The sequence below is a fragment of the Hypanus sabinus genome, chromosome 7 (assembly GCF_030144855.1).
Source record: "Hypanus sabinus isolate sHypSab1 chromosome 7, sHypSab1.hap1, whole genome shotgun sequence".
Taxonomy (NCBI): Eukaryota; Metazoa; Chordata; class Chondrichthyes; order Myliobatiformes; family Dasyatidae; genus Hypanus; species Hypanus sabinus.
In genome coordinates this window covers 115299104-115584123 of record NC_082712.1, presented here as the reverse complement: position 1 = coordinate 115584123, position 285020 = coordinate 115299104, and the positions used below count along the sequence as shown (strand labels likewise).

Sequence of the window (285020 nt, the reverse complement as noted above, 5' to 3'; positions counted from 1 at the left end):
AGTGGAGATCCCAGGACAGAGAGAATCCCGGTCAGTTGAGATCCCAGGACAGTGTGAATCCCTTTCAGTGGAGATCCCTGGACAGAGTGAATCCAGGTCAGTGAAGATCCCAGGACAATGTGTATCCCGGTCAGTGGAGATCCCAGTACAGAATGAATCCGGGTCAGTGGAGATCCAGGACAGAGTGAATCCCGGTCAGTGGACAGCCCAGAACAGATTGAATCCCGGTCAGTGGAGATCCCAGGACAGACTGAATCCCGGTCAGTGGAGATCCCAGAACAGTGTGAATCCTGGTCAGTGGTGATCCCAGGACTGAGTGAATCCCGGTCAGTGGAGAACCCAGGACAATGTGAATCCTGGTCAGTGGAGATCCCAGGAGAGTGTGAATCCGTTCAGTGGTGATCCCAGGACAGAGTGAATCCCGGTCAGTGAAGATCCAGGACAGAGTGAATCCCGGTCAGAGGAGATTCCAGGACATGAATCCCGGTCAGTGGAGATCCCAGGACAGAGTGAATCCGGGTCAGTGGAGATCCCAGGACAGAGTGAGTCCCGGTCAGTGGAGATCCCAGGACAGAGTGAATCCCGGTCAGTGGAGATCCCAGGACAGAGTGAATCCCGGTCAATGGAGATCCAGGACATAGTGAATCCCGGTCAGTGGAGATCCAGGACAGAGTGAATCCCGGTCAGAGGAGATTCCAGGACATGAATCCCGGTCAGTGGAGATCCCAGGACAGAGTGAATCCGGGTCATTGGAGATCGCAGGACAGAGTGAATCCTGGTCAGTGGAGATCCCAGGACAGAGTGAATCCCGGTAGGTGGAGATCCCAGGACAGAGTGAATCCCGGTCAGTGGAGATCCCAGGACAGAGAGAGAATCCCGGTCAGTGGAGATCCCAGGACTGAGTGAATCCCGGTCAGTGGAGATCCCAGGACAGAGTGAATCCCGGTCAGTGGAGATCCCAGGACAGTGTGAATCCCGGTCAGTGGAGATCCCTGGACAGAGTGAATCCAGGTCATTGGAGATCCCAGGACAGTGTGAATGCCGGTCAGTGGAGATCCCAGGACTGAGTGAATCCCCGTCAGTGCAGATCCCAGGAAAGTGTGAATCCCGGTCAGTGGAGTTCCCAGGACAAAGAGAATCCCGGACAGTGGAGATCCCATGACAGAATGAATCCTGGTCAGTGGACAGCCCAGGACAGAGTGTATCCCGGTCAGTGGAGATCCCAGGACAGAGAATCCCGGTCAGTGGAGAGCCGAGGACAGAGTGAATCCCGGTCAGTGGAGATCCCAGGACAGAGAATCCCGGTCAGTGGAGAGCCGAGGACAGAGTGAATCCCGGTCAGTGGAGATCCCAGGACAGAGAATCCCGGTCAGTGGAGAGCCGAGGACAGAGTGAATCCCGGTCAGTGGAGATCCCAGGACAGACTGAATCCCGGTCAGTGGAGATCGCAGGACAGAGAGAATCCCGGTCAGTGGAGATCCCAGGTCAGAGTGAATCCCAGTCAGTGGAGAGCCCAGGACAGTGTGAATCCAGGTCAGTGGAGATCCCAGGACAGAGTGAATCCCGGTCAGTGGAGATCCCAGGACAGAGTGAATCCCGGTCAGTGGAGATCCCAGGACAGAGTGAATCCCGGTCAGTGGAGATCCCAGGACAGAGAGAATCCCGGTCAGTTGAGATCCCAGGACAGTGTGAATCCCTTTCAGTGGAGATCCCAGGACAGAGAGAATCCCGGTCAGTGGAGATCCCAGGACAGAGTGAATCCCGGTCAGTGGAGATCCAGGACCGAGTGAATCCCGGACAGTGGAGATCCAGGACAGAGTGAATCCCGGTCAGTGGAGATCCCAGGACCGAGTGAATCCCGGTCAGTGGAGATCCCAGGACAGAGACAATCCCGGTCAGTGGAGATCCCAGGACAGAGTGAATCCCGGTCAGAGGAGATCCCCGGACAGAGTGAATCCCGGTCAGTGGAGAGCCCAGGACAGTGTGAATCCAGGTCAGTGGAGATCCCAGGACAGAGTGAATCCCAGTCAGTGGAGATCCCAGGACAGAGTGAATCCCGGTCAGTGGAGATCCCAGGACAGAGAGAATCCCGGTCAGTTGAGATCCCAGGACAGTGTGAATCCCTTTCAGTGGAGATCCCTGGACAGAGTGAATCCAGGTCAGTGAAGATCCCAGGACAATGTGTATCCCGGTCAGTGGAGATCCCAGTACAGAATGAATCCGGGTCAGTGGAGATCCAGGACAGAGTGAATCCCGGTCAGTGGACAGCCCAGAACAGATTGAATCCCGGTCAGTGGAGATCCCAGGACAGACTGAATCCCGGTCAGTGGAGATCCCAGAACAGTGTGAATCCTGGTCAGTGGTGATCCCAGGACTGAGTGAATCCCGGTCAGTGGAGATCCCAGGACAATGTGAATCCTGGTCAGTGGAGATCCCAGGAGAGTGTGAATCCGTTCAGTGGTGATCCCAGGACAGAGTGAATCCCGGTCAGTGAAGATCCAGGACAGAGTGAATCCCGGTCAGAGGAGATTCCAGGACATGAATCCCGGTCAGTGGAGATCCCAGGACAGAGTGAATCCGGGTCAGTGGAGATCCCAGGACAGAGTGAGTCCCGGTCAGTGGAGATCCCAGGACAGAGTGAATCCCGGTCAGTGGAGATCCCAGGACAGAGTGAATCCCGGTCAATGGAGATCCAGGACATAGTGAATCCCGGTCAGTGGAGATCCAGGACAGAGTGAATCCCGGTCAGAGGAGATTCCAGGACATGAATCCCGGTCAGTGGAGATCCCAGGACAGAGTGAATCCGGGTCATTGGAGATCGCAGGACAGAGTGAATCATGGTCAGTGGAGATCCCAGGACAGAGTGAATCCCGGTAGGTGGAGATCCCAGGACAGAGTGGATCCCGGTCAGTGGAGATCCCAGGACAGAGAGAGAATCCCGGTCAGTGGAGATCCCAGGACTGAGTGAATCCCGGTCAGTGGAGATCCCAGGACAGAGTGAATCCCCGTCAGTGCAGATCCCAGGAAAGTGTGAATCCCGGTCAGTGGAGTTCCCAGGACAAAGAGAATCCCGGACAGTGGAGATCCCAGGACAGAATGAATCCTGGTCAGTGGACAGCCCAGGACAGAGTGTATCCCGGTCAGTGGAGATCCCAGGACAGAGAATCCCGGTCAGTGGAGAGCCGAGGACAGAGTGAATCCCGGTCAGTGGAGATCCCAGGACAGAGAATCCCGGTCAGTGGAGAGCCGAGGACAGAGTGAATCCCGGTCAGTGGAGATCCCAGGACAGAGAATCCCGGTCAGTGGAGAGCCGAGGACAGAGTGAATCCCGGTCAGTGGAGATCCCAGGACAGACTGAATCCCGGTCAGTGGAGATCGCAGGACAGAGAGAATCCCGGTCAGTGGAGATCCCAGGTCAGAGTGAATCCCAGTCAGTGGAGAGCCCAGGACAGTGTGAATCCAGGTCAGTGGAGATCCCAGGACAGAGTGAATCCCGGTCAGTGGAGATCCCAGGACAGAGTGAATCCCGGTCAGTGGAGATCCCAGGACAGAGTGAATCCCGGTCAGTGGAGATCCCAGGACAGAGAGAATCCCGGTCAGTTGAGATCCCAGGACAGTGTGAATCCCTTTCAGTGGAGATCCCTGGACAGAGTGAATCCAGGTCAGTGAAGATCCCAGGACAATGTGTATCCCGGTCAGTGGAGATCCCAGGACAGAATGAATCCGGGTCAGTGGAGATCCAGGACAGAGTTAATCCCGGTCAGTGGAAATCCAGGACAGAGTGATTCCCGGTCAGAGGAGATCCCAGGTCAGAGTGAATCCCGGTCAGTGGAGATCCCCAGGACAGAGTGAATCCCGGTCAGTGGAGTTCCCCAGGACAGAGTGAATCCCGGTCAGTGGAGATCCCAGGACAGAATGAATCCCGGTCACTGGAGATCCCAGAACAGTGTGAATCCTGGTCAGTGGTGATCCCAGGACTGAGTGAATCCCGGTCAGTGGAGATCCCAGGACAATGTGAATCCTGGTCAGTGGAGATCCCAGGAGAGTGTGAATCCGTTCAGTGGTGATCCCAGGACATAGTGAATCCCGGTCAGTGGAGATCCAGGACAGAGTGAATCCCGGTCAGAGGAGATTCCAGGACATGAATCCCGGTCAGTGGAGATCCCAGGACAGAGTGAGTCCCGGTCAGTGGAGATCCCAGGACAGAGTGAATCCCGGTCAGTGGATATCCCAGGACAGAGTGAATCCAGGTCAGTGGAGATCCAGGACATAGTGAATCCCGGTCAGTGGAGATCCAGGACAGAGTGAATCCCGGTCAGAGGAGATTCCAGGACATGAATCCCGGTCAGTGGAGATCCCAGGACAGAGTGAATCCGGGTCAGTGGAGATCGCATGACAGAGTGAATCCGGGTCAGTGGAGATCCCAGGACAGAGTGAATCCCGTTCAGTGGAGATCCCAGGACAGAGTGAATCCCGGTCAGTGGAGATCCCAGGACAGAGTGAATCCCGGTCGGTGGAGATCCCAGGACAGAGTGAATCCCGGTCAGTGGAGATCCCAGGACAGAGAGAGAATCCCGGTCAGTGGAAATCCCAGGACTGAGTGAATCCCGGTCAGTGGAGATCCCAGGACAGAGTGAATCCCGGTCAGTGGAGATCCCAGGACAGTGTGAATCCCGGTCAGTGGAGATCCCAGGACAGTGTGAATCCCGGTCAGTGGAGATCCCTGGACAGAGTGAATCCAGGTCATTGGAGATCCCAGGACAGTGTGAATGCCGGTCAGTGGAGATCCCAGGACTGAGTGAATCCCCGTCAGTGCAGATCCCAGGAAAGTGTGAATCCCGGTCAGTGGAGTTCCCAGGACAAAGAGAATCCCGGACAGTGGAGATCCCATGACAGAATGAATCCTGGTCAGTGGACAGCCCAGGACAGAGTGTATCCCGGTCAGTGGAGATCCCAGGACAGAGAATCCCGGTCAGTGGAGAGCCGAGGACAGAGTGAATCCCGGTCAGTGGAGATCCCAGGACAGAGAATCCCGGTCAGTGGAGAGCCGAGGACAGAGTGAATCCCGGTCAGTGGAGATCCCAGGACAGAGAATCCCGGTCAGTGGAGAGCCGAGGACAGAGTGAATCCCGGTCAGTGGAGATCCCAGGACAGACTGAATCCCGGTCAGTGGAGATCGCAGGACAGAGAGAATCCCGGTCAGTGGAGATCCCAGGTCAGAGTGAATCCCAGTCAGTGGAGAGCCCAGGACAGTGTGAATCCAGGTCAGTGGAGATCCCAGGACAGAGTGAATCCCGGTCAGTGGAGATCCCAGGACCGAGTGAATCCCGGTCAGTGGAGATCCCAGGACAGAGACAATCCCGGTCAGTGGAGATCCCAGGACAGAGTGAATCCCGGTCAGAGGAGATCCCCGGACAGAGTGAATCCCGGTCAGTGGAGAGCCCAGGACAGTGTGAATCCAGGTCAGTGGAGATCCCAGGACAGAGTGAATCCCAGTCAGTGGAGATCCCAGGACAGAGTGAATCCCGGTCAGTGGAGATCCCAGGACAGAGAGAATCCCGGTCAGTTGAGATCCCAGGACAGTGTGAATCCCTTTCAGTGGAGATCCCTGGACAGAGTGAATCCAGGTCAGTGAAGATCCCAGGACAATGTGTATCCCGGTCAGTGGAGATCCCAGTACAGAATGAATCCGGGTCAGTGGAGATCCAGGACAGAGTGAATCCCGGTCAGTGGACAGCCCAGAACAGATTGAATCCCGGTCAGTGGAGATCCCAGGACAGACTGAATCCCGGTCAGTGGAGATCCCAGAACAGTGTGAATCCTGGTCAGTGGTGATCCCAGGACTGAGTGAATCCCGGTCAGTGGAGATCCCAGGACAATGTGAATCCTGGTCAGTGGAGATCCCAGGAGAGTGTGAATCCGTTCAGTGGTGATCCCAGGACAGAGTGAATCCCGGTCAGTGAAGATCCAGGACAGAGTGAATCCCGGTCAGAGGAGATTCCAGGACATGAATCCCGGTCAGTGGAGATCCCAGGACAGAGTGAATCCGGGTCAGTGGAGATCCCAGGACAGAGTGAGTCCCGGTCAGTGGAGATCCCAGGACAGAGTGAATCCCGGTCAGTGGAGATCCCAGGACAGAGTGAATCCCGGTCAATGGAGATCCAGGACATAGTGAATCCCGGTCAGTGGAGATCCAGGACAGAGTGAATCCCGGTCAGAGGAGATTCCAGGACATGAATCCCGGTCAGTGGAGATCCCAGGACAGAGTGAATCCGGGTCATTGGAGATCGCAGGACAGAGTGAATCATGGTCAGTGGAGATCCCAGGACAGAGTGAATCCCGGTAGGTGGAGATCCCAGGACAGAGTGGATCCCGGTCAGTGGAGATCCCAGGACAGAGAGAGAATCCCGGTCAGTGGAGATCCCAGGACAGAGTGAATCCCGGTCAATGGAGATCCAGGACATAGTGAATCCCGGTCAGTGGAGATCCAGGACAGAGTGAATCCCGGTCAGAGGAGATTCCAGGACATGAATCCCGGTCAGTGGAGATCCCAGGACAGAGTGAATCCGGGTCATTGGAGATCGCAGGACAGAGTGAATCATGGTCAGTGGAGATCCCAGGACAGAGTGAATCCCGGTAGGTGGAGATCCCAGGACAGAGTGGATCCCGGTCAGTGGAGATCCCAGGACAGAGAGAGAATCCCGGTCAGTGGAGATCCCAGGACTGAGTGAATCCCGGTCAGTGGAGATCCCAGGACAGAGTGAATCCCCGTCAGTGCAGATCCCAGGAAAGTGTGAATCCCGGTCAGTGGAGTTCCCAGGACAAAGAGAATCCCGGACAGTGGAGATCCCAGGACAGAATGAATCCTGGTCAGTGGACAGCCCAGGACAGAGTGTATCCCGGTCAGTGGAGATCCCAGGACAGAGAATCCCGGTCAGTGGAGAGCCGAGGACAGAGTGAATCCCGGTCAGTGGAGATCCCAGGACAGAGAATCCCGGTCAGTGGAGAGCCGAGGACAGAGTGAATCCCGGTCAGTGGAGATCCCAGGACAGAGAATCCCGGTCAGTGGAGAGCCGAGGACAGAGTGAATCCCGGTCAGTGGAGATCCCAGGACAGACTGAATCCCGGTCAGTGGAGATCGCAGGACAGAGAGAATCCCGGTCAGTGGAGATCCCAGGTCAGAGTGAATCCCAGTCAGTGGAGAGCCCAGGACAGTGTGAATCCAGGTCAGTGGAGATCCCAGGACAGAGTGAATCCCGGTCAGTGGAGATCCCAGGACAGAGTGAATCCCGGTCAGTGGAGATCCCAGGACAGAGTGAATCCCGGTCAGTGGAGATCCCAGGACAGAGAGAATCCCGGTCAGTTGAGATCCCAGGACAGTGTGAATCCCTTTCAGTGGAGATCCCTGGACAGAGTGAATCCAGGTCAGTGAAGATCCCAGGACAATGTGTATCCCGGTCAGTGGAGATCCCAGGACAGAATGAATCCGGGTCAGTGGAGATCCAGGACAGAGTTAATCCCGGTCAGTGGAAATCCAGGACAGAGTGATTCCCGGTCAGAGGAGATCCCAGGTCAGAGTGAATCCCGGTCAGTGGAGATCCCCAGGACAGAGTGAATCCCGGTCAGTGGAGTTCCCCAGGACAGAGTGAATCCCGGTCAGTGGAGATCCCAGGACAGAATGAATCCCGGTCACTGGAGATCCCAGAACAGTGTGAATCCTGGTCAGTGGTGATCCCAGGACTGAGTGAATCCCGGTCAGTGGAGATCCCAGGACAATGTGAATCCTGGTCAGTGGAGATCCCAGGAGAGTGTGAATCCGTTCAGTGGTGATCCCAGGACATAGTGAATCCCGGTCAGTGGAGATCCAGGACAGAGTGAATCCCGGTCAGAGGAGATTCCAGGACATGAATCCCGGTCAGTGGAGATCCCAGGACAGAGTGAGTCCCGGTCAGTGGAGATCCCAGGACAGAGTGAATCCCGGTCAGTGGATATCCCAGGACAGAGTGAATCCAGGTCAGTGGAGATCCAGGACATAGTGAATCCCGGTCAGTGGAGATCCAGGACAGAGTGAATCCCGGTCAGAGGAGATTCCAGGACATGAATCCCGGTCAGTGGAGATCCCAGGACAGAGTGAATCCGGGTCAGTGGAGATCGCATGACAGAGTGAATCCGGGTCAGTGGAGATCCCAGGACAGAGTGAATCCCGTTCAGTGGAGATCCCAGGACAGAGTGAATCCCGGTCAGTGGAGATCCCAGGACAGAGTGAATCCCGGTCGGTGGAGATCCCAGGACAGAGTGAATCCCGGTCAGTGGAGATCCCAGGACAGAGAGAGAATCCCGGTCAGTGGAAATCCCAGGACTGAGTGAATCCCGGTCAGTGGAGATCCCAGGACAGAGTGAATCCCGGTCAGTGGAGATCCCAGGACAGTGTGAATCCCGGTCAGTGGAGATCCCAGGACAGTGTGAATCCCGGTCAGTGGAGATCCCTGGACAGAGTGAATCCAGGTCATTGGAGATCCCAGGACAGTGTGAATGCCGGTCAGTGGAGATCCCAGGACTGAGTGAATCCCCGTCAGTGCAGATCCCAGGAAAGTGTGAATCCCGGTCAGTGGAGTTCCCAGGACAAAGAGAATCCCGGACAGTGGAGATCCCATGACAGAATGAATCCTGGTCAGTGGACAGCCCAGGACAGAGTGTATCCCGGTCAGTGGAGATCCCAGGACAGAGAATCCCGGTCAGTGGAGAGCCGAGGACAGAGTGAATCCCGGTCAGTGGAGATCCCAGGACAGAGAATCCCGGTCAGTGGAGAGCCGAGGACAGAGTGAATCCCGGTCAGTGGAGATCCCAGGACAGAGAATCCCGGTCAGTGGAGAGCCGAGGACAGAGTGAATCCCGGTCAGTGGAGATCCCAGGACAGAGAATCCCGGTCAGTGGAGATCCCAGGACAGACTGAATCCCGGTCAGTGGAGATCGCAGGACAGAGAGAATCCCGGTCAGTGGAGATCCCAGGTCAGAGTGAATCCCAGTCAGTGGAGAGCCCAGGACAGTGTGAATCCAGGTCAGTGGAGATCCCAGGACAGAGTGAATCCCGGTCAGTGGAGATCCCAGGACCGAGTGAATCCCGGTCAGTGGAGATCCCAGGACAGAGACAATCCCGGTCAGTGGAGATCCCAGGACAGAGTGAATCCCGGTCAGAGGAGATCCCCGGACAGAGTGAATCCCGGTCAGTGGAGAGCCCAGGACAGTGTGAATCCAGGTCAGTGGAGATCCCAGGACAGAGTGAATCCCAGTCAGTGGAGATCCCAGGACAGAGTGAATCCCGGTCAGTGGAGATCCCAGGACAGAGAGAATCCCGGTCAGTTGAGATCCCAGGACAGTGTGAATCCCTTTCAGTGGAGATCCCTGGACAGAGTGAATCCAGGTCAGTGAAGATCCCAGGACAATGTGTATCCCGGTCAGTGGAGATCCCAGTACAGAATGAATCCGGGTCAGTGGAGATCCAGGACAGAGTGAATCCCGGTCAGTGGACAGCCCAGAACAGATTGAATCCCGGTCAGTGGAGATCCCAGGACAGACTGAATCCCGGTCAGTGGAGATCCCAGAACAGTGTGAATCCTGGTCAGTGGTGATCCCAGGACTGAGTGAATCCCGGTCAGTGGAGATCCCAGGACAATGTGAATCCTGGTCAGTGGAGATCCCAGGAGAGTGTGAATCCGTTCAGTGGTGATCCCAGGACAGAGTGAATCCCGGTCAGTGAAGATCCAGGACAGAGTGAATCCCGGTCAGAGGAGATTCCAGGACATGAATCCCGGTCAGTGGAGATCCCAGGACAGAGTGAATCCGGGTCAGTGGAGATACCAGGACAGAGTGAGTCCCGGTCAGTGGAGATCCCAGGACAGAGTGAATCCCGGTCAGTGGAGATCCCAGGACAGAGTGAATCCCGGTCAATGGAGATCCAGGACATAGTGAATCCCGGTCAGTGGAGATCCAGGACAGAGTGAATCCCGGTCAGAGGAGATTCCAGGACATGAATCCCGGTCAGTGGAGATCCCAGGACAGAGTGAATCCGGGTCATTGGAGATCGCAGGACAGAGTGAATCATGGTCAGTGGAGATCCCAGGACAGAGTGAATCCCGGTAGGTGGAGATCCCAGGACAGAGTGGATCCCGGTCAGTGGAGATCCCAGGACAGAGAGAGAATCCCGGTCAGTGGAGATCCCAGGACTGAGTGAATCCCGGTCAGTGGAGATCCCAGGACAGAGTGAATCCCCGTCAGTGCAGATCCCAGGAAAGTGTGAATCCCGGTCAGTGGAGTTCCCAGGACAAAGAGAATCCCGGACAGTGGAGATCCCAGGACAGAATGAATCCTGGTCAGTGGACAGCCCAGGACAGAGTGTATCCCGGTCAGTGGAGATCCCAGGACAGAGAATCCCGGTCAGTGGAGAGCCGAGGACAGAGTGAATCCCGGTCAGTGGAGATCCCAGGACAGAGAATCCCGGTCAGTGGAGAGCCGAGGACAGAGTGAATCCCGGTCAGTGGAGATCCCAGGACAGAGAATCCCGGTCAGTGGAGAGCCGAGGACAGAGTGAATCCCGGTCAGTGGAGATCCCAGGACAGACTGAATCCCGGTCAGTGGAGATCGCAGGACAGAGAGAATCCCGGTCAGTGGAGATCCCAGGTCAGAGTGAATCCCAGTCAGTGGAGAGCCCAGGACAGTGTGAATCCAGGTCAGTGGAGATCCCAGGACAGAGTGAATCCCGGTCAGTGGAGATCCCAGGACAGAGTGAATCCCGGTCAGTGGAGATCCCAGGACAGAGTGAATCCCGGTCAGTGGAGATCCCAGGACAGAGAGAATCCCGGTCAGTTGAGATCCCAGGACAGTGTGAATCCCTTTCAGTGGAGATCCCTGGACAGAGTGAATCCAGGTCAGTGAAGATCCCAGGACAATGTGTATCCCGGTCAGTGGAGATCCCAGGACAGAATGAATCCGGGTCAGTGGAGATCCAGGACAGAGTTAATCCCGGTCAGTGGAAATCCAGGACAGAGTGATTCCCGGTCAGAGGAGATCCCAGGTCAGAGTGAATCCCGGTCAGTGGAGATCCCCAGGACAGAGTGAATCCCGGTCAGTGGAGTTCCCCAGGACAGAGTGAATCCCGGTCAGTGGAGATCCCAGGACAGAATGAATCCCGGTCACTGGAGATCCCAGAACAGTGTGAATCCTGGTCAGTGGTGATCCCAGGACTGAGTGAATCCCGGTCAGTGGAGATCCCAGGACAATGTGAATCCTGGTCAGTGGAGATCCCAGGAGAGTGTGAATCCGTTCAGTGGTGATCCCAGGACATAGTGAATCCCGGTCAGTGGAGATCCAGGACAGAGTGAATCCCGGTCAGAGGAGATTCCAGGACATGAATCCCGGTCAGTGGAGATCCCAGGACAGAGTGAGTCCCGGTCAGTGGAGATCCCAGGACAGAGTGAATCCCGGTCAGTGGATATCCCAGGACAGAGTGAATCCAGGTCAGTGGAGATCCAGGACATAGTGAATCCCGGTCAGTGGAGATCCAGGACAGAGTGAATCCCGGTCAGAGGAGATTCCAGGACATGAATCCCGGTCAGTGGAGATCCCAGGACAGAGTGAATCCGGGTCAGTGGAGATCGCATGACAGAGTGAATCCGGGTCAGTGGAGATCCCAGGACAGAGTGAATCCCGTTCAGTGGAGATCCCAGGACAGAGTGAATCCCGGTCAGTGGAGATCCCAGGACAGAGTGAATCCCGGTCGGTGGAGATCCCAGGACAGAGTGAATCCCGGTCAGTGGAGATCCCAGGACAGAGAGAGAATCCCGGTCAGTGGAAATCCCAGGACTGAGTGAATCCCGGTCAGTGGAGATCCCAGGACAGAGTGAATCCCGGTCAGTGGAGATCCCAGGACAGTGTGAATCCCGGTCAGTGGAGATCCCTGGACAGAATGAATCCCGATCATTGGAGATCCCAGGACAGTGTGAATGCCGGTCAGTGGAGATCCCAGGACAAAGAGAATCCCGGACAGTGGAGATCCCAGGACAGAATGAATCCTGATCAGTGGACAGCCCTGGACAGAGTGAATCACGGTCAGTGGAGATCCCAGGACAGAGAATCCTGGTCAGTGGAGAGCCGAGGACAGAGTGAATCCCGGTCAGTGGAGATCCCAGGACAGAGAGAATCCCGGTCAGTGGAGATCCCAGGACAGAGTGAATCCCGGTCAGTGGAGATCCAGGACCGAGTGAATCCCGGACAGTGGAGATCCAGGACAGAGTGAATCCCGGTCAGTGGAGATCCCAGGACCGAGTGAATCCCGGTCAGTGGAGATCCCAGGACAGAGATAATCCCGGTCAGTGGAGATCCCAGGACAGAGTGAATCCCGGTCAGAGGAGATCCCCGGACAGAGTGAATCCCGGTCAGTGGAGAGCCCAGGACAGTGTGAATCCAGGTCAGTGGAGATCCCAGGACAGAGTGAATCCCAGTCAGTGGAGATCCCAGGACAGTGTGAATCCCGGTCAGTGGAGATCCCAGGACAGAGAGAATCCCGGTCAGTTGAGATCCCAGGACAGTGTGAATCCCTTTCAGTGGAGATCCCTGGACAGAGTGAATCCAGGTCAGTGAAGATCCCAGGACAATGTGTATCCCGGTCAGTGGAGATCCCAGTACAGAATGAATCCGGGTCAGTGGAGATCCAGGACAGAGTGAATCCCGGTCAGTGGACAGCCCAGAACAGATTGAATCCCGGTCAGTGGAGATCCCAGGACAGACTGAATCCCGGTCAGTGGAGATCCCAGAACAGTGTGAATCCTGGTCAGTGGTGATCCCAGGACTGAGTGAATCCCGGTCAGTGGAGATCCCAGGACAATGTGAATCCTGGTCAGTGGAGATCCCAGGAGAGTGTGAATCCGTTCAGTGGTGATCCCAGGACAGAGTGAATCCCGGTCAGTGAAGATCCAGGACAGAGTGAATCCCGGTCAGAGGAGATTCCAGGACATGAATCCCGGTCAGTGGAGATCCCAGGACAGAGTGAATCCGGGTCAGTGGAGATCCCAGGACAGAGTGAGTCCCGGTCAGTGGAGATCCCAGGATAGAGTGAATCCCGGTCAGTGGAGATCCCAGGACAGAGTGAATCCCGGTCAATGGAGATCCAGGACATAGTGAATCCCGGTCAGTGGAGATCCAGGACAGAGTGAATCCCGGTCAGAGGAGATTCCAGGACATGAATCCCGGTCAGTGGAGATCCCAGGACAGAGTGAATCCGGGTCATTGGAGATCGCAGGACAGAGTGAATCCTGGTCAGTGGAGATCCCAGGACAGAGTGAATCCCGGTAGGTGGAGATCCCAGGACAGAGTGAATCCCGGTCAGTGGAGATCCCAGGACAGAGAGAGAATCCCGGTCAGTGGAGATCCCAGGACTGAGTGAATCCCGGTCAGTGGAGATCCCAGGACAGAGTGAATCCCGGTCAGTGGAGATCCCAGGACTGTGTGAATCCCGGTCAGTGGAGATCCCTGGACAGAGTGAATCCAGGTCATTGGAGATCCCAGGACAGTGTGAATGCCGGTCAGTGGAGATCCCAGGACTGAGTGAATCCCCGTCAGTGCAGATCCCAGGAAAGTGTGAATCCCGGTCAGTGGAGTTCCCAGGACAAAGAGAATCCCGGACAGTGGAGATCCCAGGACAGAATGAATCCTGGTCAGTGGACAGCCCAGGACAGAGTGTATCCCGGTCAGTGGAGATCCCAGGACAGAGAATCCCGGTCAGTGGAGAGCCGAGGACAGAGTGAATCCCGGTCAGTGGAGATCCCAGGACAGAGAATCCCGGTCAGTGGAGAGCCGAGGACAGAGTGAATCCCGGTCAGTGGAGATCCCAGGACAGAGAATCCCGGTCAGTGGAGAGCCGAGGACAGAGTGAATCCCGGTCAGTGGAGATCCCAGGACAGACTGAATCCCGGTCAGTGGAGATCGCAGGACAGAGAGAATCCCGGTCAGTGGAGATCCCAGGTCAGAGTGAATCCCAGTCAGTGGAGATCCAGGACAGAGTGATTCCCCGTCAGATGAGATCCCAGGACAGAGTGAATCCCGGTCAGTGGAGATCCCAGGACAGAGTGAATCCCGGTCAGTGGAGATCCAGGACAGAGTGATTCCCGGTCAGAGGAGATCCCAGGTCAGAGTGAATCCCGGTCAGTGGAGATCCCCAGGGCAGAGTGAATCCCGGTCAGTGGAGTTCCCCAGGACAGAGTGAATCCCGGTCAGTGGTGATCCCAGGACAGAATGAATCCCGGTCAGTGGAGATCCCGGAACAGTGTGAATCCTGGTCAGTGGTGATCCCAGGACTGAGTGAATCCCGGTCAGTGGAGATCCCAGGACAGAGTGAATCCCGGTCAGTGGAGATCCAGGACATAGTGAATCCCGGTCAGAGGAGATTCCAGGACATGAATCCCGGTCAGTGGAGATCCCAGGACAGAGTGAATCCGGGTCAGTGGAGATCGCAGGACAGAGTGAATCCGGGTCAGTGGAGATCCCAGGACAGAGTGAATCCCGGTCAGTGCACAGCCCAGGACAGAGTGAATCCCGGTCAGTGGAGATCCCTGGACAGAGAGAGAATCCCGGTCAGTGGAGATCCCAGGACTGAGTGAATCCCGGTCAGTGGAGATCCCAGGACAGAGTGAATCCCGGTCAGTGGAGATCCCAGGACAGTGTGAATCCCGGTCAGTGGAGATCCCTGGACAGAGTGAATCCCGGTCATTGGAGATCCCAGGACAGTGTGAATGCCGGTCAGTGGAGATCCCAGGACTGAGTGAATCCTGGTCAGTGGACAGCCCAGGACAGAGTGTATCCCGGTCAGTGGAGATCCCAGGACAGAGAATCCCGGTCAGTGGAGAGCCGAGGACAGAGTGAATCCCGGTCAGTGGAGATCCCAGGACAGAGAATCCCGGTCAGTGGAGAGCCGAGGACAGAGTGAATCCCGGTCAGTGGAGATCCCAGGACAGAGTGAATCCCGGTCAGTGGAGATCCCCAGTACAGAGTGAATCCCGGTCAGTGGAGATCCCAGGACAGAGAGTATCCCGGTCAGTGGAGATCCCAGGACATAGTGAATCCCGATCAGTGGACTGCCCAGGACAGAGTGAATCCCGGTCAGTGGAGATCCCAGGACAGAGTGAATCCCGATCAGTGGACTGCCCAGGACAGAGTGAATCCCGGTCCGTGGAGATCCCAGGACAGTGTGAATCCCGATCAGTGGACTGCCCAGGACAGAGTGAATCCCGGTCAGTGGAGATCCCAGGACAGAGTGTATCCCGGTCAGTGGAGATCCCAGGACATAGTGAATCCCGATCAGTGGACTGCCCAGGACAGAGTGAATCCCGGTCAGTGGACAGCCCAGGACAGAGTGTATCCCGGTCAGTGGAGATCCCAGGACAGAGAATCCCGGTCAGTGGAGAGCCGAGGACAGAGTGAATCCCGGTCAGTGGAGATCCCAGGACAGAGAATCCCGGTCAGTGGAGAGCCGAGGACAGAGTGAATCCCGGTCAGTGGAGATCCCAGGACAGAGTGAATCCCGGTCAGTGGAGATCCCCAGTACAGAGTGAATCCCGGTCAGTGGAGATCCCAGGACAGAGAGTATCCCGGTCAGTGGAGATCCCAGGACATAGTGAATCCCGATCAGTGGACTGCCCAGGACAGAGTGAATCCCGGTCAGTGGAGATCCCAGGACAGAGTGAATCCCGATCAGTGGACTGCCCAGGACAGAGTGAATCCCGGTCCGTGGAGATCCCAGGACAGTGTGAATCCCGATCAGTGGACTGCCCAGGACAGAGTGAATCCCGGTCAGTGGAGATCCCAGGACAGAGTGTATCCCGGTCAGTGGAGATCCCAGGACATAGTGAATCCCGATCAGTGGACTGCCCAGGACAGAGTGAATCCCGGTCAGTGGAGATCCCAGGACAGAGTGTATCCCGGTCAGTGGAGATCCCAGGACATAGTGAATCCCGATCAGTGGACTGCCCAGGACAGAGTGAATCCCGGTCAGTGGAGATCCCAGGACAGAGAGTATCCCGGTCAGTGGAGATCCCAGGACATAGTGAATCCCGATCAGTGGACTGCCCAGGACAGAGTGAATCCCGGTCAGTGGAGATCCCAGGACAGAGTGTATCCCGGTCAGTGGAGATGCAGGACAGACTGAATCCCGGTCAGTGGAGATCGCAGGACAGAGAAAATCCCGGTCAGTGGAGATCCCAGGTCAGAGTGAATCCCAGTCAGTGGAGATCCAGGACAGAGTGATTCCCCGTCAGAGGAGATCCCAGGACAGAGTGAATCCCGGTCAGTGGAGATCCCAGGACAGAGTGAATCCCGGTCAGTGGAGATCCAGGACAGAGTGATTCCCGGTCAGAGGAGATCCCAGGTCAGAGTGAATCCCGGTCAGTGGAGATCCCCAGGACAGAGTGAATCCCGGTCAGTGGAGATCCCAGGACAGAATGAATCCCGGTCAGTGGAGATCCCGGAACAGTGTGAATCCTGGTCAGTGGTGATCCCAGGACTGAGTGAATCCCGGTCAGTGGAGATCCCAGGACAGAGTGAATCCCGGTCAGTGGAGATCCAGGACATAGTGAATCCCGGTCAGAGGAGATTCCAGGACATGAATCCCGGTCAGTGGAGATCCCAGGACAGAGTGAATCCGGGTCAGTGGAGATCGCAGGACAGAGTGAATCCGGGTCAGTGGAGATCCCAGGACAGAGTGAATCCCGGTCAGTGCACAGCCCAGGACAGAGTGAATCCCGGTCAGTGGAGATCCCTGGACAGAGAGAGAATCCCGGTCAGTGGAGATCCCAGGACTGAGTGAATCCCGGTCAGTGGAGATCCCAGGACAGAGTGAATCCCGGTCAGTGGAGATCCCAGGACAGTGTGAATCCGGGTCAGTGGAGATCCCTGGACAGAGTGAATCCCGGTCATTGGAGATCCCAGGACAGTGTGAATGCCGGTCAGTGGAGATCCCAGGACTGAGTGAATCCCCGTCAGTGCAGATCCCAGGAAAGTGTGAATCCCGGTCAGTGGAGTTCCCAGGACAAAGAGAATCCCGGACAGTGGAGATCCCAGGACAGAATGAATCCTGGTCAGTGGACAGCCCAGGACAGAGTGTATCCCGGTCAGTGGAGATCCCAGGACAGAGAATCCCGGTTAGTGGAGAGCCCTGGACAGAGTGAATCCCGGTCAGTGGAGATCCCAGGACAGAGAATCCCGGTCAGTGGAGAGCCGAGGACAGAGTGAATCACGGTCAGTGGAGATCCAGGACCGAGTGAATCCCGGACAGTGGAGATCCAGGACAGAGTGAATCCCGGTCAGTGGAGATCCCAGGACCGAGTGAATCCCGGTCAGTGGAGATCCCAGGACAGAGAGAATCCCGGTCAGTGGAGATCCCAGGACAGAGTGAATCCCGGTCAGAGGAGATCCCCGGACAGAGTGAATCCCAGTCAGTGGAGAGCCCAGGAAAGTGTGAATCCAGGTCAGTGGAGATCCCAGGACAGAGTGAATCCCGGTCAGTGGAGATCCCAGGACAGAGTGAATCCCGGTCAGTGGAGATCCCAGGACAGAGTGAATCCCGGTCAGTGGAGATCCCAGGACTGAGTGAATCCCCGTCAGTGCAGATCCCAGGAAAGTGTGAATCCCGGTCAGTGGAGATCCCAGGACAGAGAGAATCCCTTTCAGTGGAGATCCCTGGACAGAGTGAATCCAGGTCAGTGAAGATCCCAGGACAATGTGTATCCCGGTCAGTGGAGATCCCAGTACAAAATGAATCCGGGTCAGTGGAGATCCAGGACAGAGTGAATCCCGGTCACTGGACAGCCCAGAACAGATTGAATCCCGGTCAGTGGAGATCCCAGGACAGACTGAATCCCGGTCAGTGGAGATCCCAGAACAGTGTGAATCCTGGTCAGTGGTGATCCCAGGACTGAGTGAATCCCGGTCAGTGGAGATCCCAGGACAATGTGAATCCTGGTCAGTGGAGATCCCAGGAGAGTGTGAATCCGTTCAGTGGTGATCCCAGGACAGAGTGAATCCTGGTCAGTGAAGATCCAGGACAGAGTGAATCCCGGTCAGAGGAGATTCCAGGACATGAATCCCGGTCAGTGGAGATCCCAGGACAGAGTGAATCCGGGTCAGTGGAGATCCCAGGACAGAGTGAGTCCCGGTCAGTGGAGATCCCAGGACAGAGTGAATCCCGGTCAGTGGAGATCCCAGGACAGAGTGAATCCCGGTCAGTGGAGAGCCGAGGACAGAGTGAATCCCGGTCAGTGGAGATCCCAGGACAGAGAATCCCGGTCAGTGGAGAGCCGAGGACAGAGTGAATCCCGGTCAGTGGAGATCCCAGGACAGAGTGAATCCCGGTCAGTGGAGATCCCCAGTACAGAGTGAATCCCGGTCAGTGGAGATCCCAGGACAGAGAGTATCCCGGTCAGTGGAGATCCCAGGACATAGTGAATCCCGATCAGTGGACTGCCCAGGACAGAGTGAATCCCGGTCAGTGGAGATCCCAGGACAGAGTGAATCCCGATCAGTGGACTGCCCAGGACAGAGTGAATCCCGGTCCGTGGAGATCCCAGGACAGTGTGAATCCCGATCAGTGGACTGCCCAGGACAGAGTGAATCCCGGTCAGTGGAGATCCCAGGACAGAGTGTATCCCGGTCAGTGGAGATCCCAGGACATAGTGAATCCCGATCAGTGGACTGCCCAGGACAGAGTGAATCCCGGTCAGTGGAGATCCCAGGACAGAGTGTATCCCGGTCAGTGGAGATCCCAGGACATAGTGAATCCCGATCAGTGGACTGCCCAGGACAGAGTGAATCCCGGTCAGTGGAGATCCCAGGACAGAGAGTATCCCGGTCAGTGGAGATCCCAGGACATAGTGAATCCCGATCAGTGGACTGCCCAGGACAGAGTGAATCCCGGTCAGTGGAGATCCCAGGACAGAGTGTATCCCGGTCAGTGGAGATGCAGGACAGACTGAATCCCGGTCAGTGGAGATCGCAGGACAGAGAGAATCCCGGTCAGTGGAGATCCCAGGTCAGAGTGAATCCCAGTCAGTGGAGATCCAGGACAGAGTGATTCCCCGTCAGAGGAGATCCCAGGACAGAGTGAATCCCGGTCAGTGGAGATCCCAGGACAGAGTGAATCCCGGTCAGTGGAGATCCAGGACAGAGTGATTCCCGGTCAGAGGAGATCCCAGGTCAGAGTGAATCCCGGTCAGTGGAGATCCCCAGGGCAGAGTGAATCCCGGTCAGTGGAGTTCCCCAGGACAGAGTGAATCCCGGTCAGTGGAGATCCCAGGACAGAATGAATCCCGGTCAGTGGAGATCCCGGAACAGTGTGAATCCTGGTCAGTGGTGATCCCAGGACTGAGTGAATCCCGGTCAGTGGAGATCCAGGACATAGTGAATCCCGGTCAGAGGAGATTCCAGGACATGAATCCCGGTCAGTGGAGATCCCAGGACAGAGTGAATCCGGGTCAGTGGAGATCGCAGGACAGAGTGAATCCGGGTCAGTGGAGATCCCAGGACAGAGTGAATCCCGGTCAGTGCACAGCCCAGGACAGAGTGAATCCCGGTCAGTGGAGATCCCTGGACAGAGAGAGAATCCCGGTCAGTGGAGATCCCAGGACTGAGTGAATCCCGGTCAGTGGAGATCCCAGGACAGAGTGAATCCCGGTCAGTGGAGATCCCAGGACAGTGTGAATCCCGGTCAGTGGAGATCCCTGGACAGAGTGAATCCCGGTCATTGGAGATCCCAGGACAGTGTGAATGCCGGTCAGTGGAGATCCCAGGACTGAGTGAATCCCCGTCAGTGCAGATCCCAGGAAAGTGTGAATCCCGGTCAGTGGAGTTCCCAGGACAAAGAGAATCCCGGACAGTGGAGATCCCAGGACAGAATGAATCCTGGTCAGTGGACAGCCCAGGACAGAGTGTATCCCGGTCAGTGGAGATCCCAGGACAGCGAATCCCGGTTAGTGGAGAGCCCTGGACAGAGTGAATCCCGGTCAGTGGAGATCCCAGGACAGAGAATCCCGGTCAGTGGAGAGCCGAGGACAGAGTGAATCACGGTCAGTGGAGATCCAGGACCGAGTGAATCCCGGACAGTGGAGATCCAGGACAGAGTGAATCCCGGTCAGTGGAGATCCCAGGACCGAGTGAATCCCGGTCAGTGGAGATCCCAGGACAGAGAGAATCCCGGTCAGTGGAGATCCCAGGACAGAGTGAATCCCGGTCAGAGGAGATCCCCGGACAGAGTGAATCCCAGTCAGTGGAGAGCCCAGGAAAGTGTGAATCCAGGTCAGTGGAGATCCCAGGACAGAGTGAATCCCGGTCAGTGGAGATCCCAGGACAGAGTGAATCCCGGTCAGTGGAGATCCCAGGACAGAGTGAATCCCGGTCAGTGGAGATCCCAGGACTGAGTGAATCCCCGTCAGTGCAGATCCCAGGAAAGTGTGAATCCCGGTCAGTGGAGATCCCAGGACAGAGAGAATCCCTTTCAGTGGAGATCCCTGGACAGAGTGAATCCAGGTCAGTGAAAATCCCAGGACAATGTGTATCCCGGTCAGTGGAGATCCCAGTACAAAATGAATCCGGGTCAGTGGAGATCCAGGACAGAGTGAATCCCGGTCACTGGACAGCCCAGAACAGATTGAATCCCGGTCAGTGGAGATCCCAGGACAGACTGAATCCCGGTCAGTGGAGATCCCAGGACTGAGTGAATCCCGGTCAGTGGAGATGCAGGACAGACTGAATCCCGGTCAGTGGAGATCGCAGGACAGAGAGAATCCCGGTCAGTGGAGATCCCAGGTCAGAGTGAATCCCAGTCAGTGGAGATCCAGGACAGAGTGATTCCCCGTCAGAGGAGATCCCAGGACAGAGTGAATCCCGGTCAGTGGAGATCCCAGGACAGAGTGAATCCCGGTCAGTGGAGATCCAGGACAGAGTGATTCCCGGTCAGAGGAGATCCCAGGTCAGAGTGAATCCCGGTCAGTGGAGATCCCCAGGGCAGAGTGAATCCCGGTCAGTGGAGTTCCCCAGGACAGAGTGAATCCCGGTCAGTGGAGATCCCAGGACAGAATGAATCCCGGTCAGTGGAGATCCCGGAACAGTGTCAATCCTGGTCAGTGGTGATCCCAGGACTGAGTGAATCCCGGTCAGTGGAGATCCCAGGACAGAGTGAATCCCGGTCAGTGGAGATCCAGGACATAGTGAAGCCCGGTCAGAGGAGATTCCAGGACATGAATCCCGGTCAGTGGAGATCCCAGGACAGAGTGAATCCGGGTCAGTGGAGATCGCAGGACAGAGTGAATCCGGGTCAGTGGAGATCCCAGGACAGAGTGAATCCCGGTCAGTGCACAGCCCAGGACAGAGTGAATCCCGGTCAGTGGAGATCCCTGGACAGAGAGAGAATCCCGGTCAGTGGAGATCCCAGGACTGAGTGAATCCCGGTCAGTGGAGATCCCAGGACAGAGTGAATCCCGGTCAGTGGAGATCCCAGGACAGTGTGAATCCCGGTCAGTGGAGATCCCTGGACAGAGTGAATCCCGGTCATTGGAGATCCCAGGACAGTGTGAATGCCGGTCAGTGGAGATCCCAGGACTGAGTGAATCCCCGTCAGTGCAGATCCCAGGAAAGTGTGAATCCCGGTCAGTGGAGTTCCCAGGACAAAGAGAATCCCGGACAGTGGAGATCCCAGGACAGAATGAATCCTGGTCAGTGGACAGCCCAGGACAGAGTGTATCCCGGTCAGTGGAGATCCCAGGACAGAGAATCCCGGTTAGTGGAGATCACAGGACAGAGTGAATCCCGGTTAGTGGAGAGCCCTGGACAGAGTGAATCCCGGTCAGTGGAGAGCCGAGGACAGAGTGAGTCCCGGTCAGTGGAGATCCCAGGACAGCGAGAATCCCGGTCAGTGGAGATCCAGGACCGAGTGAATCCCGGTCAGTGGAGATCCCAGGACCGAGTGAATCCCGGTCAGTGGAGATCCCAGGACAGAGAGAATCCCGGTCAGTGGAGATCCCAGGACAGAGTGAATCCCGGTCAGAGGAGATCCCCGGACAGAGTGAATCCCAGTCAGTGGAGAGCCCAGGACAGTGTGAATCCAGGTCAGTGGAGATCCCAGGACAGAGTGAATCCCGGCCAGTGGAGATCCCAGGACAGAGTGAATCCCGGTCAGTGGAGATCCCAGGACAGAGAGAATCCCGGTCAGTTGAGATCCCAGGACAGTGTGAATCCCTTTCAGTGGAGATCCCTGGACAGAGTGAATCCAGGTCAGTGAAGATCCCAGGACAATGTGTATCCCGGTAAGTGGAGATCCCAGGACAGAATGAATCCGGGTCAGTGGAGATCCAGGACAGAGTGAATCCCGGTCAGTGGAAATCCAGGACAGAGTGATTCCCGGTCAGAGGAGATCCCAGGTCAGAGTGAATCCCGGTCAGTGGAGATCCCCAGGACAGAGTGAATCCCGGTCAGTGGAGTTCCCCAGGACAGAGTGAATCCCGGTCAGTGGAGATCCCAGGACAGAATGAATCCCGGTCAGTGGAGATCCCAGAACAGTGTGAATCCTGGTCAGTGGTGATCCCAGGACTGAGTGAATCCCGGTCAGTGGAGATCCCAGGACAATGTGAATCCTGATCAGTGGAGATCCCAGGAGAGTGTGAATCCGTTCAGTGGTGATCCGAGGACATAGTGAATCCCGGTCAGTTGAGATCCAGGACAGAGTGAATCCCGGTCAGAGGAGATTCCAGGACATGAATCCCGGTCAGTGGAGATCCCAGGACAGAGTGAGTCCCGGTCAGTGGAGATCCCAGGACAGAGTGAATCCCGGTCAGTGGATATCCCAGGACAGAGTGAATCCAGGTCAGTGGAGATCCAGGACATAGTGAATCCCGGTCAGTGGAGATCCAGGACAGAGTGAATCCCGGTCAGAGGAGATTCCAGGACATGAATCCCGGTCAGTGGAGATCCCAGGACAGACTGAATCCGGGTCAGTGGAGATCGCATGACAGAGTGAATCCGGGTCAGTGGAGATCCCAGGACAGAGTGAATCCCGTTCAGTGGAGATCCCAGGACAGAGTGAATCCCGGTCAGTGGAGATCCCTGGACAGAGTGAATCCCGGTCGGTGGAGATCCCAGGACAGAGTGAATCCCGGTCAGTGGAGATCCCAGGACAGAGAGAGAATCCCGGTCAGTGGAGATCCCAGGACTGAGTGAATCCCGGTCAGTGGAGATCCCAGGACAGAGTGAATCCCGGTCAGTGGAGATCCCAGGACAGAGTGAATCCCGGTCAGTGGAGATCCCAGGACAGAGAGAGAATCCCGGTCAGTGGAGATCCCAGGACTGAGTGAATCCCGGTCAGTGGAGATCCCAGGACAGAGTGAATCCCGGTCAGTGGAGATCCCAGTACAGTGTGAATCCCGGTCAGTGGAGATCCCTGGACAGAGTGAATCCAGGTCATTGGAGATCCCAGGACAGTGTGAATGCCGGTCAGTGGAGATCCCTGGACTGAGTGAATCCCCGTCAGTGCAGATCCCAGGAAAGTGTGAATCCCGGTCAGTGGAGTTCCCAGGACAAAGAGAATCCCGGACAGTGGAGATCCCAGGACAGAATGAATCCTGGTCAGTGGACAGCCCAGGACAGAGTGTATCCCGGTCAGTGGAGATCCCAGGACAGAGAATCCCGGTTAGTGGAGAGCCCTGGACAGAGTGAATCACGGTCAGTGGAGAGCCGAGGACAGAGTGAATCCCGGTCAGTGGAGATCCCAGGACAGAGAATCCCGGTCAGTGGAGAGCCGAGGACAGAGTGAATCCCGGTCAGTGGAGATCCCTGGACAGAGAGAGAATCCCGGTCAGTGGAGATCCCAGGACAGTGTGAATCCCGGTCAGTGGAGATCCCTGGACAGTGTGAATCCCGGTCATTGGAGATCCCAGGACAGTGTGAATGCCGGTCAGTGGAGATCCCAGGACTGAGTGAATCCCCGTCAGTGCAGATCCCAGGAAAGTGTGAATCCCGGTCAGTGGAGTTCCCAGGACAAAGAGAATCCCGGACAGTGGAGATCCCAGGACAGAATGAATCCTGGTCAGTGGACAGCCCAGGACAGAGTGTATCCCGGTCAGTGGAGATCCCAGGACAGAGAATCCCGGTTAGTGGAGATCCCAGGACAGAGTGAATCCCGGTTAGTGGAGAGCCCTGGACAGAGTGAATCCCGGTCAGTGGAGATCCCAGGAGAGAGAATCCCGGTCAGTGGAGAGCCGAGGACAGAGTGAGTCCCGGTCAGTGGAGATCCCAGGACAGCGAGAATCCCGGTCAGTGGAGATCCAGGACCGAGTGAATCCCGGACAGTGGAGATCCAGGACAGAGTGAATCCCGGTCAGTGGAGATCCCAGGACCGAGTGAATCCCGGTCAGTGGAGATCCCAGGACAGAGAGAATCCCGGTCAGTGGAGATCCCAGGACAGAGTGAATCCCGGTCAGAGGAGATCCCCGGACAGAGTGAATCCCAGTCAGTGGAGAGCCCAGGACAGTGTGAATCCAGGTCAGTGGAGATCCCAGGACAGAGTGAATCCCGGTCAGTGGAGATCCCAGGACAGAGTGAATCCCGGTCAGTTGAGATCCCAGGACAGAGAGAATCCCGGTCAGTTGAGATCCCAGGACAGTGTGAATCCCTTTCAGTGGAGATCCCTGGACAGAGTGAATCCAGGTCAGTGAAGATCCCAGGACAATGTGTATCCCGGTAAGTGGAGATCCCAGGACAGAATGAATCCGGGTCAGTGGAGATCCAGGACAGAGTGAATCCCGGTCAGTGGAAATCCAGGACAGAGTGATTCCCGGTCAGAGGAGATCCCAGGTCAGAGTGAATCCCGGTCAGTGGAGATCCCCAGGACAGAGTGAATCCCGGTCAGTGGAGTTCCCCAGGACAGAGTGAATCCCGGTCAGTGGAGATCCCAGGACAGAATGAATACCGGTCAGTGGAGATCCCAGAACAGTGTGAATCCTGGTCAGTGGTGATCCCAGGACTGAGTGAATCCCGGTCAGTGGAGATCCCAGGACAATGTGAATCCTGATCAGTGGAGATCCCAGGAGAGTGTGAATCCGTTCAGTGGTGATCCGAGGACATAGTGAATCCCGGTCAGTTGAGATCCAGTACAGAGTGAATCCCGGTCAGAGGAGATTCCAGGACATGAATCCCGGTCAGTGGAGATCCCAGGACAGAGTGAGTCCCGGTCAGTGGAGATCCCAGGACAGAGTGAATCCCGGTCAGTGGATATCCCAGGACAGAGTGAATCCAGGTCAGTGGAGATCCAGGACATAGTGAATCCCGGTCAGTGGAGATCCAGGACAGAGTGAATCCCGGTCAGAGGAGATTCCAGGACATGAATCCCGGTCAGTGGAGATCCCAGGACAGAGTGAATCCGGGTCAGTGGAGATCGCATGACAGAGTGAATCCGGGTCAGTGGAGATCCCAGGACAGAGTGAATCCCGTTCAGTGGAGATCCCAGGACAGAGTGAATCCCGGTCAGTGGAGATCCCAGGACAGAGTGAATCCCGGTCGGTGGAGATCCCAGGACAGAGTGAATCCCGGTCAGTGGAGATCCCAGGACAGAGAGAGAATCCCGGTCAGTGGAGATCCCAGGACTGAGTGAATCCCGGTCAGTGGAGATCCCAGGACAGAGTGAATCCCGGTCAGTGGAGATCCCAGGACAGAGTGAATCCCGGTCTGTGGAGATCCCAGGACAGAGAGAGAATCCCGGTCAGTGGAGATCCCAGGACTGAGTGAATCCCGGTCAGTGGAGATCCCAGGACAGAGTGAATCCCGGTCAGTGGAGATCCCAGGACAGTGTGAATCCCGGTCAGTGGAGATCCCTGGACAGAGTGAATCCAGGTCATTGGAGATCCCAGGACAGTGTGAATGCCGGTCAGTGGAGATCCCTGGACTGAGTGAATCCCCGTCAGTGCAGATCCCAGGAAAGTGTGAATCCCGGTCAGTGGAGTTCCCAGGACAAAGAGAATCCCGGTCAGTGGAGATCCCAGGACAGAATGAATCCTGGTCAGTGGACAGCCCAGGACAGAGTGTATCCCGGTCAGTGGAGATCCCAGGACAGAGAATCCCGGTTAGTGGAGAGCCCTGGACAGAGTGAATCACGGTCAGTGGAGAGCCGAGGACAGAGTGAATCCCGGTCAGTGGAGATCCCAGGACAGAGAATCCCGGTCAGTGGAGAGCCGAGGACAGAGTGAATCCCGGTCAGTGGAGATCCCAGGACAGAGTGAATCCCGGTCAGTGGAGATCCCAGGACAGAGTGAATCCCGGTCAGTGGAGATCCCCAGTACAGAGTGAATCCCGGTCAGTGGAGATCCCAGGACAGAGAGTATCCCGGTCAGTGGAGATCCCAGGACATAGTGAATCCCGATCAGTGGACTGCCCAGGACAGAGTGAATCCCGGTCAGTGGAGATCCCAGGACAGAGTGAATCCCGATCAGTGGACTGCCCAGGACAGAGTGAATCCCGGTCCGTGGAGATCCCAGGACAGTGTGAATCCCGATCAGTGGACTGCCCAGGACAGAGTGAATCCCGGTCAGTGGAGATCCCAGGACAGTGTGTATCCCGGTCAGTGGAGATCCCAGGACATAGTGAATCCCGATCAGTGGACTGCCCAGGACAGAGTGAATCCCGGTCAGTGGAGATCCCAGGACAGAGTGTATCCCGGACAGTGGAGATCCCAGGACATAGTGAATCCCGATCAGTGGACTGCCCAGGACAGAGTGAATCCCGGTCAGTGGAGATCCCAGGACAGAGAGTATCCCGGTCAGTGGAGATCCCAGGACATAGTGAATCCCGATCAGTGGACTGCCCAGGACAGAGTGAATCCCGGTCAGTGGAGGTCCCAGGACAGAGTGTATCCCGGTCAGTGGAGATGCAGGACAGACTGAATCCTGGTCAGTGGAGATCCCAGGTCAGAGTGAATCCCAGTCAGTGGAGATCCAGGACAGAGTGATTCCCCGTCAGAGGAGATCCCAGGACAGAGTGAATCCCGGTCAGTGGAGATCCCAGGACAGAGTGAATCCCGGTCAGTGGAGATCCAGGACAGAGTGATTCCCGGTCAGAGGAGATCCCAGGTCAGAGTGAATCCCGGTCAGTGGAGATCCCCAGGGCAGAGTGAATCCCGGTCAGTGGAGTTCCCCAGGACAGAGTGAATCCCGGTCAGTGGAGATCCCAGGACAGAATGAATCCCGGTCAGTGGAGATCCCGGAACAGTGTGAATCCTGGTCAGTGGTGATCCCAGGACTGAGTGAATCCCGGTCAGTGGAGATCCCAGGACAGAGTGAATCCCGGTCAGTGGAGATCCAGGACATAGTGAAGCCCGGTCAGAGGAGATTCCAGTACATGAATCCCGGTCAGTGGAGATCCCAGGACAGAGTGAATCCGGGTCAGTGGAGATCGCAGGACAGAGTGAATCCGGGTCAGTGGAGTTCCCAGGACAGAGTGAATCCCGGTCAGTGCACAGCCCAGGACAGAGTGAATCCCGGTCAGTGGAGATCCCTGGACAGAGAGAGAATCCCGGTCAGTGGAGATCCCAGGACTGAGTGAATCCCGGTCAGTGGAGATCCCAGGACAGAGTGAATCCCGGTCAGTGGAGATCCCAGGACAGTGTGAATCCCGGTCAGTGGAGATCCCTGGACAGAGTGAATCCCGGTCATTGGAGATCCCAGGACAGTGTGAATGCCGGTCAGTGGAGATCCCAGGACTGAGTGAATCCCCGTCAGTGCAGATCCCAGGAAAGTGTGAATCCCGGTCAGTGGAGTTCCCAGGACAAAGAGAATCCCGGACAGTGGAGATCCCAGGACAGAATGAATCCCGATCAGTGGACTGCCCAGGACAGAGTGAATCCCGGTCAGTGGAGGTCCCAGGACAGAGTGTATCCCGGTCAGTGGAGATGCAGGACAGACTGAATCCCGGTCAGTGGAGATCGCAGGACAGAGAGAATCCCGGTCAGTGGAGATCCCAGGTCAGAGTGAATCCCAGTCAGTGGAGATCCAGGACAGAGTGATTCCCCGTCAGAGGAGATCCCAGGACAGAGTGAATCCCGGTCAGTGGAGATCCCAGGACAGAGTGAATCCCGGTCAGTGGAGATCCAGGACAGTGTGAATCCTGGTCAGTGGTGATCCCAGGACTGAGTGAATCCCGGTCAGTGGAGATCCCAGGACAGAGTGAATCCCGGTCAGTGGAGATCCAGGACATAGTGAAGCCCGGTCAGAGGAGATTCCAGGACATGAATCCCGGTCAGTGGAGATCCCAGGACAGAGTGAATCCGGGTCAGTGGAGATCGCAGGACAGAGTGAATCCGGGTCAGTGGAGATCCCAGGACAGAGTGAATCCCGGTCAGTGCACAGCCCAGGACAGAGTGAATCCCGGTCAGTGGAGATCCCTGGACAGAGAGAGAATCCCGGTCAGTGGAGATCCCAGGACTGAGTGAATACCGGTCAGTGGAGATCCCAGGACAGAGTGAATCCCGGTCAGTGGAGATCCCAGGACAGTGTGAATCCCGGTCAGTGGAGATCCCTGGACAGAGTGAAGCCCGGTCATTGGAGATCCCAGGACAGTGTGAATGCCGGTCAGTGGAGATCCCAGGACTGAGTGAATCCCCGTCAGTGCAGATCCCAGGAAAGTGTGAATCCCGGTCAGTGGAGTTCCCAGGACAAAGAGAATCCCGGACAGTGGAGATCCCAGGACAGAATGAATCCTGGTCAGTGGACAGCCCAGGACAGAGTGTATCCCGGTCAGTGGAGATCCCAGGACAGAGAATCCCGGTTAGTGGAGATCCCAGGACAGAGTGAATCCCGGTTAGTGGAGAGCCCTGGACAGAGTGAATCCCGGTCAGTGGAGATCCCAGGAGAGAGAATCCCGGTCAGTGGAGAGCCGAGGACAGAGTGAGTCCCGGTCAGTGGAGATCCCAGGACCGAGTGAATCCCGGACAGTGGAGATCCCAGGACAGAGAGAATCCCGGTCAGTGGAGATCCCAGGACAGAGTGAATCCCGGTCAGAGGAGTTCCCAGGACAGAGTGAATCCCGGTCAGTGGAGATCCCAGGACAGAGAGAATCCCGGTCAGAGGAGATCCCCGGACAGAGTGAATCCCAGTCAGTGGAGAGCCCAGGACAGTGTGAATCCAGGTCAGTGGAGATCCCAGGACAGAGTGAATCCCGGTCAGTGGAGATCCCAGGACAGAGTGAATCCCGGTCAGTGGAGATCCCAGGACAGAGAGAATCCCGGTCAGTTGAGATCCCAGGACAGTGTGAATCCCTTTCAGTGGAGATCCCTGGACAGAGTGAATCCAGGTCAGTGAAGATCCCAGGACAATGTGTATCCCGGTAAGTGGAGATCCCAGGACAGAATGAATCCGGGTCAGTGGAGATCCAGGACAGAGTGCATCCCGGTCAGTGGAGATCCCCAGGACAGAGTGAATCCCGGTCAGTGGAGTTCCCCAGGACAGAGTGAATCCCGGTCAGTGGAGATCCCAGGACAGAATGAATCCCGGTCAGTGGAGATCCCAGAACAGTGTGAATCCTGGTCAGTGGTGATCCCAGGACTGAGTGAATCCCGGTCAGTGGAGATCCCAGGACAATGTGAATCCTGGTCAGTGGAGATCCCAGGAGAGTGTGAATCCGTTCAGTGGTGATCCGAGGACATAGTGAATCCCGGTCAGTTGAGATCCAGGACAGAGTGAATCCCGGTCAGAGGAGATTCCAGGACATGAATCCCGGTCGGTGGAGATCCCAGGACAGAGTGAGTCCCGGTCAGTGGAGTTCCCAGGACAGAGTGAATCCCGGTCAGTGGATATCCCAGGACAGAGTGAATCCAGGTCAGTGAGATCCAGGACATAGTGAATCCCGGTCAGTGGAGATCCAGGACAGAGTGAATCCTGGTCAGAGGAGATTCCAGGACATGAATCCCGGTCAGTGGAGATCCCAGGACAGAGTGAATCCGGGTTAGTGGAGATCGCATGACAGAGTGAATCCGGGTCAGTGGAGATCCCAGGACAGAGTGAATCCCGTTCAGTGGAGATCCCAGGACAGAGTGAATCCCGGTCAGTGGAGATCCCAGGACAGAGTGAATCCCGGTCGGTGGAGATCCCAGGACAGAGTGAATCCCGGTCAGTGGAGATCCCAGGACAGAGAGAGAATCCCGGTCAGTGGAGATCCCAGGACTGAGTGAATCCCGGTCAGTGGAGATCCCAGGACAGAGTGAATCCCGGTCAGTGGAGATCCCAGGACAGTGTGAATCCCGGTCAGTGGAGATCCCTGGACAGAGTGAATCCCGGTCATTGGAGATCCCAGGACAGTGTGAATGCCGGTCAGTGGAGATCCCAGGACTGAGTGAATCCCCGTCAGTGCAGATCCCAGGAAAGTGTGAATCCCGGTCAGTGGAGTTCCCAGGACAAATAGAATCCCGGACTGTGGAGATCCCAGGACAGAATGAATCCTGGTCAGTGGACAGCCCAGGACAGAGTGTATCCCGGTCAGTGGAGATCCCAGGACAGAGAATCCCGGTTAGTGGAGAGCCCAGGACAGAGAGAATCCCGGTCAGTGGAGATCCAGGACCGAGTGAATCCCGGACAGTGGAGATCCAGGACAGAGTGAATCCCGGTCAGTGGAGATCCCAGGACCGAGTGAATCCCGGTCAGTGGAGATCCCAGGACAGAGTGAATCCCTGTCAGTGGAGATCCCAGGACAGAGTGAATCCCGGTCAGTGGAGATCCCAGGACAGAGTGAATCCCTGTCAGTGGAGATCCCAGGACAGAGTGAATCCCGGTCAGTGGAGATCCCAGGACAGAGAGAATCCCGGTCAGTTGAGATCCCAGGACAGTGTGAATCCCTTTCAGTGGAGATCCCTGGACAGAGTGAATCCAGGTCAGTGAAGATCCCAGGACAATGTGTATCCCGGTCAGTGGAGATCCCAGGACAGAATGAATCCGGGTCAGTGGAGATCCAGGACAGAGTGAATCCCGGTCAGTGGACAGCCCAGAACAGGTTGAATCCCGGTCAGTGGAGATCCCAGGACAGACTGAATCCCTGTCAGTGGAGATCCCAGAACAGTGTGAATCCTGGTCAGTGGTGATCCCAGGACTGAGTGAATCCCGGTCAGTGGAGATCCCTGGACAGAGTGAATCCCGGTCATTGGAGATCCCAGGAGAGTGTCAATGCCGGTCAGTGGAGATCCCAGGACTGAGTGAATCCCCGTCAGTGCAGATCCCAGGAAAGTGTGAATCCCGGTCAGTGGAGTTCCCAGGACAAAGAGAATCCCGGACAGTGGAGATCCCAGGACAGAATGAATCCTGGTCAGTGGACAGCCCTGGACAGAGTGTATCCCGGTCAGTGGAGATCCCAGGACAGAGAATCCCAGTTAGTGGAGAGCCCAGGACAGAGAGAATCCCGGTCAGTGGAGATCCAGGACCGAGTGAATCCTGGACAGTGGAGATCCAGGACAGAGTGAATCCCGGTCAGTGGAGATCCCAGGACCGAGTGAATCCCGGTCAGTGGAGATCCCAGGACAGAGAAAATCCCGGTCAGTGGAGATCCCAGGACAGAGTGAATCCCGGTCAGAGGAGATCCCCGGACAGAGTGAATCCCGGTCAGTGGAGAGCCCAGGACAGTGTGAATCCAGGTCAGTGGAGATCCCAGGACAGAGTGAATCCCGGTCAGTGGAGATCCCAGGACAGAGTGAATCCCTGTCAGTGGAGATCCCAGGACAGAGTGAATCCCGGTCAGTGGAGATCCCAGGACAGAGAGAATCCCGGTCAGTTGAGATCCCAGGACAGTGTGAATCCCTTTCAGTGGAGATCCCTGGACAGAGTGAATCCAGGTCAGTGAAGATCCCAGGACAATGTGTATCCCGGTCAGTGGAGATCCCAGGACAGAATGAATCCGGGTCAGTGGAGATCCAGGACAGAGTGAATCCCGGTCAGTGGACAGCCCAGAACAGATTGAATCCCGGTCAGTGGAGATCCCAGGACAGACTGAATCCCGGTCAGTGGAGATCCCAGAACAGTGTGAATCCTGGTCAGTGGTGATCCCAGGACTGAGTGAATCCCGGTCAGTGGAGATCCCAGGACAATGTGAATCCTGGTCAGTGGAGATCCCAGGAGTGTGTGAATCCGTTCAGTGGTGATCCCAGGACAGAGTGAATCCCGGTCAGTGGAGATCCCAGGACAGAGAGTATCCCGGTCAGTGGAGATCCCAGGACATAGTGAATCCCGATCAGTGGACTGCCCAGGACAGAGTGAATCCCGGTCAGTGGAGATCCCAGGACAGAGTGTATCCCGGTCAGTGGAGATGCAGGACAGACTGAATCCCGGTCAGTGGAGATCGCAGGACAGAGAGAATCCCGGTCAGTGGAGATCCCAGGTCAGAGTGAATCCCAGTCAGTGGAGATCCAGGACACAGTGATTCCCCGTCAGAGGAGATCCCAGGACAGAGTGAATCCCGGTCAGTGGAGATCCCAGGACAGAGTGAATCCCGGTCAGTGGAGATCCAGGACAGAGTGATTCCCGGTCAGAGGAGATCCCAGGTCAGAGTGAATCCCGGTCAGTGGAGATCCCCAGGGCAGAGTGAATCCCGGTCAGTGGAGTTCCCCAGGACAGAGTGAATCCCGGTCAGTGGAGATCCCAGGACAGAATGAATCCCGGTCAGTGGAGATCCCGGAACAGTGTGAATCCTGGTCAGTGGTGATCCCAGGACTGAGTGAATCCCGGTCAGTGGAGATCCCAGGACAGAGTGAATCCCGGTCAGTGGAGATCCAGGACATAGTGAATCCCGGTCAGAGGAGATTCCAGGACATGAATCCCGGTCAGTGGAGATCCCAGGACAGAGTGAATCCGGGTCAGTGGAGATCGCAGGACAGAGTGAATCCGGGTCAGTGGAGATCCCAGGACAGAGTGAATCCCGGTCAGTGCACAGCCCAGGACAGAGTGAATCCCGGTCAGTGGAGATCCCTGGACAGAGAGAGAATCCTGGTCAGTGGAGATCCCAGGACTGAGTGAATCCCGGTCAGTGGAGATCCCAGGACAGAGTGAATCCCGGTCAGTGGAGATCCCAGGACAGTGTGAATCCCGGTCAGTGGAGATCCCTGGACAGAGTGAATCCCGGTCAGTGGAGATCCCAGGACTGAGTCTATCCCCGTCAGTGCAGATCCCAGGAAAGTGTGAATCCCGGTCAGTGGAGTTCCCAGGACAAAGAGAATCCCGGACAGTGGAGATCCCAGGACAGAATGAATCCTGGTCAGTGGACAGCCCAGGACAGAGTGTATCCCGGTCAGTGGAGATCCCAGGACAGAGAATCCCGGTTAGTGGAGATCCCAGGACAGAGTGAATCCCGGTTTGTGGAGAGCCCTGGACAGAGTGAATCCCAGTCAGTGGAGATCCCAGGACAGAGAATCCCGGTCAGTGGAGAGCCGAGGACAGAGTGAGTCCCGGTCAGTGGAGATCCCAGGACAGAGTGAATCCCAGTCAGTGGAGATCCCAGGACAGAGTGAATCCCGGTCAGTGGAGATCCAGGACCGAGTGAATCCCGGACAGTGGAGATCCAGGACAGAGTGAATCCCGGACAGTGGAGATCCAGGACAGAGTGAATCCCGGTCAGTGGAGATCCCAGGACCGAGTGAATCCCGGTCAGTGGAGATCCCAGGACAGAGAGAATCCCGGTCAGTGGAGATCCCAGGACAGAGTGAATCCCGGTCAGAGGAGATCCCCGGACAGAGTGAATCCCAGTCAGTGGAGAGCCCAGGACAGTGTGAATCCAGGTCAGTGGAGATCCCAGGACAGAGTGAATCCCGGTCAGTGGAGATCCCAGGACAGAGTGAATCCCGGTCAGTGGAGATCCCAGGACAGAGTGAATCCCGGTCAGTGGAGATCCCAGGACAGAGAGAATCCCGGTCAGTTGAGATCCCAGGACAGTGTGAATCCCTTTCAGTGGAGATCCCTGGACAGAGTGAATCCAGGTCAGTGAAGATCCCAGGACAATGTGTATCCCGGTAAGTGGAGATCCCAGGACAGAATGAATCCGGGTCAGTGGAGATCCAGGACAGAGTGAATCCCGGTCAGTGGAAATCCAGGACAGAGTGATTCCCGGTCAGAGGAGATCCCAGGTCAGAGTGAATCCCGGTCAGTGGAGATCCCCAGGACAGAGTGAATCCCGGTCAGTGGAGTTCCCCAGGACAGAGTGAATCCCGGTCAGAGGAGATCCCAGGACAGAGTGAATCCCGGTCAGTGTAGAGCCCAGGACAGTGTGAATCCAGGTCAGTGGAGATCCCAGGACAGAGTGAATCCCGATCAGTGGAGATCCCAGGACAGAGTGAATCCCGGTCAGTGGAGATCCCAGGACAGAGAGAATCCCGGTCAGTTGAGATCCCAGGACAGTGTGAATCCCTTTCAGTGGAGATCCCTGGACAGAGTGAATCCAGGTCAGTGGTCAGCCCAGGACAGAGTGAATCCCGGTCAGTGGAGATCACAGGTCAGAGTGAATCCCGGTCAGTGGAGTTCCATGACAGAGTGAATCCCGGTCAGTGGACAGCCCAGGACAGAGTGAATCCCGGTCAGTGGAGATCCCAGGACAGAGTGAATCCCGGTCACTGGAGATCCCAGGACAGAGTGAATCCCGGTCAGTGGAGATCCCCAGGACAGAGTGAATCCCGGTCAGTGGAGATCCCCGGACATAGTGAATCCCGGTCAGTGGACTGCCCAGGACAGAGTGAATCCCGGTTAGTGGAGATCCCAGGACAGAGCGAATCCTGGTCAGTGGAGATCCCAGGACAGAGTGTATCCCGGTCAGTGGAGATGCAGGACAGACTGAATCCCGGTCAGAGGAGATCCCAGGACAGAGTGAATCCCGGTCAGTGGAGATGCCAGAACAGAGAGAATCCCGGTCTGTGGAGATCCCAGGAAATGTGTATCCCGGACAGTGGAGATCCCAGGACAGAGTGAATCCCGGTCAGTGGAGATCCCAGGAAATGTGTATCCCGGACAGTGGAGAACCCAGGACAACATGTATCCCAGTCAGTGGAGATCCCAGGACAGAGTGAATCCCGGTCAGTGGACAGCCCAGGACAGAGTGAATCCCGGACAGTGGGGATCCCAGGGCAGAGTGAATCCCGGTCAGTGGAGATCCCAGGACAGAGAGAATACCGGTCAGTGGAGAGCCCAGCACAGTGTGAATCCCGGTCAGTGGAGATCCCAGGACATAGTGAATCCTGGTCAGTGGAGATCCCAGGACTTGGTGAATCCCGGTCAGTGGAGATCCCAGGACAGAGTGAATCCCGGTCAGTGGAGATCCCAGGACAGAGTGAATCCCGGTCAGTGGAGATCCGGGACAGAGTGAATCCCGGTCAGTGGAGATCCCAGGACAGAGCATCCCGGTCAGTGTTATCCCAGGACAGAGTGAATCCCGGTCAGTGGAGATCCCAGGATAGAGTGAATCCCGGTCAGTGGTATCCCAGGACAGCGTGAATCCCGGTCAGTGGAGATCCCCGGACATAGTGAATCCTGGTCAGTGCAGATCCCAGGACAGTGTGATTCCGGGTCAGTGGACTGCCCAGGACAGTGTGAATCCGGGTCAGTGGAGAGACCAGGACAGTGTGAATCCGGGTCAGTGGAGAGACCAGGACAGAGTGAATCCAGGTCAGTGGAGATCCCAGGACAATGTGTATCCCAGTCAGTGGAGATCCCAGGACAGAGTGAATCCTAGTCAGTAGACAGCCTAGGACAGTGTGAATCCCGGTCAGTGGAGATCCCAGGACAGAGTGAATCCCGGTCAGTGGAGATCCAGGACAGCGTGAATCCCGGTCAGTGGAGATCCCAGGACAGAGTGAATCCTAGTCAGTGGAGATCCCAGGACAGTGTGAATCTGGGTCAGTGGAGATCCCAGGACAGAGTGAATCCCGGTCAGTGGAGATTCCCAGGAAAGAGTGAATCCCGGTCAGTGGAGATCCCAGGACAGAGTGAATCCCGGTCAGTGGAGATCCCAGGACAGTGTGAATCCTGATCAGTGGACAGCCCAGGACAGAGAGAATCCCGGTCAGTGGAGATCCCAGGACAGAGTGAATCCCGGTCAGTGGAGATCCCAGGACAGGCTGAATCCCGGTCAGTGGAGATCCCAGGACAGAGTGAATCCCGGTCATTGGAGATCCCAAGACAGTGTGAATCCCCGTCAGTGGAGATCCAGGACAGAGTGAATCTGGGTCAGTGGAGATCCCAGGACAGAGAGAATCCCGGTCAGTGGAGATCCCAGGACAGAGTGAATCTGGGTCAGTGGAGATCCCAGGACAGAGTGAATCCCGGTCAGTGGAGATCCCAGGACAGAGTGAATCCCGGTCAGTGGAGATCCCAGGACCCGCTGAATCCCGGTCAGTGGAGATCCCAGGACAGAGTGAATCCCGGTCATTGGAGATCCCAAGACAGTGTGAATCCCCGTCAGTGGAGATCCAGGAATGAGTGAATCCTAGTCAGTAGAGATCCCAGGACAGTGTGAATCCGGGTCAGTGTATAGCCCAGGATAATGAGTATCCCGGTCAGTGGAGATCCCAGGACAGAGTGTATCCCGGTCAGTGGAGATCCCAGGACAGAGTGAATCCCGGTCAGTGGAGAGCCCAGGACAGAGTGAATCCCGGTCAGTGGAGATCCCAGGACAGTGTTAATCCCGGTCAGTGGAGATCCCCAGGACTGTGTGATTCCTGGTCAGTGGAGATCCCAGGACAGAGTGAATCCCGGTCAGTGGAGATCCCAGGACAGAGTGAATCCCGGTCAGTGGAGATTCCCAGGAAAGAGTGAATCCCGGTCAGTGGAGATCCCAGGACAGAGTGAATCCCGGTCAGTGGAGATCCCAGGACAGAGTGAATCCCGGTCAGTGGAGATCCCAGGACAGTGTGAATCCTGGTCTGTGGACAGCCCAGGACAGAGTGAATCCCGGTCAGTGGAGATCCCAGGACAGAGTGAATCCCGGTCAGTGGACAGCCCAGGACAGAGAGAATCCCGGTCAGTGGAGATTCCAGGACAGAGTGAATCCCGGTCAGTGGAGATCCCAGGACAATGTGTATCCCGGACAGTGGAGATCCCAGGACAACGTGTATCCCAGTCACTGGAGATCCCAGGACAGAGTGAATCCTGGTCGGTGGAGATCCCAGGGCAATGTATGTCCCGGTCAGTGGAGATCCCAGGACAGAGTGAATCCCGGTCAGTGGAGATCCCAGGACAGAGTGAATCCCGGTCAGTGGAGATCCTAGGACAGAGTGAATCCCGGTCAGTGGAGATCCTAGGACAGAGTGAATCCCGGTCTGTGGAGATCCCAGGACAGAGTGAATCCCGGTCAGTGGAGATCCCAGGACAGAGTGAATCCCGGTCAGTGGAGATCCCAGGACAGAGTGAATCCCGGTCAGTGGAGATCCTAGGACAGAGAGAATCCCGGTCAGTGGAGATCCCAGGACAGAGAGAATCCCGGTCAGTGGAGATCCCAGGACAATGTGAATCCCGGTCAGTGGAGATCCCAGGACAACGTGTATCCCGGATAGTGGAGATCCCAGGACAACGTGTATCCCAGTCAGTGGAGATCCCAGGACAGAGTGAATCCCTGTCAGTGGAGATCCCAGGACAGAGTGAATCCCGGTCAGTGGAGATCCCAGGACAGAGTGAATCGCGGTCAGTGGAGATCCCAGGACAGAGTGAATCCCGGTCAGTGGAGATCCCAGGACAGAGTGAATCCCAGTCAGTGGAGATCCCAGGACAACATGTATCCCAGTCAGTGGAGATCCCAGGACGGAGTGAATCCCGGTCAGTGGACAGCCCAGGACAGAGAGAATCCCGGTCAGTGGAGATCCCAGGACAGAGTGAATCCCGGTCAGTGGAGATCCCAGGACAGGCTGAATCCCGGTCAGTGGAGATCCCAGGACAGAGTGAATCCCGGTCATTGGAGATCCCAAGACAGTGTGAATCCCCGTCAGTGGAGATCCAGGACAGAGTGAATCTGGGTCAGTGGAGATCCCAGGACAGAGAGAATCCCGGTCAGTGGAGATCCCAGGACAGCGTGAATCTGGATCAGTGGAGATCCCAGGACAGAGTGAATCCCGGTCAGTGGAGATCCCAGGACAGAGTGAATCCCGGTCAGTGGAGATCCCAGGACAGGCTGAATCCCGGTCAGTGGAGATCCCAGGACAGAGTGAATCCCGGTCATTGGAGATCCCAAGACAGTGTGAATCCCCGTCAGTGGAGATCCAGGAATGAGTGAATCCTAGTCAGTAGAGATCCCAGGACAGTGTGAATCCGGGTCAGTGTATAGCCCAGGATAATGAGTATCCCGGTCAGTGGAGATCCCAGGACAGAGTGTATCCCGGTCAGTGGAGATCCCAGGACAGAGTGAATCCCGGTCAGTGGAGAGCCCAGGACAGAGTGAATCCCGGTCAGTGGAGATCCCAGGACAGTGTTAATCCCGGTCAGTGGAGATCCCCAGGACTGTGCGATTCCCGGTCTGTGGAGATCCCAGGACAGATTGAGTCCCGGTCAGTGGAGATCCCAGGACAGAGTGAATCCCGGTTAGTGGAGATCCCAGGACAGAGTGAATCCCGGTCAGTGGAGATTCCCAGGAAAGAGTGAATCCCGGTCAGTGGAGATCCCAGGACAGAGTGAATCCCGGTCAGTGGAGATCGCAGGACAGAGTGAATCCTAGTCAGTAGACAGCCTAGGACAGTGTGAATCCCGGTCAGTGGAGATCCCAGGACAACGTGTGTCCCAGTCAGTGGAGATCCCAGGACAGAGTGAATCCCGGTCAGTGGAGATCAAGGACAGCGTGAATCCCGGTCAGTGGAGATCCCAGGACAGAGTGAATCCTAGTCAGTGGAGATCCCAGGACAGTGTGAATCTGGGTCAGTGGAGATCCCAGGACAGAGTGAATCCCGGTCAGTGGAGATTCCCAGGAAAGAGTGAATCCCGGTCAGTGGAGATCCCAGGACAGAGTGAATCCCGGTCAGTGGAGATCCCAGGACAGTGTGAATCCTGATCAGTGGACAGCCCAGGACAGAGAGAATCCCGGTCAGTGGAGATCCCAGGACAGAGTGAATCCCGGTCAGTGGAGATCCCAGGACAGGCTGAATCCCGGTCAGAGGAGATCCCAGGACAGAGTGAATCCCGGTCATTGGAGATCCCAAGACAGTGTGAATCCCCGTCAGTGGAGATCCAGGACAGAGTGAATCTGGGTCAGTGGAGATCCCAGGACAGATAGAATCCCGGTCAGTGGAGATCCCAGGACAGAGTGAATCTGGGTCAGTGGAGATCCCAGGACAGAGTGAATCCCGGTCAGTGGAGATCCCAGGACAGAGTGAATCCCGGTCAGTGGAGATCCCAGGACAGGCTGAATCCCGGTCAGTGGAGATCCCAGGACACAGTGAATCCCGGTCATTGGAGATCCCAAGACAGTGTGAATCCCCGTCAGTGGAGATCCAGGAATGAGTGAATCCTAGTCAGTAGAGATCCCAGGACAGTGTGAATCCCGGTCAGTGGAGATCCCAGGACAACGTGTGTCCCAGTCAGTGGAGATCCCAGGACAGAGTGAATCCCGATCAGTGGAGATCAAGGACAGCGTGAATCCCGGTCAGTGGAGATCCCAGGACAGAGTGAATCCTAGTCAGTGGAGATCCCAGGACAGTGTGAATCTGGGTCAGTGGAGATCCCAGGACAGAGTGAATCCCGGTCAGTGGAGATTCCCAGGAAAGAGTGAATCCCGGTCAGTGGAGATCCCAGGACAGAGTGAATCACGGTCAGTGGAGTTCCCAGGACAGTGTGAATCCTGATCAGTGGACAGCCCAGGACAGAGAGAATCCCGGTCAGTGGAGATCCCAGGACAGAGTGAATCCCGGTCAGTGGAGATCCCAGGACAGGCTGAATCCCGGTCAGTGGAGATCCCAGGACAGAGTGAATCCCGGTCATTGGAGATCCCAAGACAGTGTGAATCCCCGTCAGTGGAGATCCAGGACAGAGTGAATCTGGGTCAGTGGAGATCCCAGGACAGATAGAATCCCGGTCAGTGGAGATCCCAGGACAGAGTGAATCTGGGTCAGTGGAGATCCCAGGACAGAGTGAATCCCGGTCAGTGGAGATCCCAGGACAGAGTGAATCCCGGTCAGTGGAGATCCCAGGACAGGCTGAATCCCGGTCAGTGGAGATCCCAGGACACAGTGAATCCCGGTCATTGGAGATCCCAAGACAGTGTGAATCCCCGTCAGTGGAGATCCAGGAATGAGTGAATCCTAGTCAGTAGAGATCCCAGGACAGTGTGAATCCCGGTCAGTGGAGATCCCAGGACAACGTGTGTCCCAGTCAGTGGAGATCCCAGGACAGAGTGAATCCCGGTCAGTGGAGATCAAGGACAGCGTGAATCCCGGTCAGTGGAGATCCCAGGACAGAGTGAATCCTAGTCAGTGGAGATCCCAGGACAGTGTGAATCTGGGTCAGTGGAGATCCCAGGACAGAGTGAATCCCGGTCAGTGGAGATTCCCAGGAAAGAGTGAATCCCGGTCAGTGGAGATCCCAGGACACAGTGAATCCCGGTCAGTGGAGATCCCAGGACAGTGTGAATCCTGATCAGTGGACAGCCCAGGACAGAGAGAATCCCGGTCAGTGGAGATCCCAGGACAGAGTGAATCCCGGTCAGTGGAGATCCCAGGACAGGCTGAATCCCGGACAGTGGAGATCCCAGGACAGAGTGAATCCCGGTCAGTGGAGATCCCAGGACAACGTGTGTCCCAGTCAGTGGAGATCCCAGGACAGAGTGAATCCCGGTCAGTGGAGATCAAGGACAGCGTGAATCCCGGTCAGTGGAGATCCCAGGACAGAGTGAATCCTAGTCAGTGGAGATCCCAGGACAGTGTGAATCTGGGTCAGTGGAGATCCCAGGACAGAGTGAATCCCGGTCAGTGGAGATTCCCAGGAAAGAGTGAATCCCGGTCAGTGGAGATCCCAGGACAGAGTGAATCACGGTCAGTGGAGTTCCCAGGACAGTGTGAATCCTGATCAGTGGACAGCCCAGGACAGAGAGAATCCCGGTCAGTGGAGATCCCAGGACAGAGTGAATCCCGGTCAGTGGAGATCCCAGGACAGGCTGAATCCCGGTCAGTGGAGATCCCAGGACAGAGTGAATCCCGGTCATTGGAGATCCCAAGACAGTGTGAATCCCCGTCAGTGGAGATCCAGGACAGAGTGAATCTGGGTCAGTGGAGATCCCAGGACAGATAGAATCCCGGTCAGTGGAGATCCCAGGACAGAGTGAATCTGGGTCAGTGGAGATCCCAGGACAGAGTGAATCCCGGTCAGTGGAAATCCCAGGACAATGTGTATCCCGAACAGTGGTGTTCCCAGGACAGAGTGAATCCCGGTCAGTGGAGATCCCAGGACAGAGAGAATCCAGGTCAGTGGAGATCCCAGGACAGAGTGAATCCCGGTCAGTGGAGATCCCAGGACAGTGTGAATCCCTGTCAGTGGAGATCCCAGGACAGAGTGAATCCCGGTCAGTGGAGATCCCAGGACAGAGAGAATCCCGGTCAGTGGAGATCCCAGGACAGAGTGAATCCGGGTCAGTGGAGATCCAGGACAGAGTGAATCCCGGTCAGTGGAGATCCCAGGACAGTGTGAATCCCTTTCAGTGGAGATCCCAGGACAGAGTGAATCCCGGTCATTGGAGATCCCAGGACAATGTGTATCCCGGACAGTGGTGTTCCCAGGACAGAGTGAATCCGGGTCAGTGGAGATCCAGGACAGAGTGAATCCCGGTCAGTGGAGATCCCAGGACAGTGTGAATCCCTGTCAGTGGAGATCCCAGGACAGAGTGAATCCCGGTCAGTGGAAATCCCAGGACAATGTGTATCCCGAACAGTGGTGTTCCCAGGACAGAGTGAATCCCGGTCAGTGGAGATCCCAGGACAGAGAGAATCCAGGTCAGTGGAGATCCCAGGACAGAGTGAATCCCGGTCAGTGGAGATCCCAGGACAGTGTGAATCCCTGTCAGTGGAGATCCCAGGACAGAGTGAATCCCGGTCAGTGGAGATCCCAGGACAGAGAGAATCCCGGTCAGTGGAGATCCCAGGACAGAGTGAATCCGGGTCAGTGGAGATCCAGGACAGAGTGAATCCCGGTCAGTGGAGATCCCAGGACAGTGTGAATCCCTTTCAGTGGAGATCCCAGGACAGAGTGAATCCCGGTCAGTGGAGATCCCAGGACAATGTGTATCCCGGACAGTGGTGTTCCCAGGACAGAGTGAATCCGGGTCAGTGGAGATCCAGGACAGAGTGAATCCCGGTCAGTGGAGATCCCAGGACAGTGTGAATCCCTGTCAGTGGAGATCCCAGGACAGAGTGAATCCCGGTCAGTGGAAATCCCAGGACAATGTGTATCCCGAACAGTGGTGTTCCCAGGACAGAGTGAATCCCGGTCAGTGGAGATCCCAGGACAGAGAGAATCCAGGTCAGTGGAGATCCCAGGACAGAGTGAATCCCGGTCAGTGGAGATCCCAGGACAGTGTGAATCCCTGTCAGTGGAGATCCCAGGACAGAGTGAATCCCGGTCAGTGGAGATCCCAGGACAGAGAGAATCCCGGTCAGTGGAGATCCCAGGACAGAGTGAATCCGGGTCAGTGGAGATCCAGGACAGAGTGAATCCCGGTCAGTGGAGATCCCAGGACAGTGTGAATCCCTTTCAGTGGAGATCCCAGGACAGAGTGAATCCCGGTCAGTGGAGATCCCAGGACAGAGTGAATCCCGGTCAGTGGAGATCCCAGGACAGTGTGAATCCCTGTCAGTGGAGATCCCAGGACAGAGTGAATCCCGGTCAGTGGAGATCCCAGGACAGAGAGAATCCCGGTCAGTGGAGATCCCAGGACAGAGTGAATCCGGGTCAGTGGAGATCCAGGACAGAGTGAATCCCGGTCAGTGGAGATCCCAGGACAGTGTGAATCCCTTTCAGTGGAGATCCCAGGACAGAGTGAATCTTGGTCAGTGGAGATTTCAGGAGAGAGAGAATCTTGGTCAGTGGAGATCCCAGGACAGAGTGTTGCCTGGTCAGTGGAGAGCTCGTCACTCTGACGGCTTTTGAGTTGAACTACCTAGAGCAAAGTAACCCAAGGCATTCTAGTAAAAGTCAAATGTAAAGTTCAAGTTTCTTGTCATACTGTACGCACAAATGCAGTGATAATTTTACTCATTATGACAAGACATGCACACAGCATGCACAAGGGGAAAGATCAATTATACAAGAAGGAACTCAGAAGTATAAAAAAATCCATTGTAGTCCAATGTGATCAAAGAGGTCTTTGTGTTACTGAAATGAGGTAATGATTGTGCAGGAACAGTTGTGCAGGTTATTTCAAGGACCATCTGGTTGAAAGGGAGTGTCTGTATTCAGAGTAGGTGACGTGGGAGATTGGCAGTGGAGAAAGGTGAGGGGTGGTGTGAGTTGAGCCAGGGGCTGATCAGTGGGTTCAGGTGAGGCGGGGTTGATGTGTTGATGGGGTCAGGTGAGGGAAGGGTGTATCTGTCGATGGGGTCAGGTGAGGGGAGGGTGTATCTGTCCATGGGGTCAGGTGAGGGAAGCATTGATGTATAGATTGGGGTCAGGTGGGGAAAGGCTTGACGTGTCAATCGGGGTGAGGTGGGGGAAGGTAGATATGTCGATGGTGTCATGTAAGGAAGGGTTGATGTGTTGATGGTGAGGGAAAGTTGATGTGTCCATGTGGGTCAGATGAGGGAAGGTTGATGTGTCCATTGGGGTCAGATGAGGGAAGGTTGATGTGTCCATGGGGGTCAGATGAGGGAAGGTTGATGTGTCCATGTGGGTCAGATGAGGGAAGGTTGATGTGTCCATGTGGGTCAGATGAGGGAAGGTTGATGTGTCCATGGGGGTCAGATGAGGGAAGGTTGATGTGTCCATGTGGGTCAGATGAGGGAAGGTTGATGTGTCCATTGGGGTCAGATGAGGGAAGGTTGATGTGTCCATTGGGGTCAGATGAGGGAAGGTTGATGTGTCCATGGGGGTCAGATGAGGGAAGGTTGATGTGTCCATGGGGGTCAGATGAGGGAAGGTTGATGTGTCCATGGGGGTCAGATGAGGGAAGGTTGATGTGTCCATGTGGGTCAGATGAGGGAAGGTTGATGTGTCCATGGGGGTCAGATGAGGGAAGGTTGATGTGTCCATGTGGGTCAGATGAGGGAAGGTTGATGTGTCCATGGGGGTCAGATGAGGGAAGGTTGATGTGTCCATGTGGGTCAGATGAGGGAAGGTTGATGTGTCCATGGGGGTCAGATGAGGGAAGGTTGATGTGTCCATGTGGGTCAGATGAGGGAAGGTTGATGTGTCCATGGGGGTCAGATGAGGGAAGGTTGATGTGTCCATGTGGGTCAGATGAGGGAAGGTTGATGTGTCCATGGGGGTCAGATGAGGGAAGGTTGATGTGTCCATGTGGGTCAGATGAGGGAAGGTTGATGTGTCCATTGGGGCAGATGAGGGAAGGTTGATGTGTCCATGTGGGTCAGATGAGGGAAGTTTGATGTGTCGATGGGGGTCAGATGAGGGAAGGTTGATGTGTCCATGGGGGTCAGATGAGGGAAGGTTGATGTGTCCATGTGGGTCAGATGAGGGAAGGTTGATGTGTCCATGTGGGTCAGATGAGGGAAGGTTGATGTGTCCATGGGGGTCAGATGAGGGAAGGTTGATGTGTCCATTGGGGTCAGATGAGGGAAGGTTGATGTGTCCATGTGGGTCAGATGAGGGAAGGTTGATGTGTCCATTGGGGTCAGATGAGGGAAGGTTGATGTGTCCATGTGGGTCAGATGAGGGAAGGTTGATGTGTCCATGGGGGTCAGATGAGGGAAGGTTGATGTGTCCATGTGGGTCAGATGAGGGAAGGTTGATGTGTCCATTGGGGTCAGATGAGGGAAGGTTGATGTGTCCATGGGGGTCAGATGAGGGAAGGTTGATGTGTCCATGTGGGTCAGATGAGGGAAGTTTGATGTTTCGATGGGGGCCAGGTGAGGGAAGGTTGATGTGTCCATGGGGGTCAGATGAGGGAAGGTTGATGTGTCCATGTGGGTTAGATGAGGGAAGGTTGATGTGTCCATGGGGGTCAGATGAGGGAAGGTTGATGTGTCTATGGGGGTCAGATGAGGGAAGGTTGATGTGTCCATTGGGGTCAGATGAGGGAAGGTTGATGTGTCCATGTGGGTCAGATGAGGGAAGGTTGATGTGTCCAAGGGGGTCAGATGAGGGAAGGTTGATGTGTCCATGTGGGTCAGATGAGGGAAGGTTGATGTGTCCATTGGGGTCAGATGAGGGAAGGTTGATGTGTCCATGTGGGTCAGATGAGGGAAGGTTGATGTGTCCATGTGGGTCAGATGAGGGAAGGTTGATGTGTCCATGGGGGTCAGATGAAGGAAGGTTGATGTGTCCATGTGGGTCAGATGAGGGAAGTTTGATGTGTCAATGGGGGCCAGGTGAGGGAAGGTTGATGTGTCCATGGGGGTCAGATGAGGGAAGGTTGATGTGTCCATGTGGGTTAGATGAGGGAAGGTTGATGTGTCCATGGGGGTCAGATGAGGGAAGGTTGATGTGTCCATGGGGGTCAGATGAGGGAAGGTTGATGTGTCCATTGGGGTCAGATGTGGGAAGGTTGATGTGTCCATGTGGGTCAGATGAGGGAAGGTTGATGTGTCCATGGGGGTCAGATGAGGGAAGGTTGATGTGTCCATTGGGGTCAGATGTGGGAAGGTTGATGTGTCCATGTGGGTCAGATGAGGGAAGGTTGATGTGTCCATGGGGGTCAGATGAGGGAAGTTTGATGTGTCCATGTGGGTTAGATGAGGGAAGGTTGATGTGTCCATGGGGGTCAGATGAGGGAAGGTTGATGTGTCCATGGGGGTCAGATGAGGGAAGGTTGATGTGTCCATTGGGGTCAGATGTGGGAAGGTTGATGTGTCCATGTGGGTCAGATGAGGGAAGGTTGATGTGTCCATGGGGGTCAGATGAGGGAAGTTTGATGTGTCCATGGGGGTCAGATGAGGGAAGGTTGATGTGTCCATGGGGGTCAGATGAGGGAAGGTTGATGTGTCCATGGGGGTCAGATGAGGGAAGGTTGATGTGTCCATGTGGGTCAGATGAGGGAAGGTTGATGTGTCCATGGGGGTCAGATGAGGGAAGGTTGATGTGTCCATGTGGGTCAGATGAGGGAAGGTTGATGTGTCCATTGGGGTCAGATGAGGGAAGGTTGATGTGTCCATGTGGGTCAGATGAGGGAAGTTTGATGTGTCGATGGGGGTCAGATGAGGGAAGGTTGATGTGTCCATGGGGGTCAGATGAGGGAAGGTTGATGTGTCCATGTGGGTCAGATGAGGGAAGGTTGATGTGTCCATGGGGGTCAGATGAGGGAAGGTTGATGTGTCCATGTGGGTCAGATGAGGGAAGGTTGATGTGTCCATTGGGGTCAGATGAGGGAAGGTTGATGTGTCCATGGGGGTCAGATGAGGGAAGGTTGATGTGTCCATGTGGGTCAGATGAGGGAAGGTTGATGTGTCCATGGGGGTCAGATGAGGGAAGGTTGATGTGTCCATTGGGGTCAGATGAGGGAAGGTTGATGTGTCCATGTGGGTCAGATGAGGGAAGGTTGATGTGTCCATTGGGGTCAGATGAGGGAAGGTTGATGTGTCCATGTGGGTCAGATGAGGGAAGGTTGATGTGTCCATGGGGGTCAGATGAGGGAAGGTTGATGTGTCCATGTGGGTCAGATGAGGGAAGGTTGATGTGTCCATTGGGGTCAGATGAGGGAAGGTTGATGTGTCCATGGGGGTCAGATGAGGGAAGGTTGATGTGTCCATGTGGGTCAGATGAGGGAAGTTTGATGTTTCGATGGGGGCCAGGTGAGGGAAGGTTGATGTGTCCATGGGGGTCAGATGAGGGAAGGTTGATGTGTCCATGTGGGTTAGATGAGGGAAGGTTGATGTGTCCATGGGGGTCAGATGAGGGAAGGTTGATGTGTCTATGGGGGTCAGATGAGGGAAGGTTGATGTGTCCATTGGGGTCAGATGAGGGAAGGTTGATGTGTCCATGTGGGTCAGATGAGGGAAGGTTGATGTGTCCAAGGGGGTCAGATGAGGGAAGGTTGATGTGTCCATGTGGGTCAGATGAGGGAAGGTTGATGTGTCCATGGGGTTCAGATGAGGGAAGGTTGATGTGTCCATGTGGGTCAGATGAGGGAAGATTGATGTGTCCATTGGGGTCAGATGAGGGAAGGTTGATGTGTCCATGGGGGTCAGATGAGGGAAGGTTGATGTGTCCATGTGGGTCAGATGAGGGAAGGTTGATGTGTCCATGGGGGTCAGATGAGGGAAGGTTGATGTGTCCATGTGGGTCAGATGAGGGAAGGTTGATGTGTCCATTGGGGTCAGATGAGGGAAGGTTGATGTGTCCATGTGGGTCAGATGAGGGAAGGTTGATGTGTCCATGGGGGTCAGATGAGGGAAGGTTGATGTGTCCATGTGGGTCAGATGAGGGAAGGTTGATGTGTCCATTGGGGTCAGATGAGGGAAGGTTGATGTGTCCATGGGGGTCAGATGAGGGAAGGTTGATGTGTCCATGTGGGTCAGATGAGGGAAGTTTGATGTTTCGATGGGGGCCAGGTGAGGGAAGGTTGATGTGTCCATGGGGGTCAGATGAGGGAAGGTTGATGTGTCCATGTGGGTTAGATGAGGGAAGGTTGATGTGTCCATGGGGGTCAGATGAGGGAAGGTTGATGTGTCCATGGGGGTCAGATGAGGGAAGGTTGATGTGTCCATTGGGGTCAGATGAGGGAAGGTTGATGTGTCCATGTGGGTCAGATGAGGGAAGGTTGATGTGTCCATGGGGGTCAGATGAGGGAAGGTTGATGTGTCCATGTGGGTCAGATGAGGGAAGGTTGATGTGTCCATGGGGTTCAGATGAGGGAAGGTTGATGTGTCCATGTGGGTCAGATGAGGGAAGGTTGATGTGTCCATTGGGGTCAGATGAGGGAAGGTTGATGTGTCCATGGGGGTCAGATGAGGGAAGGTTGATGTGTCCATGTGGGTCAGATGAGGGAAGGTTGATGTGTCCATGGGGGTCAGATGAGGGAAGGTTGATGTGTCCATGTGGGTCAGATGAGGGAAGGTTGATGTGTCCATTGGGGTCAGATGAGGGAAGGTTGATGTCCATGTGGGTCAGATGAGGGAAGGTTGATGTGTCCATTGGGGTCAGATGAGGGAAGGTTGATGTGTCCATGTGGGTCAGATGAGGGAAGGTTGATGTGTCCATGTGGGTCAGATGAGGGAAGGTTGATGTGTCCATGGGGGTCAGATGAAGGAAGGTTGATGTGTCCATGTGGGTCAGATGAGGGAAGTTTGATGTGTCAATGGGGGCCAGGTGAGGGAAGGTTGATGTGTCCATGGGGGTCAGATGAGGGAAGGTTGATGTGTCCATGTGGGTTAGATGAGGGAAGGTTGATGTGTCCATGGGGGTCAGATGAGGGAAGGTTGATGTGTCCATGGGGGTCAGATGAGGGAAGGTTGATGTGTCCATTGTGGTCAGATGTGGGAAGGTTGATGTGTCCATGTGGGTCAGATGAGGGAAGGTTGATGTGTCCATGGGGGTCAGATGAGGGAAGGTTGATGTGTCCATTGGGGTCAGATGTGGGAAGGTTGATGTGTCCATGTGGGTCAGATGAGGGAAGGTTGATGTGTCCATGGGGGTCAGATGAGGGAAGTTTGATGTGTCCATGTAGGTTAGATGAGGGAAGGTTGATGTGTCCATGGGGGTCAGATGAGGGAAGGTTGATGTGTCCATGGGGGTCAGATGAGGGAAGGTTGATGTGTCCATTGGGGTCAGATGTGGGAAGGTTGATGTGTCCATGTGGGTCAGATGAGGGAAGGTTGATGTGTCCATGGGGGTCAGATGAGGGAAGTTTGATGTGTCCATGGGGGTCAGATGAGGGAAGGTTGATGTGTCCATGGGGGTCAGATGAGGGAAGGTTGATGTGTCCATGGGGGTCAGATGAGGGAAGGTTGATGTGTCCATGGGGGTCAGATGAGGGAAGGTTGATGTGTCGATGGGGGCTAGGTGAAGAAAGGATGAGGTGTCAATGCCATCAAGAGAGGGAGGGTAGATGTATGGATGGGGCCATTTGAGGAAGGGTTGACGTTTCAATCATGATGAGTAATGGTTGATGTGTCGGAGTCAGGTTGTGGAAGTGTTGATGTCTTGCTGTGCCTTATGTGAGGAAGTGTGTTGTGTCAATGGGGAGGAGTTCAGGAAGAGACGATGTGTAGATAGGGGTCAGCTGAAGATGGATTGATGTGTTGACGGGGTCAGGTGGGGGAAGGGTTGATGTGTTGACGGGGTCAGGTGGGGGAAGGGTTGTTGTGTCGATGGGGCAGTTGGAGGAAGTGTTGTGTCAATGGGGAGGAGTTCTGGAAGAGACGATGTGTAGATAGGGGTCAGGTGAGGAAGTGGTGATGTGTTGACAGGGTCAGATGGGGGAAGGGTTGTTGTGTCGATGGGGCAGTTGGAGGAAGTGTTGTGTTGATGGGGTCAGGTCAGGAAGGTTTGATGAATCGATGGGGTCAGGTTATGATGGGCTGATGTGTCAATGGGGCCAGTTGATGAAGGGTTGATGTGTCAATGGGGCCAGTTGATGAAGGGTTGATGTGTCAATGGGGCCAGTTGATGAAGGGTTGATGTGTCGATGGGGTCAGCTGAAGATGGATTGATGTGTTGACGGGGTCAGGTGGGGGAAGGCTTGTCATGTCAATGGGGTTGAGGTGGGGGAAGGGTAGATATGTCGATGGTCAGGTGAGGATGGGTTGGTGTGTCAATGAGGGTCAGTTGAAGAAGGGTTGATGCGTCGATAAGGCAGTTGGGGAAGTTTTGTGTAGATGGGGTCAGGTCAGGAAGGGGCAGGTTGATGGGGCAGGTGGGGGAAGGTTTGGTGTGTCTCTGGAGGTCATTTGGGGGAAGGGTTGTTGTGTCGATCGGGGTCAGGTGAGGAAAGGTTGATGAGTCGAGGGGTTTACGTGAGGAAGGGTTGATGTGTCAATAGGGGTTAGATCAGGTCAGGTTGATATGTCTATGGGGGCAGGTGGGGGATAGATTGATGTGTCTATGAGGTCAGGCAAGAAATGACGTCAGGTGAGGAAGGTTTGACGTGTCGATTGGGGTCAGGTGAGGGAAGAGTTGATGTGCCGATGGGGTCAAGTGAGGAAGCATTGATGTGTCAATTGGGGTCATATGGGGAAGGGTCGATGTACAGATTGGGGTCCGGTGGGGGAAGGCTTGACGTGTCAGCGGGGGTGAGGTGGGGGAAGGGTAGATACGTCGATAGTGTCATGTAAGGAAGAGTTGATGTGTCGAGGGGGTCAGGTGAGGAATGGTTGATGTGTCGATGGGGGTCAGATGAGGAAGGGTTGATGTGTCGAGGGGGTCAGGTGAGGAATGGTTGATGTGTCGATGGGGGTCAGATGAGGAAGGGTTGATGTGTCGAGGGGGTCAGGTGAGGAATGGTTGATCTGTTGAGGGTGTCAGATGAGGAAGGGTTGATGTGTCGATGGGGGTCAGATGGGGAAGGGTCAATGTGTGTATGGGGGTCAGGTGAGAAACTGTTGATGTGTCGATGGGGTCGGATGTGGGAAGACGATGTGTTAATGGGGGTCAGGTGGGGGAAGGGTGGATGTGTTGATGGGGTCAGGTGAGAAATGGTTGATGTGTCGATCGGGTCAGGTGTGGGATAGGTATATATGCTGATCGTTCAGGTAGGGAAGAGGATGTGCTGTTGGGGTCAGGTGAGGCAGGTTTGATGTGTCGATGGGGTTTAGGACATGGCTTTAAGGTAAGGGGTGGGAAGTTCAAGGGGGATATCAGAGGAAGTTTTTTTTTACTCAGAGAGTGGTTGGTGTGTGGAATACACTGCCTGAGTCAGTGGTGGAGGCAGATACACTAGTGAAACTTAAGCGACTACTAGGCAGGTACATGGAAGAATTTAAGGTGGGGGGTTATATGGGAGGCAGGGTTTAAGGGTCAGCACAACATTGTGGGCCGAAAGGCCTGTACTGTGCTGTACTATTCTACGTTCCATGGGTAGATGGACTGAACGGAGGAGAGGAACGAAATGGTGGTTTGTAAAGGAGAGTGTGTGTGAAGTGACCTGGTAGATCAGAAGGAAAGTGAAATTGACAGAAATGTTGCAAATTGCCTGAAATAGGAGAATTCAATGTCTGTGTCATTAGGTTGCGGACACCCCAGGCAGAATATGAGGTGTAGTTTATAATTTTCATTACTGAATTTAATTGGGTAAAGATATCACATGCAGAAGATCAAATTGTGCAGTATAGATTGTCATAATGTGGTTCAAAGACAGAGCAGGCTCACGGGGAAAATGGCCTCCTTTGTTTCTTGAATTACTTAATTCACAGACAAGCAACTTATTATTCACCATTAACTCCAAAATGATGTGAAGTGTCCAGTATGTGAAATTGTCTGTGGAATGTCACCTGTTCTTGTAGTTTTCTGATGGTGGGATTGAATGAAAGTTTCCTCAATGTCTCTCCGTCAGGAGCTACTGTTCCCACTCAGACCTTGAGGTGGCAGTGTTGCTATGATCTAGACTTGAATTTACTTATTGAGAGATACAGCGTGGAACAGACCCCCTCCAGCCCTTTGAGCCTCACCATCCAGCATCCCATCGATTTAACCCTACCCTGATCACAGTGCAATTCACATCGACCTACTAACCGGTACACATTTGGACTGTGGGAGGAAACTGGATTACCTGGAGGAAAACCAGGGGTATATTTGAAGGAACATACAAATTTGCTTACAGAGGTTGCCAAAATTGAACTCTGAGCTTGAATGACCTGAGCTGTAATAGCACTGAGTTAACCGCTACATTACCCTTATTAACTACAGACGGATTGACTCAGCTGGATGATGTTTCCAGCGAAGTCAGTACAAAACATTCCACAGGAACTGAGCAGATTCCTGTCACTCTCAGTTATCCAGAGTTTGCTCTCTAGTCAGTTCTAAATTTTTTTTGTCCACTTCAATCACTGAATAATCTAATTTACTAGAGCATTATCCAGTAAATGGAATTGGAATTGATTTATTATTGTCACATGTACTGAGAAAAGCTTGTTTTGCATACTATTCACAGAGATCAAATCTCTACACAGTGCTTTGAGTTACACTCAATAGCAACTTTATTAGGTACACGGCACATCTGCTCTTTAATACAAATATTTAAACAACCAATCATGTGGCAGCAACTCAGTGCATCAAAAGATGCAAGTATGGTCAAGAGGTTCAGTTGTTTAGACATCAGACTGGGGAAGAATATAGAACAGTACAGCAAAGGAACAGGCCATTTGGCCCACAGTGTTGTGCTGTACCAGCTAAAAAGCAAATCATAAACACACAAACACTAATCCCTCCTACCTACACCATGTCCATATCCAACTTCTCTACATCCACGTGCCTATCCAGGTGTCTCTTAAAAGCCTCTAATGTATTGTCCTGACCACATTCCAGGCATACACAACTTGTACAGTAAAATACTTAACCCTCACATCCTCTTTGAAACTACCCCCTCTCGCCTTCAATGCATTCCCTCAACAATGGGAAACAGATACTCTCTGTCCACTATGTCTATGCCTCTCATAATCTCGTAAACCTCGATCAGATACCCCCTCAGCCTCCAGCGCTCCGGAAGGAACAACCCAAGTTTATCCGGCCTCTTGTGATAGCACATGCCCTCTAAACCAGGCAGCATACCTCTTCTGAACCCTCTCCAAAGCATCAACATCCTTCCTAAAGTAGGGAGACCCGAACTGTATGCCATATTCCAACTGTGTCCCAACCAGAGTTTTATAAAGTTACAACATAACCGCTTGGCTTTTGAACTCAAAGCCTTGACTAATAAAAGCAAACATTTCATAGGCCTTCTTTACCACCTTATTGACATGCGTAGCCACTTTCAAGGAGCTGTGAACTTGGGTCCTAAGATCTCTCTGCTCAGCAACACTGTTGAGGATCTTGTAGTGTCTCCTTGCATTTGCCCTGCCGAGGTGCAACACCTCACATTTATCTGGGTTAAACTCCTTCTGCCATTTCTCTGTCCATGCCTGCAACTGACCTAAGTCATGCTGTATTCTTTGGCAGTCTTCCAAACTATCCACAACTCCACCAAACGTGGTATCATCTGCAAATTTACTAACCAACCTATGTACAGTTTCATTCAGTTTATTTATATACATTACAAACAGCTGAGGTCCCAGCACTGATCCCTGTGGGACTCCACTAATTACAGACCTCCAGCTCAAATAAGCACCTTCAACCACTACCCTCTGCTGTCCATACACAAGCCAGTTCTGAATCCAGACAGCCAATTCACTGCAGGCCTCACGCATCTTAATCTTCTGCATTAGCCTCCTATGACAGTCTTCGTCAAACGCCTTTCCAAAATCCATGTAGATAACATCCTCTGCCCTACCTTCAGCAATCTCACTCATCAACTTGTCAATAGCTCAATCAAGTTGGTAAGACGCGACCTACCCCGCACAAAGCCATGCTGGCTCTCCCTAATTAGGCCATGGGTTTCCAAATGCTCATATATCCTATCTGTGGTAACTTACACTTTACAAAAGACCACTTGACAACTTGACGGCCAAAAGAGCATCTTTATCTGGGACGGCAAATGATATTTACAATACAGAGGCTTCCAGGTACCTCGTGCGGCCTGGGTGGAGGAACTATATACAATGCGTACTGGGAGTAAAAAGAGTGGAAGTAAAGACCCCGCCAACCCCGGATCCAGCCTCTTGCTACCAACAGCTTCCCGATTAGTATTAACTTACTTTTAATAATACTCACATCACAACACTATCCCTAAGAATTTTCTTCAGCAGTTTCCCTACAACTGACGAAAGGCTCACTGGTCTATAGACGTGTGATCTAAGTGACTTTGATCATGGAGTATTTGCTGATACCAGATGGGTGGTTTGAATATCTCAGAAACTGCTGATCTCCTAGGATTTTCACCTACAGCAGTCCCTCGAGCAGGGGTTCCCAACTTTTTTTTAAGCCATGGCCCCTGCTATTAACTGAGGGGTCCGTGGACCCCAGGTGGGGAACTTCCGCTCTAGAGTTTACACAGATTGGCGTGAAAAGCAGGAAGGTTCCTGTGAGCAGCAGTTGAATGAGCAAAAACACATTGTTATTAAGAGAAGTTAGAGAAAAATGGCCAGACTGGTTCAAGCTGACAGGAAGGTGACAGTACGGTGTCTATAAAAAGTATTCTCCCCCCCCTCGGAAATTTTCATAATTTATTGTTTCACAACAATGAATCACAGTGGATTTAATTTGGGTTTTTTGACATTGATCAATAGAAAAAGACTCATGACGAAGTGATAACAGATCTCTACAAAGTGATCTAAATTAATTACAAATATAAAACACAAAATAATTGGTGGCAATTACAGTTGAGTCTGTGTGGATAGGTCCCTATCAGCTTTGCACATCTGGACACTGCAATTTTTCCCCATTCTTCTTTACAGAACTGCTCCAGCTCTGCTGATGGCATGGGGATTGGGAATGAACAGCTGTTTTCAAGTCCAGCCTCAAATTCTCAATTGGATTGAGGTCTGGACTCTGACTTGGCCACCCCTGGACATTAACTTTGTTGTTTTTAAGCTATTCCTGTGTAGCTTTGGCTTTATACTTGGGGTCATTGTCTTGCTGGTAAACACATCTTCTCCCAAGTCACAGTTCTCTTCCAGACTGCATCAGTTTTTCCTCCAGGATTTCCCTGTATTGAAGGCAGAGATAGAAGGTTCTTGATTAGCCAGGGCATCAAAGGGTATGGGGTGAAGGTAGGGGAGTGGGGATGACTGGAAGAATTGGATCAGCCCATGATTGAATGGCTGAGCAGACTCGATGGGCCGAAAGGAATACTTCTGCACCTATATTTGATGGTCTTATTTTACTGCATTCATTTTACCCTTTACCTTCACAAGCATCCCCACAGTATAATGCAGCCACCACCATGCTTCACGGTAGGGATGGTGTGTTTTTGATGATGTGTGGTGTTTAGCTTATGCCAAACATTAGTGTTTAGTCTGATGACCAGAAAGTTCAAATTTGGTTTCATCAGACCATAAAACCTTCCAGCTGACTTCAGAGTCTCCCACACACCTTCTGGCAAACTCTAGCTGAGACTTAATGCGAGTTTTTTTCAACAATGGCTTTTTCTTTGACACTCTCCCATAAATCTGTGACTGGTGAAGTACCCGAGCACAGTCTCTCCCAACTCAGCCACTGAAGCTTGTAACTCCTCCAGAGTTGTCATGGGTCTCTTGGTGACCCCCCTCAAAGTCCCTTCTTGCACGGTCACTCGGTTTTTGAGGATGGCCTGCTCTGGGCAGATTTACAGCTGTGCCATTTTCTCTCCATTTCTTGATTGACTTAATTGTACTCCAAGGGATATTCAATGACTTGGAAATATTCCTGTATCCACCTCCTGACTTGTGCTTTTCAAAAATCTTTTTGTGGTGTAGCTTGCAATATTCTTTTGTCTTCATGATGTAGTTTTTGCCAGGATACTGATTCACTAGTAGTTGGACCTTCCAGATTCAGGAGTATTTTTACTACAATCAATTGAAACACCTTGATTGTAAACTAGTAACCTCCATTAACTAATTGTGTCTTCTAAAACCATTTGGCTGCACCAGTGATGATTTCGTGTGTCATATTAAGGGGGGGGGGTGAATACTTATGCAATCAATTATTTTGTGTTTTATATTTGTAATTAATTCAGATCACTTTGTTTAGATCAGTTTTCACTTTGACATGAAAGAGTTTTCCTGTTGATCAGTCTCAAAAAAGCCAAATTAAATCCACTGTGATTCAATGTTGTAAAACCATAAAACACTCTGTAACTCAAGTAACCACATGTTACAACAGTGGTTTGCAGAAGAGCATCTCTGAATGCACAACACTTCAAACCTTGAAGTAGATGGGCTCCAAAAGCAAAAGACCACGAACATACCTATCATACCTAATAAAATGGCCACTGAGTGTAGAACAAGGGAAAACAGCAACAGTGCAGAATAAAGTTACAGCTGCAGACAAAGTGCAGTGCAGGTAGACAATAAGGTGCAAGATCATAATGAAGATGACTGTGAGGTGACAAATCCATTCTATAATTCTGGGAATTACCATTTCATGCAATGACCTGGTCAGTGATCTGTTAAGAAATTGTTTGTCTGATATTTTCTGAGTTAATCACTGTGTGCTTTATAACCAGTTAGAACACAGAAATCTACAGCACATTACAGGCCCTTCGGCCCACAATGTTGTGCCGACCATGTAACCTATTCTAGAAACTGCCTAGAATTTCCCTACCACATAGCCCTCTATTTTTCTAAGCTGCTTGTACCTATCTAAGAGTCTCTTAAAAGGTCCTATTGAATCCGCCTCCACCGCCATCACTGGCAGTGCATTCCACGCACTCACCACCCTCTGTGTGAAAAACTTACCCTTGACATCCCCCCTGTACCTACTTCCATGCACCTTAAAACTATATGCCCTTGTGTTAGGCCTGGGAAAAAGCCTCTGGCTACCCTCATGATCAATGCCTCTCATCATCTTATACACCTCTATCAGGTCACCCCTCATTCTCAGTCGCTCCCAGGAGAAAAGACCAAGTTCACTCAACCTATTCTCATAAGGCATGCTCCACAATCCAGGCAACATTCTTGTAAATCTCCTCTGCACCCTTTCTATAGTCTCCACATCCTTCCTGTAGTGAGGCGACCAGAACTGAGCACAGTACTCCAAGTGCGGTCTGACCAAGGTCTTACATTGTTGTAACATTACCTCACGGCTCTTGAACTCAATCCCATGGTTGATGAAGGCCAACACATCATACACCTTCTTAACAACACTGTCAACCTGCACAGCAGCTTTGAGTGTCCTATGGACATGGACCCCAAGATCTCTCAGATCCTCCACATTCCCAAGAGTCTTACCATTAATATTATATCCTGTTTTCAAATTTGACCTACCAAAATGAACCACTTCACACGTACCTGTGTTGAACTCCATCTGCCACTACTCAACCCAGTTCTGTAACCTATCAATGTCATGCTGTAACCTTTGACAACCTTCCAGACTATCCACAACACCCCCAATTTTACTCAGCAAACTTACTCACCCACTGTTCTACTTCTTCATCCAGGTCATTTATAAAAGTCACAAAGAGAAGGGGTCCCTGAACAGATCCCTGTAGTACATCACTGGTCACCGACTTCCATGCAGAATACGAACCATCCACAAACACCCTTTGCCTTCTGTGGGCAAGCCGATTCTGGATCCACAAAGCAAGGTCACAGCCCTGTGCTGGGCTGACATCAGTCTAACTAACCCTATCTGCCAGCACGTGGCCCATTTTCCTGTATTCCCTACATGTTCACATGCCAGTCTAAACAACTTTCATACATTGTTATCGTATCTGCTTCTAACATCTCCACTGGCTACACATTGCTGATACCTTTGACTCTGCGTTTCAAAAAAAAATTGCCTTATAAACCTTTAACCTACAACCCCCACCCCCACACACCTCTTGACCAATCTTAAAGCTGTATCCAGTAGCTTGGCACTTCCACTCCAGGAAACAGACTCGGACTGTACCCTATCTGTGCCCTTCACATCAGTCCAACATTTCAGAGCATGCAGTGGTCACTGTCACTTGTCAGATGTTACCTCCCTTTTGACTCAAAAAATTGCCCCCACAATGTAACCAGATTCTGCATCCCTAGTCTAGATCCACTAGACCAAAATATAGAACCACAGAACATTACAACATAGAAACAGGCCTTTTGGCCCTTCTTGGCTGTGCCAAACCATTTTTCTGCCTAGTCTCACTGATCTGCACCTGGGCCATATCCCTCCACGCATCTCTCATCCATGTACCTGTCCAAGTTTTTCTTAAATGTTAAAAGTGATCCTGCATTTACCACTTCATCTGGCAGCTCATTCTACACTCCCACCACTCTCTGTGTGAAGAAGACCCCCCCCCCACCGCCATGTTCCCTTTAAACTTTTACCCCTTCACCCTTACCTCTGGGTTTTTTTCTCCCCTAGCCTCAGTGGAAAAAGCCTGCTTGCATTCACTCTATCTATACCCATCATAATTTTATATACCTCTATCAAATCTCCCCTCATTTTTCTACACTCCAGGGAATAAAGGCCTAACCTATTCAACCTTTCTCTGTAACTCAGTTTCTCAAGTCCTGGCGACATCCTTGTAAACCTTTTGTGCACTCTTTCAACCTTATTAATATCCTTCCTGTAATACGGTGACCAAAACTGCACATAATACTCCAAATTCGGCCTCACCAATGCCTTATACAACCTCACCATAACATTCCAATTCTTATACTCGATACTTTGATTGATAAACAACCTTGTTGTTTTTATACCTTTCCTTAATCTGCCTGCATATTTATTCCTCAGTGCCCTGGTGGCCGTTAGTGGGTTTGTAGTACAATCCCATCGGAGTGAATACATCTTTCCTATTTTTGAGTTCTACCCATGTAGACTCAGTGGACGAGCTCTCCTTATTTTCCTCTCCGAGTGGGGAGAAATTAGACAGGTTTGTTTTGTTTTCTCTGGAGAAATGGAGACTGAGAGGGAAGTTTATACAATGTTAAAAGAGGCATTATGTTCAGCTGGTGGTCTTTTACTTCCCTGCTCTGCCTACTGGATTCATTCTTCCCCAGGGTGTCTGCATCTCTCCATCTGAGCATCTGCTCAGAGCCCGTTCCCCTGCCAGCTCAGTTTCACCCTTCCACAACAGCACTAGATAATTTCCCCACTAAGCCGTTGGTCTCATTGCAGATTAGCTGGAACCTTTACCTCTTGTAAAGATCACAACTGCTCATAATGATCTAGGAGCTGAAAACCCATCGAGGAGTTAAACTACATAATGCCTCGTAGGCCTGATTTTATTCTCACAAATCAATAAATCTGTTGTAAAGAAAAAATCACTCCCTACTTGTACATAGTTCTTTCCTTTTGCTTGTTTTTTCTTTCCATTCTTTTCTATAAGTGTATACCTCAGATAAATACTTTGTGGAGATTTCTGATATATATGATTATATGATATGTATGTACAATGTCTGAAATACATCTTATGGAAATATTTGTTTGATGAACTTCAATAAAAAAATAAATTACAAAAAAAAAGAAAACCCATCCTTACAGTCACACATCCAGCTGATCTAACCTTCTATTCCTAGACACACAGACTCCTGGAAGCAATCCAGGGATTATATTATTGAGGTCCTACTCTTTGAATGTACACTCATCTGCATTAACTCATATTGCTATGGATTTGTTAAGGCAACATCTATCTAAAAAGCAAATAATTTTTTTGAGCAGGTAACAAGGAGCTTTGATGAGAGCAGTGCCATTGATGCCATCTACATGGATTTTAACAGGACTTATGGCAGGACCCAACATCCAATCTGAGCAGTAAGCAAAATTCTTTGGGAGCCGGGGAGCATAGAAGACTGCATCCAAAATGGCCCCTGTGACTGGAAGCATGGTTGGTGGATGTCCTTGTGATTGATAGGCTGTTACAGGAGTGGCTCTACAGGACTCAGTGTTCTATGCTCTGGTTTTCTGATGTCTATTAATGATATGGTTCCAAGCTCGTCAAGCCGAGGAGTGGTAGTGGGGACAAGCTCCTCACGGCAAGCTCCTCAAATAGCCTCAGACAACCGTCCAGCTCCTGGTCTCCTCGTGTGGCTTAGCCTCTAAGCCCGGTGGAACTGTTTCTGACAGGAGAAGGGGTGAAGGCAGGTCCTGGCACCTTAAAACCAGTGCTTCGGGTAGATGGAGCTCATCAGCCTGGGAAGGCAGTCTAGGGGGAAACTCTGATTTCAAACCTCCGCTGCCTTGCAGCCATACCCGCTCATGGGAAAGGCTTCGGGAGTAAACCCTGAGGACAAATCCGGAGCTGGAGTCCCTAAGGTAGTCCAACGTTGTCTTCAACCTCATTCTGGCAACTCCTGCAACAACACTGGTGCCAAGCTGTATCGGCCCTTGCCCTTTCCTTGGACAACATCGGTGGTGTGGAGAGGGGAGACTAGCAGCTTGGACAACTGCCGGTCTCCCATACAACCCTGCCCAGGCCTGCGCCCTGGAAACCTTCCAAGGCGCAAATCCATGGTCTCACGAGACTAATGGAAATATTTTCTGTGTTCCAACACAAGGATGTTTGACCTTCTGAAAGGCAACTTCAGATTCCTTCTCTTCCTTTCTGCCTGTGCTGTTTATCTTCCTTCTCGTCCTGTGCTTTCTCCCTTCCCTACTTCCATTCTTTCTCCCCTTGGTTAGATGAGCAGGATATGCCTTTTGTTCTTTGACCGAGTGATAGAAATCCTCATGGTGGTTGCAGTTGTTTGTTCTGTTTTGCCATTAAGGGTTGCAAGTCTAAGTTTCATCTCCCCACCCTAGAGTCAGACAGACAGCCTGACCACAGGCCCTGCTGCCCACTAACTCTTCGTCAACAATCAAACACCATCCAATTGATTCTTGTCTCCTTTCCAAGCTGGTGTAACTTTAATAACAATGACCACTGTTTCTGAAATACTCCTCCACTGACACTGACTCCACGATTGTTCTGAACATGTGTGGTTGGAATAGTCATAGAGAGAAACAGCACAGAAACAGTGCCTTCAGCCTATTGAGTTCCACTTTAAAACAGATATTTACACTAATTCAACATTAATCCCATTTTTTTCTCCCCATATTCACATCAACTCCTTCCCAGTTTCTATCACTCACACACTAGAGCAGGGGCTCTCAACTTTTTTTATGCCATGGGCCAATACCATTAAGCAAGGGGTCTGCACGTTACAGGTTGGGAGGCAAATTACAGCAGCCAATAAGCCTAGACTGTACACCTTAGGATTATGGAAAGAAACTGGAACACCCGAAGGAGATCCACGTGTTCGCTGAGGAATCATGCAAACTCCACACAGACAGCAGTGGAAGTCAGGATTGAACCAGGGTCGCTAGAGCTGTGAGCTAGTGGCTCCACCAGTAGCACCACTCTGCCTCCCATATTTGTGAGCACTTTGCAGCATTTTGGAAGGAAATGGCACCTTAAACTGAGATACATCCTCAGTTTAACCTGTGAAGAGAGCTGGGGAAGTTGTCTCTTTGTATAATAGTTGTCAATCAGCAGCTTGATTTATTGTTGTCACAATTATTGGTAGAATTTTACCACATTCAAACCAGCTGCTACAAGTCCAGCATTGCACTAAGGACTGGAATTCAGATTCAAATTCAGTTTATTGTCATTTAAAAACCACAAATGCAATGCAGTTAAAAAATGAGACAACGTTCCTCCAGAATGACAAAATAGACTACACCAGAAAATCCACATAGTATTTGGCAATCCCCAATCCAGAGTCCGGAGAGGCTGCTGCATATTAATATCATGCTACCGTCTTAGTGCGTTCCCCGGAAAAGAGCTCCAAACCCACCAGACAAAACAAGACCGAAAACTAAAGCTACAAGACCTGCACAAAACCACATAGTTACAACAGTGCAAACAATACCATAATTTGATTAAAAAACAGACCATGGGCATGGTAAAAATATGTTAAAGGACTATAAGTTCAAAAGAAACCACCACACAGTTTCCACAAGTCCCCAGGGTCCTGACAGACTTGCCATCCCACGCCGGCGGCAGAAGGGAATACCCCCGCTATGGACTTCCACGGCGCCGCCCGATTCAGCCTCGCAGACACAGCACACAATGGAAGCTCCATCGAACCCAACCTCGCAGACACAGCACACACCGAAAGCGACCTGACCGCAGCGGACTCCGAGTCCGTCGAACCTCCGAGCCTCCAACCATCCCCTCCGGCACAGCTTCTCTGAGCACCATCCTCTGCCGAGCGTATTAAGACGGCCCCACCAACGGCCATCGGCAACATGACCCCGAGGACTGGGGGCCTGTTCTTCCCAGCAGAGTCCCGGACCTCACAGCAGCAGCAGCAAAGAAGAGGGCCTTCCTGGAGATTTCCAGATGTTTCTCCATGCTTCGACATCCGTTTTTCATTAGATCATGGTACCCCTGCTTAACAAATAACATATCAAAGTGGTTCAATAATCTCTGAAAGATTTGGATTACCCTGTGATTGTGAAAAATAGCTTTTTGACTTCCCTTGTGATGGGGGAAATCTAGGGGTGGCTATTCCCCATTGCTGCCTTCCTCTCTGACCCCAATGTTCTCCAAGTTGAAGGAGGCATTTGAGGAATGATCCAGGGAGAACTATGAAATAATCTGTAAACTAGGGGTTAAACCCACTGGTGCATCAAACCTCTTTCCAGTAACACAAAGAAATTTTCCTCCCAGCTCCAGCTGACGTTACTCACAGACACAAATTATTTACTTGGAGAGCGCCACATCTCCTTCTGTGCCTCAGCAGAGTCTTGTTTTATCAATGGAATCTGTAGTTTCCATGTCTGAAAAAGTGTCTGTAACATAGAAACAACGAGGAAAAACAGCAACCAAAATCCTGGCTCCCTGACAGACTGATCCACAGCCAATGAGCAATGGTTGGCTGCAGTTGCTGGGTCTGCACTAAATCTGAACCTAGTCATCTGCACCTCAGTCCTTGGTTTAATACAAAGCAATGAAGAATTATTACTTTGAATCTCGGTTAAATGCCTTCTGGGTTTTAAGTTTGACTCTAGCCAGGGTGAGTGGAATAGAAGGCAATACTAACCCGTAGTTTGTGCATGCCAAACCATTTAAGCTTGGTCTTAAACCAGCCACTTGCTGACAGAACAAAATGACTTGTAAATTTGGTACTGGAGCAGCTGAGCTAGTGAGGAAACGGGAGACGCCACGCGATGTTAAACGTATTGTTGGGTTAAGGGGGCACACTGATGCTTACCTGGCTAATGTTGACACTGAGCCAAGGTAACACGAGTGAATCTGCAGATGCTGGAAATAAATAAAAACACAAAATACTGGCAGAACTCAGCAGGCCAGACAGGATCTACGGGACGAGGTAGTGACGACGTTTCGGGCCGAAACCCTTCATCAGGAGCCAAGGTATCCAGTTCCTAATTCTGTGCCCCCCCCCCCCAGCTGGGAATGGGGGCTCCTCTCCTTCCAAAGAGACAGTGGTGTGGGTGTAATTTGGATAGTTCCAGACTACGGTGGGTAACTAACTTTCACCCACAAGATGAATGTGAAATTTCCCATTGCTGGCCAGTGGTGTCTGTGCCGTTTATGGGATCTTACAGATGACCAAGGGTTACCTGATGAAAATGCTCTGAGAGGGAAGCTGCGCATTGCTTGCAACGGGAAATGGAAGTCATTCCGCACTCATTGGACTCAGCTGAGCACAGTGGATTGGATCAGGAGGTCAGAGCTGAACCCATGATACAGAAAGCTAACTGACTTCACTGCTGAGTCACCCAGCAATGGTCAGTCCTAGTTCAGATGGGTGGACTGAGGAACAGACACTCTGTGTTGGTGGACATGTGTGAGAGAATGAGTTAGAGGGAAATAAATGAGAGAATGGGATCACTCGGATATTCTCTCTTCTCACTGAGCAGAGGCCTAAAAGCCCAGCCCACCAGGCTCAAGGACAGCTTCTATCCCGCTGTTGTAAGATCACTGAATGGTTGCCTAGTGCATGATAGATGCTAAGCAGTATTCCTCACTGAACCTCAGTGCGTTTGGCAATAATAAATCAATTTTATTTATTATCAAAGCATGAGTCCCTATACAACTCCGAAATTTGTCTTCTCCAGATAGCCATGAAACAGAAAGAACATGAAAATCATTCTGAGAGAAGCATCAAACCCACCCCACCCCCGTACAAAAACGAGCGCCATCCTGATTGTCAACCCCACCCCCAAACACCCTCCCCTCACACAACAAAACAGAAAGGGAACAGGCAATTAAAAATAACAGAGAATATAAAAATCATGAGTCTGAAGAAAGTCCGCAGTCCATAAACACAATAGTCCAATCCATAAACGCAGAACCAAGACATTGCCGACATTCATCGAAAGAGAGGGATACCACGTGAGGCAGAGAGGCTCATGGACTCCTTCCCGCCTCACAGAGCCAGCAAAGCACCGGTTACTCAAACGATCTCTAAACTGGAAATCACAGGCTCTAACAGTCCCAGAAACAGACTTAAAGTGTAAAAAAAAAACAGATGTAAAAGTAGTAAAAGGGATATTTTCATTTGTTATCTAGAAGATGTTGAATGCTGGTGCCATTTTGACTGGAATTTCCCATTACTTGGAGAGCTGGCATAAACTCGATGGGCTGAGCGATCTCTTTCTCTGGTGGAAAGCTGCATGAAAATCCTAACTCATGTGCTAATGATTTGCTCACCTAATTGGAATCAGATTGACATCTGTAATACTGAAAGAAACTGAGATCAAAGCATCTAATTTTAAGGCTTTCTTGTGGAAGCCATACTAACTGTTACCAATGTTTATTAGGAAAGATATTTGGTAAAAGATCAATGCCCACCATGGAAATGGTTAGGGAAGGATCACATACAGTGGAGTTTAATGAAATCAGGACAATGTGAGGCTACAGTGGCATGTTAGTGCTGCCTGTAATGGGAAGGTTTACAAATCTGGGAGTACAGACAGTGGGTGGAATTGATAGAATGGAATTGTATGCTCTAGAAAGGGTTGTGAGTAACCTGAAAGTCATATGCAATAGGCTAGTACGGTGGGACTAGACAGCACGTGAGGGAGCTTGCTGCAGTGCAATGATTTCAGTACATAGGACAAGAGGGTGCCACAGTGAGCACAGTGGGAGTACCTGCATTAGGGGGCTGGGGTGAAATCGTGAGAGTAGGTGCAACTAGCAGGCAATCCGCTGGGAGATCTCAGTGGGATAAGCAACACTCATGGCAGAAGAATTGTCAACATTTCACGTCAAAACCCTGCATCAAGACCTGATCTGAGGGGTAGCAGATTGTCGCTCCAGATTCCAGCATCTGAGTCTCTTGTGTGAATTAGTTTGGAACAGTAAAACTGTACAGAATGGATGGCGGTTGAAGCAATGGGACTACACAAGATGTTATGCAAGGCGAGGTTTTCACTATTCCTGGGTACAGGTAGTTTATTGTCATTCTGTGCACGAGTGTAAAGGAGAACAAAATGATTGTTTCTCTGGATCTGATGCTGCATAAAAACACAATAAGCCTACATAAAAATCACAATTTAAAAAACACAAAACACAATAAATTAAAAATATAAATACAATCTTATAAAACACAATGTACAAGTGGCTGTTTGAGTGTGCCCATATAGACATAAGATTAGCTTATACACATAGACTCACAAGGCCAGTGATGTTGTGGGGGTGGAACTGGACTCTCTGACGGTGGTGTCTGAAAAGAGGATGCTGTCCATTGCATGCCATCTTGGACAATGACTCCCATCCACTCCATAATGTACTGGTTAGGCACAGGAGTACATTCAGTCAGAGACTCATTCCACCGAGATGTAACACTGAACATCATAGGGAGTCATTCCTGCCTGTGGCCATCAAACTTTACAACTCCTCCCTCGGAGTGTCAGACACCCTGAGCCAATAGGCTGGTCCTGGACTTATTTCCACTTGGCATAATTTACTTATTATCATTTAATTATTTCTGGTTTTATTTTGCTATATATCTACACTATTCTTGGTTGGTGCGACTGTTGCTGATGGTGCTGGTGGGATGGGTTAATGGGTGGAGGTGTTGATCAGCGTGATGGCCTGGGGGGAAGTAACCACCTTTGAGTCTAGTGGTCCTGGCCTCTCCTCTGATGGAACTGGGACAACCAGTTCGGAAGCAGGGTGGATGGGACCCTTCATGATTTTGCTGGCCTTTTTCCAGCACCTTTGGTGCATATGTCCTTGATGGTGTGTAGGCTAGTGCCAGTGACGTTTAGGCAGTTTTAACGACCCATTGTAGAACCAGTCTGTCCTCAGCAGTTAACTGATGTACTTGTAATGCAGCTTGTTAGGATCCTCTCAGCTGTGTGCCTGCAGGAGGTCATGAGCACAGGTGTGCCTAGACCAACTCTCTTCAGCCTCCTCAAAGAGCCGAGGCATTGATAGGTTTCCTTGACTGTGGAGTATGTTCTTGGGACCATGAGAGGTTGTGTGGGATTTGCTGTCCAAGGAGTTTCCACTGCTGCATCTCCGATGCAAAGAGGTGTAGGAGTGTTCGGGTTTTCCTAACCAACTCCTTTGTCTTGTTGACATTGAGGGAGAGTTTATTTGCTCATGATAATAATAGATCAATTTATCAATGTAACTGTACGTCTCTGGCCAGCGAGTGGTGAATTTGTTACCACAGGCAACAAATGTTGGGTGTATTTAAAGCAGAGATCAATAGGTTCTTGATTGGACACGGCATCAAAGGTTACGGGGAGAAGGCCGGGAAGTAGGGCTGAGGAGGGGAAAAGAGGATCAGCCATGACTGAATAGTGGAGGAGACTGGATGGGCTGAATGGCCTTATTCTGCTCCTTTGTCGTAATGAGGAAAGCTTGTTACACTGGGAGTGTCTACAAAGGGGTGTGTCACAGTGGGGAGAGTATAACGTAGGAAGCAGTGTTACACTGGGAGTGAGTACAGTTGGATTTAGCTTGATACGGTGAGCTTACAGAATCGGAACTGTAATAAAACTCAGATGAAACACTATTTGATTGTTCAATAGCCTGGACATGCTGATATCCAGCTCCGAGGGTATAGATTTCCATGCTCCCTCTAACACACTGAGGCACAGTTCCTGTGCTCCTTTCTAAAGTATTGTCCCCTGCTTCCTTCCCCACTTTCTTACTCAGTGAGGCCTGTGTTCCTGCACTCCCTCAAAACGTACAGGGTCCACTGGAAAACTTATCGCACTGTGCAGCATCTTAAAAGAAAAGCGAATTGAAAATATGTCAGCGTACTAATTGGGATAGCATCCAACTGTCCAGAGAACCCGACACTTCAGCAACAGCTAAGACCTGCGTGCACCAGATTAACAGTATTAGTGTAGTGGATGTAAACTAAAGGTAACATTTAGGGTACTCTGGCACATTTTTCATGACAATTGTATTCTCAAGTGCAATAAAGTCAGAGTTTAGTTTGTGTTTTGTGTATACTTTGGTGTGTGACAAAACCTGGCAGGAATTACTTATCTTCTGTAGGGTATCCTTATCACCTTTCATTGGCATAGTTTCTGAGGGAGTAAGACAGCCAGCAGCAGTTTGATGATATCTGATGTCATTCCCACAGTCTATGCCCTACTCAAGGGAGACAGATTAGGATATAAAGACACTTTTGAACTCATTAGTTGGAGCCAGTGTCAGTGCCTTGAACAGGCAAGCTCTGTCTACACCAATTAAAGGCGATTTCAATCCCAGCAACTGAAGCTGCTGATGTGACTCTGTTGGGGAAGGTACGACCTTCACAAAAAGGGTGGGTCATACCTGAACCTGGGGAGGGACCAATATCCTTTGAATGCAGGTTTGCTAGAGTGTCAGGGGGAGTTGGTAGGAGTCTGGGAACCGGAGTGATAGGTCTGAGGATGGGGCAGTTGGTATACAAGTAGATGCAGTGTGTAGTGAGACCATGAGGAAGGACAGGCTGATGAGAGAGCAAAACTGCAGTCAGTGGGATGTGTTAAGAGTAACACAGGGGCAAAATTAAAAAACGTGATGAATACAGGGCTGAAAGTGCTATATTTGAACGCACACAATATATGGAATAAGGTAGATGATTTTTTAGCACAGTTAGAGACTGGCAAATGCTCTGGTTAGATGAGCAGAAGGCAACAGCAAACCACTGTTGAAATTCCTGTCTAGTCAATCATGGAAAGAAACAAGAGAAGGAAATCAGACAACAGTGTGAGTGGAGTTGATTCTAATCAACAGAGCAACACCTCACTCGGTAGGGGTAGTCACGTGCTGCAGGTGACACCAGACCGTCAGCAATAGGGAAAGGCTAAGGGTGGCAACGTGGAACACCCATACACTTCACCAGAAAAGAAAGCTGGACAACACATTACATTAAATGAAAAGGTTGGAAGTTGATATCTTAGGCCTGTCAGAAATTAGGTGGACCGACAGTGGCAAATTCACTAAGAATAGTTCTCTGATAATGTATTCTGGAGGTCAACAGCATATGTATGGAGTTGGAATTATTTTAAACAAACAAGTATCAAAATGTCTTATGGGATATTGGATGATATCCGACCAGCTGCTTTTAGTTAAATTAAGGGGTAACCCTTTCAACATTAGCATAATCCAAGCCGAGGCACCAACAAGTGATGCGGTTGAAGAGGATAGCAACAAGTTTTATGAAGATCTCGACAGTGCTTATGAGCAATGTAAATCTCAGGATATAAAACTAGCCATGGGAGATTTTAACTCCAAAGTTGGACAGGAAAGGGTTGATTACATCATAGGACTTTTTGGATTAGGGGATAAAAATGAAAATGGAGAAAGGTTTACTGATTGGGGTGTCAGAAACAACCGAGAAACAGAAACATCAGAAACACCAATACTTGGTATAAAAACCATCCACGTAGATTGTGTACTTGGATTAGCCTGGAGATAGAACAAGGAATCAAATAGATTTCATTACCATCAATGAATGCTTTAGAAATAATATCACAAATTATAAAGCCTATCCGGGAGCAGACTGTGGTTTAGATCACCATCCAGTAATAGCTACCATTAAAACAAAATTAAAGAAACTGAAGTGTGGAAAAAAGAGAAAGAAATATATGTTGAGAGAACTTAAAAATGATAGCATACTTAAGCAACAATTCAAACAGTTGTAGAAGAACACCTCAATGAAAACGAAACAACACCTATTTGGGACAGATTTAAATATGCGATACAGCAATCAGCAGAGGAGATAATCCCAGTACAAGAAATCCAACACACCAACAAGGGGTGGATAACCAAAGAAATTCTAGATCTGATGGAACAAAGAAAGGTAGTGAAGAATAATAAAGTGCAAAACTGAGAGCTAGACAGACAGACCAGACAATTGTGCAATATTGCAAAGGAAATATGGCTGAATCAAAAATGCAATGAAGTAGAGGGTCATATTAACAACAGCAAAGAAATGCACAGGAAAATTAAGGAAATTATGGGAATGAAGAAAACCTCCTCCACCGGATGCATCAGATCAGCAGACGGATCCATACTAACAGATCCAGATAAAGTAGGTGAGAGGTGGATTCAGTATATAGAGCAGCTTTTTGAAGATAATTAAACACCCTAATTCTAGCCCACCTATTACCAAAGAAGAAATAACTAAAGCAATGAAAAGCATGAAACATGGTAAAGCCACTGGACCTGATGAAATTTCAGTGGAAATGATACAAGCCCTAAAAGATCTGGGCATAGATATTCTTTTTGAACAGCTTAATGACATGTATGAGTCTGGTGTATTGCCTGACAGTCTCTTGAAATCAGAATTTATAATTCTGCCAAAAATTCCTGGAACTATTGACTGTGAAAATTATAAAACAATCAGTCTTATGAGTCACATAATAAAGATTTTGTTGAAAATTGTTCTGAGTCAAATTAAAAACAAATTAAGGCCAGAAACTTCTAAACTGCAATATGGGTTTATTCAGGATAGAGAAACTAGGAACACAATTTTCATACTACGAATGCTTTCAGAAAGGGCAATTGAATATCAAAATGATGTCTTTTTATTGTTTTCACTAAAGCATTTGATAAAGTGCAACAAGAAAAATTATTTCAAATTCTCACTAAACTAAATATTGATGGAAGGGACCAACAACTGCTTCAAAATTTATATTGAAATCAAACAGCGATGGTAAAAGTTGATTATAAGCAGTTGGACTAAAATTCAAAGAGGAGTTAGACAGGGATGCATTGCCTCTCCAGAATTATTTAATATCTGTAGTGAAGTGATTCTCAGAGAAATAGAAGACCTAGATGGGATAAAAATTGGAGGTGTTAACATGCAGACGATACCACCCTCATAGCAAGTGCAGCAGAAGACCTACAAATCCTCCTAGACAAAGTAGTACAAACAAGTGCAGATTTTGGTCTAACCATCAACTATATAAAAGAACAAATGTATGGTAATATCAAAACAGCAGGATACTCCCAACTGCCAATTGTACATTGGTAACCAAGAGATTGAACAAAAGACCGGCTTTAATTACCTTGGTAGCTTTATATCACAAGATACTAGAAGTAAAGAAGAATTGCCATTGCCAAAGCCAACTTCCAAAAAACAAAACCCATTTTTACCAACAGATGCATTTCTATGACAACAAGGCTTAGGCTACTAAAATGTTATATTTGGTCAATCTTGCTGTATGCTTCCGAAACAGGGAATATAACACCAGAACTCCAGAGAGACTTAGAAGCAACAGGAATGTGATATGAAAATATCATATAGGGTAATTAATGAGACAGTACTCCAACGTGTCCATACAAAAAGATCTTCAATGAGAATATTAAATGAGAGGAAACTTAATTTCCTGGGCCATGTCATCAGAAAGGGAGAAATAGAACGCCTTACATGACAAGGCCATATGCCTGGGAAACGCGGAAGAGGAAGGCAAAGAAGAAAATACATGGACACCGTGAAAGAACTAACAGAACTAAGCGTGCGAGATATCATTGACGCTGCGAGGGATCGTCTGATGTGAAGAGCCATGATCGCTCAAGCGTGTAACACGCAAGGCTCATAACAGACAGACATACTTTACTGAACCCGAGGGAAATTGGGTTTTGTTACAGTCGCACCAACCAAGAATAGTGTAGAAATATAGCAATATAAAACCATAGATAATTAAATAATAGTAAGTTAATTATGCCAAGTGGAAATAAGTCCAGGACCAGCCTATTGGCTCAGAGTGTCTGACGCTCCAAGGGAGGAGTTGTAAAGTTTGATGGCCACAGACAGGAATGACTTCCTATGATACTCAGTGTTACATCTCGGTGGAATGAGTCTCTGGCTGAATGTACTCCTGTGCCTAACCAGTACATTATGGAATGGATGGGAGACATTGTCCAAGATGACATGCAACTTGGACAGCATCCTCTTTTCAGACATCACCGTCAGAGAGTCCAGTTCCACCCCCACGACATCACTGGCCTTACGAATGAGTTTGTTGATTCTGTTGGTGTCTGCTACCCTCAGCCTGCTGCCCCAGCACACAACAGCAAACATGATAGCACTGGCCACCACAGACTCGTAGAACATCCTCAGCATCTTCCGGCAGATGTTAAAGGACCTCAGTCTCCTCAGGGAATAGAGACGGCTCTGACCCTTCTTGTAGACAGCCTCAGTGTTCTTTGACCAGTCCAGTTTATTGTCAATTCGTATCCCCAGGTATTTGTAATCCTCCACCATGTCCACACTGACCCCTTGGATGGAAACAGGTGTCATCGGTGCCTTAGCCCTCCCTAGGTCCACCACCAGCTCCTTAGTCTTTTTCACATTATGCTGCAGATGATTCTGCTCGTACCATGTGACAAAGTTTCCCACCATCACCCTGTATTCAGCCTCATCTCCCTTGCTGATGCATCCAACTATGGCAGAGTCATCAGAAAACTTCTGAAGATGGCAAGACTCTGCAGTAGTTGAAGTCCGAGGTGTAGATGGTGAAGAGAAAGGGAGACAGGACAGTCCCCTGTGGAGCCCCAATGCTGCTGACCACTCTGTCTGACACACAATGTTGCAAGCGCACGTACTGTGGTCTGCCAGTCAGGTAATCAATAATCCATGACACATGAAGAAGAAGAAGAAGAAGAGATTGGCAGGTATGATGTTGTGGGCATCACTGAATCGTGGCTGAAAGAAGATCATAGTTGGGAGCTTAACATCTAAAGATCCACGTTATATGGAAAGGACAGGCAGGTGGGTGGCTATGTTGGTAATCAAATCAAATCCTTAAAAAGAGTTGACATAAGGACAGAAGATGTAGATTCCTTGTAGGCTGAGTTAAAGGGTACAAGGGGAAAGAGACCTTAATGGGAGTTAAATACAGATCACAAGACAAAGGAGCAGAAGTAAGCCATTCGGCCCATTGATCTTTGAACAGTAGCCAGAAAGTGGGCTACAAATTACACTGGGTGATAGAAGAGGCATGTAGAAAGGGCAAAGCTCCAATAATCATGAGGGGTTTCAATGTGCTGGTAGGTTGGGAAAATCAGGTTGGTGCTGCATCCCAAGAGAGGAAATTTGTAGAATGTCTATGAGGTGGCATTTTAGAGCAGCTTGTAGTTGAGCCCTCTAGGGGAATGGCAATTCTAGATTGTGTGTTATGTATTGACCAAGGTTTGATCAAAAGGCTTAAGGTAAAGGAACCCTTTGGAGGCAGTGTTAATAATAAGGTAGAATTCACCCTGCAGTTTGAGACAGAGAAGCTAAAATTGGATGTTTTGGTATTACAGTGGAGTGAAGGGAATTATAGAGGCTTGCGAGAGGAGCTGGCTAAAGTTGATAGGAAGGGGACACTAGCAGGGATGACGACAGGTCAGGTGTTCTTGGTGTTTGAGCAATTTTAGGGTTTAGCACATATAGCAAATAACTTCAAATCTGAATATAGATTATAGATTAAATTTAAAATGCTGCTAAGAATAGGTTTCTAAAAGCCTTGATCACAGGTATCTGTGATGTGGGTGCGGATTGGGAAGGGTGAAGTTTGTGTGTCGTTTTACATATGGAATAGTCCTTTGATGTTTATCACATAAAATGTGGGCTAGTGTTGAGCCAGCCAGACCTTTCCAGCAAAAGCGCCTCAATATGATGCCTGCTGTATCTGGTTTTGTCAAATAAAGAGGCTGCTTCATATCTACTGGTACTTTGGTGATTTCATCCACACAACACCCGGAAATCAATTCGGAAGGTGCCGAGTAGATACATCCCAAAAAAGTTGAAGAAGTATTCTTAAGGGAGGATGAAGTATCCGTGGCTAATAAGGGAAGTCCAAGACAACATAAAAGCAAAAGAGAGGGTTAATAATAAAGCGAGCATTAGTGGGAAGGTAAAGGGATGGAACACTTTTAAAATTAACAGAAAATAACTAAAAAAAACCATAAAGAGAGAAAAGATGAAGTATGAAGGGAATCTAGCCAATAATATAAAAGAGGATACAAAAAGTTGGAAAATGACGCTGAAAAGGTACAGTACTGTGCTAATGTCTCAGGCACACGCATACAGACTTTTGCACAGTACTGTATTTGTTAATGTGCAAGGGATGGTGGGAATGGTGAGGGTGAAGTGCAGCAAGACAGGTGTGGGGCAGGTGGCAAAGGAGTGCTGGGGATGGGCAATGGTGCGGGTGCAGATGCACCCAGCTCTGAGACACCAGGCATGGTCACTTGATTGCAAACAATTGAGGGAGGATCATTACAGAATGTCTCTCTGGTGCTCCCTTCCCCAACCATGATTCCCCTCTCCCTGCCCCCTTTCTACTCTCCGTACACAATAGAGACCCAGATCAGAATCAAGTTTATCATCACTCACATGTCATGAAATTTGTTTTTTTTCTAGCAACAGTACAGTGCAATTCATAAAAGTACTACAGCACTGTGCAAAAGACATAGGCACGTTAGCTATATATGTGCCTAAGACTCTTGCAGAGTACTGTGTGTAATGGGGGCAAAGGAATGGTGGAGTAGCTTAATAAGTATTTGATATAAGTCTTCACTATGGAAGACACTAGTGGAATGCCAGAAATGTGAGCGTGTTAGGGACAGAAGTGAGTGTAGTTCCTATTACTGAGGAGAAGGTGCTTGGGAAGCTGGAAAGTCGGAAGGAAAAAAAATCACCTGGACCAGTTGGACGACACCCCAAGGTCCTGAAAGAGGTAGTTGAAGAGATTGTGAAGGTATTAGTAATGATCTTCCAAGAATCACTAGCTTCTGGAATGGTTCCTGAGAACTGGAGGATTGCAAATACCACTTCACTTTTTGAAGAAGGAAGGGAGGCAGAAGAAAAGCTGACTTCAGCGGTTGGGAAGATGTTGGATTCTGTCTCAAGGATGAGGTTCTGGGGTGCTTGGAGGCACGTGATCAAATAGACCCATGGCCACAAGGTTACCTTAAGGGGAAATCCTGTCTGACAAATCTGTCGGAATTCTTTAAGGAAATAACAGGCAGGATATACAAAGGAGATCTGTGAATATTGTTTATTTGGATTTTCAGAAAGTTTTTGGCAAGGTGCCACACACTAGGCTGCTTAGCAAGGTAAGAACCCATGGTATTATGGAAAAGGTACTAGAGAGGATAGAAGATTGGCTGACTGGCAGGAGGCAGAGTATGAATATAGGGGCCTTTTCTGACTACTAGTGGCTGGTGGTGCTGGGACCACTTCGTTTTGTGTTGTAAGATGAAGGAGTTGATGGCTTAGTAGCCAAGCTTGTGGACAATGCAAAGCTAGGCAGAGGGGAAGGTAGTCTGAGGAAGCAGGGTCTCTGCAGAAGGACTTAAACTGATTGGCAGAATGGGCAAAGAAGTGGCAGATGGAATATAATGCCAGTTAATGGCAGAAGGATTAAAGTAAATGAGGAGAAAATTCAAAAATCAGAAGTGCAGAGGGACTTGGGAGTCCTCGTGCAGAATTCCCTAAAGGTTAACTTGCAGGTTGAGTCAGTGGTGAAGAAGGCAAATGTGATGTTAGAATTCATTTTGAGAGGACTAGAAAACAGAAGTAAGGATGTAATACTGAGGCTTCATAAGGCACTGGTCAGGCCACACTTGGAGTATTGTGAGCAGTTTTGGGCCCCTTATCTAAGAAATGATGTGTTGGCATCAGACAGAGTCTGGCCGAGGTTCACGAGATTAACTTATGAGCAGCGTTTGATGGCTCTGGGCTTGCAGCAGCTGATATATCGAAGAATGAAGCAGGACCTCATTGAAATCTATTGGATATTGTAAGGTCTAGATAGAGTGAATGTAGAGCAAATGTTTCCTGCTGTGGGGGAGCCTAGGACCAGAGGACATAGCCTCAGAATTGAGGGATATCTATTGAGTACAGAGATGAGGAAGCATTTCTCTAGCCAGAGAGTGGTGAATCTGTGGAATTCATTGCCACAGGCAGCTGTGGAGGCCAAGTCATTGGGTGTATTTAAAGCGGAAGTTGATAGGTTCTTGATTAGAAAGAGTGTCAAAGGTTCTGGGGAGAAGGCAGGAAAGTGGGGTTGAGAGGGATGATGGATCAGCCATGATGGAATAGTAGAGCGGATGATAAGTAAAGTGGCCTAATTCTGCTCCTTGGGCTTATGGATATCGATGTCTTCATTTGTTATTGTTCACTCATTGTTGGTTAGTTACTGGAAAGTTTAACCGTAGGCAGCAAAGACCTGTTAAGGTCAAGCCAGACACCCAGGCTTGTTCCAGACCTGTGATTGTGTGGGTTTCCTCTGAATGCTCTGGTTTCCTCCCACACACCAGAAACTTGAGGGCTTGTGGGTGTACTGGCTGGTACACCTTTCCCACCTGGAGCATTGCTATGAGATCTCGCCTGGGCTCCTGAGTGGGTAGACAGGGCCTCAGTCTAGTGTGACCGAATCTTCCTGGAATGATTTGCCTCCTGCAGACACCCATGCGTCACTGCTCTGGGACGCACTGTGACTCTGCAGAGTTGTGACTCACAGACTAGGGACTTTGCAGTTCAGCATCGATAATACATTTAGTGTGTGTGGCTGTCAGTAAAGAGAGGGAGGCCGAGCGGACAACAGAAGGAAATAATTTGTAAATATTATTCTTCCAGCTTTTGTCATCTGGGGTCCACCCATGTCACTCGGTCAATTAGCTGGTAGCTTTACTGAAGTCCCACTTCTGCTCCTGGGGAGTTTCTTTGGAGCTGAGGGAAATGTTCAGAATTTTAAAATAGGAACACATCTGTTGCTGGTTGAGTTGATTTAAGGATGGTACTCTTGGCCCTTTGATGAATACGATACAGACCTGCCCCAAGGCTGCCCCAGTCCTGTCCCCTGGGGTGTCATTGGGAGGTCAGTTCAGCAAATGCGTCAGCTGGTGCAGATGAAGGGGAGGGCGTGCGTCCTTTGGGAGGAGCTGAAAGACAATCTGGCAACAATTACATCGCACCAACAGCCGGCTACCCTCTGTATTTGTCTCCTCTGTCTCCACGGCAACAACAGCATTCCTTTTACCCTGTTGGTGGGCTGGAAACTTCTTCGGGCTGTGTTTGTGAATTCATAGTTGAAGAGGGTCGGCTGGATGAACCCAAATGTCTGAGTGGGTCTCTGGTCCACGGTCCGAAAGTGATGCTGTCAGGGTCGGGCATCTGGAGGCGGTGACACTGGCAGATAGCCTCAGGACTGCCTTGGATGATGCTGGTAAGCCAAGTTGGTCCGTATGGAAGAAGCGCTTTGTGGGGGAAAGAATAGGTTGAAGTGATGATCTCCCTGAAACGTCCCGTCCGTGGATCTGAGGAAATAGGCAGAAGCAGCTGCGGAGAAGGAAGTGCTTGTGAAGGGATGACCTTGCTTCCCACCAGCTTCCAACTTTTGCACATACCCAGCATTCATCTCCTCCCCTTCTCTTAATCAGGAGATACTGATCCCTCCTGATGAAGAGACTTGGCCTGAAGCAACGACTGTCCACTTCCCCCTCGGATGCTGCCTGACACACTGAGCTCCCCCAGCAGCTAGTGCATGTTGCTCCAGATTTCCAGTATCTGCAGAATCTCTTGTGTTTTTGCACTGTTCTTATCTCTCAGCTGCTCCAGTACCCCCTTCCTTTACTAAGGTGACTCTCCACGAAATGACCTACCTGTTCTCCCCTTTGCACTGTCCAGGGATGCCAACTCTCCTCAAGGTGAAACATTTTGGACTTTACTTTTCACCACAGAGAGGTCAATTGCAGATTAGATTATCAGTCGGCTGAATGTCTGGTAATGTAAACGCAAGTTCCCTTGAACAGACTTCCATTATGCTGTAGATGAACTCGATCTCAGTCTACTTGTCATGGCCCTTGTACTTTGCCCAAGTGTTTTATTTGTCCCCACATTTTCATCAACCCCCCCAGGTTCTGCTGTTCATCTAAACACCAGGGCCGGTTTACCCACCAATCTGCATGTCTTTGGGATGGAGGAGCAGCCTCTGCACTGTGCTTCCCTGTAACTGTAACTTTATATCCTGCACTCTGGGTTTTCTGCCCTTCCCTTTGTATTACCTCAGTAGCCGGCTGGTGGTGCAGTGGCAACAGCAGCTGACTTCGAGGTGAATGGTCGCAGGTTCGAATCCAGCCCCTTTTGCACGCTTTCCATCCATGCTGGGTTGAGCCTCGAGCTAGCAACTTGGCATTGTTAAAAACAGACAAATATTAAAGAAATGGTAAAAAATGCCGCCCAATGCCACCAGGCACGCGAAGGAGCAACAACAACTACCTCAGTTTACTTACGTATGGAGTGGAATACAAAACGAAGCTTGGTACATGTGGCAATAGTCAACCATTACCAGTTATGAATACGTTAAGTCTCTGTCCATCCCATTCATACCTTCCGGACCTCACCTGCCCGCATGAGCAGCACCACCTCTCTTGCCGATTGGTCACATCAGTGATGCACCATCAATAACTCTCGGAGACGTGAGGCGAGATATAGGCTTTTATTCGCTGGAAGAGAGCAGTCAGCAGCAAGAGATCCCCACACAGCATCCGGGAGACTGAGGGGGGAGCTGTGCCTCCAATCGCCTTTATACAGGGGTCTGTGAGAGGAGCCACAGGAGCAGTCAGCGGGGGGCGTGTCCAGACAGGTATATGTAGTTCGCCACACTCAGCCCTTCCGTCTATCGTGGAGAAAGATTTGCTGCACTCACTACTGCTCATCAGGTTCATGCCCCATCGCCATCTCCTTGTAATGATATCACAGGATGAGGATGCCAGCATATAGTGTCCACCACCAATATGAAGAGGTGGTTAAGAGATGACCACATTACTGGTCCTGCAGTCATTCCAGACCAATTCTGGAAGATTTCTTTCCCTGAAGGTTATTAGTGAATCAGTTGCTTTTTAACAACAATTCAGTTAATTTAAAGCTTACTATTATCTCTTAAACCTAAAATCTCTTCATTTACTGGAACAGAAATGACTCAGTGATTGTGATGGGATTCAAATCTACGTCTCTTTCTTCATCCTTCTGTCAACACTGTTCCTTTTGTCATTAGGCCTCTCTGGCTTCTGATCCCATTGCAGCCCCCCTCTCTCCTTTCTCTCCTTCTGCGTTTCTCAAAAAGCCTTTCATCACTCAGATTTTATGGCACTGATCAAAGGTTAGGGCCCAGATTGCTAACTCTGCTCTCCATCTCCCAGATGCTGTCTGACCTGTTGAATGTTACCCACGTTAAGGAGTAAGTGCACAATGTTTGCACTGGTCAGAGAACGGAGGCGGGAGTGGTCTGAGGGAGTCTGGGGTCCGTGCGGGTGGTCAGCGGCAGTTTGACGGTAAAGATAATGATGGCCAAATACCAGCCTGTGGGTCTTTACACTGAGAAGAGAGTCTAGTGGGCTCCATCACAAGGCGGTGATACCACAGAGAGTCGGCTTTATTCTAGTAATGCCATTGTGACGATCCATTTCCCTGCTGTGCATTTGGGTGATCTCTCTGTTTCCTGGCTCTCACTCAGCCGAGTTTCCCCGAGATGCTGTACTTACACTCAACAGTCTTTCATTATATAGTAGCCTCCAGACAATCCAGTGCATGACAAGAATTCAGTGGTATGTGCACATGATTTATTATTCCTCCTGGGTTGTTGGAATGATTGCCAAAGACAGCGTCATTGCCTCGCTGAAGTTAACCTGAGATGTGGCCTTCCTGCTTGGTTTTGCTTGCCGGTTTTGGAAGGGAGTCAGGAATGGAGTATTTTGTTCTGCTGTTAAGGGGCTCATACAGGCCAGGCCAGGTAAACAGGTTTCCTTTCCATTAATAAATCAGGCAGCTTTTAACCCTATTCTGTCAGCTTCATGATAATTTAAAGTTTTACTGAAATTACTACCCAGCCACAGGGAGACATGCATTCAGACAGTGTAACCAGACTAATGTCACAAATCACAAGTCACAAGTCTTGTCACAAGTCGTGATCAGCCTGCAACTGCTTCCCGTTTACTTGTTGAACTCGACCCCTTGGATATGAATGTGAACTTGTCACAAGATGGCCAGACCCAACTCCCTTAAACCATCACAAAGCTCAGTCCTGTGAACAAGCTGAAGCAACCCAGCTAGATCCTGTCTGGTGTGTGTGGCAGCACTCTCTTAAATCTCAGCAGGAACCTTCTCGCTGCCTATCGCCCTGCGTCAGCTGTCTCCACCTTCGCCATTTCCTAGCTTGCTCCATCTGTGGATTGTCTGCCTTCATCTATCACACTTCAGCAGTCTCCCAACTCCCCTTCCCCTACCTGGCGCAACCTGCGTGTCATCCTTCAGCTCTCCTTGACCCACCAAAAGCCCAGGGCTCCAGTCTCATTCCTCCCCTTCCTCCTCCTTACATTGGGCACCTCGCCTCTCCGCTCTCAGTCCTGACACAGCCTTCCGACACGAACCGTCGACAAATGCTTTCTCCCCTACTGGACGCTGCATGGGCTGCCAGTTCCTCTAGCTGACGGTTAGTTGCCCTCAGCAGGTACGCTGGCAATGGAACAATACGCCCTTAGCATGACAGCGCAGGAAGGCTTTGATCCCGGTGAGGAAGAGGATGTATGCGAGATCAAAAGCTACGCCTGTCAGTGGCTGACACCACAGGGTTGTAAGTCCCAAGTCCAAGTGTAGTCCACATCTGAGCAAGTCTAGATGATCCGTGGACAAGGCACTGTGCTCCGTCCTGGGGCTCGGCCAACCATTCGTTCTGTGACAGTAAAATCCCACTGGGAAGCAACCAGATTGTGTCTGATCAAATCATAGTAAACTGTAAGGTGCTGAGAGAGTTGGAAGTGAACAAATCCTTCAGCTTCTGCTCCAGATTTTGAACAGATTCGTATAACCAGACGCAGCGTACAGGGCTAAACCAGATGAGACGCAACACAACAGTGTATCACAGTTGTCCGACCACAATATCTGCGGGTGTTCATGCAGGGGGTGTGGTGTTCACGGGTGGGACGGGTAAGGTTGAAGCGGGGGGTCAGCGAGACTGTTAAAGGCAGTAAGCAGGGAGCAGCAAGCCGCCTGCTACAGTCTGCTTGCCAGACACCAGGCAGCTTTAATGGAAAGACTGGAGCCCTTACAGGGGGTGATGTCATACATTTCTCGTAGGAGAGCTGACTGCTTTTCTTGGATGGGACTTTCTTTGTACGTGCAGTGGTAGGAGATTATCCGAGGTTCCGCAGCTCAAAGCAGAGGTTCCAGGGCAAACTCCGGCTCTGCTGTGAAAGAGAGGCAAGAAGAGTGCCAGGATGCTGGCCTGGACGGCCCTGAGCCTGGTCCTGCTCCAGATACCAGGGGCGCACACACTGCCTAAAGGTAAGGCACAGCCCAGAGGAAGTTTAAACTACCGTCGCAGAGAGAGGACACAGTGTAATGCAGCAGGGAGCACTCTGACAGAGAGCAGAGAGTGAAATGGGTGACAGTCATTGGGGCAAACTCACGGGGGCATGGGGAGTGAGTGTCGGTGTCACTGGGGGACGGGGAGTGAGTGTCGGTGTCACTGGGGGACGGGGAGTGAGTGTCAGTGTCACTGGGGGACGGGGAGTGAGTGTCGGTGTCACTGGGGGATGGGGAGTGTGTGTCAGTGTCACTGGGGGACGGGGAGTGACTGTCGGTGTCACTGGGGACGGGGAGTGAGTGTTGGTGTCACTGGGGGTCGGGGAGTGAGTGTCGGTGTCACTGGGGGACGGGGAGTGAGTGTCAGTGTCACTGGGGGACGGGGAGTGAGTGTCGGTGTCACTGGGAACGGGGAGTGAGTGTCAGTGTCACTGGGGATCGGGGAGTGAGTGTCGGTGTCACTGGGGACGGGGAGTGAGTGTCAGTGTCACTGGGGGACGGGGAGTGAGTGTCGGTGTCACTGGGGGATGGGGAGTGAGTGTCGGTGTCACTGGGGGACGGGGAGTGATTGTCGGTGTCACTGGGGAACGGGGAGTGAGTGTCGGTGTCACTGGGGGAAGGGGAGTGAGTGTCGGTGTCACTGGGGGATGGGGAGTGAGTGTCGGTGTCACTGGGGGACGGGGAGTGAGTGTCGGTGTCACTGGGGGACGGGGAGTGATTGTCGGTGTCACTGGGGGACGGGGAGTGATTGTCGGTGTCACTGGGGGACGGGTAGTGAGTGTCAGTGTCACTGGGATCGGGGAGTAAGTGTCGGTGTCACTGGGGGATGGGGAGTGAGTGTTGGTGTCACTGGGGGTCGGGGAATGAGTGTTGGTGTCACTGGGGGACGGGGAGTGAGTGTCGGTGTCACTGGGATTGGGGAGTGAGTGTCGGTGTCACTGGGGATCGGGGTGTGAGTGTCGGTTTCACTGGGGGACGGGGAGTGAGTGATGGTGTCACTGGGGACGGGGAGTGAGTGTCGGAATCACTGGGGGTCGGGGAGTGAGTGTCGGTGTCACTGGGGGACGGGGAGTGAGTGATGGTGTCACTGGGGACGGGGAGTGAGTGTCGGAATCACTGGGGGTCGGGGAGTGAGTGTCGGTGTCACTGGGGATGGGGAGTGAGTGTTGGTGTCACTGGGATCGGGGAGTAAGTGTCGGTGTCACTGGGGGATGGGGAGTGAGTGTTGGTGTCACTGGGGGTCGGGGAATGAGTGTTGGTGTCACTGGGGGACGGGGAGTGAGTGTCGGTGTCACTGGGATTGGGGAGTGAGTGTCGGTGTCACTGGGGATCGGGGTGTGAGTGTCGGTTTCACTGGGGGATGGGGAGTGAGTGATGGTGTCACTGGGGGTCGGGGAGTGAGTGTCGGTGTCACTGGGGGATCGGGGAGTGAGTGTCGGTGTCACTGGGGGACGGGGAGTGAGTGTCAGTGTCACTGGGGGATGGGGAGTGAGTGTTGGTGTCACTGGGGGATGGGGAGTGAGTGTCGGTGTCACTGGGGATCGGGGAGTGAGTGTTGGTGTCACTGGGGGTCGGGGAGTGAGTGTCGGTGTCACTGGGGGATCGGGGAGTGAGTGTCGGTGTCACTGGGGGTCGGGGAGTGAGTGTCGGTGTCACTGGGGATCGGGGAGTGAGTGTCGGTGTCACTGGGGGATGGGGAGTGAGTGTTGGTGTCACTGGGGACGGGGAGTGAGTGTCAGTGTCACTGGGGGATGGGGAGTGAGTGTCGGTGTCACTGGGGATGGGGAGTGAGTGTTGGTGTCACTGGGATCGGGGAGTAAGTGTCGGTGTCACTGGGGGATGGGGAGTGAGTGTTGGTGTCACTGGGGGTCGGGGAATGAGTGTTGGTGTCACTGGGGGACGGGGAGTGAGTGTCGGTGTCACTGGGATTGGGGAGTGAGTGTCGGTGTCACTGGGGATCGGGGTGTGAGTGTCGGTTTCACTGGGGGATGGGGAGTGAGTGATGGTGTCACTGGGGGTCGGGGAGTGAGTGTCGGTGTCACTGGGGGATCGGGGAGTGAGTGTCGGTGTCACTGGGGGACGGGGAGTGAGTGTCAGTGTCACTGGGGGATGGGGAGTGAGTGTTGGTGTCACTGGGGGATGGGGAGTGAGTGTCGGTGTCACTGGGGATCGGGGAGTGAGTGTTGGTGTCACTGGGGGTCGGGGAGTGAGTGTCGGTGTCACTGGGGGATCGGGGAGTGAGTGTCGGTGTCACTGGGGGTCGGGGAGTGAGTGTCGGTGTCACTGGGGATCGGGGAGTGAGTGTCGGTGTCACTGGGGGATGGGGAGTGAGTGTTGGTGTCACTGGGGACGGGGAGTGAGTGTCAGTGTCACTGGGGGATGGGGAGTGAGTGTCGGTGTCACTGGGGGACGGGGAGTGAGTGTCAGTGTCACTGGGGGATGGGGAGTGAGTGTCGGTGTCACTGGGGGATGGGGAGTGAGTGTCAGTGTCACTGGGGGACGGGGAGTATGTGTCGGTGTCACTGGGGGATGGGGAGTGAGTGACGGTGTCACTGGGGGACGGGGAGTGAGTGTCGGTGTCACTGGGATTGGGGAGTGAGTGTCAGTGTCACTGGGGGTCGGGGAGTCAGTGTCGGTGTCACTGGGGACGGGGAGTGAGTGTCGGTGTCACTGGGGGTCGGGGAGTCAGTGTCGGTGTCACTGGGGGACGGGGAGAGAGTGTCGGTGTCACTGGGGGATGGGGAGTGAGTGTCGGTGTCACTGGGGACGGGGAGTGAGTGTCGGTGTCACTGGGGGACGGGGAGTGAGTGTCAGTGTCACTGGGGGACGGGGAGTGAGTGTCGGTGTCACTGGGGGATGGGGAGTGAGTGTTGGTGTCACTGGGGATCGGGGAGTGAGTGACGGTGTCACTGGGGATCGGGGAGTGAGTGACGGTGTCACTGGGGGACGGGGAGTGAGTGACGGTGTCACTGGGGAACGGGGAGTGAGTGTCGGTGTCACTGGGGAACGGGGAGTGAGTGTCGGTGTCACTGGGGGACGGGGAGTGAGTGACGGTGTCACTGGGGGACGGGGAGTGAGTGACGGTGTCACTGGGGATCGGGGAGTGAGTGTCGGTGTCACTGGGGGACGGGGAGTGAGTGTAGGTGTCACTGGGGGACGGGGAGTGAGTGTCGGTGTCACTGGGGGATGGGGAGTGATTGTCGGTGTCACTGGGGGATGGGGAGTGAGTGTCGGTGTCACTGGGATCGGGGAGTGAGTGTTGGTGTCACTGGGATCGGGGAGTGAGTGTCGGTTTCACTGGGGGACGGGGAGTGAGTGTTGGTGTCACTGGGGGACGGGGAGTGAGTGTCGGTGTCACTGGGGACGGGGAGTGAGTGTCAGTGTCACTGGGGGATGTGAAGTGAGTGTCAGTGTCACTGGGGGACGGGGAGTGTGTGTTGGTGTCACTGGGGGACGGGGAGTGTGTGTCGGTGTCACTGGGGACGGGGAGTGAGTTTCGGTGTCACTGGGGAACGGGGAGTGAGTGTCGGTGTCACTGGGATCGGGGAGTGAGTGACGGAGTCACTGGGGGATGGGGAGTGAGTGTCGGTGTCACTGGGGAACGGGGAGTGAGTGTCGGTGTCACTGGGATCGGGGAGTGAGTGTCGGTGTCACTGGGGGACGGGGAGAGAGTGTCGGTGTCACTGGGGGATGGGGAGTGAGTGTCGGTGTCACTGGGGACGGGGAGTGAGTGTCGGTGTCACTGGGGGACGGGGAGTGAGTGTCAGTGTCACTGGGGGACGGGGAGTGAGTGTCGGTGTCACTGGGGGATGGGGAGTGAGTGTTGGTGTCACTGGGGATCGGGGAGTGAGTGACGGTGTCACTGGGGATCGGGGAGTGAGTGACGGTGTCACTGGGGGACGGGGAGTGAGTGACGGTGTCACTGGGGAACGGGGAGTGAGTGTCGGTGTCACTGGGGAACGGGGAGTGAGTGTCGGTGTCACTGGGGGACGGGGAGTGAGTGACGGTGTCACTGGGGGACGGGGAGTGAGTGACGGTGTCACTGGGGATCGGGGAGTGAGTGTCGGTGTCACTGGGGGACGGGGAGTGAGTGTAGGTGTCACTGGGGGACGGGGAGTGAGTGTCGGTGTCACTGGGGGATGGGGAGTGATTGTCGGTGTCACTGGGGGATGGGGAGTGAGTGTCGGTGTCACTGGGATCGGGGAGTGAGTGTTGGTGTCACTGGGATCGGGGAGTGAGTGTCGGTTTCACTGGGGGACGGGGAGTGAGTGTTGGTGTCACTGGGGGACGGGGAGTGAGTGTCGGTGTCACTGGGGACGGGGAGTGAGTGTCAGTGTCACTGGGGGATGTGAAGTGAGTGTCAGTGTCACTGGGGGACGGGGAGTGTGTGTTGGTGTCACTGGGGGACGGGGAGTGTGTGTCGGTGTCACTGGGGACGGGGAGTGAGTTTCGGTGTCACTGGGGAACGGGGAGTGAGTGTCGGTGTCACTGGGATCGGGGAGTGAGTGACGGAGTCACTGGGGGATGGGGAGTGAGTGTCGGTGTCACTGGGGAACGGGGAGTGAGTGTCGGTGTCACTGGGATCGGGGAGTGAGTGACGGTGTCACTGGGGACGGGGAGTGAGTTTCGGTGTCACTGGGGAACGGGGAGTGAGTGTTGGTGTCACTGGGGACGGGGAGTGAGTTTCGGTGTCACTGGGGGACGGGGAGTGATTGTCGGTGTCACTGGGGGTCGGGGAGTGAGTGACGGTGTCACTGGGGGACGGGGAGTGAGTGTCGGTGTCACTGGGGGACGGGGAGTGAGTGTTGGTGTCACTGGGATCGGGGAGTGAGTGACGGTGTCACTGGGGGACGGGGAGTGAGTGTCGGTGTCACTGGGGACGGGGAGTGAGTGTCGGTGTCACTGGGAACGGGGAGTGAGTGTCGGTGTCACTGGGGGACGGGGAGTGAATGTCCGTGTCACTGGGATCGGGGAGTGAGTGACGGTGTCACTGGGGGACGGGGAGTGAATGTCCGTGTCACTGGGGGACGGGGAGTGAGTGTCGGTGTCACTGGGGACGGGGAGTGAGTGTCGGTGTCACTGGGAACGGGGAGTGAGTGTCGGTGTCACTGGGGGTCGGGGAGTGAGTGTCGGTGTCACTGGGGGATGGGGAGTGAGTGTCGGTGTCACTGGGGGTCGGGGAGTGAGTGTTGGTGTCACTGGGGGTCGGGGAGTGAGTGTCGGTGTCACTGGGGGTCGGGGAGTGAGTGTCGGTGTCACTGGGATCGGGGAGTGAGTGACGGTGTCACTGGGGGACGGGGAGTGAGTGACGGTGTCACTGGGGAACGGGGAGTGAGTGTTGGTGTCGCTGGGGGTCGGGGAGTGAGTGTCGGTGTCACTGGGGGACGGGGAGTGAGTGTCGGTGTCACTGGGGACGGGGAGTGAGTGTCGGTGTCACTGGGGGTCGGGGAGTGAGTGTCGGTGTCACTGGGATCGGGGAGTGAGTGACGGTGTCACTGGGATCGGGGAGTGAGTGTTGGTGTCGCTGGGGGTCGGGGAGTGAGTGTCGGTGTCACTGGGGACGGGGAGTGAGTGTCGGTGTCACTGGGGACGGGGAGTGAGTGTTGGTGTCACTGGGGACGGGGAGTGAGTGTCGGTGTCACTGGGGGTCGGGGAGTGAGTGTCGGTGTCACTGGGGGTTGGGGAGTGTGTGTTGGTGTCACTGGGGACGGGGAGTGAGTGTCGGAGTCACTGGGGGATGGGGAGTGAGTGTCAGTGTCACTGGGGGATGGGGAGTGAATGTCAGTGTCACTGGGGGACGGGGAGTGAGTGTCAGTGTCACTGGGGGACGGGGAGTGAGTGTCGGTGTCACTGGTGAACGGGGAGTGAGTGTCGGTGTCACTGGGGACGGGGAGTGAGTGTCGGTGTCACTGGGGACGGGGAGTGAGTGTCGGTGTCACTGGGGATCGGGGAGTGAGTGTCGGTGTCACTGGGGGACGGGGAGTGAGTGTCGGTTTCACTGGGGGACGCGGAGTGAGTGTTGGTGTCACTGGGGGATGGGGAGTGAATGTCGGTGTCAGTGGGGGTCGGGGAGTGAGTGTCGGTGTCACTGGGGACGGGGAGTGAGTGTTGGTGTCACTGGGGACGGGGAGTGAATGTCGGTGTCACTGGGGGACGGGGAGTGAGTGTCGGTGTCACTGGGGACGGGGAGTGAGTGTTGGTGTCACTGGGGACGGGGAGTGAGTGTCGGTGTCACTGGGATCGGGGAGTGAGTGACGGTGTCACTGGGATCGGGGAGTGAGTGTCGGTGTCACTGGGGGTCGGGGAGTGTGTGTTGGTGTCACTGGGGACGGGGAGTGAGTGACGGTGTCACTGGGGGTCGGGGAGTGTGTGTTGGTGTCACTGGGGACGGGGAGTGAGTGACGGTGTCACTGGGGGTCGGGGAGTGAGTGTCGGAGTCACTGGGGGACGGGGACTGAGTGTCAGTGTCACTGGGGGATGGGGAGTGAGTGTCGGAGTCACTGGGGGACGGGGAGTGAGTGTGAGTGTCACTGGGGGATGGGGAGTGAGTGTCGGTGTCACTGGGGTCGGGGAGTGAGTGACGGTGTCACTGTGGACGGGGAGTGAGTGTCGGTGTCACTGGGGGACGGGGAGTGAGTGTCGGTGTCACTGGGGGACGGGGAGTGAGTGTCGGTGTCACTGGGGGTCGGGGAGTGAGTGTCGGTGTCACTGGGGGTCGGGGAGTGAGTGTCGGTGTCACTGGGGGATGGGGAGTGAGTGTCGGTGTCACTGGGGGACGGGGAGTGAGTGTCGGTGTCACTGGGGGACGGGGAGTGAATGTCGGTGTCACTGGGGGACGGGGAGTGAATGTCGGTGTCACTGGGGACGGGGAGTGAGTGTCGGTGTCACTGGGATCGGGGAGTGAGTGACGGTGTCCCTGGGGGATGGGGAGTGAGTGTCGGTGTCACTGGGGGACGGGGAGTGAGTGTCGTTGTCACTGGGGGTCGGGGAGTGTGTGTTGGTGTCACTGGGGACGGGGAGTGAGTGTCGGAGTCACTGGGGGATGGGGAGTGAGTGTCAGTGTCACTGGGGGATGGGGAGTGAGTGTCAGTGTCACTGGGGGATGGGGAGTGAGTGTCAGTGTCACTGGGGGACGGGGAGTGAGTGTCGGTGTCACTGGTGAACGGGGAGTGAGTGACGGTGTCACTGGGGGACGGGGAGTGAGTGTCAGTGTCACTGGGGGATGGGGAGTGAGTGTCGGTGTCACTGGGGGACGGGGAGTGAGTGTCAGTGTCACTGGGGGATGTGGAGTGAGTGTCGGTGTCACTGGGGGACGGGGAGTGAGTGTCGGTGTCACTGGTGAACGGGGAGTGAGTGTCGGTTTCACTGGGGGACGGGGAGTGAGTGTCAGTGTCACTGGGGGACGGGGAGTGAGTGTCGGTGTCACTGGTGAACGGGGAGTGAGTGACGGTGTCACTGGGGACGGGGAGTGAGTGACGGTGTCACTGGGATCGGGGAGTGAGTGTCGGTGTCACTGGGGGACGGGGAGTGAGTGTCGGTTTCACTGGGGGACGGGGAGTGAATGTCGGTGTCACTGGGATCGGGGAGTGAGTGTCGGTTTCACTGGGGGACGGGGAGTGAGTGTTGGGGTCACTGGGGGATGGGGAGTGAGTGTCGGTGTCACTGGGGGACGGGGAGTGAGTGTCGGTGTCACTGGGATCGGGGAGTGAATGTCGGTGTCACTGGGGGATGGGGAGTGAGTGTCGGTGTCACTGGGGACGGGGAGTGAGTGTCGGTGTCACTGGGGATGGGGAGTGAGTGTCGGTTTCACTGGGGGACGGGGAGTGAGTGTTGGGGTCACTGGGGGACGGGGAGTGAGTGTCGGTGTCACTGGGGATCGGGGAGTGATTGTCGGTGTCACTGGGGGACGGGGAGTGAGTGTCGGTGTCACTGGGGGACGGGTAGTGAATGTCGGTGTCACTGGGATCGGGGAGTGAGTGTCGGTTTCACTGGGGGACGGGGAGTGAGTGTTGGGGTCACTGGGGGACGGGGAGTGAGTGTCGGTGTAACTCGGGACGGGGAGTGAGTGTCGGAGTCACTGGGGGACGGGGAGTGAGTGTCAGTGTCACTGGGGGATGGGGAGTGAGTGTCGGTGTCACTGGGGGACGGGGAGTGAGTGTCGGTTTCACTGGGGGACGGGGAGTGAGTGTTGGGGTCACTGGGGGACGGGGAGTGAGTGTCGGTGTCACTGGGGGACGGGGAGTGAGTGTCGGTTTCACTGGGGGACGGGGAGTGAGTGTTGGTGTCACTGGGGGTCGGGGAGTGAGTGTCGTTGTCACTGGGGGACGGGGAGTGAGTGTCGGAGTCACTGGGGGACGGGGAGTGAGTGTCAGTGTCACTGGGGGATGGGGAGTGAGTGTCGGTGTCACTGGGGGACGGGGAGTGAGTGTCGGTGTCACTGGGGACGGGGAGTGAGTGTCAGTGTCACTGGGGGACGGGGAGTGAGTGTCGGTGTCACTGGGGACGGGGAGTGAGTGTTGGTGTCACTGGGGACGGGGAGTGAATGTCGGTGTCACTGGGGGACGGGGAGTGAGTGTCAGTGTCACTGGGGACGGGGAGTGAGTGTCAGTGTCACTGGTGGTCGGGGAGTGAGTGTCGGTGTCACTGGGGGACGGGGAGTGAGTGTCGGTGTCACTGGGGGAAGGGGAGTGAGTGTTGGTGTCACTGGGGGATGGGGAGTGATTGTCAGTGTCACTGGGGGTCGGGGAGTGAATGTTGGTGTCACTGGGGACGGGGAGTGAGTGTCGGTGTCACTGGGATCGGGGAGTGAGTATCGGTGTCACTGGGGGATGGGGAGTGAGTGTCAGTGTCACTGGGGATGGGGAGTGAATGTCGGTTTCACTGGGGGACGCGGAGTGAGTGTTGGTGTCACTGGGGGACGGGGAGTGAGTGTCGGTGTCACTGGGGACGGGGAGTGAGTGTCGGTGTCACTGGGGATGGGGAGTGAGTATCGGTGTCACTGAGGGACGGGGAGTGAGTGTCAGTGTCACTGGGGGACGGGGAGTGTGTGTTGGTGTCACTGGGGGACGGGGAGTATGTGTCGGTGTCACTGGGGGACGGGGAGTGTGTGTCGGTGTCACTGGGGACGGGGAGTGAGTGTCAGTGTCACTGGGGGATGGGAAGTGAGTGTCAGTGTCACTGGCGGACGGGGAGTGAGTGTCGGTGTCACTGGGGTCGGGGAGTGATTGTCGGTGTCACTGGGGGACGGGGAGTGAGTGTCGGTGTCACTGGGGGACGGGGAGTGAGTGACGGTGTCACTGGGGGACGGGGAGTGAGTGTCGGTGTCACTGGGATCGGGGAGTGAGTGTTGGTGTCACTGGGGACGGGGAGTGAATGTTGGTGTCACTGGGGACGGGGAGTGAGTGTTGGTGTTACTGGTGGTCGTGGAGTGAGTGTCTGTGTCACTGGGGGTCGGGGAGTGAGTGTCGGTGTCACTGGGGATCGGGGAGTGATTGTCGGTGTCCCTGGGGGTCGGGGAGTCAGTGTCAGTGTCTCTGGGGGATGGGGAGTGCGTGTCGGTGTCCCTGGGGGATGTGGAGTGAGTGTTGGTGTCACTGGGGATCGGGGAGTGAGTGTCTGTGTCACTGGGGATCGGGGAGTGAGTGTCGGTGTCCCTGGGGGTCGGGGAGTCAGTGTCAGTGTCACTGGGGACGGGGAGTGAGTGTAGGTGTCACTGGGTGTCGGGGAGTGAGTGACGGTGTCACTGGGGGACGGGGAGTGAGTGACGGTGTCACTGGGGATCGGGGAGTGAGTGTCGGTGTCACTGGGGGACGGGGAGTGAGTGTCGGTGTCACTGGGGGACGGGGAGTGAGTGTCGGTGTCGCTGGGGGTCGGGGAGTGAGTGTCGGTGTCACTGGGGGACGGGGAGTGAGTGTTGGTGTCACTGGGGGTCGGGGAGTGAGTGTCGGTGTCACTGGGGGTCGGGGAGTGAGTGTTGGTGTCACTGGGGGTCGGGGAGTGAGTGTCGGTGTCACTGGGATCGGGGAGTACGTGTCGGTGTCACTGGGGAACGGGGAGTGAGTGTCGGTGTCACTGGGGGATGGGGAGTGAGTGTCGGTGTCACTGGGGATCGGGGAGTGAGTGTCGGTGTCGCTGGGGGTCGGGGAGTGAGTGTCGGTGTCACTGGGGGACGGGGAGTGAGTGTTGGTGTCACTGGGGGTCGGGGAGTGAGTGTCGGTGTCACTGGGGGTCGGGGAGTGAGTGTTGGTGTCACTGGGGGTCGGGGAGTGAGTGTCGGTGTCACTGGGGGTCGGGGAGTGAGTGTTGGTGTCCCTGGGGGTCGGGGAGTGAGTGTCGGTGTCACTGGGGGACGGGGAGTGAATGTCGGTGTCCCTGGGGGTCGGGGAGTGAGTGTCGGTGTCACTGGGGGTCGGGGAGTGAGTGTTGGTGTCACTGGGGGTCGGGGAGTCAGTGTCGGTGTCACTGGGGGATGGGGAGTGAGTGTCGGTGTCCCTGGGGGATGGGGAGTGAGTGTTGGTGTCACTGGGGGTCGGGGAGTGAGTGTCGGTGTCACTGGGGGTCGGGGAGTGAGTGTCGGTGTCACTGGGGGTCGGGGAGTGAGTGTTGGTGTCACTGGGGGTCGGGGAGTGAGTGTTGGTGTCACTGGGGACGGGGAGTGAGTGTAGGTGTCACTGGGGGTCGGGGAGTCAGTGTCGGTGTCACTGGGGGATGGGGAGTGAGTGTCGGTGTCCCTGGGGGATGGGGAGTGAGTGTTGGTGTCACTGGGGGTCGGGGAGTGAGTGTCGGTGTCACTGGGGAACGGGGAGTGAGTGTCGGTGTCACTGGGGGATGGGGAGTGAGTGTCGGTGTCACTGGGGATCGGGGAGTGAGTGTCGTTGTCACTGGGGGATGGGGAGTGAGTGTCGGTGTCACTGGGGACGGGGAGTGAGTGTAGGTGTCACTGGGGGTCGGGGAGTCAGTGTCGGTGTCACTGGGGGACGGGGAGTGAGTGTCGGTGTCCCTGGGGGATGGGGAGTGAGTGTCGGTGTCACTGGGGGACGGGGAGTGAGTGTCGGTGTCACTGGGGGTCGGGGAGTCAGTGTCAGTGTCACTGGGGGACGGGGAGTGAGTGTTGGTGTCCCTGGGGGTCAGTGTGTGAATGTTGGTATCTCTCCGGTTGGGGAGTGAATGTGTTAGTGTGGACTGGCTCATGTCATCTTTGCGAGTTGTGCATTAATTCACTTTGAATGAGAAATGCTGAATCATCTTGTTTTCGACGTGTGTGTTATGGAGAATTTTCAGTAAACCAGATAAATTTTTATTGCATTCTGTTGTTTTCTTTTCTTTTTCAATTGTTGTATTCGTTTCTACATAGAAGAATTTAGAGTATAGGAAAATATATCAGTTAAAAAAGATACAATAATACCAAATGCATCATATTTGAATGACAGTTCTAATCTCATTTCCCTATATTAATGTAATTTAAATTAAATCGTAATATTGAAATGTGATGATTTTATTATATAAAATAAAGAATCTAAGGCCGCGCCCAAGATCGAAGCTGTTTGATAAAGAATAAAGGAAAAAAATGCTCATCATACAGTGAAATTTGTTATTATCTACCATCTGTATTTTAACAGCCTATGAAACATTTTGAAAGTAGTTCAGAAATAGTTCCCACAGTGTTTGAAAGTCACTCATGATTACTTTTAGAAGTGCAAATTACTTTTTAATTTAGAGGTCATCTGTATTTTTTTCTGAGATTAATTTTCACAGTTGCTGCCGTAGGATTTAACTGTTGTCCAATTAAGTTTAGCTTGAGAGTACTTAATTAAATCTATTTTCATTTCGAGTGGCTGAAGTGTAAAATGTAATTGCATCTTGATGAGATGCAAAGTACTCAAAGCACAGCTGAGTTTGTGTCCGTGCTGAGAATTCTGCACTCCAATTCAACAGCAGTCAGTGGGCCATCCAGTCAACAGTGAAAGTTTAAAGTTCCTAGAGATGTTATTATCAACATGCATATATGTACCATGTACAACCCTGAGATTTGTTTCCTAGCAGGCATGCTCTGTAAATTCAAGAAACCCAGTAGAATTAATGAAGGACCGCACCTAACAGGACAGACAACTGCCGACGTGCAAAGGAGAGAAAACTGCAAATCCAAATAATAATAATAAACAAATAGGCAATAAATATCAAGATACGAGTTAAATTTTCCTTGAACTTGAGACCATAGGTTGTGGGAACATTTAAATGATGAGGTGCATGAAGCTATCCCCTCTAGTTGAAGAGCCTGACGATCGAAGGGTCGTAACTGATCCTGAACCTGGTGGTGTGAGCCCCCAGGCTTCTGTACCTTCTTCCTGATGGCAGCATTGAACAGGGAGCATCGTCTGGGTCTTGGGGTTTATTGATGATGCTTTCTTGCAACTGTGCTGTATGAGGATGGACTCAGTGGTGGGGAGGGCTTTACCCGTGATAGACTAGGCAATATCCACTACTTTATGTCAGATTTACATTAAAAGGGATTAGTATTTCCATTCCAGGCTGGGGATGCAATCAGTCAACCACACGTATATGGAAGTTTGTCAAAGCTTTAGGTGTCATGCTGAATCTTTACAAATTTAAGGAAGTGGAGGTTCTTTGTGCAGGGCCCGGGACAGATCCTCTGAAATGATAACAGTCGTAATTCGTGTGTTTACAGCTGCTATCATCAGATCCTCAATGCATCGCCAGTGTCTGAGTTCCTGACCTCACAAAGTGTTTGCACCACTGATAAAGTAATACGATAGAAAATTTTTGATTTTTGACTGACCAGGTACTGCTTTGTGCAGCAATATTTAGATTCTGATCTGTCTCAGTCAGATCCCTCTCCAGCTCACCAAGGCAGTCCATTGAATGAAAGTGCATTCAGGATTAAATGACATTAGACAGACGTGAGAGCCAGGAATGAGTTTGGGTAGAGTAATTACAGGCTGACAATGTGGGCCGTATTGGTCTATGTTATGTTCTGCTTTGGTTCAATGTGCAGGGAACATGGGCCTATGATGTGTACATGGTGTGCTAGTTATTGGTCCCTATGCATTGGTTTGATGTGTTGTTATTGATCCATGATTCATTGAGGAGTAGTTTATTATGTGTTGGGTACTTTTGCCTTTGTCTTTGAAGTTAATCTCTTCCTTGGGTGACATGAAGTTATAATGATTTCAGGGTTGAACTACACCTCTTCAGAAATTTGAAGTTGTTTCCTGTCACCTTTAACTTTATCACTTACCTGCTATACTTTGGATTTGTCATGCCAATGTACACTTCACCACCCAAGTTCAAGGACTTCGAGGTGTTCACCCATCGTCCTTCCCAAATCCAACTCCAATCCTTTGACTTCAATTTCCTGACTTCCCATCCAGCTCAATGCTTAGAATAGTGCATCCTCCCATTAAGGTCCCATAAACTCCTTCTCACTGACCTCTTCTAATAGCATTGGCCCACCCTCATGAACTACTGGTCATTGGCCCAACCGACCCACCACCTCCCATGTAATGAATGCAGAACTCCATTACCTTGTGGGTGCCTCTTGGTTCAAGCTCCAACCCATGATATCCCACTATTGACCCCCAACTACTCCCTGATGTAGGACATTCCTGACTTCCTGTGTTGTAGTCTGAATGAGACCAACAAGATAAAGAAAGTCTTAGTATAAGGGTATTCCAGTTCCACCTGATGCCCCAGAACTCAAGTACCACTTCAAGTGTTGGCTCAGGTGTAAAATGCCCATTGGAGCACTGACCCATAACTTGTAAACCTTCTTCAAGGGCACCCATGAATTTCTAAGCCTCATTGAACACTGAGTGGGCTTTGATTACTGGAGAAAACTTGAAGTGTATAGTGTCTGTGAGGTAAAATGAACAATTTGCTCAGTTACAGTTTATTGTAAACTTACCCTGACTTGAACTGCAGATGTCTAACTTGATACATTCCTAAACCAACCTCCTGGTAAACTCATTTGACATTTTTGGTTTGTGTGAGAAATTTCTCCTGGAATATTCTCAAAACAAATCCAGAGGGAAGAGCAAGAAATAGCCCAAAATGATGTGCAGAACCCAGCATTTTGGTTACGGTAATCCTTTATCTCATAACTCAGCAGACTGGCTTTTATTGGGATCTGCTCAATTTGAGTTTCCAGCAAGTAATTAGCGATCCTGCTGCATTTTGGGCAGGCTACACAAGGAGTGGGCATCAGCTGCAGAGTCTGGTTAGTCCTATGGGCCTGCAGTGGGGGTCATCTTCAATGCCTCAATGGCTTCTCAGCCTTGGAGAGATAGATTAGAACATAAAGTATACAAGGTAGAGCACATGGACAGGCCTTTCTACCCATTATGTCCAGAAGATCATAAAACCATCAGTCACAGGAGCAAATTCGGGCCATTTGGTCCATCAAGTCCATCAAGCTCTCTGGTCCTATGAACACTGTGCCATTTAACAAGCTCAAGTAACAATCCTGAGATTAATACCTTTTTGCTTTTGCACTTTGATTATCTAGCTGCTGAAATTCCCTCAGCAGAATCTCTTTCCTTGTTCTTCCCTGGTTGTTGGTACCCACATGGACCATGTTCTCCTCCCACTCTGAATTCCTCTGTACCGACCACACTGACCGTAATACCAATTCAAGCCAGTCCCATTTGCCTACACGTGGTCTATTTCCCACCACCCTCTGTTTGCTCATGTGCCTGTCTAACTGACAGTCTATGTTCCAAGCCTACACAGGCATTACTTCCCAGCTCTTCCCATGCTATGTTGATGACTGCATTGGTGCTGCTTTCTGCACCCATGCTGAGCTCATTGATTTAATCAACTTTGCCTCCAACTTCCACCCTGCCCTCAAATTTATTTGGTTCATTTCCGACACCTCCCTCCCCTTTCTCAATCTCCCTGTCTCCATCTCTGGAGACGGTCTATTTATTGATAACTTTTATAAACTCACTGCCTCTCACAGCTACCTGGACTACACCTCTTCCCACCCTGTCTCTTCTCTCAGGATGAGGCTTTTCATTCCAAAACTGAGAAGTTCTCCTTCCTCAAAGAAATGGGCTTCCCTCCCTCTACCATCAACGCTGCCCTCACCCATATCTCTTCCATTTCATGCACATCTGCCCTTACCTTTTCCTCCACCCACCCTACGAGGGACAGGGTTCCTCTTGTCCTTACCTACCTCCCCATGAGTCTCAGCATCCAGCACATTATTCTCATAACTTTCACAGGGATCCCACCACCAAGCACATCTTTCCCTGTCCCCTATTTTCCACTTTCTGCAGGGATCGCTCTCTACCCGACCTCCTTGTCCACTTGTCCCTCTCCATTGATCCCCTTCCTGGCACTTATCCTTCCGAGTGCCATACCGCCCCTTACATCTTCTCCCTTACTACCATTCGGAGCCCCAGGCAGTCCTTCCAGGATGGGCAACACTTCACCTGATTGTTGGGTCATCTACTGTATCCAGTTCTTCTGGTGTGACCTCCTGTATTTCGGTGAGACCCAACATAGATTTGGAGTCCGCTTTGTTGGGCATCTTCGCTCTGTCCGCCACAGAAATCGAGATCTCCCAGTGGCCAGCCATTTCGATTCCACTTCCGATTCCTTTTCCAACATGTCAGCCCATGGCCTCCTCTACTGGCGCGATGAGGCCACACTCAAATTGGAAGAGCAGCAACACCATATATTCCATCTGGGTAGCTCCAACCGGGTGGCATGAACATCGATTTCTTGAGCTTCCAGTAACTGCCAACCCCCCCCCCCCACCACCACTTCACCATTCCCCATCCCTGTTTCCCTCTCTCACTTTGTCTCCTTACCTGCCCATCACCTCCCTCTGGTGCTCCTCACCCTCCCCTTTCCTCCACGGCCTTCTGTCCTCTCCTACCAGATACCCCCTTCTCCAGCCCTTTATCTCTTTCACCAAACAACTTCCCAGCTCTTTACTTCACCCCTCCCCCCACTCCCACTTTCACCCACCACCTTGTGTTCCTTCCTCCCTTCCCTCCACTCCCAGTTTCTGCTTCTGCCTCTGCTTGGTACTACGCAGGCACCGCCGGACGGCTGTTATAACGCGCGGCGTGAGAGTTAAACAGTAAAGTGAGCTTTTTTGACTAGATCCCCCTAAATTGATTTGATTGAGTCTGTCTTTTAGAATATTAATGTCAGAAGTACTGCGCAGGTCTGGCGGCAGAAGATTCTCTTGTTGATCTTGGGTAGATCTTGGGAGTACTGGTAGCGAATCTTGTTGAATGAGGGGGTTTCCAGTGTGTGAGGTCCAGTTTGCTGTCGAGTTGAACTGACCCTGTGATGTTGTGAACTTCTTTGAAAATGTGCTTCTTCCTCCCCTTCCCCACTTTCTTATTCTGGCATTTCCCCCCTTCCTTTCCAGTCCTGGTGGAGGGTCGCAGCACAAAGCATCAACTGTTTGCTCTTTTCTATGGATGCTGCCTGGGCTGCTGAGGGCCTCCAGCATTTTGTGTGTGTAACTGCCTGTTAAGTTCAATATTACCTTCTCAATGCAACAAGAGATGGACCGTTGAAGAGTTGACCTCAGCAATTGCATTCAGGTGTCAAACATTTCTGTAGAACTTCACGTTCTTCTCTCAGGATTCCCCAGAGTTTTTCAGTCAGTGGGATCCCTTTGATGTGTGTCTGCTGGCATATGAACGACCAATGTAAGAAAGATGGCAACGGTTCAAGAAGGCAGCTCTTGGGAATGGGCAATAAATGTCGGCCTTGCCAATGATGCCCGCATTCTGAAACTTAATAAAAGACGTCAGGCTTAGTAATCATCTTTTAGCAAAAAAAAGTGCTACTCGGGTGGTTCACCATTTCGTGCTGCTTCCCCACAGCTCTGAGGATCCAGATTTGATCCTGACCTCTGGTGAACAATTCCCTGTGGCTGACGGAGCATTCTATCCCCATTCCAAAGAAGTTTGCAGGTTATTTGGCCATTGCGACTTACCCATCAGTATCGGGGGTGGATGGACATGCAAGAGGGTGTATGTTGCAGGGCTATAGGGAAATGTAAAGAGTAGGGGACTGATAGAATTGATCCACTTGGAACCAAAGTGGACTTAATAGATCAAATTGTTTCCTTAAGAAACAAAGATGAAAGTTGACAGCGCCGTGGTCTAACTGTGAAAAGACACGTTGATAAAGTTCTATCTTCATGGGTTTGCTTGTTCATTGTGGACAGTGTTGGAAGTGGGATGACAGAGAAGCTGGTAGGATAATCATGTCAACAGCAGTGAATGCAGTGCTCACATTCTCAGTGTATGCAGTCCAGACTTTCTGATGTCCTTCAGTTGATATACTTGCCCTGTCATAGAATAGAACAGCACAGTACAGCTTTTTCAGTACACAATGTTGTGTCAGCCTTTTGACCGAGATCACTTCAATGCTTCCTTCATACATAGCCCTCTACTTTTCTTTCAACCGTGTGCCTGTCTAAGAGTCTCTTAAATGTCCCTGATGTATCTGCCTCTATCACCACCTCTGGCAGTGTATGCAAGCACTTGCCACTCTCTGTGTAAAAAAGATAGCTAACCTCTGACATCACCACTCTATTTTCTTCCAAACACCTTTAAAGTGCTCCTTCTCATAATAGCCATTGCTGGCCTAGGAAAAAGGGACTGGCTGTCCACTCTCTCTACACCTCATCATCTTGTCCACCTCTATCAAGTCACCTCTCACCCTCCTTTGCTCCAAAGAGAAAAGCTCTTGCTCTCTCCACCTTTCGTTATAAGGCATGCTCTCTAATCCAGGCAGCATCCGGGTAAATATTCTCTGCACCCTCTCTAAAGCTTCCACATCCTTCCTATAATGAAGCAACCAGAAATGAACACAATAGTCCAAGAGTAGACCAAACAGAGCCTCAAAGGCCTGCGACAATACCTTGAACTCTGATTAATGAAGGCCAACATGCCATCTGCCTTCTTAACCACCCTATCAGCTTGCATGGCAACTTCAAGGGAACTACAGATGTGGATCCCAAGACCCCTCTGTTCCTCCATACTGCTAAGAATTCGGTCATTAACCTTGTACTCCATCTTCAAATTCAACCCATGAAAGTGTATCACTTCTTATTTTACCGGTCTGAGCCAACAGAACAGGCCCCATGCTGATCAGAGTCGACCTTGGGACTTGTATCCTAGTTGTCTTTGCAAGCTGGCTCCTCCACTCCACGCACCCATGAATTCAAAGGAATGTCAGAGACCGATAGAGTTTGTCACCAGCGGAGTCTCAGGAGTTGCCAGTCAACGTTGAACTCAATGTAGGACTGCCTTAGGGACTCCAGCTCCAGATTTTTCCCTCAGGGTTCACTCCCAAAGTCTTCCCCATGAGAGGGTATAGCTGCAAGGCAGTGGAGGTTTGAGATCTGAGTTTTCCTTCTCCTCGATGAGCTGCTGACTACAGCTGATAGGCTCCATCTGTCTGAAGCAACAGGTTTTAAGGCACCAGTAACCCACCTTTTCCCCTGTTAGTAGAAACTGTTTCTTCACATGTGGATTTTGTTGTCAGAGGCTACTTGAGATGGATGCCATTGGGAGCATTTACTAGGTAGTGGGAGCTACCTCCCCCAGCTATGACAACCTTAAGAAGCCTTTTCATTGTACCAATAAATGTCACCCTTACAGGTTTAGCCTTCTTTAAGATTGAGTTGCCGTGTATATCGCTCCATGTCTCACCGCATAGATTGCTGCTGAGTGATGTCTGCCTCTTTTGGCATAATCGCTCTCCAGGAACAGGCAAATTCGGTTTCATCCCCAGAGCCTACTCTACCAACCTCAGAAATAGCAGTTAATCTACTCTCCCAAAGAAAATCACATGTCAGCACTGCAGGTTTTAGATGACCAATAAAATCCACTATTATGTCTTTATGTCTGTCCCTGTGTGAAAAAGAGTGTTTCCAAATGAAATAATGTGGTCGCTTTTCAGGTTGGACCTGCTGCCTCTGAATGTCACACTAGAATATCTCCTTTTTTTAAACAAGCTACAAAAGTTTATTTACACGGCAAATACACAAAGTACAAACATGAAGTATTTACAAACCAGTGAATAATAAATTCAAATTAAAATATGATTACTACCAGTCAATTCCCTGGGGGGGGGCCCACTGTTCCCGGAATTACTGTTTTTACAAAACTATAAGAGTTTATTTACATCACAAATATACAAGGTACAGACGGTCAGTATTTACAAGACAGTGAGTACATTCAGATTAACGGCCATTAGATAACTAATACCCTAGGGGGCCCACCGCTCCCGGAGGTCCCCCAGTGTGCCCTTTGCAATTGCATGCTCCCTCTCCGAGGACAGTCGGGTACAGACGTATCTTCGGAAAAGGATCAGACAGCCGGCCAGGACAGGTGTTTCCGCTTCCCGCCACCTTAGACCCGTGAATGCCCATCTTGGCCAGGCCCAGGACCAAGCCCAACAGGAGCCCCTCCTCACAACCCGCCCCCTCTGAACTGGGTGCCCGTAAGTGATTAGCTCGGGACCGAAATGCAACCAGAACCACAGCAGCAGTCCCTTCAGAAACCCAGAGGGGCTGCAACCTCTCACGTTCCGTGTAAGCTTGGCACACGGACTGCTCCCGCCCACAGACTGGACAGTGAACCTGCTCAAAAACCAGCTGTACGGGACTGTCTGATGCAACTCCTTCCACCCCAGGTCCCCAGTGTACAAGGGAAGCACCCCTGCGGGAAGGGACTTCCACCGGGGACCTCCTCCGCTGCCAGCCGGTAACCCGGACCGCCAAAGGCGAGGCAGGCCGGCAGACAAAGGCAAGGAAGCGAAAGGTGTGCAGGAATAGCCCGTACACGAAACGCACTAGGAAGGGCCCGGTGGGCATCCGCATGAGACAGCTCGTGTTGTGCGGGACCATCTCCCGCGGGGTATCTGGAGGTCTGGGTCTGACGTGCACCTCCAGCCCAGCAGGTGGTCGTGCAGCTGGAACCCCTCGACATCCACTGTGACAGGATGGGGACCAGTCCCCCTCGCCGCTAGAGCACCCTGAATGGACGAGGCTAGACCTCACACCCTCAACAGCTCTCGGTAAAACCGAGGCCGTTCCCTCAAAGCGGTGCAGCAGACGCTTTCTCCTGGCAGCCCCGCGCCCTCCTGCCGGCGGAGAAAGTGTGTGGCTAGCGCATCCCATCTCGGAGGGTGGTCACTGTACAGGTGCCTCAGCAGGGTCCTGAGGTGGAGAGCCGCCAGCTGGGATGCAGGGCCGCGCGGGGACCCAACGGCCAGTTGCCTCAGAAGTCCACCAGCCTCTTCTGGGTCTTGGAGACGAAAGAACCAGGTGGCACTAACATAATCAGCTGGTACAGATCAGCTGATTTATAACTAATGCCTTCCCCGGTATCAGATTGCCCAAAGGAGGCCTGACCAGCGTACCAGCCAGGCAGAGATCTCCATCCAAAATCCAGCCAGGCCATCTCCATCGAGCTCAGGTAGACCTCCCCAAGCAGCGGAGGTGTGTGGTGCTTCACGCAAAAGGTCTCAACCCCTCCGGTAGGGAGTCCACCTGCCACTGACCCACCCAGAGGCCCACACACCTTTCCTAGTTGACCCGGCCGAGGAGACCTGCTGGCTGTCTCGCATCGTCTGCAAGTCGACAGGGTCGGTGACCACGAGCAGGGTGTCATCATGGTAAACCGAAAGGATGGCTTCCATGTCCGTTAACCTGCGGAGAAGGCACAGGAATGGCTCCACGCAGACAGTAAACTGCCCCCACATGGGGCACCTCTGATGCATCTCCTCCCAAGGCGCAAGAGCATTGTCAAAGGACCAATTAACCTTAACAAGGCACTCCACAGCAATGTACAACAGTCGGATGCGGGCCATATAACGGGGCCCAACATATTGTTGTTCCTTTTCGCGCCTTGTGGCGCATCGGGTGCCATTTTTTTTGCCTGACACGCCCTCCCGGTCCAGAAGGTTCCAATCTGTAGCAAGCTCTCATTCACTATAATATAAAGGGCCACTTAATGCGACATGTATTAACAGTCACTGTCTTTCACTTCCAGGATATACTCTCATTAACGAGGACTGCCCGGGGGCAGAGTGGAATATCATGTGTCGGGAATGCTGTGAGACAGATCAGATTGAGTGCACCTGTCCTGGAAAACAGGATGTTGTGGGCTACTCTGTCCCATGTTGCCGTAACGAGGAAAATGAATGTGACTCTTGTCTGATTCACCCAGGTAAGGCTGAGTGCATTGAGAATGATTGTCTATCATTCGATCTTTTGTAACACACACCCCTGCAAAATAATAAACCAGTGGTGAAAGATTTGTAGATCATTTAGAAATTGTAATTGTATCTACCTCAACCAATTCCTCTGGCAGCTCATTCTGCATACATAACAACGTTTGTGTTAAAAAAAAGTTATATCTCAAGTTTCTATTCAATCTTTCCCTGCTCACCTTAAACCTATGCCCTCTAGATCTTGATTCCCCAACCCTGGGAAAATGACAGGGTGCATTCACCCTCTCCAAGTCCCTCATGTGAGATAGGATTGTGCTTTATGATGCTTTTCTGACACTCCATGCTGCACTCACAGATATTACGCGGTCAGTTGTAGATCGTGGAAAGAGGTTTGCATCCGAAATGGTCAGCGTAGTGACAAACCAATCAGCCCAAGTAGCTCTGCTGCTCCTTATCCATCATGAGCTCCACAAACTCTTACCCTCAGCGCCCTTTTTGAAAACAATCCTCACTGTGAAGATAAATTTCCTTCACTTCTCCCCCTCTCCTCCTCCCCAACCCATCCCCCTCCCCTCTCTCTCTTACCCCATTACCCTTCCTCTCACCCTTTCCCCTCCCCTCCCCTTCCCTTCCCCCATTCCCAATCTAGCTCATTCTGCCCTTATTGTCTGTCTGCACTGCACTTTGTAGCTGTAACACTTAATTCTGCATTCTGTTATTGATTTCCCTTGTACAACCTCAATGGACAGATGTGATGAGATGACCTGTATAGATGGCATGCAAAACAGAGTTTTCACTGTACCTCAACACACGTGACAATAGCAAATATCAATTGATTTATCATTTTCCCTTTCATCTATATGTATGTGCACTTTGTTCCAGGCAGTATGATCATGCTATTTTCGGCACTTCATAAACACTGCCACCTAATCATCAAATGGCCTATGTTCTAACAAACACTGACCACTTCTTTGGGTCTTTGCATTTATATTTTTCTATATCAGGAAGCATCTGCACCTTAACTTATTTACTGGCATAACCCCTCGACATTTCTCATGCAGTACAACTCCAGACTTTATTCGCTTCAGATCCCTGACTCAACCTTCAGATGAGATGATGTCCCTGAGCAGATTTTGAATGTCGTTTGTTTTTGTTGCAGGGTGTATCATCTTTGACAACTGCAAGAAGTGTAACAATGGCTCCTGGGGAACGCTGGATGATTTCTACATCAAAGGGGTTTACTGCTCTGAGTGCCACACTGGCTGGTCAGGAGGAGACTGTCTCAGTGAGTGATGTTGAGGACACCTTGCATTCATCTCACATCTGGCTACCATTCTGAAGGAAAAGGGTTGTGTCCATAACTAGCTGAAAGGGTGCTGTTTGAACTCAGGATGCTAATGAGACATTGCATTTGGAGCTTCCACAGGGCCACAGCACAAGTTCCATCACTGAGGCTGACAATCACATAAATGTACAGTGAGGGTCAAGTAAAGAATAGCGAATGCTGGGAATATTCAGAAGGTCAGGCAGCATCCATGGAGGGAGAAACAAGAGTTGGAGAGCAAGAATCTGCTTTCTGACTGTCAGTTAGAGCGGGAAAGGACAGAGACATAATAGGTTTGTTGGATCGTTATTATTTTTCTGATCCTTAATGGGTGGTCAAGAATGGTGAGGAGTCTTAATTCTTTACAGAAAGCTTAAACAAGGATACAGACATTTGAAACTAAGTGAAGAGCTGAGAACCAAAGCAGAGACTCAAAAGATCCAATAAAAAGAAAAAAATGGAGCCTCTAAAAAATCCATCACCTTTATGATCCAGATAACAGAAATCCCTTAGATATGAACAAACCAATCAATGGTTGCGCAATCACAGCACATGGGTGGTGTGCTAACACTTAGCCAATGAAAAATGAGAAAGGTGATGAACTATTATGTAACTGCGATACTGCTTTCTGCCAGTAAGTGGGGACGAGCCAGGACATACTATGGAAAACTATGTGAGTATGTTAAAGTACAAATCATGATTGAACTACGAATTTAGTCTTACATGAATTCATCCAATATCTTATAAAAAGTATTAACACAATAGATTCCAACAGGACAGGCTGTAAATAAATTAGAAGTCAGGAAAAGAGGAAGTAGGAATAATGAGGGAGATCAGTGATCGAGAGGAAGGAGAATGTATTAAATAATGATGGTGCAGGACAAAAATGGCTGGTAATGTACAGAAGCATGAAGTTACTGGGAAGCCCACGTGACTGGTGTCTCAAGAGACCAGTCTACATCCCTGGTTATTGGTTCCTGTGGGCTGTATATATAAATCCCATGCAACCTCAGTATAAATGCCTGAGCCTCCAACACTTCCATGGGCTTTCAGATCTTAAGGTCTCGATGCCCATTTCTAGGATTGAGTATGTGTATAAATCTCAACAGATCGGTCTCGCTTTTGGGATTTCGGTGCCCCGTCCTCCTCGATGCCAGCATTTATTTGTCCCTGTCTGACTATGTGATGTCTCTGACTGATTCAGTGAACTTCCCAATCATGATGCTCTCAGCCCAAGTTTAAAATCGGAGTGTGTCATTCCTGCATTCTGGAATGAGAGGAAACTAATTTTATTGAAGAACATATCATTTTCTAGGTGTGGATTATATCTTGGGTAATCAGACATTTAGGAACTGGAATGTCTGGTTGTATCTACTTCTCATGCCTGCTGCTTAAAGTATTGACCTGCTTCTCACTTAGGAACCGATATTGTTTCAGTGTTGCTTTCAGATTCTGCCCCTCAAGTTAGCCTGTTACTCTCTCTCAAACCCCACCCAGCCTGATCAGTCCATTCCAGATTCTTCCTGTCCGATCAGTCCATTCCGGATTCTTCCTGTCTGATCAGTCCATTCCAGATTCTTCCTGTCCGATCAGTCCATTCCAGATTCTTCGTGCCTGATCAGTCCGTTCCAGATTCTTCCTGTCTGATCAGTCCGTTCCAGATTCTTCCTGTCCGATCAGTCCATTCCAGATTCTTCGTGCCTGATCAGTCCGTTCCAGATTCTTCCTGTCTGATCAGTCCATTCCAGATTCTTCCTGTCTGATCAGTCCATTCCAGATTCTTCATGCCTGATCAGTCTGTTCCAGATTCTTCCTGTCTGATCAGTCCATTCCAGATTCTTCCTGTCCGATCAGTCCGTTCCAGATTCTTCCTGTCCGATCAGTCCGTTCCAGATTCTTCGTGCCTGATCAGTCCGTTCCAGATTCTTCCTGTCTGATCAGTCCGTTCCAGATTCTTCCTGTCTGATCAGTCCATTCCAGATTCTTCCTGTCCGATCAGTCCGTTCCAGATGCTTCCTGTCCGATCAGTCCATTCCAGATTATTCCTGTCCGATCAGTCTGTTCCAGATTCTTCCTGTGTGATCAATCCGTTCCAGATTCTTCCTGTCCGATCAGTCCATTCCAGATTCTTCCTGTCCGATCAGTCCGTTCCAGATTCTTCGTGCCTGATCAGTCCGTTCCAGATTCTTCGTGCCTGATCAGTCCGTTCCAGATTCTTTGTGTCTGATCAGTCCGTTCCAGATTCTTCGTGCCTGATCAGTCCATTCCAGATTCTTCCTGTCCGATCAGTCCGTTCCAGATTCTTCCTGCCTGATCAGTCCTTTCCAGATTCTTCCTGTCCGATCAGTCCGTTCCAGATTCTTCCTGTCTGATCAGTCCATTCCAGATTCTTCCTGTCCGATCAGTCCATTCCAGATTCCTCGTGCCCGATCAGTCCATTCCAGATTCTTCCTGTCCGATCAGTCCGTTCCAGATTCTTCCTGTCCGATCAGTCCGTTCCAGATCCTTCCTGTCCGATCAGTCCGTTCCAGATTCTTCCTGTCTGATCAGTCCGTTCCAGATGCTTCCTGTCCGATCAGTCCGTTCCAGATTCTTCCTGTCCGATCAGTCCGTTCCAGATTCTTCCTGTCTGATCAATCCGTTCCAGATTCTTCCTGTCCGATCAGTCCGTTCCAGATTCTTCCTGTCCGATCAGTCCGTTCCAGATTCTTCCTGTCTGATCAATCCGTTCCAGATTCTTCCTGTCTGATCAGTCCGTTCCAGATTCTTCCTGTCTGATCAGTCCGTTCCAGATTCTTCGTGCCTGATCAGTCCGTTCCAGATTCTTTGTGTCTGATCAGTCCATTCCAGATTCTTCCTGTCTGATCAATCCATTCCAGATTCTTCCTGTCTGATCAGTCCATTCCAGATTCTTCCTGTCTGATCAGTCCATTCCAGATTCTTCCTGTCTGATCAATCCGTTCCAGATTCTTCCTGTCCGAACAGTCCGTTCCAGATTCTTCCTGTCTGATCAGTCCATTCCAGATTCTTCCTGTCTGATGTCCATTCCAGATTCTTCCTGTCTGATCAATCCGTTCCAGATTCTTCCTGTCTGATCAGTCCGTTCCAGATACTTCCTGTCCGATCAGTCCATTCCAGATTCTTCCTGTCTGATCAGTCCATTCCAGATTCTTCCTGTCTGATCAGTCCATTCCAAATTCCTCGAGCCCGATCAGTCCATTCCAGATTCTTCCTGTCTGATCAGTCCGTTCCAGATTCTTCCTGTCTGATCAGTCCATTCCAGATTCTTCCTGTCTGATCAGTCCATTCCAGATTCTTCGTGTCTGATCAGTCCGTTCCAGATACTTCCTGTCTGATCAGTCCATTCCAGATTCTTCCTATCTGATCAGTCCGTTCCAGATACTTCCTGTCTGATCAGTCCATTCCAGATTCTTCCTGTCCGATCAGTCCATTCCAGATTCTTCCTGTCCGATCAGTCCGTTCCAGATTCTTCGTGTCCGATCAGTCCATTCCAGATTCTTCGTGTCTGATCAGTCCATTCCAGATTCTTCCTCTCTGATCAGTCCATTCCAGATTCTTCCTGTCCGATCAGTCCATTCCAGATTCTTTGTGTCTGATCAGTCCATTCCAGATTCTTCCTGTCCGATCAATCTATTCCAGATTCTTCCTGTCTGATCAGTCCATTCCAGATTCCTCGTGTCCGATCAGTCCATTCCAGATTCCTCGTGCCTGATCAGTCCATTCCAGATTCTTCATGCCTGATCAGTCCATTCCAGATTCTTCCTGTCTGATCAGTCCGTTCCAGATTCATCCTGTCTGATCAGATCATTCCAGATTCTTTGTGTCTGATCAGTCCATTCCAGATTCTTCCTGTCTGATCAGTCCATTCCAGATTCTTCCTGTCTGATCAATCCGTTCCAGATTCTTCCTGTCTGATCAGTCCGTTCCAGATTCTTCCTGTCTGATCAGTCCATTCCAGATTCCTCGTGCCTGATCAGTCCATTCCAGATTCTTCCTGTCCGATCAGTCCATTCCAGATTCTTCCTGTCCGATCAGTCCATTCCAGATTCTTCCTGTCCGATCAGTCCGTTCCAGATTCTTCCTGTCTGATCAGTCCATTCCAGATGCTTCCTGTCTGATCAGTCCATTCCAGATTCTTCGTGTCTGATCAGTCCATTCCAGATTCTTCCTGTCCGATCAGTCCGTTCCAGATTCTTCCTGTCCGATCAGTCCGTTCCAGATTCTTTGTGTCTGATCAGTCCTTTCCAGATGCTTCCTGTCTGATCAGTCCATTCCAGATTCTTCGTGTCTGATCAGTCCATTCCAGATTCTTCCTGTCTGATCAGTCCGTTCCAGATTCTTCCTGTCTGATCAGTCCATTCCAGATGCTTCCTGTCTGATCAGTCCATTCCAGATACTTCCTGTCTGATCAGTCCATTCCAGATGCTTCCTGTCTGATCAGTCCATTCCAGATTCTTCGTGTCTGATCAGTCCATTCCAGATTCTTCCTGTCTGATCAGTCCGTTCCAGATTCTTCCTGTCTGATCAGTCCATTCCAGATTCTTCATGCCTGATCAGTCCTTTCCAGATTCTTCCTGTCCGATCAGTCCGTTCCAGATTCTTCCTGTCTGATCAGTCCATTCCAGATTCTTCCTGTCCGATCAGTCCGTTCCAGATGCTTCCTGTCCGATCAGTCCATTCCAGTTTATTCCTGTCCGATCAGTCTGTTCCAGATTCTTCCTGTGTGATCAATCCGTTCCAGATTCTTCCTGTCCGATCAGTCCATTCCAGATTCTTCCTGTCCGATCAGTCCGTTCCAGATTCTTCGTGCCTGATCAGTCCGTTCCAGATTCTTCGCGCCTGATCAGTCCGTTCCAGATTCTTTGTGTCTGATCAGTCCGTTCCAGATTCTTCGTGCCTGATCAGTCCATTCCAGATTCTTCCTATCTGATCAGTCCGTTCCAGATACTTCCTGTCTGATCAGTCCATTCCAGATTCTTCCTGTCCGATCAGTCCATTCCAGATTCTTCCTGTCCGATCAGTCCGTTCCAGATTCTTCCTGTCCGATCAGTCCATTCCAGATTCCTCGTGCCCGATCAGTCCGTTCCAGATTCTTCCTGTCCGATCAGTCCGTTCCAGATTCTTCCTGTCTGATCAATCCGTTCCAGATTCTTCCTGTCTGATCAGTCCGTTCCAGATTCTTCCTGTCTGATCAGTCCGTTCCAGATTCTTCGTGCCTGATCAGTCCGTTCCAGATTCTTTGTGTCTGATCAGTCCATTCCAGATTCTTCCTGTCTGATCAGTCCATTCCAGATTCTTCCTGTCTGATCAATCCGTTCCAGATTCTTCCTGTCTGATCAGTCCGTTCCAGATTCTTCCTGTCCGATCAGTCCATTCCAGATTCTTCCTGTCTGATCAGTCCATTCCAGATTCTTCCTGTCTGATCAGTCCATTCCAAATTCCTCGTGCCCGATCAGTCCATTCCAGATTCTTCCTGTCTGATCAGTCCGTTCCAGATTCTTCCTGTCTGATCAGTCCATTCCAGATTCTTCCTGTCTGATCAGTCTATTCCAGATTCTTCGTGTCTGATCAGTCCGTTCCAGATACTTCCTGTCTGATCAGTCCATTCCAGATTCTTCCTATCTGATCAGTCCGTTCCAGATATTTCCTGTCTGATCAGTCCATTCCAGATTCTTCCTGTCCGATCAGTCCATTCCAGATTCTTCCTGTCCGATCAGTCCGTTCCAGATTCTTCGTGTCCGATCAGTCCATTCCAGATTCTTCGTGTCTGATCAGTCCATTCCAGATTCTTCCTCTCTGATCAGTCCATTCCAGATTCTTCCTGTCCGATCAGTCCATTCCAGATTCTTTGTGTCTGATCAGTCCATTCCAGATTCTTCCTGTCCGATCAATCCATTCCAGATTCTTCCTGTCTGATCAGTCCATTCCAGATTCCTCGTGTCCGATCAGTCCATTCCAGATTCCTCGTGCCTGATCAGTCCATTCCAGATTCTTCATGCCTGATCAGTCCATTCCAGATTCTTCCTGTCCGATCAGTCCATTCCAGATTCTTCCTGTCCGATCAGTCCGTTCCAGATTCTTCCTGTCTGATCAGTCCATTCCAGATGCTTCCTGTCTGATCAGTCCATTCCAGATTCTTCGTGTCTGATCAGTCCATTCCAGATTCTTCCTGTCCGATCAGTCCGTTCCAGATTCTTCCTGTCCGATCAGTCCGTTCCAGATTCTTTGTGTCTGATCAGTCCATTCCAGATTCCTCGTGCCTGATCAGTCCATTCCAGATTCTTCCTGTCCGATCAGTCCATTCCAGATTCTTCCTGTCCGATCAGTCCGTTCCAGATTCTTCCTGTCTGATCAGTCCATTCCAGATTCTTCGTGTCTGATCAGTCCATTCCAGATTCTTCCTGTCCGATCAGTCCATTCCAGATACTTCCTGTTTGATCAGTCCATTCCAGATGCTTCCTGTCTGATCAGTCCATTCCAGATTCTTCGTGTCTGATCAGTCCATTCCAGATTCTTCCTGTCTGATCAGTCCGTTCCAGATTCTTCCTGTCTGATCAGTCCATTCCAGATTCTTCATGCCTGATCAGTCCTTTCCAGATTCTTCCTGTCCGATCAGTCCGTTCCAGATTCTTCCTGTCTGATCAGTCCGTTCCAGATTCTTCCTGTCTGATCAGTCCATTCCAGATTCTTTGTGCCTGATCAGTCCATTCCAGATTCTTTGTGCCTGGTCAGTCTGTTCCAGATACTTCCTGTCTGATCAGTCCGTTCCAGATTCTTCCTGTCTGATCAGTCCATTCCAGATTCTTCCTGTCTGATCAGTCCATTCCAGATTCTTCGTGTCTGATCAGTCCATTCCAGATTCTTTGTGCCTGATCAGTCCATTCCAGATTATTCCTGTCTGACAAGTGTTTATGTGAAAATGCACAGATGCACCCATGCCAAATTATGCATTGAATCTTCTCCCTCTTATTTATTTCATTGTTTGTTAAACTTTCTATTTTGCTAACATAGAATCATAGAAGTCTACAGTACCTTACAGGCCCTTCGGCCCACAATGTTGTGCCAACCATGTAACCTACTCTAGAAACTACCTGGGATTTCCCTACCACAAAACCCTCTATTTTTCTAAGCTCCATGTACCTATCTAACAGTCTGTTTAAAAGCCCTGTTGTATCTGCCTCTATCACCGTCGCTGGCAGTGAATTCCACTCACCCCCTACTCTGTGTGAAAAAACTTACCTCTGACATCCCCCTTGTACCTACTTCCAAGCACCTTAAAACTATGCCCCCTCACGTTAGCCATTTCAGCCCTGGGAAAAAGCCTCTGGCTATCTACACGATCCATGCCTCTCATCATCTTAAACACCTCCATCAGGTCACCTCTCATCCTCCTTTGATTCAAGGAGAAAAGGCCAACTTCACTTAGCCTATGTTCATAAACCATGTTCTCCAATCCAGGCAACATCCTTGTAAACCTCCTCTGCACTCTTTCTATAGTAACCACTCCTTCCTGTAGTGAGGTGATCAGAACTGAACACCAAGTGGGGTGTAACTAAGGTCTTATAGATTTAATATTACCTCACATTTCATGAACTCAATCCCACAGCTGATGAAGGCCATCACGCCATATGCCTTCTTAACATCACTCTCAATATGCGCAGCAGCTCTGAGGGTGCTTTCGACGTGGACCCCAAGATCTCGCTGATCCTCTTCTCTGCCAGGAATCTTACCATGAATATTATATTGTCTTCCAATGTGACCCACTGAAATGAACCACGTCACAGTTATCTGGGTTGAACTCCATCTGCCTCTCCTCTGTCCAGTTCTGCATCCTATCAATGTCGCGCTGTAACCTCTTGCAACCCTCCAGACTATCCACAACACCCCAACCTTTGTGTCATCAGCAAACTTACTGACCTACCCTTCTACTTCTTCATCCAGGTCATTTATAAAAATCACAAAGAGGAGGGGTCCCAGAACTGATCCCTGTGGAACACCACTGGACATTGACCTCCATGCAGAGTATTGAACCATCTACAACCACTCTTTGCCTTTTGTGGGAAAGCCAATTCTTGATCCACAAAGCAAAGTCTCCTTGATCCCATGTCTCCTTACTTTCTGAAGGAACTTTGCATGGGGAACCTTATCAAATGTCTTACTGAAATCCATATACACTACATCCACTGCTCTACCTTCGTCAATATGATGCCCTAATTAAGGCTTTGGCTCATTCTTGTCAATATGTGACTGAAATTCTGTTCTCCTCTAACTATCCTGTTTCTCCTCTCCCACTACCAACTGTTAAACTGTTCTTGCACTTCCACACTCACTCCATTTCCTTTTCAATTTAAACTGTCCGTTTTTTACTCCCACTGGATGTGTTGGTCGTAGGAACCAAGGATGCGCTGACTCTCCCAGGTGAAGCTGTTTATCTACATGTTGCAGTTGTTTGGCTAGGCCTCACCAGGAGAGGTACAGAGACAATAGACAGAATCTTTCTCCCAGGGTGGAAATGTCAAGTACTAGGAGACATGCACTGAAGGTGAGAGAGGAATTTTAAAGGGAATACGCGGGACAAGTTTTTATCCTCAGAGTGTGGTTTGTGCCTGGAACGTACTGCCAAGGGAGCAATAGATGCAGATGCAATAGTGGTGCTCAAGAGGCGTTAGATGCTTGTGTGAATGGAGGGATATAGCTTATGTACAGGGAGAAAAGATTTAGTTTAACTTGGGATTGTGTTTGGTGCAGACATTGTGGATAGACGGCCTACTGCTCTGCTGTGTTCTATGTACAACCAGTCCCCTTGGTTAACGTGACACACGCATTTCCCTCAGTAAAGCTGGTACCTGGTACTCAGCGTCCAGTCCCATTGGTTAACGTGTCACTCGCATTTCCCTCGGTAAAGCTGGTACTCAGTATCCACACCCTTTAGGTTATCTGGCAGTTGCATTCACTTATTATAAAACTGGCACTTTGCATGCATTTCCATGCCTTACGTGATACCCTAAGGTCACTCCCTCTGGTTAAAATGACACGCTATTACCATACACCCTGGTGAAGCAGGCATTTTACATCCGTTTCTATTAGAGCATCAGAAACAGAATTGAGAGTAAGCTGGGTGGTCAGTGAATTCTGCTTCTCACTTCTATTCCCAGTCCCCATCTGAAACACTCAGTGACTGCTGTCTGCATTGGAGACTTGTGAAGATTTACAGCCCTCTGAGTAAGGGAGTTTTCCCTCGTCTCCAGAATGCTCCCCGTTCTAACTAGGCATAAGCTTATTTATCCCAGCAACTGTGCTTGACTTGTCTCTGGTAACCACAGTGTTGTTTATTTGCTCTCCCATAGATCTGGCAAATGATTTCTGTAATTCCGGTGATCAATCACTCGTCTCAGCTATCCAGGATAAATACTGTACTGATGACAAATAACCGTATGAAGTAGTGAGCTATTAGGATCTCAGCATGAGTTTTGTTTCAAGTGGAAACAGCTGGCAAAGTACTCAGTACCCATAAATATTAAAACAGGACTTGGGGTACTCAGAGACAGGGTTAGGGAGCAGTGAGACGGGGGTTAAGAGCCGGGGTAATGTAAGGAGGGGAGGCTGTCATAATGAGAAAGATGGGTAAAGTAGCGAAAAGTGAAGTTCAGAAGCAATGGAAGCAGTGTAATGGAAAATGATGGTGGCTGGTGTAGTATGTGCATTTGATCTCCCACAACTGCAAAGGATGACAATCTGCTACTCTTGAGAGGAAGGGAAGTATCATTCTGACCAGAGCCCTTTGAATTGTGCGTCACGTCAAAGATAAAACTGAAGACCAAGCTGAGAAAATGCATCTCAATGGTATGCAGTGAGGGATGATGGAGGTGGGATCTGGTGACAGGGCAGAGTGATGGTATTGACAACTGGCTGCCAGGGAGAGAGTCATACATTCAGAGTCACACGGCACAGAAACAGTCCCTTCGGCCCACCAAAACCGTGCTGCCCTTTTTGACCCATGTTGAGAAATAAACATGTAACTAAATGGTTCCAGATGGTGGAGTACATGCTTTAGACCTCTGTTTCACGCTGTCATGCTGAAACACACCTCTCATTAACTGTGGCAGCAGCTTCAGTTTGAATGGTGCATGGACGCCTGCCCAATGAATTTTGTATAAGTGATGTCCATATGTTGCAAACCAATTGCTGCCAATACACATTTGGTGCCTCTGTACTTGAAATGTACATACAGGACCCAGAAGCAATCTTCTGTTGTTCATCTAAGGAGCAGTAGACAATAGACTGCTTTGAGAAAATCACATTCTGATTAAAATCTAGCATGCCGCACTCATAAATCTAGAACTCTACAATAGAGTTTCTGAGCTGTTATATAAATGCAAACTGTGATCATTAGTTAAGTGTTGCTCAGTTTACAGGAGGGACGAATACACATTAAAATGTAAGTTTTGCAGAACTTCTCAAGAGTTTTGATTTTTTTTCTGTTTCTAGAATGTGGAGCTGTAATGAATGCTTCAAGAGGACATATTATACTAGAAGGATATCCCAGCAACTCTCACTGTGAATGGATGGTATCAGTGAATCCTAACTTTGCTATTGAGTTAAGGTAGGATGAATGTATTATATGTAGCTTTGGACTTCTCTAGTGCGTTCGAAGTTTTAATAAAGCCTGATTCTTTTATTCACTTCAGGTTGAGATTTTCAATGTCTAGGCCAGTATTTATGTGCTGAGCAAAACTCCCCCTGACAAGCTGGTGGCATCTGTCTTCTGAAACCACTGCAGTTCTTCTGATGAAGCTACTGTCACGTTGCAGTTAGGGAGAGGGCTCCATGATGGTGATGTGTAGGACCAGCTTCCTCTGAGCCAGTTAAGATCAGAAGTCCATAAGGTATAGAAGCAGAATTAGGCCATTTGGCCCATCAAGTCTGCTCCACCATTTCATCATGGCTGATCCATTTCCCTCTCAGTGTTAACCTCCTGCCTTCTCCCTGTACCCTTTCATGCCCTGACTAACCAAGAATCTATTAAATTCTGTTTTAAATATATCCAATGTCTTGGCCTCCACAGCTGTCTGTGACAATGAATTTCACAAATTCACCACCCTCTGGTTAAAGGAATTCCTCATCTCCATTCAAAAAGAATGTCCCTCTATTCTGAGGCTGTGTCCTCTGGTCTTTGGTAAAGTATCCTCTCCATACCCACTCTTTTGAGGTCTTTCAATATTTGATAGGTTTCAATGAGGTCCCTCCTCAGTCTTTTGAATTCCAGAGTACAGATCCACAGCCATCAAACGTCTGTCATATGATCAGTCTTTCTATCCTTGAATCATTTTTGTAAACCTCCTTTGGACCCTCTCCAATGTCAGCACATCCTTTCTTAGATAAGGGGCCCAAAACTGCTCACAATAGTCCAAGTGAGGCCTCACTAATGCTTTATTAAGCCTCAACATTATCTCCTTGCTTTTATATCCTAATCCCCTTGAAATGAATGCTAACATCGCATTTGCCTTCCTCTCCACTAACTCAATCTGCAAGCTAACCTTTAGGGAACCCTGCACTTTCCTTTGCATCTCAGAGTTTTGAATTTCATCTCCATTTAGAAAATAGTTCATGCTTTATTTCTTCTACCAAACTTCATGACCATACACTTCCCGACACTGTATTCCATCTGCCACTTCTTTGCCTATACTCCTAATCTGTCTAAATCCTTCTGTAGCCTCTCTGCTTCCTCAGAACTACCAGCCCCTCTACCTGTCCATGTATCATCCACAAAGTGGGCCACAAAGCCATCAATTCCATCATCCAAATCATTGACATATAACATAAAAAGAATTGGTCCCAACACAGACCCCTGTGGAACAACCAGAAAAGGCTCCCTTTATTCCAGTTTGCTTCATGCCAATCAGCCAATACTCTATCCATGCTAATATCTTTCTTGTAATGCCAAGGGCTCTTAACTTGCTAAGCAGCCTCATGTGTGGCACCTTGTCAAAGACCTTCTGAAAATCCACATAACAAAATCCATCAGTTCTCCTTTGTCTATCCTGCTTGTTATTTCTTCAAAGACTTCTAACAAATTTGTCAGGCAAGACTTTCCCTTAAGGAAACCATGCTGACTATGGCTTATTTTATCACGTGTGTCCAAGTACCCTGAAACCACGTCGTTAACAATCGATTCCAACATCTTCCCAACAACTAAGGTCAGACTAACTGGTCTATAATTTCCTTTCTTCTCTCTCTCTCGAAGCGTGGAGTGACATTTTCAATTTTCCAGTCCTCTGGAACCATGCCAGCATCTAGTTATTCTTGAAAGATCATTGCTAATGCCTCCACAATCTCTTCAGCCACCTTTTTCAGAATCCTGGGGCATAGGCCAACTGGTCCAGGTGACTTATTTACCATCAGACCTTTCAGTTTCCCTAGTAATGGCAACTTCACACACTTTTACTCTGACACCCTTGAACTTCCAGCATACTGCAAGTTTCTTCCACAGTGAAGGCTGATACACAATATTTATTCAGTTCATCCATCATTTTTTTGTTCCCCATTACTACCTCTCCAGCATCATTTTCCAGCATTCTCATATCTATTCTTACCTCTCTTTTACTCTGGGGGGGAAAAAACTTTTGATATCCTCTTTTATGTTATTGGCTTCCTTAGCTTTATATTCTTTCCTTCCTTCTTTATGACTTCTTTTTAGTTGCCTTCTGTTGGTTTTTAAAAACTTCCCAATTAAATAACTTCCCACTGATTTTTTTTTTGCTCTATTATATGTCCTTTCATTGGCTTTTATGTTGGCTTTCACTTCTCTCGTCAGCTACGGTTACATCATCCTGCCTTTAGAATACTACTTTGGAATGTATCTATCCTGCCCTTTACAAGTTGCTCCCAGAAATTCCAGTCATTGCTACTCTGCATCATCCCTGCTAATGTTCCCTTCCAATCAATTTTGGCCAGCTCCTCTCTCATACCTCTGTAATTCCCTTTACACTACTGTTATACTCATACTTTAGCTTCCCCTTCTTAAACTACAGGATGAATTCTATCACTCGCCACTGGGGGTTCCTTTACCTGAAGCTCTCTAAGCAATTCTAGTTCCTTGCACAACATCGAATCCAGAATAATTGATCCCCTGGTGGGCTCACCACGAGCTACTTTAAAAAGCCATCTTGTAGGCATCCTACAAGTTCCCCCTTTAGTGATCCAGCACCAACCTGATTTTCCCAATCTATCTGCACTGAAATCCCCCGTAACTATTGTAACATTGCCCTTTTGGCATGCATTTTCAATCTCTCATTGTAATTTGTAGACTACATCTTTAGTATTCTTTGGAGGTCTGTATATAATACCCACCAGGGTCTTTTTACTCCTGCTACTTCTTAGCTCTAACACAATGATTGTACATCTTCCAGTCCCATGTCACCTCTTTCTAATGACTTGATTTCAATTTTACCTATAGAGCCACTCCACCCCTCAGCCTACCTACCTGTCGTTTCAATACAATGTGTATCCTTGGATGTTGTTCTCACCTATTATCTTCAGCTATGATTTGGTGATGCCCACAACGTCATTTATGTCAGTCTGTAACCGTGCTACAAGCTCATCTACTTTATTCCATATGCTGCATGCATTTAAGTATAGCACCTTCTGTATTCATCACCCTTTTCTATTTTGTCCTCGTTTTTACATTGCAACTTATCCCTAATTTCAGCCTCTCCTTGCTAGCTCTCTCACTACACACTGCCTTTGTTTGTAAACAAACTACCCTATCCTCAACCCTATCACTTCGGTTCCCATCCCCCTGCCAAATTACTTTAAACACTCTCGAACAACTCTAGCAAACCTGCAAGGATATTGGACCCCCTCCCTGGGTTCAGGTGTGACCTGTCCCCTTCTACGCTCTCCAGAAGAGATCCCAAAGATCTAGAAATCTGCAGCTCTCCCTGTGCCCCAATTCTTCTGTCATGCATTCATCTGCCTACCATGCTATTCATATCCTCACTGACATGTGGCACAGGCAGCTATCCAGAGGTTATTACCCAGGAGTCCTGCTTTTCAGCTTCCTACCCTAAAATCTCTCTTCAGAACCTCTTCATCTTTCCTACACATATCATTGGTGCCAATATGCACCAAGACTTCCGGCTGCTCACTCTCTCCCTTTAGAATGCCATGTAACCGATCCGAGACATTCCTGACCTTGGCACCACGGAGGCAACATGCCAACCTGGTGTCTCTATCACATCCACAGAATCTCGTCTCTACTCCTCTAACTATGGAATCTCCTATTACTACTACAGTCCCCTTCACCTCGTCCCCTGGTAAGTCATCCCCCTCAATGGTATCCAAAGTTGTACATTGCCTTACCTTCTCCTTTCAGTCACCCACTTACCTGCCTCCTCTGGCCTCCCTGTAGCTCGTACCTATTACTTTCTCAGTCTCCTGTTTGAGCTGCAGGTCATCGAGCTGCAGCTCCAGTTCCTAACACATTCTCTGAGGAGCTGCATCTCGGTGCACCTGGTGCAGGTGTAGTTACTCGGGAGACTGGACATCTCCCAGAATACCCACTGACTATAACACAGCCCCTGGAGCCATTCTCACTGCCCTAACAGACCAGGAATGAAGAATAAAGAAGGGGAAGAAACTTACCCGATAGTTACCTCACCCAGGCCTGATGAGCCAAATCGCTCCAACACTGGCCCACTTGCACAGTGGCCATTCCAACAATGGCTGCTCAGCTTGCACCTGCCTTATTTTTATTCACCATTTCTAACAAATCCTGTTCAGTGATTAGGCACTGTTCGACTCTGAGAACTGCCGCGAAGTGCTGCCTTTTTCAAACCTGGGTTGTGGTCCTAAATGAAATTGCTGCTGCTTCTCACTGATTGGGTGCAGTCCAACAGTTTAGTGTGTGACTGGGAGAGGAGCTTGCAGGTGTTGTTCCCAAGAGTGCTATCCTTGCAGATGAAGGCTGTGGATTTTGGAGATGTCATTGGACTATGCTGGGAGAGTACCTGCCGTGTATTTTGTAGATGGAGGGACTGAGAGCTCTTTCTGGGAGATAGAAGAATACTATTCAAGCAGTCCACTTGTCATGCTTTTTGTGTATTATTAGAACAGCGCTCGTCCAGGCTCTCCCACTCCTGACTTGTGGCTTGTAGATCGTAGAAAGACTTAGAGGCACCAGGAAGTGAGTCAACCATCAATTTATGTCAATCATTCACCCAGGATATTGAGGGTGGAAGACTTCACTGATGCCAATGCCTCTGAAAGTGAAGGATGTATGGTCAGAAGTATTCTCTGTTTCCCATTCTTGTGAATGTTACCTGCTAGTTACTAGTTTGTGGATATGGTCCTGGGCTCGCTGCATGCAGGGCACAGGCTGCTGCTTTTGTTGAGGATCAATGAATGGAACTGAAGGTCGTGCGATCATCAGCAAACATCCCCACATAATTGAAAGGCCTGGATGGAATGGATGGGGAGAGGATGTTTCCAATACTGGGAGAGTCTAGGACCAGAGTACACACCCTTAGAATAGAACATCCCCTGAGAACAGATATGAGGTTGAATTTCTTTAATGATAGATTAGTTGAATCTGTGGAATTCATTGCTCCAGATTGTTGTGGAGGCCAAGTCATTGGGTATATTTATAAGTCGAGGTTGAGAAGTTCCAGATTGGTTAAGTTTGTCAAAAGTTACAGGAAGAATGGGGGTTGAAGGGAAAATAAATCAGCCATCAGTGAATGATGGAGCCCACCCGATGAGCTGAATGGTCTGAATTCTGCTCCGGTGTCATGGAATGGAAGGAGGATGTTGGGACCCGGATGTCGCTTTGTGGAATTCTGTGATATCCATGAGAATCACTCTTGCTTCACCTCTGGAGTTCAGCCGTTTGGTCTGGAATTGGACCGGGGGGGGTGTGTGATGAGCTCTGAAGCTGAGTGTGCATGACAAAACCCAAAACGGTGCGTCATGGAGCACTTTGTTGAAGATCCCTTTCCGTTGCTTTGCTAGTAGAATGTAGAACATAGAATCTTAAAGTGTAGGAACAGGCCCTGAAACCTGTAATATCTGTGCTGAACACAATGCCGCTTTTCACTGCACGCCGTGTGCGTCCCTCCGTTTACCATGACAGTACAGGCCCTCCAGCCCTCCGTGTTGTGTAGTCTAAATACCTTTCAAATGTTACTATTGTAGCTGCTTCCACCACCTCTCCGACAGCGTGTTGCAGGCACCTAACACTCTACTTAAAAATGACCTTAAGGTCCTGTCCTCTAGTACTTAATATTTCTATAAATTTATTATTGATTGAGATGAAGTGTGGAACAGGCCCTTCCAGCCCTTTGAGCCTTGTCGCCCAGCAACCCCTGATTTAACCCTAGCCTAATCACAGGACGATTTACAATGAACAATTAATCTACCAACCGGTATGTCTTTGGACTGTGGGAGGAAACTGGACACCCAAAGGAAATCCACGTGGTCATGGGGAGAATGTACAAGCTTCTTACGGACAACGGCGGGAATTTACATGTTCGGTAAAAAACTCTGACGATCTATCCTATCTATGCTTCTCAAAATTTTATCAACCCTCAGTGCTCGATGCTCCAGAGAAAGAGGCTGAGATTGTGCTAACTCTTCTTAGAGCTCGTATTCCCTAATCCAAGTAGCATCCCGGTGTGCTTCTTTTGCACCCTCTCCAAAGACTCCAGATTCTATCCCATAGCAACCAGTACCACACATAAGCCTCCACATATGGCCTGACCGAAGTTTCATACAGCTGCCCGGCTTTACACACAACTCCCGATTTAAGAAGGCAAGTGTACTGTACACCACCTTTACCACTCTATACACGTGTTGCCATTGTCATTTGACCTCCCAAATACGATCCCTCACATTTGTCCGGATTGAACTCCATCTGCTATTTCTCTGTCTGCACTTTCAACTGTTCTGTATTCTGTTGATTGAGAGTGAACTGACCAGGGTAATTTGATTAGATTTGTCCTTTTGTGGGCACAACAAACCTAGAACAATTTTCTGCATTGTTAGATGAACCCAGTTTTGTAACTAAGGAGGACATAAATAATCTTCCGGAAATAGTAAGGGACCGAGAGTCTAGTGAGATGGAGGAACTGAGGGAAATACATGTTAGTAGAGAAGTGGTGTTAGGTAAATTGAAGGGATTAAAAGCAGATAAATCCCCAGGGCCAGATGGTCTGCATCCCAGAATGCTTAAGGAAGTAGCCCAAGAAATAGTGGATGAACTAGTGATAATTTTTCAACACTCCTTAGATTCTGGATTAGTTCCCGAGGATTGGAGGGTGGCTAATGTAACCCCACTTTTTAAAAAAGGAGGGAGAGAGAAACCGGGGAATTATAGACTGGTTAGTCTGACATTGGTGGTGGGGAAAATGCTAGAGTCGGTTATCAAAGATGTGATAACAGCACATTTGGAAAGAGGTGAAATCATCGGCCAAAGTCAGCATGGATTTGTGAAAGGAAAATCATGTCTGACGAATCTTATAGAATTTTTTGAAGATGTAACTAGTAGAGTGGATAGGGGAGAGCCAGTGGATGTGGTATATTTAGATTTTCAAAAGGCTTTTGACAAAGTCCCACACAGGAGATTAGTGTGCAAACCTAAAGCACACGGTATTGGGGGTATGGTATTGATGTGGATAGAGAATTGGTTGGCAGACAGGAAGCAAAGAGTCGGAGTAAGCGGTACCTTTTCAGAACGGCAGGCAGTGACTAGTGGGGTACCGCAAGGCTCAGTGCTGGGACCCCAGTTGTTTACAATATATATTAATGATTTAGACGAGGGAATTAAATGCAGCGTCTCCAAGTTTGTGGATGACACAAAGCTGGGCAGTGTTAGCTGTGAGGAGGATGCTAAGAGGATGCAGGGTGACTTGGATAGGTTAGGTGAGTGGGCAAATTCATGGCAGATGCAATTTAATGTGGATAAATGCAAGGTTATCCACTTTGGTTGCAAGAACAGGGAAACAGATTACGGTATTATCTGAACGGTGGCCGATTAGGAAAAGGGGAGATGCAATAAGACCTGGGTGTCATTGTACACCAGTCATTGAAGGTGGGCATGCGGGTACAGCAGGCAGTGAAAAAGGCAAATGGTATGTTGGCATACATAGCAAAAGGATTTGAGTACAGGAGCAGGGAGGTTCTACTGCAGTTGTACAAGGCCTTGGTGAGACCGCACCTAGAATATTGTGTGCAGTTTTGGTCCCCTAATCTGAGGAAAGACATTCTTGCCATAGAGGGAGTACAGAGAAGGTACACCAGATTGATTCCTGGGATGGCAGGACTTTCATATGAAGAAAGACTGGATCGACTTGGCTTATACTCACTGGAATTCAGAAGATTGAGGGGGGGATCTTATTGAAACATATAAAATTCTAAAGGGATTGGACAGGCTAGATGCAGGAAGATTGTTTCCGATGTTGGGGAAGTCCAGAACGAGGGGTCACCGTTTAAGGATAAAGGGGAAGCCTTTTAGGACTGAGATGAGGGAAAACTTCTTCACACAGAGAGTGGTGAATCTGTGGAATTCTCTGCCCCAGGAAACAGTTGAGGCCGGTTCATTGGCTATATTTAAGAGGAAGTTAGATGTGGCCCTTGTGGCTAAAGGGATCAGGGGTATGGAGAGAAAGCAGGTACAGGGTTCTGAGTTGGATGATCAACCATGATCATACTGAATGGCAGTGCAGGCTTGAAGGGCCGAATGGCCTACTCCTGCACCTATTTTCTATGTTTCTAACTGTATTGGAACAACTTTGCTGAGGCACAGTTCTGGCTGTAGAGCAAGCTTTCAACACCATGGCCATGGTGTTTCTTCTTGACCATTGTGTTCTGAGTGTGCAGTGATCTCAATCATTTAGTGATTTCATGTGAAGAGGACCGGATTGGTTGAAGATTGATTTCAGCAATGGTGGTGACTTCAGTAGGAGGAGGAGCGGGATCTTCGGTTTAAGCTCTGAACGCTTCAGTCTTGCGTTTTCAGTCGCTTGTTGTGACTTTGTTTGGGAGAACTTCCTTGTTCTTGGAACATCTTCCCTCTATGAATAAAGTTGTTCTCTACCAATCACAACCAGCAGTAGGGCTGAGGAGCACAAACCTCATCAGTTTGGTTTGGTGATCACCCTCAAGAGAAAACCTGCAGATGCTGGAGCAACTCTGCAGGCCAGGGAGCATCCATGGAAAAGATTAAACAGTCAACATTTCGGGCCAAGACTTCATCAAGACTGGAAAATCAGAGATTAGATGTTAGGGGAATCAGATTGGAGAAGATAGAAGGACGTGGAAGAAAGGGAAAGGAGAACAGGATGAGAGGGAAGTGAAAGGCAGGTAAAGAGAGGGAGGGAAACAAGAATGGGGAATGGTGAAGCCGGGGGGTGGGGGGGGGTGGAGGGGGAAGGACGGTGGAAATTACCGAAAGTTCAAGAAATCAATGTTCATACCATCAGGTTGGAGGCTACCAGGCAGAATATATGGTTTTTGCTCTTTGAACCTGAGTGTGGCCTCACTGCATGGTAGAGGAGGTCATGGACTGACGTGTTGGAAGGGGAATTAAAGTGGGTGGCCATCGGGAGGTGCCAGTTTTTCTGGCAGGTGGAGCAGAGGTGCTTGGCGAAGTGGTCTCGCAATCTACGTTGACATGCAGGAGGCCACACTGGGAGCACTGGACACAGTAGATGACTCCAACAGACTCACAGGTAAAGTGTTGCCTCGCCTGGAAGGATTGTTTGGGGCTCTGAATGGTAGTGAGGGAGGAGGTACAGGGGCAGGTGTGACACTTGTTCTGCTTGCAAGGATAAGTGCCAGGAGGGAGATCAGTGGGGAGGGACGAATGGACAAGGGAGCCGAGTAGGGAACGATCCCTGTGGAAAGTGGGGTGGGGGTAGGGAAAGTGTGCTTGGTAGTGGGATCCTACTGAAGATGGCAGAAATTACAGAGAATTTTTTACTGGATGCAGAGGCTGGTGTGGTGGTAGGTGAGGTCAAGAGGAACCCTATCCCTGGTAGGGTGGCGGCAGACATCCATGAAATGGAAGGGATGTAGGTGAGGGGAGCGTTGATGGTGGAGGAAGAAGTGGCCATTTCTTTGAAAAAGGATGACATTTCATTAGTTCTGGAATGAAAAGCCTCATCCTGAGCGCAGATGTGATGGCAAAAGATGAGTTGAGAGAAGGGGATGGCATTTTTAAAAGTGACATAGTGGGAGGAGGTATAGTCCAGGAGGCCGCGAGAATCAGTAGATAAACTGTCTCAAGAGATAGAGTCAGAGAGATCGAGGAAAAGGGAGCAGGTGTCGGAAATGGAGCAAGTAAATTTGAGGGCAGGGTGGAAGTTGGAAGCAAAGTTGGTGAAGGTGATGAGGTTGGTATGGGTGCATGAAGCAGCTCCAATGCAGCTGTCAAAATCGAGTGGGAAAAGTTGGGAGTGATATTGGTGTAGACTTGGAATATGGACTGTTCCACGTAGCCCACAAAACCGAGCTCTGTCCATTCACCATTCTCTTAGCCCTGTGTTGGAGCTTTACCAAGCTGATAAAAGACTACCGGATGGACTGTGCAATAATGATGATCTCTTGACCTCATAGTTTATTTCATCGTGGTCTTTGCATGTTTTTCTATGTAACTGTGACACTATATTCTGCATTCTGCATTGTCATTGCTTTTCCCTCTACTTCCTCGACGTATTTATGTTGTGAAATGATCTGTATGGATGGCATGGAAACAGAGTTGGTCATGTGACAACAATACATCGATTCCCATTATTAGGTATGCTTGGTTCTGTCCTCAGCCTTCCTCCTGCACTCTACTGAAACCCGGTGCCCCGGCTTGACATGCAGTAATAGAATGATATGGTACAGGAACAGGCCCTTCAGCCCCACATCCCTGTGCTAGCTCATTAATCCCATTAACGAACATTTGGCTCATAGCCTTCACTGCCTTGATGATTTAAGTCTTTATCTCAATACCTCTTAAGTATTCTGCTTGTTTCTGCCCCCACCATTCGTCAAGTCAGTACGTTCCAGATTCCAAAGTTCAAAGTACATTTATTATTAAAGTATGTACAGTTTATACAACACTGACATTTGTCTCCTTACAGGCAGCCACAAAACAAAGAAACCTGATAGAACCCATTAAAAAAGACCACTGTACACTCAATGTGCAGGAAAAAAACAAATTATTCAAACGGTAAAAGTGAACAAATGACATTCAGAAACGAAATTCACAAAGGTGAGTTCACAGCCACTGAACCGGTCATCACTGCAGCCAATCCAAGAGCCCATTAGTTGCAGGCTACTGCCTCAGTTCAGCACAGAGCAGCAAGCTGAACACTGCCTCGTCCCTCTCCTCCAGCCTTGACACCCTAACTTTTCCATCTGGCCACACAGTGGGTCATTCCTCGCTCTCAGACCCAAGCCCTGGCACTTCAATACACTCTTGGACCCAGGCCCCACCACCTCGACTTGGCATGTACTTGACCTTTCCAGTTTGGTCCAGTGCTTAACTTGATCAAACCTTGGGTCATTCCTTGCTTTCAGACCTGGGCCCTGCTGCTTCGATACACTCTCTGACCTAGGTCCAGCCATCTCAACTTGGCTCATAGCTGACCTTTCCAATCTGGCCTGTGGCTTAAATCGGTCAAGCATTGGCTTGTTCCACCTTCTCAGGCCTGGGCACTGCCGCCTTGGTTCTGCTCCAAGTCCACTCCAGCAATGGCTAGACATTGGGTCATTCCCTGCTCTTGGGCCTGGACCCCGTCACCCTGATACACCATGCCACAATCGACCTGCACCTTCGAAACCTCAGTTAACACCACCAAAATTCCAGGTTATACAAGCAGTTCAAAAGTTCATCTCTGATAGGGATGTTACAGGCTATTGATTTCAGTGATAGTTTCAGAGAAAAGCTGTGATTAATAAAGTAAGTAGTAGCTTGTTTGCTGCCAGCAAGTTACTGCTGGACTTCACCAGTGCCGTCCTAAACTGACCCTTTGGTCAGCAAAGTACCCTCTTAAACCAAAGACTTCTAGTTTTACACAATTGTTCTATTGTTCTATGGGGACGTTTCCTAAAATTCACTGTATCTATATCCTCATAATTTTGTACAAATTTATCCTAATCCCCGCCACAAGGGAAGCGATCCCAGTCTATTCAGTCTCCCCCAGCGATCCCAGTCTATTCAGTCTCCCCCCACAAGGGAAGCGATCCCAGTCTATTCAGTCTCCCCCCACAAGGGAAGCGATCCCAGTCTATTCAGTCTCCCCCAGCGATCCCAGTCTATTCAGTCTCCCCCAGCAATCCCTGTCTATTCAGTCTCCCCCCCACAAGGGAAGAGATCCCAGTCTATTCAGTCTCCCCCCACAAGGGAAGCGATCCCAGTCTATTCAGTCTCCCCCCACAAGGGAAGCGATCCCAGTCTATTCAGTCTCCCCCCACAAGGGAAGCGATCCCAGTCTATTCAGTCTCCCCCCACAAGGAAAGCGATCCCAGTCTATTCAGTCTCCCCCCACAAGGGAAGCGATTCCAGTCTATTCAGTCTCCCCCCACAAGGGAAACGATCCCAGTCTATTCAGTCTCCCCCCACAAGGGAAACGATCCCAGTCTATTCAGTCTCCCCCCACAAGGGAAGCAATCCCAGTCTATTCAGTCTCCCCCCACAAGGGAAGCGATCCCAGTCTATTCAGTCTCCCCCAGCGATCCCAGTCTATTCAGTCTCCCCCCCACAAGGGAAGAGATCCCAGTCTATTCAGTCTGCCCCCACAAGGGAAGCGATCCCAGTCTATTCAGTCTCCCCCCACAAGGGAAACGATCCCACTTTATTCAGTCTCCCCCCACAAGGGAAGCGATCCCAGTCTATTCAGTCTCCCCCCACAAGGAAAGCGATCCCACTCTATTCAGTCTCCCCCCACAAGGGAAGCGATCCCAGTCTATTCAGTCTCCCCCCACAAGGAAAGCGATCCCACTCTATTCAGTCTCCCCCCACAAGGGAAGCGATCCCAGTCTATTCAGTCTCCCCCCACAAGGGAAGCGATTCCAGTCTATTCAGTCTCCCCCCACAAGGGAAACGATCCCAGTCTATTCAGTCTCCCCCAGCAATCCCAGTCTATTCAGTTTCCCCCCACAAGGGAAGCAATCCCAGTCTATTCAGTCTCCCCCAGCGATCCCAGTCTATTCAGTCTCCCCCCACAAGGGAAGCGATCCCAGTCTATTCAGTCTCCCCCCACAAGGGAAGCGATCCCACTCTATTCAGTCTCCCCCCACAAGGGAAGCGATCCCAGTCTATTCAGTCTCCCCCCACAAGGGAAGCGATCCCAGTCTATTCAGTCTCCCCCCACAAGGGAAGCGATCCCACTCTATTCAGTCTCCCCCAGCGATCCCAGTCTATTCAGTCTCCCCCCACAAGGGAAGCGATCCCAGTCTATTCAGTCTCCCCCCACAAGGGAAGCGATCCCACTCTATTCAGTCTCCCCCCACAAGGGAAGCGATCCCAGTCTATTCAGTCTCCCCCCACAAGGGAAGCGATCCCACTCTATTCAGTCTCCCCCAGCGATCCCAGTCTATTCACTCCCCCCACAAGGGAAGCGATCCCAGTCTATTCAGTCTCCCCCAGCGATCCCAGTCTATTCAGTCTCCCCCCACAAGGGAAGCGATCCCAGTCTATTCAGTCTCCCCCCACAAGGGAAGCGATCCCAGTCTATTCAGTCTCCCCCCACAAGGGAAGCGATCCCAGTCTATTCAGTCTCCCCCCACAAGGGAAGCGATCCCACTCTATTCAGTCTCCCCCAGCGATCCCAGTCTATTCACTCCCCCCACAAGGGAAGCGATCCCAGTCTATTCAGTCTCCCCCAGCGATCCCAGTCTATTCAGTCTCCCCCCACAAGGGAAGCGATCCCAGTCTATTCAGTCTCCCCCCACAAGGGAAGCGATCCCAGTCTATTCAGTCTCCCCCCACAAGGGAAGCGATCCCAGTCTATTCAGTCTCCCCCCACAAGGGAAGCGATCCCAGTCTATTCAGTGTCCCCCCACAAGGGAAGCGATCCCAGTCTATTCAGTCTCCCCCCACAAGGGAAGCGATCCCACTCTATTCAGTCTCCCCCAGCGATCCCAGTCTATTCAGTCTCCCCCCACAAGGGAAGCGATCCCAGTCTATTCAGTCTCCCCCCACAAGGGAAGCGATCCCAGTCTATTCAGTCTCCCCCAGCGATCCCACTCTATTCAGTCTCCCCCCACAAGGGAAGCGATCCCACTCTATTCAGTCTCCTCCCACAAGGGAAGCGATCCCACTCTATTCAGTCTCCCCCCACAAGGGAAGCGATCCCACTCTATTCAGTCTCCCCCCACAAGGGAAGCGATCCCAGTCTATTCAGTCTCCCCCAGCGATCCCACTCTATTCAGTCTCCCCCAGCGATCCCAGTCTATTCAGTCTCCCCCCACAAGGGAAGCGATCCCAGTCTATTCAGTCTCCCCCCACAAGGGAAGCGATCCCAGTCTATTCAGTCTCCCCCCACAAGGGAAGCGATCCCAGTCTATTCAGTCTCCCCCCACAAGGGAAGCGATCCCAGTCTATTCAGTCTCCCCCCACAAGGGAAGCGATCCCAGTCTATTCAGTGTCCCCCCACAAGGGAAGCGATCCCAGTCTATTCAGTCTCCCCCCACAAGGGAAGCGATCCCACTCTATTCAGTCTCCCCCAGCGATCCCAGTCTATTCAGTCTCCCCCCACAAGGGAAGCGATCCCAGTCTATTCAGTCTCCCCCCACAAGGGAAGCGATCCCAGTCTATTCAGTCTCCCCCAGCGATCCCACTCTATTCAGTCTCCCCCCACAAGGGAAGCGATCCCACTCTATTCAGTCTCCTCCCACAAGGGAAGCGATCCCACTCTATTCAGTCTCCCCCCACAAGGGAAGCGATCCCACTCTATTCAGTCTCCCCCCACAAGGGAAGCGATCCCAGTCTATTCAGTCTCCCCCAGCGATCCCACTCTATTCAGTCTCCCCCAGCGATCCCAGTCTATTCAGTCTCCCCCCACAAGGGAAGCGATCCCAGTCTATTCAGTCTCCCCCCACAAGGGAAGCGATCCCAGTCTATTCAGTCTCCCCCCACAAGGGAACTGCTCTGAGCCAGGGCAACATCGGAGTGAAATGCACAAAATGCTGGAGGAACTCAGCAGGGTAGGCAGTGATGGAGGCATCCCTCCTGCTTTTTGTGTGCTTCTCTAGATTCCGGCACCTGCAGTGTCTTGTGTCAACATCTAGTCAATCCTCTGCACTGTAATCATATCCTTAGTATGATGATGTAGTGAGTGGTATGGCATTGAGGATACATATTGACATACTGTGGTGGTCTACAATGCCCATTTCTGAGCTTCCAGATCTCTAGCGGATCATGGTTTCACAGACCGCAGAGGAGGATGTCCTTGGTGTAAGGATGTGCACTATCGAGGCTTGCCTGTTTTGGAGACAGACAAGTTATGGTTCAGGAATTGATGGCTTTGTATCTGTTTACTGAGTGGGAAATGTGTCGATAAAGAAAATAACGACAACGCACCAGCCTCAACAACAACAAACGTTGGTTCTTTGGTGCCATCTGCTGTTCAAAATGAATGTTGCTTGTTTTGTTAGAAATAAGAGGTTTAACTATTGGTGTACTTAACTGCTTGAGTTCAATATTCTCACACCACTTCTCAATCCCTCTAAGCCTTGCTTGTCTTGTAACCTCCTCCAGGCCTAATATTGGCCTCTTGACCATCCTGTGCCCACCTAACTGTTTCAGCCATCTTGGTCTACTCTGATAATCTGGAAATTGGTTGTTTGGAAGTTCTGATGATCTGGAATGTGAGATGGGAGTCTGGAGTGATGCCTGGGGTTTGGTCTGGGCCGTGGCTCTGCCTGGTGTGGGGCCTGAGTTAAAATGAGGTCTGGAATGGAAGTGGGAGTGTACTTTCCCCCTCTTTTTAAACTCATGGAATATTTAATTTAGATTGAGTAGCATGTAAAAACAAGAAAAGTAAAAGTGTGTCAGAAATTAATAGGAGTAATAAAAACACCAATAATAATAATCTGGAAAACCCATTTGTTCATATCAGCAAAAGTCCTGAGGATGCCGGACAATCAGGGTTTTACTCCAGCACTTTGAACATATTTGCCTCTTGCCCTCTCTTACTTTGTCACTCCTCATTATCAACCCCACTGATCAAGCTGCCATTTGCCACCCCTGCTGCCTCGGAGCTCTATATCCATTGCTGATGATATTGTTTGCTACTGCCATCCAGCCTGGGATACTTTACTCCATCCTCAGTGCTCTCCAGATAAGAGATGGTGTTGCCGTATGAGTGAACTTGCTGAAGAAATAAAGGCAGCATGGTGCCCTGTCCATAGGAATCCTTCCTCCCACCCCAGATGGTGACGTGTTTTTTGGGATCCCCTCCTCCTGTCCAAGATGGTGACCAATCCAACAGAACCTTCTCCTCCTCTGCCACACGGTGACATCCCCCCCATCTCTGTGACGTGCGTCCAGTGTTTGTGCATGAGGGATCTCCAGTAGTAGGTATGTCACTGAAGCGAGGGAGATGGGGATCTCTCGCAGAGCATGTTTCAATGAGGGACCTCCTGAAAAGAGGAGAGGCATGAAGGGAAGTTGCACAGAGAAACCTGGGATACAATACTGAGGAATCTGTTGTAGTGGAGGGGATGTCACTGAGTGACCTTTTGTGATGGAGGGGGTCTCACTGAAGGATCTTCTGCCACATGTGTGTGTATCACTGGAATCTCCTGCAGACTGAGGGATCTCCCAGCTGGGGTGCACCTTGAGGTGGTGTGGAGGAGTGCACTCTCCTGGGGTATACCTGCTCCTGCTCTCCTGTGGTGGTCATGGGAGATTTCAATGTGCAGGTCGATTGGGAAAATCAGGTCGGAATTGGATCTCGAGAGATTGAGTTTGTTGAATGCCTACGAGATAGCTTTTCAGAGCAGTTTGTTGTTGAGGCTACCAGGAGATCATCTATACTGGTTTGGGCGTTATGTAATGTAATGAGTAGGGAGCTCAAGCTAAAATAACCCTTAGGAGGTAATGATCACAACATGATTGAGTTCAACTTGAAATTTGATCGGGAGAACATAAAGCCTGACGTAGCAGTGGAGTAAAGGAGATTACAGTGGTATGATTACAGTGGCTAAAGTAAATTGGAAGGAGATGCTTACAGGGATGATGGCAGAGCAGCAATGTTTTGAATTTCTGGGAAAATGAGGAAGGTGCAGGATAGATGTATTCCAGAAATGAAGAAATACTCAAATGACAAAATAGTACAACCATGGCTGACAAGGGAAATCAAGCTAATGCAGAAACAAAAGAGAGGGCATACAACAAAACAAAAAATAGTGGGAAGACAGAGGATTGGGAAGCTCTTAAAATCCTACGGAGAGCAACTAAAAGAATCTTTGTGGGGGGGGGGGAGAAATGAAATATGAAAGCAAGCTAGCAAACAATATCAAAGTGAATGGTAAAAGCGTTTTCAAGTCTGTTTAAAAAAAAAGAGATGAGAGTGGAGATAAGACCATTAGAAAATGACAGGCCAGAGAAATAATAACCGGGGCCAGGCAGATGAACTAAATGAATACTTTGCATCAGTCTTCACTGTGGAAGACAGTAATAGTGCGCCAGGTGTTGAATGGTGTTTGAGGGAAGAGAAGTGGGTGGAGTTAATATTACAAGGTAGAAGGTACATAAAAAGCTGAAAGACCTAAGGGTACAGAAGTCACCCGGACCAGATGAACTACACCCCAGGGTTCTGAAAGAGGTAACAGTAGAGATTGTGGAGGCATTAATAATGATCTTTCAAAAATCAGTGGACTCTACCATGGTGCCAGAGAACTGGAAAATTGAAAATGTCACTCCACTCTTTAAGAAAGGAGGAAGGCAGCAGAAAGGAAATTATAGACCAGTTAGCCTGACCTCAGTGGTTGGGAAGATGTTGGAATTAATTGTTAAGTGTGAGGTGATGGAGTACTTGGTGACACAGGACAAGATAGTACACAGTCAGCATGGTTTCCTTAAGGGAAAATCTTGCCTGACAAATCTGTTGGAATTCCTAGAAGAGATTATAAGTAGGATAGATAAAGGGGATGTAGTGGATGTTGTATGTTTGGACTTTCCAAAGGCCTTTGACAAGGTGCCACACGAGACTACTTGGCAAGCTAAAAGCCCATGTTAATACAAGAAAGTTGCTGGCATGCTTAGAGCACTGGCTGACTGGTAGGAGGCAGTGAGTGGGAATAAAAGGACACTTTCTGGTTGGCTGCCAGTGAGTAGTGGTGTTCCACTGGGATCAGTGTTGGGGCACCTCTTTATGCTGTATATCAATGACATAGATGCTGGAATAAATGGTTTTGTTGCCAAGTTTGTAGATGATATGGAGATGGTAGAGCAGCAGGTAGTGTTGAGGAAACAGGTAGGATGCAGAGGGACTTAGACAGATGTGGAGAATGGGCAAGAGAGTAGCAAATGAAATACAATGTTGGAAAATGCATGGTCATGCACTTTCAGTAGAAATATACATGCAGACTATTTTCTAAACAAGGAAAAAATGTAAAACTATGTGATGCAAAGGGACTTGGGAGTCCTTGTACAGAACACCCTAAAGGTTAACTTGCAGGTGGAGTCTGTGGTGAGGAAGACAAATGCAATGTTAGCATTCATTTCATGAAGTCTAAAATAGAAGAACAGGGATGGGACACTGAGGTTATATAAGGCACTAATGATACCTCACATTGAGTTTTGCGAGCAGTTTTGGGCTCCTCATCTAAGAAAAGATGTGCTAGCATTGGAAGAGATTCACAAGAATGATTCCGGGAATGAAAGGATTATTATACCACGAGGAATGTTTGACAGGCTGACTCTGAACTCACTGGAATTTAGAAAGACGAGAAGAGATGTAAATGAAACATTTGGAATGTTGAAAGGCCGAGACAGAGTAGATGTGGAAAGGATGTTTCCCATGGTGGGGGAGTCTAGGATAAGAGGGCACAGCCTCAGGAGAGAGGGGTGTCAATTTAAAATGAAGATGTGGAGAAATTACTGTCGTCAGGTGGTAGTGCATCTGAGGAATTTATTACCACACACAGCTGTGGCGGCTGGGTTGTTGGGGTGTTTAAGGCAGAGGTTCTTGAATAGACACAACAGCAAAGGTTAAGGGGAGAAGGCTGGGGAATGGGGCTGAGGAGGGGAAAGATAGATCATCCATGACTGAATGGCAGAGAAGAACCAGATGGCTGAATTCGTGTACTATATTTTATCATCTTGTACCAGCGTGTGGTGTGGAGGGGTGTGCTTTTCTGGAATATACCTGAGTATGGTGTTGTGGGGTATGTTTCCTGGGGCATACCTGCTGTGTTGTGGAGGAGCAAGCTGTTCAGAGTGCGCTTTCCTAGGGTATACTTGTGTCTGGTGCTGTGGTGTGTGCTCGCTTGGGGTATACCTGCAAGTGGAGTGGAGGAAAGTGCTTCCCTGGGGTGTACCTGTGTGTGATGTTGTGGGACAATGCTCCCGGTGTGCTTTCCTGGGGTGTACCTGTGTGTGATGTTGTGGGACAATGCTCCCGGTGTGCTTTCCTGGGGTGTACCTGTGTGTGGTACTGTGGGACAATGCTCCCGGTGTGCTTTCCAGGGGTGTACCTGTGTGTGGTGCTCTGGGGTGATACTCACGGTTTCCCTTCCTGGGGTGTACCTGTGTGTGGTGTTGTGGGACGATGCTCCCAGTTTGCTTCCCTGGGGAGCAACTGTGTGTGATGTTGTGGGACGATGCACCCGGTGTGATTTCCTGGGGTATAGCTGTGTGTGGTATTGTGGGACGATGCTCCTGGTTTGCTTTCCTGGGGTGTACCTGTGTGTGGTGCTGTGGGGTGATGCTCCCGGTGTGCTTTCCTGGGGTGTGCCTGTGTGTGGTGATGTGGGGTGATGCTCCTGGTGTGCTTTCCTGGGGTGTACCTGTGTGTGGTGTTGTGGTACAATGCCCCCGGTGTGCTTTCCTGGGGTGAACCTGTGTGTGGTGCTGTGGGACGATGCTCCCGGTGTGCTTTCCTGGGGTGTACCTGGGGGTGGTGCTGTGGGATGATGCTCCCGGTGTGCTTTCCTGGTGTGTACCTGTGTGTGGTGCTGTGGGACGATTCTCCCGGTGTGCTTTCCTGGGGTGTACCTGTGTGTGGTGTTGTGGGACGATGCTCCCGATGGGGTGTACCTGTGTGTGATGTTGTGGGACAATGCTCCCGGTGTGCTTTCCTGGGGTGTACCTGTGTGTGGTACTGTGGGACAATGCTCCCGGTGTGCTTTCCTGGGGTGTGCCTGTGTGTGGTGATGTGGGGTGATGCTCCTGGTGTGCTTTCCTGGGGTGTACCTGTGTGTGGTGTTGTGGTACAATGCCCCCGGTGTGCTTTCCTGGGGTGAACCTGTGTGTGGTGCTGTGGGACGATGCTCCCGGTGTGCTTTCCTGGGGTGTACCTGTATGTGGTGTTGTGGGACGATGATCCCGGTGTGCTTTCCTGGGGTGAACCTGTGTGTGGTGCTGTGGGACGATGCTCCCGGTGTGCTTTCCTGGGGTGTACCTGTATGTGGTGTTGTTGGACGATGATCCCGGTGTGCTTTCCTGGGGTGTGCCTGTGTGTGGTGTTGTGGGGTGATGCTCCCGGTTTGCTTTCCTGGGGTGTACCTGTGTGTGGTGCTGTGGGATGATGCCCCGGGTGCGCTTTCCTGGGGTGTAGCTGTGTGTGGTGCTGTTGGACGATGCTCCCGGTGTGCTTTCCTGGGGTGTGCCTATGTGTGGTATTGTGGGACGATGTTCCCGGTGTGCTTTCCTGGGGTGTACCTGTGTGTGGGGCTGTGGGACGATGCTCCCGGTTTGCTTTCCTGGGGTGTACCTGTCTGTGCTGCTGTGGGACGATGCTCCCGGTGTGCTATCCCGGCGTGTACCTGTGTGTGATGTTGTGGGACGATGCTCCCGGTGTGCTTTCCTAGGGTGTACCTGTGTGTGGTGTTGTGGGACGATGCTCCCGGTGTGCTTTCCTGTGGTGTACCTGTGTGTGGGGTTGTTGGGTGATGCTCCCTGTGTGCTTTCCTGGGGTGTACCTGTGTGTGGAGTTGTGGGACGATGCCCCCGGTGTGCTTTCCTGGGGTGTACCTGTGTGTGGTGTAGTGGGACAATGCTCACGGTGTGCTTTCCTGGGGTGTACCTGTTGTGTGGTGTTGTGGGACGAAGCTCCCGGTGTGCTTTCCTGGGGTGTACCTGTGTGTGGTATTGTGGTACGATGCTCCTGGTTTGCTTTCCTGGGGTGTACCGGTGTGTGGTATTGTGGAGTGATGCTCCCGGTTTGCTTTCCTGGGGTGTACCTGTGTGTGGTGTTGTGGGACGATGCTCCGGGTTTGCTTTCCTGGGGTGTACCTGTGTGTGGTGTTGTGGGGTGATGCTCCCGGTGTGCTTTCCTGGGGTGTACCTGTGTGTGGTGTTGTGGGACGATGCTCCCGGTGTGCTTTCCTGGGGTGTAGCTGTGTGTGTTGTTGTGGGGTTATGATCCCGGTGTGCTTTCCTGGGGTGTACCTGTGTGTGGTGTTGTGGGACGATGCTCCCGGTTTGCTTTCCTGGGGTGTACCTGTGTGTGGTATTGTGGGGTGATGCTCCCGGTGTGCTTTCCTGGGGTGTACCTGTGTGTGGTGTTGTGGGGTGATGCTCCCGGTGTGCTTTCCTGGGGTGTAGCTGTGTGTGGTGTTGTGGGGTGATGCCCCCGGTGCGCTTTCCTGGGGTGTACCTGTGTGTGGTGCTGTGGGACGATGCTCCCAGTTTGCTTTCCTGGGGTGTACCTGTGTGTGGTGTTGTGGGACGATGCTCCCGGTGTGCTATCCCGGCGTGTACCTGTGTGTGGTGTTGTGGGGTGATGCTCCTGGTGTGCTTTCCTGGGGTGAACCTGTGTGTGGTGCTGTGGGATGATCCTCCCGCTGTGCTTTCCCGGCGTGTACCTGTGTGTGATGTTGTGGGACGATGCTCCCGGTGTGCTATCCCGGCGTGTACCTGTGTGTGATGTTGTGGGACGCAGCTCCCGGTGTGCTTTCCTGTGGTGTACCTGTGTGTGGGGTTGTTGGGTGATGCTCCCTGTGTGCTTTCCTGGGGTGTACCTGTGTGTGGAGTTGTGGGACGATGCCCCCGGTGTGCTTTCCTGGAGTGTACCTGTGTGTGGTGTAGTGGGACAATGCTCACGGTGTGCTTTCCTGGGGTGTACCTGTTGTGTGGTGTTGTGGGACGAAGCTCCCGGTGTGCTTTCCTGGGGTGTACCTGTGTGTGGTATTGTGGTACGATGCTCCTGGTTTGCTTTCCTGGGGTGTACCTGTGTGTGGTGCTGTGGGACGATTCTCCTGCTGTGCTTCCCTGGGGTGTACCTGTGTGTGGTGTTGTGGGACGATTCTCCCGCTGTGCTTCCCTGGGGTGTACCTGTGTGTGGTGTTGTGGGACGATTCTCCAGTTGTGCTTCCCTGGGGTGTACCTGTGTGTGGTGCAGTAGAGTGATGCTCCCGGTGTGCTTTCCTGGGGTGTACCTGTGTGTGGTGTTGTGGGACGATGCTCCCGGAGTGCTTTCATGGGGTGTGCCTGTGTATGGTATTCTGGGGTGATGCTCCCGGTGTGCTTTCCTGGGGTGGACCTGTGTGTGGTGTTGTGGGACGATGCTCCCGGTGCGCTTTCCTGGGGTGTAGCTGTGTGTGTTGTTGTGGGGTTATGATCCCGGTGTGCTTTCCTGGGGTGTACCTGTCTGTGGTGCTGTGGGATGATCCTCCCGCTGTGCTTTCCTGGGGTGTAGCTGTGTGTGGTGTTGTGGGACAATGCTCCCGGTGTGCTTTCCTGGGTGTAGCAGTGTGTGGTGCTGTGGGACGATGCTCCCGGTGTGCTTTCCTGGGTGTAGCAGTGTGTGGTGCTGTGGGACGATGCTCCCGGTGTGCTATCCGGCGTGTACCTGTGTGTGGTGTTTTGGTACGATGCTCCCGATGGGGTGTACCTGTGTGTGGAGTTGTGCGACGATGCTCCCGGTGTGCTTTCCTGGGGTGTAGCTGTGTGTGGTGTTGTGGGACGATGCTCCCGGTGTGCTTTCCTGGGGTGTACCTGTGTGTGGTGTTGTGGGACGATGCTCCCGGTGTGCTTTCCTGGGGTGTATCTGTGTGTGGTGTTGTGGGACGATGCTCCCGGTGTGCTTTCCTGGGGTGTACCTGTGTGTGATGCTGTGGAGTGATGCTCCCGGTGTGCTTTCCTGGGGTGTACCTATGTGTGGTGCTGTGGTGTGATACTCGCGGTTTCGCTTCCTGGGGTCTACCTGTGTGTGGTGTTGTGGGACGATGCTCCCGATGGGGTGTACCTGTGTGTGGTGTTGTGGCACGATGCTCCCGGTTTGCTTCCCTGGGGTGTACCTGTGTGTGGTGTTGTGGTACGATGCTCCCGGTTTCCCTTCCTGGGGTGTACCTGTGTGTGGTATTGTGGGACGATGCTCCCGGAGTGCTTTCCTGGGGTGTACCTGTGTGTGGTGTTGTGGGACGATGCTCCCGGTGTGCTATCCCGGCGTGTACCTGTGTGTGGTGTTGTGGGACGATTCTCCCGGTGTGCTTTCCTGGGTTGTACCTGTGTGTGGTGCTCTGGGGTGATACTCACGGTTTCCCTTCCTGGGGTGTACCTGTGTGTGGTGTTGTGGGACGATGCTCCCAGTTTGCTTCCCTGGGGAGCAACTGTGTGTGGTGCTGTGGGACGATGCTCCCGGTGTACTATCCCGGCGTGTACCTGTGTGTGGTGTTGTGGGACGATGCTCCCGGTGTGATTTCCTGGGGTGTACCTGTGTGTGGTGCTGTGGACTGATGCTCCCGGTGTGCTTTCCTGGGGTGTACCTGTGGTAGTGCTGTGGGACGATACTCCCGATGGGGTGTACCTGTGTGTGGTGTTGTGGTACAATGCCCCCGGTGTGCTTTCCTGGGGTCTAGCAGTGTGTGGTGTTGTGGGACGATGCTCCCGGTTTGCTTTCCTGGGGTGTACCTGTGGTAGTGCTGTGGGACGATGCTCCCGATGTGCTTTCCTGGGGTGTGCCTGTGTGTGGTGCTGTGGGGTGATGCTCCTGGTGTGCTTTCCTGGGGTGTACCTGTGTGTGGTGTTGTGGTACAATGCCCCCGGTGTGCTTTCCTGGGGTGTACCTGTGTGTGGTGCTGTGCGACGATGCTCCCGGTGTGCTTTCCTGGGGTGTGCCTATGTGTGGGGCTGTTTGACGATGCTCCAGGTGTGCTTTCCTGGGGTGTACCTGTGTGTGGTGCTGTGGGGTGATGCTCCCGGTGTGCTTTCCTGGTGTGTACCTGAGTGTGGAGCTCTGGGACGATGCTCCCGGTGTGCTTTCCTGGTGTGTACCTGTGTGTGGTGCTGTGGGGTGATGCTCCCGGTGTGCTTTGCTTGTGTGTACCTGAGTGTGGAGCTCTGGGACGATGCTCCCGGTGTGCTTTCCTGGGGTGTACCTGTGTGTGGTGTTGTGGGGTGATTGCTCCCGTTGTGCTTTCCTGGGGTGTACCTGTGTGTGGTGTTGTGGGGTGATGCTCCCGTTGTGCTTTCCTGGGGTGTACCTGTGTGTGGTGCTGTGGGACGATGCTCCCGGTGTGCTTTCCTGGGGTGTACCTGTGTGTGGTATTGTGGGGTGATGCTCCTGGTTTGCTTTCTTGGGGTGTACCTGTGTGTGGTGCTGTGGAGCGATGCTCCCGGTTTGCTTTCCTGGGGTGTACATGTGTGTGGTGTTGTGGGACAATGCTCCCGGTTTACTATCCCGGCGTGTACCTGTGTGTGGTGTTGTGGGACGATGCTCCCGGTGTGATTTCCTGGGGTATAGCTGTGTGTGGTGTTGTGGGACGATGCTCCCAGTTTGCTTTCCTGGGGTGTACCTGTGTGTGGTGCTGTGGACTGATGCTCCCGGTGTGCTTTCCTGGGGTGTAGCTGTGTGTGGTGTTGTGGGACGATGCTCCCGATGGGGTGTACCTGTGTGTGCTGTTGTGGTACAATGCCCCCGGTGTGCTTTCCTGGGGTCTAGCTGTGTGTGGTGTTGTGGGACGATGCTCCCGGTTTGATTTCCAGGGGTGTACCTGTGTGTGGTGCTGTGGGACGATGCTCCCGGTGTGCTTTCCGGGGTGTGCCTGTGTGTGGTGCTGTGGGGAGATGCTCCAGGTGTGCTTTCCTGGTGTGTACCTGTGTGTGGTGATTTGGAGTGATGCTCCCGGTGAGCTTTCCCGGGGTGTACCTGTGTGTGGTATTGTGGGACGATGTTCCCGGTGTGCTTTCCTGGGGTGTACCTGTGTGTGGTGCTGTTGGACGATGCTCCCGGTGTGCTTTCCTGGTGTGTACCTGTGTGTGGTGTTGTGGGTTGATGCTCCCGGTGTGCTTTCCTGGGGTGTACCTGTTTGTGGTGTTGTGGTGTGATGCTCCCGGTGTGCTTTCCTGGTGTGTACCTGTGTGTGGTGCTGTGGGACGATGCTCCCGGTTTGCTTTCCTGGGGTCTACGTGTGTGTGGTGTTGTGGGGTGATGCTCCCGGTTTGCTTTCCTGGGGTGTAGCTGTGTGTGGTGCTGTGGAGCGATGCTCCCGGTTTGCTTTCCTGGGGTGAACCTTTGTGTTGTGTTGTGGGACGATGCTCCCGGTGTGCTTTCCTGGGGTGTACCTGTGTGTGGTGTTGAGGGGTGGTGCTCCCGGTGTGCTTTCCTGGGGTGTACCTGTGTGTGGTGCTGTTGGACGATGCTCCCGGTGTGCTTTCCTGGGGTGTACCTGTGTGTGGTGCTGTGGGACGATGCTCCCGGAGTGCTTTCCTGGGGTGTACCTGTGTGTGGTGCTGTGGGACGATGCTCCCGGTGTGCTTTTCTGGGGTGTTCCTGTGTGTGGTACTGTGGGACAATGCTCCCGGTGTGCTTTCCTGGGGTGTACCTCTGTGTGGTTTTGTGGGGTGATACACCCGGTGTGCTTTCCTGGGGTCTACCTGTGTGTGGTGTTGTGGGGTGATGCTCCCGGTGTGCTTTCCTGGGGTGTACCTGAGTGTGGTGTTGTGGGGTGATGCTCCCGGTGTGCTTTCCTGGGTTGTACCTGTGTGTGGTGCTGTGGGGTGATGCTCCCGGTGTGCTTTCCTGGGGTGTACCTGTGTGTAGTGCTGTGGGGTGATGCTCCCGGTGTGCTTTCCTGGGCTGTACCTGTGTGTGGTGCTGTGGGGTAATGCTCCCGCTGTGCTTTCTTGGGGTGTACCTGTTTGTGGTGCTGTGGGGTGATGCTCCCGGTGTGCTTTCCTGGGGTGTACCTGTGTGTGGTGCTGTTGGACGATGCTCCCGGTGTGCTTTTCTGGGGTGTACCTGTGTGTGGTTCTGTGGGACAATGCTCCCGGTGTGCTTTCCTGGGGTGTACCTCTGTGCGGTTTTGTGTGGTGATGGACCCGGTGTGCTTTCCTGGGTTGTACCTTTGTGTGGTGCTGTGGGGTGATGCTCCCGGTGTGCTTTCCTGGGGTGTACCTGTGTGTGGTGCTGTGGGGTGATGCTCCCGGTGTGCTTTCCTGGGCTGTACCTGTGTGTGGTGCTGTGGGGTGACGCTCCCGCTGTGCTTTCTTGGGGTGTACCTGTCTGTGGTGCTGTGGGACGATGCTCCCGGAGTGCTTTCCTGGGGTGTACCTGTGTGTGGTGCTGTGGGACAATGCTCCCGATGTGCTTTTCTGGGGTGTACCTGTGTGTGGTACTGTGGGACAATGCTCCCGGTGTGCTTTCCTGGGGTGTAGCTCTGTGTGGTTTTGTGGGGTGATACACCCGGTGTGCTTTCCTGGGGTCTACCTGTGTGTGGTGTTGTGGGGTGATGCTCCCGGTGTGCTTTCCTGGGGTGTAGCTGTGTGTGGTGTTGTGGGGTGATGCTCCCGGTGTGCTTTCCTGGGTTGTACCTGTGTGTGGTGCTGTGGGGTGATGCTCCCGGTGTGCTTTCCTTGGGTGTACCTGTGTGTAGTTCTGTGGGACAATGCTCCCGGTGTGCTTTCCTGGGGTGTACCTCTGTGCGGTTTTGTGGGGTGATGGACCCGGTGTGCTTTCCTTGGGTGTACCTGTGTGTAGTTCTGTGGGACAATGCTCCCGGTGTGCTTTCCTGGGGTGTACCTCTGTGCGGTTTTGTGGGGTGATGGACCCGGTGTGCTTTCCTGGGTTGTACCTGTGTGTGGTGCTGTGCGGTGATGCTCCCGGTGTGCTTTCCTGGGGTGTACCTGTGTGTGGTGCTGTGGGGTGATGCTCCTTGTGTGCTTTCCTGGGGTGTACCTGTGTGTGATGTTGTGGGACGATGCTCCCGGTGTGCTTTCCTGGGGTGTACCTGTGTGTGGTATTGTGGGACGATGTTCCCGGTGTGCTTTCCTGGGGTGTACCTGTGTGTGGTGCTGTGGGACGATGCTCCCGGTGTGCTTTCCCGGGGTGTACCTGTGTGTGGTACTGTGGGACGATGCTCCCGGTGTGCTTTCCTGGGTTGTACATGTGTGTGGTGATATTGTGGGGTGATGCTCCCGGTGTGCTTTCCTGAGGTGTACCTGTGTGTGGTGCTGTGGTGTGATGCTCCCTGTGTGCTTTCCTGGGGTGTGCCTGTGTATGGTGTTGTGGGACGATGCTCCTGGTGTGCTTTCCTGGGGTGTACCTGTGTGTGGTGCTGTGGGACGATTCTCCCGGTGTGCTTTCCTGGGGCGTACCTGTGTGTGGTATTGTGGGACGATGCTCCCGGTGTGCTTTCCCGGGGTGTACCTGTGTGTGGTGCTATGGGGTGATGCTCCCGGTGTGCTTTCCTGGGGTGTACCTGTGTGTGGTGCTGTGGTGTGATGCTCCCGATGTGCTTTCCTTGGGTGTGCCTGTGTGTGGTGCTGTTGGGTTATGCTCCCGGTGTGCTTTACAGGGGTGTACCTGTGTGTGGTGATATTGTGGGTTGCTGCTCCTGGTGTACTTTCCTGGTGTGTACCTGTGTGTGGTGCTGTGGGACGATGCTCCCGGTTTGGTTTCCTGGGGTCTACGTGTGTGTGGTATTGTGGGGTGATGCTCCCGGTTTGCTTTCCTGGGGTGTAGCTGTGTGTGGTGCTGTGGAGCGATGCTCCCGGTTTGCTTTCCTGGGTTGAACCTTTGTGTTGTGTTGTGGGACAATGCTCCCGGTGTGCTTTCCTGGGGTGTACCTGTGTGTGGTGTTGAGGGGTGGTGCTCCCGGTGTGTTTTCCTGGGGTGTACCTGTGTGTGGTGCTGTGGGACAATGCTCCCGGTGTGCTTTCCTGGGGTGTAGCTCTGTGTGGTTTTGTGGGGTGATGCACCCGGTGTGCTTTCCTTGGGTCTACCTTTGTGTGGTGCTGTGGGGTGTTGCTCCCGGTGTGCTTTCCTGGGTTGTACCTGTGTGTGGTGCTGTGGGGTGATGCTCCCGGTGTGCTTTCCTGGGTTGTACCTGTGTGTGGTGCTGTGGGGTGATGCTCCCGGTGTGCTTTCCTGGGGTGTACCTGTGTGTGGTGCTGTGTGGTGATGCTCCCGGTGTGCTTTCCTGGGTTGTACGTGTGTGTGGTGCTGTGAGGTGATGCTCCCGGTGTGCTTTCCTGGGGTGTACCTGTGTGTGGTGCTGTGGGACGATGCTCCCGGTGTGCTTTTCTGGGGTGTACCTGTGTGTGGTACTGTGGGACAATGCTCCCGGTGTGCTTTCCTGGGGTGTACCTCTGTGTGGTTTTGTGGGGTGATGCACCCGGTGTGCTTTCCTGGGGTCTAACTTTGTGTGGTGTTGTGGGGTGATGCTCCCGGTGTGCTTTCCTGGGTTGTACCTGTGTGTGGTGCTGTGGAGTGATGCTCCCGGTGTGCTTTCCTGGGGTGTACCTGTGTGTGGTGCTGTGGGGTGATGCTCCCTGTGTGCTTTCCTGGGGTGTACCTGTGTGTGGTGCTGTGGGACGATGCTCCCGGTGTGCTTTCCTGGGGTGTACCTGTGTGTGGTGATTTGGAGTGATGCTCCCGGTGTGCTTTCCCGGGGTGTACCTGTGTGTGGTGCTGTGGTGTGATGCTCCCGATGTGCTTTCCTTGGGTGTGCCTGTGTGTGGTGCTGTGGGGTGATGCTCCCGGTGTGCTTTCCAGGGGTGTACCTGTGTGTGGTGTTGTGGGTTGTTGCTCCTGGTGTACTTTCCTGGGGTGTACCTGTGTGTGGCGCTGTGGGACGATGCTCCCGGTTTGCTTTCCTTGGGTGTGCCTGTGTGTGGTGCTGTTGGGTGATGCTCCCGGTGTGCTTTCCAGGGGTGTACCTGTGTGTGGTGTTGTGGGTTGATGCTCCTCGTGTACTTTCCTGGGGTGTACCTGTGTGTGGCGCTGTGGGACGATGCTCCCGGTTTGCTTTCCTGGGGTCTACGTGTGTGTGGTGCTGTGGGGTGAAGCTCCCGGTTTGCTTTCCTGGGGTGTAGCTGTGTGTGGTGCTGTGGAGCGATGCTCCCGGTTTGCTTTCCTGGGGTGAACCTTTGTGTTGTGTTGTGGGACGATGCTCCCGGTGTGCTTTCCTGGGGTGTACCTGTGTGGGGTGTTGAGGGGTGGTGCTCCCGGTGTGCTTTCCTGGGGTGTACCTGTGTGTGGTGCTGTGGGACGATGCTCCCGGTGTGCTTTCCTGGGGTGTACCTGTGTGTGGTGCTGTGGGACGATGCTCCCGGAGTGCTTTCCTGGGGTGTACCTGTGTGTGGTGCTGTGGGACGATGCTCCCGGTGTGCTTTTCTGGGGTGTACCTGTGTGTGGTACTGTGGGACAATGCTCCCGGTGTGCTTTCCTGCGGTGTACCTCTGTGTGGTTTTGTGGGGTGATGCACACGGTGTGCTTTCCTGGGGTGTACCTGTGTATGGTACTGTGGGACGATGCTCCCGGAGTGCTTTCCTGGGGTGTACCTGTGTGTGGTGCTGTGGGACGATGCTCCCGGTGTGCTTTTCTGGGGTGTACCTGTGTGTGGTACTGTGGGACAATGCTCCCGGTGTGCTTTCCTGGGGTCTACCTGTGTGTGGTGTTGTGGCGTGATGCTCCCGGTGTGCTTTCCTGGGGTGTACCTGTGTGTGGTGTTGTGGGGTGATGCTCCCGGTGTGCTTTCCTGGGTTGTACCTGTGTGTGGTGCTGTGGGGTGATGCTCCCAGTGTGCTTTCCTGGGGTGTACCTGTGTGTAGTGCTGTGGGGTGATGCTCCCGCTGTGCTTTCCTGGGCTGTACCTGTGTGTGGTGCTGTGTGGTGATGCTCCCGGTGTGCTTTCCTGGGCTGTACGTGTGTGTGGTGCTGTGAGGTGATGCTCCCGGTGTGCTTTCCAGGGGTGTACCTGTTTGTGGTGTTGTGGGGTGATGCTCCCGGTGTGCTTTCCTGGGTTGTACCTGTGTGTGGTGCTGTGGGGTGATGCTCCCGGTGTGCTTTCCTGGGGTGTACCTGTGTGTAGTGCTATGGGGTTATGCTCCCGGTGTGCTTTCCTGGGCTGTACCTGTGTGTGGTGCTGTGGGGTGATGCTCCCGCTGTGCTTTCTTGGGGTGTACCTGTTTGTGGTGCTGTGGGGTGATGCTCCCGGTGTGCTTTCCTGGGGTGTACCTGTGTGTGGTGCTGTTGGACTATGCTCCCGGTGTGCTTTTCTGGGGTGTACCTGTGTGTGGTTCTGTGGGACAATGCTCCCGGTGTGCTTTCCTGGGGTGTACCTCTGTGCGGTATTGTGGGGTGATGGACCCGGTGTGCTTTCCTGGGTTGTACCTGTGTGTGCTGCTGTGGGGTGATGCTCCCAGTGTGCTTTCCTGGGGTGTACCTGTGTGTGGTGCTGTGGGGTGATGCTCCCTGTGTGCTTTCCTGGGGTGTACCTGTGTGTGATGTTGTGGGACGATGCTCCCGGTGTGCTTTCCTGGGGTGTACCTGTGTGTGGTATTGTGGGACGATGTTCCCGGTGTGCTTTCCTGGGGTGTACCTGTGTGTGGTACTGTGGGACGATGCTCCCGGTGTGCTTTCCCGGGGTGTAACTGTGTGTGGTACTGTGGGACGATGCTCCCGGTGTGCTTTCCTGGGTTGTACATGTGTGTGGTGATATTGTGGGGTGATGCTCCCGGTGTGCTTTCCTGGGGTGTACCTCTGTGCGGTTTTGTGTGGTGATGGACCCGGTGTGCTTTCCTGTGTTGTACCTTTGTGTGGTGCTGTGGGGTGATGCTGCCGGTGTGCTTTCCTGGGGTGTACCTGTGTGTGGTGCTGTGGGGTGATGCTCCCGGTGTGCTTTCCTGGGCTGTACCTGTGTGTGGTGCTGTGGGGTGATGCTCCCGCTGTGCTTTCTTGGGGTGTACCTGTGTGTGGTGTTGAGGGGTGGTGCTCCCGGTGTGCTTTCCTGGGGTGTACCTGTCTGTGGTGCTGTGGGACGATGCTCCCGGAGTGCTTTCCTGGGGTGTACCTGTGTGTGGTGCTGTGGGACAATGCTCCCGATGTGCTTTTCTGGGGTGTACCTGTGTGTGGTACTGTGGGACAATGCTCCCGGTGTGCTTTCCTGGGGTGTACCTCTGTGTGGTTTTGTGGGGTGATACACCCGGTGTGCTTTCCTGGGGTCTACCTGTGTGTGGTGTTGTGGGGTGATGCTCCCGGTGTGCTTTCCTGGGGTGTACCTGAGTGTGGTGCTGTGGGGTGATGCTCCCGGTGTGCTTTCCTGGGTTGTACCAGTGTGTGGTGCTGTGGGGTGATGCTCCCGGTGTGCTTTCCTGGGGTGTACCTGTGTGTAGTGCTGTGGGGTGATGCTCCCGGTGTGCTTTCCTGGGCTGTACCTGTGTGTGGTGCTGTGGGGTGATGCTCCCGCTGTGCTTTCTTGGGGTGTACCTGTTTGTGGTGCTGTGGGGTGATGCTCCCGGTGTGCTTTCCTGGGGTGTACCTGTGTGTGGTGCTGTTGGACGATGCTCCCGGTGTGCTTTTCTGGGGTGTACCTGTGTGTGGTTCTGTGGGACAATGCTCCCGGTGTGCTTTCCTGGGGTGTACCTCTGTGCGGTTTTGTGTGGTGATGGACCCGGTGTGCTTTCCTGGGTTGTACCTTTGTGTGGTGCTGTGGGGTGATGCTCCCGGTGTGCTTTCCTGGGGTGTACCTGTGTGTGGTGCTGTGGGGTGATGCTCCCGGTGTGCTTTCCTGGGCTGTACCTGTGTGTGGTGCTGTGGGGTGATGCTCCCGCTGTGCTTTCCTGGGGTGTACCTGTGTGTGGTGCTGTTGGACTATGCTCCCGGTGTGCTTTTCTGGGGTGTACCTGTGTGTGGTTCTGTGGGACAATGCTCCCGGTGTGCTTTCCTGGGGTGTACCTCTGTGCGGTTTTGTGTGGTGATGGACCCGGTGTGCTTTCCTGGGTTGTACCTTTGTGTGGTGCTGTGGGGTGATGCTCCCGGTGTGCTTTCCTGGGGTGTACCTGTGTGTGGTGCTGTGGGGTGATGCTCCCGGTGTGCTTTCCTGGGCTGTACCTGTGTGTGGTGCTGTGGGGTGATGCTCCCGCTGTGCTTTCTTGGGGTGTACCTGTCTGTGGTGCTGTGGGGTGATGCTCCCGGTGTGCTTTCCTTGGGTGTACCTGTGTGTAGTTCTGTGGGACAATGCTCCCGGTGTGCTTTCCTGGGGTGTACCTCTGTGCGGTTTTGTGGGGTGATGGACCCGGTGTGCTTTCCTGGGTTGTACCTGTGTGTGGTGCTGTGGGGTGATGCTCCCGGTGTGCTTTCCTGGGGTGTACCTGTGTGTGGTGCTGTGGGGTGATGCTCCCTGTGTGCTTTCCTGGGGTGTACCTGTGTGTGATGTTGTGGGACGATGCTCCCGGTGTGCTTTCCTGGGGTGTACCTGTGTGTGGTATTGTGGGACGATGTTCCCGGTGTGCTTTCCTGGGTTGTACATGTGTGTGGTGATATTGTGGGGTGATGCTCCCGGTGTGCTTTTCTGGGGTGTACCTGTGTGTGGTACTGTGGGACGATGCTCCCGGTGTGCTTTTCTGGGGTGTACCTGTGTGTGGTACTGTGGGACAATGCTCCCGGTGTGCTTTCCTGGGGTGTAGCTCTGTGTGGTTTTGTGGGGTGATGCACCCGGTGTGCTTTCCTTGGGTCTACCTTTGTGTGGTGTTGTGGGGTGATGCTCCCGGTTTGCTTTCCTGGGTTGTACGTGTGTGTGGTGCTGTGAGGTGATGCTCCCGGTGTGCTTTCCAGGGGTGTACCTGTTTGTGGTGCTGTGGGGTGATGCTCCCGGTGTGCTTTCCTGGGGTGTACCTGTGTGTGGTGCTGTTGGACGATGCTCCCGGGGTGCTTTTCTGGGGTGTACCTGTGTGTGGTGCTGTTGGACGATGCTCCCGGTGTGCTTTTCTGGGGTGTACCTGTGTGTGGTACTGTGGGACAATGCTCCCGGTGTGCTTTCCTGGGGTGTACCTCTGTGTGGTTTTGTGGGGTGATGCACCCGGTGTGCTTTCCTGGGGTCTACCTTTGTGTGGTGTTGTGGGGTGATGCTCCCGGTGTGCTTTCCTGGGTTGTACCTGTGTGTGGTGCTGTGGAGTGATGCTCCCGGTGTGCTTTCCTGGGGTGTACCTGTGTGTGGTGCTGTGGGGTGATGCTCCCTGTGTGCTTTCCTGGGGTGTGCCTGTGTATGGTGTTGTGGGACGATGCTCCTGGTGTGCTTTCCTGGGGTGTACCTGTGTGTGGTGCTGTGGGACGATTCTCCCGGTGTGCTTTCCTGGGGTGTACCTGTGTGTGGTATTGTGGGACGATGCTCCCGGTGTGCTTTCCCGGGGTGTACCTGTGTGTGGTGCTATGGGGTGATGCTCCCGGTGTGCTTTCCTGGGGTGTACCTGTGTGTGGTGTTGAGGGGTGGTGCTCCCGGTGTGCTTTCCTGGGGTGTACCTGTGTGTGGTGCTGTGGTGTGATGCTCCCGATGTGCTTTCCTTGGGTGTGCCTGTGTGTGGTGCTGTTGGGTTATGCTCCCGGTGTGCTTTACAGGGGTGTACCTGTGTGTGGTGATATTGTGGGTTGCTGCTCCTGGTGTACTTTCCTGGTGTGTACCTGTGTGTGGTGCTGTGGGACGATGCTCCCGGTTTGGTTTCCTGGGGTCTACGTGTGTGTGGTATTGTGGGGTGATGCTCCCGGTTTGCTTTCCTGGGGTGTAGCTGTGTGTGGTGCTGTGGAGCGATGCTCCCGGTTTGCTTTCCTGGGTTGAACCTTTGTGTTGTGTTGTGGGACGATGCTCCCGGTGTGCTTTCCTGGGGTGTACCTGTGTGTGGTGTTGAGGGGTGGTGCTCCCGGTGTGCTTTCCTGGGGTGTACCTGTGTGTGGTGCTGTGGGACGATGCTCCCGGTGTGCTTTCCTGGGGTGTACCTGTGTGTGGTTCTGTGGGACGATGCTCCCGGTGTGCTTTTCTGGGGTGTACCTGTGTGTGGTACTGTGGGACAATGCTCCCGGTGTGCTTTCCTGGGGTGTAGCTCTGTGTGGTTTTGTGGGGTGATGCACCCGGTGTGCTTTCCTTGGGTCTACCTTTGTGTGGTGTTGTGGGGTGATGCTCCCGGTGTGCTTTCCTGGGTTGTACCTGTGTGTGGTGCTGTGGGGTGATGCTCCCGGTGTGCTTTCCTGGGGTGTACCTGTGTGTGGTGCTGTGTGGTGATGCTCCCGGTGTGCTTTCCTGGGTTGTACGTGTGTGTGGTGCTGTGAGGTGATGCTCCCGGTGTGCTTTCCAGGGGTGTACCTGTTTGTGGTGCTGTGGGGTGATGCTCCCGGTGTGCTTTCCTGGGGTGTACCTGTGTGTGGTGCTGTTGGACGATGCTCCCGGGGTGCTTTTCTGGGGTGTACCTGTGTGTGGTGCTGTTGGACGATGCTCCCGGTGTGCTTTTCTGGGGTGTACCTGTGTGTGGTACTGTGGGACAATGCTCCCGGTGTGCTTTCCTGGGGTGTACCTCTGTGTGGTTTTGTGGGGTGATGCACCCGGTGTGCTTTCCTGGGGTCTACCTTTGTGTGGTGTTGTGGGGTGATGCTCCCGGTGTGCTTTCCTGGGTTGTACCTGTGTGTGGTGCTGTGGAGTGATGCTCCCGGTGTGCTTTCCTGGGGTGTACCTGTGTGTGGTGCTGTGGGGTGATGCTCCCTGTGTGCTTTCCTGGGGTGTGCCTGTGTATGGTGTTGTGGGACGATGCTCCTGGTGTGCTTTCCTGGGGTGTACCTGTGTGTGGTGCTGTGGGACGATTCTCCCGGTGTGCTTTCCTGGGGTGTACCTGTGTGTGGTATTGTGGGGTGATGCTCCCGGTGTGCTTTCCTGGGGTGTGCCTGTGTGTGGTGCTGTTGGGTTATGCTCCCGGTGTGCTTTCCTGGGGTGTACCTGTGTGTGGTGTTGAGGGGTGGTGCTCCCGATGTGCTTTCCTTGGGTGTACCTGTGTGTGGTGCTGTGGGACGATTCTCCCGGTGTGCTTTCCTGGGGTGTACCTGTGTGTGGTATTGTGGGGTGATGCTCCCGGTGTGCTTTCCTGGGGTGTGCCTGTGTGTGGTGCTGTTGGGTTATGCTCCCGGTGTGCTTTACAGGGGTGTACCTGTGTGTGGTGATATTGTGGGTTGCTGCTCCTGGTGTACTTTCCTGGTGTGTACCTGTGTGTGGTGCTGTGGGACGATGCTCCCGGTTTGGTTTCCTGGGGTCTACGTGTGTGTGCTGTTGTGGGGTGATGCTCCCGGTGTGCTTTCCTGGGGTGTACCTGTGTGTGGTGCTGTGGGGTGATGCTCCCGGTGTGCTTTCCTGGGGTGTACCTGTGTGTGGTGCTGTGTGGTGATGCTCCCGGTGTGCTTTCCTGTGTTGTACGTGTGTGTGGTGCTGTGAGGTGATGCTCCAGGTGTGCTTTCCTGGGGTGTACCTGGGGGTGGTGCTGTGGGATGATGCTCCCGGTGTGCTTCCCTGGTGTGTACCTGAGTGTGGAGCTCTGGGACGATGCTCTCGGTGTGCTTTCCTGGTGTGTACCTGTGTGTGGTGCTGTGGGGTGATGCTCCCGGTGTGCTTTCCTGGGGTGTACCTGTGTGTGATGCTGTGGAGTGATGCTCCCGGTGTGCTTTCCTGGGGTGTACCTATGTGTGGTGCTGTGGTGTGATACTCACGGTTTCCCTTCCTGGGGTTTACCTGTGTGTGGTGCTGTGGGACGATGCTCCCGATGTGCTTTCCTGGGGAGTACCTGTGTGTGGGGCTGTGGGACGATGCTCCAGGTGTGCTTTCCTGGGGTGTGCCTGGGGGTGGTGCTGTGGGGTGATGCTCCCGGTGTGCTTTCCTGGTGTGTACCTGAGTGTGGAGCTCTGGGACGATGCTCCCGGTGTGCTTTCCTGGTGTGTACCTGTGTGTGGTGCTGTGGGGTGATGCTCCCGGTGTGCTTTCCTGGTGTGTACCTGAGTGTGGAGCTCTGGGACGATGCTCCCGGTGTGCTTTCCTGGGGTGTACCTGTGTGTGGTGTTGTGGGGTGATGCTCCCGTTGTGCTTTCCTGGGGTGTACCTGTGTGTTGTGTTGTGGGACGATGCTCCCGGTTTGCTTTCCTGGGGTGTACCTGTGTGTGGTATTGTGGGGTGATGCTCCCGGTGTGCTTTCCTGGGGTGTACCTGAGTGTGGAGCTCTGGGACGATGCTCCCGGTGTGCTTTCCTGGGGTGTACCTGTGTGTGGTGTTGTGGGGTGATGCTCCCGTTGTGCTTTCCTGGGGTGTACCTGTGTGTGTTGTTGTGGGGTGATGCTCCCGTTGTGCTTTCCTGGGGTGTACCTGTGTGTGGTGTTGTGGGGTGATGCTCCCGTTGTGCTTTCCTGGGGTGTACCTGTGTGTGGTGTTGTGGGACGATGCTCCCGGTTTGCTTTCCTGGGGTGTACCTGTGTGTGGTATTGTGGGGTGATGCTCCCGGTGTGCTTTCCTGGGGTGTACCTGTGTGTGGTGTTGTGGGACGATGCTCCGGGTTTGCTTTCCTGGGGTGTACCTGTGTGTGGTGTTGTGGGGTGATGCTCCCGGTGTGCTTTCCTGGGGTGTACCTGTGTGTGGTGCTGTGGAGCGATGCTCCCGGTTTGCTTTCCTGGGGTGTACATGTGTGTGGTATTGTGGGACAATGCTCCCGGTGTGCTTTCCTGGGGTGTACCTGTGTGTGGTGTTGTGGGCCGATGCTCCCGGTGTGCTTTCCTGGGGTGTACCTGTATGTGGTGTTGTGGGACGATGATCCCGGTGTGCTTTCCTGGGGTGTACCGGTGTGTGGTATTGTGGAGTGATGCTCCCGGTGTGCTTTCATGGGGTGTAGCTGTGTGTGGTGTTGTGGGGTTATGATCCCGGTGTGCTTTCCTGGGGTGTACATGTGTGTGTTGTTGTGGGGTTATGCTCCCGGTGTGCTTTCCTGGGGTGTACCTGTGTGTGGTGCTGTGGGGTGATGCTCCAGGGGTGCTTTCCTGGGGTGAACCTGTGTGTGGTGCTGTGGGATGATCCTCCCGCTGTGCTTTCCTGGGGTGTACCTGTGTGTGGTGTTGTGGGACGATGCTCCCGGTGTGCTTTCCTGGGGTGTACCTGTGTGTGGTGTTGTGGGACGATGCTCCCGGTGTGCTATCCCGGCGTGTACCTGTGTGTGATGTTGTGGGACGATGCTCCCGGTGTGCTATCCCGGCGTGTACCTGTGTGTGATGTTGTGGGACGATGCTCCCGGTGTGCTTTCCTGTGGTGTACCTGTGTGTGGGGTTGTTGGGTGATGCTCCCTGTGTGCTTTCCTGGGGTGTACCTGTGTGTGGAGTTGTGGGACGATGCCCCCGGTGTGCTTTCCTGGGGTGTACCTGTGTGTGGTGTAGTGGGACAATGCTCACGGTGTGCTTTCCTGGGGTGTACCTGTTGTGTGGTGTTGTGGGACGAAGCTCCCGGTGTGCTTTCCTGGGGTGTACCTGTGTGTGGTATTGTGGTACGATGCTCCTGGTTTGCTTTCCTGGGGTGTACCTGTGTGTGGTGCTGTGGGACGATTCTCCTGCTGTGCTTCCCTGGGGTGTACCTGTGTGTGGTGTTGTGGGACGATTCTCCCGCTGTGCTTCCCTGGGGTGTACCTGTGCGTGGTGTTGTGGGACGATTCTCCCGCTGTGCTTCCCTGGGGTGTACCTGTGTGTGGTGTTGTGGGACGATTCTCCAGTTGTGCTTCCCTGGGGTGTACCTGTGTGTGGTGCAGTAGAGTGATGCTCCCGGTGTGCTTTCCTGGGGTGTACCTGTGTGTGGTGTTGTGGTACGATGCTCGCGGTTTGCTTTCATGGGGTGTACCTGTGTGTGGTGTTGTGGGACGATGCTCCCGGTTTGCTTTCCTGGGGTGTACCTGTGTGTGGTGTTGTGGGACGATGCTCCCGGTTTGCTTTCCTGGGGTGTACCTGTGTGTGGTGTTGTGGGACGATGCTCCCGGTGTGCTTTCCTGGGGTGGACCTGTGTGTGGTGTTGTGGGACGATGCTCCCGGTGTGCTTTCCTGGGTGTAGCAGTGTGTGGTGCTGTGGGACGATGCTCCCGGTGTGCTTTCCTGGGGTGTACCTGTGTGTGGTGCTGTGGGACGATGCTCCCGGTGTGCTATCCGGCGTGTACCTGTGTGTGGTGTTTTGGTACGATGCTCCCGATGGGGTGTACCTGTGTGTGGAGTTGTGCGACGATGCTCCCGGTGTGCTTTCCTGGGGTGTAGCTGTGTGTGGTGTTGTGGGACGATGCTCCCGGTGTGCTTTCCTGGGGTGTACCTGTGTGTGATGCTGTGGAGTGATGCTCCCGGTGTGCTTTCCTGGGGTGTATCTGTGTGTGGTGTTGTGGGACGATGCTCCCGGTGTGCTTTCCTGGGGTGTACCTGTGTGTGATGCTGTGGAGTGATGCTCCCGGTGTGCTTTCCTGGGGTGTACCTATGTGTGGTGCTGTGGTGTGATACTCGCGGTTTCGCTTCCTGGGGTCTACCTGTGTGTGGTGTTGTGGGACGATGCTCCCGATGGGGTGTACCTGTGTGTGGTGTTGTGGCACGATGCTCCCGGTTTGCTTCCCTGGGGTGTACCTGTGTGTGGTGTTGTGGTACGATGCTCCCGGTTTCCCTTCCTGGGGTGTACCTGTGTGTGGTGTTGTGGGACGATGCTCCCGGAGTGCTTTCCTGGGGTGTACCTGTGTGTGGTGTTGTGGGACGATGCTCCCGGTGTGCTATCCCGGCGTGTACCTGTGTGTGGTGTTGTGGGACGATTCTCCCTGTGTGCTTTCCTGGGTTGTACCTGTGTGTGGTGCTCTGGGGTGATAATCACGGTTTCCCTTCCTGGGGTGTACCTGTGTGTGGTGTTGTGGGACGATGCTCCCAGTTTGCTTCCCTGGGGAGCAACTGTGTGTGGTGCTGTGGGACGATGCTCCCGGTGTACTATCCCGGCGTGTACCTGTGTGTGGTGTTGTGGGACGATGCTCCCGGTGTACTATCCCGGCGTGTGCCTGTGTGTGGTGTTGTGGGACGATGCTCCCGGTGTGATTTCCTGGGGTATAGCTGTGTGTGGTGTTGTGGGACGATGCTCCCAGTGTACTTTCCTGGGGTGTACCTGTGTGTGGTGCTGTGGACTGATGCTCCCGGTGTGCTTTCCTGGGGTGTAGCTGTGTGTGGTGCTGTGGGACGATGCTCCCGGTGTGCTTTCCTGGGGTGTACCTGTGGTAGTGCTGTGGGACGATGCTCCCGGTGTGCTTTCCTGGGGTGTACCTGTGGTAGTGCTGTGGGACGATACTCCCGATGGGGTGTACCTGTGTGTGGTTTTGTGGTACAATGCCCCCGGTGTGCTTTCCTGGGGTCTAGCAGTGTGTGGTGTTGTGGGACGATGCTCCCGGTTTGCTTTCCTGGGGTGTACCTGTGGTAGTGCTGTGGGACGATGCTCCCGATGTGCTTTCCTGGGGTGTACCTGTGTGTGGTGTTGTGGTACAATGCCCCCGGTGTGCTTTCCTGGGGTGTACCTGTGTGTGGTGCTGTGCGACGATGCTCCCGGTGTGCTTTCCTGGGGTGTACCAGTGTGTGGTGTTGTGGTACAATGCCCCCGGTGTGCTTTCCTGGGGTGTACCTGTGTGTGGTGCTGTGCGACGATGCTCCCGGTGTGCTTTCCTGGGGTGTGCCTATGTGTGGGGCTGTTTGACGATGCTCCAGGTGTGCTTTCCTGGGGTGTACCTGGGGGTGGTGCTGTGGGATGATGCTCCCGGTGTGCTTTCCTGGTGTGTACCTGAGTGTGGAGCTCTGGGACGATGCTCCCGGTGTGCTTTCCTGGTGTGTACCTGTGTGTGGTGCTGTGGAGTGATGCTCCCGGTGTGCTTTCCTGGGGTGTACCTGTGTGTGGTGTTGTGGGGTGATTGCTCCCGTTGTGCTTTCCTGGGGTGTACCTGTGTGTGGTGTTGTGGGGTGATGCTCCCGTTGTGCTTTCCTGGGGTGTACCTGTGTGTGGTGCTGTGGGACGATGCTCCCGGTTTGCTTTCCTGGGGAGTACCTGTGTGTGGTATTGAGGGGTGATGCTCCCGGTGTGCTTTCCTGGGGTGTACCTGTGTGTGGTATTGTGGGGTGATGCTCCTGGTTTGCTTTCTTGGGGTGTACCTGTGTGTGGTGCTGTGGAGCGATGCTCCCGGTTTGCTTTCCTGGGGTGTACATGTGTGTGGTGTTGTGGGACAATGCTCCCGGTTTACTATCCCGGCGTGTACCTGTGTGTGGTGTTGTGGGACGATGCTCCCGGTGTGATTTCCTGGGGTATAGCTGTGTGTGGTGTTGTGGGACGATGCTCCCAGTTTGCTTTCCTGGGGTGTACCTGTGTGTGGTGCTGTGGACTGATGCTCCCGGTGTGCTTTCCTGGGGTGTAGCTGTGTGTGGTGTTGTGGGACGATGCTCCCGATGGGGTGTACCTGTGTGTGCTGTTGTGGTACAATGCCCCCGGTGTGCTTTCCTGGGGTCTAGCTGTGTGTGGTGTTGTGGGACGATGCTCCCGGTTTTCTTTCCAGGGGTGTACCTGTGTGTGGTGCTGTGGGACGATGCTCCCGGTGTGCTTTCCGGGGTGTGCCTGTGTGTGGTGCTGTGGGGAGATGCTCCAGGTGTGCTTTCCTGGTGTGTACCTGTGTGTGGTGATTTGGAGTGATGCTCCCGGTGAGCTTTCCCGGGGTGTACCTGTGTGTGGTATTGTGGGACGATGTTCCCGGTGTGCTTTCCTGGGGTGTACCTGTGTGTGGTGCTGTTGTACGATGCTCCCGGTGTGCTTTCCTGGTGTGTACCTGTGTGTGGTGTTGTGGGTTGATGCTCCTGGTGTACTTTCCTGGGGTGTACCTGTGTGTGGCGCTGTGGGACGATGCTCCCGGTTTGCTTTCCTGGGGTCTACCTGTGTGTGGTGTTGAGAGGTGGTGCTCCCGGTGTGCTTTCCTGGGGTGTACCTGTGTGTAGTGCTGTGGGGTGATGCTCCCGGTGTGCTTTCCTGGGCTGTACCTGTGTGTGGTGCTGTGGGGTGATGCTCCCGCTGTGCTTTCTTGGGGTGTACCTGTTTGTGGTGCTGTGGGGTGATGCTCCCGGTGTGCTTTCCTGGGGTGTACCTGTGTGTGGTGCTGTTGGACGATGCTCCCGGTGTGCTTTTCTGGGGTGTACCTGTGTGTGGTTCTGTGGGACAATGCTCCCGGTGTGCTTTCCTGGGGTGTACCTCTGTGCGGTTTTGTGTGGTGATGGACCCGGTGTGCTTTCCTGGGTTGTACCTTTGTGTGGTGCTGTGGGGTGATGTTCCCGGTGTGCTTTCCTGGGGTGTACCTGTGTGTGGTGCTGTGGGGTGATGCTCCTGGTGTGCTTTCCTGGGCTGTACCTGTGTGTGGTTCTGTGGGGTGATGCTCCCGCTGTGCTTTCTTGGGGTGTACCTGTCTGTGGTGCTGTGGGACGATGCTCCCGGAGTGCTTTCCTGGGGTGTACCTGTGTGTGGTGCTGTGGGACAATGCTCCCGATGTGCTTTTCTGGGGTGTACCTGTGTGTGGTACTGTGGGACAATGCTCCCGGTGTGCTTTCCTGGGGTGTACCTCTGTGTGGTTTTGTGGGGTGATACACCCGGTGTGCTTTCCTGGGGTCTACCTGTGTGTGGTGTTGTGGGGTGATGCTCCCGGTGTGCTTTCCTGGGGTGTAGCTGTGTGTGGTGTTGTGGGGTGATGCTCCCGGTGTGCTTTCCTGGGTTGTACCTGTGTGTGGTGCTGTGGGGTGATGCTCCCGGTGTGCTTTCCTGGGGTGTACCTGTGTGTAGTGCTATGGGGTTATGCTCCCGGTGTGCTTTCCTGGGCTGTACCTGTGTGTAGTGCTGTGGGGTGATGCTCCCGGTGTGCTTTCCTGGGCTGTACCTGTGTGTGGTGCTGTGGGGTAATGCTCCCGCTGTGCTTTCTTGGGGTGTACCTGTTTGTGGTGCTGTGGGGTGATGCTCCCGGTGTGCTTTCCTGGGGTGTACCTCTGAGCGGTTTTGTGGGGTGATGGACCCGGTGTGCTTTCCTGGGTTGTACCTGTGTGTGGTGCTGTGGGGTGATGCTCCCGGTGTGCTTTCCTGGGGTGTACCTGTGTGTGGTGCTGTGGGGTGATGCTCCCTGTGTGCTTTCCTGGGGTGTACCTGTGTGTGATGTTGTGGGACGATGCTCCCGGTGTGCTTTCCTGGGGTGTACCTGTGTGTGGTATTGTGGGACGATGTTCCCGGTGTGCTTTCCTGGGGTGTACCTGTGTGTGGTACTGTGGGACGATGCTCCCGGTGTGCTTTCCTGGGTTGTACATGTGTGTGGTGATATTGTGGGGTGATGCTCCCGGTGTGCTTTCCTGAGGTGTACCTGTGTGTGGTGCTGTGGTGTGATGCTCCCTGTGTGCTTTCCTGGGGTGTGCCTGTGTATGGTGTTGTGGGACGATGCTCCTGGTGTGCTTTCCTGGGGTGTACCTGTGTATGGTGTTGTGGGACGATGCTCCTGGTGTGCTTTTATGGGGTGTACCTGTGTGTGGTGTTGTGGGACAATGCTCCCGGTGTGCTTTCCTGGGGTGTACCTGTGTGTGGTGCTGTGGGACGATGCTCCCGGTGTGCTTTCCTGGGGTGTACCTGTGTGTGGTATTGTGGGACGATGCTCCCGGTGTGCTTTCCCGGGGTGTACCTGTGTGTGGTGCTATGGGGTGATGCTCCCGGTGTGCTTTCCTGGGGTGTACCTGTGTGTGGTGTTGAGGGGTGGTGCTCCCGGTGTGCTTTCCTTGGGTGTGCCTGTGTGTGGTGCTGTTGGGTTATGCTCCCGGTGTGCTTTACAGGGGTGTACCTGTGTGTGGTGATATTGTGGGTTGCTGCTCCTGGTGTACTTTCCTGGTGTGTACCTGTGTGTGGTGCTGTGGGACGATGCTCCCGGTTTGGTTTCCTGGGGTCTACGTGTGTGTGGTATTGTGGGGTGATGCTCCCGGTTTGCTTTCCTGGGGTGTAGCTGTGTGTGGTGCTGTGGAGCGATGCTCCCGGTTTGCTTTCCTGGGTTGAACCTTTGTGTTGTGTTGTGGGACGATGCTCCCGGTGTGCTTTCCTGGGGTGTACCTGTGTGTGATGTTGTGGGACAATGCTCCCGGTGTGCTTTCCTGGGGTGTACCTGTGTGTGGTTCTGTGGGACGATGCTCCCGGTGTGCTTTCCTGGGGTGTACCTGTGTGTGGTGCTGTGGGACGATGCTCCCGGTGTGCTTTTCTGGGGTGTACCTGTGTGTGGTACTGTGGGACAATGCTCCCGGTGTGCTTTCCTGGGGTGTAGCTCTGTGTGGTTTTGTGGGGTGATGCACCCGGTGTGCTTTCCTTGGGTCTACCTTTGTGTTGTGTTGTGGGACGATGCTCCCGGTTTGCTTTCCTGGGTTGTACCTGTGTGTGGTGCTGTGGGGTGATGCTCCCGGTGTGCTTTCCTGGGGTGTACCTGTGTGTGGTGCTGTGTGGTGATGCTCCCGGTGTGCTTTCCTGGGTTGTACGTGTGTGTGGTGCTGTGAGGTGATGCTCCCGGTGTGCTTTCCAGGGGTGTACCTGTTTGTGGTGCTGTGGGGTGATGCTCCCGGTGTGCTTTCCTGGGGTGTACCTGTGTGTGGTTCTGTGGGACGATGCTCCCGGTGTGCTTTTCTGGGGTGTACCTGTGTGTGGTGCTGTTGGACGATGCTCCCGGTGTGCTTTTCTGGGGTGTACCTGTGTGTGGTACTGTGGGACAATGCTCCCGGTGTGCTTTCCTGGGGTGTACCTCTGTGTGGTTTTGTGGGGTGATGCACCCGGTGTGCTTTCCTGGGGTCTACCTTTGTGTGGTGTTGTGGGGTGATGCTCCCGGTGTGCTTTCCTGGGTTGTAGCTGTGTGTGGTGCTGTGGAGTGATGCTCCCGGTGTGCTTTCCTGGGGTGTACCTGTGTGTGGTGCTGTGGGGTGATGCTCCCTGTGTGCTTTCCTGGGGTGTGCCTGTGTATGGTGTTGTGGGACGATGCTCCTGGTGTGCTTTCCTGGGGTGTACCTGTGTGTGGTGCTGTGGGACGATTCTCCCGGTGTGCTTTCCTGGGGTGTACCTGTGTGTGGTATTGTGGGACGATGCTCCCGGTGTGCTTTCCCGGGGTGTACCTGTGTGTGGTGCTATGGGGTGATGCTCCCGGTGTGCTTTCCTGGGGTGTACCTGTGTGTGGTGTTGAGGGGTGATGCTCCCTGTGTGCTTTACAGGGGTGTACCTGTGCGTGGTGATATTGTGGGTTGCTGCTCCTGGTGTACTTTCCTGGTGTGTACCTGTGTGTGGTGCTGTGGGACGATGCTCCCGGTTTGGTTTCCTGGGGTCTACGTGTGTGTGGTATTGTGGGGTGATGCTCCCGGTTTGCTTTCCTGGGGTGTAGCTGTGTGTGGTGCTGTGGAGCGATGCTCCCGGTTTGCTTTCCTGGGTTGAACCTTTGTGTTGTGTTGTGGGACGATGCTCCCGGTGTGCTTTCCTGGGGTGTACCTGTGTGTGGTGTTGAGGGGTGGTGCTCCCGGTGTGCTTTCCTGGGGTGTACCTGTGTGTGGTGCTGTGGGACGATGCTCCCGGTGTGCGTTCCTGGGGTGTACCTGTGTGTGGTTCTGTGGGACAATGCTCCCGGTGTGCTTTCCTGGGGTGTAGCTCTGTGTGGTTTTGTGGGGTGATGCACCCGGTGTGCTTTCCTTGGGTCTACCTTTGTGTGGTGTTGTGGGGTGATGCTCCCGGTGTGCTTTCCTGGGTTGTACCTGTGTGTGGTGCTGTGGGGTGATGCTCCCGGTGTGCTTTCCTGGGGTTTTCCTGTGTGTGGTGCTGTGGGACGATGCTCCCGGTGTGCTTTCCTGGGGTGTACCTGTGTGTGGTGCTGTGGGATGATGCTCCCGGAGTGCTTTTCTGGGGTGTACCTGTGTGTGGTGCTGTGGGACAATGCTCCCGGTGTGCTTTCCTGGGGTGTACCTCTGTGTGGTTTTGTGGGGTGATGCACCCGGTGTGCTTTCTTGGGGTCTACCTGTGTGTGGTGTTGTGGGGTGATGCTCCCGGTGTGCTTTCCTGGGTTGTACCTGTGTGTGGTGCTGTGGGGTGATGCTCCCGGTGTGCTTTCCTGGGGTGTACCTGTGTGTGGTGCTGTGGGGTGATGCTCCCGGTGTGCTTTCCTGGGCTGTACCTGTGTGTGGTGTTGTGGGGTGATGCTCCCGCTGTGCTTTCTTGGGGTGTACCTGTTTGTGGTGCTGTGGGGTGATGCTCCCGGTGTGCTTTCCTGGGGTGTACCTGTGTGTGGTATTGTGGGGTGATGCTCCCGGTGTGCTTTCCTGGGGTGTACCTGTGTGTGCTGCTGTGGGACGATGCTCCCTGTGTGCTTTCCTGGGGTGTACCTGTGTGTGGTGCTGTGGGTTGATGCTCCCGGTGTGCTTTTCTGGGGTGTACCTGTGTGTGGTTCTGTGGGACAATGCTCCCGGTGTGCTTTCCTGGGGTGTACCTCTGTGCGGTTTTGTGTGGTGATGGACGCGGTGTACTTTCCTGGGTTGTACCTTTGTGTGGTGCTGTGTGGTGATGCTCCCGGTGTGCTTTCCTGGGGTGTACCTGTGTGTGGTGCTGTGGGGTGATGCTCCCGGTGTGCTTTCCTGTGGTGTACCTGTGTGTGCTGCTGTGGGACGATGCTCCCTGTGTGCTTTCCTGGGGTGTACCTGTGTGTGGTGCTGTGGGACGATGCTTCCGGTGTGCTTTCCTGTCGTGTACCTGTGTGTGGTGTTGTGGGACGATGCTCCCCGTTTGCTTTCCTGGGGTCTACCTGTGTGTGGAGTTGTGGGGTGATGCTCCAGGTTTTCTTTCCTGGGGTGTACCTGGGTGTGGTACTGTGGGACAATGCTCCCGGTGTGCTTTCCTGGGGTGTACCTGTGTGTGGTGCTGTGGGGTGATGCTCCCGGTGTGCTTTCCTGGTGTGTACCTGTGTGTGGTGCTGTGGGGTTATGCTCCCCGTGTGCTTTCCTGGTGTGTACCTGTGTGTGGTGCTGTGGGGTGATGCTCCCGGTGTGCTTTCCTGATGCGTACCTGTGTGTGGTGCTGTGGTGTGATGCTCCCTGTGTGCTTTCCTGGGGTGTACCTGTGTGTTGTGTTGTGGGACAATGCTCCCGGTGTGCTTTCCTGGGATGTACCTGTGTGTGGTGTTGTGGGACGATGCACCCGGTGTACTTTCCTGGGATATATCTGTGTGTGGTGCTGTGGGGTGATTCTCCCGGTGTACTTTCCTGTGGTGTCCCTGTGTGTGGTGCTGTGGAGTGATGCTCCCGGTTTGCTTTCCTGGGCTGAACCTGTGTGTTGTGTTGTGGGACGATGCTCCCGGTGTGCTTTCCTGGGGTGTACCTGTGTGTGGTGTTGTGGGACGATGCTCCCGGTGTGCTTTCCTGGGGTGTACCTGTGTGTGATGTTGTGGGACGATGCTCCCGGTGTGCTTTCCTGGGGTGTACCTGTGTGTGGTATTGTGGGACGATGTTCCCGGTGTGCTTTCCTGGGGTGTACCTGTGTGTGGTGCTGTGGGGTGATGCTCCAGGTGTGCTTTCCTGGGGTGTACCTGTGTGTGGTGTTGTGGGTTGATGCTCCCGGTGTACTTTCCTGTGGTGTCCCTGTGTGTGGTGCTGTGGAGTTATGCTCCCGGTTTGCTTTCCTGGGCTGAACTTGTGTGTTGTGTTGTGGGACGATGCTCCCGGTGTGCTTTCCTGGGGTGTACCTGTGTGTGGTGCTGTGGGGTGATGCTCCAGGTGTGCTTTCCTGGGGTGTACCTGTTTGTGGTGCTGTGGGGTGATGCTCCCGGTGTGCTTTCCAGGGGTGTACCTGTGTGTGGTGCTGTGGGGTGATGCTCCAGGTGTGCATTCCTGGGGTGTACCTGTGTGTGATGTTGTGGGACGATGCTCCCGGTGTGTTTTCCTGGGGTGTACCTGTGTGTGGTATTGTGGGACGATGTTCCCCGTGTGCTTTCCTGGGGTGTACCTGTGTGTGGTGCTGTGGGGTGATGCTCCAGGTGTGCTTTCCTGGGGTGTACCTGTGTGTGGTGTTGTGGGTTGATGCTCCCGGTGTACTTTCCTGGGGTGTACCTGTGTGTGGTATTGTGGGACGATGTTCCCGGTGTGCTTTCCTGGTGTGTACCTGTGTGTGGTGCTGTGGGGTGATGCTCCAGGTGTGCTTTCTTGGGGTGAACCTTTGTGTTGTGTTGTGGGACGATGCTCCCGGTGTGCTTTCCTGGGTGTACCTGTGTGTGGTGTTGAGAGGTGGTGCTCCCGGTGTGCTTTCCTGGGGTGTACCTGTGTGTGGTGCTGTGGGGTGATGCTCCCGGTGTGCTTTCCTGGGGTGTACCTGTGTGTAGTGCTGTGGGGTGATGCTCCCGGTGTGCTTTCCTGGGGTGTACCTGTGTGTGGTGCTGTGGGGTGATGCTCCCGGTGTGCTTTCCTGGTGCGTACCTGTGTGTGGTGCTGTGGTGTGATGCTCCCTGTGTGCTTTCCTGGGGTGTACCTGTGTGTTGTGTTGTGGGACAATGCTCCCGGTGTGCTTTCCTGGGGTGTACCTGTGTTTGGTGTTGTGGGACGATGCACCCGGTGTACTTTCCTGGGATATATCTGTGTGTGGTGCTGTGGGGTGATTCTCCCGGTGTACTTTCCTGTGGTGTCCCTGTGTGTGGTGCTGTGGAGTGATGCTCCCGGTTTGCATTCCTGGGCTGAACCTGTGTGTTGTGTTGTGTGACGATGCTCCCGGTGTGCTTTCCTGGGTTGTACCTGTGTGTGGTGTTGTGGGACGATGCTCCCGGTGTGCTTTCCTGGGGTGTACCTGTGTGTGATGTTGTGGGACGATGCTCCCGGTGTGCTTTCCTTGGGTGTACCTGTGTGTGGTATTGTGGGACGATGTTCCCGGTGTGCTTTCCTGGGGTGTACCTGTGTGTGGTGCTGTGGGGTGATGCTCCAGGTGTGCTTTCCTGGGGTGCACCTGTGTGTGGTGTTGTGGGTTGATGCTCACGTTGTACTTTCCTGTGGTGTCCCTGTGTGTGGTGCTGTGGAGTTATGCTCCCGGTTTGCTTTCCTGGGCTGAACCTGTGTGTTGTGTTGTGGGACGATGCTCCCGGTGTGCTTTCCTGGGGTGTACCTGTGTGTGGTGCTGTGGGGTGATGCTCCAGGTGTGCTTTCCTGGGGTGTACCTGTGTGTGATGTTGTGGGACGATGCTCCCGGTGTGTTTTCCTGGGGTGTACCTGTGTGTGGTATTGTGGGACGATGTTCCCCGTGTGCTTTCCTGGGGTGTACCTGTGTGTGGTGCTGTGGGGTGATGCTGCCTGTGTGCTTTCCTGGGGTGTACCTGTGTGTGGTGTTGTGGGTTGATGCTCCCGGTGTACTTTCCTGGGGTGTACCTGTGTGTGGTATTGTGGGACGATGTTCCCGGTGTGCTTTCCTGGTGTGTACCTGTGTGTGGTGCTGTGGGGTGATGCTCCAGGTGTGCTTTCTTGGGGTGAACCTTTGTGTTGTTTTGTGGGACGATGCTCCCGGTGTGCTTTCCTTGGGTGTACCTCTGTGTGGTTTTGTGGGGTGATGCACCCGGTGTGCTTTCCTGGGGTCTACCTGTGTGTGGTGCTGTGGGGTGATGCTCCCGGTGTGCTTTCCTGGGTTGTACCTGTGTGTGGTGCTGTGGGGTGATGCTCCCGGTGTGCTTTCCTGGGGTGTACCTGTGTGTGGTGCTGTGGGGTGATGCTCCCGGTGTGCTTTCCTGTGCTGCACCTGTGTGTGGTGCTGTGGGGTGATGCTCCCGCTGTGCTTTCTTGGGGTGTACCTGTCTGTGCTGCTGTGGGGTGATGCTCCCGGTGTGCTTTCCTGGGGTGTACCTGTGTGTGGTGCTGTTGGACGATGCTCCCGGTGTGCTTTTCTGGGGTGTACCTGTGTGTGGTTCTGTGGGACAATGCTCCCGGTGTGCTTTCCTGGGGTGTACCTGTGTGTGGTGTTGTGGGTTGATGCTCCCGGTGTACTTTCCTGTGGTGTCCCTGTGTGTGGTGCTGTGGAGTTATGCTCCCGGTTTGCTTTCCTGGGCTGAACTTGTGTGTTGTGTTGTGGGACGATGCTCCCGGTGTGCTTTCCTGGGGTGTACCTGTGTGTGGTGCTGTGGGGTGATGCTCCAGGTGTGCATTCCTGGGGTGTACCTGTGTGTGATGTTGTGGGACGATGCTCCCGGTGTGTTTTCCTGGGGTGTACCTGTGTGTGGTATTGTGGGACGATGTTCCCCGTGTGCTTTCCTGGGGTGTACCTGTGTGTGGTGCTGTGGGGTGATGCTCCAGGTGTGCTTTCCTGGGGTGTACCTGTGTGTGGTGTTGTGGGTTGATGCTCCCGGTGTACTTTCCTGGGGTGTACCTGTGTGTGGTTTTGTGGGACGATGTTCCCGGTGTGCTTTCCTGGTGTGTACCTGTGTGTGGTGCTGTGGGGTGATGCTCCAGGTGTGCTTTCTTGGGGTGAACCTTTGTGTTGTGTTGTGGGACGATGCTCCCGGTGTGCTTTCCTGGGTGTACCTGTGTGTGTTGTTGAGAGGTGGTGCTCCCGGTGTGCTTTCCTGGGGTGTACCTGTGTGTGGTGCTGTGGGGTGATGCTCCCGGTGTGCTTTCCTGGTGTGTACCTGTGTGTGGTGCTGTGGGGTTATGCTCCCCGTGTGCTTTCCTGGTGTGTACCTGTGTGTGGTGCTGTGGGGTGATGCTCCCGGTGTGCTTTCCTGGTGCGTACCTGTGTGTGGTGCTGTGGTGTGATGCTCCCTGTGTGCTTTCCTGGGGTGTACCTGTGTGTTGTGTTGTGGGACAATGCTCCCGGTGTGCTTTCCTGGGGTGTACCTGTGTGTGGTGTTGTGGGACGATGCACCCGGTGTACTTTCCTGGGATATATCTGTGTGTGGTGCTGTGGGGTGATTCTCCCGGTGTACTTTCCTGTTGTGTCCCTGTGTGTGGTGCTGTGGAGTGATGCTCCCGGTTTGCTTTCCTGGGCTGAACCTGTGTGTGGTGCTGTGGGACGATGCTCCCGGTGTGCTTTCCTGGGGTGTACCTGTGTGTGGTGTTGTGGGACGATGCTCCCGGTGTGCTTTCCTGGGGTGTACCTGTGTGTGATGTTGTGGGACGATGCTCCAGGTGTGCTTTCCTGGGGTGTACCTGTGTGTGGTATTGTGGGACGATGTTCCTGGTGTGCTTTCCTGGGGTGTACCTGTGTGTGGTGCTGTGGGGTGATGCTCCAGGTGTGCTTTCCTGGGGTGTACCTGTGTGTGGTGTTGTGGGTTGATGCTCCCGTTGTACTTTCCTGGGGTGTACCTGTGTGTGGTGCTGTGGGGTGATGCTCCCGGTGTGCTTTCCTGGTGTGTACCTGTGTGTGATGTTGTGGGACGATGCTCCCGGTGTGCTTTCCAGGGCTGAACCTGTGTGTTGTGTTGTGGGACGATGCTCCCGGTGTGCTTTCCTGGGGTGTACCTGTGTGTGGTGCTGTGGGGTGATGCTCCCGGTGTGCTTTCCTGGGGTGTACCTGTGTGTGGTGTTGTGGGACGATGCTCCCGGTGTGCTTTCCTGGGGTGTACCTGTGTGTGATGTTGTGGGACGATGCTCCCGGTGTGCTTTCCTGGGGTGTACCTGTGTGTGGTATTGTGGGACGATGTTCCCGGTGTGCTTTCCTGGGGTGTACCTGTGTGTGGTGCTGTGGGGTGATGCTCCAGGTGTGCTTTCCTGGGGTGCACCTGTGTGTGGTGTTGTGGGTTGATGCTCCCGTTGTACTTTCCTGTGGTGTCCCTGTGTGTGGTGCTGTGGAGTTATGCTCCCGGTTTGCTTTCCTGGGCTGAACCTGTGTGTTGTGTTGTGGGACGATGCTCCCGGTGTGCTTTCCTGGGGTGTACCTGTGTGTGGTGCTGTGGGGTGATGCTCCAGGTGTGCTTTCCTGGGGTGTACCTGTGTGTGATGTTGTGGGACGATGCTCCCGGTGTGTTTTCCTGGGGTGTACCTGTGTGTGGTATTGTGGGACGATGTTCCCCGTGTGCTTTCCTGGGGTGTACCTGTGTGTGGTGCTGTGGGGTGATGCTGCCTGTGTGCTTTCCTGGGGTGTACCTGTGTGTGGTGTTGTGGGTTGATGCTCCCGGTGTACTTTCCTGGGGTGTACCTGTGTGTGGTATTGTGGGACGATGTTCCCGGTGTGCTTTCCTGGTGTGTACCTGTGTGTGGTGTTGTGGGGTGATGCTCCAGGTGTGCTTTCTTGGGGTGAACCTTTGTGTTGTTTTGTGGGACGATGCTCCCGGTGTGCTTTCCTGGATGTACCTGTGTGTGGTGTTGAGATGTGGTGCTCCCGGTGTGCTTTCCTGGGGTGTACCTCTGTGTGGTTTTGTGGGGTGATGCACCCGGTGTGCTTTCCTGGGGTGTACCTGTGTGTGGTGCTGTGGGGTGATGCTCCAGGTGTGCTTTCCTGGGGTCTACCTGTGTGTGGTGCTGTGGGGTGATGCTCCCGGTGTGCTTTCCTGGGTTGTACCTGTGTGTGGTGCTGTGGGGTGATGCTCCCGGTGTGCTTTCCTGGGGTGTACCTGTGTGTGGTGCTGTGGGGTGATGCTCCCGGTGTGCTTTCCTGTGCTGCACCTGTGTGTGGTGCTGTGGGGTGATGCTCCCGCTGTGCTTTCTTGGGGTGTACCTGTCTGTGCTGCTGTGGGGTGATGCTCCCGGTGTGCTTTCCTGGGGTGTACCTGTGTGTGGTGCTGTTGGACGATGCTCCCGGTGTGCTTTTCTGGGGTGTACCTGTGTGTGGTTCTGTGGGACAATGCTCCCGGTGTGCTTTCCTGGGGTGTACCTGTGTGTGGTGTTGTGGGTTGATGCTCCCGGTGTACTTTCCTGTGGTGTCCCTGTGTGTGGTGCTGTGGAGTTATGCTCCCGGTTTGCTTTCCTGGGCTGAACTTGTGTGTTGTGTTGTGGGACGATGCTCCCGGTGTGCTTGCCTGGGGTGTACCTGTGTGTGGTGTTGAGGGGTGGTGCTCCCGGTGTGCTTTCCTGGGGTGTTCCTGTGTGTGGTGCTGTGGGACGATGCTCCCGGTGTGCTTTCCTGGGGTGTACCTGTGTGTGGTGCTGTGGGATGATGCTCCCGGAGTGCTTTTCTGGGGTGTACCTGTGTGTGGTGCTGTGGGACAATGCTCCCGGTGTGCTTTCCTGGGGTGTACCTCTGTGTGGTTTTGTGGGGTGATGCACCCGGTGTGCTTTCCTGGGGTCTACCTGTGTGTGGTGTTGTGGGGTGATGCTCCCGGTGTGCTTTCCTGGGTTGTACCTGTGTGTGGTGCTGTGGGGTGATGCTCCCGGTGTGCTTTCCTGGGGTGTACCTGTGTGTGGTGCTGTGGGGTGATGCTCCCGGTGTGCTTTCCTGGGGTGTACCTGTGTGTGGTATTGTGGGGTGATGCTCCCGGTGTGCTTTCCTGGGGTGTACCTGTGTGTGCTGCTGTGGGACGATGCTCCCTGTGTGCTTTCCTGGGGTGTACCTGTGTGTGGTGCTGTGGGTTGATGCTCCCTGTGTGCTTTTCTGGGGTGTACCTGTGTGTGATGTTGTGGGACGATGCTCCCTGTGTGCTTTCCTGGGGTGTACCTGTGTGTGGTGCTGTGGGACGATGCTCCCGGTGTGCTTTTCTGGGGTGTATCTGTGTGTGGTTCTGTGGGACAATGCTCCCGGTGTGCTTTCCTGGGGTGTACCTCTGTGCGGTTTTGTGTGGTGATGGACGCGGTGTACTTTCCTGGGTTGTACCTTTGTGTGGTGCTGTGTGGTGATGCTCCCGGTGTGCTTTCCTGGGGTGTACCTGTGTGTGGTGCTGTGGGGTGATGCTCCCGGTGTGCTTTCCTGGGGTGTACCTGTGTGTGGTGCTGTGGGTTGATGCTCCCGGTGTGCTTTTCTGGGGTGTACCTGTGTGTGATGTTGTGGGACGATGCTCCCTGTGTGCTTTCCTGGGGTGTACCTGTGTGTGGTGCTGTGGGACGATGCTCCCGGTGTGCTTTTCTGGGGTGTACCTGTGTGTGGTTCTGTGGGACAATGCTCCCGGTGTGCTTTCCTGGGGTGTACCTCTGTGCGGTTTTGTGTGGTGATGGACGCGGTGTACTTTCCTGGGTTGTACCTTTGTGTGGTGCTGTGTGGTGATGCTCCCGGTGTGCTTTCCTGGGGTGTACCTGTGTGTGGTGCTGTGGGGTGATGCTCCCGGTGTGCTTTCCTGGGGTGTACCTGTGTGTGCTGCTGTGGGACGATGCTCCCTGTGTGCTTTCCTGGGGTGTACCTGTGTGTGGTGCTGTGGGTTGATGCTCCCGGTGTGCTTTCCTGGGGTGTACCTGTGTGTGGTGCTGTGGGACGATGCTTCCGGTGTGCTTTCCTGTCGTGTACCTGTGTGTGGTGTTGTGGGACGATGCTCCCTGTTTGCTTTCCTGGGGTCTACCTGTGTGTGGAGTTGTGGGGTGATGCTCCAGGTTTTCTTTCCTGGGGTGTACCTGGGTGTGGTACTGTGGGACAATGCTCCCGGTGTGCTTTCCTGGGGTTTACCTGTGTGTGGTGTTGTTGGACGATGCTCCCAGTGTGCTTTCCTGGGGTGTACCTGTGTGTGGTGCTGTGGGGTGATGCTCCCGGTGTGCTTTCCTGGTGTGTACCTGTGTGTGGTGCTGTGGGGTTATGCTCCCCGTGTGCTTTCCTGGTGTGTACCTGTGTGTGGTGCTGTGGGGTGATGCTCCCGGTGTGCTTTCCTGATGCGTACCTGTGTGTGGTGCTGTGGTGTGATGCTCCCTGTGTGCTTTCCTGGGGTGTACCTGTGTGTTGTGTTGTGGGACAATGCTCCCGGTGTGCTTTCCTGGGATGTACCTGTGTGTGGTGTTGTGGGACGATGCACCCGGTGTACTTTCCTGGGATATATCTGTGTGTGGTGCTGTGGGGTGATTCTCCCGGTGTACTTTCCTGTGGTGTCCCTGTGTGTGGTGCTGTGGAGTGATGCTGCCGGTTTGCTTTCCTGGGCTGAACCTGTGTGTTGTGTTGTGGGACGATGCTCCCGGTGTGCTTTCCTGGGGTGTACCTGTGTGTGGTGTTGTGGGACGATGCTCCCGGTGTGCTTTCCTGGGGTGTACCTGTGTGTGATGTTGTGGGACGATGCTCCCGGTGTGCTTTCCTGGGGTGTACCTGTGTGTGGTATTGTGGGACGATGTTCCCGGTGTGCTTTCCTGGGGTGTACCTGTGTGTGGTATTGTGGGACGATGTTCCCCGTGTGCTTTCCTGGGGTGTACCTGTGTGTGGTGCTGTGGGGTGATGCTCCAGGTGTGCTTTCCTGGGGTGTACCTGTGTGTGGTGTTGTGGGTTGATGCTCCCGGTGTACTTTCCTGGGGTGTACCTGTGTGTGGTATTGTGGGACGATGTTCCCAGTGTGCTTTCCTGGTGTGTACCTGTGTGTGGTGCTGTGGGGTGATGCTCCAGGTGTGCTTTCTTGGGGTGAACCTTTGTGTTGTGTTGTGGGACGATGCTCCCGGTGTGCTTTCCTGGGTGTACCTGTGTGTGGTGTTGAGAGGTGGTGCTCCCGGTGTGCTTTCCTGGGGTGTACCTGTGTGTGGTGCTGTGGGGTGATACTCCCGGTGTGCTTTCCTGGTGTGTACCTGTGTGTGGTGCTGTGGGGTGATGCTCCCGGTGTGCTTTCCTGGTGCGTACCTGTGTGTGGTGCTGTGGTGTGATGCTCCCTGTGTGCTTTCCTGGGGTGTACCTGTGTGTTGTGTTGTGGGACAATGCTCCCGGTGTGCTTTCCTGGGGTGTACCTGTGTTTGGTGTTGTGGGACGATGCACCCGGTGTACTTTCCTGGGATATATCTGTGTGTGGTGCTGTGGGGTGATTCTCCCGGTGTACTTTCCTGTGGTGTCCCTGTGTGTGGTGCTGTGGAGTGATGCTCCCGGTTTGCTTTCCTGGGCTGAACCTGTGTGTTGTGTTGTGTGACGATGCTCCCGGTGTGCTTTCCTGGGTTGTACCTGTGTGTGGTGTTGTGGGACGATGCTCCCGGTGTGCTTTCCTGGGGTGTACCTGTGTGTGATGTTGTGGGACGATGCTCCCGGTGTGCTTTCCTGGGGTGTACCTGTGTGTGGTATTGTGGGACGATGTTCCCGGTGTGCTTTCCTGGGGTGTACCTGTGTGTGGTGCTGTGGGATGATGCTCCCGTTGTACTTTCCTGTGGTGTCCCTGTGTGTGGTGCTGTGGAGTTATGCTCCCGGTTTGCTTTCCTGGGCTGAACCTGTGTGTTGTGTTGTGGGACGATGCTCCCGGTGTGCTTTCCTGGGGTGTACCTGTGTGTGGTGCTGTGGGGTGATGCTCCAGGTGTGCTTTCCTGGGGTGTACCTGTGTGTGATGTTGTGGGACGATGCTCCCGGTGTGTTTTCCTGGGGTGTACCTGTGTGTGGTATTGTGGGACGATGTTCCCCGTGTGCTTTCCTGGGGTGTACCTGTGTGTGGTGCTGTGGGGTGATGCTGCCTGTGTGCTTTCCTGGGGTGTACCTGTGTGTGGTGTTGTGGGTTGATGCTCCCGGTGTACTTTCCTGGGGTGTACCTGTGTGTGGTATTGTGGGACGATGTTCCCGGTGTGCTTTCCTGGTGTGTACCTGTGTGTGGTGCTGTGGGGTGATGCTCCAGGTGTGCTTTCTTGGGGTGAACCTTTGTGTTGTTTTGTGGGACGATGCTCCCGGTGTGCTTTCCTGGATGTACCTGTGTGTGGTGTTGAGAGGTGGTGCTCCCGGTGTGCTTTCCTGGGGTGTACCTCTGTGTGGTTTTGTGGGGTGATGCACCCGGTGTGCTTTCCTGGGGTCTACCTGTGTGTGGTGCTGTGGGGTGATGCTCCCGGTGAGCTTTCCTGGGTTGTACCTGTGTGTGGTGCTGTGGGGTGATGCTCCCGGTGTGCTTTCCTGGGGTGTACCTGTGTGTGGTGCTGTGGGGTGATGCTCCCGGTGTGCTTTCCTGTGCTGCACCTGTGTGTGGTGCTGTGGGGTGATGCTCCCGCTGTGCTTTCTTGGGGTGTACCTGTCTGTGCTGCTGTGGGGTGATGCTCCTGGTGTGCTTTCCTGGGGTGTACCTGTGTGTGGTGCTGTTGGACGATGCTCCCGGTGTGCTTTTCTGGGGTGTACCTGTGTGTGGTTCTGTGGGACAATGCTCCCGGTGTGCTTTCCTGGGGTGTACCTGTGTGTGGTGTTGTGGGTTGATGCTCCCGGTGTACTTTCCTGTGGTGTCCCTGTGTGTGGTGCTGTGGAGTTATGCTCCCGGTTTGCTTTCCTGGGCTGAACTTGTGTGTTGTGTTGTGGGACGATGCTCCCGGTGTGCTTTCCTGGGGTGTACCTGTGTGTGGTGCTGTGGGGTGATGCTCCAGGTGTGCATTCCTGTGGTGTACCTGTGTGTGATGTTGTGGAACGATGCTCCCGGTGTGTTTTCCTGGGGTGTACCTGTGTGTGGTATTGTGGGACGATGTTCCCCGTGTGCTTTCCTGGGGTGTACCTGTGTGTGGTGCTGTGGGGTGATGCTCCAGGTGTGCTTTCCTGGGGTGTACCTGTGTGTGGTGTTGTGGGTTGATGCTCCCGGTGTACTTTCCTGGGGTGTACCTGTGTGTGGTATTGTGGGACGATGTTCCCGGTGTGCTTTCCTGGTGTGTACCTGTGTGTGGTGCTGTTGGGTGATGCTCCAGGTGTGCTTTCTTGGGGTGAACCTTTGTGTTGTGTTGTGGGACGATGCTCCCGGTGTGCTTTCCTGGGTGTACCTGTGTGTGGTGTTGAGAGGTGGTGCTCCTGGTGTGCTTTCCTGGGGTGTACCTGTGTGTGGTGCTGTGGGGTGATGCTCCCGGTGTGCTTTCCTGGTGTGTACCTGTGTGTGGTGCTGTGGGGTTATGCTCCCCGTGTGCTTTCCTGGTGTGTACCTGTGTGTGGTGCTGTGGGGTGATGCTCCCGGTGTGCTTTCCTGGTGCGTACCTGTGTGTGGTGCTGTGGTGTGATGCTCCCTGTGTGCTTTCCTGGGGTGTACCTGTGTGTTGTGTTGTGGGACAATGCTCCCGGTGTGCTTTCCTGGGGTGTACCTGTGTGTGGTGTTGTGGGACGATGCACCCGGTGTACTTTCCTGGGATATATCTGTGTGTGGTGCTGTGGGGTGATTCTCCCGGTGTACTTTCCTGTTGTGTCCCTGTGTGTGGTGCTGTGGAGTGATGCTCCCGGTTTGCTTTCCTGGGCTGAACCTGTGTGTTGTGTTGTGGGACGATGCTCCCGGTGTGCTTTCCTGGGGTGTACCTGTGTGTGGTGTTGTGGGACGATGCTCCCGGTGTGCTTTCCTGGGGTGTACCTGTGTGTGATGTTGTGGGACGATGCTCCCGGTGTGCTTTCCTGGGGTGTACCTGTGTGTGGTATTGTGGGACGATGTTCCTGGTGTGCTTTCCTGGGGTGTACCTGTGTGTGGTGCTGTGGGGTGATGCTCCAGGTGTGCTTTCCTGGGGTGTACCTGTGTGTGGTGTTGTGGGTTGATGCTCCCGTTGTACTTTCCTGTGGTGTCCCTGTGTGTGGTGCTGTGGAGTTATGCTCCCGGTTTGCTTTCCTGGGCTGAACCTGTGTGTTGTGTTGTGGGACGATGCTCCCGGTGTGCTTTCCTGGGGTGTACCTGTGTGTGGTGCTGTGGGGTGATGCTCCAGGTGTGCTTTCCTGGGGTGTACCTGTGTGTGATGTTGTGGGACGATGCTCCCGGTGTGTTTTCCTGGGGTGTACCTGTGTGTGGTATTGTGGGACGATGTTCCCCGTGTGCTTTCCTGGGGTGTACCTGTGTGTGGTGCTGTGGGGTGATGCTCCCTGTGTGCTTTCCTGGGGTGTACCTGTGTGTGGTGTTGTGGGTTGATGCTCCCGGTGTACTTTCCTGGGGTGTACCTGTGTGTGGTATTGTGGGACGATGTTCCCGGTGTGCTTTCCTGGTGTGTACCTGTGTGTGGTGCTGTGGGGTGATGCTCCAGGTGTGCTTTCTTGGGGTGAACCTTTGTGTTGTTTTGTGGGACGATGCTCCCGGTGTGCTTTCCTGGATGTACCTGTGTGTGGTGTTGAGAGGTGGTGCTCCCGGTGTGCTTTCCTGGGGTGTACCTCTGTGTGGTTTTGTGGGGTGATGCACCCGGTGTGCTTTCCTGGGGTCTACCTGTGTGTGGTGCTGTGGGGTGATGCTCCCGGTGTGCTTTCCTGGGGTGTACCTGTGTGTGGTGCTGTGGGGTGGTGCTCCCGCTGTGCTTTCTTGGGGTGTACCTGTGTGTGGTGCTGTGGGGTGATGCTCCCGGTGTGCTTTCCTGGGGTGTACCTCTGTGCGGTTTTGTGGGGTGATGGACCCGGTGTGCTTTCCTGGGTTGTACCTGTGTGTGGTGCAGTGGGGTGATGCTCCCGGTGTGCTTTCCTGGGGTGTACCTGTGTGTGGTGATGTGGGGTGATGCTCCGTGTGTGCTTTCCTGGGGTGTACCTGTGTGTGATGTTGTGGGACGATGTTCCCGGTGTGCTTTCCTGGGGTGCACCTGTGTGTGGTATTGTGGGATGATGTTCCCGCTGTGCTTTCCTGGGGTGTACCTGTGTTTGGGATTGTGGTACGATGCTCCCGGTGTGCTTTCCTGGGGTGTACCTGTGTGTGGTGCTGTGGGGTGATGCTCCATGTGTGCTTTCCTGGGGTGTACCTGTGTGTGGTGATTTGGAGTGATGCTCCCGGTGTGCTTTCCCGGGGTGTACCTCTGTGTGGTGTTGTGGGACGATGCTCCCTGTGTGCTTTCCTGGGGTGTACCTGTGTGTGGTGCTGTGGGGTGATGCTCCCGGTGTGCTTTCCTGGGGTGTACCTGTGTGTGGTATTGTGGGACGATGCTCCCGGTGTGCTTTCCTGGGGTGTACCTGTGTGTGGTGCTATGGGGTGATGCTCCCGATGTGCTTTCCTGGGGTGTACGTGTGTGTGATGTTGTGGGACGATGCTCCTGGTTAGCTTTCCTGGTGTGTACCTGTGTGTGGTGTTGTGGGACGATGTTCCCGGTGTGCTTTCCTGGTGTGTACCTGTGTGTGGTGCTGTGGGGTGATGCTCCAGGTGTGCTTTCCTGGGGTGTACCTGTGTGTGGTGTTGTGGGTTGATGCTCCTGGTGTACTTTCCTGGGGTGTACCTGTGTGTGGGGCTGTGGGACGATGCTCCCGGTTTGCTTTCCTGGGGTCTACGTGTGTGTGGTGTTGTGGGGTGATGCTCCCGGTTTGCTTTCCTGGGGTGAACCTTTGTGTTGGGTTGTGGGACGATGCTCCCGGTGTGCTTTCCTGGGGTGTACCTGTGTGTGGTGTTGAGGGGTGGTGCTCCCGGTGTGCTTTCCTGGGGTGTACCTGTGTGTGGTGCTGTGGGACGATGCTCCCGGTGTGCTTTCCTGGGGTGTACCTGTGTGTGGTGCTGTGGGACGATGCTCCTGGAGTGCTTTCCTGGGGTGTACCTGTGTGTGGTGCTGTGGGACGATGCTCCTGGTGTGCTTTTCTGGGGTGTACCTGTGTGTGGTACTGTGGGACAATGCTCCCGGTGTGCTTTCCTGGGGTGTACCTCTGTGTCTTTTTGTGGGGTGATGCACCCTGTGTGCTTTCCTGGGGTCTACCTTTGTGTGGTGTTGTGGGGTGTTGCTCCCGGTGTGCTTTCCTGGGTTGTACCTGTGTGTGGTGCTGTGGGGTGATGCTCCCGGTGTGCTTTCCTGGGCTGTACCTGTGTGTGGTGCTGTGGGGCGATGCTCCCGCTGTGCTTTCTTGGGGTGTACCTGTTTGTGGTGCTGTGTGGTGATGCTCCCGGTGTGCTTTCCTGGGGTGTACCTGTGTGTGGTGCTGTTGGACGATGCTCCCGGTGTGCTTTTCTGGGGTGTACCTGTGTGTGGTTCTGTGGGACAATGCTCCCGGTGTGCTTTCCTGGGGTGTACCTCTGTGCGGTTTTGTGTGGTGATGGACCCGGTGTGCTTTCCTGGGTTGTACCTTAGTGTGGTGCTGTGGGGTGATGCTCCCGGTGTGCTTTCCTGGGGTGTACCTGTGTGTGGTGCTGTGGGGTGATGCTCCCGGTGTGCTTTCCTGGGCTGTACCTGTGTGTGGTGCTGTGGGGTGATGCTCCCGCTGTGCTTTCTTGGGGTGTACCTGTCTGTGGTGCTGTGGGGTGATGCTCCCGGTGTGCTTTCCTGGGGTGTACCTGTGTGCGGTGCTGTTGGACGATGCTCCCGGTGTGCTTTTCTGGGGTGTACCTGTGTGTGGTTCTGTGGGACAATGCTCCCAGTGTGCTTTCCTGGGGTGTACCTCTGTGCTGTTTTGTGGGGTGATGGACCCGGTGTGCTTTCCTGGGTTGTACCTGTGTGAGGTGCTGTTGGACGATGCTCCCGGTGTGCTTTCCTGGGGTGTACCTGTGTGTGATGTTGTGGGACGATGCTCCCGGTGTGCTTTCCTGGGGTGTACCTGTGTGTGGTATTGTGGGACGATGTTCCCGGTGTGCTTTCCTGGGGTGTACCTGTGTGTGGTGATTTGGAGTGATGCTCCCGGTGTGCTTTCCCGGGGTGTACCTGTGTGTGGTGCTGTGGGACGATGCTCCCGGTTTGCTTTCCTGGGTTGTACCTGTGTGTGGTTCTGTGGGACGATGCTCCCGGTGTGCTTTCCTGGGGTGTACATGTGTGTGGTGATATTGTGGGGTGATGCTCCCGGTGTGCTTTCCTGGGGTGTACGTATGTGTGATGTTGTGGGACGATGCTCCCGGTTTGCTTTCCTGGTGTGTACCTGTGTGTGGTGCTGTGGGGTGATGCTCCAGGTGTGTTTTCCTGGTGTGTACCTGTGTGTGGTGATTTGGAGTGATGCTCCCGGTGTGCTTTCCCGGGGTGTACCTGTGTGTGGTGCTGTTGTGTGATGCTCCCGATGTGCTTTCCTTGGGTGTGCCTGTGTGTGGTACTGTTGGGTGATGCTCCCGGTGTGCTTTCCAGGGGTGTACCTGTGTGTGGTGCTGTGGGACGATGCTCCCGGTGTGCTTTCCTGGGGTGTACCTGTGTGTTGTGTTGTGGGACGATGCTCCCGGTGTGCTTTCCTAGGGTGTACCTGTGTGTGGTGTTGAGGGGTGGTGCTCCCGGTTTGCTTTCCTGGGGTGTACCTGTGTGTGGTGCTGTGGGACGATGCTCCCGGTGTACTTTCCTGGGGTTTACCTGTGTGTGGTATTGTGGGACGATGTTCCCGGTGTGCTTTCCTGGTGTGTACCTGTGTGTGGTGCTGTGGGGTGATGCTCCAGGTGTGCTTTCCTGGGGTGTACCTGTGTGTGGTGTTGTGGGTTGATGCTCCCGTTGTACTTTCCTGTGGTGTCCCTGTGTGTGGTGCTGTGGAGTTATGCTCCCGGTTTGCTTTCCTGGGCTGAACCTGTGTGTTGTGTTGTGGGACGATGCTCCCGGTGTGCTTTCCTGGGGTGTACCTGTGTGTGGTGCTGTGGGGTGATGCTCCAGGTGTGCTTTCCTGGGGTGTACCTTTGTGTGATGTTGTGGGACGATGCTCCCGGTGTGTTTTCCTGGGGTGTACCTGTGTGTGGTATTGTGGGACGATGTTCCCCGTGTGCTTTCCTGGGGTGTACCTGTGTGTGGTGCTGTGGGGTGATGCTCCCTGTGTGCTTTCCTGGGGTGTACCTGTGTGTGGTGTTGTGGGTTGATGCTCCCGGTGTACTTTCCTGGGGTGTACCTGTGTGTGGTATTGTGGGACGATGTTCCCGGTGTGCTTTCCTGGTGTGTACCTGTGTGTGGTGCTGTGGGGTGATGCTCCAGGTGTGCTTTCTTGGGGTGAACCTTTGTGTTGTTTTGTGGGACGATGCTCCCGGTGTGCTTTCCTGGATGTACCTGTGTGTGGTGTTGAGAGGTGGTGCTCCCGGTGTGCTTTCCTGGGGTGTACCTCTGTGTGGTTTTGTGGGGTGATGCACCCGGTGTGCTTTCCTGGGGTCTACCTGTGTGTGGTGCTGTGGGGTGATGCTCCCGGTGTGCTTTCCTGGGGTGTACCTGTGTGTGGTGCTGTGGGGTGGTGCTCCCGCTGTGCTTTCTTGGGGTGTACCTGTGTGTGGTGCTGTGGGGTGATGCTCCCGGTGTGCTTTCCTGGGGTGTACCTGTGTGTGGTGCTGTTGGACGATGCTCCCGGTGTGCTTTTCTGGGGTGTACCTGTGTGTGGTTCTGTGGGACAATGCTCCCGGTGTGCCTTCCTGGGTTGTACCTGTGTGTGGTGCAGTGGGGTGATGCTCCCGGTGTGCTTTCCTGGGGTGTACCTGTGTGTGGTGATGTGGGGTGATGCTCCGTGTGTGCTTTCCTGGGGTGTACCTGTGTGTGATGTTGTGGGACGATGTTCCCGGTGTGCTTTCCTGGGGTGCACCTGTGTGTGGTATTGTGGGATGATGTTCCCGCTGTGCTTTCCTGGGGTGTACCTGTGTTTGGGATTGTGGTACGATGCTCCCGGTGTGCTTTCCTGGGGTGTACCTGTGTGTGGTGCTGTGGGGTGATGCTCCAGGTGTGCTTTCCTGGGGTGTACCTGTGTGTGGTGATTTGGAGTGATGCTCCCGGTGTGCTTTCCCGGGGTGTACCTCTGTGTGGTGTTGTGGGACGATGCTCCCTGTGTGCTTTCCTGGGGTGTACCTGTGTGTGGTGCTGTGGGGTGATGCTCCCGGTGTGCTTTCCTGGGGTGTACCTGTGTGTGGTATTGTGGGACGATGTTCCCGGTGTGCTTTCCTGGGGTGTACCTGTGTGTGGTGCTGTGGGGTGATGCTCCCGGTGTGCTTTCCTGGGGTGTACCTGTGTGTGGTGCTATGGGGTGATGCTCCCGATGTGCTTTCCTGGGGTGTACGTGTGTGTGATGTTGTGGGACGATGCTCCTGGTTAGCTTTCCTGGTGTGTACCTGTGTGTGGTGTTGTGGGACGATGTTCCCGGTGTGCTTTCCTGGTGTGTACCTGTGTGTGGTGCTGTGGGGTGATGCTCCAGGTGTGCTTTCCTGGGGTGTACCTGTGTGTGGTGTTGTGGGTTGATGCTCCTGGTGTACTTTCCTGGGGTGTACCTGTGTGTGGGGCTGTGGGACGATGCTCCCGGTTTGCTTTCCTGGGGTCTACGTGTGTGTGGTGTTGTGGGGTGATGCTCCCGGTTTGCTTTCCTGGGGTGTAGCTGTGTGTGGTGCTGTGGAGCGATGCTCCCGGTTTGCTTTCCTGGGGTGAACCTTTGTGTTGGGTTGTGGGACGATGCTCCCGGTGTGCTTTCTTGGGGTGTACCTGTGTGTGGTGTTGAGGGGTGGTGCTCCCGGTGTGCTTTCCTGGGGTGTACCTGTGTGTGGTGCTGTGGGACGATGCTCCCGGTGTGCTTTCCTGGGGTGTACCTGTGTGTGGTGCTGTGGGACGATGCTCCCGGAGTGCTTTCCTGGGGTGTACCTGTGTGTGGTGCTGTGGGACGATGCTCCTGGTGTGCTTTTCTGGGGTGTACCTGTGTGTGGTACTGTGGGACAATGCTCCCGGTGTGCTTTCCTGGGGTGTACCTCTGTGTCTTTTTGTGGGGTGATGCACCCTGTGTGCTTTCCTGGGGTCTACCTTTGTGTGGTGTTGTGGGGTGTTGCTCCCGGTGTGCTTTCCTGGGTTGTACCTGTGTGTGGTGCTGTGGGGTGATGCTCCCGGTGTGCTTTCCTGGGCTGTACCTGTGTGTGGTGCTGTGGGGTGATGCTCCCGCTGTGCTTTCTTGGGGTGTACCTGTTTGTGGTGCTGTGTGGTGATGCTCCCGGTGTGCTTTCCTGGGGTGTACCTGTGTGTGGTGCTGTTGGACGATGCTCCCGGTGTGCTTTTCTGGGGTGTACCTGTGTGTGGTTCTGTGGGACAATGCTCCCGGTGTGCTTTCCTGGGGTGTACCTCTGTGCGGTTTTGTGTGGTGATGGACCCGGTGTGCTTTCCTGGGTTGTACCTTTGTGTGGTGCTGTGGGGTGATGCTCCCGGTGTGCTTTCCTGGGGTGTACCTGTGTGTGGTGCTGTGGGGTGATGCTCCCGGTGTGCTTTCCTGGGCTGTACCTGTGTGTGGTGCTGTGGGGTGATGCTCCCGCTGTGCTTTCTTGGGGTGTACCTGTCTGTGGTGCTGTGGGGTGATGCTCCCGGTGTGCTTTCCTGGGGTGTACCTGTGTGCGGTGCTGTTGGACGATGCTCCCGGTGTGCTTTTCTGGGGTGTACCTGTGTGTGGTTCTGTGGGACAATGCTCCCAGTGTGCTTTCCTGGGGTGTACCTCTGAGCTGTTTTGTGGGGTGATGGACCCGGTGTGCTTTCCTGGGTTGTACCTGTGTGAGGTGCTGTTGGACGATGCTCCCGGTGTGCTTTCCTGGGGTGTACTTGTGTGTGGTGCTGTGGGGTGATGCTCCCTGTGTGCTTTCCTGGGGTGTACCTGTGTGTGATGTTGTGGGACGATGCTCCCGGTGTGCTTTCCTGGGGTGTACCTGTGTGTGGTATTGTGGGACGATGTTCCCGGTGTGCTTTCCTGGGGTGTACCTGTGTGTGGTGATTTGGAGTGATGCTCCCGGTGTGCTTTCCCGGGGTGTACCTGTGTGTGGTGCTGTGGGACGATGCTCCCGGTTTGCTTTCCTGGGTTGTACCTGTGTGTGGTTCTGTGGGACGATGCTCCCGGTGTGCTTTCCTGGGGTGTACATGTGTGTGGTGATATTGTGGGGTGATGCTCCCGGTGTGCTTTCCTGGGGTGTACGTATGTGTGATGTTGTGGGACGATGCTCCCGGTTTGCTTTCCTGATGTGTACCTGTGTGTGGTGCTGTGGGGTGATGCTCCAGGTGTGCTTTCCTGGTGTGTACCTGTGTGTGGTGATTTGGAGTGATGCTCCCGGTGTGCTTTCCCGGGGTGTACCTGTGTGTGGTGCTGTTGTGTGATGCTCCCGATGTGCTTTCCTTGGGTGTGCCTGTGTGTGGTACTGTTGGGTGATGCTCCCGGTGTGCTTTCCAGGGGTGTACCTGTGTGTGGTGCTGTGGGACGATGCTCCCGGTGTGCTTTCCTGGGGTGTACCTGTGTGTTGTGTTGTGGGACGATGCTCCCGGTGTGCTTTCCTAGGGTGTACCTGTGTGTGGTGTTGAGGGGTGGTGCTCCCGGTTTGCTTTCCTGGGGTGTACCTGTGTGTGGTGCTGTGGGACGATGCTCCCGGTGTACTTTCCTGGGGTGTACCTGTGTGTGGTATTGTGGGACGATGTTCCCGGTGTGCTTTCCTGGTGTGTACCTGTGTGTGGTGCTGTGGGGTGATGCTCCAGGTGTGCTTTCTTGGGGTGAACCTTTGAGTTGTGTTGTGGGACGATGCTCCCGGTGTGCTTTCCTGGGTGTACCTGTGTGTGGTGTTGAGAGGTGGTGCTCCCGGTGTGCTTTCCTGGGGTGTACCTGTGTGTGGTGCTGTGGGGTGATGCTCCCGGTGTGCTTTCCTGGTGTGTACCTGTGTGTGGTGCTGTGGGGTTATGCTCCCCGTGTGATTTCCTGGTGTGTACCTGTGTGTGGTGCTGTGGGGTGATGCTCCCGGTGTGCTTTCCTGGTGCGTACCTGTGTGTGGTGCTGTGGTGTGATGCTCCCTGTGTGCTTTCCTGGGGTGTACCTGTGTGTTGTGTTGTGGGACAATGCTCCCGGTGTGCTTTCCTGGGGTGTACCTGTGTGTGGTGTTGTGGGACGATGCACCCGGTGTACTTTCCTGGGATATATCTGTGTGTGGTGCTGTGGGGTGATTCTCCCGGTGTACTTTCCTGTGCTGTCCCTGTGTGTGGTGCTGTGGAGTGATGCTCCCGGTTTGCTTTCCTGGGCTGAACCTGTGTGTTGTGTTGTGGGACGATGCTCCCGGTGTGCTTTCCTGGGGTGTACCTGTGTGTGGTGTTGTGGGACGATGCTCCCGGTGTGCTTTCCTGGGGTGTACCTGTATGTGATGTTGTGGAACGATGCTCCTGGTGTGCTTTCCTGGGGTGTACCTGTGTGTGGTATTGTGGGACGATGTTCCCGGTGTGCTTTCCTGGGGTGTACCTGTGTGTGGTGCTGTGGGGTGATGCTCCAGGTGTGCTTTCCTGGGGTGTACCTGTGTGTGGTGTTGTGGGTTGATGCTCCCGATGTACTTTCCTGTGGTGTCCCTGTGTGTGGTGCTGTGGAGTTATGCTCCCGGTTTGCTTTCCTGGGCTGAACCTGTGTGTTGTGTTGTGGGACGATGCTCCCGGTGTGCTTTCCTGGGGTGTACCTGTGTGTGGTGCTGTGGGGTGATGCTCCAGGTGTGCTTTCCTGGGGTGTACCTGTGTGTGATGTTGTGGGACGATGCTCCCGGTGTGTTTTCCTGGGGTGTACCTGTGTGTGGTATTGTGGGACGATGTTCCCCGTGTGCTTTCCTGGGTGTACCTGTGTGTGGTGCTGTGGGGTGATGCTCCCTGTGTGCTTTCCTGGGGTGTACCTGTGTGTGGTGTTGTGGGTTGATGCTCCCGGTGTACTTTCCTGGGGTGTACCTGTGTGTGGTATTGTGGGACGATGTTCCCGGTGTGCTTTCCTGGTGTGTACCTGTGTGTGGTGCTGTGGGGTGATGCTCCAGGTGTGCTTTCCTGGGGTGAACCTTTGTGTTGTGTTGTGGGACGATGCTCCCGGTGTGCTTTCCTGGGGTGAACCTTTGTGTTGTGTTGTGGGACGATGCTCCCGGTGTGCTTTCCTGGATGTACCTGTGTGTGGTGTTGAGAGGTGGTGCTCCCGGTGTGCTTTCCTGGGGTGTACCTCTGTGTGGTTTTGTGGGGTGATGCACCCGGTGTGCTTTCCTGGGGTCTACCTGTGTGTGGTGCTGTGGGGTGATGCTCCCGGTGTGCTTTCCTGGGTTGTACCTGTGTGTGGTGCTGTGGGGTGATGCTCCCGGTGTGCTTTCCTGTGCTGCACCTGTGTGTGGTGCTGTGGGGTGATGCTCCCGCTGTGCTTTCTTGGGGTGTACCTGTCTGTGCTGCTGTGGGGTGATGCTCCCGGTGTGCTTTCCTGGGGTGTTCCTGTGTGTGATGCTGTTGGACGATGCTCCCGGTGTGCTTTTCTGGGGTGTACCTGTGTGTGGTTCTGTGGGACAATGCTCCCGGTGTGCTTTCCTGGGGTGTACCTGTGTGTGGTGCTGTGGGGTGATGCTCCCGGTGTGCTTTCCTGGGGTATACCTGTGTGTGGTGATGTGGGGTGATGCTCCGTGTCTGCTTTCCTGGGGTGTACCTGTGTGTGATGTTGTGGGACGATGTTCCCGGTGTGCTTTCCTGGGGTGCACCTGTGTGTGGTATTGTGGGACGATGTTCCCGGTGTGCTTTCCTGGGGTGTACCTGTGTTTGGTATTGTGGTACGATGCTCCCGGTGTGCTTTCCTGGGGTGTACCTGTGTGTGGTGCTGTGGGGTGATGCTCCAGGTGTGCTTTCCTGGGGTGTACCTGTGTGTGGTGATTTGGAGTGATGCTCCCGGTGTGCTTTCCCGGGGTGTACCTCTGTGTGGTGTTGTGGGACGATGCTCCCGGTGTGCTTTCCTGAGGTGTACCTGTGTGTGGTGCTTTGGGGTGATGCTCCCAGCGTGCTTTCCTGGGGTGTAGCTGTGTGTGGTGCTGTGGGACAATGCTCCCGGTGTGCTTTCCTGGGGTGTACGTGTGTGTGATGTTGTGGGACGATGCTCCTGGTTTGCTTTCCTGGGGTGTACCTGTGTGTGGTGCTGTGGGGTGATGCTCCCGGTGTGTTTTCCTGGGGTGTACCTGTGTGTGGTATTGTGGGACGATGCTCCCGGTGTGCTTTCCTGGGGTGTACCTGTGTGTGGTGCTATGGGGTGATGCTCCCGATGTGCTTTCCTGGGGTGTACGTGTGTGTGATGTTGTGGGACGATGCTCCTGGTTTGCTTTCCTGGTGTGTACCTGTGTGTGGTGTTGTGGGACGATGTTCCCGGTGTGCTTTCCTGGTGTGTACCTGTGTGTGGTGCTGTGGGGTGATGCTCCAGGTGTGCTTTCCTGGGGTGTACCTGTGTGTGGTGTTGTGGGTTGATGCTCCTGGTGTACTTTCCTGGGGTGTACCTGTGTGTGGGGCTGTGGGACGATGCTCCCGGTGTGTTTTCCTGGGGTCTACGTGTGTGTGGTGTTGTGGGGTGATGCTCCCGGTTTGCTTTCCTGGGGTCTACGTGTGTGTGGTGTTGTGGGGTGATGCTCCCGGTTTGCTTTCCTGGGGTGTAGCTGTGTGTGGTGCTGTGGAGCGATGCTCCCGGTTTGCTTTCCTGGGGTGAACCTTTGAGTTGTGTTGTGGGACGATGCTCCCGGAGTGCTTTCCTGGGGTGTACCTGTGTGTGGTGTTGAGGGGTGGTGCTCCGGTGTGCTTTCCTGGGGTGTACCTGTGTGTGGTGCTGTGGGACGATGCTCCCGGTGTGCTTTCCTGGGGTGTACCTGTGTGTGGTGCTGTGGGACGATGCTCCCGGAGTGCTTTCCTGGGGTGTACCTGTGTGTGGTGCTGTGGGACGATGCTCCCGGTGTGCTTTTCTGGGGTGTACCTGTGTGTGGTACTGTGGGACAATGCTCCCGGTGTGCTTTCCTGGGGTGTACCTCTGTGTGGTTTTGTGGGGTGATGCACCCGGTGTGCTTTCCTGGGGTCTACCTTTGTGTGGTGTTGTGGGGTGTTGCTCCCGGTGTGCTTTCCTGGGTTGTACCTGTGTGTGGTGCTGTGGGGTGATGCTCCCGGTGTGCTTTCCTGGGGTGTACCTGTGTGTGGTGCTGTGGGGTGATGCTCCCGGTGTGCTTTCCTGGGCTGTAGCTGTGTGTGGTGCTGTGGGGTGATGCTCCCGCTGTGCTTTCTTGGGGTGTACCTGTTTGTGGTGCTGTGGGGTGATGCTCCCGGTGTGCTTTCCTGGGGTGTACCTGTGTGTGGTGCTGTTGGACGATGCTCCCGGTGTGCTTTTCTGGGGTGTACCTGTGTGTGGTTCTGTGGGACAATGCTCCCGGTGTGCTTTCCTGGGGTGTACCTCTGTGCGGTTTTGTGTGGTGATGGACCCGGTGTGCTTTCCTGGGTTGTACCTTTGTGTGGTGCTGTGGGGTGATGCTCCCGGTGTGCTTTCCTGGGGTGTACCTGTGTGTGGTGCTGTGGGGTGATGCTCCTGGTGTGCTTTCCTGGGCTGTACCTGTGTGTGGTGCTGTGGGGTGATGCTCCCGCTGTGCTTTCTTGGGGTGTACCTGTCTGTGGTGCTGTGGGGTGATGCTCCCGGTGTGCTTTCCTGGGGTGTACCTGTGTGCGGTGCTGTTGGACGATGCTCCCGGTGTGCTTTTCTGGGGTGTACCTGTGTGTGGTTCTGTGGGACAATGCTCCCGGTGTGCTTTCCTGGGGTGTACCTCTGTGCTGTTTTGTGGGGTGATGGACCCGGTGTGCTTTCCTGGGTTGTACCTGTGTGTGGTGCTGTTGGACGATGCTCCCGGTGTGCTTTCCTGGGGTGTACTTGTGTGTGGTGCTGTGGGGTGATGCTCCCTGTGTGCTTTCCTGGGGTGTACCTGTGTGTGATGTTGTGGGACGATGCTCCCGGTGTGCTTTCCTGGGGTGTACCTGTGTGTGGTATTGTGGGACGATGTTCCCGTTGTGCTTTCCTGGGGTGTACCTGTGTGTGGTGATTTGGAGTGATGCTCCCGGTGTGCTTTCCCAGGGTGTACCTGTGTGTGGTGCTGTGGGACGATGCTCCCGGTTTGCTTTCCTGGGTTGTACCTGTGTGTGGTTCTGTGGGACGATGCTCCCGGTGTGCTTTCGTGGGGTGTACATGTGTGTGGTGATATTGTGGGGTGATGCTCCCGGTGTGCTTTCCTGGGGTGTACGTGTGTGTGATGTTGTGGGACGATGCTCCCGGTTTGCTTTCCTGGTGTGTACCTGTGTGTGGTGCTGTGGGGTGATGCTCCAGGTGTGCTTTCCTGGTGTGTACCTGTGTGTGGTGATTTGGAGTGATGCTCCCGGTGTGCTTTCCCGGGGTGTACCTGTGTGTGGTGCTGTTGTGTGATGCTCCCGATGTGCTTTCCTTGGGTGTGCCTGTGTGTGGTGCTGTTGGGTGATGCTCCCGGTGTGCTTTCCAGGGGTGTACCTGTGTGTGGTGCTGTGGGACGATGCTCCCGGTGTGCTTTCCTGGGGTGTTCCTGTGTGTTGTGTTGTGGGACGATGCTCCCGGTGTGCTTTCCTGGGGTGTACCTGTGTGTGGTGCTGTGGGACGATGCTCCCGGTGTGCTTTCCTGGGGTGTTCCTGTGTGTTGTGTTGTGGGACGATGCTCCCGGTGTGCTTTCCTAGGGTGTACCTGTGTGTGGTGCTGTGGGACGATGCTCCCGGTGTGCTTTCCTGGGGTGTACCTGTGTGTGGTGCTGTGGGACGATGCTCCCGGTGTGCTTTCCTGGGGTGTACCTGTGTGTGGTGCTGTGGATCGATGCTCCCGGAGTGCTTTCCTGCGGTGTACCTGTGTGTGGTGCTGTGGGACGATGCTCCCGGTGTGCTTTTCTGGGGTGTACCTGTGTGTGGTACTGTGGGACAATGCTCCCGGTGTGCTTTCCTGGGGTCTACCATTGTGTGGTGTTGTGGGGTGTTGCTCCCGGTGTGCTTTCCTGGGGTGTACCTGTGTGTGGTGCTGTGGGGTGATGCTCCCGGTGTGCTTTCCTGGGTTGTACCTGTGTGTGGTGCTGTGGGGTGATGCTCCCTCTGTGCTTTCTTGGGGTGTACCTGTTTGTGGTGCTGTGGGGTGATGCTCCCGGTGTGCTTTCCTGGGGTGTACCTGTGTGTGGTGCTGTTGGACGATGCTCCCGGTGTGCTTTTCTGGGGTGTACCTGTGTGTGGTTCTGTGGGACAATGCTCCCGGTGTGCTTTCCTGGGGTGTACCTCTGTGCGGTTTTGTGTGGTGATGGACCCGGTGTGCTTTCCTGGGTTGTACCTTTGTGTGGTGCTGTGGTGTGATGCTCCCGGTGTGCTTTCCTGGGGTGTACCTGTGTGTGGTGCAGTGGGGTGATGCTCCCGGTGTGCTTTCCTGGGGTGTACCTATGTGTGGTGCTGTGGGGTGATGCTCCCGGTGTGCTTTCCTGGGGTGTACCTCTGTGCTGTTTTGTGGGGTGATGGACCCGGTGTGCTTTCCTGGGTTGTACCTGTGTGTGGTGCTGTGGGGTGATGCTCCCGGTGTGCTTTCCTGGGGTGTACCTGTGTGTGGTGCTGTGGGGTAATGCTCCCTGTGTGCTTTCCTGGTGTGTACCTGTGTGTGATGTTGTGGGACGATGCTCCCGGTGTGCTTTCCTGGGGTGTACCTGTGTGTGGTGATATTGTGGGGTGATGCTCCCGGTGTGCTTTCCTGGGGTGTACATGTGTGTGGTGATATTGTGGGGTGATGCGCCCGGTGTGCTTTCCTGGGTTGTACATGTGTGTGGTGATATTGTGGGGTGATGCTCCCGGTGTGCTTTCCTGTGGGGTACCTGTGTGTGGTGCTATGGGGTGATGCTCCCGGTGTGCTTTCCTGGGGTGTACGTGTGTGTGATGTTGTGGGACGATGCTCCCGGTTTGCTTTCCTGGGGTGTACCTGTGTGTGGTGCTGTGGGACGATGCTCCCGGTGTGCTTTCCTGGGGTGTACCTGTGTGTGGTGCTGTGGGACGATGTTCCCGGTGTGCTTTCCTGGGGTGTACCTGTGTGTGGTGCTGTGTGGTGATGCTCCAGGTGTGCTTTCCTGGGGTGTACCTGTGTGTGGTGGTTTGGAGTGATGCTCCCGGTGTGCTTTCCCGGGGTGTACCTGTGTGTGGTGCTGAGGGACGATGCTCCCGGTGTGCTTTCCTGGGTTGTACCTGTGTGTGGTTCTGTGGGACGATGCTCCCGGTTTGCTTTCCTGGTGTGTCCCTGTGTGTGGTGCTGTGGGGTGATGCTCCAGGTGTGCTTTCCTGGTGTGTACCTGTGTGTGGTGATTTGGAGTGATGCTCCCGGTGTGCTTTCCCGGGGTGTACCTGTGTGTGGTGCTGTTGTGTGATGCTCTCGATGTGCTTTCCTTGGGTGTGCCTGTGTGTGGTGCTGTTGGGTGATGCTCCCGGTGTGCTTTCCAGGGGTGTACCTGTGTGTGGTGTTGTGGGTTGATGCTCCTGGTGTACTTTCCTGGGGTGTACCTGTGTGTGGGGCTGTGGGACGATGCTCCCGGTTTGCTTTCCTGGGGTCTACGTGTGTGTGGTGTTGTGGGGTGATGCTCCCGGTTTGCTTTCCTGGGGTGTAGCTGTGTGTGGTGCTGTGGAGCGATGCTCCCGGTTTGCTTTCCTGGGGTGAACCTTTGTGTTGTGTTGTGGGACGCAGCTCCCGGTGTGCTTTCCTGTGGTGTACCTGTGTGTGGTGTTGAGGGGTGTTGCTCCCGGTGTGCTTCCCTGGGCTGTACCTGTGTGTGGTGCTGTGGGACGATGCTCCCGGTGTGCTTTCCTGGGGTGTACCTGTGTGTGGTGCTGTGCGACGATGCTCCCGGTGTGCTTTCCTGGGCTGTACCTGTGTGTGGTGCTGTGGGGTGATGCTCCCGGTGTGCTTTCCTGGGGTGTACCTGTGTGTGGTGCTGTTGGACGATGCTCCCGGTGTGCTTTTCTGGGGTGTACCTGTGTGTGCTTCTGTGGGACAATGCTCCCGGTGTGCTTTCCTGGGGTGTACCTCTGAGCGGTTTTGTGTGGTGATGGACCCGGTGTGCTTTCCTGGGTTGTACCTTTGTGTGGTGCTGTGGGGTGATGCTCCCGGTGTGCTTTCCTGGGGTGTACCTGTGTGTGGTGCTGTGGGGTGATGCTCCCGGTGTGCTTTCCTGGGCTGTACCTGTGTGTGGTGGTGTGGGGTGATGCTCCCGCTGTGCTTTCTTGGGGTGTACCTGTCTGTGGTGCTGTGGGGTGATGCTCCCGGTGTGCTTTCCTGGGGTGTACCTGTGTGCGGTGCTGTTGGACGATGCTCCCGGTGTGCTTTTCTGGGGTGTACCTGTGTGTGGTTCTGTGGGACAATGCTCCCGGTGTGATTTCCTGGGGTGTACCTCTGTGCTGTTTTGTGGGGTGATGGACCCGGTGTGCTTTCCTGGGTTGTACCTGTGTGTGGTGCTGTGGGACGATGCTCCCGGTTTGCTTTCCAGGGTTGTACCTGTGTGTGGTTCTGTGGGACGATGCTCCCGGTGTGCTTTCCTGGGGTGTACATGTGTGTGGTGATATTGTGGGGTGATGCTCCCGGTGTGCTTTCCTGGGGTGTACGTGTGTGTGATGTTGTGGGACGATGCTCCCGGTTTGCTTTCCTGGTGTGTACCTGTGTGTGGTGCTGTGGGGTGATGCTCCAGGTGTGCTTTCCTGGTGTGTACCTGTGTATGGTGATTTGGAGTGATGCTCCCGGTGTGCTTTCCCGGTGTGTTCCTGTGTGTGGTGCTGTTGTGTGATGCTCCCGATGTGCTTTCCTTGGGTGTGCCTGTGTGTGGTGCTGTGGGACGATGCTCCCGGTGTGCTTTCCTGGGGTGTTCCTGTGTGTTGTGTTGTGGGACGATGCTCCCGGTGTGCTTTCCTAGGGTGTACCTGTGTGTGGTGTTGAGCGGTGGTGCTCCCGGTGTGCTTTTCTGGGGTGTACCTGTGTGTGGTGCTGTGGGGTGATGCTCCCGGTGTGCTTTCCTGGGGTGTACCTGTGTGTGGTGCTGTGGATCGATGCTCCCGGAGTGCTTTCCTGCGGTGTACCTGTGTGTGGTGCTGTGGGACGATGCTCCCGGTGTGCTTTTCTGGGGTGTACCTGTGTGTGGTACTGTGGGACAATGCTCCCGGTGTGCTTTCCTGGAGTCTACCTTTGTGTGGTGTTGTGGGGTGTTGCTCCCGGTGTGCTTTCCTGGGGTGTACCTCTGTGTGGTTTTGTGGGGTGATGCACCCGGTGTGCTTTCCTGGGGTCTACCTGTGTGTGGTGTTGTGGGGTGATGCTCCCGGTGTGCTTTCCTGGGTTGTACCTGTGTGTGGTGCTGTGGGGTGATGCTCCCGGTGTGCTTTCCTGGGCTGTACCTGTGTGTGGTGCTGTGGGACGATGCTCCCGGTGTGCTTTCCTGGGGTGTACCTGTGTGTGGTGCTGTGCGACGATGCTCCCGGAGTGCTTTCCTGGGGTGTACCTGTGTGTGGTGCTGTGGGACGATGCTCCCGGTGTGCTTTTCTGGGGTGTACCTGTGTGTGGTACTGTGGGACAATGCTCCCGGTGTGCTTTCCTGGGGTGTACCTCTGTGCGGTTTTGTGTGGTGATGGACCCGGTGTGCTTTCCTGGGTTGTACCTTTGTGTGGTGCTGTGGTGTGATGCTCCCGGTGTGCTTTCCTGGGGTGTACCTGTGTGTGGTGCAGTGGGGTGATGCTCCCGGTGTGCTTTCCTGGGGTGTACCTGTGTGTGGTGCTGTGGGGTGATGCTCCCGGTGTGCTTTCCTGGGGTGTACCTGTGTGTGGTGCTGTGGGGTGATGCTCCCGGTGTGCTTTCCTTGGCTGTACCTGTGTGTGGTGCTGTGGGGTGATGCTCCCGCTGTGCTTTCTTGGGGTGTACCTGTCTGTGGTGCTGTGGGGTGATGCTCCCGGTGTGCTTTCCTGGGGTGTACCTGTGTGTGGTGCTGTTGGACGATGCTCCCGGTGTGCTTTTCTGGGGTGTGCCTGTGTGTGGTTCTGTGGGACAATGCTCCCGGTGTGCTTTCCTGGGGTGTACCTGTGTGTGGTGCTGTGGGGTAATGCTCCCTGTGTGCTTTCCTGGTGTGTACCTGTGTGTGATGTTGTGGGACGATGCTCCCGGTGTGCTTTCCTGGGGTGTACCTGTGTGTGGTGATATTGTGGGGTGATGCTCCCGGTGTGCTTTCCTGGGGTGTACATGTGTGTGGTGATATTGTGGGGTGATGCTCCCGGTGTGCTTTCCTGGGTTGTACATGTGTGTGGTGATATTGTGGGACGATGCTCCCGGTGTGCTTTCCTGGGGTGTACGTGTGTGTGATGTTGTGGGACGATGCTCCCGGTTTGCTTTCCTGGGGTGTACCTGTGTGTGGTGCTGTGGGACGATGTTCCCGGTGTGCTTTCCTGGGCTGTACCTGTGTGTGGTGCTGTGGGGTGATGCTCCCGCTGTGCTTTCCTGGGGTGTACCTGTGTGTGCTGCTGTGTGGTGATGCTCTAGGTGTGCTTTCCTGGGGTGTACCTGTGTGTGGTGGTTTGGAGCGATGCTCCCGGTGTGCTTTCCCGGGGTGTACCTGTGTGTGGTGCTGAGGGACGATGCTCCCGGTGTGCTTTCCTGGGTTGTACCTGTGTGTGGTTCTGTGGGACGATGCTCCCGGTGTGCTTTCCTGGGGTGTACCTGTGTGTGGTGCTGTGGATCGATGCTCCCGGAGTGCTTTCCTGCGGTGTACCTGTGTGTGGTGCTGTGGGACGATGCTCCCGGTGTGCTTTTCTGGGGTGTACCTGTGTGTGGTACTGTGGGACAATGCTCCCGGTGTGCTTTCCTGGAGTGTACCTCTGTGTGGTTTTGTGGGGTGATGCACCCGGTGTGCTTTCCTGGGGTCTACCTGTGTGTGGTGTTGTGGGGTGTTGCTCCCGGTGTGCTTTCCTGGGGTGTACCTCTGTGTGGTTTTGTGGGGTGATGCACCCGGTGTGCTTTCCTGGGGTCTACCTGTGTGTGGTGTTGTGGGGTGATGCTCCCGGTGTGCTTTCCTGGGTTGTACCTGTGTGTGGTGCTGTGGGGTGATGCTCCCGGTGTGCTTTCCTGGGGTGTACCTGTGTGTGGTGCTGTGGGGTGATGCTCCCGGTGTGCTTTCCTGGGCTGTACCTGTGTGTGGTGCTGTGGGGTGATGCTCCCGCTGTGCTTTCCTGGGGTTTACCTGTTTGTGGTGCTGTGGGGTGATGCTCCCGGTGTGCTTTCCTGGCGTGTACCTGTGTGTGGTGCTGTTGGACGATGCTCCCGGTGTGCTTTTCTGGGGTGTACCTGTGTGTGGTTCTGTGGGACAATGCTCCCGGTGTGCTTTCCTGTGGTGTACCTCTGTGCGGTTTTGTGTGGTGATGGACCCGGTGTGCTTTCCTGGGTTGTACCTTTGTGTGGTGCTGTGGTGTGATGCTCCCGGTGTGCTTTCCTGGGGTGTACCTGTGTGTGGTGCTGTGGGGTGATGCTCCCGGTGTGCTTTCCTGGGGTGTACCTGTGTGTGGTGCTGTGGGGTGATGCTCCCGGTGTGCTTTCCTGGGGTGTACCTGTGTGTGGTGCTGTGGGGTGATGCTCCCGGTGTGCTTTCCTGGGCTGTACCTGTGTGTGGTGCTGTGGGGTGATGCTCCCGCTGTGCTTTCTTGGGGTGTACCTGTCTGTGGTGCTGTGGGGTGATGCTCCCGGTGTGCTTTCCTGGGGTGTACCTGTGTGTGGTGCTGTTGGACGATGCTCCCGGTGTGCTTTTCTGGGGTGTACCTGTGTGTGGTTCTGTGGGACAATGCTCCCGGTGTGCTTTCCTGGGGTGTACCTCTGTGCGGTTTTGTGGGGTGATGCTCCCGGTGTGCTTTCCTGGGTTGTACCTGTGTGTGGTGCTGTGGGGTGATGCTCCCGGTGTGCTTTCCTGGCGTGTACCTGTGTGTGGTGCTGTGGGGTAATGCTCCCTGTGTGCTTTCCTGGGGTGTACCTGTGTGTGATGTTGTGGGACGATGCTCCCGGTGTGCTTTCCTGGGGTGTACCTGTGTGTGGTGATATTGTGGGGTGATGCTCCCGGTGTGCTTTCCTGGGGTGTACATGTGTGTGGTGATATTGTGGGGTGATGCTCCCGGTGTGCTTTCCTGGGTTGTACATGTGTGTGGTGATATTGTGGGGTGATGCTCCCGGTGTGCTTTCCTGTGGTGTACCTGTGTGTGGTGCTATGGGGTGATGCTCCCGGTGTGCTTTCCTGGGGTGTACGTGTGTGTGATGTTGTGGGACAATGCTCCCGGTTTGCTTTCCTGGGGTGTACCTGTGTGTGGTGCTGTGGGACGATGCTCCCGGTGTGCTTTCCTGGGGTGTACCTGTGTGTGGTGCTGTGTGGTGATGCTCCAGGTGTGCTTTCCTGGGGTGTACCTGTGTGTGGTGGGTTGGAGTGATGCTCCCGGTGTGCTTTCCCGGGGTGTACCTGTGTGTGGTGCTGTGGGACGATGCTCCCGGTGTGCTTTCCTGGGTTGTACCTGTGTGTGGTTCTGTGGGACGATGCTCCCGGTGTACTTTCCTGGGGTGTACATGTGTGTGGTGATATTGTGGGGTGATGCTCCCGGTGTGCTTTCCTGGGGTGTACGTGTGTGTGATGTTGTGGGACGATGCTCCCGGTTTTGCTTTCCTGGTGTGTACCTGTGTGTGGTGCTGTGGGGTGATGCTCCAGGTGTGCTTTCCTGGTGTGTACCTGTGTGTGGTGATTTGGAGTGATGCTCCCGGTGTGCTTTCCCGGGGTGTACCTGTGTGTGGTGCTGTTGTGTGATGCTCCCGATGTGCTTTCCTTGGGTGTGCCTGTGTGTGGTGCTGTTGGGTGATGCTCCCGGTGTGCTTTCCAGGGGTGTACCTGTGTGTGGTATTGTTGGTTGACGCTCCTGGTGTACTTTCCTGGGGTGTACCTGTGTGTGGCGCTGTGGGACGATGCTCCCAGTTTGCTTTCCTGGGGTCTACGTGTGTGTGCTGTTGTGGGGTGATGCTCCCGGTTTGCTTTCCTGGGGTGTAGCTGTGTGTGGTGCTGTGGAGCGATGCTCCCGGTTTTGCTTTCCTGGGGTGAACCTTTTTGTTGTGTTGTGGGACGATGCTCCCGGTGTGCTTTCCTGGGGTGTAGCTGTGTGTGGTGCTGTGGAGCGATGCTCCCGGTTTTGCTTTCCTGGGGTGTACCTGTGTGTGGTATTGTGGGACGATGTTCCCGGTGTGCTTTCCTGGGGTGTACCTGTGTGTGGTGCTGTGGGACGATGCTCCCGGTGTGCTTTCCTGGGGTGTACCTGTGTGTGGTGTTGAGGGGTGGTGCTCCCGGTGTGCTTTCCTGGGGTGTACCTGTGTGTGATGCTGTGGGACGATGCTCCCGGTGTGCTTTCCTGGGGTGTACCTGTGTGTGGTGCTGTGGGACGATGCTCCCGGAGTGCTTTCCTGCGGTGTACCTGTGTGTGGTGCTGTGGGACGATGCTCCCGGTGTGCTTTTCTGGGGTGTACCTGTGTGTGGTACTGTGGGACAATGCTCCCGGTGTGCTTTCCTGGAGTCTACCTTTGTGTGGTGTTGTGGGGTGTTGCTCCCGGTGTGCTTTCCTGGGGTGTACCTCTGTGTGGTTTTGTGGGGTGATGCACCCGGTGTGCTTTCCTGGGGTGTACCTGTGTGTGCTGCTGTGGGACAATGCTCCCGGTGTGCTTTCCTGGGGTCTACCTGTGTGTGGTGTTGTGGGGTGATGCTCCCGGTGTGCTTTCCTGGGTTGTACCTGTGTGTGGTGCTGTGGGGTGATGCTCCCGGTGTGCTTTCCTGGGGTGTACCTGTGTGTGGTGCTGTGGGGTGATGCTCCCGGTGTGCTTTCCTGGGCTGTACCTGTGTGTGGTGCTGTGGGGTGATGCTCCCGCTGTGCTTTCCTGGGGTTTACCTGTTTGTGGTGCTGTGGGGTGATGCTCCCGGTGTGCTTTCCTGGCGTGTACCTCTGTGTGGTTTTGTGGGGTGATGCACCCGGTGTGCTTTCCTGGGGTCTACCTGTGTGTGGTGTTGTGGGGTGATGCTCCCGCTGTGCTTTCCTGGGGTTTACCTGTTTGTGGTGCTGTGGGGTGATGCTCCCGGTGTGCTTTCCTGGCGTGTACCTGTGTGTGGTGCTGTTGGACGATGCTCCCGGTGTGCTTTTCTGGGGTGTACCTGTGTGTGGTTCTGTGGGACAATGCTCCCGGTGTGCTTTCCTGTGGTGTACCTCTGTGCGGTTTTGTGTGGTGATGGACCCGGTGTGCTTTCCTGGGTTGTACCTTTGTGTGGTGCTGTGGTGTGATGCTCCCGGTGTGCTTTCCTGGGGTGTACCTGTGTGTGGTGCTGTGGGGTGATGCTCCCGGTGTGCTTTCCTGGGGTGTACCTGTGTGTGGTGCTGTGGGGTGATGCTCCCGCTGTGCTTTCTTGGGGTGTACCTGTCTGTGGTGCTGTGGGGTGATGCTCCCGGTGTGCTTTCCTGGGGTGTACCTGTGTGTGGTGCTGTTGGACGATGCTCCCGGTGTGCTTTTCTGGGGTGTACCTGTGTGTGGTTCTGTGGGACAATGCTCCCGGTGTGCTTTCCTGGGGTGTACCTCTGTGCGGTTTTGTGGGGTGATGCTCCCGGTGTGCTTTCCTGGTGCGTACCTGTGTGTGGTGCTGTGGGGTGATGCTCCCGGTGTGCTTTCCTGGGGTGTACCTGTGTGTGGTGCTGTGGGGTAATGCTCCCTGTGTGCTTTCCTGGGGTGTACCTGTGTGTGATGTTGTGGGACGATGCTCCCGGTGTGCTTTCCTGGGGTGTACCTGTGTGTGGTGATATTGTGGGGTGATGCTCCCGGTGTGCTTTCCTGGGGTGTACATGTGTGTGGTGATATTGTGGGGTGATGCTCCCGGTGTGCTTTCCTGGGTTGTACATGTGTGTGGTGATATTGTGGGGTGATGCTCCCGGTGTGCTTTCCTGTGGTGTACCTGTGTGTGGTGCTATGGGGTGATGCTCCCGGTGTGCTTTCCTGGGGTGTACGTGTGTGTGATGTTGTGGGACGATGCTCCCGGTTTGCTTTCCTGGGGTGTACCTGTGTGTGGTGCTGTGGGACGATGCTCCCGGTGTGCTTTCCTGGGGTGTACCTGTGTGTGGTGCTGTGTGGTGATGCTCCAGGTGTGCTTTCCTGGGGTGTACCTGTGTGTGGTGGGTTGGAGTGATGCTCCCGGTGTGCTTTCCCAGGGTGTACCTGTGTGTGGTGCTGTGGGACGATGCTCCCGGTGTGCTTTCCTGGGTTGTACCTGTGTGTGGTTCTGTGGGACGATGCTCCCGGTGTGCTTTCCTGGGGTGTACATGTGTGTGGTGATATTGTGGGGTGATGCTCCCGGTGTGCTTTCCTGGGGTGTACGTGTGTGTGATGTTGTGGGACGATGCTCCCGGTTTTGCTTTCCTGGTGTGTACCTGTGTGTGGTGCTGTGGGGTGATGCTCCAGGTGTGCTTTCCTGGTGTGTACCTGTGTGTGGTGATTTGGAGTGATGCTCCCGGTGTGCTTTCCCGGGGTGTACCTGTGTGTGGTGCTGTTGTGTGATGCTCCCGATGTGCTTTCCTTGGGTGTGCCTGTGTGTGGTGCTGTTGGGTGATGCTCCCGGTGTGCTTTCCAGGGGTGTACCTGTGTGTGGTATTGTTGGTTGACGCTCCTGGTGTACTTTCCTGGGGTGTACCTGTGTGTGGCGCTGTGGGACGATGCTCCCAGTTTGCTTTCCTGGGGTCTACGTGTGTGTGCTGTTGTGGGGTGATGCTCCCGGTTTGCTTTCCTGGGGTGTAGCTGTGTGTGGTGCTGTGGAGCGATGCTCCCGGTTTTGCTTTCCTGGGGTGAACCTTTTTGTTGTGTTGTGGGACGATGCTCCCGGTGTGCTTTCCTGGGGTGTACCTGTGTGTGGTGTTGAGGGGTGGTGCTCCCGGTGTGCTTTCCTGGGGTGTACCTGTGTGTGATGCTGTGGGACGATGCTCCCGGTGTGCTTTCCTGGGGTGTACCTGTGTGTGGTGCTGTGGGACGATGCTCCCGGAGTGCTTTCCTGGGGTGTACCTGTGTGTGGTGCTGTGGGACGATGCTCCCTGTGTGCTTTCCTGGGGTGTACCTCTGTGTGGTTTTGTGGGGTGATGCACCCGGTGTGCTTTCCTGGGGTCTACCTTTGTGTGGTGTTGTGTGGTGTTGCTCCCGGTGTGCTTTCCTGGGTTGTACCTGTGTGTGGTGCTGTGGGGTGATGCTCCCGGTGTGCTTTCCTGGGGTGTACCTGTGTGTGGTGCTGTGGGGTAATGCTCCCTGTGTGCTTTCCTGGGGTGTACCTGTGTGTGATGTTGTGGGACGATGCTCCCGGTGTGCTTTCCTGGGGTGTACCTGTGTGTGGTGATATTGTGGGGTGATGCTCCCGGTGTGCTTTCCTGGGGTGTACATGTGTGTGGTGATATTGTGGGGTGATGCTCCCGGTGTGCTTTCCTGGGTTGTACATGTGTGTGGTGATATTGTGGGGTGATGCTCCCGGTGTGCTTTCCTGTGGTGTACCTGTGTGTGGTGCTATGGGGTGATGCTCCCCGTGTGCTTTCCTGGGGTGTACGTGTGTGTGATGTTGTGGGACGATGCTCCCGGTTTGCTTTCCTGGGGTGTACCTGTGTGTGGTGCTGTGGGACGATGCTCCCGGTGTGCTTTCCTGGGGTGTACCTGTGTGTGGTGCTGTGGGACGATGTTCCCGGTGTGCTTTCCTGGGGTGTACCTGTGTGTGGTGCTGTGTGGTGATGCTCCAGGTGTGCTTTCCTGGGGTGTACCTGTGTGTGGTGGTTTGGAGTGATGCTCCCGGTGTGCTTTCCCGGGGTGTACCTGTGTGTGGTGCTGTGGGACGATGCTCCCGGTGTGCTTTCCTGGGTTGTACCTGTGTGTGGTTCTGTGGGACGATGCTCCCGGTGTGCTTTCCTGGGGTGTACATGTGTGTGGTGATATTGTGGGGTGATGCTCCTGGTGTGCTTTCCTGGGGTGTACGTGTGTGTGATGTTGTGGGACGATGCTCCCGGTTTTGCTTTCCTGGTGTGTACCTGTGTGTGGTGCTGTGGGGTGATGCTCCAGGTGTGCTTTCCTGGTGTGTACCTGTGTGTGGTGATTTGGAGTGATGCTCCCGGTGTGCTTTCCCGGGGTGTACCTGTGTGTGGTGCTGTTGTGTGATGCTCCCGATGTGCTTTCCTTGGGTGTGCCTGTGTGTGGTGCTGTTGGGTGATGCTCCCGGTGTGCTTTCCAGGGGTGTACCTGTGTGTGGTATTGTTGGTTGACGCTCCTGGTGTACTTTCCTGGGGTGTACCTGTGTGTGGCGCTGTGGGACGATGCTCCCAGTTTGCTTTCCTGGGGTCTACGTGTGTGTGCTGTTGTGGGGTGATGCTCCCGGTTTGCTTTCCTGGGGTGTAGCTGTGTGTGGTGCTGTGGAGCGATGCTCCCGGTTTTGCTTTCCTGGGGTGAACCTTTTTGTTGTGTTGTGGGACGATGCTCCCGGTGTGCTTTCCTGGGGTGTACCTGTGTGTGGTGCTGTGGGACGATGCTCCCGGAGTGCTTTCCTGGGGTGTACCTGTGTGTGGTGCTGTGGGACGATGCTCCCGGTGTGCTTTTCTGGGGTGTACCTGTGTGTGGTGCTGTTGGACGATGCTCCCGGTGTGCTTTCCTGGGGTGTACCTGTGTGTGGTGCTGTTGGACGATGCTCCCGGTGTGCTTTTCTGGGGTGTACCTGTGTGTAGTTCTGTGGGACAATGCTCCCGGTGTGCTTTCCTGGGGTGTACCTCTGTGCGGTTTTGTGTGGTGATGGACCCGGTGTGCTTTCCTGGGTTGTACCTTTGTGTGGTGCTGTGGGGTGATGGACCCGGTGTGCTTTCCTTGGTTGTACCTTTGTGTGGTGCTGTGGGGTGATGCTCCCGGTGTGCTTTCCTGGGGTGTACCTGTGTGTGGTGCTGTGGGGTGATGCTCCCTGTGTGCTTTCCTGGGGTGTACCTGTGTGTGAATTTGTGGGACGATGCTCCCGGTGTGCTTTCCTGGGGTGTACCTGTGTGTGGTATTGTGGGACGATGTTCCCGGTGTGCTTTCCTGGGGTGTACCTGTGTGTGGTGCTGTGGGGTGATGCTCCAGGTGTGCTTTCCAGGGGTGTACCTGTGTGTGGTGATTTGGAGTGATGCTCCCGGTGTGCTTTCCCGGGGTGTACCTGTGTGTGGGTCTGTGGGACGATGCTCCCGGTGTGCTTTCCTGGGTTGTACATGTGTGTGGTGATATTGTGGGGTGATGCTCCCGGTGTGCTTTCCTGGGGTGTACATGTGTGTGGTGATATTGTGGGGTGATGCTCCCGGTGTGCTTTCCTGTGGTGTACCTGTGTGTGGTGCTATGGGGTGATGCTCCCGGTGTGCTTTCCTGGGGTGTACGTGTGTGTGATGTTGTGGGACGATGCTCCCGGTTTGCTTTCCTGGTGTGTACCTGTGTGTGGTGCTGTGGGGTGATGCTCCAGGTGTGCTTTCCTGGTGTGTACCTGTGTGTGGTGATTTGGAGTGATGCTCCCGGTGTGCTTTCCCGGGGTGTGCCTGTGTGTGGTGCTGTTGGGTGATGCTCCCGGTGTGCTTTCCTTGGGTGTGCCTGTGTGTGGTGCTGTTGGGTGATGCTCCCGGTGTGCTTTCCAGGTGTGTACCTGTGTGTGGTGTTGTTGGTTGATGCTCCTGGTGTACTTTCCTGGGGTGTACCTGTGTGTGGCGCTGTGGGACGCTGCTCCCGGTTTGCTTTCCTGGGGTCTACGTGTGTGTGGTGTTGTGGGGTGATGCTCCCGGTTTGCTTTCCTGGGGTGTAGCTGTGTGTGGTGCTGTGGAGCGATGCTCCCGGTTTGCTGTCCTGGGGTGAACCTTTGTGTTGTGTTGTGGGACGATGCTCCCGGTGTGCTTTCCTGGGGTGTACCTGTGTGTGGTGTTGAGTGGTGGTGCTCCCGGTGTGCTTTCCTGGGGTGTTCCTGTGTGTGGTGCTGTGGGACGATGCTCCCGGTGTGCTTTCCTGGGGTGTACCTGTGTGTGGTGCTGTGGGACAATGCTCCCGGTGTGCTTTCCTGGGGTGTACCTCTGTGTGGTTTTGTGGGGTGATGCACCCGGTGTGCTTTCCTGGGGTCTACCTTTGTGTGGTGTTGTGGGGTGATGCTCCCGGTGTGCTTTCCTGGGTTGTACCTGTGTGTGGTGCTGTGGGGTGATGCTCCAGGTGTGCTTTCCTGGGCTGTACCTGTGTGTGGTGCTGTGGGGTGATGCTCCCGGTGTGCTTTCCTGGGCTGTACGTGTGTGTGGTGCTGTGGGGTGATGCTCCCGGTGTGCTTTCCAGGGGTGTACCTGTGTGTGGTGTTGAGGGGTGGTGCTCCCGGTGTGCTTTCCTGGGGTGTTCCTGTGTGTGGTGCTGTGGGACGATGCTCCCGGTGTGCTTTCCTGGGGTGTACCTGTGTGTGGTGCTGTGGGACGATGCTCCCGGAGTGCTTTCCTGGGTTGTACCTGTGTGTGGTGCTGTGGGACGATGCTCCCGGTGTGCTTTTCTGGGGTGTACCTGTGTGTGGTACTGTGGGACAATGCTCCCGGTGTGCTTTACTGGGGTTTACCTCTGTGTGGTTTTGTGGGGAGATGCACCCGGTGTGCTTTCCTGGGGTCTTCCTGTGTGTGGTGTTGTGGGGTGATGCTCCCGGTGTGCTTTCCTGGGTTGTACCTGTGTGTTGTGCTGTGGGGTGATGCTTCCGGTGTGCTTTCCAGGGGTGTTCCTGTGTGTGGTGCTGTGGGGTGATGCTCCCGGTGTGCTTTCCTGGGCTGTACCTGTGTGTGGTCCTGTGGGGTGATGCTCCCGCTGTGCTTTATTGGGGTGTACCTGTCTGTGGTGCTGTGGGGTGATGCTCCCGGTGTGCTTTCCTGGGGTGTACCTTTCTGTGGTGCTGTTGGACGATGCTCCCGGTGTGCTTTTCTGGGGTGTACCTGTGTGTGGTTCTGTGGGACAATGCTCCCGGTGTGCTTTCCTGGGGTGTACCTCTGTGCGGTTTTGTGTGGTGATGGACCCGGTGTGCTTTCCTGGGTTGTACCTTTGTGTGGTGCTGTGGGGTGATGCTCCCGGTGTGCTTTCCTGGGGTGTACCTCTGTGTGGTGCTGTGGGGTGATGCTCCCTGTGTGCTTTCCTGGGTTGTACCTGTGTGTGCTGCTGTGGGACGATGCTCCCTGTGTGCTTTCCTGGGGTGTACCTGTGTGTGGTGCTGTGGGGTGATGCTCCCGGTGTGCTTTCCTGGGGTGTACCTGTGTGTGGTGCTGTGGGACAATGCTCCCGGTGTGCTTTCCTGTCGTGTACCTGTGTGTGGTGTTGTGGGACGATGCTCCCCGTTTGCTTTCCTGGGGTCTACCTGTGTGTGGAGTTGTGGGGTGATGCTCCAGGTTTTCTTTCCTGGGGTGTACCTGGGTGTGGTACTGTGGGACAATGCTCCCGGTGTGCTTTCCTGGTGCATACCTGTGTGTGGTGCTGTGGTGTGATGCTCCCTGTGTGCTTTCCTGGGGTGTACCTGTGTGTTGTGTTGTGGGACAATGCTCCCGGTGTGCTTTCCTGGGGTGTACCTGTGTGTGGTGTTGTGGGACGATGCACCCGGTGTACTTTCCTGGGATATATCTGTGTGTGGTGCTGTGGGGTGATTCTCCCGGTGTACTTTCCTGTGGTGTCCCTGTGTGTGGTGCTGTGGAGTGATGCTCCCGGTTTGCTTTCCTGGGCTGAACCTGTGTGTTGTGTTGTGGGACGATGCTCCCGGTGTGCTTTCCTGGGGTGTACCTGTGTGTGGTGTTGTGGGACGATGCTCCCGGTGTGCTTTCCTGGGGTGTACCTGTGTGTGATGTTGTGGGACGATGCTCCCGGTGTGTTTTCCTGGGGTGTACCTGTGTGTGGTATTGTGGGACGATGTTCCCGGTGTGCTTTCCTGGGGTGTACCTGTGTGTGGTGCTGTGGTGATGCTCCAGGTGTGCTTTCCTGGGGTGTACCTGTGTGTGGTATTGTGGGTTGATGCTCCCTGTGTACTTTCCTGGGGTGTACCTGTGTGTGGTATTGTGGGTTGATGCTCCCGGTGTACTTTCCTGGGGTGTACCTGTGTGTGGTATTGTGGGACGATGTTCCCGGTGTGCTTTCCTGGTGTGTACCTCTGTGTGGTGTTGTGGGACGATGATCCCGGTGTGCTTTCCTGGTGTGTACCTGTGTGTGGTGCTGTGGAGCGATGCTCCAGTTTTGCTTTCCTGGGGTGAACCTTTGTGTTGTGTTGTGGGACGATGCTCCCGGTTTGCTTTCCTGGGGTCTACCTGTGTGTGGTTTTGTGGGGTGATGCTCCCGGTTTGCTTTCCCGGGGTGTACCTGTGTGTGGTGATTTGGAGTGATGCTCCCGGTGTGCTTTCCTGGGGTGTACCTGTGTGTGGTGCTCTGGGACGATGCTCCCGGTGTGCTTTCCTGGTGTGTACCTGTGTGTGGTGCTGTGGGGTGATGCTCCCGGTGTGCTTTCCTGGGTTGTACATGTGTGTGGTGATATTGTGGGGTGATGCTCCCGGTGTGCTTTCCTGGGTTGTACATGTGTGTGGTGATATTGTGGGGTGATGCTCCCGGTGTGCTTTCCTGGTGTGTACCTGTGTGTGGTGCTGTTGGGTGATGCTCCCGGTGTGCTTTCCTGGGGTGTACCTGTGTGTGGTGTTGTGGGTTGATGCTCCCGGTGTACTTTCCTGGGGTGTACCTGTGTGTGGTACTGTGGGACGATGCTCCCGGTGTGCTTTCCTGGGGTGTACCTGTGTGTGGTGCTGTGGGACAATGCTCCCGGTGTGCTTTCCTGGGGTGTACCTCTGTGTGGTTTTGTGGGGTGATGCACCCGGTGTGCTTTCCTGGGGTCTACCTTTGTGTGGTGTTGTGGGGTGATGCTCCCGGTGTGCTTTCCTGGGTTGTACCTGTGTGTGGTGCTGTGGGGTGATGCTCCAGGTGTGCTTTCCTGGGCTGTACCTGTGTGTGGTGCTGTGGGGTGATGCTCCCGGTGTGCTTTCCTGGGCTGTACGTGTGTGTGGTGCTGTGGGGTGATGCTCCCGGTGTGCTTTCCAGGGGTGTACCTGTGTGTGGTGTTGAGGGGTGGTGCTCCCGGTGTGCTTTCCTGGGGTGTTCCTGTGTGTGGTGCTGTGGGACGATGCTCCCGGTGTGCTTTCCTGGGGTGTACCTGTGTGTGGTGCTGTGGGACGATGCTCCCGGAGTGCTTTCCTGGGTTGTACCTGTGTGTGGTGCTGTGGGACGATGCTCCCGGTGTGCTTTTCTGGGGTGTACCTGTGTGTGGTACTGTGGGACAATGCTCCCGGTGTGCTTTACTGGGGTTTACCTCTGTGTGGTTTTGTGGGGAGATGCACCCGGTGTGCTTTCCTGGGGTCTACCTGTGTGTGGTGTTGTGGGGTGATGCTCCCGGTGTGCTTTCCTGGGTTGTACCTGTGTGTTGTGCTGTGGGGTGATGCTTCCGGTGTGCTTTCCAGGGGTGTTCCTGTGTGTGGTGCTGTGGGGTGATGCTCCCGGTGTGCTTTCCTGGGCTGTACCTGTGTGTGGTCCTGTGGGGTGATGCTCCCGCTGTGCTTTATTGGGGTGTACCTGTCTGTGGTGCTGTGGGGTGATGCTCCCGGTGTGCTTTCCTGGGGTGTACCTTTCTGTGGTGCTGTTGGACGATGCTCCCGGTGTGCTTTTCTGGGGTGTACCTGTGTGTGGTTCTGTGGGACAATGCTCCCGGTGTGCTTTCCTGGGGTGTACCTCTGTGCGGTTTTGTGTGGTGATGGACCCGGTGTGCTTTCCTGGGTTGTACCTTTGTGTGGTGCTGTGGGGTGATGCTCCCGGTGTGCTTTCCTGGGGTGTACCTCTGTGTGGTGCTGTGGGGTGATGCTCCCTGTGTGCTTTCCTGGGTTGTACCTGTGTGTGCTGCTGTGGGACGATGCTCCCTGTGTGCTTTCCTGGGGTGTACCTGTGTGTGGTGCTGTGGGGTGATGCTCCCGGTGTGCTTTCCTGGGGTGTACCTGTGTGTGGTGCTGTGGGACAATGCTCCCGGTGTGCTTTCCTGTCGTGTACCTGTGTGTGGTGTTGTGGGACGATGCTCCCCGTTTGCTTTCCTGGGGTCTACCTGTGTGTGGAGTTGTGGGGTGATGCTCCAGGTTTTCTTTCCTGGGGTGTACCTGGGTGTGGTACTGTGGGACAATGCTCCCGGTGTGCTTTCCTGGTGCATACCTGTGTGTGGTGCTGTGGTGTGATGCTCCCTGTGTGCTTTCCTGGGGTGTACCTGTGTGTTGTGTTGTGGGACAATGCTCCCGGTGTGCTTTCCTGGGGTGTACCTGTGTGTGGTGTTGTGGGACGATGCACCCGGTGTACTTTCCTGGGATATATCTGTGTGTGGTGCTGTGGGGTGATTCTCCCGGTGTACTTTCCTGTGGTGTCCCTGTGTGTGGTGCTGTGGAGTGATGCTCCCGGTTTGCTTTCCTGGGCTGAACCTGTGTGTTGTGTTGTGGGACGATGCTCCCGGTGTGCTTTCCTGGGGTGTACCTGTGTGTGGTGTTGTGGGACGATGCTCCCGGTGTGCTTTCCTGGGGTGTACCTGTGTGTGATGTTGTGGGACGATGCTCCCGGTGTGTTTTCCTGGGGTGTACCTGTGTGTGGTATTGTGGGACGATGTTCCCGGTGTGCTTTCCTGGGGTGTACCTGTGTGTGGTGCTGTGGTGATGCTCCAGGTGTGCTTTCCTGGGGTGTACCTGTGTGTGGTATTGTGGGTTGATGCTCCCTGTGTACTTTCCTGGGGTGTACCTGTGTGTGGTATTGTGGGTTGATGCTCCCGGTGTACTTTCCTGGGGTGTACCTGTGTGTGGTATTGTGGGACGATGTTCCCGGTGTGCTTTCCTGGTGTGTACCTCTGTGTGGTGTTGTGGGACGATGATCCCGGTGTGCTTTCCTGGTGTGTACCTGTGTGTGGTGCTGTGGAGCGATGCTCCAGTTTTGCTTTCCTGGGGTGAACCTTTGTGTTGTGTTGTGGGACGATGCTCCCGGTTTGCTTTCCTGGGGTCTACCTGTGTGTGGTTTTGTGGGGTGATGCTCCCGGTTTGCTTTCCCGGGGTGTACCTGTGTGTGGTGATTTGGAGTGATGCTCCCGGTGTGCTTTCCTGGGGTGTACCTGTGTGTGGTGCTCTGGGACGATGCTCCCGGTGTGCTTTCCTGGTGTGTACCTGTGTGTGGTGCTGTGGGGTGATGCTCCCGGTGTGCTTTCCTGGGTTGTACATGTGTGTGGTGATATTGTGGGGTGATGCTCCCGGTGTGCTTTCCTGGGTTGTACATGTGTGTGGTGATATTGTGGGGTGATGCTCCCGGTGTGCTTTCCTGGTGTGTACCTGTGTGTGGTGCTGTTGGGTGATGCTCCCGGTGTGCTTTCCTGGGGTGTACCTGTGTGTGGTGTTGTGGGTTGATGCTCCCGGTGTACTTTCCTGGGGTGTACCTGTGTGTGGTGCTGTGGGACGATGCTCCCGGTTTGCTTTCCTGGGGTCTACCTGTGTGTGGTGTTGTGGGGTGATGCTCCCGGTTTGCTTTCCTGGGGTGTAGCTGTGTGTGGTGCTGTGGAGCGATGCTCCCGTTTTGCTTTCCTGGGGTGAACCTTTGTGTTGTGTTGTGGGACGATGCTCCCGGTGTGCTTTCCTGGGGTGTACCTGTGTGTGGTGTTGTGGGACGATGCTCCCGGTGTGCTTTCCTGGGGTGTACCTGTGTGTGGTACTGTGGGACGATGCTCCCGTTGTGCTTTCCTGGGGTGTACCTGTGTGGTGCTGTGGGACGATGCTCCCGGTGTGCTTTCCTGGGGTGTACCTGTGTGTGGAATTGTGGGACGATGCTCCCGGTGTGCTTTCCTGGGGTGTACCTGTGTGTGATGTTGTGGGACGATGCTCCCGGTGTGTTTTCCTGGGGTGTACCTGTGTGTGGTATTGTGGGACGATGTTCCCGGTGTGCTTTCCTGGGGTGTACCTGTGTGTGGTGCTGTGGTGATGCTCCAGGTGTGCTTTCCTGGGGTGTACCTGTGTGTGGTGTTGTGGGTTGATGCTCCCTGTGTACTTTCCTGGGGTGTACCTGTGTGTGGTATTGTGGGTTGATGCTCCCGGTGTACTTTCCTGGGGTGTACCTGTGTGTGGTATTGTGGGACGATGTTCCCGGTGTGCTTTCCTGGTGTGTACCTCTGTGTGGTGTTGTGGGACGATGATCCCGGTGTGCTTTCCTGGTGTGTACCTGTGTGTGGTGCTGTGGGGTGATGCTCCAGGTGTGCTTTCCTGGTGTGTACCTGTGTGTGGTGCTGTGGGGTGATGCTCCAGGTGTGCTTTCCTGGTGTGTACCTGTGTGTGGTGCTGTGGGGTGATGCTCCAGGTGTGCTTTCCTGGGGTGTACCTTTGTGTGATGTTGTGGGACGATGCTCCCGGTGTGCTTTCCTGGGGTGTACCTGTGTGTGGTATTGTGGGACGATGTTCCCGGTGTGCTTTCCTGGGGTGTACCTGTGTGTGGTGCTGTGGGACGATGCTCCCGGTTTGCTTTCCTGGGGTCTACCTGTGTGTGGTGTTGAGGGGTGATGCTCCCGGTTTGCTTTCCTGGGGTGTAGCTGTGTGTGGTGCTGTGGGACAATGGTCCCGGTGTGCTTTCCTGGTGCATACCTGTGTGTGGTGCTGTGGTGTGATGCTCCCTGTGTGCTTTCCTGGGGTGTACCTGTGTGTTGTGTTGTGGGACAATGCTCCCGGTGTGCTTTCCTGGGGTGTACCTGTGTGTGGTGTTGTGGGACGATGCACCCGGTGTACTTTCCTGGGATATATCTGTGTGTGGTGCTGTGGGGTGATTCTCCCGGTGTACTTTCCTGTGGTGTCCCTGTGTGTGGTGCTGTGGAGTGATGCTCCCGGTTTGCTTTCCTGGGCTGAACCTGTGTGTTGTGTTGTGGGACGATGCTCCCGGTGTGCTTTCCTGGGGTGTACCTGTGTGTGGTGTTGTGGGACGATGCTCCCGGTGTGCTTTCCTGGGGTGTACCTGTGTGTGATGTTGTGGGACGATGCTCCCGGTGTGTTTTCCTGGGGTGTACCTGTGTGTGGTATTGTGGGACGATGTTCCCGGTGTGCTTTCCTGGGGTGTACCTGTGTGTGGTGCTGTGGTGATGCTCCAGGTGTGCTTTCCTGGGGTGTACCTGTGTGTGGTGTTGTGGGTTGATGCTCCCTGTGTACTTTCCTGGGGTGTACCTGTGTGTGGTATTGTGGGTTGATGCTCCCGGTGTACTTTCCTGGGGTGTACCTGTGTGTGGTATTGTGGGACGATGTTCCCGGTGTGCTTTCCTGGTGTGTACCTCTGTGTGGTGTTGTGGGACGATGATCCCGGTGTGCTTTCCTGGTGTGTACCTGTGTGTGGTGCTGTGGAGCGATGCTCCAGTTTTGCTTTCCTGGGGTGAACCTTTGTGTTGTGTTGTGGGACGATGCTCCCGGTTTGCTTTCCTGGGGTCTACCTGTGTGTGGTTTTGTGGGGTGATGCTCCCGGTTTGCTTTCCCGGGGTGTACCTGTGTGTGGTGATTTGGAGTGATGCTCCCGGTGTGCTTTCCTGGGGTGTACCTGTGTGTGGTGCTCTGGGACGATGCTCCCGGTGTGCTTTCCTGGTGTGTACCTGTGTGTGGTGCTGTGGGGTGATGCTCCCGGTGTGCTTTCCTGGGTTGTACATGTGTGTGGTGATATTGTGGGGTGATGCTCCCGGTGTGCTTTCCTGGGTTGTACATGTGTGTGGTGATATTGTGGGGTGATGCTCCCGGTGTGCTTTCCTGGTGTGTACCTGTGTGTGGTGCTGTTGGGTGATGCTCCCGGTGTGCTTTCCTGGGGTGTACCTGTGTGTGGTGTTGTGGGTTGATGCTCCCGGTGTACTTTCCTGGGGTGTACCTGTGTGTGGTGCTGTGGGACGATGCTCCCGGTTTGCTTTCCTGGGGTGTACCTGTGTGTGGAGTTGTGGGGTGATGCTCCCGGTTTGCTTTCCTGGGGTGTAGCTGTGTGTGGTGCTGTGGAGCGATGCTCCCGGTTTGCTTTCCTGGGGTGAACCTTTGTGTTGTGTTGTGGGACGATGCTCCCGGTGTGCTTTCCTGGGGTGTACCTGTGTGTGGTACTGTGGGACGATGCTCCCGTTGTGCTTTCCTGGGGTGTACCTGTGTGATGTTGTGGGACGATGCTCCCGGTGTGTTTTCCTGGGGTGTACCTGTGTGTGGTATTGTGGGACGATGTTCCCGGTGTGCTTTCCTGGGGTGTACCTGTGTGTGGTGCTGTGGTGATGCTCCAGGTGTGCTTTCCTGGGGTGTACCTGTGTGTGGTGTTGTGGGTTGATGCTCCCTGTGTACTTTCCTGGGGTGTACCTGTGTGTGGTATTGTGGGTTGATGCTCCCGGTGTACTTTCCTGGGGTGTACCTGTGTGTGGTATTGTGGGACGATGTTCCCGGTGTGCTTTCCTGGTGTGTACCTCTGTGTGGTGTTGTGGGACGATGATCCCGGTGTGCTTTCCTGGTGTGTACCTGTGTGTGGTGCTGTGGGGTGATGCTCCAGGTGTGCTTTCCTGGTGTGTACCTGTGTGTGGTGCTGTGGGGTGATGCTCCAGGTGTGCTTTCCTGGGGTGTACCTTTGTGTGATGTTGTGGGACGATGCTCCCGGTGTGCTTTCCTGGGGTGTACCTGTGTGTGGTATTGTGGGACGATGTTCCCGGTGTGCTTTCCTGGTGTGTACCTGTTTGTGGTGCTGTGGTGTAATGCTCCCGTTGTGCTTTCCTTGGGTGTACCTGTGTGTGGTGCTGTGGGTTGATGCTCCCGGTGTACTTTCCTGGGGTGTACCTGTGTGTGGTGCTGTGGGTTGATGCTCCCGGTGTACTTTCCTGGGGTGTACCTGTGTGTGGTGCTGTGGGACGATGCTCCCGGTTTGCTTTCCTGGGGTCTACCTGTGTGTGGTGTTGTGGGGTGATGCTCCCGGTTTGCTTTCCTGGGGTGTAGCTGTGTGTGGTGCTGTGGAGCGATGCTCCAGTTTTGCTTTCCTGGGGTGAACCTTTGTGTTGTGTTGTGGGACGATGCTCCCGGTTTGCTTTCCTGGGGTCTACCTGTGTGTGGTTTTGTGGGGTGATGCTCCCGGTTTGCTTTCCCGGGGTGTACCTGTGTGTGGTGATTTGGAGTGATGCTCCCCGTGTGCTTTCCTGGGGTGTACCTGTGTGTGGTGCTCTGGGACGATGCTCCCGGTGTGCTTTCCTGGGGTGTACCTGTGTGTGGTGCTGTGGGGTGATGCTCCCGGTGTGCTTTCCTGGTGTGTACCTGTGTGTGGTGCTGTGGGGTGATGCTCCCGGTGTGCTTTCCTGGGTTGTACATGTGTGTGGTGATATTGTGGGGTGATGCTCCCGGTGTGCTTTCCTGGTGTGTACCTGTGTGTGGTGCTGTGGGGTGATGCTCCCGGTGTGCTTTCCTGGGGTGTACCTGTGTGTGGTGATATTGTGGGGTGATGCTCCCGGTGTGCTTTCCTTGGGTGTGCCTGTGTGTGGTGCTGTGGGGTGATGCTCCCGGTGTGCTTTCCTGGGGTGTACCTGTTTGTGGTGTTGTGGTGTGATGCTCCCGATGTACTTTCCTGGGGTCTACCTGTGTGTGGTGCTGTGGGACGATGCTCCCGGTTTGCTTTCCTGGGGTCTACCTGTGTGTGGTGTTGTGGGGTGATGCTCCCGGTTTGCTTTCCTGGGGTGTAGCTGTGTGTGGTGCTGTGGAGCGATGCTCCCGGTTTGCTTTCCTGGGGTGAACCTTTGTGTTGTGTTGTGGGACGATGCTCCCGGTGTGCTTTCCTGGGGTGTACCTGTGTGTGGTGTTGTGGGACGATGCTCCCGGTGTGCTTTCCTGGGGTGTACCTGTGTGTGGTACTGTGGGACGATGCTCCCGTTGTGCTTTCCTGGGGTGTACCTGTGTGGTGCTGTGGGACGATGCTCCCGGTGTGCTTTCCTGGGGTGTACCTGTGTGTGGAATTGTGGGCGATGCTCCCGGTGTGCTTTCCTGGGGTTTACCTGTGGGTGGAATTGTGGGACGATGCTCCCGGTGTGCTTTCCTGGGGTGTACCTGTGTGTGGTGCTGTGGGGTGATGCTCCCGCTGTGCTTTCCTTGGTTGTACCTGTATGTGATGCTGTGGGGTGATGCTCCCGATGTGCTTTCCCGGGGTGTACCTGTGTGTGGTGCTGTGGTGTGATGCTCCCGGTGTGCTTTCCTGGGGTGTACCTGTGTGTGGTGCTGTGGGGTGATGCTCCCGCTGTGCTTTCCTTGGTTGTACCTGTATGTGATGCTGTGGGGTGATGCTCCCGATGTGCTTTCCCGGGGTGTACCTGTGTGTTGTGATTTGGAGTGATGCTCCCGGTGTGCTTTCCTGGGGTGTACCTGTGTGTGGTGCTGTGGGACGATGCTCCAGGTGTGCTTTCCTGGGGTGTACCTGGGGGTGGTGCTGTGGGATGATGCTCCCGGTGTGCTTTCCTGGGGTTTACCTGTGTGTGGTGCTGTGGGGTGATGCTCCCGGTGTGCTTTCCTGGGTTGTAGCTGTGTGTAAGGGTCTGCTGCTCAGGTTGTTCTTTCTTGTGTTCCAGGTTCTCCATGTTGAGTCTGGAGTTTGATTACATGTGTCAGTACGATTACGTGGAGGTCCGTGATGGTGATAATGTTGATTCCAGAGTGATCGGCAAGTTCTGCGGGAACGAGCGCCCTCCTCCCGTTCGGACCACTGGAAACATGTTGCACGTCCTGTTTGTATCTGATGGCTATAAAAGCTTTGACGGATTTTACGCTACGTTTGAAGAGGTTGACGGTATGTAGACCTGGTTCCAAGTAATTTTCCACCACTCTTTCACTCCTGGTTCATTCGCTGACTGCCCGGTTCAGACTCTCTGCTTCACCCTTCCCATCTTCATTTGCCTCTCCTTTCCATGCTTTCCACCTTCATAAACTTCCACTCCGGCTGTACATCTCCCATCTGACCCTCCCAATTTCCTTGGCCCCCCTCGCTCACCTTTTGCCTCAATCTTAGTTCCGCCCTCTACCCTTTCAACGCCAGGATGGTGGGCTCCTACGCTGGAGTCTGCATCTGGACCCCTGACCTCCACTGTCTCTTGTTGCTTCCAGAGGTCACAGGGTGATGGGTGGACTGCTTCAGGCTTACTGTAAGGGCTGTAAGCATTGCTTGTAGGAAGAGCTTTGCATTTGGTCAGACATTTGACCTGTATTTTGGGAAACTCCTAAATGTTGTTTGAAATTCTCAGCAACCCACGTCGTTATACAGAAAACAGCTGGGTGGACGACCTTTCATTCATGTCGGCACCAAATATAGACTTGGCAAAGTCACTCCTGGTTCTGTTGGCTTTGTAAAGTCCTTCTCAAAAACACCTGTAGCTGAAAGGGGGAGATTCTATAAGTCATGCAATCAATTGCCTGTCGTAGCCACATTAATGATTTTCAGAAAATTGTTCCATCTCTGGCTATTTCTTTTATCAGTGGCAGGACAGACCTATCCAAGGTGGCGGCACGAGGTATCCGGGTGGGAGGATACCTCGAGAGTCGTCGATGTTGACCCTGGGTCCCATGAGATCCCGCAGCTTCAGGTCAAACGTGGGTAAGGAAACTTCTTACAGACTGCACGCTATTGTTCTCCCTCAGCTGACAGATCAGCGCTCCTCTGCGTTGGACAAGACGGGAAAGAGGCGCCAAGGGTAGTCAGGGCAACACACAGACAAGATACCGATGGAACGGAGCAGGCCAGGCAGCATCCATAGGAAGAAGTACAGTTGATGTTGCGGGCCGAGACCCTTCGTCAGTAGTAAGAGTGCAGTTGTACTCTCAGTATGGACTTCAGTGTCCATCACCAAGAGTAACTTGGTGGCACCAAGGCCAAGTTCTGAAGGCCCCACCTTTCAAATTGCAGCTATTGAGTTAATCAAAGTATTGGTACTGGTTTATTATTGTCTCATGTACCAATACAGCGAAAAGCCTGTCTTGTATATATTGTTTACACAGATCAAATCATTTCACAGTGCATTGAGCTAGAATAAGGTAAAGCAATAACAATAAGATGGCTGGTGGTGTGGTGGCATCCACACTGAACTTCAGGGCCAGAGGCCCTGGGTTCAAATTTGGTCACTCCTCGCATGCTTTCCATCTGTGATGGGTCGAGGGTTGAGGGGCTAGCAGTTTGTCCTTGTAAAATAGTCTAACGCAAAGGAACCAGCAAGGTTGCCTGTGAGTTGCGGAAGGATATTGTGCAACGTCGTAACGAGTTAGATCATAGTGCAAGGTCATAGTGAGGTAGGCTGTAGGGCAAGGTCGGAGCAAGGTAGGTCGTAGGGCAAGGTCATAACGAGGTAGGTCATAGGGCAAGGTCATAACGAGGTAGGTCGTAGGGCAAGGTCGTAACAAGGTAGGTCGTAGGGCAAGGTCGTAACGAGTTAGATCATAGTGCAAGGTCATAGTGAGGTAGGCTGTAGGGCAAGGTCGGAGCAAGGTAGGTCATAGGGCAAGGTCATAACGAGGTAGGTCATAGGGCAAGGTCATAACGAGGTAGGTCGAAGGGCAAGGTCGTAACGAGGTTGATTGTTGGGTGAAGAATCCATCTAATTGCATAAGAGATCCATCTAAGAATCTGAAACACTAGAATAGATGCTGTGCTTGAGCTCGCTGCTACGTGCTTTCAGGTTTTTGTATCTTCTTCCAGTGCAAGAGGGGAGAAGAGAGAATATTTGGGGTATGAAGGGTATTTGATAAACCTGTTGCTTAACTGAGACAGCAGATAGTATAGAACAGATCCATAGAGGGCCGGCTGGTTCCCGTGATCTGCTGAGCTGCGTCCATAACTCTGCAGTTTCTTGTGGTCATTTGCAGGACAGCTGTCGAGTAAGGGATATGCCATTTCAATCTTGTCCTCACTAATCTCTCTGGTCATGATATTATTGGCAGAAGAGATCACCACGCATTCCTTGTCAAGACAAAATCCCATCTTAACACTGAGAAACACCCTCTGACCTGTAAGGTGTTACTGCAGTCATGATAAATAGAATAGAGCCAGAGTCATTTTGGTGGCTGAAAGCCAGGATTCAGGAGGTTGCTGTCAGCCATCGTCAGGAGCAGATACGTACATCTGTCTCCTCTATGTCATATTACAGTTCACCCAGGCGATCGTGTTTGGGAGAATGAGAAATGCAGAAGGGCATGACTGGATCAATGCCAGCCAAGTGAAGCTACAACACAGGACTGCATGTGACCTGAAACAGCAGAACTGGTGAGGAACAGCCCATCCTATAATGGAGCAGGTCAACCCTCTGCAGCCCTAGTGCATCTGGTCATGAATTAATTAGCTAGTGGAAGAGGAGGATCCAAGAATTCACTATCCTCGGTGACAAACAGGCTGTAACATTTGAGGGACACAAGAAATTCTGCAGATGCTGGAAAGCTTGAGCAGCACACACATTCTGGCCTGTGCCCTTTACTTTCCAGTCCTAATGAAGGGTCTTGGCTGTTCATTTCCCTTGAGAGATACTGCCTGACCTGCTGAGTTCCTCTAGCATTTTGTGTGTGAGGCTGAAACATCTTCAGCCAGAAATGCTGAAGACTTACACTCCAAGAGAAGCTACTGTTACAACACTGCCATCTCTTCAGCAATATGGAAAATATGTCCCATTCATCAAAAAGCAGGGCAAAGTAAACCTGACCAACCAACCAATCTGTCTACTCCTAGTCATCAGTGAAATGGTGGAAGGTGCCAATGACTGTGCTGTCAAATGGGACTTACTCACAGTTGCCATGTTGCTAAGACTTGGTCAAAGCATGAACTACCCAAGCAACACTTTCCAAACCCATGATTTCTACCAGCAAAACAACAAGAGCAAATTTTATAGGCATCCGTTAATCTCGTGAGACCATGAATTTGCACCTTGGAAGGTTTCCAGGGCGCAGGCCTGGGCAGGGTTGTTTGGGAGACCGGCAGTTGCCCAGGCTGCAAGCCTTCCCCTCTCCACAACACTGATGTTGTCCAAGGGAAGGGCACTAGGACCCAAGCAGCTTGGCACCGGTGTCGTCACAGAGCAATGTGTTGTTAAGTGTCTTGCTCAAGGACACAAACACGCTGCCTCAGCTGAGGCTCGAACCAGTGACCTTCAAATCACTAGACCAATGCCTTATCCATGTGCCAACACAAGAGGAAGTAAGTGCATGGAAAATTTACTGCCTGCACGATCCTCCCCAGATCACATCATATGCTGCTGCTCCTTCGAGTGGGTCTAACATCCTTATCAACAGAAGTTTGGGATTCCTCTCACCAGAGGTTTCAAGTCAGAGGGTCACCAACACCTTTGGTTAGGGATAAGTGTTGGGCTTTGCCAGCAATGCCCAGATCCTGAAGAGTGAATGAAAATCATCTTTGCTATGCTGCGCTACCCACAGGTGTTGGAAGAGTGGGTTTCCTTGGGGATCAAGGAGTTAATCTTTGTGTGGAACTGGCCATGTGAATTCTGCTCATCTGTATTCACCAAGGAGAAGAACGTGGAAGATAGTGAGTTGGGGGAGGGGCACACTGATGCGAGTGTGAAGAAATATGTAAGGTCCGATAAATCCTCAGGGCGATTGAGATCTCTCCCAGGCTGCTATGGGAAGCAAGAAGCTGGCTGGGCTCTGATGGAGAGTTTGTATATGTTTTTCATAAACTTATATTACTTAACAAAATTCCACACATGCATTTTGAAACTGATTTGCAAATGATATGCCAATTAATGTAATTTGTAATGTGTGGTAGTTTACTGTATTGACAGATGTATACATCAGTACTGTTGGATCTCTCCACGTTTCCTGAGCTGGAGTGCTTATTTCAGAGTGACTAATTGTTGAAGAATTTACCATGATTTATTGCATTTTACTGTAAGAGAATTTTGTCGCCAAATTACCGTAAGAAACTTAACTCTGTTAGGGAATGGAAATAAAGACACAGACTTCGAAATAAGGTTAACCCTTTAATATGACTCTGTCAATGTCAGGTTACATCTTAAATTTATACAGTAAATTATGGGCAATAGCCAACAGCTAAACGTACTTGGTCAGCGATTACAAGAAACTCTTAATAGGTGTCAGCAAGTCTATCAATGTTCCCGTGTAGTACACCAATTAGAACTGCATGTCCACATTCATTTCCCCTTTTAGACAGACAGCCTGTAGGTCACTTTGTTTCTCAGACAAAGGTCAGCAATACCTCATTATTGGCATGACCTATTGTTAGCTAGCACAAGCAAGACAGCGTCTGCCTCTTATGCTGTCACCCTCATGACCCAAATCTTGGGCAAAGTCAAGCTTGACAACAAAATTTAATTCAAAGTTTTACTTTCTTCTTAATTTTCTTCCACACTAATACATTCAGACAGTGTAGTGGGGTATTCAAGGCAATGAGGAAATCCATGTTGCTTCCATCCAGAGAGACAATCCTCTTAACAATTAGTTAAGAACTTCTCATATATCCATAATGCTTGCTGAGATTACTGTCTAATTCCCTTGTGCAAAACTCTGCCAATTACTGGTCTCAAACCTTTCTTTTCCTCGAAACTGTCTCTCCTTGCTGTCGTTTAATGTGCACCAATCTTCCTGATTTACTACTTCCATTCCCTTCACTCAAGATGATCACCTCAAGATGATCAACTGGTAAGAAGGTGAGAAGTCCAAAGTTTCTTTCCTCTTTTCTTGCATTCTAAGGCGGTGTTGTCATGGACCAGGAGTTTCGTGAGGCTCGTCCTGTGCCCTGGTGAATAGAGCTGGGTGGAGTACGGGTGCAATTTGACTGGGGCATTGTACCTCTTAAGAACTAAGTTGCATTTATATGGGACAGGGTATCATAGAAGAACAGTCAGTGTCAGGCTTAATATCACTGGCATACAGTATGTCATGAAATTTGTCTCTATTGGAACTAGGGAACCTGGCTGTTAATTTGTTCATATCAAGATCCCACAATGAGAAAATGCCCAGGTGATCTAACTTAAGGACGCTGGATCAATATGGTGTATCAGTACAGTATATCAGCATTTTAGGGGTGTCACAATAGCATTGCACGATGCTATTACAACTCAGGGTGTCGGAGTTCAGAGTTCAATTCCTGCGTAGTTTGTATGTTTTCCCCGTGACTGAGTGGGTTTCCTCCCACTGTCCAAAGACATACTGGTTAGTAGGGAGAGGTCACTTGGTCACTGCAAGTTGTCCTGTGATCAGGCTAGGTTAAATAGGAGGGTAGCTGGGTGGTGAGGCTCGCTATGCTGGCAAGGTCTGTTCTGCACTGGAGCTCTAAATAAATGAAATTTGAAAATATATCTGAGGAAAAAAAAATCAGGAAATAATGAGAGGGCTTAATGGAGTAGGCAGTATTTGAGAGTGAAACAGTGTTAATGTTAACTCAGCGTAATGACCTTAAGCTTGAAAAAGTTCAAAATTAAGTACGATTAGTATAGAAGAAGGGTGTGTGTGTGTTTGTTTGCAAGTATTTACGTTGTTGCTCATGTGTACTTGTGTATGTGTGTACAGTAATTCTGATGAAATGGGCTGCCGGTGACGGTGGTGGAGGTGGATACAATAGTCTTTTAAGAGACTCCTGGATAGGTATGTGGGGCTTAGAAAAACAGAGGGCTCTGGGTAAGCCTAGGTAATTTCTAAAGTAAGTACACGTTCAGCACACCATGGTAAGCTGAAGGGCCTGTATTGTTCTGTAGTTTTTCTATGTTTCTATGTTATTGATCTGAAATGTTAACTCCTCCCACGGATGATGCCTGACCAGCTATGTAGCCCCACTATTTTCTGTTTCTATTTCATACTTTTATTGATAATATAGTTCAAGACATTGGTCATGTTGGTCCCTGATCTGCCCTGACTGGATCTACGGATATAGTAGGTAGTTAATGGATTCTGTGCATTAAATATCTTCTGGCTCTGCCCCACTTCACCTTCCTGTGTCAAATTCCATCTGCTTTTGTTTCATCAGCTTATGCCTGTCAACCACTTTGTTTCCTTTTAGAATCAACTGTCTTCTCGCAGCGCAACATCTGAATATTTATTTAATTTTCTATAAGTCTCTGAATTCAAAGCACTGGTGGAAGTTAAAACAGTAATGATCCCCGGCAGTCGAGAGGGAAGTTGGGAGCATCATTCCTCACCATTTACAGAATGTGTTGTTCGGAGACAAGTGAGGCAATAGAATCAATGTAAATGGTTCAGTTTTCATTCTGTGTTTAAACAAAAACACAAGTTTTTCACAAAGCAACTTCCAAATTTTTGGAACTGATACTGCCCATACTCTGTCCTCACGCTCTCCATCCCAGTCCTACTCTGCCCCACCTCTACCCCTTTCCCCAACTCCCATCTATTCCACATTACACAACACTTACTCCCAACATTGAGACATTGAATCTGAGCCGACTGATCTGGAGCTAATCACCCATCCTCCAGCCATTGCCACACTCACAACTCAGTGAGAGATGAGGCTAATTTTGCCAGCTTGCAGCAGGTCACGCCTACCCAGCCCTGCCCAGCAATGCATTTTAGCCCCATCTTGCACTCGTTGGATTTACTCTAGTCAAATCAGAACACATAAGGGGCTCAAAAACCTGGGTCTGGTCTCTAAAATGGGCTCATTCTTTGACAATTCAAATTAACTGCCACCACAACACCTAAAACAAAAAATGGGAGCCAAACGTAGCTCACTTGCACCACTTACAATTAAACTCTGATGCTCAGAGCTAGCTCACAATGCTGGGTTGTGTGATCCTTAAAGCTGGCCTGTAATGCCTAAAGCAAGCTTGCAATGCATGAAGGTAATCTGCAATATTTAAAGTTAGAGTACAATACTTAAAGCATGCCTGTAACAGTTAAAGCAACACATGCAAAATGCTGGAGGAACTCAGCAGGCCAGGCAGCATCTGTGGAAAAGAGTAAACAGTTGACGTTTCAGGCTGAGACCTTTAATCGGGAATCTTAGCAGTTAAAGAGAGCTTTTGACGTTTAAAGCTAGCCTGCACAGCTAAAGCCGGCCTGAATCCCCTAACAACCTGTCACCATGAGGAAGCAGTTCTCCTTGCTGCACCTTTGTGCTAAGAATTTTAAAGCAAAGGATTGGAGGTGATCATGGAGATGAGAGGCAGGTTGTGAGCTTGTGCGTGGCTACAGGACGGAGGGGTGCTTCAGCACCACATATCCTGTGGTTTTCTAGGGGCTGCCTTTGAGAACTGGCAAAGAATTCAGAATCTCCTATTATGGTTGGCAAGAGATTCAGGGTTAGGAATTCTGACTGCGAATCCATCTGTGGAATATCACGGCCCCTTGTTTGAACAGAAACAACTCAGCAGAGTGTGTGCTAGAGACTGATACCTGCGCCTGTCCCTCATGTTTTCAGCATGCTCCTCCTCTCCCTGCTTACATGACGGGAAGTGTCTCCAACTTGGACCAGTCAGCTTTCAATGTGCCTGTCTTGCTGGATATACTGGCAGATGGTGTGAAAACAGTGAGTATTAAAGTTTCTGCCAATTTTAGTCAATACTGTAGGCACATCATACTCAGAGTCCTTCTGTACACCAGCTGCCTGAATGTATGGAAGATAGACTGTAGTCCTTCATTTGGGCTGACAGGACAACTCTCTTACTGACCTGCAGTTGTTCTTTGAAACACTGGAATTTGAATGATGTAAAGGCTGGATACTCTTAATAGGTCGAGCAACAACCAGGAGAAGAGAATCAAAGTTAAGTGTTTCACATCTGTGATCTATCAGTTTCTCTCTCCAAGCGTGCTCTCTGTTCCGCTGAGTACTTACAGTGTTTTCCATTTTAGTTTGGATTTCCAGCATCTACAGCAGTATTGTTTTTTACCTGGTCCATTTTATTTTGATCCTGATGCACCCCTAGGGGCTGTCTGGTTGTCAGTCCCTGCTCCTGTCACACACTGGCATAAGGATAATCTGCTCAGACGAGGTGGGTGATTTGGACAGGGAGGGGCGAGGTGGAAAAGGAAAGCCAAGCTTCAGGGAAGGTGGCAAATGTTAAGCTGACAAGGACTTCAGAATATCAAACAACATATCAGACACAGTGTTTCTCACCTGAAATGGAAAATACCCGGTGATTTCCCTGCACCCTACGACATTGAGTCAGTCAGTATGCACAGACCCTTTGGCCCACAGAGTAACTACTGACCATCTGAAGCTCCCACTTACATTAATTTTGCCCTGATCCAGTTTCATTCTCCTGTGTTCACATTAGAGTCATGGAGCAGTGAAACAACCTCACCATGCTGACCATAGCACCCTCCCTGGTAGTCCAAGTTGGCCCAGAACTGTCTAAGCTCCTCCGTTCCATGTACCTATATAAACGTTGTAAATTGTATCTGCATCAAACACTTCCATGGCATCTCACTCACTACGTCATGAAGTTGGCGCTCCATTCTCTTTAAAATCTCTGTGACCTCCAATTTTGGACACTCCAACCCTGGAGAAAAGACTATGGCCCTCTACCTCAGCCAAACTCCTCGAGGTTTAATAAACTTTGGGATCACCTCTCATTCTCCTGTGCTCCAAGTAATGAAGATTCAGTGTGGCCAGGCTCTCCCTATAACTCAGGCCCTTTAGTCTGGCAGTATTATTTTAGATCTTTTCTGCACCCTCTCCAGCTTGATGATGTCTTTTTGACCAAACCACACAACACTCCAAGCCTCACCAATAACGTATAACTTTTGTGTGATGTCCTTACTTCTAAATTCAATGCTCTCACCGGGGAAGGGCAACATGCTAAACCTTCACCATCCTGTGTAACTGCTTTCAGAGAACTCTACTCACGCTCCCAGGTCCCTCTGACAACACCTGTCAGTGGCCTGACGTTCAGTGAATAGGTACTACCCTAGCTTGAACATCCAAAATGCATCACTTTACAATTACCTGAGTTGAAATCCATTTGCCTTTCCTCAGCCCATCTTCTTACATTCTCAGTGAGGAGCAAATTCTTTGGGGATATTAATGTGAATATGACAATTAACCTAACCTCCACTGTCTATGGAATATAAAGAAACTGGAACATTTGGAGGAAACCCGTACAGTCACGTGAAGAGCATGCAAACTCAATAGAGACAGGACCTGAGGTGAAAATTGAACCCAGTAGATGGTTCTAGGGTAATGCCTGGATGGGAGGTCTTTGGTTATGGGGAGAGATCGAGCAGGTTGGAATTGTTTTCCCTGGTAGAAAGGAAGCTGAAAAATGTCTTGAAAGAAGTATATAAGATTATGAGGGGCATGGATAGGATAGATAGTCAAAATCTTTTTCCCATGGTAGGGGTGATGAAAGCAAGAGGGCACAATTTTAATGAGAGAGATCAGAGTTTTTAAAGTTACTTGAGGGATAGGTTTTACACAGAGAGTGTTTGATATGTAGAATGTACAGGCAAAATCAGATTTAATAACGATATTTAGGCATACTTGAGTAAGTATGGTGTAAAAGGACACAGTGCTGAGGTGGGGAAATTGGATTAATGTGGATGAGATGGGCTGAAGACCCTGCCTCTGGGCTGTATGACTCTATGTTGGAGGCCAGAAGGGGAAGAGAAACTCAGTATTATTCTACAGTATTAAATGTATTATGAGTCCAATGGCACCGCGTGCAAGATGTGAAGTAATGCAAAAGTCATAACATTTGTGATTTTTCCTAATGGAAGCAAAACACTGCAATTGCTGGAAATCCGAAAGAGAAACAGAAAATGCTGTAACTCTTAGCAGGTCAGACAGTATCTGTGGAGAGAGATTCCTGTTACCCAAGGTTCCATGTCCCATCCCCCTCCCTGTTGGATTTACAACCAGCCATTGTGTACTTGTCGTTACAAGTCAAAACATTCTTTCCATATCTCTCTTGCCCATCTTGTCAGTTTTAATAATCATCCTCCACTTTTAAGCAAAAATGTTCTGAGCTGTTTGATCTTCCCTCGCTGATGTAACACCTCTGATTTGGCATAATCCTTTTAACCTTTATGAATCTTCTCCAGTACTTCAATGCTATTATTTCTGACCTGCCAGTGGACCTAGGCATTGTAAGGGGAGCTTGATGAAGATTCTTTAGACATGTAACACAACTTCCCATTGAATTCAATTTAAGCAGAAAAGAACTGAAGAATCTGGTTTAAAATTTAATTACCTTACTAACCTACAATGCTGCACCCCTTAGTAGAATAGTGATTTTCCTAGATTCCTTTCCTTTTATATATTTCTTCCCGCCACCTTGGGAGATCAGCCAACATAATCAGCCCCCCTCACCCCGATCTTCTGTCCTCTCTCCCCTCCTGTCAGGCAGAAGATGCAGAATTGGAGAACATGTACCACCAGACTCAAAGACTGCGTCTTGTGTTTGCAGCTTCTCTACCACTGGATGGAACAGCCCCTTACATGTGAAAGATGAACTCTTGATCTCCAGTCTAACTCATTGTGGTCATTGCATTTGATTTGTCTGCCTGCACTGCACTTTCTCTTTAGCTGTAACATAATGTTCTGCATTACCTTTTGTGTTTTCTACTTTGATGTAATTACATAAGGAACAAAACAAAATCCTTTAACTTTATCTCAGTACATGTGACAGTAATAAACCAATAGCAATACCTTATCTTGTGAGGTATAGATTTCCTCCGAGACTCCACCACCTGACATTTATCAACATGAGCCTTCATTTGTCTTAGCAAGTTAGCCTGAACGTTTCCTGATGCCTTATGTGTGCTCCTTTTACTACAGAGTTTTTTTAAAATTTCAGTTTGAATAACGGCACTAAACATTGGGGAACGTAGTTGGCTACCTATCGCCAATCTTAAAGATTCTCCTTTACCTCTTTATTCCCCTTTATTTGGCTGAGTTGTTCTCTAATCAGGCTCTTGGCTTGTATGTACTTGCCCAGCATTTCATTCTGTGCTTGACATGTAGCTGACAAAGCTAATCATGACCTTTATCTGTCTGTACCTGGGCTAATTTTGGTTCTACAGCAGAGAGCCTTTTCAAAAGTGAATGGAGACTTCTTACAATGCATTTTCTGTAACTATCCCAGATGTTTACTGCAAGCCCCATTTGTAATGGCAAGAGTCCTGATCTGTACCCAAGTAGTTCACACAGCCAGTGAAGCTCAGCAACTGGTCTGGGATATCCCATTCACGAGGGTTGTTCCTCATCACTTTGCCAGATTCACTGAGTGCTGATTGGAGAGAACTTTTGCTCCATTAGGAATGACTCCGGAAGTCTGGAACCTGGGATTTTCCCAGTGGGGGCTCCAGGAGCTGTTCAGACTTGTGGTTACAAGGACTGTGCTCCTGTTAAGTATCCAGTAGGCTGTTAACTGTTCTTAAAAATTTGCATGATTGCAGGATTTGTTAAATGTCTGTAGTAAAGTGAGTTTATCAACTATGTGACCTGTCAGTGGTGATATGTAGGAATCCAGTGGCCCCGGTCAATGGGACGGTGGAAGGGGACGACTTCCGATTTGGCTCCCAGGTCTACTTCGGCTGTGATCCGGATTTCCACTTGATTGGAAGTAGTGTTGTCACTTGTCAGCTGGATGGGAACTGGAGCGCCACTGCGCCACATTGTGGTAAGGTTCTTCAACGTGCCGTGCGTGGGGACGTAGGTTCTGCAGTTCCGTGTGAGCCAGGGGCTGCTGCCTAGATGGCAGATACCTCCAGCAGTTCAAGTGATACCTCACATTGATGGGTGTTGTTCTATAATTACTAAGACAGCTCACAGAATATTATTATCAAGTAACTACTTCCTCTGAGAATGGTCTCAGGTATCTTGCTCTGATTAGATTGTCCCAGAGTCAGGAATCAGTTCAGAGTCTATGCCCTTTACATACAAATGGCTACTTGTTTGAGAATGGTCTCCGGTTTAGCAGATCATTACCTGAAGCTTCCTTTGTCCACATTCAGTTGCTCTGATTAGATTATCCAAGAGCAAAAAACAGTTCAGAGTCCACAAACTGGGGGGAAACAAGTCAACTACATCCCCTGTCCTTCATTAGACTGTGGTTTCTTCTGGAAAACACTTGGAATGGGTGTGAAGTCTGATAAGGAAAGGTTGGGCAAGTTCCCTCTGGAGTTCAGAAGAATGGGGGAGATTAATTATATTACACCCTTAAAGGTCTTAATGGGTGGATGTGTAAAAGGTTTTCCTCTTGTGGGAGAATCCAGAATTATGGGACAGTGCTTAAAAATAAGATGGAGATAAGGTGAACATTTATCTCTCAGACCTTCCCCAATCTTTGTAAATCTGTTTTTCGAAGGGCAGTGAGAACTGAGACGTTGAATATTCTCAATAAACAAAAAGGTTAAGGATAACTGTGGACAGCTGGAAATGCGGAGTTGAGGTTGCAATCAGCTCCAGCTCATAAAGTCATGGAATTGGCTTGATGGGTCTACTGCTGTTCCCAACTGGGATCGGATATGACTGGATTTTTCCAGTCCACACGTGCTCCCCAGAGCCACAGCCCTTCTTGTCCATTATGTCAGAAATTGTACAGGAATCAAATGAAACCAAGGTTTGTGTACCCAGGATAAATGAAGGCCGTGATCCTTGTGGTGTTCCTGCTGGGCTGCTCTGGAGCAGTCTGGTGGATATTGGTAGAACTGGTGAATAATTCTTATTCCACTGTGTGTCACTCTTCCTCGAGCCCTTGCCACCTGCTGTGCACTGAGCAGCTGAGGTGTGAGAGGAGGAGGAGGGGAAGGGGAGGGAACAGCCAGGTGATTTGTGAACTTTTCATGCCAGTAAACCACGGCTTTCCTCTATTATCACGGTGTCACACACTACCCTCTTCCCTATCAATGGACATCTGCTTTGTGGCAACGTACATACAGTTGAAGAGAAAGCAAACCCAAACAGCATTGAAACTTGCCATTAAACTAATTCAACAAATGAAAGAACACTCAACTGATCACCCTTGTCCCATTGTGACTGTGTCCTGCTGCTGTGTTGAAGTTCTACCAGTTGTAGCATGGCTGGTCATTTCGCCTTCTTGTTATTTAGCCTCTTGTGAAGGGAAATGATGTCACGATGGGTGTTGGTGGCAGCGTAGTGAGGGTGCCTAGGGTTTGGGGTAAGGGGCATTAGTGGTGGAAGGTAAGAACCGCAGAATTACACTGGGGTCTGGGGTTTGTCAATTAGAAGGATCGAGCGATAAGGGAGTGAACTGGATGTAGTTGGCATCGTATTCTGTCACTATAGCCCACTTTGGGAGGCACAGTATTACCAACAGGGGGCAGGTGAGCTCTGACTCCTCCATTCCAGTAGTTCCAATTTCTACATGCTCTCCTGCAAAAGACCACTGGGATATAGGAGAAGGATTAGACCATTTGGCCCATTGAGTCATTCTATCATGGCCGATTTTATTTTTTCTCTCAGCCCCATTCTCCTGCTTTCTCCCTTTAACTGTAACCCCCATACCAACCAAGAACCTAATGGTCTCCACCATAAACACACCCACTCACTTGGCTTCTGGCAATGAATTTCACAGATAGTCACCATCTCCTGGCAAGGAATTCCTCCTGATCTCTGGTTTAAGTGGGTGTCTCTTTATCCCGCGGCTGTGCCCCCATATTCCAGGTGTTTGTACCAATGGAAACATCCTCTCCATGCCCACTCTATCCAGCCCTTTTGGGGTATAGATTTCAGTGAGGCTCCCCCTACCACTGAAATGAATGTTTTACGCGTCAGTGAAGGTTGAAACGAGTCAGGGGTTCTGTGAGCCCCTCTGTGCTTTCTGCTTTCCTCCTGCTTTTCAGCCACATCCTTACTGTTTGTTGCTCACAGCCAGAGGTACCTGGTTGAGTTTTCAGAGTGGCATACTTTGGTCTGACAGCGCCATTTCCACGTGTCTAGCGCTGAAGTAGTAACATGACGATGAACTTTGCACACTTTTGTCTCCAACACACTGTGTTCTGCCTGACACAGATCTATATTCTCTTGGTCAGACATTCCAGATTTGGTAGTGACTCCTGATTAGGCACACTGGGCCATCCAAAATGACATCCACAATGATCAAACACCATTTTGGCTTGAGACTGCACTGAATACCTCACTAGCAGCACGTTCACCAGAGATACCCGGACGTCACAGGCCATGGTGGCTAATTGCATAGATACAGAATGAATCTTCGCAGCCCCTGATCCCAGCTGATTAAGAGCTGCTGAATCAGTGCGGAGGGAGGGAAGGAGCCCCGGGAGTCAACAGCTTCTGGGCAACCTCTTTTGGCCATGGTTCTGATTCCACGTGTATTCTACTGCTTCCTGTAGCTGTTTTTAAGGTTCCTGTATCTTTGACCCACCTTGGAGTGGGGAATCGTAGTGGTAGGTTATTGATCTAGCAGTAAGGCATTCTGGACTATTGATCCAGAGATGTGAGTTCAAATCCCACTATAACAGATAAAGAATTTGACCTCCATGAAATAAACCCACATCAAAAAGAAGCAGGACACTGCCCAAGCTAGAATTTAGAGTGATGAACAATTGGCTGGAGGAGCCCAGTGCGCCAGGCAGCGTCGCTGGTGGAGTGGAATTGCCTGCGTTTGGTTGGTACGCTGCATCAGGACAGGCTGGCTTTGCTGCAGCAGACTGTCTGTTTAAAAAAAGGATCTAGTTCCAGTTTTGGAAACCATGGAGCCAAATGTTTTGCTGTAATAACTCATCTGGCTTCCTACTGGACTTCGGAGAAGTTCCTCTGCTGCCTTTCCGTGGTATGCATTATAAAACAGCCATCCACGTGCTCGACCCAGGGGAACGGAAAAGTGCTGGCAATATGAGTGAGTAAAAATCCCTTCGTTCTCATGCTTCTGCTTCTCAAGATTATGACAAAGGCCTGGACCTTTAAGCTGACAAAGCAGCAGACACCAAGAAACCTGATACACAGCATTCTAAAATTCCCTCAGGGCAGAACAGAAACAGGGAGTCTTACTTTAATTTGTTCGTGATTATCTTTATCATATTTCAAGTGTCACTATCCCTGACACTGGATACAGTCCGAGTGTGTGTACCCGGGCTGCACATTGGAGGCTGTAGTTGTATCATAATCATACATCGCAGAGACTGGCTGTTAAATCCATTCACTTGATACTTACTGTTCCTTAAGCTGCTGGCATCTAGGGCAGCAATGAAGGTCCTCCACCTCTGGAGGTCCAGACTGTCCCGCACAGATACAAAAGGATTCTTCATTGCTGTTTCCATAACTTTTGTTTTGACCTGTCATTGTTATTCCCAAGCTGAATCCCCCAAACCTGGAGGACCGCTCTTAGTCCGGCCTTTACGCTTTTACCTGTTTGGCTTGAGTGACCCTACCAAGTGCCCTGACTCCAGACAACGGGTCATTGAGGCACGTAAGTTTCCAAACCCTACGACAAGGTGTGGTCCTCTTGGAGGCTCCTCTTCATGCCAACTATCAGTCAGCCATTTACTCAAATCCAATTTCATAATTGGCTCAGTGCTTAAAACCGACCCTGGCTGGCCCTCCCAGTGTGCAACACCTCACAATTGTCTGCATTAAATTCCATCGTCCATTTTTCAGTCCACTTTTCCAGATCTTGCTGCAAGCTTTGATAACCTTCCTTTCTATCCCATTCACTCCTTACCTTGGTTGCATCTGCATATTTGCTGATCCAGTTTACCACATTATCATCCAGACCATTGATATAGATGATAAACAATGATGGACCCAGCACTGATCCCTGTGGCATTCCACTAATCACATGCCTCCAGTTAGTCAGGCAACAATCCACTACCACTCTTTGGTTTCTCCCACAAAGCCAATCTTGAATGCCAAGCATAGCGACTAAAACTTCTTGACCAGCCACTCAAGTGAGACCTTGTCAAAGGCCTTGCTAAAGTCCATGTAAATACAGATGCAAAAAGTCCATTTAAGATCTCCCCCCATCTCTTTGGGCTTCATGCATAGATGATCATTCTGATCTTCCAGAGGACTAATTTTGTCCCCTGCTATCCTTTTGCTTTTAATATATCTGTAGAGCCCCTTAAGATTTTCCTTCATCTTGTCTGATAGAGAAAACTCCTGCATGCATTTACCCTATCTACACTCCTATGGCTCATGGTGATACGAAATAGGGAGAGTAGAAGAGCACTTGGCACTTTGTGCCTTTTCTCCTATCTAACATAACATGGCTGATTTTCACTTCTGCACCATTTTCCTGCATTAAATCAATACTGGTTGATTCACTTATTTTATGGTATATCCCAGTGGTTAGACAGAGTCAGTCCTGTACAAATGCACCATATTCTTTTACAGTTCATTATCTTTCTTCCCAGTACAAGTGTCTGTTGCACCTATACAAAAGGTCCACTATTAAGAGATTGCCCACAGCTTCGAGTCCTCTGCGCAATTAAGTCGTCTTTTTTTCCCCACTACGTTACTTTGATCTTTAGTTCCAGAGAGCAGGCGCTGTGCTGACCCCGGTGCACCGATCAATGGGCATCGACGAATTCTCCCAGGGAGCGGGTACCTGCAGCACGGCTACGCTACCGTGGGGACCATCGTGGAGTTCACCTGCAACTCTTCCTTTGCTCTGAGCGGGAGTCCACAGGCAAGCTGTCAGCGGGATGGGGCGTGGTCAGCGAAGCAGGCGACCTGTGGGAAAGGTAATGGTCAAAAATACCCGATCCCTCTTCCACTTTCAGTGTGGGGATCTCGAATACCAGACTGTTCTGTAATAAACTTCAGTCGCCTGTAACAAAAATATTTTGTTTTTCCTGTTTCAGCAGCAAGAGGTATTCACAAACATAGGAGGCACTTCGTATGTGTTAAATGTAATAAGAAATTACTAGAGTCATAAAGTACAGAAAGAAAGCAGAATACTTAATACAATGAAAGACAAGGACAGAATCAACCAATCAATAATCTGAATCATATTATTCCAGAGGGAACATGCAGTGTGCAATAGCCTTTTCTACAATCTCCCACTCCCCCTTCCCTCCCCTCTCCCCTTCTCCCTCTCCTTCTCTTAGTGCTGGTCCCAACCCAGGATTCTGATTTGCACAAAGCTGCCCCTTTTATACCCTTCAAAAACTGAACATAACTCTTATCCCAGTTGCTTTTCCATCCCCCTCTGGTACCAGCCTGCACTGTCTTATTTCCTTGCCTGGGCATGCATCAGAAAAACAAAGTCACCAGGTGTGCAAAAAGGCATTCCTTCACTGGTATCTGATCTCAGGAGAGTGCATCCAAGCATATCTTCAAGGTATTCCCACGTTCCAAGCTGTCCTTTTTTTGCCTTACAACCACCAATTTGAGTTACGCAGTGGCAAAGGAGTCCACTCATTCCTCTAGGCCATTCTGATCCAGGCTTTGCTAGGTCCAGTTCAGTCTACCTTGGTCCAGTTCAGTCTACCTTGGTCCGGTTCAGTCTATTCTGGTCCAGTTCAGTCTACCTTGGTCCGGTTCAGTCTAACGTGGTCCGGTTCAGTCTACCTGGGTCCGGTTCAGTCTATTCTGGTCCAGTTCAGTCTATTCTGGTCCAGTTCAGTCTACCCTGGTCCAGTTCAGTCTACCTTGGTCCTGTTCAGTCTACCCTGGTCCAGTTCAGTCTACCTTGGTCCGGTTCAGTCTATTCTGGTCCAGTTCAGTCTACCCTGGTCCAGTTCAGTCTACCTTGGTCCAGTTCAGTCTACCCTGGTCCAGTTCAGTCTACCCTGGTCCAGTTCAGTCTACCTTGGTCCGGTTCAGTCTATTCTGGTCCAGTTCAGTCTACCCTGGTCCAGTTCAGTCTACCTTGGTCCAGTTCAGTCTACCCTGGTCCAGTTCAGTCTACCCTGGTCCAGTTCAGTCTACCCTGGACCGGTTCAGTCTACCCTGGTCCGGTTCAGTCTAACGTGGTCCGGTTCAGTCTACCTTGGTCCGGTTCAGTCTATTCTGGTCCAGTTCAGTCTACCCTGGTCCAGTCTAACGTGGTCCGGTTCAGTCTACCTTGGTCCGGTTCAGTCTAACGTGGTCCAGTTCAGTCTACCTTGGTCCGGTTCAGTCCATTCTGGTCCAGTTCAGTCTACCCTGGTCCAGTTCAGTCTACCTTGGTCCGGTTCAGTCTATTCTGGTCCAGTTCAGTCTACCCTGGTCCAGTTCAGTCTACCTTGGTCCAGTTCAGTCTACCTTGGGCTTTTACACAGAATCAGCTTTATTATCACCGTCTTATATGATGTGAAATTTGTTTTGCAGCAGCACTACAGTGCAAAGACATAAATTACTATAAGTTACAAAATAAATAAATATCACAAGAAAAGGGATAATGAGGGTGTGCTTATGGGTTAATGGGCTGATTTACCCCAGTGTTTAGATGTTCTTTGGAAGGTATACTGCAATTCAAAAAAGGTTTAGTGTAGGATTACTAATAAGAGGGTGCTTGGTAGTCAGCATGGAGTCAGTGGGCTGAAGGGTCTGTTTCTGTTCATTTTGACTTTAGACTGAATGATGAAAGTTTTGCCAACTATCATCGCTTTATTACACTTCAAACTTCTGTTCCAGAGAGGAAGCATTGTGCCATTCCTAGTGCAGCACTGAATGGTCATTGGAGGATTCTCCCCGGTAGTGGCCACCTGCTCCATGGCTATGCCACCTCGGGCACCGTTGTGCAGTTCACCTGCAATTATTCGTTTGTTCTGAGGGGCAGTCCGCAGGCAAGCTGTCAACAGGATGGGACATGGTCAGAAAAGCAGCCAACCTGCAGGAAAGGTAATGCAGAGAGATCTACTTACGCCCGGCTCCTTGATTTAACATGAGTGTATTAACTTCGTACTTGCTTCTGTTGGAACCCCCTGAGTACTTACACTGGTGTCCCATGACTCTTTACAACATAAAGAAGATATATTAACTTTGGAGGCAGCCCAAAAGAGATTCATTAGACTTGGATTATCAAATTATCAGCAGCTGAAGAAATTAGATCTGTGTTCTTCAGAGTTTAGAAGTATGAAAAATGACCTTACTAAAATATGTGAAATGCTGAGGGGACATGTCAGAATAGATGTCATATATTTCCATGAGTGGTGCAGCTGGGATGTGGGGGTATAGTTACAAGATAAAGGGGCAGGTGGTTCCTTAAGGCTGTCATAGCTGGATGAGTGGAGGTAGTGGGGATAAGCTACCAATACCTATTAAATGCTCTCAATGATGTGCATCTCCAATAGCCTATGACAACCAAGGCCAGCTCCTGGCCTCTACATGTGGCTTAGCTACTAAACCAGATGGAACTGTTTCTACTGACCAGGGAAGGGGCAAAGATGGTTTACTGGTGCCTTGAAACCAATCGTTTCAGGCAGATGGAGCTCGTCAGCTAGGTTGGCAGCTCATCTCAACCTTCTGCTACCTTGTGGCTATACCCACTCATGAGGAAGGATTGGGGAATAAACCCGGAGGAAAAGGATATGGAGGACCAGGAGGTCAATGCTGACTGTGTAAATATGTTAGGGCATTTAGAGGGCAAGAAGGAGGGAAGTGCTGGTCCTCCTAATGTATTAAAGTGGAAGTCCCCAGAGCCTGATGGAATTTACCCCAGTTATTGAAGGTGGCAAGAGACTAGATTACAGGGTTTTTGACCACTATCTTTGTGTCCTCTTTAGCCACAAGCAAGGTCCTGGAGGACTGGCCAGTGGCTAATGTTGTATCTCTTTTTAAGAAGGAAAAAAGGGAAAATCCTTGGAACTATAGACCACCGTGTCTCTCATCAATAGTAGGGAAATTACTGGAAAAAATTGTTAGGGATAGGATATATGAGCATTTGGAAGCATTAGGGAGACCCAGCATGGCATTGTGTTTGGCAAGTAGTCCCTTACCAACTTAATTGAATTTTTTGACAAGGTAATGAGAGACATTGGTGAGGATAGGGTAGTGGATGTTGTCTGCATGAAGTTTAGTAAGGCATTTGACAAAGTCCCTCTTGGGAGGCTAGTCTAGAAGATTAAGACATATGGGATCCACGGTGGATTGGCTATTTGGACTTGAATATATAAGACAGTTGGTACTGGAGGTCTGTAATTAGTGATGCTCTACCGGGATCTGTGCTGGGACATCAGCTGTTTGGGATGTATATAAATGACCTGGATGAAAATGTAGATGGGTGGGTTAGTAAGTTTGTGGATGATACCAAGATTGGTGGAGTTGTGGAGAGTGTATGAGACTGGCAAAGAATACAGTGCAATATAGATCAGTTGTAGATATGGGCAGAGAAATGGCAGGTGGAGTTTAACCCAGGTAAATGTGAGGTGTTGCACCTCGGTAGCAAAAACACAAGAAAAAAGTACACTGTTAAGGACAAGATCCTTAACAGAGCAGAGAGTTCTTGATCCAAGTTCGTAGCTCCTTGAAAGTGGCTACACTAGTCAATAAAGCTTATAGTATGCTTGCTATTATTAGTCAAGACATTGAGTCAAAAGTGAAGAGGTTATGTTACAACTTTATAAAACTCTGGTTCAGGCACGTTTGAAATACTGCATACAGTTCTGGTTGCCTCACTGTAGGAAGGTTGTTGAGAGCGAGTGGAGAAGAGAGTTTGGAGAGAGTGCAGAAGAGGTCTACCAGGATGCTGCCTGGTTTAGAGGGCACGAGCTATCACGATAGGCTGCATAAACTTGGGTTGTTTTCTCCGGAGTTTCAGAGACTGAGGGGAGATCTGATAGAGGTTTATAAGATTATGAGAGGCGTTGTTAGAGTAGACGGGGAGTATCTTTTTCCCAGTGTTGAAATATCTAATACATGCTTTGAAGGTAAGAGGGGTGTAGGTTCTAAGAGGATATGAGGGATAAGTTTTTTTTCATTCAGGATGCCTGGTATGGGGGTAGAGGCAAATACATGAGAAGTTTTTAAGAGACGGGTGGTGTAGTAGCATCAACACTGGACCTGGGAGCGGATAGTCCTGAGTTTGAATCCAGCTGGGTCCTAACCTGGGCAGCAGCAGTATCTATCTGGAAGTAAGGCATGGCAATCTACTTCCGTATCTTGCCACAAAAACCCTCGTCATCGTCGTGGCTATCCCTCGAGGTCGAGGATGATGGTCTTCGTTCCATTTCCACAGAGCGAAGACGCCTGTGAGTGTATTTGTTTAACGTGTACTTGATGTTGCACTCCAAGAAGCACACAATACTTCACAAATCAACCAACTGATTCCAATGGCATGGAAACCATGATGATTGGAGCTGATGGATTTGTTGCAGCCTTCATCCGCCTTCACAGCCATTGAGTTTGAAGTTATTTCATCCGCCTGTTCCACCGTTGAGGTCTTGGTTGGATTGTTCTTTGTCAGGGATTTCACCCTCGACCTTACGGCCATGGGTGACCCTACCAGGAGCGTAGCTCCAGATGGTATCGCTCTCGGGATGTCAGGACCACACACGTTTCTCCACCATGACAAGGTGACAATCCACGGAGAAGCACAGAAACCCTATGGACAACTAAACTATCAATAGTGTCACCATGAGTCAACGACGATATATATGTGTGTGTTGTTCCTACTTTCTTCTGCCTACTTGTAGAGGAAGGCTGCTGTGACCAGTGGAAGGCTAGTAGACCACAAAGCACAAATTTAACATTTTGCAGAAGATACAGGAGGATGTGATGAAATTTCTCTTGCATAGAGAGTACTTGTGATTTAACATTCATTGCCTGTAATTGGGGTAGAATCCAAGTGCTTTCTATGAGTTCACAGGAGGATGTAATTTGCAGGGATGCAGGGAAAGAGCAGGGAAAGTGGGACCAAGGTGATTATCTGTTAGGACTCAGCACTGATTTAATGGGCTGATTGACCTCTCTCCCCACTGAAATTCTCTGATTCCATAATGTGTGTATTTCCTGTCGTCAATCAGCTCTTGTTGCTCTAAAGGTATTTCACAATGTCCAAGACACAAGGAGCGTGGTGGAAAACTCTCCACCGGGCTGGATGGTGTAATAACCAGAGGCTGTGTGGCGTGGCATACTGACTCCCCCTCTGTTCACTGAAGATGTTCAATACTCTCCAGGACGCTGCAGAATCTGGATCTACAGCTACTGGCTGAGAAATGGCAGGTGGTGTTTAATCTGGGCAAATGTGAAGTATTGCACTTTGGGAGGTCACACGCAAGGGGGAATGCACAATTCATGGCAGAACCCTTAACAAAGGGATCGTGGGGTCATAGTCCAGCTTTCTGAAAGTGGTAACATAAATAGTAGTGAAGAAGGTATGCTTACCTTCATTGGTCGGGACATTGTGCGTAACAGGAAGGAAATTCTGTTGCAGCTATATAATAGTTTGATTTGTCCACACTAATGAAATTCTGGTTGCCCCATAACAAGAAAGAGGGTGTAGAAGAGTTTTTCCAGAATGCTGCTGAATGCATTAAGACAAGAGGCTGGCAAACTTGATTAGTTTTTGCTGGTACACTCAGGTCTGAGGGAGACTTGGCAGAGATTTATAATGTGATGAGAGTCAGAAGCTTATTTTACATGGTCATCATGTACCGCGTTGTATGATGTGGACGGTCATGGTCTCACAACTGTGATTGTTCTTGGCAATTTTTTCTGCAGAAGTGGTTTGCCATTGCCTTCTTCTGGGCAGTGTCGTTACAAGACGGGTGACCCCAGCCACTGTCAATACTCTTCAGAGATTGTCTGCCTGGCATCAGTGGTCACATAACCAGGATTGAGATGTACACTGGCTACTCATACAACCATCCACCAGCTGCTCCCGTGGCTTCATGTGACCCTGATTGGCAGTGGAGGAGGTGAAGCAGGTCTTACACCCTGCCCAAGGAGGATCTGCAGACTAGTGGAGGGAAGGGGTGCCTTACACCTCCTTTGGTAGAGATGTATCTCTACTCCGCAACCCCAATTGTATAGCGTGTATTTAAGGTGAGAGGCATAATTTACAGGAGAGGAGATGTGTGCAGTATATTCTCTTTACATAGAGTGCTGAATGCCTGGAACAGTCTGCAGGGGAGTAATGTGAGTAGATATGAGAGTGGCATTGAAGAGGTTTTTAGAGAAATGCATGAATATGTAAGAAATGGGGGGATATTGATCATGTGCAGGCAGAAGAGATTTGGTTTAATTTTCCATTCTGTTCAGTACAAAGCTGGTGGGTTGATGGACCTATTCTGTATTCTCCAAAGCTGCTCATTAATTGGCACTCCATCACCATCTTCATCATCGACTCCTTCACCCTCCGCTAGTGTTGGCAGTGTGAACCAGCTACAAAATACCACATCAGCTATTTGCCCAAGCTATTCCTACAGCCACTGCCGAAGGTGTGGCCTCTACCAGCCAGCTGGACAAGGGCAGTGGGAAAAGAAGCTTGGTCACCTGCAGTCGGGGTAGAATGGGCAAATATCTGCCGTCACACACCATCCTGCCCTGGAACTGTATCGCCATTGTCATCGGATCTCCCTCCCCAGCAGCACCTTCACCAGGTCTATAGTAATTCAAAAAAAATCTTCACCTTCTCAAGGACAATGATTCATTGGCTATAAATTCTGGCCTTAAAGGTGATGTTCACATTCTGGAAGTGTATCATGAAGAAATCTCCAACCAATTTGATCTACTATCGCCATAAGCATCAAACATGAAGAGTTCAGGATGAAGATATCTGTGGATATTTGACTGTCAGAAAGAGGCTCCCGTCCAGGATGTTTTTAAAGATGAATGCAGCTGATGCTAAATGAAAACTAGGGAAGTTGGTGCTCACATTCCTGTTAGATTTCCACCCAGATGAAACTGTTGTTTACATTCCTAACCTCGGGTATGGTCTGTGTGGAATTTGCATGTTCTTTCTATGAACATGTGGCTCTCTGGTTTCCTCCCACATCTCAAAGGTGTGGAGGTTGTTAAGCTAACTGGCTGCTGTTTATTGCCTCCAGTGGGTAGGTGAGGGGTGGAATCTGGGGACAGTGAATAGGGATGTGTGGAAAATAAGAGTGGTTTTAATGCAGGGTTAGAATAAATGGGTGAACATAAGAAGATAAGAAATAGGAACAGGAGTAGGCTATCTGGCCTGTCGAGCCTGCTTCACTATTCAATAAGATCATGGCTGAACTAGCTACGGACTCAACTCCACACACCTACCTTCTCCCAATAACCCTTGACTCTCCTGCTAAGCAAAAATCTAACTGTGTCTTAGATAAATTTAATGAGGTAGCCTCTACTGCTTCCCTGGCAGAGAATGCCACAGATTCACTATCCAGAAAAGCAGTTTCTCTTCATCTCTGCCCTAAATCTTGAGACTATGTCCCCTATTTCTAGTGTCATGTGCAATTGGAATCAACTTTCCTGCCTCTATCTTTTATATCTCTTTCGTAATTGTATATGCTTCTGTAAGATCACCTCTCATTCATCTGAATTCCAGCTAACCTCCTCATCTCTAGAATCAACCTAGTGAACCTCTGCTATACCACCTCCAAAGCCAGTATACCCTTCCTCAAGTAGTGAGACCAGAACTGCGTGCATTACCCTGTATAGCTGTACCATAACTGCCCTGCTCTTCAATTGAATACCTCCAGCAATTAAGGTCTGCATTCTATTAGCCTTCCTGATAACCAGTTGCACCTTCAACAGGGTGTTTGTTGATTGATGCAAACTCAGTGGGCTTAAGGCCCTGTCTCTGTGCTGTGTTCTTAATGTCATTGAAGCTGTCTAGCCTTGATGTATCTCCAGAGGATGCTTTCCTGGTGTGTTGCTGGGACACGTGTTGTCCTGCATCCCAATATCAACACTGAAGATCTGTAGAGATTTTACAGTTCTCTTGGACATTTATAATACAGCATTGGCTCAGTTGTGTTCAAAAAGACTTCAGTATGGTTGCAGTGTTGAGATTTAACTGGAGGAAAATGCTAGTGATCAACTGTTTAAAAAAAAAGAACTGCTTATTACCTGTGGGTCTGCAACATTGATGTGGCAGCAGTTATCACTGGTCCCTCTGAGCTACATGGGTGTGCGGCTGCACAGTAACTGAAATGCCCCTGCACACATGGCCCTTGCTGCTACGCAGCTGGAATTGCCTTTTATGATAATATAATTTTGAAAATATGTTAATGTATTTGTGAAATACCCTGTGATTAATTGTGTTAATGAATATAATCCATACATTTATTATTAAGAAAATACCACAGCCTTTACTTTGAAACATTTTAGGCCTTCAATGTATTTACATTGTCAGTGTTTCAAGTTACAACACTGTTACAAATTGTAACAATGAACACAGAATGGAAGTCAGCAACTCATTGTTAATATACTGTTGGCCAACTGAACACCAAAATCAGCTAAGTTTAATGGTTTGCAAAATGAGAACGATTCTCTTTGTTGTACTGTATTTAATTATACCCTTTAATCAATAAATGAAAACAAAAGTGTGTGATTTTTCCATTTCCATTCTAAATATTCATAGTATGCATATTACAAGAAATATTTAAAGAGTCGCACATTTTTCAGGCTGTGTAAAAATGTCCTACATGGTGCAATGGCTGGTCCGTGCAGCTGTAAAACAAATGGAGAGAACATCGGCTGTTAATCACTGCTATGGTTGCTTCTGTGTTCAGTTCCAGAGGTGAAGCACTGCAGCGACCCTGGTGCACCAGTGCATGGGCATCGAAAAATTATCTCAGGAAGTGGGAAAATGCACCAAGGGCATGCCACCTTGGGCACCATTGTGCGCTTTACCTGCAATTATTCATTTGTTCTGAGTGGCAGCCCACAGATAACATGCCAAAAAGACGGGACATGGACAGAAACACGGCCAAGGTGTATTAAAGGTAACTCAGTAAGTCCTGTTTTGTGTTCAGCGCTGTGTAACATGTTATAGGTCGAAAACTAGCTGTTGTGTGAAATGCTTAACTGTTGGGGACTAACTATAAGATTCATGGAGTAGGAATTTTGATATTGGGTACCTGAGTGTTGGAGCAAGATGCTGCGACAACCCTTGGAGCAAATTTTACAAGTTGGTCTAATAATTCACTGATAGGAACAGGGTGGAAAGGTAAGTTTTTGGAGGAAATTAACTGGGGCCCTGAGAAAGTAGTCCTCTGTTTCCACTTCTCTTCTATCATTGTTGCCATGGTGATCATCCCAAATTTAACCTCAAATATTGCGGGAAGAAAAGGTTTAGAAGGAAGTAGGTAAGGAAATAAAGCTAAAACCAACTGTATGTCCTGGTAAACATTATCAGAAGCTGTTGCTGGGTCTTGTGATTAACTCAGCTTTGAACATAAGAAAATCCATAGAAGCTGGAAATCTGAATTAAAAGTAGAAAATGATTTGTTTTTTATTGCTTCTACTTTGGTGATTCATATTATTAGTGTGGAGTAATTTTACACTCAGAATTAAGGAAAATGACATGATAACACTCAGAGGGTGGTGGAGATGTGGAAGGAGCAGGCAGAGGGAAGAGATAGAGACAGGTACATTTTCAAGGCCTTAAAGACATTTCTGCAGGTTCATGGACAGAAAAGATTATAGGTAAATAGGCTAAATGCAGAGAAATGGGAGTCACTCAGGGAAGCAATTTGATTGGCATGGATGAGTTAGGCCAAAGGATCTGTTTCCATGCTCTATGATTCTAAAAGAACCTTAATGTAACTCTTTAAAATTGCAAAAATTAACATCTAGCAATCCCTCAGTAACTTGCCATCTGCCTTGATTACGTTGTACAACTCCATCTGCATTGCCCAGTTAAGTAAAATATATGTAGATAAGATACAAGAGGAAATTCCTTCCCACACTGCCTGATCAAAGTTATCTGCCAACACTGAATTAGAAGGTTTTGACATAGTATAGAATCAGAGATATAGCAATTTGTACAACACACAACTCCCAGAGGAAGCATTTCCTAAAACAGCAGACTCTGTGAAAACATAGTTATTTTAGAAATCATGCTGCATTCCACTAGATGCCTGCTGCAGGCAAGTGTTACACGAGGAAGAACAGACCAATTTAATCAGTTCCTCGTCAGATTAATTCATGATATGGTCACAGCAAGTGGATAGAACAGAGAGTGGAGTTGGTCAGACCCGACATAAACCACTTTGTCGAGCATTTCCACCCCAGTCGCCTACAGCAGGATTTCCTAGTGGCCAACCATCTTAATTCCTATCCCATTCCCATTCCATCATGATGGTCCTTGGCCTCCTCTTTTGCCAGGATGGAGGAACAACAGCTCATATTCTATTGAGGTAGCACAAGCTACCTTCTGGTAAAAAAAATCCCTGCCCCTTTCTCTTCTTCTATTTCCCACCTGCCTCTCACCTCCCCCAGTGCCCCTCTTCCTTCCCTGTCTCCCATGGTCCACTCTCCTCTCCTATCAGATTCCTTCTTCTCTAGCTCTTGACCTTTCCAACCCACCTGGCCTCACTTAACACCTTCTAGCTAATCCTCCTTCCCCTCCCCCACACTTTTAGTCTGGTGTCTTTCCCCCTTCCTTTCCAGTCCTGAAGAAGAGCCTCAGTCTGAAATGTCGACTGTTTATTCATTTCCATAGATGCTGCTCCACCGCTGAGTTCCTCCAGCATTTTGTGTGTGTTGCCTTAGGTAAAACTCTACCACTGAATTGTTTTCACACCAGATGAGGTTTCAACACTGGTTAGAACTGCATTTGATGTATTCCCTACAGTTCTAGTCACCACTCTGTTCAGAAACATGTGATTGTGCCGGAGAAAGCGCAGCAGAGATTCACCAGGAATGCGCCTGGATTGAAGAACTTTAGTTTTGGAGAGGGATTGGTTAGGCTGGTTTTGTTTTCCCTGAGGTACAGATAGAGAACTATATGGGTATGGATAGGGTAGATAGCCAGCATCTCTTTTCCATGAGAGGGACATGGGTCTAAGTTGAGAGGGGAGGGTTTGTGGGGAAGTGTTTTTACAGAGTAGGCTGGTTGGCACCTGGAACTCACTGCCAGAGGAGGAGATGGAATCAGATGTGGACTCCAGGTTTAAGGAGATCTTCAGACAGCTGCTTAAAAAGGCATGGCAGAATAGAACATGACCCGAGTGCGGGGAAATGGATTAGTGTAGATAGGCAAACTGGTCAGCACAGTCATCATGGGCAGAAGGGCCAGTTTCTGTGTTGTACAACTCTGACTCTATTAGGGGGAAATTTTCCTCTGAGGATCTGCCTTTTGTAGAGTTATAAGACAGAAGCAGGCTCTCTGGCCCATCAAGTTCACACTATTGGTCACCCATTTACCCTAATCCTACATTAATCCCATTTTTTATTCTCCCCACGTTCCCATCAACTCTTCCTTCAACCAATCACCTACATACAAGGGAAAGTTCACAGTGGGCATTGAACTTACCAACCTACATGTGGGAGAAAACCAGCCTGCAGGGGAAACCCAGGTAGTCAAAGGGGTACAAACTCTACTTGGACAGTGCTGGACCTCAGGAATGAACCGGGTCTCTTGGACAGTGAAGTGGTGGCAATATAGCTTATGCCACTGCACCACCCATTGTTTCCTTTTGCTGTTGGGGCTGATGTGTATTTCTTTCTGTTTCAGCTTGCAAGCAACCCAAGCTCCCTAACTTGGTGAAACAGAAACTTCTGTCGACACAGCCTCTGACCAGGTGAGATGCCCGATGCCTGTTGTGAGATTGCAATATAATATCCCGAGGCCTGGCCGTCAGTGCTCCCTCTTCACGGATACAGACCTGTTTTGATCACTGCTGGACTCCTACTCTGATCACATGTTTGGGCAGCCTCAGGCGTTCTGCCAACCCCTGTGGTCAGAAGTTAAAGTCCACTCAAAGATCGAGAGCCTGCGTCTCAGTCACCCATCACCCATCTGCTCCATGAGTGACATTGGACACCATTTGCCACGTTCTACTCTCCTTGTTTACAAATCCTCCTTTAACTCACCTTTCCCCGTCTCTACCAGCCTTTGACACACATACACTTCCGTTCATTTCTCCCCCTTTGCCAGTTGTGACTTCCACAGGCACAGTTGCAAAGTCTGGAGATCCCTTCCTGAATTTCCTCTTCCCTCTCTTTTAAGATTCTCCCAAAGACTGATCTGATTGACAAAGCTTCTGGTTATCTTCCCCAACTTTTTGCTCTGCAGCACCGTATCAATGTGTTTGATCAAATTGTATTTGGGAGTATAGACCTGTGGGGTTTACTTCAGTGGTGGACAAATTATTGGAGAGTATTCTTGGAGACAGGATCTACAAGTGTTTGGAGAAGTGTAGTCTGATTAGGGGTAGTCAGCATGGCTTTGCCTTACGATCTGATAGAAATCTGAGGATGTTACAAAGCACATTAATGAAGGTAGAGCAGTGGATGCAGTGTATATGGATTTTAGTAAGGTGTTTGATAAGGTTCCCCATGGTAAGCTCATTCAGGAAGTCAGGAGGTATGGGATCCAGGGAAACTAGCGTGTGGACTCAGAATTGTCTTGCCCACTGAAAGCAGATTGAGCATGTTCTCTTTGGAGGTCAGTGTTCTGCAGGGATCTGTTCTGGGACCCCTCCTTTGTATTTTGTATAAGTGACTTGGATGAGGAAGTGGAAGGGTGGATTAGTAAATTTGCAGATGACACGAAGGTTGGTGGAGTTGTGGATATGTTGTTGTAGGTTGCAGTGGGATATTGGCTGGATGCAGGGATGGGATTAGAAGGGGCAGATGGAGTTCAACTCAGAAAAGTGTGAAGTGATTTATCTGTATGAAAGGGCAAATTGGAAGACAGGCTATAGGGTTAATAGCAGGATCCTTGGCAGTGGAGAGAGACAGGGGAAGAGGTCCCTGTTCATAGATTCCTCAAGCTTGCTGCTCAAGTTGATAGGGTTCTTGTGGTGGGTTGACCTTCATTAGTCAGGGGATTGAGCTCAAGAGCCACAAAGAAATATTGCAGCTCTATAAAGTCCTGGTTAGACTGCACTTGAAATATTGGGTTAAGCTCTAGTCATCTCACTTTATGAACATTGTGAAAGATTTAGAGAGATTTACCTGGATGTTGCCTGGGCTAGAGGACCTGTCTTATGAAGATGGGTTGAGCAAGCTAGGACTTTTCTCTTTGGAGTGAACGAGGGTGTTGGGTGACAGTCTACAAAATGATAAGTGGCACGAATCAAATGGACTTTTCTGGGTTTGGAAATGACTAATACAAGGGGGCATTTTTTAAGGTGAATGGTGGAAAGTATAGAGGAGGTGTCAGAGGTAAGTTGTTTACACGGAGAGGGATGGGTATGTGGAATGCCCTGCCAGGGGTGGTGGCAGAGGCAGATAACATAGTGGCATTTAAGAAATTCTTAGATTGGCACGTAGATGATAGAAAAATGGATGGTCATGTAGGAGGGAGAAGTTAGATTGATCTTGGAACAGGTTAAAATTCTGACACAACAGAATAAGCCAAAGGGTCTTTACTGTGCTGAAGTGGTCTATGCTCTATGTAAAACATTGCAGGACAACTTGCACAGTAAGTGAGATATGTGGGTGTTTTTGTTATTGTGTTATGTACATGTAGGTAGATGCTGACATGGGAATAATGGGACAAGGGTAGCGCCTCGAGCCAGTGTTTGCATTCAACAAGGTCATGGCTGATGTCTGATCTAACTGCATTCCTTCATTAGGTGAACAAAAAGCTATTGTCAATGAGGCAGTGCAATGGTGCAAATGCTGTATAGCTCCAGAGTCTCAGGATGCTGCCCTTGGGCGCTGGGCCTGTGCAGTCTGCATGTTCTCTCTGCTCCATTTTCTTTCCACATAAATGCAGCCTTGTAGGTTAATTGTTGCTGCTGCCTCAGTCATCCTGAATGGGTCGAGTCTGTGGCAGGAGTTGATGAGTTTTGTGAGAGTATAGCCAGGCAATGGGTCTGATGGGAACGTTCAGAGTCAACTGAATGATCTCCTACATTGTAAGGAGAGATGAAATTATGGGATTTAGACTAAACCTCTGTCCCTAATGATGATCATTCTTTTTTGAAGAAAGTTCAAAGCTACTATCACTTTTTGATTGCAGCACCTTTTCCCCAATTTCAGTCAGACAGCACTTCTTAAATAGTACTTCCCACCCAAGTCCTACATATCTGTGCCGCTTTTTTTGGATTCCTGATCATATACCCCTTTACTTCCTGAATTTAAGGAAGGTTGTGGAATCTTTTATCATAATTGAATTCTTGGATTCCCTGAAAAAGAATGTAGCACTTCCTCCAAGGAAGATGTTGCCCAGAAGTTCGTCCATGGGTGCATAATGCTGAATAAAGGAGGAGTAGTCTGTGTTGCTTGAATTTCCAGCATCTGCAGATTTCCTTGTGTTCATAGTCTGTGAGATATTTCCTCTGATAGTAAAACCCTCTGCTGTTTTCTTTTGAGGTTCTTAATAAACTGTTAGGCGATGAATTTTGAGGCATGAATCATTCTGAAGGTGCCATGCATAGTAGTGTTTACCATCTTCCTGGTGCAAATACTTTATACTGCTCCATCCCTAAGAATTCCAATTCTCTAGCTATAAAGCCCGCAACTCTCTAAACCGTTTGATTCTTTACTACACCTGGTCATGACATTTTGAAGGTCTATTTCACTAAGTCCTGGTCTCTTTGTATACCCACTCCCTTTGCACCATTTTGAATGTTGTAACTTTCAATGGTTCAGATGGAACCAATTCCCTCATGTTTTCCAAAAATGAAATGCATACGGCACAATTTAGGAACATAATAACAAGGCAGCACTGTGGTGCAGTGGGTAGAGTTACTGCCACATAGCTCCTAAGTTCCAGGGTTAATCATGATCTCGAGTGCAATCTGTGCGGAGTTTTCCCTTTCTTGACGTTACTGTATGGGTTTCCTCCTGGTGTTTTGGTTCCTTCTACATCCCAAAGACAGACAGGTTGGTAGATTAATAGGCCACTGTTGATTGTCCCTTGTGCAAAGGTAAATCATTAAATCAGGAGGTGATTTCATGTGGAAATAAAATGGACAAATGCAAATGGGCCTGGTTGTCAGCAGTGACCTGATAGGCCAATTGGTATGTTCTGCTGCATGACTGTATCTCTAAGTGACATGGACAAAAGTGGGCTATCCAGCTCCTTGATCCTGCTTTGCCATTACCTACAATTGATTTCTGTTCAGCATTATCACCTATCCCTGCTTCCCTCAGCTATCAAACTTGAGTGAGCACAGTATCTGAGCACCATAGCCCTCCAGGACAGAGATATCAGAAATTTCCACACCTTAGTTTTCTCCTCAAATCAGAGCTAAATAGCCTATCCTTTTACCTTGAAACTGTCCTGATTTTCAACCCTTCAGTCAGGGAAATACCAGACCTGTCAATCCTTTAAGCATATTGTAAGACTTTACTCATTGGAGTAAACTGTTAATGATCTGTACTAAGAATCAGAATCAGATTTAACGTCACTGGCACATGTCATGATATTGCACTCATTCACACTGCCTCTCACCTGTATGCCTTTCAAAGAAGGCATTTCATCTCATCAGTTAGTGTGGACATAGCTGAGGCCCCCAGAAGGGCAGTCTGGTTGTACCCTATCAATTTGGTGTCAGCTAGATAATCCTTCTTGTCTCTTGACCTCAGCCAATTTCATAAAGAATTCAATAATATGCGTTCGATTCCATATTATTTAACTTGGAATGTTCTCAAATGCATATAAAGCCATTTAAATACCATCTGTAGATACTCTTCAATCTGTCTCTTCACATTTTTTTTTCTTTGTTCATCTGGTATGATCTTTACTGAGGTTTACTAATGATTTACTAGTGGGTACAGGATATCCCAGGCAATCTGAATGTGTTCAAGTTTCAATCACTCTTACTTAGACGCAGACTAACAATTTTCTATCCATTTTCTCTAATGTTAATACAAAGACAAAATAGTTAACCAATATGACCCCAATTTCCATATTGCCATTTAAATCTTACTGTTATCCTGATTCTGAAGGTTTCATATTATACCCAGTAGTCTTTTAATGTGATACAACCATGATTATATTGATATATTTACACAATTATTTTCAGGTTCTCTTTCTGTACAGCCTACCTGCATCTTGTGACCTTTTCTGTATAACTCCCATCAGGATGAGTGGCAGTTTTAAACTTTCCACCTTTTGAGCCATTCACTACTGGTTGATTTAGCCTTAAGAAGTAAATCAGAATTGGGTTTCATATCACCATCATATGTCATGAAAGTCAGCTGGTGTGGTATACTGCGTCCGGTGCTCCCGGTGTGGCCTTTTATATATTGGTGAGACCCGACGCAGACTGGGAGACCGTTTCGCTGAACACCTATGCTCAGTCTGCCAGAGAAAGCAGGATCTCCCAGTGGCCACACATTTTAATTCCACGTCCCATTCCCATTCTGATATGTCTATCCATGCCCTCCTCTACTGTCAAGATGATCCAAACTCAGGTTGGAGGAACAACACCTTATATATCGGCTGGGTAGCCTCCAACCTGATGGCATGAACATTGACCTCCAATTTCCGTTAATGCCCCTCCTCCCCTTCTTACCCCATCCCTGACATACTTAGTTGTTTGCCTGTTCTCCATCTCCCTCTGGTGCTCTCCCCCACCTTCTTTCTCCTGAGGCCTCCCGTCCCATGATCCTTTCCCTTCTCCAGCTCTGTATCACTTTCGCCAATCACCTTGCCAGCTCTTAGCGTCATCCCATCCCCTCCGGTCTTCTCCTATCATTTTGCATTTCCCCCTCCCCCCACTACTTTCAAATCTCTTACTATCTTTCCTTTTGGTTAGTTCTGACGAAGGGTCTCGGCCCGAAACGTCGACAGTGCTTCTCCCTATAGATGCTGCCTGGCCTGCTGTGTTCCACCAGCATTTTGTGTGTGTTGTCATGAAATTTATTGTCTTTGCGGCAGCAGTACTTTGAAATATATAATAACAGAAAAAAACTGTGTATTACAGTAAGTATATCCAGTATATGTTAAATCGTTAAATTAAATAAGTAGTGCAAAAATAGAAATAAAAAGTATTGAGGTACTGTTTAATGTCCATTCAGAAATCAGATGACAGAGGGCAAGAAGCTGTTCCTGAATTATTGAGTTTGTGCCTTCTTCCAGATGAAAAGAGGCCATGTCCTAGGTGATAGGGGTTGCTGCCTTTTTAAGGCATCACTCTTTGTTGAAGATGTTCTGGAGGCTGGTGCCCACGATGGAACCCTGTGCAGCTGATTTCACTGCTTTGCAGCAGCCCCCCCCCACACCCCCACACCAGACGGTGGTGCAGCCAGTTAGAATGCTCTCCACGGTACAGCTGTAGAAATGTGCGAGTGTGTTTGGTGACCGAATCATATTTGTTTTTAATATCCTAAACCTATTGAAGTTGTATCATTTTACCTGGAAACTAATCTGGCTATTGAATTGAATAGACGATGTTCTTAACCATAATCATTTTTAAAAAAGGAAAGTGGGCACAGGAAATTCTTTATACCAACCCCTTTCTGACCTTCCCCACCTTGAGGAGGAACAGCCAATGTTTGGACTAAACTGTACCGATATCCCTTGCCCCTTCCTCATGTTTCAGAGTGCCCGCAGTTCATGCTCCAACTCGGTAACTCTGAGCAAGTCATTCAAGCCACTTGTGTACTCGTATTTGCAGGGAGTTGAGCTGGCTGCAAACTCTCACATACTGGATACAAGCCCTGCCTAAGTGTATCTGTTATATATTACACTCAATATTTAGTTCATTTAAATTTTGTGTCACAGGCAAACTTGCAACAAGCACTAAAATTTGGGACATAATTTTAACCAATAAATCAAGCTTCTACAAACTCTCACCAAAAGTTCACCCTTACACTGTGTAGGCTCCATTGTCGTTGTGATACCCTGTGTGAGCTGATTCCATGATACTATCCCTTTGACACACTTTCAGACTGACACAAGATTCTACGATCAAATCTTTTGAGTAGCGCTATTTGTCAGAGTAACGTGACATAATAAGACTGAGGACCTTTGCTTGTTTTCATCAACAGGAGGACACCACTTCACCGGCTACTGGCCACCATTCTAGACAAGGAGCACTCCCAAATCTCACCCACCAAAGCCCCAGTACAGCATGTTGGGAATCTCCCATCAGGATTCTATCATCCTCATACTCAGTTGGAGTATGAGTGCATCTCTCCGTTCTACAGGCGCCTTGGAAGCAGGAAGAGAACGTGTCTCAAGACAGGCAAATGGAGTGGCCGATCACCATTGTGTATTCCCAGTAAGTATGGCTCCAGATAAAAGACATTTAGGTTCCAACCTTTTTGGTGGTAAAATGGGAAAAAGGTGTTTGAAAAGCTAATTTTTTTATGTACAGTCGGCCCTCCTTATCCGCGGGGGAATGGTTCCGGGACCCCTCGCAGATACCAAAAACGCGGATGCTCAAGTCCCTTATATAAAATGGCGTAGTATTTGCATATAACCTACACACATCCTCCCATATACTTTAAATCATCTCTAGATTACTTACAACAGCTAATACAATGCAAATGCTATGTAAATAGTTGTTATACTGTATTGTTTATGGAATAATGACAAGAAAAAAAGGTCTGTGCATGTTCAGTACAGACACCACCATTGTAGCTCTTCCGGGAATGCTGATGTCACCTCAGCATCAGCCGATCCTGATTCCCCCGTGATCTTTAAGTTCTTGAGGCTGTAGTGCTTTAATCATCCCTTACTAGCCTTAAACTCCTTCCTCTCGCTCATAACACAAGTAGCGAATGAACAAGACGCGAGGCGAGCAATGCTCAACTTCTAGGTTTTCCCGATCCGCGATTGGTTGAACCCACAGATAAGGAGGGCCGGCTGTGATATGATATCCAATGAGACTGGACAGATAGATGCAGGAAGGATGATCCTGATGGCTGAAAGTAGGAAGCTATAGGAGATAGCCCAAGTATATGGATTAGGCCATTTAGGAATGAGCTGAAGGTGGCGGACTTGCGGGATTCTGTACCAGAGAAAGCAGTGAAGGCTATATCATTAATTCCATTCAAGGAAGAAGCAGATATCATTTAAAGGCCAAGGATAGCGAGGTCTATGGGAACAAAGCAGATGATCAGGCGTGAACTTATTGAATGACAGAACAAACTTGAAGGGCTGAAGGATCACCTCCCCTGCCTATTTCCTTTGCTTCTATGTGTCGAAGTAAATCGACCCCAGAGACCAGACTTCAAGCAGTGATACGTTTATCCAGCAGAGTATTACACAGCAATTTTGGCATATAGTTATACTGCTGGACAGGCAAATACCAGCACGCAAGTGAATCTTTTACACGGGCAGATACATGTAACTAGGAACAAGTCAGTACTGTACATCTGTTACACACATTACTTTTAATCATAGAATAGACAAGGACCAGACTCAATGGCCAAATGGCCTAATTCTGCTCCTATATCTTATGCTCTTAAATGTAAATAAGTGACTACGTTTGTGTTTTTGGCCATCTGCACACAGTGCTGATTCCTGATTGTGAAAGGCTGTCTGCAGGTCTAAGCTTAGGACATTGGGTTACAGAAGTTCATTAGGATACAATTCAAATGGAAAAAAAAATGCAAGTTAGCTACTTTGTTCATTACCCCTTTTGCTGCCCCTTCTCCCACACCATGTTTGGAGGCTATCCCTTTAAAAAAGGTTGTGGTACATAAGCAAGTAAATCAAACTGTAATAAAGGCTCCTGCAGAGGCAATGTTATTAGTTATTGATCTGTTACTGTCTGTGAAGAGCTTTTGTTCGTGTGCCATCCAGACAGATCGTTCCATACACAAGTACAGAAGGAAAAAGAACAGAATGGAGAATATAGTACTACAGTAATAGAGAATATAGTGCAAAAAGGTGCAAGGGCCATAATGAGTAACTTTGTGAGCTCACGAGTTCTTTACCATACAAGAAGTCCATTCAAAAATCTTGTAACAGTAGGATGGAAACTGTCCTTGGGACAGGAGGTACATGTTCTTTTGTCTCTTCTGCCTGCTGGAAGAGGAGAAAGGAAGAAGGCTGGGATGGGAGGAGTCCCGGATTACGTTGGTAACGTTGCCCAGGTAGCAGGAGGAGTGACAGAGTCTGTTTCCTATGCATGGCCACTCTCTGCAATTTCTGCTTTGCACAGAGAAGTTTCCATACCACACCGTGGCGCATCCAAATAGGTTACTGGCAATTTCATTAGTTTGAAGCATTAAGGACGGATTTAAAGAGTGCAGTGTGAATGGTAGGCTTTGCAACAGATGGAGGATTTTTTTTCATATTTTCCTGTTTTGCTTTTCAAATGAATCTGAGGCTATAGTAACTGTTTGCTAGATCATATAGAGAAAAAAAATAAAGAGTGATTCTGCTAAAATGTGACCGTTAATCTGAAACCTTTGACGAAGGGGGCACAGTATAAGATTTCCAAAAGGTTGGTCAGAAGAAGTTTTAACTTTGCAAGGAAATTAAGGATAGAAGCACTGGAAAAGAAGTTCCAAAATGCCTGAAATCGGTGGGTCGTGGATCAGGAGAGGATGGGGATGGTGACGGGTGGAGAGATGATTGCAGTGCGACTGGGGAGGGGGAGCATGAAGGGGTGACTGAAGAACAACAGCTGTTGGGGTGAGAAACTCTGGGCTGGAGTGGGCATGGTTGGCGAGGGTAGGAGTGCTGTGAAGTGGGAACAGGGTGGCGGTGGGAATCAGAAAAGGATCAGTTGAATGTGGTCAGGCATAGGATCTGGGAAAATGAGAACCAGAGGAAAAGTGTGCCGCATAAAGGAATATTTTGGGAATAATATTCTCGAAGTTCATGGACTGAAGTCTGCCTCCACAACAAATTTCCCGATTTGATGATGTTGAGGGGAGCTCTGAGGGGGGCTTTTCACCCGACCTATAGAGAGACTATTCCAGATATATAATGAAAGAATGTTTCCATTTCTGCTTTTGCACCTTTAATCCAAACTCAAAGTTCAATGTTCAAAGTTCAAAATGCATATGTCATCTTGTACAACCCCAAGATTCAATCTACTTGGAGGCATTCACAGTAAATACAAGAGAGACAATAGAATCAAAGAAAGACAATTGCTGATCTTTAAGGGGACCTGTCCTCTCCCAGTTTACCATTTTACTCTTAATATACAGTCTGCTATCCTTATCCGCAGGTTCTGCACACGCGGATTCAACCAACTGCAGATCGGGAAAATCCAGAAGTTCTCTCTCCAGCACTCATTGTTTGAGCATGTACAGACTTTACTTCTTGTCATTATTCCCTAAACAATACAGTATACCAACTATTTACATAGCATTTATATTGTATTAGGTATTATAAGTAATCTAGAGATGATTTAAAGTACAGACAGTCTTTAAGTCGGATTCGTATGTAAATTGGAACAGGTACATCTGGTATTATTTGGCATCAGTTAGTCAAAGGTTTGTCTTAGTATGTAATATATATTTTACCTTTCTATGCATATAAAACACAAGAAACGTATGTATTTCAATAATTAAACCACTGTGTTGCTTAGTAATAATTGTAGCTTTCATTGGGGCAGGACCTTTCACACATTATACTTTAAAATTGTTCCGATTGTTGACCGACTGTAGCCTAACAGTTTTCCAATGACAGATGGTATTTCACTTCTTTCCGATTGCTTTATTATTTTCACTTTATTTTCAATCGTGATCGTTTTCCGTCAATGGGACAGAAACACTGTGGATTCAGCAGCAGCCGCAGGCAGCGAGTTCGGAGCTCCCCAGGGTCCTAAAGTCCACCCACACTGAGACAGGTTAAATAAGGGACGAGCATCTGCACTTTTTGGTATCCGTGGGGAGTCCCGGAACCAACCCCCCGCAGATAAGGAGGGCCGACTGTACCTGTAGAAACTATTGGGAATTTGCTTCATCTTGCCTGTCATATATTTCTCATACCATCTTTGTCCTCCTAACTTCTCTCTTAAGTGCACAAGATGGTCATCAAGAGATCCACTAGTTTTCATTCTTTGTGCATAGTGTATACCTCCCTCTTTTTCTTAACTAGAGCCTCAATATCTCTCAATAGAGGGAAATAATTTCCCTCTTCTACCCCATTAGTTATGTTAAACACATCTTCCATTACCTTCTTCTCAGGCAGTTCTTCAGGGTGGAGGGTGACTTGCCTCTTTGGTGGTGACCCCTAGATGCAGAAGGGGAGTAGTTGTAAGGTGATGGGACCCCTCCACCTCTAATGCAGGTCTTCTGAGTACTCTAATCCATGTCCTTGATGCTGTCAATAACAGGCTGACATATGGAAAAGGAAAGGTATAAAATGTTTTCGTGATCTCTTTTTTGAAGATACTTTGATGTCATTTGATCAACTTTCCAACAAATTTGAATTACCTAAATCTAATTTTTTCAGATATTTACAAATTAGAAATTTCTTACATAAAGTTTTACCATCTTTTCCTAATTCAACTTTGGTGGACATTACAGATTTGATTTTTACCTTAAATCCTTGTCAGAAGGGATTAGTAGCTTTTATTTATAATATGATTATGAAGATACAACCAGAAATATCAGTTAGAATTAAACAAGAATGGGAAAAAGAACTTCAATATAACATATCAACAGATAAATGGGAAAAAATTTTGCAAATGGTTAATTCTTCTTCTATATGTGCTAAACATGCTTTAATACAATTTAAAATTGTACATAGAGCTCATATGTCTAAAGATAAACTTGCTCGATTCTATTCTCATATTAACCCTCAATGTGACAGATGTCATTCAGAAGTGGCCTCATTGACCCATATGTTCTGGTCATGTCCCACTTTACATAATTATTGGAAGGACATATTTACTACTATTTCCTCAATTTGGAATATAGATTTACAACCTCATTTTATTACTGCAATTTTTGGCATACCAAATGAAGATGGTAATCAGTTTTCCCCTTCAATCAGACGAATGATTGCTTTTGTAACATTAATGGCCAGAAGGTCTATATTACAAAATTGGAAAGAAGTAAATCCTCCTACCACATTTCAATGGCTTTCTCAAACTATTTCTTATCTGAGTTTGGAAAAAATTAGAAGCACTATTTTTGACTCATCAATTAAATTTGAAGAAACTTGGAGACCGTTTATTCGACATTTTCATATGAATTAATTTGGCCTTTTCCAGACCTTCTTTCTGCTTATTCATGTTCAGGTATGGAGTTCCAGAGTTCTTTGACACTATCATATACTTGTAAACTGTTATTATTGCCCATGTTAGTTTAGTTTAGTGTTTTATTTTTTTTTAATATATAGTTTTTTTCACATATTTTTATTATTTTTTTCTTTTTTAATGGTTATTTTTGTTTTTTTTTCATATAATCATGTGGACTTGATTGATTAAGGTATTTTCTTCTGTTGATGTTTAGTAGGATATTGTTATCTTATTATCAATGTGATTTCAAGTCTATTGTATTCATAATTTACTTATTACTATGTTATTTTTTTTGTGTATATATGAAAATCAATAAAAAGATTGAAAAAGAAAGAATAACAGGCTGAGTGTATGAGGGCCTCAGGGGTTGCTCTTGATAGAGTTCTGAAGAATGAAGGGTAATCTTATTGCGGATACTGAAAGGCCTGGATAGTGGATGTGGAGAGATGTTTCCATTAGCTAAAGAGACTTTGGTCTAAGGGATGGTCTCAGCAGAAAGGTACTGATATGAGAAGGAATTTCTTCAGCCAGAAGATTGCCACAGGGACTGTGGAGGCCATGTCATTGAGTGTATTTAAGGCAGATTGTTGGGTTCTTGGTTGTAAAGTGTTAAGGCTAACTGGGAGTAGGTGGGGGAATGAGGTTGTAATCAGCCATGATTAATAGCAGAGCAGACTTGGTGGGCCAAGTGGGATAAAACTGTTCTTATATCAGTCCTGATGAAGGGTCTTGGCCTGAAATGTTGGCTGTTTATTGCCCTCCATTGATACTACCTGACTCGTTGAGATTCTCCTGCATTTTGTGTGCCACTCAAGACTTACAGCATCTGCAGAATCTCTTTGTGCCCAATACCTTATGGTCTGATGGTTTATTATTATAATCCTTCTAGATGCTCCAACTTCTAGGCATATATCATTGTATTGTGGTGTGATGCTCAGACTGACTGTGACCTTTCTCTTTGGCCTCGTGTCTTGTGTGTCTCCCTGAAGAGTAACATTCACCCTGCCTTTCTCTCTTTCTCCCCGATCTGCAGTCTGTGGAAAGCTGGGCAACTTCAGCCGGCAGAACCTGGCCTCGACAGCCTGGCCCTGGCAGGCCGCGCTCTACCAGAAGGTGTCCCAGACCAGCAATGAGATTGTCAGCGGGCACTCCTGGTTTCTGGCCTGCAGTGGGGCAGTTCTCAATGAGCGCAGCGTGGTGGTAGCTGCCCATTGTGTGACGGAGCTGGGCAAGGCGGCGCTCATCAATACGGCGGATCTGATGGTGGTCCTGGGGAAGTACTTCTACGATGAAGCAAAGCAGGAGGAGAGCCGGCAGTACCTGCAGGTAGGTCCTGAAGGGGAAGGGAGCTCCCCTGGCGGTCAGACCCTGAAGGGACGGTACTCATTGCTCTGACGTGTAATCTAAGAACCCCTTTCCTCATTGTTGAATGAACCAGCAGACTACTGTGTCCTCTAAACATTCACTATGGGACATGGGTTACGTTTCACAGTGTCGCTGAGCTACTTAGCAAGCAATCAGTCCTTTATTCACCGAGTCATTGCTGATTATCACTGATTCCACACTAATCCCATTAACTTCTCCGGTTTCTACCACTTCCTTGGTCAATAGACCCACCAAATCTGCGTGTCTTGCGGAGGGGTGGTACGGGTAGGGTGAGGAAACTGGAAACCAGGGTATCCAAGGGGAACATTTGACAGAGACAGTGGCAGAGGGCATGACTGAGCCCTGGTCACTGGAACTGTGAGACTCGACCAGTCATTCTCATTGCGAGTACTCAATGTTCTGTCTAACTGATGCTGAAGGTGTTTCCCCACAAGAATTAACAAAGCTAGTGGCTGATATATGAGGGTGACCCTTCTAAAGAACTATGCATTAAGAAGGCAGGGGTGGGTGTAAGGAAACAATGTTAAGAAGGGGAGATAAAGAAGCCACAGCTCCTGGAACTGGGAGGCAACTGCACTATCTGCAGTAGCATTTGTTGCCCAGAGTCTATCACCATTTCTGCTCTTCCTGAGGTGCAAACTTTCCCTAGGAGTACATACTGGGGTTGGGAGGAGCTGTACCTATCACCAATAGGGCAATGCAGAGGGAGCTGCACAGGGAATGTGCTGACTACTAGCTCATCCTGAAGGGCAGAGACACAAGAGATTCAGAAATATTGGGCAACACGCACAAAATGCTGGGGGAACTCAACAGGCCAGGCAGCGTCTATGGAAATGAATAAACAGTTGATGTTTTATTTTTCTCCTCTAGATGCTGCCTCGTTAAGGTTCTCCAGCACCTTGTATGCGTTTCACCCTGAAAGGCGGTAGGCAGCCAATGAAGCAGAACAGTATTTTAACCTACTATTCTGATCTCACTTTACTCTCTTCAGATTGCTGGAGTCATTGTGCATCCTTCCTACGACCCGGTTCTGCTGGATTCCGACATTGCTATCATCAAACTGATGGACAAGGCGAAGATCACCAATCAGGTACAGCCAGTGTGCCTTCCTGACCTGAAGGATCTATCGGCCATCAGTGCCCAGGGCTACGTCACCGGATGGAGGATACAGAGCGAGCCCAGGGAGTCCGGCCGCAGCAATGACACCCTGCGCGTGGGCACCATCGAGATCGGCGATGCGGTCCAGTGTGAGCAGCAGTACGAGGAGCACGGGATCTCTGTCAGCATCACCGAGAACATGTTCTGTGCCCGTCAGGATCCCCAAGGTTTCTCAAACATCTGCCCACTGGAGACGGGAGGTGTGGCCACCTTCCCAGCAGCAGACAAGGCTGGTGAAATGTTCACCTGGTACCTGGTGGGGCTGGTCAGCTGGGGCTACGAGAGCGAGTGCAGCCAAGAACTTTTCACCGTCTATACCAGTGTAGCACCGTTCAAAGACTGGATCGAGAAGCACCTGAAGTAGGATTCCCTCACGGAAGCAGCACATGGTGATGCTAACCAGAGGACAGGCGACTCATAATGGGCCTGGTTTCACAGCTGCATCCTTCGAACTTACAGTGTTGTTTATACAAGGCAACCAATAAAAGCACACGACAGCTGCACCAATCAGCACGCTTCATCCATCAAACACAACTACTGACTTAGTGACTTCAGTGATTTTAATCAGCAATGCCTCAACCTATTCAACTAAATTCATTTGTAGGACAATTATTGGATTCATCTCCTACCCTTCTTCCCATAGGAATCATATTCCTTCTCCAGGGATCTTTATCCCTCTCTACAGAGGATGTAGTCCCTCTCCCATGGATCACATTCACATTCTGAGGGGTCACATTCCCTCTTCCCAAGGATCTGATTCCCTCTTCCCAGAGGTCACATTCCTTCCCCTGTACCAGGGACCATTTTGTTATGTGCATCTTCTCATTCCTCCTGAGTCCATTGCTGTAAACCCGTCCCACCTGCCTGTATTCTGCCCATTTCATTGCCACCTCTTCTGGAAAATTGCTGAGAACCTTCTCGCTGTTGCATTTATTTAACGTTTATGTCCTCTCCAAATTTCAAAACTTCTGCTCAGTAATATGAAAGTGATGTATAGTTGTCAGTCCTCCAAAATATCCTAAAGTGGATCACAGAATATGTTATTTTAATGTCTTCCAACCACACTCTTGCCCACACCAGCTTGACAATGAGATGTTAGCCTGGGCTGTGTCATTTAGAATTTGTACAGTGGGTTGAATCTACATGATTCTGAGTTGGAGGTTAAAATATATAAAATAACCTTAACTCTGTGGTCTCTACCACTGAACTTAAAGTCTGAGGAATATTATTGGTCTGGGATTGTACTTGATGAAGTTCAGAGGGAAAGGGGGATGGGGGGGATCTCATTGAAACCTACTGAATAGTGAAAAGGTCTGGATAGGGTGGACATGGAAAGGATGTTTCTATTAGGAGCAGGGTCTAGGATCCAAGGGTATAGTCTCAGAATAAGGATGATATATTTAGAACTGAAATGAGGAGGAATTTCTTCAGCTGGAGGATGGTGAACCTGTGGAATTGATTACCATGGAGGGCTGTGGAGGCCAATTCATTGTGTGTGTGTGTGTGTGTGTGTGTGTGTGTGTGTGTGTGTGTGTGTGTGTGTGTGTGTGTGTGTGTGTGTGTGTGTGTGTGTGTAAGGCAGAGACTGATGGTTTCTTCATTGATAAAAGGAGCTAAAGGCTGTGAGAAGTCTGGAGAATGGGTTGTAAAAAATCAGCCACAATTGAGCAGATTCCATAGGCACAGTAGAATGGCCAAATCCTTTATCTTATGGTCTTCTGAGATTGTAAACCCAGTACAAACCATTGAGTAATGTCCATCCTGAAGGATATGGAGCACAGGAACTCAGGACAAACTTAAGACTGATTCCACAAATTACTTCTTTACACAGGGACTCAGAGACACCTCAAATAGCTCCGCAGGAATAGTAGGTATTGGCATATCTCTGATTTCAATGAAGAAACACAGTGCAAAGTTAATCCTGCTGCTCCTGAAAATCTGAAATAGGTGATGGATTTTGGAGACACACAGGCAACTTTAGCATAGGATTCACCGCAAAAGCTTTAATTGCTCCACTCCCTCCAAACTACGGAAAGCTTCCACCCTCTTCTGTGTCAGTTTTGTTTGAGGATTGACCAGTAGACCTGCTGTGCTAACACAGCTGGCTACACGTTTACTGAAATTACCTGTCGGCTTGCCAAAGCAAAGAAACAGAGGTTCAATTATCCATAGAGCAATCTCTATTGTAGGAAGCGTCTCAATGAATCAGCGGTGTCTGTGACTTCAGTGTATCGAAGTCATATCACTCGATTCACCCTGTTATTCAAGATACATTTTATTTGATATAATGTACACTGCATCTTCTTAAAGAATAAACCCATACAAAACATCAAGTATATGAAATTTTGTATTTGGTTAATTATTTATGTAACTATAGAGTTGTAAGTTCAATCAACTATAATCAACCTATTGGTCTCAGTTGACTGAAATTTTCCTTGCACTCTACATCTTAGAATATCTGCTGCAGGATCTGGAAATTTCAGTTGATTATTTCTCCAGGTTAAGAGCTTGTGTCACATCCTGTGTTGCATTTATTGTCTCAACACAACTGTTCTCATTGTATTGAATACGTCTGATTACATACTCTGATTCACTATATTTTTTATATCACCTTCTGTACAAATCTGTCCATGAAGTAACTTAGCATTAATGGCAATAGTCTATGCTGTTTTTTGATACGTTACTGGATACACGAAGCTTAGTTCAATCTATCTCTAGTCAAGGTTCAAAGTAAGTTTTATTATCAGAGTACATGTATGTCACTACATACAATGCTGAGATTTGCTTACCTGCAAGCATATTCGGCAAATCTATGGAATAGTAACAGTAAACAGGATCAATGAAAGATCAACCAGAGTGTAGAAGACAACAAACTATGCAATGCAAGTACAAATAAATAAATAGCAATAACTAACGAGAACATGAAATAGCAAGATAATGAGTCATTAAAGTGAGATCATTGGCTGTGGGAACATCTCAATGGATGGGCAAGTGGGTGTAGTTATCCCCTTTTGTTCAAGAGCTGATGGTTGAGGGGCAGTAACTATTCTTGTACGTCGTGCTGTGAGTGCTGAGGCTCGTGATCCTTCGACCTGATGGCAGCAGTGAGCAGAGAGCCTGGCCTGGGTGGTGAGGGTCTCTGATGATGGATGCTGCTTTTGTGTAGATGTGCTCAATGTTTGGGAAGCAAGATAGAGACAGTGATCATCGGCTACTTCCTGTGGGCTGCAGAAAATTGTTCTAGATTTCCTCTATCCGGTTGCTTTTTACTGATCTCTGTGTCTCTGCACTCATTTCAGAGGCCATACCCTTCCTTATTCCCACTGTTACTTTTTACGTCACAAAGTACAGGTATCCCCCGCTTTTCGAAAGTTTGCTTTACGCCACTTCACTTTTACGAAAGACCTACATCAGTACCTGTTTCCGCTAACCAAAAGAAATCCGAAGATTTTCACTCTTACGAGAAAAAGCGAAAAGGAAAAATAGCGATCTGCATTTGTTTTGCAGCAAGCCGTTATAGAGGCAGCGCGCACCCCGAGTGAGAGAGTGGCCCCCGGGAACTACACTCAGCATCTCAGCAAGTTGCCATAGCTTCGAACTGTGTCTGTGAGCATCTGTGCTTTACCTCCATTTATTTTGTACATCCGTTAACAAATGTGTCATCGGAAAAGCCTAAGACAGCTCGTAAGGGTGTTGCGCTTAACGTAAAATTGGACATAATTAAATGTTTCGATCATGGTGAATGAAATAAAGGCATCGTGAGTGCGTTGAACCTGCCTGCATTCGTACTACTTACACACAGAGAGAAAGAATCTTGAAGGCTGCCGATGTTACTGTTGGTTCTGCTCGTAGCAAAGTGGTCTCTCCTAGTCGGCATCCAGTAATGGATGAAATGGGAAGCCTTGCTTGAGTGGATTGATGGGTGTACAAAGCGTGGTGTTCCATTAAAACTACACTGTACATACAATATTTCTACTTTATATAGGCTGTATATTTATCATATCATTCCTGCTCTTACTATATGTTCATGTTATTTTAGATTTTATGTGTTATTTGGTTTGATTTGGTAGGTTTTTTTTGGGTCTGGGAACACTCAAAAATTTTCCCATATAAGTAAATGATAATTGCTTCTTCGCTTTGCACCATTCCGGCTTACAAACAGTTTCATAGGAACGCTCTACCTTCAGATAGCAGGGGAAACCTGATTCTTACTTTCTGGGCTATGCCTCCATGCCTCTATGCATCATTCAAAGATCTTTGGAGCTTTGGAAACATCTTCACATTTACAACAAGCCCTCTCTCACATAATTACTGAATCACAATCATGGAATAGTTACATCAAGGAAGAAGGCCATTTGGCCCATTCAATGTGTATTTGCTCTGGCAATCTAACTAGTCCATTCTCCCACCATAGTTCTGCAAATTCTTTCCTTTTAAATACCTCCCCAACATCTTTCTGCTTGCATCACTAACTTTGGCAGTGCATTCCAGTCCCTAACCACTCTGTGTAAAAGATCTTGGTACATTTGCCAGTCATCTTCATGGTCTATCCTTTGACTCTTCCATCAATAGCAGCAACTCCTCTCCACTTACTCATCTTCAAGAATTTAAAGACCTCGATTGGATCCCATTGCAATTACCCTGTCCAAAGAAAACAACCCCATGTTCTCCTCACTAACTACATAACTAAAGTCCCCATTCCATGGAACTATTTTACAATGTCTCTAAAAGATGTTCTCTAAAATCTGTACATCATTCCTGAAGTGTTTTACCCAGAACTGCAGATCTGAATAATCAAATGTTTTGTAAAGGTTCATTATAACTTCCTTGCTCTTTGACCATACGACTCTGCTATCAAACCCCAAAACTGTTAGATTTTTAACAAACTGTTCCATCGTCTTCAATGAACTATGCCCATGCATTGTAGATCTCTGTATGATTATACTTTTAGCATTGCAACCTCCAGTTTATTTTGCCTCTTACATTCATCCAGCCGGAATGTAACATTACATATTTCATGGTGGTTAAATTCCATCTGCCACCCATCTGCCCATGTCACCAGCCTGTTTACCTCTCCTTGTCTATTCCTCTCCCCCTGATATTCCAGTGCATTTCCAAGCATACCTCAAAGTACACTCCATTGTCTGCACTCCATTCTGCCTTGTTGACACAGAATGCTTCTCTGTAGCTCATTGACATCACCATCAGAATCACTGCGCCAGACCCAACTATTATCATAGGGCAGGACCTTGTTGAGCATTTCACCTTGTGTACAGATACTTATTACCCCCAACTTCCCTGCTCTGGCTTTATTGCTATTCAGTTTACAGTATTTTCCCCCGAAATAGAGGTTAGAGAAGAGAATAGAGAACCTTGTAAAGGGGTCAAGGTTCTGATAGCACTTGCTGTACTGAGAGGATTTGTTCATCCTGTGGTGAACTACATATACCTGTCTGGACACACGCCCCCCCCCCCCCCCCCCCCCGCTGACTGCTCCTGTGGCCCCTCCCACAGACCGTGGCTCCTCCCACGGACCCTGGTATAAAGGCGATTGGAGCCACAGACCCTTCCTCAGTCTCCAGGATGTTGTGTGGTGGTCACTTGCTGCTTGTGCTTTCTTCCAGCCAATAAAAGCCTACCTTAACCCACGTCTCAGAGTTATTGATGGTGCATCAATTTTATTGGCTGGAAGTTTTAAAACATGGAAAGCATTTTACGTCCGGAAAAATTGGACATTGATCCTCAAGATTCAGAATCAGCTTTTGCCTTTGAACTCTGGCTTGCATGCTTCCAATCATACTTGGAAGTGATTCCTGTGACTGAGCCCGCTATTATGCACAGAATCCTCCTTTCGAGGGTCAGCCCAAAAGTTCACTCCCTTATCAGGGACCTGCCGACCTACGAAGGGGCACTGGATGCCCTCAAAAGACAGTACCTGCTGCCAGTGAACACCGTCTACACAAGACATCGCTTAGCGACGTGGCGGCAGCGACCCGCCGAGTCAAACGGGGAGTTTCTCCGAGCTCTACAGACACTCGTGAGGGCCTGCGACTGCAAAGGTCTGATGGTGGAGCAGCATTCGGAGCTCCTGGTACGAGACGCCTTCGTTAGGGGGATCAGGTCAGTGTACGTGCACCAGCGGCTGCTGGAAAACGCCGATCTTACCTTACGCTCAGCGATCGAGTTGGCCGACATGCTGGAGGCTGCTCTGCACAATGCTGACGCTGTCCAGCTGTGTGATCCCCTGCTGGTTCCGTGGTCACTGCAGACCCCGCCACCCGCGAGCGAATCCACCACCGCTGCTGCCAGTCGCGAATCCACAAACTCCCCGAAACCAACCACAGCTGCTGCCAGTCGCAAGTCCGCGCAGTGTTACTTCTGCGGACTCGAAAAGCACCCCCGAAAACACTGCCCGGCCTGAGAAGCTACCTGCTCCAGCTGCGGGAAGAAGGGCCATTTCGCCAGGGTCTGTAAGTCTGAAACACGAGCGGGGTTGAGCAGCACCTCGTGCGAGGCATGGGGGTGGCTATCTTTGTCAGCGCCACCTCGCCCCGCCTCCGACCCACGGGTGCTTACCAGGCACAAAGATGGCAATTCAACTCTGGCCTCCGTAACCCTTGACCAAAGTGCCCCACACCAGCTTGCAAGATCAATGATGGACATCCTGGTGGAGGGGCACAGGACTAGCTGCCTGCTTGACACGGGCAGCACAGAGTTTAATTCACCCGGATACTGTGCAACACTGCGGACTCGTGACATGGTTGATAAGCCAGAGGGTCACCATGGCTTCTGGATCACATTCCACAGACATCTGGGGGGGTTGTGTAGCGACATTGGTGGTGCAGGGCACAGAATATCAGAACTTTGCGCTACCGGTCATGCCTCAACTGTGTGCGTCTGCGCTATTGGGGCTGGACTTCCAGAGCCACCTCAAAAGTGTGACAATGGAGTATGATAGGCCCCTCCCACCACTCACTGTCAGGAACCCTCAGTTTTGTGGGACTTCGTTACATACCCCGCTACTGACCACACACACACACCGACCCACACATCCCACTCAGCACCATGCCGACAGCTGCGCTACTGACACCATTTGCAGCCTCTCCACCCTCAGGATCCCTCCCCTACCGCTGTTCACCAACCTGACCCCCGACTGTAAACCTGTGGCAACTAAAAGCAGGAGGTACAGCGCAGGGGACAGGGCCTTCATTCAGTCAGAGGTGCAGCGGCTGCTCAGGGAGGGGATCATTGAGCCAAGCACAAGTCCTTGGAGGGCCCAGGTGGTCGTTGTTCGGACCGGGCAGAAAAATAGGATGGTCGTGGAATACAGCCAGACCATCAATAGGTTCACGCAGCTTGACGCGTACCCCCTACCCCGCATCATGGATATGGTCAACCAGATAGCTCAATACAAGGTGTACTCGACAATAGATCTGAAATCCGCTTATCACCAGCTCTCCATCCGCCCAGAGGACCGCCCCTACACCGCCTTCGAGGCGGGCGGCAGGCTCTATCACTTCCTGCGCGTACCTTTCGGTGTCACAAATGGTGTCTCTGTCTTCCAGAGGGAAAAGGACTGGATGGTGGACCAGTGCCAACTGAAGGCTATATTTCCCTATCTGGATAACATCACCATCTGTTCACGACTGGCCGGATCACAACACCAACCTCCAACAATTTTTCCAAGTGGCCAAAGCCCTGAACCTTACTTATAACAGGGACAAGTGTGTGTTTGGAACCACCCGACTCGCTATCCTTGGGTATGTCGTGGAGAACGGGGTCATTGGCCCTGATCCCGACTGTATGCGCCCCCTGTTAGAACTCCCTCCTCCCACCACCCTCAGAGCCCTCAGACAGTGCCTGGGTTTTTTTTCCTATTACACCCAATGGGTCCCTCATTACGCAGACAAGGCCCGACCCCTGGTCAAGTCTACCACATTTCCCCTCTCTGCTGAGGCCTGCCAAAGCAACGATGCATGCGGTGGACGAGACCATTCCCTTCCAAGTAGAGAGTGACGCCTCCGACTTCATGCTGGCTGCTACCCTCAATCAGGCGGGCAGGCCAGTGGCATTCTTCTCTCGTACCCTTCAAGGCTCTGAAATTCGGCACTCCGCGGTGGAGAAAGAAGCCCAGGCCATAGTGGAAGCTATTAGGCACTGGAGGCACTATCTCACCGGCAAAAGGTTCACCTTGCTGACTGACCAGCGCTCAGTTGCGTTCATGTTCAGCAACCAACAGTGGGGCAAAATCAAAAATGATAAAATTTTGCGGTGGAGAATAGAACTCTCCACCTACAACTATGATATCCTGTACCGGCCTGGCAGACTCAATGAGCCCCTGATGCCCTATCCCGGGGAGCGTGTGCCAGCGCACAGCTCGACCAGCTGTACGCCCTCCATGCAGATCTTTGCCACGCGGGGGTCACCCGATTTTACCATTTCGTGAAAGCCTGGAACCTGCCTTACTCCCTTGAGGACATCAGGACGATGACCAGGGACTGCCAAATCTGCGCTGAGTGCAAACCGCACTTCTACCATCCTGAAAAGGCGCAACTTGTCAAGGCCACCCGCCCCTTTGAGCGACTGAGTGTTGACTTTAAGGGCCCCCTTCCATCCACCAACCGCAATGTCTACTTTCTCAACATTATCGACGAGTACTCGCGGTTCCCCTTTGCCATCCCCTGCCCCGACACCACTGCCACGTCCGTCATAAAGCCCTGCGCCAGCTCTTCACTCTGTTCAGATATCCCTGCTATATCCACAGTGACAGAAGGTCCTCCTTTATGAGTGACGAGCTGTGCCAGTACCTGCTAGCTAGGGGCATTGCTACTAGTAGGACTATTAGCTATAATCCCCGGGGAAATGGACAGGTGGAGAGGGAGAATGCCACAGTGTGGAAGGCCACACTTTTAGCCCTTAGGTCAAGGGGGTTGCCGGTCTCTCGATGGGAGGAGGTCCTCCCCGAGGTGCTCCACTCCATCCGCTCCCTGTTTTGTACGTCCACCAATGCCACCCCTCATGAGCGCCTCTTTTCTTTTCCCAGGAAGTCTGTCACTGGAACCACCCTACCAGTTTGGCTGACATCCCCAGGGCCAGTGTTGCTCCGGAAACATGCGAGGAGCAATAAATACTCCCTGCTGGTCGAGAGGGTTCACCTACTACATACGAACCCCCAGTATGCCTACGTGGTCTTACCTGATGGGTGGGAGGACACGGTCTCCGTCCGCGACCTGGCGCCCGCAGGAGCAGCAGACCACTACCCCGAACACCCCACGGTAACTATGGACCCTGTACCCGAGGAGACACCATGCACACCGAGCCCTACACAGACTCCTCACGGCACTCCTATACCAGGCGTCTCGCACACGCATGAGGGATCACTGACGCCTAGTGGGCTGACACCTCCAGTCAGGCTGGAACCAGCACAACCTCCATCTCCGGTGCAATCACCACCGGCACCTGTGCAATCACAGCCGGTGCTACGTAGATCGCAGCGACAGATTCAACCACCTGATAGACTTAACCTGTAAATATACTTGTGAGAAACTTTGCCCCATGGGGACTCTCTTTTAAAACAAAGTGGGGTGAATGTGGTGAACTACATATACCTGTCTGGACACATGCTGCCCCTCCCCCCACCCCGCTGACTGCTCCTGTGGCTCCTCCCACAGATCGTGGCTCCTCCCACGGACCTCGGTATAAAGGCGATTGGAGCCACAGACCCTTCCTCAGTCTCCAGGATGTTGTGTGATGGTCACTTGCTGCTGACGGTGCTTTCTTCCAGCCAATAAAAGCCTACCTTAATCCACGTCTCAGACTTATTGATGGTGCATCACATCCATTATAAACATGGGGGATACCTGGATGGTAGGACAATAAATCAGACGCTTCTTAATATGCTCCCTGTAAGTTTTCAGACTAAAAGCGAATTGCAATTTTTTTCTGACAACCTGAAATTTACCAGTCATTCATCCAGTGGCCATTGTTGCCAAATGAGAGTGCAAAGACTCCGGAGAGGATTTCTTCCATTTAAAATAGTTTGCTTATTACCAGGGTCCTTCCCATGAATCCAGTCAAAAGGCAGTTAAATGTGCCTGGTTTTTATGAACATTTGTTTCAAAGGAAGTCTCAAAATGTGTTCCCTGCCCTTCATTATTTTTATTTTATTGAGATACAGCACGGAATAGGCCTTTCCGGCCCTTTGAATCGTGCTGCCCAGCAATCCTCCGATTTTAATCTTAGTCCAATTACAGGACAACTTCCACTTTGCAACGTGGGAAGAAACTGGAGCATCCGGCAGAAGCCAATACAGTCGTGGGGAAAACGTATTAACTCCTTACAGATTGAACCCAGGAATAAGCAATTGAACCCAGCTCACCTGTATTGTAAAGCGTTGTGCTAACCACCACACTGCCGCACCTCCCTTGTAGAGATCAAATCGCTTGCTCAGCAAGAAGTTAAATGAAGTACTTTGTTGAAGCACAGATTTGTGTGATAAATGTTAGTAAACCTGCAGAGAGCACTCATTGCTGTGAAATTACCAAGTAATTGGTTGGACTTATGAGGGCTTATGAATGCAGACTGTTTGGTGTCTCTGGCCCTGTACTGGACAACGTTCCGTATGTTAAGGGTAAACTGGTTAGAAACAGGCAGGTGTGATATCGTAGGCATCACTGAGTTTTGGCAGCAAGAAGATAATAATTGGGAGCTTCACATCCAAGGATACTGATTTTATCGAAAAGGCTGGCAGATAGGCAAAGGGGTTGGGATGGCTTTATTGGTAGAGGATGAAATCAAAGAGTTGATACAGGATCTGAAGATGTAGAACCTTTGGGAGTGGAGATAAGGAGTTACAAGGCTAAGAAGATCCTGATGACAGTTATGTATAGGCCTTCGACAGTGGTCAGGATGAGGGTTAAAATGGGAGATGTAAAAAGGACAATGTTACGATTGTCATGGAGGAATTCAATATGCAGGTAGTTTGGGAAAAGCAGATTGGCACTGGATCCCAGAGAAGTAATTTGTCAAATGCCTACATGATGAGTTTTTAGAACAGCTCGTGATTGAGCCCACTGGGGAAAAGGCAATTCTGGATTGGGTGTAGTGTAACCAACCAGATGTGGTTAGGAAGCTGAAAGTAAGAGAACCCTTATGAGACAGTGATCATAATATGATAGAGTTCACCCTGCAATTTGACAGGAAGAAGCTAAAATCACAGACATCAGTATTGCAGTGGAGTAAGGGGAATTACAGAGGCATGAGAGAGGAGCTGGCCTGTGTTGAATGGAAGGGGACACGAGTAGGAATGATGGCAGAATAACAATGGCTGGAGTGTCTGAGAGCTTTTCAGAAGGCACAACATAGACAAATCCCAAACAAGAGGTATTCCAAATGGAGGATGAAGCAACCACGAGATTGCCAGAAAATGACACTGAAGAGGTAGTAATGGGAGTCAAAGGAGTTCAGATAAACTCAATAAATATCTTGTTTAAGTCTTCACTGAAGAAGACATTAGCAGCATGCCAGAAATTTGAGAGTGCCAGGGGCAGACGTGAGTGTAGTTGATATTATTAAGGATGAAATCTTGGAATACCTGGAGGCACATGATAAAATAGGCCAAACTCAGCAATGGTTTCCTTAAGGGGGAATCTTGCCTAACAAATCTGGTGGAATTCTTTGATGAAATAACAGACAAAGGTTCAAACATTCATTTATTATCAAAGTATACATCTCTGAAATCCATCAGTTCTCCGGGTAGCCATGAAACCAAGAAAGAAAAAGAAAAGAAAGGCTGCACAAATCGCCCCCACCATAAAAAATGTACAAAAACAGAATAGGCATATCGATCTGCAAATCTCCCTTCCTGCGCAAAAAAAAACAAACAAAACAGATCAGGCACATCAACCCCCCAAAATCCCTCCTCCCGCAGAAAAAAAGAACAGAATAGGCATATTGACCCCCCCTCCTTTCCACAATCCCTCCTCCTGCACAAAAATTGAGCAAAGCGGATCAGGCACATCAACACCCCCCCGAAATCCTTCCTCCCACAGAAAAAAAAGAACAGAACAGGCACATTGACACCCCTCCCTTCCACAATCCCTCCTCCTGAAGAAAAGTTGAGCAAACCCCCCCAAAACCCTCCTCTTGTACAAAATATATGAACAAAATGGATCAGGCACATTGACTCTCTTCCCCCCACCCCCAAAATCTCTCCTCCCACACAAAAAACAAACAAAAACAGAATGAGCACATCAACCCCAAAATTCCTCCTCCTGCACAAAAAAATGAACAAAATGGATTAGGCACATAGACTCCCCTCCCCAAATCCCTACTCCCACACAAAAAAAAGAACAAAGTGATAAGGCACATCGACCCCCAAATCCCCCGGCCCCTCCCACAAAAAAAAACAAGAAAATCAGGCAAAAAAGAACACAGGATATAAGCACTATAAGACTGAAAAATAGTCTATAGTCCAAAGTCTAAATCCCAAACACAGAAAACCCCAGACAATACTCTTCGGGCCTGGACGCGGCAGCAGACTCTCTCCTTCGAAAGACAGACAGTCACCGCTTACCTTCTGCACTTCTTTTGATGCTTCAATCTCCCTCCTCTCTTTAAATGGTGAACGAAGGGAGCTTTAATATCACAGACTGCAGAGCACTGAGGCACCTAAACGATCTCCAAGCAGCAGAATGTGGGCTCCGACAGTTCCAGAATCACATTCAAGATGAGACAAAGATGAATCAGTAGATGTTATTTATTAGGATTTTCAGAAAGCCTTTGATAAGGTGCTGCACATGAGGTTGCTAACAAGATAAGAGCCCATGGATAGAAAGTAAGCAGACTGGTAGGAAGCAAAGAGTTGGAATAAAGGGGGTATTTTTCTGATTGGCTTCTAGTAAACAGAGGAGTTCCACAGGGTTGGTGTTGGGACTGCTGCCATTCACATTATATGTCAATAGTTTGATGACAGAATTGATGGCTTTGTGGCCAAGCTTGCAGATGAAACACCCAGAAGTGGAAGGGTGGGTAGTTCTGAGGAAGCAGGGAGTCTGCAGATGGACTTGGACAGATTAGGACAATAGGTAAAGAAGTGGCAGATGCCATACAGTGTAGGGAAAGGTATGATCATGCGCTTTTGTAAAAGGTATGAAGGTGTAAGCTGTTTTCTAAATGAGGAGCAAATTCAGAAATCAGAGGTGCAAAAAGACTTAGGAGTCCTTGAGCAGGATTCCATAGAGTTTTACCTGCAGGTTGAGTTGGTGTTGAGGAAGACAAATGTGATGTTAGCATTCATTTCAAGAGGACTGGAATATGAAAGCAAGGATGTAGTTTAAGGTTTTATAAGGCACTGGGCTGAATAGCCTAATTATGTCCCTACATCTAATGGATGAGGGAGGAGAGATCACATTCGAGCCTACTGCATAATGGAAAGCCTGGAAAGAGAAGATATGGAGAGTATATTTCCATTAATTGGAATAAAGGGATATGCTTTTCAAACTGAGATGAGGAGGAATTTTTTCAGACACAGGGTGGTGAATCTGTGGAATTGTTTCCACAGAGGCAGTGGTGTATTTAAGGTAGGGACGGGAAGATTCTTGATCAGGAAGGGGTTAATAGTTATGAGGAGAAGGTGGGAGTGTTACGAATGAGGAGCAAATCTGATGGACAGAAGGGTACAGAATCACCAATGCTTGCCCCCTCCTTTTTGAGAATCGCAAAATCGCTATTATTTCAGGTCTGAGACCCAGGAAATGAGAGAGATACACAGCATGTCAGTAATGGGAGAGACACAGGATAACAGCAAAGGCAGTTGTTATAGACACCGCAGAATACACAAGGTTTGGAATGTCTCCTTCTAACAAAAGCGGAACGGAACCATGGATTACTGCTATTGTCTCTTGGAGAAGGAATTGTGTATTGAGTACTGTTCTATTCCTTGAAACCCATCAGGGGGCAACCAGAGTGGGCTGGTTGAGGGATTGCATCATCCCAACCTGATTGACATCTGAGACCCCGTGAGTGAGGATAAAAGAGGGGTCTGGGGAACACTCCTCAGACACACCAGGAGAAACGTACGAGACCGGTGGGGGGCTTGTGTGTGAGTCCATCCTTGCCTGGGTGGCGAGTCCTCCACGGAACGGTCTCGCTAAAGGACAGATACGGATCAAGACCATACCAAGGAAAGTCAGCAAGTTTTTCTTCTATTTCTCTCTCTCTCTCTTTCCAACAATTGCAACACAGTGACGAATAAACGCCTGCAGCCTGTATGAACTGAAATGAACTTTAGATCTCCATCGGACAATTCATTATCCCCTAGACAACGATAGAGCTTATTTCTTATTGATTATTATTATACCTGCACTTTTAGGTTTAGTATTGATGGCGTATATTATCTATATATTTGCATTGATATTATTTTTGTGTATTTTTACTAATAGATACTGTTAAAAATAGTATCACCAGACTCCAACGGATGTCTCTATCTTTGCTGGTAAGTAACCCAGTTACGGGGTTCGTAACAGGAGAATGGGATTAAAAACTATTGATCTGCCTATTCCCATCAACCTGCATCTGGACCATAGCCCTCTATACCCCACCCATCCATGTACCTATCCAAATTTCTCTTAAATGTTGAAATCAAATCTGACCCCACCACTTCCACTGGCAGCTCATTCCACACTCACACCCAACTCTGAGTGAAGATGTTCCTCCTCTTGTTCCCCTTAAATATTTCACCTTTCACCTTCTAGTTTTAATCTCACGCAACGTCAGAGGGAAAAGCCTATTTCCCTCATAGTTTTACAAACAGACAGACAGACTTTATTGATCCCGGGGGAAATTGGGTTTCATTACAGCCGCACCAGGAATAGTGAAGAAATATAGCAATATAAAACCATAAATAATTAAATAATGTTAATCATGCCAAGTGGAAATAAGTCCAGGACCAGCCTATTGGCTCAGGGTGTCTGACACTCCGAGGGAGGAGTTGTAAAGTTTGATGGTCACAGGTAGGAATGACTTCCTATGACATTCAGTGCTACATCTCAGTGGAATGAATCTCTGGCTGAACGTACTCCCCTACCTAACCAGTACATTATAGAGTGGATGGGAGACATTGTCTAAGATGGCATGCAGCATCCATGAACTTGGGGTCTCAGACTATATATTTTTTGTGTGACTGTATTTTACTGATAACTTATACGTGTTTTGTGCATGTGAGCCTGTCTGTTGTTCCTGTTTCATTTGGCTGTATTCATGCATGGCTGAACGATAAGTAAGCCCCACTCTGGAGTGAGAGTCACTCTCAAAGCGGCCGCAGGTGATGGAGGAAGCTGCTGTGGGTGATGTGACTCTGCCTTTTACTCTGGTTCTCTTGTTGATGAGCATGTTGGTCCTTGCTAGCTCAGCATGTTGTACACTGCCTTTGACTGCAGCCCTCCGTGCTGTGGTCTTCGACTGTTCCCTCCCATGAGTTGAGGTCAATGCCTGCCAGCTTCATCCCACGCTTGCAGACATCCCTGTAGCAAAGGCATGGTCTTCCTTGTGGGCCGTCACCCTCACTCAGCCTGCCCTGCAGTATGTCCTAGGGAATGCGACCCTGGTCAGTCCATTAGACGTGGCCCACCCAGCTGAGACGTCTGTGGATGAGTAGTGCGTGGATGCTGGAGGGGTCAGCCGCTGCAGAATCCCCTGTGTTGGTGATTCTGTCCAACCAGATGTGCAAGATGTGCCTGAGGTAGCGTAGGTGAAATGAGTTTGGCCTCTTCTCTTGGTTGGCGTCCAAGCCTTGCTGGCGTAGAGCGGTATGCTGAGCACACGTGCCTGGTACACACACAGCTTGGTCTTCATCAGCTGTCTGTTGTTCCATACTCTCTTGCTCAGTCTAGCCATGACAGCTGCAGCTTTGGCAATCCTGCTGTTCACCTCTGCTTCAAGGGACAGGGAGCTGGGGATGGTTGATCCAAGATAGGTGAAGGAGTCGACGACATCAAGATAGCAAGAAGTTTTGGGGGCGACTCTGCACCCTGGGCCATGACGTTTATTTCCTTCAGACTGATGGTAAACCCAAACTCTCTCTAACACCACGGGCCTGAGTGAGGGGATACGGAGGTCTTGGGCTGCCCAGACATCAAGACCACCCCCCCCCCCCCACTTGGCGTTGCTGGCAGAGTACAAGGGAAGGGAAGAGCCAGTACAGTTGGTGCCAGCCCAGCTGTGGGAGTTGCCGGACGGTGACGTAGAAAGCCATCCTTCCACCTTAGGACTCTGTGGATTTTCTGTCGGGGTTTACTCCCTTGGCCTTTGCATTTCCCAAGGCACACACAAGGGAATGCGACTATTTACCCTTCACTGGCAATGATTCCCTCGGCTGTTCCTCCATAACCCCAGAAATGATACCAGTCTCATTGAGATTTGGTCCGGGAACCATCAACTGCTGGAACGATGATGCTGGCAGAGCACTGGCACCGACACACCCACCCCAAGCCGAGCCCCGAGTCTATATTATCAGATAAACAACCTTGTCTCCTAGCAGGCAGCCACACTTAATGGACTGAATGGCCTAATTCTGCTCATGTGTCTTATGGTTTTGTGGTCTAAAACAAATAAACCCAAAAGAACCCAGTGAAAAAAAGACTGTGAAAGACCCAATGTGCAGAGGGAAAAAAGCACATCACGCAAACAATAAAAGTAAGCAAATAGCATTCAGAACGAAAGTGAGTCCTCAGACACGAAGCCTGGAGCAGGCCACAGCCTCAGTTCATCACATAGTGGAGTAAGTGTGGTGGAGCAGGCCACAGCCTCAGGCTCATTTCGGCACATAGCAGAGTGAACATCGCGGAGCCCTCAGACACGAAGCCTGGAGCAGGCCACAGCCTCAGGCTCAGTTCAGAGCAGAGTGAACATCGCGGAGTCCTCAGACACGAAGCCTGGAGCAGGCCACAGCCTCAGGCTCAGTTCGGCACATAGCAGAGTGAACATCGCGGAGCCCTCAGACACGAAGCCTGGAGCAGGCCAGTGGCCTCAGGCTCATTTCGGCACATAGCAGAGTGAACATCGCGGAGCCCTCAGACACGAAGCCTGGAGCAGGCCACAGCCTCAGGCTCAGTTCGGCACATAGCAGAGTGAACATCGCGGAGTCCTCAGACACGAAGCCTGGAGCAGGCCACAGCCTCAGGCTCAGTTCGGCACATAGCAGAGTGAACATCGCGGAGCCCTCAGACACGAAGCCTGGAGCAGGCCACAGCCTCAGGCTCAGTTCAGAGCAGAGTGAACATCGCGGAGCCCTCAGACACGAAGCCTGGAGCAGGCCAGTGGCCTCAGGCTCATTTCGGCACATAGCAGAGTGAACATCGCGGAGCCCTCAGACACGAAGCCTGGAGCAGGCCACAGCCTCAGGCTCATTTCGGCACATAGCAGAGTGAACATCGCGGAGTCCTCCGACACGGCCTGGAGCAGGCCACAGCCTCAGGCTCATTTCGGCACATAGCAGAGTGAACATCGCGGAGTCCTCAGACACAAAGCCTGGAGCAGGCCACAGCCTGGGTCTCATTTCGGCACATAGCAGAGTGATCATCGCGGAGCCCTCAGACACGAAGCCTGGAGCAGGCCACAGCCTCAGGCTCATTTCGACACATAGCAGAGTGAACATCGCGGAGCCCTCAGACACGAAGCCTGGAGCAGGCCACAGCCTCAGGCTCATTTCGGCACATAGCAGAGTGAACATCGCGGAGTCCACAGACACGAAGCCTGGAGCAGGCCACAGCCTCAGGCTCATTTCGGCACATAGCAGAGTGAACATCGCGGAGCCCTCAGACACGAAGCCTGGAGCAGGCCACAGCCTCAGGCTCAGTTCAGAGCAGAGTGAACATCGCGGAGCCCTCAGACATGAAGCCTGGAGCAGGCCACAGCCTCAGGCTCAGTTCAGAGCAGAGTGAACATTCGCGGAGCCCTCAGACACGAAGCCTGGAGCAGGCCAGTGGCCTCAGGCTCATTTCGGCACATAGCAGAGTGAACATCGCGGAGCCCTCAGACACGAAGCCTGGAGCAGGCCACAGCCTCAGGCTCATTTCGGCACATAGCAGAGTGAACATCGCGGAGCCCTCAGACACGAAGCCTGGAGCAGGCCACAGCCTCAGGCTCAGTTCGGCACATAGCAGAGTGAACATCGCGGAGCCCTCAGACACGAAGCCTGGAGCAGGCCACAGCCTCAGGCTCATTTCGGCACATAGCAGAGTGAACATCGCGGAGTCCTCCGACACGAAGCCTGGAGCAGGCCACAGCCTCAGGCTCATTTCGGCACATAGCAGAGTGAACATCGCGGAGTCCTCAGACACAAAGCCTGGAGCAGGCCACAGCCTGGGTCTCATTTCGACACATAGCAGAGTGAACATCGCGGAGCCCTCAGACACGAAGCCTGGAGCAGGCCACAGCCTCAGGCTCAGTTCGGCACATAGCAGAGTGAACATCGCGGAGCCCTCAGACACGAAGCCTGGAGCAGGCCACAGCCTCAGGCTCATTTCGGCACATAGCAGAGTGAACATCGCGGAGTCCTCCGACACGAAGCCTGGAGCAGGCCACAGCCTCAGGCTCATTTCGGCACATAGCAGAGTGAACATCGCGGAGCCCTCAGACACGAAGCCTGGAGCAGGCCACAGCCTCAGGCTCATTTCGGCACACAGCAGAGTGAACATCGCGGAGCCCTCAGACACGAAGCCTGGAGCAGGCCACAGCCTCAGGCTCAGTTCAGAGCAGAGTGAACATCGCGGAGCCCTCAGACACGAAGCCTGGAGCAGGCCAGTGGCCTCAGGCTCATTTCGGCACATAGCAGAGTGAACATCGCGGAGCCCTCAGACACGAAGCCTGGAGCAGGCCACAGCCTCAGGCTCAGTTCGGCACATAGCAGAGTGAACATCGCGGAGCCCTCAGACACGAAGCCTGGAGCAGGCCACAGCCTCAGGCTCATTTCGGCACATAGCAGAGTGAACATCGCGGAGTCCTCCGACACGAAGCCTGGAGCAGGCCACAGCCTCAGGCTCATTTCGGCACATAGCAGAGTGAACATCGCGGAGCCCTCAGACACGAAGCCTGGAGCAGGCCACAGCCTCAGGCTCATTTCGGCACATAGCAGAGTGAACATCGCGGAGCCCTCAGACACGAAGCCTGGAGCAGGCCAGTGGCCTCAGGCTCATTTCGGCACATAGCAGAGTGAACATCGCGGAGCCCTCAGACACGAAGCCTGGAGCAGGCCACAGCCTCAGGCTCATTTCGGCACATAGCAGAGTGATCATCGCGGAGTCCTCAGACACGAAGCCTGGAGCAGGCCACAGCCTGGGTCTCAGTTCGGCACATAGCAGAGTGAACATCGCGGAGTCCTCAGACACGAAGCCTGGAGCAGGCCACAGCCTCAGGCTCATTTCGGCACATAGCAGAGTGAACATCGGGAGTCCTCAGACACGAAGCCTGGAGCAGGCCACAGCCTCAGGCTCATTTCGGCACATAGCAGAGTGAACATTGCGGAGCCCTCAGACACGAAGCCTGGAGCAGGCCACAGCCTGGGTCTCATTTCGGCACATAGCAGAGTGAACATCGTGGAGTCCTCAGACACGAAGCCTGGAGCAGGCCACAGCCTCAGGCTCAGTTCGGCACATAGCAGAGTGAACATCGCGGAGCCCTCAGACACGAAGCCTGGAGCAGGCCACAGCCTCAGGCTCAGTTCAGAGCAGAGTGAACATCGCGGAGCCCTCAGACATGAAGCCTGGAGCAGGCCACAGCCTCAGGCTCAGTTCAGAGCAGAGTGAACATCGCGGAGCCCTCAGACACGAAGCCTGGAGCAGGCCAGTGGCCTCAGGCTCATTTCGGCACATAGCAGAGTGAACATCGCGGAGCCCTCAGACACGAAGCCTGGAGCAGGCCACAGCCTCAGGCTCATTTCGGCACATAGCAGAGTGAACATCGCGGAGCCCTCAGACACGAAGCCTAGAGCAGGCCACAGCCTCAGGCTCAGTTCGGCACATAGCAGAGTGAACATCGCGGAGCCCTCAGACACGAAGCCTGGAGCAGGCCACAGCCTCAGGCTCATTTCGGCACATAGCAGAGTGAACATCGCGGAGTCCTCCGACACGAAGCCTGGAGCAGGCCACAGCCTCAGGCTCATTTCGGCACATAGCAGAGTGAACATCGCGGAGTCCTCAGACACAAAGCCTGGAGCAGGCCACAGCCTGGGTCTCATTTCGACACATAGCAGAGTGAACATCGCGGAGCCCTCAGACACGAAGCCTGGAGCAGGCCACAGCCTCAGGCTCAGTTCGGCACATAGCAGAGTGAACATCGCGGAGCCCTCAGACACGAAGCCTGGAGCAGGCCACAGCCTCAGGCTCATTTCGGCACATAGCAGAGTGAACATCGCGGAGTCCTCCGACACGAAGCCTGGAGCAGGCCACAGCCTCAGGCTCAGTTCGGCACATAGCAGAGTGAACATCGCGGAGCCCTCAGACACGAAGCCTGGAGCAGGCCACAGCCTCAGGCTCATTTCGGCACATAGCAGAGTGAACATCGCGGAGTCCTCCGACACGAAGCCTGGAGCAGGCCACAGCCTCAGGCTCATTTCGGCACATAGCAGAGTGAACATCGCGGAGCCCTCAGACACGAAGCCTGGAGCAGGCCACAGCCTCAGGCTCATTTCGGCACATAGCAGAGTGAACATCGCGGAGCCCTCAGACACGAAGCCTGGAGCAGGCCAGTGGCCTCAGGCTCATTTCGGCACATAGCAGAGTGAACATCGCGGAGCCCTCAGACACGAAGCCTGGAGCAGGCCACAGCCTCAGGCTCATTTCGGCACATAGCAGAGTGAACATCGCGGAGCCCTCAGACACGAAGCCTGGAGCAGGCCACAGCCTCAGGCTCATTTCGGCACATAGCAGAGTGAACATTGCGGAGCCCTCAGACACGAAGCCTGGAGCAGGCCACAGCCTGGGTCTCATTTCGGCACATAGCAGAGTGAACATCGTGGAGTCCTCAGACACGAAGCCTGGAGCAGGCCACAGCCTCAGGCTCAGTTCGGCACATAGCAGAGTGAACATCGCGGAGCCCTCAGACACGAAGCCTGGAGCAGGCCACAGCCTCAGGCTCAGTTCAGAGCAGAGTGAACATCGCGGAGCCCTCAGACACGAAGCCTGGAGCAGGCCAGTGGCCTCAGGCTCATTTCGGCACATAGCAGAGTGAACATCGCGGAGCCCTCAGACACGAAGCCTGGAGCAGGCCACAGCCTCAGGCTCATTTCGGCACATAGCAGAGTGAACATCGCGGAGCCCTCAGACACGAAGCCTAGAGCAGGCCACAGCCTCAGGCTCAGTTCGGCACATAGCAGAGTGAACATCGCGGAGCCCTCAGACACGAAGCCTGGAGCAGGCCACAGCCTCAGGCTCATTTCGGCACATAGCAGAGTGAACATCGCGGAGTCCTCCGACACGAAGCCTGGAGCAGGCCACAGCCTCAGGCTCATTTCGGCACATAGCAGAGTGAACATCGCGGAGTCCTCAGACACAAAGCCTGGAGCAGGCCACAGCCTGGGTCTCATTTCGACACATAGCAGAGTGAACATCGCGGAGCCCTCAGACACGAAGCCTGGAGCAGGCCACAGCCTCAGGCTCAGTTCGGCACATAGCAGAGTGAACATCGCGGAGCCCTCAGACACGAAGCCTGGAGCAGGCCACAGCCTCAGGCTCATTTCGGCACATAGCAGAGTGAACATCGCGGAGTCCTCCGACACGAAGCCTGGAGCAGGCCACAGCCTCAGGCTCAGTTCGGCACATAGCAGAGTGAACATCGCGGAGCCCTCAGACACGAAGCCTGGAGCAGGCCACAGCCTCAGGCTCATTTCGGCACATAGCAGAGTGAACATCGCGGAGTCCTCCGACACGAAGCCTGGAGCAGGCCACAGCCTCAGGCTCATTTCGGCACATAGCAGAGTGAACATCGCGGAGCCCTCAGACACGAAGCCTGGAGCAGGCCACAGCCTCAGGCTCATTTCGGCACATAGCAGAGTGAACATCGCGGAGCCCTCAGACACGAAGCCTGGAGCAGGCCAGTGGCCTCAGGCTCATTTCGGCACATAGCAGAGTGAACATCGCGGAGCCCTCAGACACGAAGCCTGGAGCAGGCCACAGCCTCAGGCTCATTTCGGCACATAGCAGAGTGAACATCGCGGAGCCCTCAGACACGAAGCCTGGAGCAGGCCACAGCCTCAGGCTCATTTCGGCACATAGCAGAGTGAACATTGCGGAGCCCTCAGACACGAAGCCTGGAGCAGGCCACAGCCTGGGTCTCATTTCGGCACATAGCAGAGTGAACATCGTGGAGTCCTCAGACACGAAGCCTGGAGCAGGCCACAGCCTCAGGCTCAGTTCGGCACATAGCAGAGTGAACATCGCGGAGCCCTCAGACACGAAGCCTGGAGCAGGCCACAGCCTCAGGCTCAGTTCAGAGCAGAGTGAACATCGCGGAGCCCTCAGACATGAAGCCTGGAGCAGGCCACAGCCTCAGGCTCAGTTCAGAGCAGAGTGAACATCGCGGAGCCCTCAGACACGAAGCCTGGAGCAGGCCAGTGGCCTCAGGCTCATTTCGGCACATAGCAGAGTGAACATCGCGGAGCCCTCAGACACGAAGCCTGGAGCAGGCCACAGCCTCAGGCTCATTTCGGCACATAGCAGAGTGAACATCGCGGAGCCCTCAGACACGAAGCCTAGAGCAGGCCACAGCCTCAGGCTCAGTTCGGCACATAGCAGAGTGAACATCGCGGAGCCCTCAGACACGAAGCCTGGAGCAGGCCACAGCCTCAGGCTCATTTCGGCACATAGCAGAGTGAACATCGCGGAGTCCTCCGACACGAAGCCTGGAGCAGGCCACAGCCTCAGGCTCATTTCGGCACATAGCAGAGTGAACATCGCGGAGTCCTCAGACACAAAGCCTGGAGCAGGCCACAGCCTGGGTCTCATTTCGACACATAGCAGAGTGAACATCGCGGAGCCCTCAGACACGAAGCCTGGAGCAGGCCACAGCCTCAGGCTCAGTTCGGCACATAGCAGAGTGAACATCGCGGAGCCCTCAGACACGAAGCCTGGAGCAGGCCACAGCCTCAGGCTCATTTCGGCACATAGCAGAGTGAACATCGCGGAGTCCTCCGACACGAAGCCTGGAGCAGGCCACAGCCTCAGGCTCAGTTCGGCACATAGCAGAGTGAACATCGCGGAGCCCTCAGACACGAAGCCTGGAGCAGGCCACAGCCTCAGGCTCATTTCGGCACATAGCAGAGTGAACATCGCGGAGTCCTCCGACACGAAGCCTGGAGCAGGCCACAGCCTCAGGCTCATTTCGGCACATAGCAGAGTGAACATCGCGGAGCCCTCAGACACGAAGCCTGGAGCAGGCCACAGCCTCAGGCTCATTTCGGCACATAGCAGAGTGAACATCGCGGAGCCCTCAGACACGAAGCCTGGAGCAGGCCAGTGGCCTCAGGCTCATTTCGGCACATAGCAGAGTGAACATCGCGGAGCCCTCAGACACGAAGCCTGGAGCAGGCCACAGCCTCAGGCTCATTTCGGCACATAGCAGAGTGAACATCGCGGAGCCCTCAGACACGAAGCCTGGAGCAGGCCACAGCCTCAGGCTCATTTCGGCACATAGCAGAGTGATCATCGCGGAGTCCTCAGACACGAAGCCTGGAGCAGGCCACAGCCTGGGTCTCAGTTCGGCACATAGCAGAGTGAACATCGCGGAGTCCTCAGACACGAAGCCTGGAGCAGGCCACAGCCTCAGGCTCATTTCGGCACATAGCAGAGTGAACATCGGGAGTCCTCAGACACGAAGCCTGGAGCAGGCCACAGCCTCAGGCTCATTTCGGCACATAGCAGAGTGAACATTGCGGAGCCCTCAGACACGAAGCCTGGAGCAGGCCACAGCCTGGGTCTCATTTCGGCACATAGCAGAGTGAACATCGTGGAGTCCTCAGACACGAAGCCTGGAGCAGGCCACAGCCTCAGGCTCAGTTCGGCACATAGCAGAGTGAACATCGCGGAGCCCTCAGACACGAAGCCTGGAGCAGGCCACAGCCTCAGGCTCAGTTCAGAGCAGAGTGAACATCGCGGAGCCCTCAGACATGAAGCCTGGAGCAGGCCACAGCCTCAGGCTCAGTTCAGAGCAGAGTGAACATCGCGGAGCCCTCAGACACGAAGCCTGGAGCAGGCCAGTGGCCTCAGGCTCATTTCGGCACATAGCAGAGTGAACATCGCGGAGCCCTCAGACACGAAGCCTGGAGCAGGCCACAGCCTCAGGCTCATTTCGGCACATAGCAGAGTGAACATCGCGGAGCCCTCAGACACGAAGCCTAGAGCAGGCCACAGCCTCAGGCTCAGTTCGGCACATAGCAGAGTGAACATCGCGGAGCCCTCAGACACGAAGCCTGGAGCAGGCCACAGCCTCAGGCTCATTTCGGCACATAGCAGAGTGAACATCGCGGAGTCCTCCGACACGAAGCCTGGAGCAGGCCACAGCCTCAGGCTCATTTCGGCACATAGCAGAGTGAACATCGCGGAGTCCTCAGACACAAAGCCTGGAGCAGGCCACAGCCTGGGTCTCATTTCGACACATAGCAGAGTGAACATCGCGGAGCCCTCAGACACGAAGCCTGGAGCAGGCCACAGCCTCAGGCTCAGTTCGGCACATAGCAGAGTGAACATCGCGGAGCCCTCAGACACGAAGCCTGGAGCAGGCCACAGCCTCAGGCTCATTTCGGCACATAGCAGAGTGAACATCGCGGAGTCCTCCGACACGAAGCCTGGAGCAGGCCACAGCCTCAGGCTCATTTCGGCACATAGCAGAGTGAACATCGCAGAGTCCTCAGACACGAAGCCTGGAGCAGGCCACAGCCTCAGGCTCATTTCGGCACATAGCAGAGTGAACATCGCGGAGCCCTCAGACACGAAGCCTGGAGCAGGCCACAGCCTCAGGCTCAGTTCAGAGCAGAGTGAACATCGCGGAGCCCTCAGACACGAAGCCTGGAGCAGGCCACAGCCTCAGGCTCATTTCGGCACATAGCAGAGTGAACATCGCGGAGCCCTCAGACACGAAGCCTAGAGCAGGCCACAGCCTCAGGCTCAGTTCGGCACATAGCAGAGTGAACATCGCGGAGCCCTCAGACACGAAGCCTGGAGCAGGCCACAGCCTCAGGCTCATTTCGGCACATAGCAGAGTGAACATCGCGGAGTCCTCCGACACGAAGCCTGGAGCAGGCCACAGCCTCAGGCTCATTTCGGCACATAGCAGAGTGAACATCGCGGAGTCCTCAGACACAAAGCCTGGAGCAGGCCACAGCCTGGGTCTCATTTCGACACATAGCAGAGTGAACATCGCGGAGCCCTCAGACACGAAGCCTGGAGCAGGCCACAGCCTCAGGCTCAGTTCGGCACATAGCAGAGTGAACATCGCGGAGCCCTCAGACACGAAGCCTGGAGCAGGCCACAGCCTCAGGCTCATTTCGGCACATAGCAGAGTGAACATCGCGGAGTCCTCCGACACGAAGCCTGGAGCAGGCCACAGCCTCAGGCTCATTTCGGCACATAGCAGAGTGAACATCGCAGAGTCCTCAGACACGAAGCCTGGAGCAGGCCACAGCCTCAGGCTCATTTCGGCACATAGCAGAGTGAACATCGCGGAGCCCTCAGACACGAAGCCTGGAGCAGGCCACAGCCTCAGGCTCAGTTCAGAGCAGAGTGAACATCGCGGAGCCCTCAGACACGAAGCCTGGAGCAGGCCAGTGGCCTCAGGCTCATTTCGGCACATAGCAGAGTGAACATCGCGGAGCCCTCAGACACGAAGCCTGGAGCAGGCCACAGCCTCAGGCTCAGTTCGGCACATAGCAGAGTGAACATCGCGGAGCCCTCAGACACGAAGCCTGGAGCAGGCCACAGCCTCAGGCTCATTTCGGCACATAGCAGAGTGAACATCGCGGAGTCCTCCGACACGAAGCCTGGAGCAGGCCACAGCCTCAGGCTCATTTCGGCACATAGCAGAGTGAACATCGCGGAGCCCTCAGACACGAAGCCTGGAGCAGGCCACAGCCTCAGGCTCATTTCGGCACATAGCAGAGTGAACATCGCGGAGCCCTCAGACACGAAGCCTGGAGCAGGCCAGTGGCCTCAGGCTCATTTCGGCACATAGCAGAGTGAACATCGCGGAGCCCTCAGACACGAAGCCTGGAGCAGGCCACAGCCTCAGGCTCATTTCGGCACATAGCAGAGTGATCATCGCGGAGTCCTCAGACACGAAGCCTGGAGCAGGCCACAGCCTGGGTCTCAGTTCGGCACATAGCAGAGTGAACATCGCGGAGTCCTCAGACACGAAGCCTGGAGCAGGCCACAGCCTCAGGCTCATTTCGGCACATAGCAGAGTGAACATCGGGAGTCCTCAGACATGAAGCCTGGAGCAGGCCACAGCCTCAGGCTCATTTCGGCACATAGCAGAGTGAACATTGCGGAGCCCTCAGACACGAAGCCTGGAGCAGGCCACAGCCTGGGTCTCATTTCGGCACATAGCAGAGTGAACATCGTGGAGTCCTCAGACACGAAGCCTGGAGCAGGCCACAGCCTCAGGCTCAGTTCGGCACATAGCAGAGTGAACATCGCAGAGTCCTCAGACACGAAGCCTGGAGCAGGCCACAGCCTCAGGCTCAGTTCGGCACATAGCAGAGTGAACATCGCGGAGTCCTCAGACACGAAGCCTGGAGCAGGCCACAGCCTCAGGCTCAGTTCGGCACATAGCAGAGTGAACATCGCAGAGTCCTCAGACACGAAGCCTGGAGCAGGCCACAGCCTCAGGCTCATTTCGGCACATAGCAGAGTGAACATCGGGAGTCCTCAGACACGAAGCCTGGAGCAGGCCACAGCCTCAGGCTCATTTCAGCACATAGCAGAGTGAACATCGCGGAGCCCTCAGACACGAAGCCTGGAGCAGGCCACAGCCTGGGTCTCATTTCGGCACATAGCAGAGTGAACATCGTGGAGTCCTCAGACACGAAGCCTGGAGCAGGCCACAGCCTCAGGCTCAGTTCGGCACATAGCAGAGTGAACATCGCGGAGCCCTCAGACACGAAGCCTGGAGCAGGCCACAGCCTCAGGCTCAGTTCGGCACATAGCAGAGTGAACATCGTGGAGTCCTCAGACACGAAGCCTGGAGCAGGCCACAGCCTCAGGCTCAGTTCGGCACATAGCAGAGTGAACATCGCAGAGTCCTCAGACACGAAGCCTGGTGCAGGCCACAGCCTCAGGCTCAGTTTGGCACATAGCAGAGTGAACATCGCAGAGTCCTCAGACACGAAGCCTGGAGCAGGCCACAGCCTCAGGCTCATTTCGGCACATAGCAGAGTGAACATCGCGGAGCCCTCAGACACGAAGCCTGGAGCAGGCCACAGCCTCAGGCTCAGTTCGGCACATAGCAGAGTGAACATCGCAGAGTCCTCAGACACGAAGCCTGGTGCAGGCCACAGCCTCAGGCTCAGTTCGGCACATAGCAGAGTGAACATCGCAGAGCCCTCAGACACGAAGCCTGGAGCAGGCCACAGCCTCAGGCTCAGTTCGGCACATAGCAGAGTGAACATCGCGGAGCCCTCAGACACGAAGCCTGGAGCAGGCCACAGCCTCAGGCTCATTTCGGCACATAGCAGAGTGAACATCGCGGAGCCCTCAGACACGGAGCCTGGAGCAGGCCACAGCCTCAGGCTCAGTTCAGAGCAGAGCCGAGTAAGTGTCACAGAGCAGTGAGCAAAACCGGCCCAACCCTCGTCTCTGGTCCTGGCACCCTGCCTTTTCAGTCTGGCCTGTGGAACTCACAGAGCAAACTGTATGTGTGTGTGTGGCCTCCGTCGGTCGTGGTCGACCATGGGTACTGTGCCTCTGGTAGTCACCAGGAGTGGCCTCTCCAGGGCGCAAGCCAGGGCAGGGTTGCCCATGCAGTGGGACTCCTCTCCATGCTGGAGCCAGGTCCAAAGGAACGGTGAAAGCCGATACGGTTTGGTGCCAGCAGCGTCGCAGGAATTGCCGTGCCGGTGCTGGGAACAGCAGTCAGCCGCCTTCGGGACTCCGACTCCGGATTTTTCCTCAGGGTTTACTCCCAAAGCCTTTCCCGTGAGCGGGTATAGCCACAAGGCAGTGGAGGTTTGAAATCAGAGTTTTCCCTCTCCTAGATGAGCTACCATCCGTGGTTAACGAACCCCATCTGCCCAGAGCAACTGGTTTTAAGGCGCCTGTGGTCCGCCTTTGCCCCTTCTCCTGTCAGTGAGAACAGCTCCGCCGGGCATAAGCACTATGCCACACGTGAAGGCCGGGAGATGGACTTGGTTGTCAGAGGCTGTTTGAGACGCACGCCATGAAGAGCATTTGTTTAGCAGTGGGAGCTCGTCCCCACTATCACTCTTCGGCTGTGACTACCTTTGGAGCCGATTGTAATAATAATTTAATAATAAATAGTGCTGAACTTAAGGCAGGAGAACAGTGCAAATGATGGTAGTGTAATCTGCAGTAGTTTAAAAAGAAATGCTAAAGTGTCAATAACAGGAAAGGTAGAATTAAGAGTGTGGGTGACACCACCAGCAGAAGGGGAATCTGAAAGGTGATTGATTAAGAGCTCTGATTGCAGTTGTCCCTGAGTAACTTCTCCTAGAGGGAAAGGGAATCGCCATGGTGGCAGGCATCCTGTTCGCTCTTCTGAAGCAATGCTCTGTGAAGCTGGACTGGGTGGAAGGAAGCCATGGGCCTGTGATGGACTGGACACTGCCACGTTTGCTGATGAAGCATGGACGAGCAGGGCATAAGGCCAGATTCGGTGCTGTGTAACTCAATGAATCTGTGACTCTTTTCACTTCAAAAACCAAAATACTGCAGGTGCTGGATTGATGAAATAAAAAGAGAAGGCTTCTTTCCAAATGTCTCATTGAAGGAAGTTAGAGCAGCTGTCCGTATGAGACAGTTTATTTTCCCATGATGGCTTAAGGTAGATTTCAATCAATTTTTATGTAATGACTTATGACCAGTTCCAGGTTGCAAGCTGGTTTGAAGCTATTGGTTTATTTCACAATGTGCTGAGTTCGTTCTGAGATTTTTTCCATTACGTTGCCTTATTGAGCTTACTGAAGGCATCTTCCTTTCCATTCTGCCTGGAGTTGCTCTGTGCTTTATCTATACAACTCTAAGGATCTACTCTTTCTATATTCCAGACCTCTGAGGTGACCTCCTTTCCTTAACTGTCTGCTTCTAATAACAATAGATCTACAGCATATTTATTCTTCATTTCAACAAGGCACGGGAGAGGGTTGGTTGCCAATCCCTTTGGTCTCTACTACAAAAGAAGAGAATTTGTGGATTTTGAACTGGAAATGACAAGGCAACTCACAATTCTTGTGACTGGGCAAAGCCAGTGGAATAATGGTGATCCCATGAGATCACGTGATTGGTAGAAGTCAGGGCTAAATTTGTAGTTGAGGTAAATGTGGTAAGATTTTATGTGCCTGCAATGAAGCTAGGATACCAAATGGTCAGATTCAGTCTGTATCTATGACCAAATATTCCTTCTCATTCTTTGGGTGTCTTGACCCCTATTCAGAGTAACACACTTGCTCATCCCATCTTGCCTGATTTTCAATCATTACTTTGTTATCTTATGTTGCCACTGCTCTGTAATCTTTAGGGTTGTTTAAATGGTATTTAATCAGAGCAGATTCGTATTACAGAAATACACACAAGATGCTGAAGGAAGTCAGCAGGCCAGGCAGCATCTATGGAAAAGAATAAAGAGTCAATGTTTCAGGCCGAGACTTTTTGTCAAGACTGGAAAGGACCATGGGAGGAAGGGAGGAGGAGGAACACAAGGGGCAGATGATAGGCAGGTGAGGAAAAAAGGTAAGAAGCCAGAGCAGGACATTGAAGAAGAAGAAGAGGAGAGGTGGGAAAAAATTACTGGAAGTTGGGGATATCGATGTTCATGCCATCAGGTTAGAGGCTATCCAGACGGAATATGAGGTGTTGCTCCTCCAACATAAGAGTACCCTCATCATGACGGAAGATGAGGCCATGGATTGACGAGTTGGAATGATAATGGAGGTTGAAATCAAAGTGGCTGGCCACTGGAAAAACCTGCTTTCTGTGGATGGAGTGAAGATGCTCAACAAAGAGGTTCCCAGTCTGCATCGGATCCCATCAATGTAGAGAAGGCTGCATCGGGAGCACCAGACACAGTAGACAATCCCAAAATAGTTGCAGGTGATGTGTTGCTTGTTTGAGGCCTTGAATGGAGGTGAGGGAGGAGATGAAAGAGCAGGTGAGGCTCTTCTGTTTGCAGGGGTAAGTGCCAGGAAGGAGATCAGTAGGGAAGGAAGAATTGACAAGGGAATCATTGAGGGAGTTATCCCTGTGGAAAGTGGAGAGTTGGGGGTGATAAGGATGTGTTTGGTGGTAGTGTCCCCTTGAAGATGGTGGAAGCTGTGGAGAATGATGTGGATGTGGAGGCTCATGGGGTGGTCAGTGAGGACAAGAGGAACTCTATCCCTGTAAAGGTGGCAGGAAGGTGGGGTGAGCATGGAAGACCAGGGTGTAAAGGAGGTGTGGGTGAGGGCAACATCAGTGGTGTCTGGCCTCTTACCTCTTCTCCTCCCTTGGTACCCTTCCTCCTTCTCTTTCTCCCATGGCCCACTCTCCTCTCCTATCAGATTCCTTCTTCTCCAGCCCTTTACCTTTTCCAACTATCACCTCCCAGTTTCTTACTTCATCCCTCCTGCCCCCAAGCACATGACTTCACCTATCACCTTCCAGCTAACCTCCTTTACCATCCCCCCACCTTCTTCTTCTGGCATTTTGCCCCTTCCTTTCCAGTCCTGAAGAAGGGTCTCATAAACTGTCTGAACTGTATAAACAAAAACTGTCTGAACAAATCAGTACAGAGGTCTCAGCCTGAACTGTTCACTCTTTATTAATTTCCATTGATGCTGTCTGACCTGCTGAGTTCCACCAGCATTTTGAGTGTGTTGCTCTGGATTTCCAACATCTGCAGAAGCTCTTGTGTTTCTAATTGTATTGGACATACTTAAATGATTTTTGATAATGATTCCTGTATAATCATCATTGTTTGAAAGGAACCTGATCAAAAATTGATTAATCGTTGTCATAATAATTTCCTACTGACATTTTGCATTGTTTAAATGTTTTTTTATTATTGTTCTGATGCCTCTGTACTGATTTGTTCAGACAGATTTTGTTTATAAACACATAAAGTTGAGAGCAGCTATTGGCTACTCAGCTTTAATTTTGCTCCAGCATGCAACTACATAAAGGCTAATCTGATTCTAATCTCAGCTCCGTATTCCTACTGGTAACCTTTCACCCTCTTGATTATCCACCACTGTTTTAAAACTATTCCAAGACTCTCCTTCCACCGACTTTAAGGAGAAAAAAATTAAAGTCTCAGAGTGAAAATATATTCTTAGTTTCTGTCATAATAGGGAGCCCTTTATTTTTAAACCAGTACTAGATTTCCTCACAAGAGGAAATAACTTCTCATAGACACTCTAATACTCTTCAGAATCTTATACATTTCAATCCTTTCCACTCTCAGTTTCCAAACTCTAGAAGATATAAAGCTATCCTCCACAAATAAATAGAGGAGGCATGAAAGAGGAGCAGGCCAAAGTTGATTGAAAGGGAACACTAGCATGGATGATGATAGAATAGCAATGGCTGGAGTTTCTGGGGGCAATTCAGAAGGCACAGGATAGATACATCCCAAAGATGAAGAAGTATTCTAAAGGGAAGATAAGACAACCATGGCTGACAAGGGAAATCAAACACAGCAAAAAAGCAAACGAGGAGGCATAAAATATAGCATAAATTAGTGGGAGGTAGAGTATTGGGAAGCTTTAAAAACCAACAGCAGGCAACTGAAAAAAAATGAGAGAAAAGATTAAAGTAAGCTAGCCAGTCAATAATATCAAAGAGGATACCAAAAGATTTTTCAGATATATAAACACTAAAAGAGAGATGAGAGTGAATATTGGATTGCTGGAAAATGACACTGAAGAGGTAGTAATGAGTGTCAAAGAATTGGTGGACAAAATTACTAAGTATTTTGCATCAGTCTTCACTGTGAAAGACATTGTCTGCATGGCAGAAATTCAAGAGTCATGGGGAAGAAGTGAGTGTAGTTGCTTTTACCAAGGAGAAGGTGATTGGGCAGCTGAAAGGTCTGAAGGTAGATAAGTCACGTGGACCAGATAGACTATAAGCTAGGGTTCTGAAAGATGTAGTTGAAGAGATTGTGGAGATATTAATAATGTTCATTCAAGAATGATTAGATTGCAGAATGGTTCCTGAGGATGGAAAATTGCAAATGTCACTCCCCTCTTTAAGAAGGGAGGGAGGCGAAGAAAAGAAATTATAGGCCGGTTAACCTGATGTGGGTGGGAAGATGTTGGAGTCAATTATTAAGGATGCAATTTGGGAGTACTTGGAGGTACGTAATAAAGTAGGACAAACTCAGCATGATTTATTAAGGGAAGATCTTGCCTGACAAATCTGTTGGAGTTCTTTGAGGAAATAACAAGCAGGGTGGACAAAGGAGAATCAGTGAATGTAAGTTACTTGGATTTTCAGAAGCCCTTTGACAAGGTGCCACACATAAGACTGCTTAACGAGATAAAAGCCCGTGGTATTACAGGAAAGATACTAGCATGATTAAAAGATCAGCTGATTGGCAGGAAGCAAAGTGTTGGAAAAAAGGGGGCCTATTCTGGTTGGCTGCCAATGTTCTGCAGGGGTCGGTATTGGGACCGTTTCTTTTCAAATTACATGCCAATAATTTGGATAAAGGAATTTATGGCTTTTTGGCCAAGTTTGTGGACAATATAAAGATAAATGGAGGAACAGGGAGTCTGCAGAAGGACTTGGACAGAGGGGGAGAATGGGCAAAGTAGTGGCCGTTGGAATATAGTGTAGGAAGTGTATGGTTAATCACTTTGGTAGAAGGAATAAAGGTGTAGACTATTTTCTAAATGAGGAGAAAATTCAAAGATCAGAGATGCAAAGGGACTTGGGAGTCCTTGGACATGATTCCCTGAAAGTTAACTTGTAGGTTGAGTCTGTGGTGAGGAGGGCAAACACAATGTTAGCATTTATTACAAGAGTACTAGAATATAAAAGCAAAAGTGTAATGTTGAGGCTTTATAAAGCACTAGTGATGCCTCACTTGGAGTATTGTGATCAGGTTTGGGCCCCTTTTCTTAGAAAGGATGTGCTGAAACTGGACAGGGTTCAAAGGAAGTTCATGAGAATGATTAAATGAATAAATAAATAAATAAGTTATGTATGTGTGTGTATATATATATATATATATATATATATATATATATATATATATACACACACCAACAGGCTCTAGGCCTGTACATGCTGGAGTTTAGAAGAATGATGAGGGATCTCATTGAAACCTAGCGACTATTTAAAGGCCTAGACAGAGAGGAGTGGGTGATTCTAGGACCAGAGGACACAGCCTCTATTCTGAGGGACATTCATTTAGAACAGAAATGAGAAGGAATTTCTTTAGCCAGAGGGTGGTGTATCTGTGGAATTCTTTGCCATGGAGGATTGTGAAGGCCAAATCATTGAGTATATTTAAAGCGGAGGCTGATAGGTCTTTAGTTAGATAGGGTGTCAAAGGTCACATGGAAAAGGCAGGAGAATGGGGTTAGGAGGGATAATAAACCAACCACGATGAAATGACAGAGCAGACTCGATGGGCTGAATGGCCTAATGGTGATCCTATGTCTTATATCAAAAATAAAACACCGAGCCATTCCACCTCATTATAATCTTCCTGAACTTTTTCTAATGCACCTACATGTTCTATTAAAATCATCACTACACAGAATTCCAGATGTGGTCTCACCAACATCCTACCATTGAGGTGATACCTTCTAAATCCTATCATCAATCTTCT

General features: G+C 51.6%; 1 protein-coding gene across 4 annotated transcripts; it reads left to right on the top strand.

Annotated features, from left to right (window-relative positions):
- Window positions 1-77732: 77732 nt before the first annotated feature.
- On the top strand, window positions 77733-254741 carry pamr1b (peptidase domain containing associated with muscle regeneration 1b). Of its 4 annotated transcripts, none has more exons than XM_059975429.1 (14): window positions 77733-80617; window positions 101689-101865; window positions 103029-103154; window positions 113703-113817; window positions 207938-208155; window positions 208839-208956; window positions 219792-219949; window positions 224781-224993; window positions 226870-227076; window positions 233898-234110; window positions 236846-236912; window positions 243283-243515; window positions 249478-249770; window positions 250822-254741. In XM_059975429.1, the coding sequence occupies exons 1-14, from the start codon at window positions 80551-80553 to the stop codon at window positions 251350-251352; spliced, it is 2736 nt and encodes a 911-aa protein (XP_059831412.1). In that variant the 5' UTR covers window positions 77733-80550; the 3' UTR covers window positions 251353-254741. The 4 variants fall into 4 exon arrangements, with proteins under 4 accessions (XP_059831412.1, XP_059831411.1, XP_059831413.1 ...); XM_059975428.1 differs by lacking the exon at window positions 208839-208956 and adding an exon at window positions 215749-215856 and having other exon boundaries at window positions 77734-80617; window positions 219779-219949; window positions 250822-254740; XM_059975430.1 differs by lacking the exon at window positions 208839-208956 and having other exon boundaries at window positions 77734-80617; window positions 219779-219949; window positions 250822-254740.
- Window positions 254742-285020: the final 30279 nt, after the last annotated feature.

What these genes read in the sequence shown, in the direction of transcription:
- pamr1b (XM_059975428.1), top strand. Translation starts at nt 80,551, where the DNA reads ATGCTGGCCTGGACGGCCCTGAGCCTGGTCCTGCTCCAGATACCAGGG. An exon ending in GTCAGGAGGAGACTGTCTCA is followed by an intron (nt 103,155 to 113,702) that starts GTGAGTGATGTT and finishes TTCTGTTTCTAG; the next exon opens with AATGTGGAGCTGTAATGAAT. An exon ending in GCAGCCAACCTGCAGGAAAG is followed by an intron (nt 227,077 to 233,897) that starts GTAATGCAGAGA and finishes TTCTGTGTTCAG; the next exon opens with TTCCAGAGGTGAAGCACTGC.